This window comes from Saimiri boliviensis, chromosome 6, assembly GCF_048565385.1.
Source record: "Saimiri boliviensis isolate mSaiBol1 chromosome 6, mSaiBol1.pri, whole genome shotgun sequence".
NCBI classification, from domain to species: Eukaryota; Metazoa; Chordata; class Mammalia; order Primates; family Cebidae; genus Saimiri; species Saimiri boliviensis.
Window position 1 is genome coordinate 18115111 of NC_133454.1, and position 271368 is coordinate 18386478.

Below are 271368 nucleotides of genomic sequence, written 5' to 3' on the forward strand. Positions count from 1 at the left end.
CAATAATGAACCAGTTAAGAAAAATAAAGAAGGCAACCTCATTGAGAACAGCTACAAAAAAATTTAAATACCTAAGAATAAAGTTAGCCAAGGCAGTGAAAGATCTCTACAAGAAAAACTACAAATCGCTGATAAAGAAATTGAAGAGGACATGAACAAATGGAAAGACATCGTGCTCAATGATCAGATTTAATACAGTTAAAATGACCATTCTGCCCAAAGCAATCTACAGATTCAATGCCATCCCTATCAAAATATCAACATCATTTTTCAGAGACTTATTTTTTAAAACCCTAAATTCATGTGAAACCAAAAAAGAGTCCAAATGGCCAAAGCAATCTCAAGCAGGAGGAACAAAGCTGGAGGCATCATACTACCTGACTTCAAAATATATTACAAGGCTATAGTAACCAAACCAGTGTAATATTGGTAAAAAACAGAAACACAGATCAATAGAACAGAATAAAGATTCTTGAAATAAATCTACATATTTACATATTTACTTTGATTTTCAGCAAAGAAACCAAGAACATTGGGGAAAGGACACCCTCTTCAATAAATGGTGCTGGGAAAAATGAATATCCGTATGTAAAAGAATGAAACTATATCCTTATCTCTTACCATATACAAAAATCAACACAAGATGGATTAAAGACTTAAATATAAATCCCCAAATTATAAAACCACTAGGAGAAAAAATAGGGAAAACACTTCAGGACATTGGTCAAGGTCCTGAAGACCTCAAAAGCACAGATAACAAAAACAAAAATGGACAAATAGGATTACATTAAACTATAAAGCTTCTGCACAGCAAAGGAAACAATCAACAGAACGAGGAGACAACCTGTTGAATGGCAGAAAATATTTGCAAACTTATTTATTCAGCAAGGAACTAATATCCAAAACATACAAAAAACTCAATTCAACAATTAAAAAAATGAAATAATCTCATTTAGAAATGAGCAAAGGATGTGAATAGACATCTCTCAAAGGTAGTCATACAAATGGCCAATAAGTATATTAAAAAAATGATTACCATCACTAATCATGAAGATGCAAATCAAAATCACAATGAGATACCATCTTACTCCAGGTAAAGTGGCTATGATTTTAAAAACTAAAAACAACAGACACTAGAGAGAATGCAGGTAAAAGGGAACTTACACACTATTGTTGAGAATGCAAATTAGTATAGCCACTATGGAAAACAGTATGGAGATTTCTCAAAACACTAAAAATTGAGCTACCATATGATCTAGTAATCCTATTACTAGGTATTTACCCAAAGGAAAATGAATCAGTACATCAAAGAGATACCTGTACTCACATGTTTATTGCAGCACTGTTCAGAATGGCAAAGATGTGGAGTCTATCAGCAGATGAATGGATTAAAAAAAAAAAGTGGCATTCGTACACAATGGAATACCATTAAGCTACAGAAAAGGATGAAATCTTGTTGTGCAACATGGATGAAACTAGAGGTCATGTTAAATGAAATAAGTCAGGTGCAGAAAGACAAACATCACATATTCTCACTCATGTGGGAGCTTAAAAAATTTCATCTCATGGAGGTAGAGAGTAAAATGTCTGATAGCAGAGGCTGGAAAGGATGTGTGGGTGGGAGTGGGAGATGAAGAGAGGTTAGTTCATGGGTATAAACAAACGGTTAGACAGAGATAAAAGATGGAAGTTCTTGGGGAAAAAAAATCAAATAATCTGATTTAAAATGGGCAAAAGATCTGAATAGACACTTCTCAAAAGACATGCAAATGGCAAACAAGTATATGAAAAGGTACTGAACATCATTGATCATCAGATAAATGCAATGAAAACTATAATGAGATATTGTTTCACTCCTGTTAAAATGGCTTATATCCAAAAGAAAGGCAATAACAAATGCTGGTGAGGATGCAGAGGAAAGAGAACCCTTGTACACGATGGTGAGGCCATGAATTATTACAACTACCATGGAGAGCCATTTAGAGGTTCCTCAAAACACTAAAAATATAACTACAAATGAGCCAGCAATCCCACTGCTAGGAATATACCCTCGAAGAAAAAAAATCAGTGTATCAGAGAGATATCTGCACACCCATGTTTGTTGCAGCACTATTAACAATGGCCAAGATTTAGAAGCAACCCGGGTGGCCAAGAATAGACAAATGTATAAAGAAAATGTGATCCATCTATACAGTGGAGTCTATTCAGCCAGAACAAGAATAAGATCCTGTCATTTGGAACAACATGGATAGAACTGGAGATCATCACATTAAGTGAAATAAGCCAGACTCAGAAACTTTGCAAGTTCTCTCTTATTTTTGAGAGGTAAAAAAAAAAAGTTAAAACAATTGAACTCATGGTGATAGAGAGTGATGGTTATCAGAGGCTGGGAAGGGTAGTGGTGGAGGGGAGAAGTGGGGATGGTAAATGGATACAAATAGTTAAACATAATGAATAAGATGTAGTATTTAATAGCACAACAGGGTAACAGCAGTCTACAATAATTTAAAAATAACTATAGAGTACAAATGGATTGTAGCACAAAGAAAGGATAAATGTTTGAGGGGATGGATACCCCTTTACCCTGATGTGATTATTATGCATTGTATGCCTGTATCAAAATATCTCATGTACCCCATAAATATACACATCTCTTATGTACCCACAAAAATCAAAAATGTTTTCAGATATAAGTTCTAATGTTCAACAGCAGATTAGGGTGACTGTTATCAGCAACAATGTATTGCATGTTTCAAAGTAGCTTGATGAGAGGACTTGAAATATTCCCAACAAATAGAAATGATAAATACTTGGAGTGACAGATACCCCCAATACCCTGGCTTGATTACACATTCTGTAACAAATACTGACAAATACATGTACATGTGCACCACAAATATGTCTATTATGTATCAATAAATACATCAAAGGAAAACCTTAAAAAAACAAGACAAAGTCCAGTATAGTGCCCGTCACTTAGCAAACATCCAACAAAGTTTGCCATAACCTTTTAACTTGTTAGTAAACATCTCCTTCTAGAACTAAGCTTCTCTCGGAAAATAACCCTTTGGTTTACTTGTGCCTGGCAAAGTACTTGGCATATAAGAGACATTTAATAAAAATCTTTCAAGTGAATGAGCACTTCAGCCATTAAATTTGATCATCTCAACTTCAAATATGCTCTCCATTTTTCTTATACTGAAGTATTCAACTAAGTAGAAAGGTTCTGCTTGGTATGGACTAGTCTTGTACTTTTTTGCGTTCTTTTTTCTACCTATCTCCACCCATCCTACGGAGTAGCACAGTCTCAGGTACATGGTAGGAATACAATTATTATTGTTGATGAAATGATGAATAGGTTATATACTTGTGCATTCTTTTCTCTGAATCAGAGCTTTCTCATGTTAAAACTTATTCCTGACCCTTGCATAATGAACTGTGGAAAACCAGGCTGAGAGAGTCTGTCCAACTAGGTCAACTCTGTCCAGGAGAGAGAAAATGACTGTCTCTCGTGATTAACCTACACATATCTCAAGAACACATGCACTCATACTCTCCAGGAGGATTATATTTCATCTTGATCAGATGAAGGATGAGGACAGGAAGAGTCAGAGGGAGGAAAGCCACTGATAAGAAGAGATATATGTACCTTGGGACTAAAATGAAACCATAGCTAACTGGGGTGAATTAACCCAAAGGAAGATCCAGCTTCATCTAGACCCAAAAAACAATAGCTCACCCTAAACCCAGAAACACTGTGACATCTTGGGCAAGCAGCACTGGGAAGGTGATAAGCCCTTTACATCATCTTTTATCAGAGTTCTGGGTTTCCTGGCCTTTTTACAGCTAAAGCCCTGTACTCCCTCAGCTTATTCCCACCTTTACTCCTTACTTCTGCTCTATTCCTTCTTCTGAGGTCCAAGCTCAATAATCCAGACAAATATTATGGCAGGAACACAGCAATATATTCAAAGTTATGTACATGGCATTTGAGGTCGGGGTATGGAAAAATACTGAGGCACTAAGTATGTTATTTGTGCATGGGAATTTAACTCCTTGACCCTGAAAACAGGACAGGGAGTGGAGTGTGTGGTGTGATAAGGAACGCTGAAAACAGCCTCCTGAGAATGCAGTTTGAATGTGCACAAGGTCACAGGTGTCTCAGCAACCCACCTCAAATGACCATCTAGCGGATGTTTGTAGTTAATATAAGCCCTTTCAATAAATACTTGGTAGAAGGATGCTCTTGGAAATGCTGCTCGCAAGCTCCGCTCAGCTGAAACTGTTTAAGTACTTCCTTCTCGGAGTTAGTTTACTGCAAGCTTTAAGCTCTGCAACCGGTGCTGTCGACATGATCGCCTTGAATTTACAGGTGAAGGTGAAGAGCTCATCAATTTTCAGGGAATCCCGTAAGGGATAGTCCTGACTCCCATCAGGAGGATGGGACACATGTGTAAAATATCAGGGGCTGGGTTATCATGGATCAAGAAATGACCAAAAGGCAGAAAGTATTTTTTAAAACAGTGCAACAGCTACTTAAGGCTATCCAGTGCACTGTAGAGCCTAGAGCTCTACACAAGCTTATGCTCTTAATTTAGCAGGAATGCTCTTGGTTCCTAATCAAGGAACCTTAGATTTAGTTATGAGAGCGAGAGCAGGTAGGTTGCTGCCTAAAAAGAGGATATGAGCAAGGTCATTTTACTAATGTTACTATTTTGACCACTTGGACGCTGGTAGGCTCTGCATTGTATCATCTGTTAGATTGTGGTGAGTCAGATCACCCATCTTCTCCACCTGAAGATAATTTAGGAGATTTCAAGCAGAAGGAAAGGCAGAAACCAGAACAACAGGGAGAGACTCCTCTCCTCCCTTCATTCCCTTCTATAGGGAATAAGAAAGATTTTTTCGAGTGAGGAAAAGGATGGACCAGAGCCTTTTTCTCCCGCAATAGAAAAGCTACTGCCCTCTTTTCTTCTACCCTTAAAGGGACCTACATCTGCTAACCCCATTCAGGCAGCAGCACTTCCCATCCCCCTTGAGGATATTGGAGGCCATCCAAGGGATGGTTCTTGGATAAGACCCCCGGTCAGTGAACATCTATATGATAGGATGGCTGCACCTCCTTAACAAACTTCCCTGCTGGAGGGGTGCTTCCAAGAGGGAAGGAAAGTGGCTGCTTACGATTGTCTTCCTAATATGCAAGTTCTCACTTCCTACTTTCAGCATCAACCTTTCTAGCCTTGACTTTTCTCTGTTTCCCTGGAGTATAAGGGAAAGTTGCATGCTGCTTCCTGGCTTTTATCCAAATAGCTCTGGCTTTCTTGCTGCCCACAGAGGCCTAGGGCAGGAGAGTTGCTAAGATGCCAGGGAGTGCCCATTTGGTCACTGGCACTCTGGGCAGGTTGCCCCTTTCTGTGTTGGTGGTGACAGAGGGAAGGCCTAGAGGCAGAGTCCCCAGGTGGCTGCAGGCAGCTCCAGTTCAGTCCTAAGAATTCTCACCATGGTCACGTGCCTTCGTAACTGTGCCCAGAAAGTGGCCTGCTGTCTGCTGTGCTGCTGCTGCTTTTCCTACTTCTGCCCTTCCCTGCCACCCCTCGCATGTCTCAGTTGACAAGCAATTCCTTGTCTTCCCTGGCTCTCTACAGAAAGGGCTAAGAAACAGTCCCTGTGCACCCGTCCTTATTAGCCTAAGGTGGGCCGAGGGGTGTGGAGCAGCCTAGAGTACAGAGCCCTGGGGGAGAAGCCCGCTAATAAGGGGCGCTCTGCCAAAGCCATATGTTAAATCCTAACTAGGCTGAGGTGGACGAGCTCTGCCAGCTGCTGTCATCTTCAGAAGATAGACGCAGCAGTAAGGAATGTTTGTTTCGCTTTATTAAATGTTTAAAAATACTGTGGCTGGAAAACTTCAAAAAAGACCCTGTGCTGCACGTCTGCTCCTCCCCTGAGCCTCTCTGCTTGGGGGTAGTAAAAATAATAAAAAGCCCAGTACGTTTTCAGTACCTTACCCAACAGCGTTGGCTCCAAGCGAAGGTGGTCTGGAGGATGAGGGGAGCGGTCTTCTCCCAGCCTGTTACCCTCTTGCCTCCTGCCTCCGCACTTACGCAGGCGCTTTACCGCCTGGTCATTCCCTGGCCTCTTGCTGCCAGGTGTAGTCTTCCTTCCTTCCTCTCAGGGTAAGGGGAGGAACAGGTGCCAGGCTGTTAAAAAGAGAGGCTGCCTAAGAAGTCCGGAGCAAATGGGAAGAAACCGGCCACAGCCCAGCTTTCCCAAGCTCACTTCTAGAGCGTTCCACCTAAAGGCTAATGCAGGAAAATGGCCAGCACTTAAAGACATTTTTAAAAATTTGGGGTTTTTTTCGGTATTTTTTTTTAAACACTTAAGCTAACTCAATGCAGATTTATTATCCTGGTGACTTGCAGTCACATTCTAATAACTTTCAAGGGCCAACATATGGTAAAATCACTTGAAATATACATCCCTTCCATGCCTTAGTTTAGCAGGTAGGCTTTATCTTTTGCCATTTCTGTATTTTATGTGCTATTTACCTATCTCATAACCCCTCTAAACACATACAAAAGTCTACAGATTTAATAGCTTCTCTTCTCATAAAGGGGCACCAACATTGCATCCAACTATCAAGATATAATCTTGTTACTCTTTTCCTACTGTTAAGCAAGGAACAATTTCATACACTCCTATCTTGTGATCTTAATTGGGAAATAGCAATGGCTGACTTTACTGGTAATATCAGCTTCCACATACCAGCCTCTAAGCTCCTGAACTTTTTACAAACTCTGCCTCTTACATTTGTATCTATTGTTGTCTCTGAGCCCTTGCTTCACACCATTACTGTGTTTACAGATGGTTTAGAAAAAACTGAAAAGCAGCTATAATGTAGCAAGATGCCACGCAAAACTGGCCCCACAGAATCCAGGAACATTTTAAAACTACACAACAGACAGAGTTAGGTGCCCTGATACTGGCCTTACGAAATTTTCCTCACCAAAAAATAAATATAGTTAGTGATTCTGCTTATGTGGTGTATAGTACAGGTATTATTCATTTAGCTCTTGCACATGTGAGGGGCATTACTAATGAATCTCTACTAGCTTTGTTTCTTACAGTGCAAGAGCTCCTCTGTGCCCATCATCACCATCTTTATATCGCACATACTCGCCCTCATTCTAGGTTACCTGGTCCCTTATCAGAAGAGAACACTTGAGCTGATGCTCTGGTACAAACACAAATGTGGTTTCAGACTTTTCCGCATTTTTGCGAGCTCAAGCTGCTCCTGCTTTTTTTAATCAGAGTGCCCACAGTCTTAAACAATAGTTTCATTTAACACCTGCTCAAGCTTGCGTGATTATTAAAACTTGTCCTAATTGCCAACAGCATTCTCTTCTTTTTTTTTTTAGGACTTGGTGCAACCCACAAGGTCCAGTGCCTAATGCTATCTGGTAAACTGATGTTACTCAGTATCCACCCTTTGGATGTTTTAAATTTCTCCAAGTTACCAAGGACACTTATACAGGCTTAATACATGCTACCCCTCAGACCAGAGAAAAAACTAAAGATACAATTGCCCTTTTTTTAAAATCTATTATAACTTTAGGTCTTCCACAAACTATAAAAACTGATAATGGGCCTTACTATCTTAATGCTCAATTTACATATGGATTGTAACTTCAACACATACAACACAGAACTGATATTTCCTATAACTCAACTGGTTAGGACATTGTTAAACGAGCTCATTAACTCTTAAAGTATATCTTAATAAACAAAAAAGGGGGAATATCGGGCTCTCTCCTCAAGAACAGGACCTGTCGTTGGAGAACTGACCAGCAATGATGGTGATGACTCAGAATGAATCTGACATTACTTGAGGACAGCTAAAGAGACTGGATCAACAAGGAACTATCCAGCTTGCCACCGTGGAAGCCCCTGCAACTTCAGAGAATTGGTTTCTTATGTATCTGGCAGTAATTCGGAAACTTCTCAGAAAGTAAGACAGACATGGATGTTAGGGTGGCTGGTAATTCTTGTTCTTTACCAAGTGGGATCAGCTCAAGAACATGTTTATTGGAGTCATGTTCTAAATCCCCTTGTTTTTAATGTTATTACATGGTGGGATGCTGACCTGCCTTTGTCATCTAATGATAGTTCTTGGACAGGAAGTCAATAGATACCCCTGTTTTTCAGCTTAATTGAAAATATGAAATGGATTAATCTTAATGACTCCTTGACTTTATTGTCTAGTAATCCCTCTTTTTGTTTTTCCACAAATAGCACATGACAAGTGTGTTACTCTTATTCCTCAGGAGTATCTGTACTATCAGCCCAAAAGGGATGCTAAGCTTGCAAATTTGACCTTTATTTCTGCTGTTATCGCTAATCTTGCTGAGGTCTCTAATGAAGCTACAAGTGCCTGATCTGCCTTTATGACATCTGAGGAGGGACTGAAGATACAAGTTTGAGGCCATCTGTTGGTCTCTGTGCAGACAACCTGTGCTGCGCCAAAGGCCTCTGCATGATAATAGCACCTTACTTGATTGGGGTCCCCATGGTTATCTTGTGTCTGCTAATCAGACTACTGGATTTAAGAGTCTCTCCAATAGTCACCTCGTCAGAGTATGGGCTTTCAGGACCAGTATTACAACTAAAAGGGAAACAAGCTTTAAGTCCTGCTCATATCTGTTAAAATGTGTGCTCTGAATGAAGAGGCCACCCCGACAAATAGGCTTTGTGTGAGCAACAAGGCTGTTTATCCACCTGGGTGCAGGTGGGCTGAGGCTGCAAATGGAGTTAGCGAAGCGGGGTGGGATGAGAGTTGGTTTTACAGGTTTGGGGTGAACCGTGGAAAGTTACAGAAGTTACAGTTGGCGGTTTTTTGCAAGCTGGTATTGGGTCATCGGGTGTGGAGTCAGGTGGTTGGGCCAAGGTCAGTTACAAAGTCCAATGGCCTTGTCAATTGAGGCCAGAATAAGAAACAATAGAATAATGTCTCAGGTTAGTTAGGTGCCACACAGGTTGATCGTTCTTTCTTCCAGCTCCTTCAGATTTTCTAATTCCAGAAGGCCCTCCCAAGGTATATGTGTGGGTCATGGGGTGCAGGTTGGGGTCACCATGCCATCCAAGGTGTGGTGTGGTCAGACCAAACAAAACCCACATTTGGAGACTAGGTCTTCCTTTTTTGACTGGGTTCTTTCACATAGTGAGTACATTACTAGTGGTGGCAACTATACCTTCTTTTTGCAGAATAATGTTACTGATACAGTCCTGATTTGTACTATGCACTCTAATACACTTCTGTTTGGGCAAGGCGTTCCTAACACTGAGCAGAATTAATCCTTTTATAGTATTAATGTCTCTTCCAGTAGCTGGTATGCTACATGCATGCCTCATCAAAACATTACACAGTTAAATATAACCTATGTCATGACCTTAATACAGTGAGCAGAACTGTGGCTGCCTGTAAATTTAACCCGGAATTGGTAAGGAGACTCCACCTTGCAGTTATTTAGAAAAGCACATCTGCAAGGGGCTTATCACAACAATTTGTCTTCTCAAATTTCCACTCTTGAACGTGAATTAAAGAAACAACTTAAAGAATTGTCACAGCAATTACAAACCAGTATCCTTCAGCAATTACAAGAAGGCTTTCAGTGGTTAAACCTGAATACTTGGTTGTCTGGGTTAAACCCAAATACTTGGTTGTCTAGGTTAAACATACACATTTGGGTGATGGCTGCTATACTTATTCATTTTTGTATCTGTTTGTTAGGCATTTGCAGATGGCTCTGTGCTGCCATCTGATGCATCTATGATCAAAGAATGACAGAAGCTTACCTTGCATTAGATGACCAACATGCTCTAAGAATTAAAGAAGGGTGATGCTTGGGTTGCGCAGAGCAACATATTCAAGCTTATGTACATGGCATTTGAGGTCGGGGTATGGAAAAATACTGAGGCACTGCATATGTTATTTGTGCATGGGAATGAAACTCCTTGACCCTGAAAACAGGACAGGGAGTGGAGTGTGTGGTGTGATAAGGAACACTGAAAACAGCCTCCTGAGAATGCAGTTTGACTGTGTACAAGGTCACAGGTGCCTCAGCAACCCACCTCAAATGACCATCTAGTGGATGTTTGTAGTTAATATAAGCCCTTTCAATAAATGCTTGGTGGAGGGATGCTGGCACAGACTCTCTCAGAAGAGCTACCTGCTATCCTTGCTCAGCTGGAACTGTCTGAGTACTTCATACTTGGCATTCACTGCAAGCTATAAGCTCTACAAATATGACTTCTCCAATGTGACCCTCAACCTCTCTCTTGGAAATGGTTTTATAGGATAAACAGTGTAGCAAAATGGAAAGAGTGGAGGCTTTGGGGTAATCAGACCAGGACTTAAATTCCACACACAAGCTATCACCTTGGATAAGCATCTTAACCTTCCCAAGCTTCCATTTCTTAATGAGCTTAATAATATCTACCCCACAGGGTAGTTTTGTGTATCAAATGAGATAAACACAAAAGAGTAGTTGCTATAATCAGCTTCATTAACCCTCTTTCTTTATTGGCTCTGTCCTGAGGTAAATGCCGTTCCCCATCTAGCTTCAGTCCTGGAGAGTCAATTCTACTTTTCCAGGTACCCCTAGTGAGGAATAAATTAGACAGAATATTTCTCTGTTTGGGTTATTGTAGGTTCTTTAAAAACCAACTTGCTGTTCACAAGAGAGCTTTTAAAACTTGAGCACTTACTATATAAACACACCTCAATGAACATGCCCATCTACTGTAAGGTTCTTGAATGTAAGATAAGGTGCTCTGTCCTAGAATGGTGGATGAGAAGGAAGTCCCCACATTTCCAGACAGGACTGAAAGCTTAGGAAAGCCACACAAATTCACAGAGATCCAACAGCTGCTATCTCCCTCCTGTTTAAAGCACAGCCTGGAGAGTCTGACCTTGCAGCTACCCAAGTTTCTGGTGCTAACTCACAGTCCCTGAGAAAATGTGCACCCTGGGGCACATTAATCATTCTCTTTCACAGAGATAAAATGTTTTCTCCACTGATCCTGGTCATGAAGCTTGCCTAGAAATGATCTGCATTCTAAGGTGACTCCTTTTAATCTTCTTGTCTCATGGAAATGTCTTTCCATCCACAGTTCTGCCTGTATCCCGGCACTTCTTCTCATAATTTACCATGGTACTATGGTATTCAAAGATATCAGAAGTTATGTGATTTAACCCCAAATTTGTGCAGAGTGAGAAACTAGTGCTAGGAGAGGGCATAAGGCAACACCAAGAGGCAGAGCAGTCACAGCCAGACTCAAGTCCAGACACGTGTCCAGCTGCCTGTCCCACCAGACAAAGGGCAATCATGCATTGCGAGTACCACCAACACCACACCTTAGAAATAACCAGCTGCTGTTAAGAGACTGGGATTTAGGGACCTCTTTCTTATATGCTATGCAATCCTGAGCAGGTTACCTCTCACTCCTCCAAGGATGGTCCCCGACCAGTAGCCTTGACAGTGCCTAGGAGCTTCCTGGAACTGCAGAAATCTCAAGCCCCACCCCAGACCTGCTTTTAACAAGACCTCCAGATTATACAAGTTTGAGGACCACTGGCTTAAATTATCTGAGTTTCTATTTCTTCATCTGTTAAAGAGGATAACAGTGGCTGCCTTGTGAGTTTGTTCCAAAAAAAGTTGACAATAAGGTAACTAGTAGGCAGTGAGATGTCTTTATTTCAAACCTCAGAGAATTTTTTCAAGGAAGTTTAAAACTCAGATATGTATTAGTATTAAAGAAAATCTCTGTATACTGCTTCAATTTAATTCAAATATGTTATAATAGGATAATGATTAAAGAAGGAGCTAGAAAATAATTTAAATTACAAGACAATATATAGTTGTTGGCTCTTGGATGAGACTTCCTGGATTTGTGCATTTACTAGAACAATAACGTTGAGCAAGGTTTAACCTTCACCAACCTCTGTTTCTACATCTGTAAATTGAAGCTAATAATGCATCATGTGGTGGCAATGCATCATCTCAGGGAGATAATCAGTAATGTACTTAGCACAGGGCCTGTCACATAGTATACATTCCCACCATTATTGTCATCATCATCATCATCATGGACAATCATGTCCATGTCACTCAACAACTGCAACTTGGGAAGGTTTCTACATAGGAAATTTTGGGAAGGCTTCCTCATCAAGAAACCATTCCACTTGGGAAGTCTTCCTGATGAGAGACAGGACAGGAACTTCTCCCTCTAATGTGAATAATCAGCTGTAGCCTTCATTTCCCTCCCATGAATACATGTTTATGAGTGGCAAGTAAATTCAGTTTTCTCCTATTTAAGCCAGACTTCTTTAACTCCTTACTAGTTCCCTTTATCCTAGCCTATTAAGTAAAAAAAAATTTTTGTCATACGCTTATGTAGGGAAGAGCTCAAGATACTTACACATAACCTGACAAATGTCTTTTTCTCCTCCTCCAAGTGCACACAAACATGGTATTTCAGGAACTGAACAGCTATGTTCAGTTCACAATTATGAACTAGATTTTGACCAAGTTTTCATGCAATCTGCAGTGTGAATTCTCCACGACAGCTTTGCAGAACACTAGGATTCTAACTCCCTAACTTATCCCCCTGCCCCACAAATTATACAAATTAAGCTGCTTCCGTCTTTCATATCAGAATAAATTCCAGAAAAGGAGATCCAATTCAGCTCACATTTTAGTGTAAGCACTTTATTAGCTTAGTGCAATCCCTAGGAATAAAGCCTAGAGACCTTTGATAACTTAGTAAATGAAATCTGAGTGACCTTGACAACTTGCCCAAAGTCACACAACTGGTCAGAAAAGACGACACCCAGGTCTTTAAAAGTACTAACGTTTCAGAGTCCGGTGTCTCCCAATTCCAAACACTGTTTGTTCTTCCCAGTGTTTAACCTAACCTCTCCTGCACTGGTCTAAGCCTATCTATCCACTCTTATTCTGCCACTGACATAGAAAACTTTAGTGATTCCTTTTTTAAATCTCACTCACCTTGCCCTTCATACAGATATCATCTCAGAGAAAATAAGTCCAACCCCATTGGTCCCAGAGTTCACTACGTTTGACTGAGAGGAGGTGAACTAAGGTGTGGTATGTTCATTCCGTAAGAGTTGGGATAAAGGAAGGGGCAGCCTGTGAATTGTGAGGATCCTGACATGATAATACACATCTCTGTCTCCAAGCAACAGAGAGCACAGGGAGTAATTACAGGCTCTTGCTTTTGTACTGCACTCAACAATTTTCAAAGCACATCCACATCCTGTTGAGCCTTCCAACCATCCCATGAGGAGGCCGGAGCAGGAATTATGATTAATGAGTCTCAGAAAAGGCTAAATGATTTTCCAAAGTCACAAAGCTAGTGAGCAGTCAGGCTGGGACCACAGCCTAAGCCAGGGCTTTCTCTCATATACATTGGAAAAGAAAGCTCAGGATGGATCATGCCTGAAGCCATTATTAGAAATTCTGTGATCATCAGCTAATGATTTCATGGGGTTGAGCTCGTGGTCAGCTGTGAATAAGAACGGTACACAAATCTACCATCATGAGGAAGCCTGAGGAGGGGTAGGATAGAGAAAAGGGGAGGAGAGAAGGGTTCCAAGGACAAACATCTCAAACTCCACACTTTATTGAAGGCTAGATCTGTCAATGCCAAATCAACCCATTTGCAAGCTTTTTCTCCCTCTGGTCCTAGACTAGGTGTTACTGAGGAACAAGAGCTCTGCATCTCTGCTGGTTAGTGCCCTGCTGGGCACAAGGTAAAGTCTCATATAGATTTGATCAACAAATGTATAAATGAATGAATCACTATGTGTCCACACTAACTCCAGGTTTTTTCTTTCACAAGTCTTCTTGCACACATCTTTGGTTCCACCCCTCCCCAACTCTGCATTCTCTCCAATGTCTGACCCAGGTCAGTGTCAGGGCTCCAAATCAAGAAGAGAATTATAGTCTAATAAAGGTCTGAGCCTGGCCCAGCACAGAGGACAAGCCACTATCATCCTGAGACAGCAGTTTTCAGTTAAGACAATCCAAGCAGTTCTATTGCTCATTCCCTTCAGGCACATCGGATTGACATTTCTCCCAGCAGAAAGATTTCTTGTTTCAAAACAAAACAAAATCAATACAGTTTTATTAGCCATCCAGTGTAATAAACTTGCCCCAAATGATGGCCTCTAGGTCCAAATCTGACCAATCCAAGATGAGTCTGAGATAACAAAGGAATGTATCCAAATAGTCTCCAGTCCCCACACCCTCCCATCTCTCTCCTGAGCACCATCAGCCTGATCTTGTTCTTTACCGCGACTCCCTGACCTTTTGCACAGTCTCTTGATCACGCTCCTGGACTCCAGGCTCTCTGCTCTGGAGCCTTTCCTCCACCTCATCTGAAATGTTTCCTTCTCTCTATGGCATTCAAGGTCCTTCCGAATGTCACCCACCAATGCTGACTGATTTCTCTCCACTTCTCCCAATCATGCTACACATCAACAAAAGCAGTCCCCAGAGAGCACATGAATTCCCAACCAGGAGTTCTTACCAGGAGACCTCCTCATTTTTCAAGTCCCACTTACTCTGGGAAGCCTTCTTCAAAGGCCCCCCCAAAAAGGAAGTTACTCTCTTTTCCGTGATCTCTCAGTATTTTATTCATATCCTAATACCTGGCATCATACTACCATAATTTTGGTTTACAGGCATACTTCATTTAATTGCACTTTGCTTTACTGACCTTCACAGATATTGTGCCTTTTTTTTTTTTTTTTACACAAATTGAAGGCTTGTGGCAGCCCCATGTTGAGCAAGTCTACCAACGCCATTTTTATGTTCACCATGTGACTGTGTCATATTTTGGTAATTCTCACAATATTTCAAACTTTGTCATTATTATCATGTCTGTCATGATGAACTGTGATAAGTGCTCTTTGATGCTACCATTGTAATTGTTTTGGGGTGCCATGAATTTCAACCATATAAGACAGTAAACTTAGTTGATAAATGTTGTATGTGTTCTAACTGTTCCACTAACCAGCCATTCCTCCAACTGTTTCCCTCTCCTTGGGCCTCCCTATTTTCTGAGAAATAACAATATTAAAATTAGGTTAATTAATATCCCCACAATGACCTCTAGTGTTCAAATGAAAGGAAAAGTAGCATGTCTCTCACTTTAAATCAAAAGCTAGAAATGATTAAGCTTAGTGAGGAAGGCATGTTGGGAACCAAGGTAAGTGGAAAGCCAAGCCTCTTGCACCAAACAGCCAGGTTATGAAGCAAAGGAGAATTTCTTGAAGTGCTACTCCAGTGAATACACAAATGATGAGAAAGCAAAACAAACTCATCACTGATATGAAAAACATTTTAGTGATCTGGATAGAAAATCAAACCAGCTTGCTGGGCATGGTGGTTCACACCTATAGTCCCAGCACTTTAGGAGACGGAGGCGGATGGATCACGTGAGGTCAGGAGTTTGAGATCAGCCTGGCCAACATGGTGAAACCCCATCTCTACCAAAAATACAAAAATTAGCCGGGCATGGTAACACATACCTGTAGTCCCAGCTTCTTGGGAGGGTAAGGCAGGAGAATTGCTTGAACCTGGGAGGTGGAGGTTGCAGTGAGCCGAGGTTGTACCACTGCACTCCAGCCTGGGAGACAGAGTGAGACTGTGAAAGAGAAGAGAAGGAAGAGAGGGGAGAGGAGGGAGGGGGGGGAAGGGGAGGGATGGGGAAGAGATCAAACTAGCCACAACATTTCTTTAAACCAAAGCTTCATCTAGCACAAGGCCCTAACTCTCTTCAGTTCAATGAAGGCTAAGAAAGGTGAGAAAAGTGCAAAAGTATAAAGCTAGATCTAGAAATGAAAAAACAAAGCCTGGATGATGCATCTGAGGACATCTTATGGCACGGTTTACTGAATATTTTAAGTCCACTGTTGAGACCTATTTCTCAGGGAAAAAAAAAAAAAGATTTCAAAATATTACTGCATGCCAAGCACAGTGGCTCACACCTGTAATCCCAGCACTTTGGGAGGCCGAGGCAGGCAGATCACTTGTGGTAAGGCATTCAAGACCAGCCTGGCCAACATGATGAAATCCCTTCTCTACTGAAAATACAGAAAAAAAAAAAAAAAAATTAGCCAGGTGTGATGGTGCATGCCTGTAATCACAGCTACTAGGGAAGTTGAGTCAGGAGAATCACTTGAACCTGGGAGGTGGAGGTCGCAGTGAGCTGAGATCATGTCACCGCACAGCAGCCTGGGTGACAGAGCAAGACTCTATCTCAAAAATATATATGTATTACTTCTCACTGACAATGTACCTGGTCACTCAAGAGCTCTGATAGAGATACACAAGGAGATTAATACTGATTTCATGCCTGCTAACATAACACGCATTCTGCAACCCACAAATCAAGGAGGCATTCCATTTTTAAGTCTTATTATTTTAGAAATATATCTCCTAATGCCATAGCTGCCATATAGTGATTCCTTTGATGGACTGGAGCAAAATAAATTGAAAACCTTGTAGAAAGTTTTCACCACTCTAGATGTCATTAAGAATATTCATGATTCACCAGGCTCTGTGGCTCACACCTGTACTCCCAGCACTTTGGGAAGCCAGGGCAGGTGAATTACCTGAGGTCAGGAGTTCGAGACCAGCTCGGTCAGCATGGTGAAACCCCATTTCTACTAAAAATATAAAAAGTAGCCAGGTGTGGTGGTGCATGCCTGCAATCCCAGCTACTCAGGAGGCTGAGGCAGAAGAATCGCTTGAACCCGGGAGGCAGAGGTTGCAGTGAGCCGAGATTGTGTCATTGCACTCTGCCTGGGTGACAGGGTGAGACTCCATCTCAAAAAAAAAAAAAAAAAAAAAAAAAAAAAATCATGATTCATGGCAGGAAGTGAAAATATCAACATTAACTGGAGTTTGGAAGAAGTTGGTTCCAACCCTATGGATGACTTTGAAGGGTTAAGTGGAGCCCAGGTTGGACACAGTGGCTCAGGCCTGTAATCCCAGCACTTTGTGGGGTGGATCACTTGAGCCCAGGAGTTCAAGATCAGCCAGGGCAATGGGGCAAAACTCCATCTCTATAAAAAAAAAAATTAGCTGGACATGGTGGCATGTAACTGTAGTCCCAGCTACCCAAGAGGCTCAGGTGGGAGGACTCCTTGAGCTCAGGAGGCAAAATCTGCAGTGAGTCATGATCGTGCCACTGCATTCCAGCCTGGGTGACAGAGTAAGATCATCTCAAAAAAAAAAAAAAAAAAAAAAAAAAAAAAGGGAGAGACATGACTAAATTGCAGCAATCTCATGATAAAACTTGAACGGATGAGGAGTTGGAGTTGTTTCTCATGGATGAACAAGGAAAGTGGTTTTTTGAGATGGAATCTACTTTTGGTGAAGATGCTGTGAATATTGTTGAAACAACAATGTTAATAAAGCAATAGAAAGGTTTGAGAGAATTGACTTCAGTTTTTTTAAAGCTCTGTGGTTAAAATGCTACCACAGAGCATCACATGCTACAAATAAATCTTTCTGTGAAAGGAAGGCTCAACTGACGTGGCAAACTTCATTTTTGTCTTGTCATGTATTGCATTGCATTGCATTGCATTGCATTGCATTGCACTGTATTTAGAGGCAGGATCTCACTGCCACCCAGGCTGGAGTGCAGTGGCACAACCTTGAATTCCTGGGCTCAAGCAATCCTCCTACCTTACCCTCCTTAGAAGATGGTAGTATAGGCATGCACCACCAAACTCAGCTAATTTTTTTATTTTCTGTAGATACAGCATCTCACTATGTTGCTCAGACTAGTCTTAAACTCCTGGCCTCAAGCAATTCTCCCACCTCAGCCTCCCAAATTGCTGAGATTTACAGGTATGAGGCAATTTACCCAGCTTTTTGTCTTATTTGAAGAAATTGCCACAACCACTCTAACCTTCAGCAATCACCACCTTGATCAGTCAGCAGCAACCACAATTGAGGCAAGACCCTCCACCAGCAAAAAGATTATAAGTAACTGAGGGTTTGGATGATCATTAGCATTTTTTAGCAAATAAGGTACTTTTAAATTAAAGTATGTACTTTTTTGTAGCTATAATGCTTTGCACACTTAATAGAGTTTATAGGGTAAATAAACATAACTTCTATATGCGCTGTGAAACCAAAAAACTCTTCACTCACTTTATTGTGATATTCACTTTATTGTGGTAGTCTGGAACTGAACTACATTATTTCTGAGTTATGCCTATATGTGTCTCTTCCCCTACTTGTAAACTCCCCTAAGGAAAGAAGTTATCCCCAGAACAGAAAAGTACAAGATGAAGGAGCAAGTTCTGGTGTGGAAGCTGCATCCCCATTTATCCAAACAATCTAAGATCGCTGATGATGGTAGCCACGCAAAACAACAAATTTTCAAGGTAGATTTAATAGCCTTCTATTGGAAGAAGATGCCATCCAGGACTTTCATAGATAGAGAAGAGAGTAAAATGCTTAACTCCAAACCTTCATAGGACAGACTGACTGTAGGCTAGGTTTGGAGTGTTATTCAACTTTCAGACATTCTTAAACACCCAATGCCTACCATAATATCTGTACCAAGCACACAAAGTGTGTTGAGCTGCACTGAAAGAGGTTATTAAAGACTGTCAAAATCTCAGGCAATTCACATGTTGCATACTGGTAAGAGCTCTAAAAAGTTAAAGAACACCTACCTAAGAGTATGTAAATTATTAAAACATTTTGGGGGACAATATAGCAACATATTCCAACATTTTAAATACGTGAACTCTTTCACTCACCCATTCCATTTCTAGGGATTCTTCTTTTAGACATTCTTACATACATGCACTAAGAAATATCTACGAGGATGTGCAGTACAGCTTTGTTTATAATAACAAAAATTTTTTAAATACAAAGTATCCATTAGCAGGAGCACCACTTAAATGAATAATGGAATGCTTATACTATGTAATACTATTGAGTTATTAAGAATGAAATGGAATTATATGTACAAACTTGGGAAATCTCCAAGATGTAATGATAAGTGAGTAAATTAAGCTGCAACGCAGTGGAAAGAAAGTGCACCAATCCATTAACAATATTATCTTCAGGGCAAGGAATTAGAGAATAATTTTATTCTGAACTCTATACCTTTTCATACTTCTTTATTTCTAAGGAAGCAATACATTTATAATAAGAGACATGCATTTTCTTAAAAAGTAGAAGCCCACTCTCCACTCCACCCCTAGCTTCCCTTTTGGACACAGTGGAAGATAAGCACTGGGCTCTTCATGGACTGGAAAAGCTAGAGTCTGCTTTTCTCTAGGTGCTCCATGAGAGAGAGGCACAGCTCTGACGGCTGCTCCCTCCCAGCTGCCAATCACTCCCTCTCTTCCTCTGATGATTCTACTGTGGGGTTGCGGGGAGAGCACAGAACAGGATAGGCAAGAGAGGGACAAGTAGGTGGGAGAGCTGTGACATCAAAAGCTGCCTCTGCCTCTTTCTCCTCAAATCTGCCTTGTCAAGACCAAAATTGGAAGGGAAATGAACTGTAGCTAAATCAGCTAACTGAACCAAGAAACAGCCTTCCACCTTCACTTTCAGTGACATCGGCCCAGTGATTCTGGACAGGGGCCCCCAGCAGCAGAGAGTTCTGCAGACGCACAAGCTGACCTACCCAGGTACTGCCTGAAGAAGGCAAATGGGGACACAGCTACTTGAAAAGGAAAGGATAGAAACAAATGAATGAACTCCATGCATTGGTAAATTGCCTAATCTAATTTTTCTCTTTCTCTGAGTGTCCTTTGTCTCTGCTTTAAATGGTGGAAAAGGGCACCAGAATGAGGCTGCTGCCAGCTTTCTTCTAATGACTTGCCAGGATCTAGGACTAATATTACCAATATTCTAGAGTCTGAGGAGAGGGCATTATGCCAGATGAGCCTCTCCTTCCCTCCTACTTTGTAAGCTTTAGAATCTGAACTGGACTGAGAGGGCCTGAAGTATACATTTGTGGTAAATAAAAATAATTCTAATAATGTTATATTATTAGCTCTAATTATGCTATTATTATTAGTTAAGTAATAGCTCAATAAATACCACCGTCTTACTCTGTGTCAAATACTATGCCAAGTGTTTTGTACACATCATCTCACTTTAAAACAATCCTATGGTAAGTATGATTATTATCCCACTTTTTAAAATGAGAGCACTAATGCTCTATTAAATAACTTTCACAACATCGCTTAACTAGTAAGAAGCAACACTAAGACTTGTTTAGTTTCATTCTTAACCATGATATCGCGGTGGTTTGTACAGTAGAATCTTGGCATTCATGAGGAATATACCAAAACGAAACCAAAATATCATACTGAGCAAGGAAACTTACTTCCCTCTTAAAATTCTGCAAAACTGCAGGAAAAGATATTTTGAAAAAAATAATAAACCAACTAGCATGAGAGGCATTGGGTACACTGGGTAAATACCCAGACACTACAGTCAGACTACCTAGGGTTCAACTCTCAGCTCTCTACCATCTACCAGCTATGTGACCCTAGCAAACTGTTTAATCCTCTGAGTCTCAGTATCTTCATCCTAAAAATGGGTTGTTTTGGCCAGGTGCAGTGGCTCACACCTGTAATCCCAGCACTTTGGAAGGCCAAGATGGGTGGGTCACTTGAGGTCAGGAGTTCAAGAGCAGCCTGGTCAACATGGTGAAACCCCATCTCTACTAAAAATACAAAAATTAGCTGGTGTGGTGGTGTGCACCTGTATAATCCCAGCTACTTGGAGGCTGAGGCGGAGGTTGCAGTGAGCCGGGACTGTGACACTGTACACTCCAGCCTGGGCAACACAGCAAGACTGAGTCTCAAAAAAAAAAAAAAAGGATTGTTTTGAGGGCTAAAAGAGTAAATGTGGTAAATGTATTTGTTTCCTCTTGCTTCTATAACAAATGACCACAAACTTACTGGCTTAACAACACAAATTTATTACCTTATGGTTCTGGAAGTTAGAAGTCCCAAATGAGTCTCACTGGGCTAAAGTCAAGGTCTGTGTTTCTTCTGTAGGTTCTAGGGGATAATTGATTTCTTTGCCCTTTCTAGTTTCTACAGACCACTTGCAGTCCATTTTCAAGGCCAGAATCATTACATCCCTCTGACCTCTGCTTTCCTTGCACATTCCTTTTTCCGACTCTGACTTTCCTGCATCCCTCATTTCCTCATAGACATTCTTGGGTCCACATGGATAATACATGGTAATCTCCTCATCTCAAAAGCCTTCATTTACTCACATCTTCAAAATCCCTTTTGCCATGTAAGGTAACATATTCATAGGTCCCACAGATTAGGATGTAGATATCTTTGGAGCCATTATTCTACTTGTCACAGTTAGATATAGAGAGAAATAGAGATATATATGGATATACATATACTAATAGCAACACTAAAAATAAAAAAGATTATGCATAACCAAATCAGAACTTTTAGGGAATTCCTGAAAGATAAAAAACAAGTGAGATCATATTCATGATTTAATCATTGCCTAAAATATGATAAGAAGATTATTGAGGATAGTTCCAGAGGAGCACTAAGCTTGGCGTCAAAATGTGTAAGTGCTAGAAAGGACCTTAGGTGCTTAATTAAAGGACTTCAACAGCAGTATGTGAGTGTGTGGGTCCTGCTTCACCCTGTGCTTCTTCTAAGAGGCAAACAGCAGAGTTTTCCCAGTGAGGGTGAGTTGTGTGGTGCTATGGTCTAGAAAGATGGGGAGCCCCACACTCAGCAGATAAGCTACCAGAGCAAGTCTATAAGCAGCACCTCCTGCTTCTCCCCTGACACAGTCCCAAAAGCAGAAAACATAATTAGCATTCAAAGACTCTCAAACGCTGACAAGGTATCAGAAAAAAAAAAACTATAGCCTCAAATGCATTTATTAGAAAATAAAATAGAGAGAGATGGAGGAAGAATAGCGGCAATTAAACCCACGAAAACTAAACAAACAGAAATTCTCAAAGTTTTTTAAAAGCAGAAAAAGTTAAGCTGATTAACAAAAATCAAAAATTAATTCCTTGAGAAAACTGATAAAGTAACAAATCTCTAATAAGTCTAATCAAGAAAAGTAAGGCATCAAAGCAAGCATTAACACAGAGTGATAACTATAAATATGGGGAAGATTAAAATTAGAAGAAGACTTTTTCTAATAAATTTGAAAATCTACATGAAAGGGACTATTCTGTTAAAAAATATAAATAATCAAAAATGATTTAGGAAAATGTATGATTCCTACATAGACCATATATAACCAGAGAAAATACTAAGAGTCCTAAAATGTCCCCTTTCAAAAGACACCCCATCCAAACAGTTTTGCCAGGGAATTCTATCAAACTTTTAAAGGAATAAATACAATGCAATAATAACAACAAGGAGCTATAAAATACATAGAAATAAGCTTATGAATGATATAAATAATAGTATGAAATATTAATATGAAATAATGACACGAAAAACAATAAAATTTACTGAATGACTTACAGAAAGGTTAGTCACACTATATACTGGATTGGAAGGCTCAATAAGATCAAAACATCTAGTCTCCCCAATCTGTAAATGCAATTCACAATCTTAAGTTCATTTCCAAGGGTAACTCCTGCTGGATTTTTAATGGAATTTGAAAAGAATACAGAATACAAAAATCTTCCAAATCTTCAAGTTACAAATATCAACTCTGCCTATAATTTTCTTTATATAACTTCTATTTTCCAGCTAAAATAATAACTTCTGTATTTCCTCTTGATTTCCATAAGCAGTAATAACAATTGGTTTTCTTTTCTGAACTATATTTTGCAAAAAAAGATAAAATTCACATTTGTGAGATTAATATATTTAATATTAATTATATTGTTTATATGCTATTATATACATGCCTCACCCTCTGCATGAATGTATAAGGCATACATTATCTCATCTAATTCATGCAATCCTGCCTAAGATATCTTACATTTTAAGAGGTACCACTGCCAAGCACAGTGGCTCACACCTGTAACCCAGCATTCTGCACGGTCAACGCAGGTGAGTTCGAGATCAGCCTCACATTTTAGAAATGAAATCCCATCTCTAAAAAAATACAACAAAAGTAACCAGGTGTAGTGGCACATGCCTGCATTCCCAGCTGCTTGAGAGGCAGAGATGGGAGAATTGCTTGAGTCCCGAAAGTTGAGGCTACAACAAACCATCATCATGCCACCGCACTCCAGCCTGGGTGACAGAGCCAAATCTGTCTCAAAAAATAAACAAACAAACAAATAATATCATTTATTTATGTACCACCAAGAAAGAAGCATCCTCGTCATCTTCTCATTTAATCTATACATATCAATCTCAGAGATGATAAAACTAAAACAAAGTGCATCTTGGAATCAATGAAAGATGATATTATCCCCGTGGTAAAAGTAAGCAAACAGAAGCTTGTTCAGAGATTTAAGTAGCTTCTCCTTGTTAGTTTCTTCTGTGCTCTAGCTTGGAATTGTCCTGCATGGATTGCATTTCTCCTCCCTTCCCTTCCACATATCTAAGATACAGTTCGGATTTGTTCATTTGTTTTCAGTCAAGCATGTCCATAAAAACTACATCACACTTTTCCTACTAGAAGCATCTACTTTACTTGAACAACTCCAGTAAGGTCATGACTGCCTGGGAGATTAGGGTTCCTTGTGTTTAAAATTATTCTAATGCCCATACGACTTGAAGACAGGACCTCACTCAAAGAGTACATTTCATTTACTAAATGGGATTTTTCTTTTTATGTCAAATATCCCAGTGATTGGGAGCACCTGAAAAAAAATAGCATTCTTTGGTAGAAAGAGCACTTAATAAGGATCCAGAGGCCTCATTCTAGGCCTGACCCTTAGTCCACAGGAGTAGTAAGAAACTATGAAAAACAGCAGCTGCACAGCCCCTGCAGGCCCTCCTTCATCCATACAACTTGGAAATGATCCTCCCAATCCTGTGCTTTAAGCCTCATGTTATAATGAGGAAACTGAGGCCCTAATGGAGCAAGTGATCAGCCCTCTTCACATAGTCCCTGGGAAGAGCATGGGCTCTGAGGTCCACCCCAGGCCAGGGCTAAGCCCTGAGTCATCTACCGGCTATCTATGTGAATTTAACCTCTCTGAAAAAGGCTATAATAATTGTTCCCTTAAAGTGATGAGAATTAATGAATATCTGGCACATGGCCTGACATAAAGAACATGATCAATACAAATCACTTATTATTTTTACTGCCTACAACTTCCCATCATTTACCCTGGTAATGCCTTCTCAAACTGTGCAGAGTTAAGTCTGATTTCCTGGCACGATGGCTCATGGCTGTAATCCCAGCACTTTGGGAGGCCAATGTGGGAGGATCACTTGCACCCAGGAGTTTGAGACCAGCTTGGGCAGCATAATGAGTCCTCATTTCTACAAAAAAATTTAAAAAATTTTTTTAAAGCCTGTAGTCCCAGCTACTCAGGAGGCTGAAGTGAGAGGACTGCTTGAGCCCAGGAGGTCTAGGCCACAGTGAGCCAAGACTGCACCACTGCACTCCAGCCTGGGTGATAGACTAAGATCCTGTCTCAAAAAAAGAACAAAAAAACCACAGAAGCCCTTCAAATAGTTCGAGAACACAGTCCTGTCCCCCAGGCTTATTTAGATTAAACTATAAACTACACAGTCCCTTCCATTCTATTTTGTGTTACGTGATTTTTTTGACACCTCATGGACCCAGCTACCTTCACAGAAAATTCCATTTGAAAGTATTCCTTTAGAATGACACATACCACTAATGGTCAATACAGAAAGAAAAAAACTGACAGATCACACAAAAAAAATTCACAGCCTAAAAAAGAGGAAGAATTATTAATACTATCTATTTTGGAAGTGGGTAAACATTCTATACCATATATTACATTAAAAAGAAAAAAAATAGAGCCAGCCTCTGTGGCTCACACCTTTAATCCCAGCACTTTGGGAGGTCGAGGTGGGAGGATCACTTGAGGTCAGGAGTTCAAGACCAGCCTGGCCAACATGGTGAAACCCCACATCTACTAAAAATAAAAAAATAAAAAATTAGCCAGTCCTGGTGGTGCACACCTCTAAAACCAGCTACTCAGGAGGCTGAGGTAGGAGAATCACTGGAAGCAGCCAAGATACGCCACTGCACTCCAGCCCGGGAGACGGAGTTAGACTCTGTCTCAAATAATAATAATAATAATAAGAGTCACAGCGATATGGTTTGGCTCTGTGTCTCTACCCGAATCTCATCTCAAATTGTAATCCCCACATGTTGAGGGAGGGATCTGGTGGGAGGTGACTGGATTATGAGGGTGGATTTCCCCCTTGCTGTTCTCATGATAGGGAGTTCTCACTAGATGTTGTTTGATGAGGTTTCATGCTTCCCCCTTCTCTCTCTCTTCTGCCTCCATGACTATAAGTTTCCTGAGGCCTCCCCAGCCATGCAAAACTGTGAGTCAATTAAACCTCTTTTGTTCATAAATTACCCAGTCTCAGGTATTATCTTTATAGCAGTGTGAGAATGGACTAAAACACCAAATGATAACTAGAAAAAAAGATATATTTCCCTGTCCAGTCTATCATCAATGCTATGCAACAATCCTGCATATTCTTCACATGTACCCCAAAACCTAAAACGCACTAAAATATACGTAAAAAAATATATAAACCCAAAATTCACACAAGAGAAATTACAATCAGTGAAAAGTTTGAGAAATAATTAACTTCAATAATCAAAGAAACAAAGACTGAAAATGATTATGAGATGCCATTTTATATGTCAAATTAGAAGCAAAAAGGTAAAGAAAAAAGAGGTTTTACAATGAGTACACAGGAACATACAGAGTGGAATACTAAGCACTGGAGATTCCAAAAGGAAGGAGGATAGGAGGACAGTGAGGGTTTAAAAATTACCTACTGAGTATAATGTTTACTATTCGGGTGATGGCTATACTGAAAACCCAGATTTCACCACAATGCAATATATGCATGTAAGAAATCTGCACTTTCACCCCCTGAATATATAACAATTAAAAATTTAAATGAAAGAAGAGCATTTTGTCACAATAATATCCAGTGCAGGTAGGGGTAGAAGGAAACTAATACATTCGAAAATGCAAACGGCAGGATAAATTTATATCAACTAATTGGAAAACAATTGGGCAATATATCTATAAAAAGGAATCATAAATGCTGTTTGTTTGTTTGTTTGTTTGACACAGAAACTCACTCTATCACCCAGGCTGGAGTGCAGTGGCACAATCATGGCTCACTGTAACTACTAGGTCCTCTAACTACTAGGTCCAAGCGATCCTCCCACCTCAGCCTCTCAAAGTGTTGGCATTACATCTGTGAGCCACTGCACTCAGCCTCATAAATGTTTATATTAGTTGATCCAATAAAGTCAATTCAGGGAATTTATCTTTAACAATAAAAACATTTTCTATGTTTATATATTAAAAAAAAAGAACAAAATGACCAACAATAAGAGATTGGTTTTAAAAAATTCAGTCTACATTGTTTACTCTAACAGTTTAAAAGTCCCTGTAGCCACATAAGAAAACGGCAATAATACATAATTTAGACTGAACAATTAATAAGCAGTTAATAGTTTCTTTAAAAGAAAGCTATAAAAGTGTATATACACTGTTATGTATTTCAACTATATTTTAAAGAAAAGGACTCATAAAAGACTGTAAAGAAATACACTAAAATGCAAACACTGTTTTCTTGGGATAGTGGATTATTTTTATTTTCCTTTCACTTCATGGAGGAATACATGGTAATTGTTCTCTGGTGTAGTTTGTACCAGTGTACTCTAGGAGGCTATAACTGCAGAAATATCTAACACTTCCACAGGAAAATTCAGTTAAGTGAATATTTGCTTTGACTAAGGAATTTTATCAAAAGGGCTTAAGAAATAGCAACACATTTATTTCAAAAGCAAGAATGCCAAAAACAATTTTCTTAAAATCACTTTCCTCCAGTATCTTGAGTCTGGTAAAAAATATCAGTTTGTGAAGGATGCATACATATTTATATGAAAAGATGTCATGGCTATTTTCGTTTGGGAACAGATCTTGCAGTGGGAATGATAGAGCCACTCTGTTTTTACCAGAAGAAGACAAAAATATTAAAAGGACTCTAGTGAATTCCATAAGGGTTCATTGGAAAAAAAAAAATTAAAAGGATAACTCAGGTAATAACTCATTAGGAATAATTTCTCAAGCAGCTTCTTGAGAACATTTTACTTTAACTCATTTGCTAGGTATGATGGATATGGTCTGAGAAAACTGTACCCCAATCCTAATTTTGACAATAAATAACTATGAGACCTTGAGCAAGTTATTTAACTTCTGTAAGCCTCACTTCTCTCATCTGTAAAATGGGAAAGATGATAGTTATGAAGGTGCTGCAAAGAATAAACGAGACAGGGTATGAACTTTCAAGGACTTATCTAAGCTTATGAGGCAAATAGTTGGGCACAGCACCCCACGCCCTCCTAAACCACAAGGTTCCTGAAGAATATGCATGCAGGGCAAGATCTGGCAAAAGAATACCCTTGGCTATGAGGCCGCAAAGGACAATGCAGCCTGGACTAGGTGAAGCACTCCTTTGTCTAGACAGCCTGGATCATGGTTTTCAAAGCTAAGTGGCCACCACTGCACTTTCTATCAGCCCATAGAAGAACACCACATTCTAGCACATGGGTAGGGAGGACAGACCAGTGAAGAAAGAAAGAGTACAATCAGATAAACGAGCATGCATAGCTGGGCACAGTGGCTCACGCTTGTAATCCCAACATTTTGGGAGGCTAAGATGGGCAGATCTCTCGAGCTCAGGCATTTGAGACAAGCCTGGGCAACATGGTAAAACCCTGTTTCTATAAAAAATGCAAAATTTGCCAGGCATGGTGGTACACAGCTACTCAGGAGGTTGAGGTGGGAGAATTGCTTGAGCCCAGGAGGCAGAGGTTGCAGTGAGCAAGATTGCATCGTGGCACCCCAGCCTGGGCAACAGAATGAGACCTTGTTTTCAAAAAATAAAAGAGCAGGCGCAGTGGCTCACGCCTGTAATCCCAGCAATTTGGGAGGCTGAGGCAGATGGATTACGAGGTCAAGAGATCGAGACCATCCTGGTCAACATGGTGAAACCCCGTCTCTACTAAAAATACAAAAAATCAGCTGGGCATGGTGGTGTGTGCCTATAATCCCAGCTACTCAGGAGGCTGAGGCAGAAGAATTGCCTGAACCCAGGAGGCGGAGGTTGCGGTGAGCCGAGATCGCGCCATTGCACTCCAGCCTGGGTAACAAGAGCGAAAATCCGTCTTAAAAAAAAAAAAGAGCAGGCATACCCAGGCTAGAGCGCTTAGCCTATGCCAGAGCTGGTCTGGGCTGCATTGTCTAGGCCTTCATAGGCTGGGGCAGTAAAAACAGCCCCTGTCCTGCCTCGCCTCCACAGCATGGGAAACATGCCAAAAGGGCACAAGAGAGCAAGAGAGAAGGCTGTGGTCTTCACTAAGCAGGAGAAACTCAACCCTTATGGAAGAGGCTCCCAAGATATCAGCCCTACTAAGTTCTCACTTTAAATACTCAGCTCAACCCAGTGGACACTACATTCTCCAGTCCAACAAAATGAGTTCAGACATGAATGATCTGCACAGCTCTCCTCCTGCATGGGGTGGGAGAATAAGGTGGCAGCAGAGACTGTGAGTCTCCCCCAGTGATTCACACACAGGCGCAATGCAGTCAAGCGCACAAATGCTGTTTCCCTTCCCCATCTGAACTCCTGACATTATTGATAGAGAAGGAACTGTAGAGCTTCTCTAGTCCAGGAAGCAGGGCTGGGTCCCAGCGAATTAGGAATAGAGAGGGTTCTAGAAGCAAGCCTTCACCAACTCTCACTTGGAACCAGCTCCAAAGAGTGTAGCAACCCTGTTGCTGATCACCTTCTCCAGTCTTGTTCTCCCCATACCCATCATCTACACTGCAAACAAATTACTTTCCAAATTACACATTTGATCATGAGGTCTTTCCAAATTACTCATTTGATCATGCTACTCCTCTACTGAAAGTGCTTCACTGTTCTCACTGTGTACAAAATAAAGCTCCAGTTCTTCAGCCTGACATTCCAGGCCCTTGCTTCTATGTCAGCTTCATCTCCCACCTCACCCAACACTCCACACTGTTGCTGTGACCACACACTTTTAAAACCATCTTGGAGGGCTGTGGGGCCATAAGTCAGGCCTTCACTGCTGGTGGCTCTGCAAAGTTGTCGTAGCATTTGGACAAGTTCAGTTACTAAAGCCAATTCTGAGGGAAACTGCCCTGTCCACACTCCCTACTGAGGGATGAGGCCCTGCTCTGAGCCCCAGACTTGTCCTTCCTTCTCTGGCCAGACGGTTTGGAAGTAAGGGGACAAGGACTCCAGGACAGCCAATCCAGAGGCAGGACGGGATTTCCTATAGAGGAAACTCTACCCAGACAGGGATAATGGTAGTTAACTGAGTCCATCTCGTTCCCTCAGGAATTTGGCTAGAGAAGAAGGAAAGTCAGACATGGGAGAGAGAAGACTCAAGAATACCATGCCAGCTATTCTCTGCTTGCCCTTGCCCCCACCACCCCTGATCCCTTCTCCACTCTTCTCTCCTCTCCTGGGGGGCTGACCTCTATGAGTGCATTCCCAGGGTCCCTTACCCTCTAGCTTCCAACCAATGGGGAAACTGGAAGGAGGCTAAAGACTGAAGGAGGGAAAGGCCATGGTATTTATTCCCCTACTCACTCCATTGCACCATGTCTGCCTTCCTCTGTGGCCATAGTTCCTGTCAGGCAACGTTTAAATGGCTCCAACTTCCAACCAGCCTCTAAGACCACCATCTCTCCAGGCCTGAGAGTGATAATGGCTACTAGTGTTGTGCGTGTCTCTGCCAACACCTCTGCAAACAGCCCCTGCATTAAAAAGTTGAACTAATTTACACTCCCACCAACAGTGTAAAAGCATTCCTATTTCTCCACATCCTCTCCAAAAGACAGCATCATGATTCCTCAAGGACCTAGAAATATAAACACCATTTGACCCAGAATCCCATTACTGGGTATATACCAAAAGAATTATAAATCATTCTATTATAAAGGCACATGCACATGTATGTTTATTGTGGCACTGTTCACAATAGCAAAGACTTGGAACCAACTCAAATGCCCATCAATGATAGACTGGATAAAGAAAATGTGGCACATATACACCATGGAATACTATGAATCCATAAAAAAGGATTAGTTCATATACTTTGGAGGGACATAGATAAAGCTGGAAACCATCATTCTCAGCAAACTGACATAAGAACAGGAAACCAAACAGTTCTCACTCATAAGTGGGTGTTGAACAACGAGAACACATGCACACAGGGAGGGGAACATCACATGCTGGGGCCTGTCAGGGGGTGGGTCACTAGGGAAGGGATAGCAGGGGGTGGGGAGATAGGGGAAGGATAGCATTAGGAAAAATATGTAATGTAGATGACAGGGTGATGGATGCAGCAAACCACCATGGCACAAGTACACCTATGCAACAAACCCGCACGTTCTGCACATGTACCCCAGAACTTAAAGTGTAATAAATAAATTAATACATTAAAAAGTTCATTTAAAAAAAAGTTGCATATTCAAGATGGCCAAATAGGAACAGCTCTGGAGTCCAGTTCACAGTGAGAGCAACGCAGAGAGTGGGTGATCATACATTTCCAAATGAGTTTTTACTGCCCACAGACCAGGAGATTACCAGGTCAAAAAGTGCCACAAGTTTCCAGCATGGCTGTTTCAGCCAGTACTGTGGGTTTCCGCACAAAAACTCACACAAATCTGAGTGGCCATTTCAACTGGCACCTGGAACACCTGGGAGACAGAGCCACACATTCAACTGAAAAATAGAGGGCTGAAAGCAGACAGCCAGGTGATCTGCCTTGGCAAGTCCTACCCACACAAAGACCAGAAATCTGAAGTGCTCTGGATTGAGAGTTTCACAGCTGGACCCAGGAAGGTCCAGCTCGGTAGGGGGAAGGGTATCCACCAATACTGAGGCAGTCCACCACTACTGAGGCAGTCCACTATTACCAAGGAAGTTTGCCATTACCGAGGCAGTCCACCAGTACAGAGGTAGTATGCCGGTACCGAGGCAACCTGCCATTACAGAGGCAGTCTACCATTACTGAGGCAGACTGCCATTACCAAGGCAGTTCTAACTGTACCTATGTAAACAAAACCGCAATGAAGTGTACACCACAGCTGGGCAGAGCCTGCGGCAGCTCAGCAACACCTCTGTTGACAGACTGTGACTAGACTATCTCCTTTTTGGGCAAGGCATCTCTGTAAAAAGGCAACAGCATGTCATGAACTTATAAATAAAGCCCTACCTTCCCAGGACAGAGCACCTGGGAAAAGAGATGGTTATGAGTTTTGCTGTAGCAGACACAAACATACCTACCCAGCAGCTCTGAATAGAACAAATGAGCTCCCAGCACAGCACTTGAGCTCTGATAAGGAACAGACTGTCTCCTCCAGCAGCTCCCTGGCCCCCATAAATCCAAAGAGACACCTCAAAAAGGAGAACTCAGGCTGACATCTGGCAGGTACCCTTCTGAGGCAAAGATAGCAGAAGAAGAAACTGGCAGCAACCCTTACTATTCTGCAGCCACTGCAGGTGATCTCCAGGCAAGCAGGATCTGGACTGGACCTCCAGCAGTCCTACAGTAGAGGTGCCTGACTGTTAGAAGGAAAACTAAAAAACAGAAAGAAATAGCTTCAACATCAACAAAAAGGAAGTCCATTCAGAGACCCCATCCAAAAGTCACCAACTACAAAGACCACAGGTAGATAAATCAACAAAGATGGGAAGAAACCAGTGCAAAAAGGAAGAAAATACCAAAAACCAGAACGCCTCTCCTCCTCCAAGGGAATCACAACTCCTCACCTACTCCAAGGGATCACAACTCCTCACCAGCAAGGGAATGAGGCTGGATGGAGAATGAGTGTGATGAATTGATAGAAACAGGCTTCAGAAGGTGGGTAATAACAAACCTCTCTGATCTGAAAGAACATGTTCTAACCCAATGCAAAGAAACTAAAAACCCTGAAAAATGGTTAGATGAAATGCTAACTAGAATAAACAGCTTAGAGAAGAATATAAACTACTTGATGGAGCTGAAAAACACAACATGAGAACTTTGTGAAGCATATACAAGTTTCAATAGCTGCATTGACCAACCAGAAGAAAGGATACCAAAGACTGAAGATCAACTCAATGAAATAAAATGAGAAGGCAAGATTAGAGAAAAAAGAATGAAAAGAAATGAACAAAGCCTCCAAGAACTATGGGATTATGTGAAAAGACCTAATCTATGGTTGATAGGTATACCTGAATGTGCTGGAGAGAGTGAATCCAAGCTGGAAAACACTCTTCAGGATATTATCCAGGAGAACTTCCCCAATTTGGCCTAGCAAGGCAGGCCAAAATTCAAGTCCAGGAAACATAGAGAACACCACAAAGGTATTCCTCAAGAAGAGCAACCTCAAGGCACATAATTGTCAGATTCAAATGGAGGAAAAAATTCTAAGGACAGCCAGAGAGAGAGGTTGGGTTACTCACAAAGGGAAGCCCATCAGACTCACAGTAGACCTTTCGGCAGAAACCCTACAAGCCAGAAGAGAGTGGGGGCCAATATTTAACATCCTTAAAGAAAAGAACTTTCAACCTAGAATTTCCTATCCAGTCAAACTAAGCTTCATAAGCAAAGGAGAAATAAAACCCTTTACAGACAAGCAATTCCTGAGAGACTTTGTCATTACCAGGCCTGCCTTACAAGAGCTCCTGAAGAAAGCACTAAACATGGAAAGGAATAATCAGTATCACCCACTCCAAAAATATACCAAATAGTAAAGAGCATTGACACAATGAAGAAACTATGTCAACTAACAGGCAAAACAACCAGCTAGCATCAAAATGGCAGGATCAAATTCACACATAACAATATTAACCCGCCACAATTCCTTGCGCTCTTTCTTTCCACCTCGGACCTGACAGGATGGCTCCTGCAAAGAAGGGTGGCGAGAAGAAAAAGGGCCGTTCTGCCATCAACGAGGTGGTGACCCGAGAATACACCATCAACATTCACAAGTGCATCCATGGAGTGGGCTTCAAGAAGCGTGCCCCTCGGGCACTCAAAGAGATTCGGATATTTGCTATGAAGGAGATGGGAACTCCAGCTGTGCGCATTGATACCAGGCTCAGCAAAGCTGTCTGGGCCAAAGGAATAAGGAATGTCCCATACTGAATCCATGTGTGGTTGTCCAGAAAACATAATGAGGATGAAGATTAACCAAATAAGCTCTATACTTTGGTTACCTATGTACCTGTTACCACTTTCAAAAATCTACAGACAGTCAATGTGGATGAGAACTAATCGCTGATCGTCAAATACATCAAATAAACTTTCAAAATTGAAAAAAAAAACAATATTAACCCTAAATGAAAATGGGCTAAATGCCCCAATCAAAAGACACAGAGTGGCAAATTGATAAAAAGTCAAGACCCATCAGTGTGCTGTATTCAGGAAACCCATCTCACATGCAAGGACACACATAGGCTCAAAATAAAGGGATGGAAGAAGATTTGCCAAGCAAATGGAGAGCAAAAAAAAAAAAAAAAAAAAAAAAAAAGCAAGAGTTGCAATCCTAGTCTCTGATGAAATGGACTTTAAACCAACAAAGATGAAAAGAGAAAAAGAAGGACATTACATAATGGTAAAACAATCAATGCAACAAGAAGAGCTAATAATCCTAAATATATACACACACAATACAGGAGCACCCAGATACGTAAAGCAAATTCTTAATGACCTACAGAAAGACTTAGACTCCCACACAATAACAGTGGGAGACTTTAACACCCCACTGTCAATATTAGGAAGATCAACGAGACAGAAAATTAACAAGGATATCCAGGACTTGAACTCATATCTGGAACAAGTGGACCTAATAGACATCTACAGAACCCTTTACCCCAAATCCACAGAATATAGATTCTTCTCAGCACCACATCGCACCTACTCTAAAATTGGCCACATAATAGGAAGTAAATCACTCCTCAGGAAATGCAAAAGAATGAAAATCATAACAGTCTCAGAGACCACAGTGCAATCAGGATGAAGAAACTAACTCAGAACAGCACAGCTTCATAGAAACTGAACAACTGGCTCCTGAATGTTGACTGGATAAACAATGAAATTAAGGTAGAAATAAAGATGTTCCTCAAAATCAATGAGAATGAATACACAACATACCAGAATCTCTGGGACACATTTAAAGCAGTGTCAAAAGGGAAATTTCTAGCAATAAATGCCCATATGAGAAGCAAGGAAAGATCTAAAATTGACACCCTATCATCAAAATTGAAAGAGCTAGAGGAGCAAGATCAAAAAAACTCAAAAGCTAGCAGAAGACAAGAAAGAACAAAGATCAGAGCAGAAATCAAGGAGATAGAGACACAAAAACCCCTTCAAAAAATCGACGAATCCAGGAGCTGGTTTTTATGAAAAGATCAACAATATAGACAGACCACTAGCCAGAGTAATAAAAAAGAAAAGAAAGAAGAATCAAATAGATGCAATAAAAAACAATAAAGGGGATATCACCACCAATTCCACAGAAATACAAACTACCATCAGAGATTACTACAAACAAACAACTCTATGCACATAAACCAGTAAACCTGGAAGAAATGGATAAATTCCTAGACACTTGCACCCTCCCAAGCCTAAATCAGGAAGAAGTTGAGACCAGTAACAAGGGCTGAAGTTGAGGCAGAAATTAATAGCCAGCAACTAAAAAAAGTCCAGGTCCAAATGGGTTCACAGCCAAACTCTACCAGATGTACAAAGAGAAGCTGGTACTGGTCCTTCTGAAACTATTCCAAACAACCCAAAAAGAGGGAATCCTTCCCAAATCATTTTATGACACCAACATCATCCTGATATCAAAACCTAGCAGAGACTCAACAAAAAAAGAAAACTTCAGGCCAATATCCAGGATGGACATTGATGCAAAAATCCTCAATAAAACACTGGCAAACCAATTGCAGCAGCACATTAAAAAGCTTATCCATCACAATCAAGTAGGCTTCATCCCAGCTATGCAAGGCTGGTTCAACACACACAAGTCTATAAACGTAATACACCACATAAATAGAACCAAAGACAAAAACCACATGATTATTTCAATAGATGCAGAGAAGGCCTTCGACAAAATTCAACAGTCCTTTATGCTAAAAACTCTCAATAAACTAGGTATTGATGGAACGTATCTCAAAATAATAAAAGCTATTACGACAAACCCACAGCCAACATCATACTGAATGGGCAAAAACTGGAAGTATTCCCTTTGAAATCTGGTGCTGGACAAGGATGCCCTCTCTTACCCCTCCTATTCAATATAGTATTGGAAGTTCTAGCCAGAGCAGTAAGGTAAGAAAAAGAAATAAAGAGTATTCAATTAGGAAAGGAGGAAGTCAAATTGTCTCTATTTGCAGACAATGTGATTGTATATTTAGAAGACCCCATCGTCTCAGTCCAAAATCTCCTGAAACTGATAAGCAACTTCAGCAAAGTCTCAGGATACAAAATCAGTGTGCAGAAATCACAAGCATTCCCATACACCAATAACAGACTAACAGAGAGACAAATCAAGAACAAACTGCCATTCACAATTGCTACAAAGAGAATAAAATACCTAGGAATACAACTAACAAAGGATGTAAAGGACCTCTTCAAGGAGAACTACAAGACACTGCTCAAGGAAATAAGAGGACACAAACAGATGGAGAAACATTCCATGCTCATGGTTAGGAAGAATCAATATCGTGAAAATGGCCATACTGCCCAAAGTAATTTATAGATTCAACACTATCCCCATCAAGCTGCCAATAAACTTCTTCACAGAACTGGAAAAAAACACCTTACACCTCATACGGAATGAAAAGAGAGCCCACATAGCCAAGTCAATTCTAAGCAAAAAGAACAAAGCTGGAGGCATCATGCTACCTGACTTCAAACTATACTACAAGGCTACAGTAATCAAAACAGCATAGTACTGGTACCAAAACAGAGATATAGACCAATGGAACAGAACAAGGGCCTCAGAGGCAACACCACACATCTACAACCATCTGATCTTTGACAAACCTGACAAAAACAAGCAATGGGGAAAGGATTCCTTGTTTAATAAATGGTGTTGGGAAAACTGGCTAGCCATGTGCAGAAAGCTGAAACCAGACCCCTTCCTTACACCTTACACTAAAATTAGCTCCAGATAGATTAAAGACTTAAACATAAGACCTAACACCATAAAAACCCTAGAAGAAAACCTAGGCAAAACCATTTAGGACATAGGCATAGGCAAGGACTTCATGACTAAAATGCCAAAAGTATTGGCAGCAAAAGCCAAAATAGACAAGTGGGACCTAATTAAACTCTAGAGCTTCTGTACTGTAAGGGAAACAATCATTAGAGTAAAGCAGCAACCAATAGAATGGGAAAAACTTTTTGCAATCTACCCATCTGACAAAGGGCTAATATCCAAAATCTACAAAGAATAAAGCAGATTTACAAGAAAAAAACAAACAAACCCACTCAAAAGTGGGTGAAGGATATGAACAGATGCTTTTCAAAAGAAGGCATATGTGAGGCCAACAAACATATGAAAAAATGCTCATCATCACTGGTCATTAGAGAAATGCAAATCAAAACCACATTGAGATACCATCTCACACCAGTTAGAATGACGATCATTAAAAAATCTGGAGATAACAGATGCTGGAGAGGATGTGGAGAAATAGGAACACTTTTACACTGTTGGTGGGAGTGTAAAATAGTTCAACCATTGTGGAGGACAGTGTAGTGATTCCTCAAGGACCTAGAAATTCCATTTGACACAGCAATTCCATTACTGAGTATATACCCAAGAGATTATAACTCATTCTATTATAAAGGCACATGCATACATAACGTTCATTTTGGCACGGTTTACAATAGCAAAGACCTGGAACCAACCCAAATTCCCATCAATGATAGACTGGATAGGGAAAATGTGGCACATATACACCATAGAATACTATGCAACCAGAAAAAAACGATGAGCTGGTATCCTTTGCAGGGACATGGATGAATCTGGAAACCATCATTCTCAGCAAACTGACACAAGAACAGAAAATCAAACATCGTCTGTTCTCACTCATAGGCAGGTGTTGACCAATGAGAACACATGGACACAGGGAGGGGAGCATCACACACTGGGGTCTGTTGAGGAGGCTAAGGGAGGGACAGCGGGGTCGGGGAGGGTGAGGAGGGATAACATGGGGAGAAATGCCAGACATAGATGACGGGGGAATGGAGGCAGCAAACCACCTTGCCATGTGTGTACCTTTGCAACAATCCTGCATGATCTGTACAGGTACCCCAGAACCACTTAAAGTACAACACACACACACACACACACACACACACACACACACACAAACCCTGAAAGTTAAAAAAAAAGTGTGTAAAATATAAATATGTATTTTAATATTAATTAAAAATTATCCCACAAAGAAAAAGTTGCTTCAAAAATCACAGCCAAGGAATGTCATCTGTGTCCTGCTGGTCCCTAGAATGATCCATAGACTTCCAAGAGAAACTTAGTCGTGCAGCAACACAGTGAGGAGTTGAGGAGTACTAGATCTCACTCCTGCAGTCCTGGAACCTGAACATCCCCCCTGCCCCAGGGCTCATTATGCCCAGTGCTGAGGACCCCTCCCTTCCCCTTAGCAGAGGCCTTAACTTACCCTGATCCCTAGGGCTTGGCTCACATGTCTGTTTTCCATATAGCTATATGTCTTTTTAATAAACGTTCCATTCTCTTGTTCACACACCACATTCAATGGCCAGGCTGCTGACAGGCAGTTCCCTCACGGCTGCTGGTGGCTCGGAGAACTGGCGCAGCATTTGGGAAAGCCTGCTTTATGGCAGCCACCTTTAGTTTAGCCCTGGGCTCATCAGAAGGAGGAAAGGACCACTCAGAGCCTGGATATGGACTCAGAATTGGATCCAGAGACTCCACACAGTTATCAAGGAGACAAAAATAAACAAAGCAGGGGCAATTAGTGCCCTGTAAAAAAAAAAAAAAGACCCATTCACACACAATCCCTTCTGATTAAGGTGGTATCCCCTTTGACCATTTTTCTTGTGATGATTACCTTCCCATTTCAAGTCCTAAAGAGGGAACTCACAGCTCAGCCTCACAGATTTGTTCACAGCTTCCAAACCTAGCATATTAACTAAGCTGCTGTGGGAATTAAACTCTTGCAATCCCTTTGTGTCCTGATTTCATTAACATTTTTAAACTCGCTGTTACTAAATTTTCTATTACACCTGTTCACATATATTACCTGGGAGGCAACCTGCCACAGAGTATTGACCCGTAAAATGAGAACCTAAAAGCTAAAAAATAAACCAAGAATCTAGATAAAAGCTAAAAATAACTTCACTCACTCTTCAGAGATGCTAGAGAGGAGAAAGTTTGTGCAGCCGTCACAGTTGGCATAACTAACTTAGTTCTAAGCCTCCTTCCAGCTCTGAGCATCTTTGAGAGAGTAGCTTTTGCCTAAAAGATTCAGTATCACGCTGGTAGGCCCAGCCACATTCACTGCTGGATCTGCACCCCTGGTACTCTGGTGATGGGGTTGAAGAGCATTCCTTGGCTCCTATCTGAAGCAACATACTCACCCAGCCTCTGAGACAGGCATGATACTTTCGTCCTGATCTCTGCATTGTTCCCTTGACTGTCAGCGTCCCAAGGGCCGGGACTCTGTCTCCGCACATCTCCTTGCTCAGGCCCTAAACACCGTAGGCTGTCAGAGAATGTTCGCTGAACGATTGCGGTGACGCTCCCCAGGCCTAACCCATATCCTCATAGGCTTCCTAGCAGCCCCAGACACCATGAGTTGGTTTATTTGGGCCCCTCTTTGGTGTTGCACACGAAGACTACAATACTAAATATACAACTTTCCACATTTTTTGTCACCTAGATTATGACTGTGATTCAGTTTCTCTAATCAGAAGCACCAGTCTGAGGCTAAAATTCAGAACCAAGTTGCATGAGGAAAGAACCATAGCATGAGGCAACAATTATCTTGTACAGATCAGAGTTGAACTGACTTGGCTGTAGAGCTGAGACCTGGAACAGCAGCTTTCTAATGGTGCAACTTCCTGATTTTGGCAGAGGCAGCAACTCTGCAGTGTGATTTTGGGGAGCCATTTCTAGAAGCTCGGCTTAGCTTGTTTCTTCAATTCTCCCAGCAATCCTGTGAGCTACAAATGCTTTTCCATATACGTCTTTCTGCTTAGCCAGTTAGAACAGATTCTGTTATTTCTAATCGCACTGCCCTGACTGACCACCTTACACCCTCTCAAACTGTTCCTGGCTTTCTAACTTTCAAAGTTATTTCCCACACTCAAACTCTCAAACTCCACTGCAGCTTAGTTTACCTACGCTGTATTAAGAATTCCTTCTGCTCCAGGCCCTGGGCTAGATGCTATAATACATCACATTATTGATGTGAATGGGTCTCTGCCCTCCTGGAGTTTACGGTCTAATGAAGCAACTAACCACGTAATCAAATGATTTATCAGTCAGAGACAGGGAATCAAAGACAGTTTAAAAGGAAGACACTGATGTTTCTGCATGTTTTAAATGGGAGATGCTTACATTTTGGGAAGGCAGCTCATTTTTGGCCCACAAATATTCATGAGCACACTATTCTGAGCATCTTCTGGAAAGTAAACCAAGGACCAGTAAACACTTTATGAGGTGATGGATTTTGAAATCTGCCACGAACAAAAAGAACCATAGCTCATTACAGTCAGGCTGATTTCCACAAGCACAACAAAATACACACATGCTCCACTAACTCTAGCCTGTTCCTTCATAATAAAGACTTTCTCACTCATTGCCTACAACCATGCAAGGGACCCTCAATAGTGTTGCCCACATTTTCTTGGAAGGAAAATGCTGTCTGTCTTGGGGTTCTGAAGACTTTGTAGCATTCCAGCTTTATCTCCCATTAACTGCTCCATTCATCCTGAGCTTCGGCACATCTGATCTTCCCCACCCTGAAAATACAAACTGCCCTGTCTCCATCCCCTTGCCTCACTCTAATCATCTATACCACTCTCCCACTTTGTCAAGATCCTACCCACCCTCCATGGCTCTGATAAATGCCACCTGCACCAAAAGCCTTCAACCGATTGCTACAGACAGGGTTAATTTGTTCTACATCTGTACTACAGGCCCTTGACATTTACAAATTTTAACATTCTCTATTTTGACTATTTTCAAGTGACCCTAAAAGTCCAAGTTCTAGACTGATTCGGAATTTTGTTGAGGACAGAATTTGAGTCACAGCTACTGGGAGACTGGGGTACAGGAAAATGTCACTAAGCCAAGAGGGTAGTGGGAAGGTTTGGTATAAACGAGGCCTTGGAGGATAAGGACAGAGAATGACAGAGCATCCTATTTCTACCCTCACCTTTAACCCACCCAGATAGAGAGGACAGGATTGGTAAGAGAGTGGGATCTAGTTCCTAAACCACAGCAAAGGGGTCTGCGGGTATCAGAAGGTAGAGTCCAGGCCCACTAATCAGGGACAAAAGGAAGGCTGTCTCGGGGAAATGGATAGGACTGAGGGAGCAGGACTAAAGTACTGCTGGTTAGGGGCCAGGGCCCAGGCACCAACTGTCAAGTAGGATCTCAGGGCCGTAGGGCCAGAGGGCTGACCAGGTACCCAGGAGCTACGCATCCCTATTTCCATACTCCTTGGTTACATCTACTGATCAAGCCCGTCCTCTAGAGGATGCCCCAAGTGCACAGGTCCCAAAGGCCTTGGCAGGTGTCCCCTAAATGTGAATGTCTACTAGATTTGGTGAGTGCCTCCCTCGCAACATCCATCATCTGGGGAATGAATGGGGGATCCTGCCTCTTCCCCCTCTAGGCTGGCCAGGGCCTCATCTTAGTGATTCTTGTTTCTATATATAAGATAATAGATCAAAGTACAACAGTCATGGTGCTTGCCCACTTGACCATGTTGATTGGGCCAAGAGTGGAATCAAACTCAAGCTGGCCTGCAAGTCTTTCCCCTTCAGATATTTGGACTTAGAACTAGTCCATTTAGTCAGTATCTCTCTGGCGCCTGAAGTCAGATAGATGTAACTCGTAAGAGTTGTCAGAGTCTATTTTTCTACCATCTGGAAAAAAGCAGTCTGCATTCAAATAACATAAATAACACCAATAACAGCTAACACTTATTAAGCACCTTCTATGTACCAGGCACTATACCAAACCCTTTATGTGCATTAATTCAATTAGTCTTCACATCAACTGCAGGAGGTAAATGATATAATTATTCTTGCTTAGAGGAGAAAACTGGGGCACAGCAAGGTTAAGTGACTTGCTCAGTGTCACATGGCTAGTAAGTAACAACAACCCTCTGGCCCCAGGGCCCATCATCTCAACCACTACTCTATACCTCGCAGAGCTGGCAAGGAGAAGGGAGAACTGAGAGATGGAAAGAGCCATGGTCATGTTCAAGCCCCTGTTCTGCAACCATGCTGCCATGTATCTAGCAAGGAGGAAGTTTGTGCAACCAACAAGGGGTTGGTTCACAAGGTAACTTTCTGTCAGCAGCAACCAAAAAATTCCTAATGAGATCCTATGTCTCCAGCATGTAGCATGCTGTCCACCAATAACCTGCTCACCCTGCATGTCTTCGCATCTCCACTGGGCAGTGAAAATGAGATTCCAACTCCAAATGAAACCATATCCTTCAAACCCTTCCGAAATCCCAGGGAAAAGTCCAAACTTTTTAACCAACAAGGCCTTTCAGGATTTTTGCCTCTGCTTTGTTTCTCACCATTCCTCTGCCCTTGCCTGCTTTCCATGGCACTTTACACCTAGAGGGATTAAAAAAGAATTTCTGAATTCTCCTTGGCTTAGCTCCTGCCACCATTTTGTCTAAGTTCTCTCCAGTAGCTCACAAGAGGCTCTCTTGATTAGCATCCGCCTTGCTATTTCCTATTCCAGAGTCAGAAGCCAAAGACTATAAGGTCAGGACTTTAGCACACCTGCATAAAGACTGCTTACCTTGCTAACTCCCAAACACTGTACCCCGTCATTTCTGTCCACTGTGCTTCAATTCTCAGAGACACTGACGCCTAATTGAAATTCACTGCATGGTGCCGAGAACGTAGTAATTGCTCACCATGTGATATTTTCCTTCCTTTTTACCTCTCTTCCTCTCCTAGTAACCCTATTATCGAAGAACCATTGTCTTCGTCCTGCCCTGTGAAAGTATCTCAAGCCAAACTCCCCACATCATCTGCCCTGTGGCATATCTGAGAAACATCAACTCCTGTCCAAGTTCAGGGATCTGACGAGAACAACTTTAAGCCCTAAGGCTTTGGGTCATGATTGGTGCTACTTTGGGGTCTGGGTCTGTGTCTGCAGATGCGTGTCAAAGGGTCCAGCCATACAGAGAAAAGAGGGCAGAGTTTCAGGGGTGCCCACACATCACCTTTCCCTGACCCTAGATTCACTATATAAAGAACTAGCTCAAAGCAAGCTGTTCTTGAAGCATCGTTCCATCTTCGTAGCAATTCTATTTGTGTCTGCAGAAGAGGGCTGGAGCACCTCATTCTGCTACAATTGGAACAATTACCCCGTAAATGTGATAATTACAGTTTGATCATTTTGTAGGAAGACTGGTTCCAAGATTTGTTCCTCCTTATTGTAAATTTCTGTGAAGAAACTGCTTATGTTCCAAGGCCACAGACTTCATATTTCAGAGTCAGATCAGAATGACTTCTAGTTCCTTCCTTGCCAAAAGGACTAAGAATGGGGACGTTTCCCTTTTGTGCTGACAGGGCTGCTAAGTTTAAGGGTATTTTCTAAAGCAATTGTTTCAATAATTTAAGCCAGGAGGATTAGGCTCTTTGCACATGCCCATCAACTCAAGAGCTGGCTGTCTTGTCAAAAACCATACTGTCATCTTGGCATTGATTTGACCAAGGTTGCAAATACAAGGCCCTAAATACAGAAGAAAGCTATATTCAGTTTGCATTTTTTACAGCAAGCTGTGTACTCGGTCTGCCCATTCTGGACAATAGAATCTTATCTGTAAAATTCAAAGTTTGGAACCTTAAAACGCCTGCAAAAAGTTGAGAATAAACAAGCCCATGCTATGGAATAACCTCCATACATACTACTGTGCAAATTATTTAACCTTAAGTTAAATAATTAATAAAACCAATTATAACCACCACAGTGGAGTAGGAGGGGATCTTCAGGAATGGTGAAACCCTTGATCCTTAGCTATACCTTCAGGTATGTCTAAAGACACATTTCTGCCCCACTCTTGTCCAGAAGGTCTCCATTTGTCATCCTGAGTCTGCATTATGATCCTACTTTAGGCCCCACAAGGCTCGTATTTTACACATCTGCCTTTAACGGCTACCCTTCATTTTTTAGAATTTGAGAATTTTAGTCCGTCTATTTGTAGCAGTTCCAAGTTTATAACTTAAGTGTGAACTGGGTCACTACCTCAATATTCTAATGGCTCTGGTGGCTGTTATTTCTAATATCCCAATGCAAATAACCACAAACTGTTCAATGAGGTTCACGGTCCTGCTGGCATCTCTGCAGCTGCTATGGAGCTGAGCCGTGTTGCATGTTCAACAGAGAACACCACTTTCAGATGCAAGTACCATCTTTAGAAGGCTCCTCTACCATCCAGAGGTCCTCTACAAGAGGCTACTTCCAGTGTTTCACAGACATCCCTCTCTGCCTATAGCAGCTTAAAGTACTGCAGTTTCTCCATGTCAAGTTCTCTCATGTCTGCTTCACAGATGTTCTTGCAAAAGCTGGAGAGGATATGCTTTGTCATCTCTGGGTCCTCTATCAACAAACCTTAACCTCTTTCACAAAGGATTATCAATTCACTTCCCTCCAACTCCTCCAAAAGGATTACCAATCCATTCCTGCTAAGACCTTAGCAGGAATGTATAACGTAGCCCTGCTTTGTAGCTACAGATTCCAGTCAAAGATTGGGTGACCTAAGTGGAGCCAGTCAAAGTTCCTTCCCTTGAAGGACACTTGAAACTGGAACTAAGTGATTCCAAACTCAGCTGGATACTTCCTTGAACAGGGGAGATATAAATGCAGACAATGTGGCATAACTGTTTTCCATCCCATGCACTATGTATCAGAGAAAGCCAATCAGTGTAGAGAAATAAGGCAGCAGACACAGAGAGAAGCATGGATAAGAGACAGAGACAGAAAATTCCCTGGTTCTTAGAAACTTTCCAAGCTCCCGTTCCAATCCTTTCTCAGATGTTCATACATTATCGCCTTTGGATGTCCTAAACTATCTTCATATGGTTATTGTTTTATATTCCCCTTTTACGATTTCTGCATTTACTCATCAAAATGATCATCATAAATGCTATGTTTTTATTGCAAAAAATTCCTCAACAAAAGCTTGCTACTCATTCCCATAAAAAGTCAACAACACAGCTGACAGCAGCAGCCTAGAAAGTTCTTGAGGAAGACTGCTTGGTGTAGCAGAAAGATGTTCTTTGGGGTAAGACATCCAAAGCTTCAAATCCCCCCACTAGAAGCTACATGTCACTGAACAAGCTATCTAACCACTTTAGACTTCTTCAGCTTCTTTATCTGTAAAAGGGGTATGATAATTACCATTAGGTAACGTTGTCCTGGGGATTAAAGCTCATGTCCAAAGAGTGCCTAGCACTCTTCTTGGCACAAAGAATGCATGTGATCAAAGAGAACTACTATTTATTTAAATGCCTATTTTAGGGTTTGCCTCAGGGAAACTGTAACTGTAACGGGTAACCCTGGTTTAAAAGTTTCTAAAATAAAGCCAGATGTCAACATGATATAGTTCAGAAAAGGCTGGCTTTCTTCATGATCAGCATGTATATCTACATCCAATAAGATCAAACAAAAAGAAGTGGGCCTTTTAAATGTAGAATTACCACATGACCCTGCAATTGCACTCCTACATAGATACTCAAAGAACTGAAAAAGATATTCAGGCAAGTACATGTATGTACACATTCACAGCAGCATTATTCATAACAGCCAAAAAGTAGAAAGAGCCCAAGTGTCTATCAATGAAGGGATGGATAAACAAATCATGGTACTATATTATGTGCAATAGAATACTGGCCATAAAAAGGAATGAAATACTGATGCATGCTGCAACACAATGAACTTCCGAGACATTTTGCTAAGTGAAAAAAGCCATATGCAAAAGGTCACGAGTGTGATTCAATTTACATCGTCTATCCAGAACAGAAGAATCCATAGAGACAGAACGCTGGTCGATGTTAGTCCGGGGCTGGGAGGAGTGAGGAAGCGGGGAAGCCTGCTAGACAGGTCAGAAACTTTACTTTGGAGTCTTGGAAATCGTACAGAACTAGATAGTGGTGGTAGCTGCACAACACTGTAAGAGTACTAAATGCTACTGAGTCGTTCACATTTAAATGGTTAATTTTATGTTATGTGAATTTCTCTTCAATAAATTTTTGTTAAGAAATGACCTAAATTACACAAAGAGCTAAAAATAAAAGAAAGACCTTCTTTTTGGAAAGAGCTGAAAACAGGGTGAGGCTGGCAAGAGTAAAAATCTATCAAGAGCCCCCAAATTCACCCCACAGTAGTATAGACCAGCTGTTAGAGAGAGCTTTGTGCAGCTCTTCTCCAGAGCCTAAGGTAATAGCAGGAAAAGGCCTGAGGTAAGAGTCCAGAGCTGTGATTGTGTCACTAAACAATCAGCGCCTCTCCGCTGAGCCTCAAGCTCCCTCAGCTGCAAACCCAGAGAACTACTTCCCAGGGCTGTTGTGAGGCTCAAAGCAAACAGCAAATATGAAGGTATTTATTATCCACTATAAAAATGCAAAGTTTTCCATGCAGTTCAGGGTGGAAATTCTAGCTTGTTGTGTGTCCCTGGACAAGGTACTTAACCCCTCTAAGTCTTGTGTTGTTGTTTTTTTTTTTTTTTTTTTTTGAGACGGAGTTTCACTCTTATTACCCAGGCTGGAGTGCAATGGCGCGATCTCGGCTCATCGCAACCTCCGCCTCCTGGGTTCAGGCAATTCTCCTGCCTCAGCCTCCTGAGTAGCTGGGATTACAGGCATGCGCCACCATGCCCAGCTAATTTTTTATATTTTTAGTAGAGATGGGGTTTCACCTTGTTGACCAGGATGGTCTCGATCTCTTGACCTTGTGATCCACCCACCTCGGCCTCCCAAAGTGCTGGGATTACAGGCTTGAGCCACCGCGCCCGGCTAAGTCTTGTTTTTATCTCTACCTACCTTACAAGATTGTTGGAGAATTAAAAATAATACATGCAAAATGCCTGGCACCCAGTACACCCTCATTAAGTTGAAGCTATTGTTAAATGGGTGGGAAGAGTTTCAGCAAGGACGGGAAGAAATAAAAGAAAATGAGCAAAATGGGTGTGGGGGATGAAGGTGGGTCAGTGGAAATGCCATGGCCAGTGAAGGATTATGGCAGTCCAAGGGGAATATACGATCTAGAAATGGCATACATGCTGCCCCTTTTCTCTCCTGCATTCATAGCAGATATCACCAGCCAATCGTGTATGCTTTACTGCTGCACCAAGATGTGTTCTCACAACACTCATCACTTTGTTCTAAGCAGCCATCGTCAACTGAAGGATGTTGGCATGAAGGTGAAACTCACCACTTCTCTACTAACAGTTTCTTGGGGGATGAGAGATCACGTGTCCCTACGAGTACACATAATTTCACAATTTGTGCCATGTACCCAGATAAAACAAATTGGTAGAAGGAACAGGGCTGACTTATTTTTGCAGTGTGCAGCATGATCACTTATGAGTTCTACCACGTACTTGCTCTGTGACCTGAGACAAGTCACTTCAGCCTTCTGAACCTGTTTTCCCATCTAGAAAACAGGGGGAATGGTACCCAGCTCATGGAGTTGCCAAGGAGCTCAAATGAGCTCATGTGTGTGAGATGGTAGATAAGGCAACGCCTACATAGGAAGAATTTTTTGAGGAAGAATGTCCCACCTTGTAGTTGGGGACAGGAAGGACATAGAACATACTGAGAGTTTAGTGAGATTTTTCAGCTTTGCTATTCCCCAGTACAGAAAATGGACTACAAAGTTAAAACCCCCAAATCCTATCTCCCTGGTCCATTCCAGTGAGGTCCAAGGCAGCCAGGTTGTACGATGAGGAGGATTTCTCCAATCAGGTACCTTGAGGCTGAAGCTGTAGGCTCTGCCAGGCAAGCAGTCCTCTCTGACTAGGAAAGGGGCAGATGTCCAGGGTTTTCCAGATCAGTATCTAGGAAAGGGAACTTAGGTGAAATACACAGCCTTGACCACTAAAGGATTCAGCAAAGGGCAGGCAAAGACCTTTTTTTTTCCCTTTTCTTTCATTTTTTGTTTTAGCTTTTGAGACAGGGTTTCTGTCACCCAGGCTGGAGTGCAGTGGTACAACCAGGAGTCACTGTAGCCTTGACCTCCTGAGTTCAAGAGATCCTCCCACATCAGCCTACTGTGTAACTGGGACTACAGGCATGTGTCCCATTGCCCAGCTTTTTTTTTTTTTTTTTTTTTTTTTTTTTTTTTTTTTTTAATTTTTATAGAGACCGGGTCTCACTCGCTATGTTGCCCAGGCTGGTCTCAAATTCCTGGGCTCACTCAAGCAATCTTCTCACCTCAGCCTCCCAAAGTGCTGGGATTACCACCATGCCTGGCCACCTTTCTTTCAATGCTACTCCCCAGCCTAATGCCCTTCCGTGGTTCCTTTTACTCATGGATAAAGTAAAAAAGGTCTTAAAGGCCAGCTCCACCTTTTCCAACCTCACCTTCTGATTTTATCTACCCTTAACTCATTGCTCCAGCCATTCTCTCCTTTCCCAAATGAACCAGGACCTCTCACTCACACTTCCCGGCTTGTGCAAGTGCTGCTGCCTTTTGCACACAACACACTCCACATTACCATTCCCCAAATCCATTTAATTAAACTATCTTTCACACAGCCTTCCAAACTAAAGCCTTCCCAGGGATCCCTCTCTTACGCATTTCCTTGGCAGCCTATACTACCCTTCATCACAATATTTATTACAATAGACTGCTGACAGTCTGAGAACAGGACTGTGTTTTATGTTTATATCTTCATGGGTTAGCACAATGCCTGGCATGATAGTGTTCAATAAAGATTCATTCAAAGAATAAATGAGTAATCAGTGAGAGACACCAGTTATGATGTAATGTTGCAAAGTATGTAATGTTTTGACAGTTCTTTCTTCTTTTCTACCATCCTTTCTTTTAATCATTCTTTTCTTTGATTTATTGTAATGGGCAAACTCGGAATCAGGTGTCATTGCAAGCCTCCCAGTATAATTAGGAAAAAAAAATTCCCCAGATTTGCAGGGAGTAGGGGCTGATAGTCACTTTCAAGCCATGCAAAATCTGAAATTAAGATAAAGCTACACAAAGCTTTTATGACAACGGGCCCTCTCACTCAGCTCCAGAGATGAGAGCAAAGAATTGCCCTTTGTTCTTTCCGCATACTCCCCCTAGTGGCAAGAGCTCCAAGTAAGCTAAGGAAGAAAATGAAACCCATTTGGTCCACAGCTATCTCTTTCTCAATGCCTCATTCGCAGGCTCTAAAACACATCGAGATTCCATCACACCACCTATTCCAAGAGAAAAGGACCGACAACCATGAGAGGTCCAGGCTGCATCCTCTCTCCATGAAGTCACCAGAGCTACAGTTGTAGTCGTAGGTGATCTCTGGTCATCTGATACAACTGTGCCCAACCTGGGTTTCCAGAACTCTAGGCATCAGAAGAAAGAGTATTGGGGTCCTTGAAAAGATTTGGTCATATTAAAATGCCTCAAAAAATCATATCACTGGAGATGAAATTGGAAACCACCGAAGAAACTGACAATTATCTTTGCCTTCCCCTGTAAATTATCAGCTTACTGTTAAATCAGCATTGCCTTATCTCCCACTCACCAACAGTAGCTTATCTTGAATTTAATCGGAAACAGGAAAATAAGTAGTGGCTTCATGCATGCTGTTGGTAAAGGGTGTAAGCTATGTTAAATGGGAGCTTAAGAAGGTAAAAAATAACAAAAGTGGTTCTTTGCAATGAAAAACCCAGGACCCACTTCCCTGCTACCCTGCTGGCCTTTGAGGTTTAGATAAACTAGGCTGCTTTCAGCAGGGGAGCATTTCTCATGACCAGGCCTGTTGGAATTCACTCAGGATGGCTGGCAAAATATTATGGAAAATATTAGGGAAGTTGTAGATTAGTCTCCAACCTTTTGGAAGGCCAAAAGGTTTCACTGGGTCAGGCCAAAGGCATCCCATGGGTCCATTACTAGGGAAGAGACCGGGACAATAAAAGATTTCATTTTATATGTTTGCCCCACATCCTTTGTCTCTACTCTGTCTCCTCAGGTAAATTTTGTGCTGGATGGTCCTCTCAAGGGGAGATCAGAGGGGAATTACCCATTAATAGTGTTTACTCTGGGCCCCAAACCTAAAGCTTTTATCATTTGTATAACCACTCTTTTAACCATGTTAATTATTCCCAAGTGTGTTGACTTAGAACCTCTGTTATGAAATCTTTTTCTGAACAAATGTAATGCTGGAGAGGGAGTCTTGGTCAGTAGGCTGTATTTCACGCTCTGAAAGCAGCCAAAGACCGTCCCTGGCCCACTTGAATCCCCATAATGTTGCGAGAGTGCATTTATTCATCAGTCGTTGAGACAGGATCTGCAGGCCAGACCTCTGCAGGTGGTGGTCAAAGTCTCACAGGCCACCTCATCAGACACTGGAAGAAGAAAGGATTCATTTGCCTACATAGCAAATGGCAAATAGTTATTTTCTAGAAAGAAACTCAAATTGATTTTTATCTATTTTAGCTCAAAAAATTTCAAAATCTCCTGGAAGTTCACTGTATGAAATTCAATTCCCTTAGTCTTTTTTATTCTACTTTTTTTATTTTATTCACTCCTTTTCCACCCAATCACCATATGATTCCTATGCCCCATGCTACCAAGTTTCCTCACCAAACTATGACCATATTTTGAACATTCACTCATTCATTCAACACACATTTACCCAAAGCTTGTTACGGGCCAGGTATGGTAGGCACTGGAGACACAGCAACAGACATGGTCTCTACCACTATGGAGAAAACAAATATTAAGCGCAGAGATACTGGAGGCTGGGTTGCTGTAGAGTCCATAACAAAAGCACCAAATCTGCATGTTGTTTGAGGGAGAGTGACTTCTTACAGAGTCACTCTAAAGAGTCGCCATTTAAACTGGGATCTGAAAGATACAAAGGAATTGGCTAGATACAGAGCAGAAAGGGCTCCAAGTTGAGTGTTGCATATGATGCCTTATAATATGCAAAGCCCCTGAGTAGGAAAGAGCAAAGAGATGAGTAAACTGTGCTTGCTCAGTCCAATCCGCTCTCCTGGAATTCTTGCCTCACATCCTCTACTAATAAAAACCCTTAAGGTTCAAATTCTCTCTCTTCTTGATAACCATTACCAAAAAGCATTTAACCCTCAACTGAACTATAGGATTTATTATTTTCTTAATATTTACATGACACTAATGTATTCTAGCTCTGTGTTGAAGGCTATCAAAATGCTTGTTTTATTATCTTAGTTATTAATGTATTATGAATTATTAGAGAGCAGAAATCTTTGCAATCCTGGCATATCCTAGCAGAAATCCTTGCACATAGTAGGAACTTGAATAGTTGTTGGATTAATTTGGTTTCCTTTACATTCCTCACAACATCTAGCTGTAAACCTAGCTGGCACTCATATTTTTCTGTGAATAAAACTGGAAAAATTAAAAACGTTTAAAAGTCTAGAGAAGAGTAACACTGTGACAGGTCTGAGATCTTACCTGATTGGCAAGCTATCAAGTTATCCTGTCATTGTTGCATGTATGCTGGTAGAAGACATGAGACTACCTGCTAGAAACAAAGATGGTTCAGCAAGCAGCCTAAGTGTCAGCATATTTGTGTCAGGTCCCCTTGGCCCCAAGCCCCATGGGGATGATGCAGCTGGGGCTAAGTAGATAACTGAGTGTGTGCAGTGCATTACATTACAGAGAGGAACTCTGACCTATGAGAACACAAATCTTTTATAATTAGGCAGTAAGCATGAGGCCTTGTGCTCCAGAGACAGACACTGTATCTCCTAAGGTTGTTCATTATACAAAATTGCCACAACAAAAGGCAGAGAAGACCTCCATTTGCAAGACATACAGAAACATGAGAGACTCATGGAAATTTATTTCCTAACATTGAGTAAGCAGACATTATGACTGCTTATTGGGTGCTTGTATGTGTCAGATCCAGTGCTAAGAATTTTATCTGCATCATCTCCTCTATTCCTCTCAAACAGCATATGAGAAAATATTAACAAACTCATGAAAAAATATTTTTATAAATTAAGATGTTTAGCACATAAATAATAACAACAATGGTGAATCCAAAAATACACAGAAACCATTAGGAGGTCTCAGAGAGGAGCTGTATCTATTAGCTGAATACCATCTGGACTTACTTCATCTGCTATTCCTGCTTTTCTTCCTACACTTCTCTGGCCCACTTGGTAGATTATGGATGCCCCAACTCCTGCACTCACTTGATACAGTTCCAGCCAGCTTCAGAGGATGATTAAGAATCCCTGAATCTAATTGCCAGTTCCATCAAAAAGAACACTATTGGCCCAATTTTGATAATCAACACTGTGTACGTGTGTCAGGGAGAGAGCTTTATGATAATATAAATAATAAGTAATGTATATTAATTCATAAAGGGATCTACTTTTTTTCATAATAATTACTTAATTTATGTAAAATATTGTGGTACCACTTACTGGTCTGTATCTTCCAGTAGCCTGTGAGCTCCTCCAGAGCAGGGATCTTATCATTTAACAGAATTATAATCATGTATATAATTATAGCTATAATCATAATGTATATAATTATAATTATAATCATGTATATAAGAATTATACAGAATTATAATTATGTATATACATGTATAAGTATTTTCCTGTCTCTAAGACTATTTTTAAAAATACTTAATTCTTGCATAATATTCTAAATTGGGACACTTCTGCAAGTTATTTAATCACTTTTGAATATTTAGACTATTTTCAATTTTTCACTGCTATAAATAACATTGCAATAGCCATCCTTTTCAAAAATCTTAGCTACAGATGTGATTATTTCCTTTGGATAGCTTCTTAAACTGAAACTCTAGGCCAGGCACAGTGGCTCATGCCTGTAATCCCAGCACTTTGGGAGGCTGAGACGGGAGAATCACCTGAGGTTGGGAGTTCACAACCAGCCTGGCCAACATGGTGAAACTCTGTCTCTACTAAAAATACAAAAATTAGCCAGGCTTGGTGGCATGCACCTGTAATCCCAGCTACTCGGGAGGCTGAGGCAGGAGAATAGCTTGAACCCAGGAGGTGGAGGTTGCAGTGAGCCGAGATGGTGCCATTGCACTCCAGCCTGGGTGATAGAGCAAGACTCCATCTCAAAAAAAAAAAAAAAGAAAAAAGAAAAAAAGTGAAACTCTGGCTATTCACTTTTGGGGGTTTCATTTATATTACTGAATTGCTATAGGCCAAAACTGGAAGCACATTCCCCTTGAGAACTGGAACAAGGAAAGGATGCCCATTTTCACCGCTCTTATTCAACATTGTACTTACAGGGCAATCAGGCAAGAGAAAAAAATGAAGATATTCAAGTAGGAAGAGAGAAAGGTAAACTAATTATCTTTGCCAACAATATGATTCTATACCTAGAAAACCCTAAAGACTCTCCCAAAGGTCCCTGGAACTGATAAACAAATTCAGTAAAGTTTTAGGATACAAAATCAATGTATAAAAAATCAGTAGCATTTTTATACACCAATAATGTTCTAGCTGATAACCAAATCAAGAACACAATCCCATTTACAGTAGGTACAAAGAAAATGGAATATCCAGGATCATCTAACCAAGGAGGTGAAAGATCTCTGCAAGGAGAACTACAAAACACTACTGAAAGAAATCACAGATAACACAAATAAATGGAGAAATATTCCATGCTCATGGGTTGGAAGAATCTATAAAGTTACAATGGCCATACTATCCAAAGCAATTTACAGATTCAACACGATCCTTATCAAAATACCAACATTGTTTTTAACAGACTAGAAAAAAACTATTCTAAAATTCATTTGTAACCAAAAAAGCCCGAATAGTCAAAGCAATCTTAAGCAAAAAGAACAAAGCCAGACTTCAAACAATACTATAAGACTAAAGTAATCGAAACAGCATGGTAGCGGTACAAAAGCAGACACACAGACCAGTGGAACAGATAGAGAACCCAGAAATAAAGCCACACACCTAAAACCATCTGGTCTGTGACAAAATCAACAAAAATAAGTAACAGAGAAAGCATTCCCTATTCAATAAATGGTGTTGGGATAACTGGCTAGTCATATGCAGAAGACTAAAACTGGACTCTTACCTCTCACAATATACAAAAATTAACTCAAGCTGGATTAAAGATGTAAAAGTTACACCTCAAACTATAAAAATCCTAGGGAAAAAAAAAAAAAAACCCTGGGAAATACCCTTCTGAACATAGGCTTTTGCAAAGATTTTATGGCTAAGTCCCCAAAAGCAATTACAACAAAAATAAAAATTAACAAGTGGGACCTATTAAACTAAAGAGCTTCTGCACAGCAAAAGAAATTACCAACAGAGTAATAGCCTATAGAATGGGAGAAAATATTTGCAAAGCATGCATCTGATAAAGGTCTAACATCCAGAATCTATAAGGAACTTAAATCAAGAAGTAAAAAACAATCCAATTAAAAAATGGACAAAGGACATAAACAGACACTTCTCAAAAGACATACAAATAGCCAACAAACATAGGAAACAATGTTCAACATGACTAAACATTAGAGATTTGAATCAAAACCACAATGAGATGGCAACTCACACCCATCAGAATGGCAATTGTTAAGAAAGAAAAAGCCCTCATATTGGCTAGCCTGTGAAGAAAAGGGAAGGCTTATACTCTATTGATAGCAATGCAAACTAGTTTAGCACTATGGAAAGCAGTTGGGAGATTTCTCAAAGAACTTAAAATAGAACCACCATTCAACCCAGCAACCCCACTAATGGGTATGTGCCCAAAGGAAAATAATTCATTCCATCAAAAAGAAACAGAGCTGGGCATGAGGCTCATGCCTGTAACTCCAGCACTTTGGGAGGCCTAAGCAGGTGGATAGCTTGAGCCCAGGAGTTCTGGACCAGCCTGGGCAACATGCCAAGACCCCATATCTACAAAACATACAAAAATTAGCCAGTTGTGGTAGTGCACACCTGTAGTCAGAGCTACCTAGGAGGCTGAGGCAGAAGGATCAATTAAGCCCAGGAAGCTGAGGCTGCAGGGAGCCATGCACCACAGCACTCCAGCCTGGGTGACAGAGCAAAATCCTGTCTCAGGACAAAAAAAAAAAAAAGACACATGCAACAGTATGTTCATTGTAGTGCCATTCATGATAGCAAGGATATGAAGTCAACCTAAGTGCCCATCAACAGTGGACTGGGTAAAGAAAATGTGGTACATATACACACATATACACCATGGAATACTATGCAATCATAAAAATAAGAAAATTATGCTTTTTGCAGCAACATAGATGGAGCTAGAGGCCATTATCCTAGCAACCTAACGCAAGAACAGAAAACCAAATACACATGTTGTCACTTATAAGTAGAGGCTAAACATTGAATATATGATGGTAAAGATGGGAACAATAAACACTGCAGATCATTAGATGGGGAAAGGGGGAAGGGGACAGAGGGCTATGGGCTGAAGAAGCACCTGTTGAGTACTATGCTTACATCCTGCTGGGACCATTGGGATCCCCCAAGCCTAAGATTTTGCTTTTTGTTTCTTCAGACTGGTGAGATTAAACTTCTTTCTCAATGGCGGTGGTGAGACAGAATTTCGCTCTCGTTGCCCAGGCTGGAGTGCAATGGCCTGATCTCAGCTCTCTGCAACCTTCACCTCTTGGGTTCAAGCGATTCTCCTGACTCAGCCTCCTGAGTAGCTGGAATTATAGGCATGTGCCACCACACCCAGCTAATTTTGTATTTTTAGTAGAGAAAGAGGTTCTCCATGTTGGTCAGGCTGGTCTCAAACTCCCGACCTTAGGTGATCCGCTTGCCTCAGCCTCCCGAAGTGCTGGGATTACAGGCATGAGCCACCGTGCCCTGCCTTCCAATGTTTTAAATAGCAATTTATATTTCTTCTTCATGAATTGTCTGTTAAACCCCTTGTTGGAGGGACTCAAGTTTTGTTTTCAATGTGCCTCAGAGCTTAGAAATGGTGTTGGTGACTTAGCTGACTCACAAAGTTTTGAATACATATAGACAGAAACCTAGCCAGAATAAGCCACTAAAACCCCACAACTGTGTATCATTGTAAGACTTACAAAAAAAATTTTATGTATATTAGTGCATTTTAACACAAATTCTACGCATTGTTGCTTTCAGCATTTTACTATGCGGAGGAAAGTCTTGAGTAACTGAGATCTGAGAGGGATAACGTGAAAATTCAAAGAATTTCTCCTAGAAACGGAAGAATTCAGCTTCGCTAAATAAAGGACATACCAACTAAAATAGTTGGTCCTCCCGTGCACCAGAGGGCGAAGCAGCTGGATGTGACGCTGTATGATAAACGAACGGCTCGCTGGAGTACACTTTCTAGAAGGTCTCGTTGGTCTCCGCACTATGCTGTCACCCAGAATGCTCAGCGGCCGCGGACTTCAGGACCCAGGCTGCTGTGCGGCTAAATACGACTCCAACCCCGCCGACCGTAGCGCGTAATGGCCGCTGGCTATCGTGGGGAAGCCTGCTGTTGGACTATGCCCCCCTGCCAGGAAACAGGTGCCGGAAGGTTCTCCAACAAGATCCCGCTTTACTAGGGCGGTAAAGGCGTTCACAGGTCTGGTAGGGGCTGTGGGAGAAGCGGGGCAGCGCTGAGCCATGCTCATGAATTGTGGGTTTGTGAGGAGGCCCAGTTTCGTGGCACCAAGGTGGCGCCCGCTCTGGAAGGTCGTCTTGTGACCGACCGGAAACTACAATTCCCAGCATTCCTGAGTTGCCAGAACTACCTTTCCCGAAAGACTGTGAGAAATTTAACCCGTCTTCCGCCTCCCGCCCACCGGAAAACTCCGAGGACATGAGTCGTCGCCTGGCTTGGCGGTTCTTGCTTTCCCAAGGCAGCGGGGATCGTTGGGTTTCAAGCCCCCGCGGGTATTTCTCGCCGGCCCCGCGGAGAGGTGAGGCAAGACGTCGTGTCATAGATGCCTGAGTGCTCTCTAGGGAGACGACGACCGTGGGTCGCGCCTGCTCGAGCGGACCCGGGAAGGTGCCACGCCCTCCTCCCCTGCTCACGCCTTGTGCTGGCAACACCGCCGCCTGCTGCCCCGACTTGCCGGGCTCGCCCCCAGGGGCGAGGACTGCGGAAAGCACCGCCTTTCTCGTCGTAGAGCGAGCCTTGGAAGGCCTGGGCTTCACGCCCGGCTTCTTAGCCCATGTTTCCCTTTTTTGGTGACAAGAAGCTTGTAGATTTGTCAGGAGCCAGAGTAAGGTCATCTGTGTTTGAGGGTGTCCCGATTTCTTTTATGGCCTGTTCAAAGTTAGATTGTTTAGGTGCTGGCCTTCAGCCCAGGTTTTTAAGTCATAAATTTCAGGTCACGTCTGCCTTATTCTCGCTGGAATTCTCAGTATTTTCAGTCACATTGTAGATTTAGTGGGGGGGGGGGAAACCTGAATACCGAACCTACAAGTTTCCAACCGGTTGGCACCTCTGTTAACAGGGTGTTCTGAAGATACCTGACTTAATTCTGAGAAATGTTTCTAGGGCTAGGTTTTGTTGTCGTTTTTTACCCCTAGTTTTTAAACTTCCCTCCCAATTTTTAAACTTTTTAAGCTGGTCCACAAAATAGGCAAATAGACACCTCATACCAATCTTAGCATTCTCTGTTCACCTTCTTGAATCTTCAGTGCCGGGCACACTGAGCCATTCAGTACCCAAACACGTCCATGCTGTTATTTATGCTCCACGCTGTTACTGGTGCTATTTTGCTCACTGTTTCATTTTAATCCACACCAGTAAGAGCTGCAGTGCCAGGGTCATTCACAAGGTCTCTTTTGTTAGGTATTTTGGTGTTTAGCATACATACACATTATGATGGATTTTACAAAAAGTAGGCAGCACTTTTGAACTCCAGGAAACCATCCAACTGTCATCTTTGTTGACTTTTACAGGCGTACTTCATTTACATATTCAAATGAAAACAAAATTAAACATTTTTAGAGAATGAACTTTGAAGTGCATATCATACTGGGAAACACATGACCATAAGTAAATGTTAGTGTTTTACATAAAAGTTATCCCACTTGAGTCTGAGTATTCTTGGAGAAACCTTAAATCTCTTCTTACAAACTAATAGGATGTGTCCCTCCTCACTAAACAAATATTGAATGTTTATTGTATACAAGTAGTTTAAACTTGCCTAATAATAATGGGATGCCTAATAATCAAGGGATTTGAAAACCTTGACCTCTGACCAATGGAAGGACTTAGTTATTCTAATGCAATTAGTCTAGCAAGTTAGTAGACCAGCATGTAAGAATATACACTGTAATGCCTGTTCTTTTGAGGTCCTGACAGAAAAATAACTGGCTATACACTGAAGTGTTTCAGCTGTAAAGTTAGTAAATTAATATAAAACTTGCAGCTTATATTTAATGGGACAACATTTTACATCTCTTTTTTGTTGTTGGTTTTTTTTTTTTTTTTTTCAAAAGTAAAATTTGACCTTTTCCAGCAAAGAGGAGCTCAGTGCAAGATAGGCCAGAGTTCCAATCAGCAGTCTATGACTTAGTAGGTTTTATGGAGCTGGTTAAACCTTTAAACTCTTGAGTTTGTATCTCACTATTATAAACAAACAATCTATCATAAACAAATCCACAAGATAGGTCTCAAAGAATCAAAAGAAGTAACAATGAAAGGAAAAGTTTGGGATGTTGTACATATGTTTAAGTCTATGCAAAACTTTTCAAGTTATTAAGGATCTGTTATTCCACTTTGAGCTGGAAACACTGATTCTAAGAGCACTTATCTCACCTACCTATTAATACGGCTGCAAATACTTTCTTTTTTTTTTTTAATTTTTATTTTTTTGAGACAGGGTCTTGTCACCCAGGCTGGTGTGCATTGGCGCCATCTTGGCTCACTACAACCTCAGCCTCCCAGGCTCAGGTGATCCTCCCACTTCAGCCTCAAGTGGCTGGGACTACAGGCACACACCACCATGCCCAGCTAATTTTTATAATTTTTGTAAGGACAGGATCTTGCCATGTTTCCCAGGCTGATCTCGAACTCCTGGGCTCAAGTGATCCCCCTGCCTTGGCTTCCCAAAGTGCTAGGATTACAGGCGTGAGCCACTGCACCCGGTCTGCAAAGACATTCTTAATGAGTGCTTATGCATGCTCATGACACAGCTGGAATAGTGATTATGACACCCTACTATGAATATCCAGTGGTTTTTTCCAGTTCCTTATGGCTTCCAAAGTGGAGTGAAACCCAAAGTTCTACTGTCAGTGGGCGTTAATACCTACCTTAGAGGATTGGGAGGACTAAGCAAAATATGTGACTATTTGAGCACATACACAGAATAATGTTCTACATATCCTTCTGTATTCTCAGCTCTCCCTAGCCCATAATAAATATAAGCAAGTGAATAACAAAGGCTGCCCATGCCTTGATATTGCTCATTCATCCTGCCTGGGTAGCTTCTCTAAGATTTAATGTAGCTCTACCGTCATCCAGATAGCCACTCTTGATCCTTTATTCTCAAGGAGGGCCAGCTGTCTCTCCTTTGTATTCATTGTGTATACATAATGCAAAGCACAGTGCCTTTCATTCAGCAGGTATCTATCAATGGAGCATCCAGAATTGTGCAGGCACTGGGAATTCAATAGTGAGCAAGAACAGATGTGGTCCCTGCTCTCAAGGACTGTATAGTTCAGTGCAGGGGTTGACAAACTTTTTCTCTGCAGAGCCTAATAATAAATAATTTAGGCTTTGTGGGCTCTAAGTTCAGTCATAACTATTCACTGCCACTGCAGTGTGAAAGTTGCCATAGATTAATCCATAAATGAATGAGTCATGTTCTAATAAAACTAGTTCTAAGGAATAAAACTAGAAAAACATAGACTATGGGCTGTAGTTGGCTGACCACTGGTCTCTTGGGGAGAAAACTGAGAGTCACATAAATGTGTAAATTGTGAGAAGGTTTGCAAAAGAATACTTTGCAGTACTATGAAAAACCATCATGAGAGAGACCTAAACTAAAGGAGTCATCAGGCTTTCTAAAGGAAGAAACATTCAGACAGCTCTGAAGGATAAACAGGAGCAGGCAGAGAAAAGGAGAGCTTTCTGAACAGGGCAGGGGCGAGGCAAAGGCCCTGAGAAGGGAAAGCACATGGCATGTTCATGGAATTAAAATCAAAGACCCTTTGAAAGCAGAGGGCCAGAGAGCATAGTAGTAGGACATGAAAGAAGCTGCAAGATTTATTGGCTTGTTAAGGTATTTGGTTTCTATCTGAAATTTAGTAGGAAGCTGCTCTTTGTGCAAGGTATTCAGAGTGTTTCTTGACTAAGTCAGAGGAACTGTACTAATCTGCCTAGCTATGAGACCATAAGATTGTAAACTATAGACTGTCCTCAGGATAGTTTGACTTAAAATTTTTCAACTTTACTATGGTGCAAATACAGTATGCATTCAGTAGAAACTATACTTTGAATTTTGATCCTTTCCTAGGCTAGCAGTAATGCAGTATTCATGCAATACTAAGCAGGGGCAACAAGCTGCAGCTCCCACTCAGCCGTGGATCACAAGGGCAAACAACCAATACTTAGTATTGCCAGGGTTTTCTGGGTTTTGTTTTTGCATCCTGTCATGTTTATAAAGTGCCCATCTGGGTGTCTACATGAAATATTCAACATTTGATTATAAAATAGGCTTTGTGTTAGATTATTTTGGCCGACTGTAGGCTAATGTAAGTGTTCTCAGTGTGCTTGGGTAAGCCAGGTTAAGCTGTGATGTTCAGTAGGTTAAGTATATTAAATGCATTTTCAGCTTAGGATATTTTCAATTTGCCTCATCCATAAAATGAGAATTTTAAGGATGGGGTAATGGATATGAAAACAGTAAAATACTACATAAATATTATTACTGATTATTTTTCTAAATCCAAGTAAACTTCTAATCAGGGATACGTAACTAAAAATACCATCATTACTCCTAATGCAGTTGTTACTGAAACTATTGAAATCTGCCCCTTTTTCGTCTAATTTTTCTTTTTCTCTCCTACCTTAGGTCTGACATTGACACACAAAGGCATGTTTCTTTACCCTTCTAGATGACATTCAAGTGAAAAAGATTATTGACTATTGTGCTAACATGTGTGTGTGTTTTAAAAACTTGCTCTACCTTTATAGCTGCTTGCTTTTATCTCTTAAGTAAAAATTTTTGGAGTATGAATATCTTTTATAATTTGAATTTAGAGTTTATTTTTGGTTTTTTAAAAAAGAGTATCTGTTTCCTGTCTTCTGGTCTATAAAGTCATTGAGAACATCATTCATATCTGGTTTTGCTTATCATTTTATCCCTTGTGCCTGGCACAAGTTTTAGCACTCAACAAATATTTATTAGGCTAGAAGGATGTAAGAAAAGAATCACATTTGTCCTACACAGTACCAGTGGAAAAGTAATGCCTGAAGTTGCAGTCTTAAATACTTAGATATTTTAGGTGGCTTGGGATAAATGAGACAGCATGGAGTGATGGAAAGAATGTAAGATTTTTCAGAAGAACATGAGTCTGAACCCTAATTATGCCATTGGCTTTGTGACCTTAGGCAAACCCCTTTACCTTTCCTAGAAGTTGTTTATAGGCAGAACACCTTATAATAAATTCATCAGCAATATACAGAAAAGGTCTTTACTGTGTCTAGGTTAAAACTTGGGGAATTTATTGAAATAGGACAAGGTTTATTTCAGAAATAAGAAATTGCTCCTAGAGCTCTTAACGTTGATACCAGTAAATACGCCCATGATTTCAATCAAATTCATGGACTGAATCAGCAGTAAAAGTTTGTGACCCAACTTTGTGCCAAAGCACTGTTCTAGATGCTAAAGATACAGTAGTGAAAATCACAGTCAGATCATCATGAAGCTTATATTCTGGTCCAAAGAAACAAACAGCAAGCAAGATAATTTCATTTTGGAGCTGACAACTATGTAGGAAATAAACTGTGGGCATATAAGTGAGTGGGAGTATAGAAAGCTACTTTTAATAGAGATTTAAGTGTAAAAATTTTTCATAGCTCTTTGGAAGACTGTTACTGAGCGCAGAGAATAGCTGAATTGAGCAGTTTTTGCTCTTCAGTAATTAGAGCTGAGGTGGTGATATCCAAAGCATTTGATGTGTGTTTTATTACAATTTTAGACCAACTCTTAACATTTCTGAATACTGAAGGAGGGAAAAATAATTTATTGAATGAATGGTATGTATAGAAAAACATCAGACTTTTCAGATTAAAGAGAGGCTCAAAGGAGTCAATTAACTTGGGTGAGATGACAAAACTAGAAGAGCCAGAACTTTATTACAAATGGATGGGGAAAATGCTTTGTAAGCTAAAATATAATACCTGTATCAGTTACTACAAAAGAAAATAAATGTCTTCTCTTTTCAGACTTCTTCACTACCACAACCAAAGAGGGATATGATAGGCGGCCAGTGGACATAACTCCTTTAGAACAAAGGAAATTAACTTTTGATACCCATGCATTGGTTCAGGACTTGGAAACTCATGGTAAGAAACATGGATACCTCTTGAAAGAAGAAAATTAATAGCACTCATAATCATTGCCTAGTCAAGACAGTATCACTATTATGAACAATTAAGAGTAACTAAATAGACCTTGCCATCCATACAATTAAATATTTTATAATCATTAAAAATGATATTGCTTGAGAAACATTTACTGATATGGAGAGTGTTCAAGATACGTTAATTGAAAAAAGCATATGAAATATGTGCAGAATGATTCCAAATAAGTGAAAAAGAAGAAAACTAGAGTTTCTAGGCTGATACTAAAGTGGAACAATTGTTTGAAATTAAAAAAGCAGAAAATAAGCACAAAAAAATTACCTGATTTCAAAACAGTAATTTAAATTATGTGATATTACAGGAATAGACTAATAGAACAAAATGGTATTCACAGAGACAAAGACATGAATTTAATATGTGATGAAGGCATTACAAATTAGGGAAAGGAAGGACTATTTATTAAATGAGATATAACAAATGAGTAGCCATTGGAAAAAAGTATTCTAGAGCCCCTTAAACTGAAAACTAAATTTCAGATAGATAAAAAGCTAAATGTAAAAGAATAAGCAGTTTTACAGAAAAAAAAAGGGCAAATGCTATTAACAAGCAGAACACAGAAAAACAAACATAACAAAAAGTATATGTAATGCTTAACCTCACTACCAACCAAAGAAATGCAAATTTAAGTAACATTAACATAATACCATTTTTAATGCCAATTATACACTCAAAAAAAAGTAATATCCAGTGTCAATGGGAATTAAAATTGTAGAGTACTTTTAGAGAGTAATTTAGCATTATCTCTCAAATTTTTAATTGTAACCATTTTTTAAAAGAGTATATAACAATTTAAATGTTGAGGGGTTACTCTAGCTGTCTATTTTGATAAGGATATGCGCTTTAAAAAAATAAAATAAAATACCTATTTTCTGCCTACAGGATTTGACAAAACACAAGCAGAAACAATTGTATCAGCATTAACTACTTTATCAAATGTCAGCCTGGATACTATCTATAAAGAGATGGTCACTCAAGCTCAACAGGTAATACACTGATTATTATCACTTCTGATCGTTTCATTAGACAATCATTTCATAACTACATCTCTGGCTACCTACTGACCTTCCAAACATGCTCCTATCTTCCTTGTTCTCTCTAAAGGGACCACAGAAAAAAAGAATGAAGTCAATATTTAGAGACAGTATAGTTAGAATAGTTGTAATAATACTGTGGTAACAAAGAGAATGGTATTTTGCCAAATTTTGATGAGATGAGATCATTATATTGTGTTATTCATGGGCGGTGGTAGATTGTTAGTGAAACAACTTTTTCCCTCTAGAAAGGTCACCACAGTGGAAGAGCTAATCTTTCTATATATTAAGTATGTTTTATTGCTGCCTTTACATATGTATTGGTTAATTTTCACAGGCCTAGCTGGAAAAGACTTACATGGCTGGGAAGGAATTTATAAATTACCTAGCTAAGATGCTTTAATTTGACTAAATATAAAATTCTTTAAAGTCAAATATAAGAATTTAACATGAAAGAGGCACAGTGCTGGGTACTTTTCATATATGATTTAATCTCTAACAGCCTTGAAAAGTAGGCAAAATTCTCTCTGGCTGCTGAAGACAACTCGGAGAGATTAAGTAGTTTGCAAGAGTTTTCACTGTGGTGATATGGACAAAAAGCAATAATTTTACATAAAGGATTGAATAAACTCAATGAACTTAACTGGAATAATTCATTTCTGTCAGTCATGAAATAATGTATTATATTTAAGAATCTGTTTTCTTCCTATGGATTTTAATTTTTCAAATTTAGGCTTCCTTCCTCAGATAAGTATTTTACGGCACAGAGAGAAAAATCAGGATTTCTTATATAAAACTAGAATCTCTTGCATAAAATTTCATTACTATAAGGGTCACAGTAGATCAAAAGATTGTAAAGAGATGCTGTGGCTCACACCTGTAATCCCAGCACTTGGGGAGGCCAAGGTGGGCAGATCACTTGAGGTCAGGAGTTCAAGACCAGCCTGGCCAACATGGTGAAACCCTGTCTCTACTTAAAAAAAAAAAAAAAAAAAAAAATTAGCCAGGCATGGTGGTGGGTACCTGTAATCCCAGCTATTCGGGAGGCTGAGGTAGGAGAATCACTTGAACTGGGGAGGCGGAGGTTGCAGTGAGCCAAAATTGCACCACCGCACTCCAGCCTGGGTGACAGAGTGAGACTTTGTCTCAAAAAAATTTTTTTTAAAACTATAATCTCCAATTATAGTACCTATGACAAGTGTCCAATTAATTAGACATTTAAAATTGAAACATTCAACCCCTACATTCAACTTCCCTTTAAGTTTGTACATGCATTTTTTTAGCTAGTTTATTTAGGATTGTAACAGACTACTAAATCCACTAAAGAAAAAGCCAAACATTTAGTTAGTTACTACACAGCTCTGAACTGTCTGGAAAGAGCTATATGGAGCTACTGTTATTTTTAAGAAAGTAATTTTTTTTTATTTTTAAGTTTACCTATAAGGCGTGAAATAAAGCTGTGATTTGAGGAATCTTTGTGCTGCTAGGACCATTTAATCCTATAAACAAGAGGTAGGATTGGGCATAAAAATATTACTATTATACTTTTGGCTTTATTACTGGTGCGTGAAGTTAAAAATCCTGTTCCGTTCTTGTATCTAATTCCATTGCTGACCCCACCTCTAGTATAGAATAAGGCATCGAGATGTCATGAAGGGTGGAGCTAAGGCTCAGGGCCATCAGGCCATCAAGTTGCATACATGATCACTTCAGAATGGGCCATATGAAACCAAGTAAGCTAGCAGGATGAAGGGAAAAAAGAAAATAATGAAGTCTTCTTATTCTGAGAATTTGATTATATTGTGAATTTGATTAAACTCTGAGTATTCTTTGATGGCTCCATGGTTACAAAAATCACTTTTAATAGATTTGGTTACTTAACAGTGGATTATGTCTTTACATTTAAAGTTATTAAAGGTGGACACCTGTGCTGTTTTGTAGGCTTTTTGAGTCTGCATTTAAAGGAAGAATGAGGTAAAAAGAGGCTTTTAAGAGCCACAGTAGGGCCGAGTGTGGTGGCTCACACCTGTAATCCCAGCACTTTGGGACGCTGAGGTGAGCAGATCACTTGAGGTCAGGAGTTTGAGACCAGCCTGGCCAACATGGCAGAACTCTGTCTCTACTAAAAATGCAAAAAAATTAGCTGGGCATGGTGGTGGGTGCTTGTCCCAGCTACTGGGAGGCTGAGGCATGAAAATCGCTTGAACCCAGGAAGTGGAGGCTGCAGTGAGCCAAGATCGCCCCACTGTGCTCCAACCTGGGCAACAGAGCAAGGCTCTGTCTCCAAAAAAAAAAGAGCCACAATACAACCCCTTATTTTCAGGTTGAGACTCCACAAGAAGTCTATATTTAGCTTTCCAGCTTTTGCCTATGTAATCTCAGTAATAAGAATACATTATTTTTAATGTCTTATAATTCCTTTATAATGATACTTGGGGCAAACAGGACTGCCAGCCCCTAGAGGCTACATCCGTATGACTTCTGAATTAATTCTCATAAATATGTCAAGCAGAACTGAATAAAAGAAAATGAACACCCCTCCTCAGTAATACATGAGGGTTAGAAAAGGCATGAGTCAGAAATGTCTGTTGAATAGAGTTAAAAACTTTTATCTATTATGATAAGAAGTCCAAACTCCTCCACATTAATACATTAGCATTAGACTATCCTGCTTCGGCCATTAGATCTCTGTCCCATTGGTAATAATAATAATAGCTAACGTTTCATTGCTAACCATGTGCCAAGTACTGTTTTAAGCATTAGACCGTACATTACCTCATTTAATCCTCAAAACAACTCTTTAACATGTGGCAGGTACTGTTACTGTTTCCATTTTACCGGCGAGTATAACAGAGAAATTCAGTGACTTGCTAGCATCTCACAGTAAATGGCAGAGTTTGGATTCAAACATAGACAGCCTGACTCCAGAATTCACAGTCTTTTTTGGGCTTTCTTGTTTTATTTCTAAACTATTATAGAGTCCTTATCAAGGTTATTCCCTCATTTGCTTTTTCTTTTGGTAAAGGATAGATAAATTAGCAACCTACCTAATTTTAAGAAGTTCAGTGCTACAGGCTGAATATCCCTTATCTGAAATGCTTGGCACCAGAAGTGTTTCAGATTTCAGATTTTTTTTTGAATTTTGGAATATTTGCATTACACTTGCCAGCTGAGCATCCCAAATCTGAAATCCAAAATACTCCAATGAGCATTTCCTTTGAGTGTCATGTTGGCACTCAAAAAGTTTCAGATTTTGTATTTCAAGATATTTGGATTAGGGATATTTGACCTACAACAGTTATATTTTCTTTGTAAGGCTGCCTTAAATCATTTCTGCAAAATTGTCCCTCCCTAACAAAGCAAAAGTTTATAAATCTATCAGGTAAGGGCCACCTTTTCTTTCACATGTTCTTTGTAGTGCCAAATGTAAGGAAGCTACCTAAGAATTTAAACAAAATTGATTATGTTGTGCTGACAGAAGGTAATTATTTTAACTATACATCTGTTTTTTTACTACCTGACTTCTGAGTCGTAACCACTACATGGAATTTTCCAGTGGTAGAAAATCTCTCAAAATCAAAATAAAAAGAGAAAACCCTTTCCATTTGAGTATTCAAAAAACAAGAACAAAACATTATCTTTTTGAGGAATTCTTAGGGTCTAAGGAAGCATTTTATTGAGATTCTTTTCATTCAAACACCTGCATATTTGTCTCTCTTCACTAGGAAATACATTTTATCTCATTTTGACATTTTAGATATGTAGGTTTCATATTTCCTTAATCAATCAACATTATACCTTGTAGCATGTTAACAAACTCATTTAAATTTCATGAAAACAATGCAAAATAAAAAGATGGCTTTCTATAGATCACTAGGTTATTTTTATTTTGTTTTCTAGGAAATAACAGTACAACAGCTAATGGCTCATTTGGACTCTATCAGGAAAGACATGGTCATCCTAGAGAAAAGTGAATTTGCAAATCTGAGAGCTGAGAATGAGGTGATACAAATTTTAATCTATTACTCATAAAATACTAATCTCATAATAAGCATCCTACTTAGTGAATAAGTTAATAAGACCAAATAATAATTCCATGTGGTTAGTAAACAATAGATTTAAAAATCTACTATTTATTTAACCAAAGCTAATTTTTTTCTATATAAATCATAGTGCTTTGCATACTGAAGAGAATAAGAGTTAAATTTTATACATATAAAATCACATAAAAGAGAAAATCTTTGAACTATATATATTATGTAAAATTTTTATATAATGGTTTCAGAGCTGAGAGTAATGTGGCATTTTCACTTTTATTTAAAGACATTTAGGTATTAAATGTCTTTGTGACTTAAAAGTATAATACTGTAATTAAGTCAGAATTTTAAGTTACATTATCCACTATAGCTTATTTTTAAATTTAGAAAATCAGTTTTTAAAAGTATAATATAAAAACAAATGCATTTTGTTCATAAGAATTGTTTTCTGAATACAGTGACTTACTAGTTTCTCTTGAAAATTTTTTTCTCATCAATTCTGGTTAGAAATCCATAGATTGTCCAAATTTTGGTAATCAAGGGTTTCAGATTCTTTTAATCATAATATGGACTTGGTTTAATGCTAACTGCATGTGATCTTTCTTGTACCTAGAAAATGAAAATTGAACTAGACCAAGTTAAGCAACAACTAATGGTAAGTGAATTTTTTTTCTAGCTGTTAATTTCAGAACCAATATTCATTACAAGATCATTTTTAAAATGTCTTTATTTTCTTGAAAGCATGAAACCAGTCGAATCAGAGCAGATAATAAACTGGATATCAACCTAGAAAGGAGCAGAGTAACAGATATGGTAATGTGCTTTTAAATGTACTTTCTTGGTTACTTACTCCTTTTCAATTTTTAGTCTTTTTTTTTTTTAACTTCCTGCTGCTTCATATCCTATAGTTTACAGATCAAGAAAAGCAACTTATGGAAGCAACTACAGAATTTACAAAAAAGGTAAGCTAATATGTAAAAATGTCTCTTTTATCCAGTTCTTATGCCTTGTAAAACTGCTTTTATGTGTACCAGTTTATAAGTTTGGACTTTAAAAAGCTAATTCTATAGAATCTATGGTTTCCTGATAGTTAGCCAGCATTTCTAGGGAAGCTGCCACCAGATTATTGTTCATGAACCTTGACCTTGAAGAACCGAGCTTCCACAGAGTGTGCCTTTTTAAACTATTTCTATAATAGAAAATAACTCTTTTTTTGGGCCGGGTGTGGTAGCTCACACCTGTGATCTCAGCACTTTGGGAGGCTGAGGCAGGAGTTCAAGACCAGTCTGGGCAACATAGCAAGACTCTCTCTCAAAAACAAAAAAAAATAACTATTTTTTAAAAGACAAAGATTCGCTATTGGTATTTATCATAGGTACTTAAATGAGTACCTAGGTTCAGTTAAATAATTTTCTTAAGGTTTAAAAATTTTTAAAAACATACTAAATATGTAGTGTTTATTAATGTGCCAGATACCATTTTACATGCTTTACTTGTATCGGTCTCTGTGAGATAGACACTATTATTCCCATTTTACCAGTTTGGAAAATAAGACACAACGAGGTTAAGGTCGCACAGTAAGTGGTGGCACTGGGAAAAGAACCTGTAGTCGAAATCCCAGACTGGGAACTACTGCTTTCCTTGTCAGTAATCCTACAGTGTAATCACGACTTCATCTCTATGGCTTGAGTAAAACCCCACTTTCTGACTCAGCCTTCTTCTTTTCTTAAAAGTTCAAAGCCATTTGTACACATTCGAACAGAAAATATGTCACTCTTGCTCATAATTTAATAGAAGAGAAGGTCACATTTGTTCTTCCCTTACTTCTTGGCCAGATAAAGGAGATAAGCAAGGAAATCAGCAAAGTCTTTTACAACCACTTTCTGTGCTCTAGGTCTCATCTCTTCTCCGTGCCTTTTGTCCGCTACACATTTATCAGTGTTAACCATCAGGTATTTCTTCTAGTTCTTTTTAATACTAGTGCCAGTTCATATATCTGGTTATTTTTTTTTTCATTTGTAGAATATATTTAAAGTTTTAACCATAATATCTTAAGGAGTTTGCACACATAAAATGATAGTTCTGTGACATAATTTTTTGTTTCTCACTTTATGATGTTATATATTTAGGTATCAAATATGTTATTATGAGGTTTTTAGTAGAATATTCCCAGTATGTGATAATTCTAAGAGATGATCTCCAAATTCGAAAGTAGAAGGAATGTGATTCATCAGTTTGTAGTGTTTTCTTTTTAATGTATTTTTTATGCCACTATACTTTTACTGTTTCTCCAGCTAAGATTTTATATCACAATTAGCCCATAAATGAGGGTTTCTAATGTAAATGGTTTTTTGTCTATTTAAACAGGGACAAAATTATGTTCTCTTATTTATTCTTGTTTACTACAGGATACCCAAACCAAAAGTATTATTTCAGAGACCAGTAATAAAATTGATGCTGAAATTGCTTCCTTAAAAACCCTGATGGAGTCTAACAAACTTGAGACCATTCGTTATCTTGCAGGTAAGACTGTCAGAGAAAGAAATTGCTATCATCTAGTTTTCCTGTTAGTTCCTACCTACCAACGTAACTGAGCAGGCACAGGAAGAAAAAAAAAAGGAGCTATAACAAGGCTCCTTTATTGCTTGGTCCCTATAGTGCTTAAAGAAGGTTCTAGTGTCAGGATATATTTTTGGGAGTCTTGCAGTTTTGTTTTTTTTTTTGGCTTTTTTTTTTTTTTTACTACTTGCAATTTTTATTACAACAGATTACAAATTAGACCCAGCCAAAGGGTCTAAAGGAACATATAGGGTATAGTATTGGACAGTTCTAAATGTGAAGCTTCTGTCGTCCTCACAGATGTGTGAATGCAAGTTTAGCCTTCAGAATACAAGTTTAGCAGGCAACTCTGCAGCTTACTAATAGAAAAAGCATGTGGTTATAAAAGAAATATATATACAATGGGAATAACTGGATTTAAAAGTTTTTTTAAAAAAAAATATATAAACACAAGCACAAAATAATAGAAGGATAAACTGGGTATTCCACAGCGAAATAATGAAAATTTTCTTTTTATTGCTTATGTTCTTCCACAAAGATTTGAATGAGGTTAGAGAAAAAGATCAATAAAGTAGATATAAGCCCATTAAAAACCTGGAGGAGGGAGAGACGACTTCTTACCTTGAATCAACTGATGCAGCTTACATACTACCCCAAAATTAGATTATTTGTCACATACCGAGATTCTCAAGTACCATCTGACCTGACCCAATTATAGGGCCCCAGTAGTTAGAAACAATGCCCTAGTCAACTATTATTTGTCTTTTTTCTTTCTTTTTATAAAAAGTATTTTCATTATAAATTATCCATAGAATTCAAAAGCAGTCAAAGTGAAAGCTCCTCCCATTGTGTATTTACTATTAGTAGTAAACATTTCTAGGCTTTTTCTTCTGCATATAAACATTTTATATACTTCTTAAAAATAATTAGATCACATATTTTTATAGTCTACAACTTTTAAAGATTTAACCAAATGTCTTATTTCTTTCCACATCAATACACACAGACATCATTTTATTAGAAAGCACAGTATTCCCTATATAAAAACGCCAAAATTTATGTATCTAGTCCTCTGTTAACAGGCATTCTCAACCAGTTTTTCATTATTAAGGACGATACTGTATTGAACAGCCATATATATGTGTATGCTTGAGTAAAAACACACACATCTTTTTGCCGTCATTTCTGTATAACAACTTGCTATGTACATTTAAAATTGGGAGTCAAAAAGATATGCACATTTAAAATTTCTGACATTAACAAATTGCTGTCTGAAAGAAAACTGCAGATTTATACTTTTAGTCATTTTCTGGGCAGTCACCACTGATGTTGAGGTGCCAGCAGGGTTGAAGATGGAGCCCCCAGCTCTCAGCTGAACTATGGAAGGGGCACAAGAAAAATAGCCTACCTACAAGGGTACTTGGAATCAGAACTTACTCTTTCAATCTGTGAATGTGTGCCTCATTTTTTCATACCAGCTTTCTCCATTGGTTGGAAACATTACCACCTAGACTCTTTTATCATTCCACTTTCACTAATCAGGAGAGATTGCCCTCTTTCTTTAGTTCCAATTTTTAAAATCCTCAGAAAGAAGTCTGAATGGTTCATCTTGGGTCATATACTACCTTTTGTCCAAGAACACTGCTGCCAAGGAATGATGGCAATTTCCATTTAATCTATGTGGTTAATTTCTGTAGAAAATGTGGCATACTGGCCGGGCGCGGTGGCTCACACCTGTAATCCCAGCACTTTGGGAGGCCGAGGTGGGTGGATCATGAGGTCAAGAGATCGAGACCATCCTGGTCAACATGGTGAAACCCCGTCTCTACTAAAAATACAAAAAATTAGCTGGGCATGGTGGCGCGTGCCTGTAATCCCAGCTACTTGGGAGGCTGAGGCAGGAGAATTGCCTGAACCCAGGAGGCGGAGGTTGCGGTGAGCCGAGATCACGCCATTGCACTTCAGCCTGGGTAATGAGCGAAACTCCGTCTCAAAAAATAAAAAATGTGGCATATTTTGTTCTGGGCAGATAAATAATGAAAGCTAATGTTTACAGAGTGCTTAAAATGTATCAGGCACTTGCTCACCTAAGCATTTTACATATATGTAGAATGTCTTTCTAGACAGGGTATAGAGGATAAACAGCAAATTTAAAAGAATTTGGGAATGGCTCCATAGTTACCACAACAACAGCCATGAGAAATAAAAGCTGAAATAGCAGCAAGACTTGAGAGAGAAACTTAAATGCAGTCGACTGTATAGTCTACCAACGGAACAAAATGCCTGCCACCTTACAATAAATAAGTGTTCATTTTGGTTATCTAAAACTTAATTTTTATCAGCTGTTAAATCAGCAGAAGATGTAACCACTTAGCACTATGTGTCTGAAATAAATGACAGATTGAGTCTTGGTGTCACAGTATATAATAAGGATAACAAATCTTTTGTGTGTTTCTTTATTAAAAGAAAAAAACAGCTTTAGAGTCAAGTATGCTTAGTCTTAAATCCTGGCTCCACTGCTTGCTAGCGATATAACTGGGCTTAGTACCTTATCTGTACAATGGGGATAATACCACCAATCTCGTGGTTAAATAGAATAGTGTATGTAATTGCTCAGCGCACTAGCATACAACCTGACATGTGGCAAACAGTCGCAGGATCAAATGGGAGAATATGCAATTGCCCAGTGGCAGTACAACAAGAAACTCTTAGTGTTATTACTTCTCAAAGGCCCTTCTTTATATGTCTTAGAGATGCCTAATGCTGTTTCTTAAAATTGAGAAAATAATCTTATCATTAACCATGTTTCACTAAGTGGTAGGATCAAAGGGGATGGTATACAAATGGGTTTATGCATTATGATTAACTTTCCTTTGAAAGGCTTTCTTGTGTCTTTATTCATAAAAGTTTCCCCCTTCATCTCTAAATTGTCTATTTTTAAAATTCATCAATTGGTGTTTTAAACAAATAGGAGACTAGGGAGTCCCTAAAGGCCTCACTCAGACTTACCTTCTAAAAGCTGGGAAAACCGAAGCTTTTTTATCCAAAATGATGTATGTAACATAAAGTACAACTAGTATATTAACTATTTTAAAAACCTGATGCTTTTTCTGCTTTTCTTCTACTTCATTGAGTTTAAAGAGCTTTTACTAAAATTTTCGTTTTTTAAGAATTATGAAATTTTTTTAAATGTACTGAAAAGGCAATGATAATTCTCTTCTCTTAGATATATGGATGTTTATTCCACTAGCTTAACTACATAATTTTTTAATATACGAAAGATTTGAATGAGATCATTATCTCATTATCATGAGATCTGAAATTAGAGCTTATAATTAAAGTAGTCAATAATACTAATGTTAATGATTTTAAATACAATTTATAGGTTGTAAACGACATATAATTTACATTTTAATATACAGGCCCTTTTAAGAAGAATTGGGCATTAATGCTGCCCTAAAGAATGTCTTTCATCCTTAATTTTCTGGGGAATAAAACACATAGGATAGAAAATTGGTTGGATTTCCTTTGTTTTTTGCTCTTCACTTAAAGGTAACATTATTTTCTTGATCTCTGCAAAATAATCACAAATACAAGACCTATAACATAGTTTCTTCTTTTCACAGCCTCAGTGTTTACTTGCCTGGCAATAGCATTGGGATTTTATAGATTCTGGAAGTAGTATTAATGCTCATACTGCTGCAGCTATTGGCTTCTTAGAACACCAAACCAGGAGAAATTTACTTTGAACATTGTCAGTTGCAGCAAAACTTTACTACACAAGTTTATTTAAAGTATACATGGACTAAAAGAGGAAGTGTTTTAGAATGAGAAGACATATTTTGTCTTTATTGTATGTGTGTCTTACTATATTGAAAAGCTGTCATTCAAACCTGGTTTGAGATAGAAGAGCATTTTCCTTTTGATAATTCACAGAAATTGAACCAATTTTCTTGTGTTTGCTTGAACAATTGTGTAAATCATACAGGATTTTGTTGATATTGGCTGCATATTTGAAAACTATTCCCTAGCCTACATACTTATTACTGAAATAACTTTCCTGTAATTGCCTAATTACATTTTTCTATAAAATAAAAGATTATTAAAACAAAGTTGTGTGGATTTTAAAAGTGACTTACCATATAGTTGGAGACTGATTTCTTTTTGGTAATGAACTAAAACAATAAATTTTAAAATAATAGGCTAGACATGGTGGCTCAGCACTTTGGGAGGTCTAGGCGGGTGGGTCACTTGAGGTCAGGAGTTCTAGACCAGCCTGGCCAACATGGTGAAATCCTGTCTCTACTAAAAATACAAAAATTAGCCAGGCGTGGTGGCACATGCCTATAATACCAGCTACTCGGGAGGCTGAGCCAGGAGAATCCCTTGAACCCGGGAGAAGGAAATTGCAGTGAGCCAAGATCACGCCACTGTACTCCAGCCTGGGTGACAGAGCCAGACTCCATCAAATGAATGAATGAATGAATGCATGAATGTGTGCTTTAGTGCAAATATATAGCACTTAATATGAACCTGTAGAGGTGCTAAATATTGAGCTCTAATTATTACATGTATTTTTTAAATTTCTGATACACAAAAACCAGTTTATCCCTGCTTTAACTAGTTTAACTCATCTTTATTATGTAAAACAAAGCTTTTCTTAATAATTTACATTCAAACATTTATTGATATCTAGTACCTACTTTCAAGAAACTCATAGGGCAAGTTCAATTCTTTGTTTTGTTATTAGGTCTACCTTTTTTTTCTTATAAATTAATATCTATTAGTAAATCATATGTAATTTCAAAGAAATTTAAAATTTTCTTTTCATCTTAGTTCTTCATCTTTATCCAGATCAAGAATCCAAGACCAGAACGTAAACATTTTGATTTCATAATGCCTTGGTAATAGCTATAAAAGTTTGACAATCAGTTATTCAAAATAGCCTTGTCATTTGTTTAGCTATAATAAACAGGGAATCTGCAGTATAGAGCAGTCAAGAGATTTGTCCATATGGTCCAGTGACAGTCAGAGGCTTTCCAACTGTATTTTCCTCAAGAATCTAACTGCTGGTTTGTTTTCAAAAGAAAAACTCTTTTGACATTATCCTGTTGCATTCTGATTCATTTTTATCTCACAATCATATTGCCTGAGAGAGTCCTTAGCACATCATAGATGAATTTCCACTGGGTTAATTAATAAGTGACCATAAAAGTTAAAGTCCGCTGTAACAAACTACACTGCATTTGTTCATTTAACCAATATGACTGCCTGCTATATGCCAAACAGCATGCTAGTCTCTGTGTGCACAGAGATGAACATGGTTTCATTCTCATGAAATCGACAATGTTAGTGACGAAGAGAGACATTCAACAGGAAAATAAATTATTGTTTTGTTATGATTTTAAAATATTCTAGCCAGGCGCAGTGGCTCACACCTGTAATCCCAGCATTTTGGGAGACAAAGGGGGCAGACCACGAGGTCAGGAGCTCAAGACCAACCTGGCTAACACAGTGAAACCCCATCTCTACTAAAAATAGAGGAAATAAGCCAGGCGTGGTAGTATGTACATGTCGCCCCAGCTACTTGGGAGGCTGAGGCAGGAGAATCGCTTAAACCTGGAAGGCGGAGGTTGCAGTGAGCCAAGATCCCGCCACTGCACCCCAGCCTAGGCGACAGAACAAGATTCCATCTCAAAAAAAAAAAAAAAAAAAAAAAAAAAAAAAATATATATATATATATATATATATATATATATATATATGTATGTATATATTTTTTTCCCTAAAATATTAAGAGGCAGTGCGTCTTTCCTCCATGTGAAGAAAGCTCCAGTAGCCTAACACTGTCGTCACTCTTCATCCCCTTATCCACTCTGCCCTAGGTAAAGAGACTTGCCCAACTGCAAATTTGGAAGGAGAAATAAGGCACAGTTAACCCACTTCCTCCCCACTCCTGTTTGGGACCAGTCTCTGTGCAGAGACATTCATTCTGTTCTGCTTCTATGAGATCAGGCTCTGCCTTTACAGGGTGAGGCCTGGCCCAGCAAAGCAATGCTTGAGGCAGGGTAAATCTGTCCAATTCTAGAATTCAGTGATAGAAAGCTTACTGGCCTGAAGATAAAACGCATTTTCTCTTGCTGGATACAGTGGCACACATTTATAGTCTTAGCTACTTGAGAGACTGGGACAGTAGGATTGCTTGAGCCAAAGAGTTCATCAAGGCTAAAGTGTACCATGTTCACACCTATAAATAGTCACTGCACTCCAGCCTGGGCAACACATGAGACTCTGACTCCTAAAACCAATTCTCCAGTAGTTTTATCAGTAAATAAAGTGGTTGTTTAGGCCTCTATATTAGCTTACGTTCTTCATCTTAGTTATATTCACAACCAAGATAGAAAAGAGATAGGCCATTTATTGGACCTTCTCAAGCCCCAACAAATAAAGATACATATTCCCAGGTTATACAGCCACAAAATATTAAATAGATCTGTGTTCTTTCTCATCATAGGGGTTTACCCAAAAAAGTATCCAGTAACAGAAGAATAGAAATATGCATACCATACCCTGTCGCCATTACTTTTAGATCCTATATCCTTCCCATGAAAATTCATTTTGTGGTAGTTCTGGCGTTCAGATAAATTTTTGTTTAGATGATGGCAATATATGAAATAAAGATGGATGAGAGGATGGTGTTTCTATATGCCTCAAAACTATACCTCTATTCTAGCACTTCCACCTCACTCTGAAACAGCAATTATATATATCTTTTTCCTACACTAAACTACAAGTTCTCAGAAGGCCACTAGACACATATGAGGTACTTGTTAAATGCCTGTGGACTAAATGAGACTCATAAATCTCAGTTGGCCTTAATCCAAATTTTTTAATATGCTGAACATATTTCATTCATACTGAGTTTCTGAGTATAATATAACTTTTGGGCATTTTCTATGGTAAGAAGCCTCCAAAAGGATTAGCTACTTTCACCATGTGTATCGCCACAGTATAGATCCTAACCTATCCATAATGCTTTGATGACAAAATAGGCTAGGCAAGAGTATGTAAGGACTTGGCAAGAGTCAGGAAAAACGCTTACCATATTGGAAAAACGATTCAAAACTTCTAATGTCAATTTTTAAGAATTTAGACATGTAACACTTTATTTTTTAAGTATTTTTTAATATTTAAAAAAGGGGCAGTGGGAAAGGCTATGGTTATGATCGCTAAAATTACTGATTGTTATTTTGAAAAAGAATAGCTACCCTTGACTATACGACAGCAAATATGCTAAATAACATATATATGTGCTCAGCTATACGACAGCAAATATGCTAAATAACATATATATGTGCTCAGCTATTTTCACAGCTCTCTTCTTAGGTAGACGGTATCCTCATTTTACAGTTGAAGAAAAAAGTTTAGCCAAGTGAAGTAACTTGTCCCCAGTCCCCCAGCAGATAAGTCACAGGGACTCAAGTCTTCAACTCCAAATCTCACTCTCTCATGCTTTCACTCAATATACTACTAGTGTCCAACCTGAGTACTATTTCTCATGAGATGGACAATCTACTGAGTCATAGGAACAAAATAACGTAAATCCCTTCAATATCCTTTTCACTTGTTTTTTGTTTATTAACCTAATGTGTCAATAATATATATTATTTATGAATAAATATACATAATTTTGGAATTATACATTTAATTTAGCTACTGTAACAAAACCCAGAATATCAGTAGCTTAAATAAGATTAGGTTTATTTCTCTCTTACAGTCCAATGTAAGCATTCTAGGGCCAATATGTCAGCTCCATGGTGTCGGGGCCCTTGCTCCTTATTTTACTGCTCTGCCATCCTTGTGTTCCCCTCATTCACAAGGTCCAGTGGCTGACTCACCACCACATCCACATTCAAGAAGAAGAAAGGAGCAAGAGGTGACTTTCGAGCCATGGCCCTAAGGTTTTATGTAACATTTTTTGCTCACATCCTTCTGGACACAACTTGGTCTCTTAGCTGCAAAGCCAGGCTGGGAAATTAGTCCTTATCCTGAACAGCCACAAACCCAGAAAAATCCTTCCCGCTATGGAAGAGGGGAGAATGGATTCTGGAGGACAACCAGGGAACCTCTGCCACAGGGTGTGTATGCTTTTATTACAACACTATTCTGGTATTTTCTCTCACTGGTACAAAAAGAGATTAAAGAAAACTGGAGCAAATATAACAAACTATTTCCAGGTTTGGGATTACTTTAGTAGCAAGTTAGAGGGGAAAAGTAAGGCTATGTGTAGTCCCAGAAGGGGAGGGAAATGGTCTGGAAATTCCATTAATGGTTAAGAGAATGCAGACTTCTGCTGCCAAGGTTAGGATCCCAGCTCAGCATCGTATAATCGTAGGCACAACTACTTTATCTGTAAAATATACCTATCTCCTATGGCTGCCGTGACAATTCAGAGATAGTTAAGGGCTTGCTTGGCACAAATCTTAAGAGTTCCCAATAAATGTGCTTTGCTGACCAAAAACAACTGTGGCTTTCAGTTCAGTTCTGACTTCAATTCCCTCTTTTTTCCCACCCCCCTCTATTTTCTCTTCTCTTCCCACCATAAGCCAGCAAAGATTTGTGACTCTCTTGGAGCCAGCTGTGAAGCTCCTATCTCCCTCTAAACATCTGTCGCTGGTTTGGGGGCTTCCCTGGCAGCAGCCTTCTCACCATATACCAAACTTCCCACCCTGTGGACCCTTGCATCTACCTCACATGGACACTAAAGCCAATTTGACCTAGTATCAGAACTAGTTTACCCTGACAAGACTGCATTCGATTGCTGAAACCAGTTCAGCTGGTTAAGGGTCTGTAAGCAAGTGTTAAAAAATGGCTCACCTATCTTTTTAATAATCCTTACATATTTTTAGTTCTTCTGTGGTTTCTGTGGCTTTCAATCTATACTAATAGCAGTTGTCAACATTTATTGGGCACTTTGTGTAAGATCTGTTCCAAGTCCTTTACTATCTCTTAATTCTCCCAGTGACAGCCATATGAGGTAGGTATATTTTATAGAAAGAGATTAAGTAGTTGTGCCTAGGATTACACAAGAATGCAGAACTGGGATTAACCTTGGCAGCAAAAGTTCATTTTTTAACACTTACTTACAGACCCTTAATCTGCCAAACTGGTTTCAGCAATCAAATGCACTCTTGTCAGGGCAAACTAGTTCTGATGATACTCGGTCAAAACAACTTTAGTGTCCACATGAAGTGCATAGAGATGTCCAGAGGGTAAGCAGTCTGTGGAATGGTGGGAAGGCAGCTGCCAGGGAAGCCCAAAACCAGTAACAGATCTTCAGGGGGAGACAGGAGCTACACAGCTGGCCCCAAGTGAGTCATAAATCTTTGCTAGCCTATGGAGGGAAGAGAGGAGAACATAGAAGGGGGGTAGGAAAAAACGTCATTGAAGTCAGAACTGAACTGAAAAGCCATAGTTGCTTTTTGGTTGACCAAGCACTACTAATCTTTAAGATCTAGGGGAAAAGAAGGAGAAATAAAGCCAAGTGTTTCTTATCCTGTCCAGTCTGCCTCTTCTCTACAGTCTTCAAAAGCTTGCAGTTACGTCATTTGAAAAACAATTTTTTTAAACATATTCACACTAGTAGAAGTAAAGAGTACTCTCCAGAAAGTGAAAGAAATATGATTCTATTATGGAACCATAGTTGAATTATTAATAATTTATAATATCTAGAACTAGATTTCTTTTGATTACTATAACATCTAATATATTTAAGTTTACACGAATACTTATAAAATTAATTACTCATAAATCTCTTGACTTGCCTGTGTAGCAATATATAAGAAGCATATTGGGAGAAGGTGTGCAGCTGAGTCTGTGCCATTTAAAAAATCTCTGTATCTCTTTAGTGTAACATATTTCTGCTTTCAGAGTTGAAACAGAAGCATATCAGAGTAATTCTGAGATAGTTTTATAGACTTACATTTCTATCAATTTTTTAAAAGAAGGAGAAAAATCAAGCAGGTTTATTTAGTTATTTCACTAATTAGTACCTTCTCACAAATACTCCCCCAGAAGAAACCTTCTTTTTCACTCGCCTCTTCTCTCTGTTTGACTCACAAGAAGTGCTGTCTGCCTATAAACAAAGGAAAAGGGGGTCAAATGCCATTTTCATGCTAGCACACATTTTCAGCTTCCTACATTGCCTGTTCAAATGAAAAGAAAAATTAACCATACTAGTGTTTTCAACTCTGATTAAATTTCTTTTAGGATTTTTTTGAGAATAAATTCCCAAATCTGAAGTACCAGTGCATCGAATTGTGCTGAATCGTATGACTGGGAGGAAGCTTAAGAACTAGAGAAAGAATATGGAAAATGTAGTGAGAAAGAGGTGGCTACTTATCAGATACAGACAACTTTCAACCTTATCTCATTCAGTTTTATCTCCACCTAATCGATCCCCAGACACTAATATTTAACAACATATTGCTATGTCAGTATGTCATCTGGATTCTTTTGCCATTCCCATAGTGCTGCTAATCATTCCCTAACTTCCCCATTCCCTCTTTTGTTTTTGTACTACATCCCTCTACTGTTCTAGTCTCATTTTGCTCTTTGCCTGGTCTCCCGGTTTCACTGTTTCTGAATATTTCTTATCCATCTTGGTATCCTTAAGACCCAGCACAGAAGAATCAATAAATACTATAGGAAGGAGCAAGCAGGGCTAGAAACACAATGGATAGCCACTAGATGTTAAACCTTTTTGATAATTCTTCCAGTCAGAAATGCTCTGCATCTAGTCAGGCAGGACAGCTCTGAACATAGAAGCTCCAAGAAGAACACAAGGTGCATGTCTCTGGAGAGAGCCCATGGCTGGAGTTGTTCCCCAAGGTGCTACTGCCCACACCTTTTCTAATGAGTCCAATTAGTTTAACTCAACCGTGTGTGAACATGGAAGGAGGCTGCCATTATCCAACACCGCCTGGAAAAACAACCATGCATCTGGTCCTTCCCACATCCCTCAGCTGCAAACTTGAGAACAGGATAGAGAAACTTCTAGCTTTCTCTTATAGTGGCCAGGTGTTTGTGGGCATAGGGTAATATAGATGGTCTCTTGTCTTGAAAAAAGCTTGCCAGCTAGTTTGAAGAAAAATAACCTTTGATTGGGACTTAGCATATGATATAACTGCTCTTCATACTATATATACAAAATATAGTAGGTAGCATTACCAATATTTTAAAGATGCCAAGTGTTATGGTGGCTCATACCTATAATCCCAGCACTTTAGGAGGCCAAGGCAGGCAGATCACTTGAGCTCAGGAGTTCAAGACCAGCCTGGCCAACCCCATCTCTACTAAAAATACAAAAATTAGCTGGGCTTGGTAGTACTGCCTGTAATCCCAGCTACTCGTGAGGCTAAGGCAGGAGAATCGCTTGAACCCAGGAGACGGAGGTGGCAGTGAGCCAAGATTGCACCACTGTATTCCAGCCTGGGAGACAGAGCAAGACCCTGTCAAAAAAAAAAAAAAAAAACCAGAAAAACACTCAGGTGAGGCAGGAGTTTAACCTAATCTAACTAGATGGAACTAGAGAAAGAATATAGAAAATTTAGGGGGAAGAGGTGGCTACTTGTCAGATATAGCCAATTTTCTTTTTTTTTTTTTTTTTTTTTTTTTTTTTTTTTTGAGACGGAGTTTCGCTCTTGTTACCCAGGCTGGAGTGCAATGGCGCAATCTCGGCTCACCGCAACCTCCGCCTCCTGGGTTCAGGCAATTCTCCTGCCTCAGCCTCCTGAGTAGCTGGGATTACAGGCACGCGCCACCATGCCCAGCTATTTTTTAGATTTTTAGTAGAGACAGGGTTTCACCACGTTGACCAGGATGGTCTCGATCTCTTGACCTCGTGATCCACCCGCCTCGGCCTCCCAAAGTGCTGGGATTACAGGCTTGAGCCACCGCGCCCGGCCAGATATAGCCAATTTTCTAGTGCTTTAATAGAGTAATAAGACTTCCAGAAACAGGAAGGGCATGATGGCTCACATCTGTAATCCCAGGACTTTGGGAGGGTTGAGGTGGACGGATCACTTTGAGCTCAGGACTTTGAGACCAGCCTGGGCAACATGGCAAAATTCCCTATCTCTACAAAAAATACAAAAAATTTAGCTCGACATGATGGCTTATGCCTGTAGTCCCAGCTACTCACAAGGCTGAGTCTGGAGGATTTCTTAAGCCTAGGAAGTGGAGGTTGCAGTGAGCCAAGATCGTGACCCTGCATGCCAGTGGGGCAGAGTGAGACCCTGTCTCAAAAAAATTAAAGACTTCCAAAGACAGTAATACTAATTTTTCTTTACCTTTTATATATTAGAAGAGATCTTAAGAATTCCAAATTTTCTAGAAACAATGGTTAAATACCAAAGTCTCTCCTAACACCAAATATGTAACTTGTTTTATGAAACCAAGTCTTACAACTACTTCAAAAGAAAATACATGCTTAACATTCAACAGGCCTCCATAAGTGTTCATTGCAGGTTCCAAATGGCTAAATTCTAAAAGTTTCCTCATTTGGAGAACACTTTTCACCAAGATTATTTATTTCTTTATCTTACAATAGCATAGCCAGGAAGTATATTTCTCCCCAATACATGTTTTCTCATAAACTCAAGAGAACTATATATTAAGATACTAAATATATGAATCATAATGTTTAGGCGCCAAAAGCAATTCTAAATGTAAATGCAGTCTATTACTACAACAAAATTAGATAAAAATCCTTGTAGGGAAAATATACTTTTTTTTTTTTTTGCCCTGAAAGGATTAATAGGCTTATTAAACAGATTTAAATTCTACACATAAAATTGTTGAAGAGTTTATGGATCTACAAATACAAATTGTTGCTGGGATATATGGAATTCTTATTTTTTTTAAATCCCATGCACTCTGAGAAGTTCTAGACAGCATATGAAACTAAAAGAACATTCCACCCTCTTGTTTATCAGTATAGACTCAACAGTGTCAAAACCAACCCTTTTCCGCCCCTCCAAAAGTGGGGTAGAGACAAAGAGAAAGAAGGGGAAATCAAAAACTTTTAGAACTTCCCCAAGCTAACAGCTGAATGTCGATAAGCTCACTGAAGTCCTCAAATTGCTCCACGGGCCACTCTAGGCCTATAAGCTAGGACGTTATAGGTTAGAGAGAAGCCCAGCAGAGACCACATCAAAATTCAAATCTGTTCTACACCTTTGTAGTTAGAATATAAGATTAAGTTAAACATGGAAGATAATTATGGAATATTACCAGTTCCAGGTGAGCCATCCTTGATCAGCAAACGTGGCCCAAAGCTGTAGACCAAGGACTTCCTAAATAATTCTGGTTCTGGAGACTGGTGCTACATAAATCTCCAGAGCTGGACAGACAGCTCTGCCAAAGCTATTACAATTCCCATCTAGTTTAATGTTTAAAGTGTTATATATATATGTACCAAAGAGCACAAAGGGAAAAAAAAGGACAGCTTGATGAATTTTTACAAAGTGAACACACTCCTGTGACCATGACTGAGATCAAGAAATTGAACATTACCGGCATCCCAGAAACCTCCATTTGCCCCTTCCCAGGCACTACTGGCTTGATTTATTTTACCTATTTTTGGACTACATGGAATCATATAGTATGTACTCTTTCATATTGTTTTCTTTTAGTCACCACTGTGTTTGTGAAATTCATTCACGGTGATGTGTAGAGGGGTAATTCATATATGCCATTGTATGAATATAGCAAAATGTATTAATTTAGTGTTGAGGGAATTTTCAGATGATTCTAGTTTGAGGGATGTATATAAAATAATGCTGATATGAACATTCTTGAATATATTTTTTGGTGTTCATCTGTGTACACGAAGAAACATGTACTAATTCCACTAGGAATGAATTTTCCAAAGTGGTTAAGCTGATTTACACTGCCACCATTGGTGTATAAAATCTCCAGTTGTTCCACACCTTCACCAACATTTGGTAATGTCTGTTTTAATTTTAATATATACCCATTCGGATGGGTATATATGGATATCTTGTTTGAGTTTTAATTTACATGTCTGATAACAAGTGATTTTGAGCACAATTTCTTGTTTACTGGCCACTTGGTTATCTTCTCTTGTGAAGTGCCTATTCAAGTCTTGCCCAGTTTTTTACTAGACTGTCTTTTTCACATTGATTTGTCTGAGTTCTTTATATATTCTGGATACAACTTCTTTTTCAGATAGGAGAGAAGAAAGAAAAGCAGAAAAAAGGAAATATATTTTTCTACACTTTAGCAGGCCTTTTCAAATCTTTTCATATAATCTTTGATGAACTTAAGTCTTACGTCAATGAAGTCCAGTATCCATTTTTTTCCGACCCCGAGGTTATGAAGAAAGCCTATGTTATAGTTTATCATCTCAACTTCCAACTTAAGACACATTTTGAAATATATGTTTGAATTTTCACTGTAACATTTTAACAAAATTATTACCAATTTTTAAGTTTTCATAAGTTAACCCTATTAAAAAGCTATCATTCAAAAGTTTTTAAAGAAAATTTTTCAAGCCGGGCGCGGTGGCTCAAGCCTGTAATCCCAGCACTTTGGGAGGCTGAGGCGGGTGGATCACGAGGTCGAGAGATCGAGACCATCCTGGTCAACATGGTGAAACCCCGTCTCTACTAAAAATACAAAAAATTAGCTGGGCATGGTGGCGCTTGCCTGTAATCCCAGCTACTCAGGAGGCTGAGGCAGGAGAATTGCTTGAACCCAGGAGGCGGAGGTTGCGGTGAGCCGAGATCGCGCCATTGCACTCCAGCCTGGGTAACAAGAGCGAAACTCCGTCTCAAAAAAAAAAAAAAAAAAAAAAGAAAATTTTTCAAAATAAACATTCTTAAAAGCACAGAAAGAAGAGGGTGAGGGGTTCATAATGGCAATAACAAGTGGTGTTAAAAGCACAGACTTGGGCTAGACAGATTGAAATCATGGCTAGCCATCTAACAAGCTTTGTCACTTTATACATTGTTTATCTTATCTGAGACTTGGTTTCTTCATTTGTAAAATGAAGACCATATATGCTGAAATATAAAGTCTTAATAACACTAAGCCCAACGTACTCAAAACCTATTGTTAATGATGGCCAAGATGATGTTATTTACATGAGTTAAATGACCTCATAAAACTAAGGTTTTCAGTACTGTGGGCTAAGTGCCCAGTCATGCTGCAATACAGATGATGGGAAGCCCTCAGACCAGTACAAAATGCTTGGTGGAAGGAGAGATCACGTGTGACCAGGGAGACTAGCAAAGGGGTGATAAATGAGATGGTTCCTAGGGGATTCTGAGAGACAGAGTCAATGGGCAGCTTTCAAGGTATATGGGCAAATTGAACAAAGGCTTAATGATGGGAAAGCATAGGGTAGCTTAAGAAAAAATAAGCTATCAATATATATAGGAGAATAGACAGAAATAAGGCTTGTGAGGTAGGTTAGGACTGAATATCAAACTGAAGAATCTGTACTTATTCAAGCAAGGAACATTTTCAAACTAAAGAATGACAAGAAAATCAAGCTGACCGCTGTGAGTCAGATGGATTTGGATAGGGAAGGAGTAAACACCAAAATTCTCTTAACAGTCGTTCAGACAGAAAGATACAGAAACCTAAACTAGGGAAGCAGCGAAAGTAGGGAGCATGTTCCTACCTACAGGATGGGCTCACTTTCCATATGATTTAAAGACGAAAACATGACTAATCATTAAGAGTCTAAGACTGGGTAGTTGAGAAAACAGTCATGCCATTAATTTAAATGCAGAAATAGGGAAGAGAATCTGGTCTTGCTATTGAGCTTGATTCTGGACATTTATTTTTATTCAAGCACCACCAGGAATTTCAGGTGGAAATGTCCAGCTGACGAGCAGTGAGAAATACAGGCGGGGAACCCTGGTGGGGACACGGTACTAAAGTATGGATTTGATAGTCACCTCTACAGAAGTATTAGAAAAAATATAATCTGAAGGCAGAGAGTCTGAGGTTGTTACTGCTTTACACTAGCTCTATTCTCTAACAAGACTCTAAACTTCTCTGAGCCTCTGCTTTCTCACCTATAACACAGGGATCAAAAATATGTACATCATTCTACTTCCTCCTAGGGTTGATCTAAAATGAGACAATATCTGAGAAAATGTGGTTAAAAACAGCTGTTATCAAAAAGCCATTTAAGCACTTTATATATGTTAAACTATCCTAGGAAACTATTCTAAAAATTTTTCTCTCAGTAAAAATTGTACTATTGCAGATTATTTTGGGAGCTGATCTTAAGGTACAATAGTGTGCAATCATAGGTCCTGACCAGAAGGTGGCAGGAGAAAGACTTAGTCAGGACTTCTTGATGAATCATCCATATTTATAGCCCTGAACGAAAAGTTCATTTTACTTATACTTCATATATAGTTAGACTCCCAAATACATTCTTCTTATCCTTAGCTTAGTGTGCAAGAAACTGTATTCAGGATTTCTACTCAATATTCCATTTAACATCAATACGATCCCATGAGGTTTAGGTATTATTATTTCTCATTTTAAAGATGAGGAAACAGAGATTCAAGCTTTTGCAAGTGAAAATAAGCAGTGCCAGAGTTGCAGCTGCCATGAAAGCTCAGTGACATTTGCTTATTTACAAAAATTAGGTATAACCTAAAGCAAGAATGCAAAAAACATGAACTTCAAGCATAGTAACCTTGAGTCAGTTCTCACATTGTTGATAGAGTGAAGTTTTAGGGAAGCAGAACTGTGGAGTATGAAACCAGATTCGACCTGAGAACAGATGCTTTTGAACAAGAAAAGAGAATTTCTAAATAGCTAAAGGTAGAAAGTAGATAGTTCTGAATGGCTGAAAAGAAAATGTGCAGCTTGGGGGACTACCCCAAAAGACTGTCCCGCCTAGGCAGCTGAAGAACAACAACTTAGCCTTGACAACAAAGCAAGATTCCGTCCTTACAAAAAACAAATACATAAACTAATTGGCCAGGTGTGTTGGTGTACAGCTGTAGACCCAGCTACTTGGGAGGCTGAGGCAAGAGGATCACTTGAACCTAGGGAGCTCGAGGCTACAGTGCCCTATGATGGCATCACTGTACTGTAGTATGGCTGATAAGAGCAAAACCCTGTCTCAAAAAAAAGAAAACATCTTACCTTTCTACTTTTGGGGACACTAGGAGTCACAGAGTCCCTGCCACAAGGTGGAGAGGTAACAGATTTGATTGGAAGCTGTAAGTTATAAATGGTGCTGTGTCCTCTAGCCCTCTAACTAACACCACATGACTGTACAGCTGGCCTCTCTGATACTAAAGTTTCCCCACAGGCTAAAGGCAATACAAGAAGAGGGTTGCAAAAATGAAGAGGATAGATTAATTATTATAGTTAATTATATTCCTTGGAAAATCAAGCACTGGTGAGACACCAAAACCCAAAGAAACTGAGAAAGTGGTCTATATTTATATATACATAGAAATACACATACATGTTTGCAGATTAAACAGAATTTTGTCTAATATGGTATGTACTAAATTGTTAACAGTAGCTTCCTCTGGAGAGTGGAACTTCGCGTCAGAAGGAACATCTATCTTGTTTTTAATGCTACACATCAAACACATTTTATTATTTTAATATTTTTAAAGTGCTTATTAAAGAGACCAATGAATGGTTTGTGTAAAATAAAAAGAAGCCAGGAAATTTCTATAATACTAATAGATCAGATTTGAGGTGACACAAGCCTCAAACAGAATTAATCCATCCATGATGACTGATGAAGAAACCTCCCTATGGAAAGAAAATATGAAACGTACCTGAATCCCTACACTGTATCACAGTGATTTGTCTATAGGACCACACTGTGACCATCTTCACTTATAAAAGAGAGTGAGGGTCAAAGCTTCCCTGGTACACTTTCGGCCTACTCTCCTTTGAGACTAGATGGTATGAAATACTAGGGGTCTCTTGCTGTCACTTTTATTCTGCTTTCTGTACTTCACCTCCTATTCTGTACTTGTTCTTTGTATGTTTCTCATGTTTCTTTTTTGCTTCCTTCTATGTATTTCTCCTTTTTGTCATTTGAAGCATTTTTCCATTTTCTAGTGCTATATTCTGAATTCCAAATTCATAATTCCCATTTTGAAAAGAACCAAAGCAGCTGGGCACAGTGGCTCATGCCTTTAACCCCAGCATTTTGGGAGGCTGGGGCGGGCAGATCACTTGAGATGAGGAGTTCTAGACTAGCCTAGCCAACATAGTGAAACCCCTGTCTCTAAAAAACACACAAAAAATTAGCTGGGCATCGTGGTGAGCACCTGTGATCCCAGCTATTCGGGAGGCTGAGGCAGAGAATCACTTGAACCTGAGAGGCAGAGACTACAGTGAGCCAAGATTGGGCCACTGCACCCCAGCCTGGGTGACAGAGCAAGACTCTATCTCAAAAAAAGAAAAAGAAAAGAAAAGAAAAGAAAAAGAAATGAGCCAAGAGGGCTAAGGCTATGGGATCAAAAGACCAGACCAGAAATTGAGTACTGATTCTGCCACTACTGACTGTGTGAATTTAGACAAGTCACTTAATCACTCTGAGCCTCAGTTTTCCGTACGTTAACAGGGCAAGGTCAAAAAGTGTTACACAAACGTGAGTTTTTATGAGTCTGTAATCTGAGCAAAAGGATGCTATGACAACTTCTATGCTGGCTCTTTTCTACTTTTAAAACTATTCTTTGGGGGAACTAAAACTTTCTAAAATGGATTCCATTCAAAGCACTTTATTTTGGTTATTTAGAATATTAAAACATATATACCCTCCGCTGTCTTAGAATTCTTACTGATTATTCTGCTTATGAAAGTATTTTTTTCTTCTATAATACAATAATAACAATAATACTTAGGACCAAGCTGCTATTTGAACATAGATGATAGACAGATAGACAGATAGATAAACAGATAGGTAGGTAGATAGATAGAGACAGGTGTGTGTGTATATAGAAAGTTACATAGTTACAGTTTGTGTGTGTGTGTTCCTTTAATCCTGTCATCAGCTCTAGAAAGTATAAGTTACCATCTCCAGTTTATAGCTGAGGCACAAAAAGGTTAAATAAGTAGCCCAAATCAAAAAAGACTGTAACCAGGATTCAAGTCCAAAGAGCCCCAGCCCAAAGCTTGTTCTCTTAGCCACTCTTGTATATATTTTTTGACAAAAATAAATGTATTAAAAAGGACACTAACCATGGCCACAATGTTGGGGACTTGAATTTTTTCCAGTGTTTCCCTGAGCTGATCGACCTCTGCTCGATATTCATCAAGCTGACATTCTAATTTTTCTCTACGTAGTCGTTCATACTCCAGCTGGTCCTGCAGTTCTTTGATGGTCCTATCAAAAACAAATTTTTTAAAAAATCAATCACCAATGTCAACTAACAATTATTTTTAATAGTGGAAAGAATCCATGCATTGTGTTTAAGGCAAATAAAGAAATCATTTATTCAACAAATACATATTAAGGGTCTACTATGAATGAGCACTGACCTGGGCACTAGAGATATAGTGGTGAGCAAAAGGCCCAAAATCTGCCTTCCTGGACCTTACTTTAATAGTAGAGAGATGCAGACAATAAGAAAAATAAATAAGTAAAATATATGATATGTTGGAAGATAATAAGTGCTAAGGGAGAAAACAAAAATAAAGCAGGAAAGAGTAGTATAAAATGATAAAATGGTGTAGAGGAGGGGGTTAACATTTCATACACAGTGGCCAGGGAAGGCTTTACTGATATGAGGGCTTCTAAGACAATCCCTGAAGGATATAAGAGAGATAACCATGTAGACATTGGAAAAAAAGTGTTCCAGAGAAAAGGAACAAGTGCAAAGACCCTAAAGCTGAAGTATGCCTGATAAAGTACAAGAACACCAGAGGCCAACACAACAGAATTGTTTAAAGAATTAAAAAGGAGGCCAGGCATGGTAGCTCATACCTATAATCCCAGCACTTTGGGAGGCCAAGGCAGATGGATCACTTGAGGCCAGGAATTTGAGACCCACCTGGACAACACAGTGAAACCTAATCGCAGCTACCTGGGAAGCTGACACAGGAGAATCTGACACCACTTGAACCTAAGAGGTGAGGATGCAGTGGCCACTGCACTCCAGCATGGATGACAGAATGAAACTGTCTCAAAAAAAAAAAAAAAAAAGAGAGAGAGAGATTGAGAGAAAGAAGGCCAGGCAGAGTGGTTCACGCCTGTAATTCCAGCACTTTGGGAGGCCACAGCAGAACTGCTTGAGCCCAGGAGTTCAAGACCAGACTGGGCAACATAGCGAGACCCCCACCTCTACCAAAAAGAAAATTTTTTTAAGTTTTCCCCATGGTGATATATGCCTGTAGCCCCAGCAACCTGGGAAACTTAGGTGGGGGACCTCTTGAGCCCAAGAGGTCAAGGCTGCAGTGAGCTGTGATCACACCACTGCACTCTAGCCTAGGTAACAGAGTGAGACTCTTCCTATAAAAGAAAAAGAAGGGAGGAAAATTTGTGTGAGTCAGAGAGGTAAAAAGAGAACCAGAATAAGTAGGGCCTTCTAAATCACAGTAAGCACTTTGGCTTTTACTCTGAGTAAGATGGGAAGACATTGGAGAGTCTGAGTAGAAAAAGAGCATGATCTGACCTTTAATGTGATTACTCTGAATACTGTTTTAATATGATTACACTGGATATGATATGATTTACTCTGTTTTAATATGATTAATCCGGATACTGGGTTAAGAACAGACTACAGGGTAGTGGAGTGGGGGATATGGGGACAGGGACAGGAAGTAGAACAACTATCAAGAGGATGTCACTAACAATCCAGACAAGAGATGTTGTAACTTGAACCAGGATTTTTTTCTACCTTATCACTGGATGGTGAGGGGAAACAGAATTCCCAAGGCATCCTAGGTTGGGTCCCAGGAGGGCATTCTAAGAATATACAGTAGTAGTTCTGGTACAGAAATGAGTAAAGGTTAAGATTGGGGATAGAGAAGGAGAATGTCAATTGTGGAAGCCTAGAAGTTCAGCAAATAAGAAGGGAATATCATCCCCAGGACAGAGTAGCACAAATATATTTTATTGTGTTGTGAGTATGGTCTAACTGATGGATAACAATAAGAATCAAAAGACATTCCTCAAACCAATACTTGCCCAGTTTTTCTTTACAACTATATTTAAGATCAGGGTTTGTACCCAAAGAATAAATGTCTTAAGATGCACTTAACACGGCCATGTGTGGTAGTCCTCGCCTGTAATCCCAACACTTTGGGAGGCAGAGGCAGGTGGATCACCTGAAGCCAGGGATTTCAGACCAGCCTGGCCAACATGGTGAAACCCCACCTCTACAAAAATACAGAAACTAGCCAGGCATGATGGCAGATGCCTGTAATCCCAGCTCAGGAGGCTGAGGCAGGAGAATGGCTTGAACCTGGGAGGTGGAGGTTGCAGTAAGCTGAGATCATGCCATTGTACTCCAGCCTGGGCAACAGAGCGAGACTCAGTCTCAAAAAAAAAAAGGGCCAGGCACAGTGACTTACACCTGTAATCCCAGAACTTTCAGAGGCCAAGGCAGGTAGATCACGAGGTCAGAAGATCAAGACCATCCTGGCCAACATCCTGGCCATCTCTACTAAAATACAAAAAGCTAGCCAGCCATGGTGGCGTGCACCTGTAGTCCCAGCTACTCAGGAGGCTGAGGCAGGAGAATCACTTGAACCTGGGAGGCAGAGGTTGCAGTGAGCCAAGATCACACCACTGCACTCTAGCCCGGCGACAGAGCAAGATTCCATATCAAAAAAAAAAAAAAAAAAAAAAAAAAAGATGCACTTAACACAAAGTGGAAAACAAATGCTAGAGAAGAATTAAAACTTAGGTGTAATTAGAAGAAACACTGCCATCTCAGCTGATATGAAACTGCATTCTGGCACAAACCTAAAGCAACAACAAAAAAAAAACTGTTCAAAAATCACTTACATTAATAATATTTCACACTGATAGACTATTCCATAGCTATTTGACTAAAAGTTCCATTAAAGACTATTAGAATTGTAATGATATTAAACAGGGTTAGAGTCATTGACACAGGCTCAAATCCTGGCTCCACCTCCCACACCCTTTCTACACCCTCTGCGACTTTACACAAGTTACTTAACCTCTGCATTAAGTTTTGGTTTCCTAATCTGCATAGCTCATAGAGTTGTGAGGATTGCTTGAGATAAAGCTTGTCTGATGTGCAGCATATAGTAGTGCTTAGAAGTAATACAAACAGCTGTAGTGGTAGTATAGATATCTGCTTTAGAAGAAAAGCAAAAGAAACCAAAATTTAAAGCTCATCAGTAGGAAATAATTGCTCCATCATGAAGTACTTTTCCAGACTACAAAGAATCTAAGAACTTTCAGGAAGGCTCTTAGGCCAGGGCTAACACTAAAAATAAATTCTACATCTCGAAACACTTCAAACAGTATAGAGGCAGTGGACAGACACCTCTATGATATGATTTGTGAGATACCAAGATGGTCCGATTTAAAAAAAAAAAAAATCAGTCTGCCACAGCTTCCTAGTATCTAAATCACATTTTAAGCAGTAGTTTCACAGGGTAGCAGAGGAAAAAAACAGAGTATTTTGGCCTAAGGTTTTTGCCGTCTGTTTAAATTCCCAAGTACCCATCCAGGGAAGAATAACACATTAATCTTTATATTATTTTTTTATTTTCTTTTTTTTAAACTAGAGCCAAATGTCAGCTTATCCAAGATTTAGCTGTTACTCTGAATACAGTTAGCACACCTCTTTCAGAGCTAGATTCAGAATCAGGTGGAGGAAAGGGAAACAGCCGGTTCTAAGAGTGTGAGGTAACAAGACACAATCAAAGGAAAGGGGAGGAAAAGCAGAGAACAAAGAAGGGAATCCCTGCATGGTTCTCTTTCCAGACCCATGCTTGATTAAATCAGAAGTCTCCTCTCCTGTCTCTGTCTGTTCTGTTTATTCTGGAAAGTAGATAGACAAGCGGAGGGGCAGTAGGATAAAAGAAGCTTGAGGCATCCTCTATCCTAGCAGCTATTAACTACAGTAGCCCCTCAATAACAAAAGGGATTGGTTCCAGGAGGCTCCACAGACATCAAAACCCAGAGATGCTAAGTCTCTTACATTAAAATGGTGTACAGTATGTATATATCTGCATATAATCTATATGCATTCTCCCGTATACTTTGAATCATCTCCAGATTTACTTACTGTAGTAGTATACAATAAGTTATTATAGTATATTATTTAGGGAATAATGACAAGGGAAAAAAAGGCTACAGATGTTCAGTACAGACACAGCTATACTTTTTTTTCCTGCTTATTGTCTATGCAAGTTTGGTATCATCCATGGATGCATAGCTCACAGATATAGAGAGCCAACTGGAACTAGAGAGGTACCGTACCCATTGTCCAGAGAGCCAATTTGGGGTGCAGGAAGTGAAAGGTAGAGACAACTATGCACTTGCTCACTGCCTCTAGATGCAAGAGCATTCTCTAACGGGTACTATAATCAGGGAACACAAGACCTATTTTCAGATGTATGGATGGGCAGTCTAACCTAAAGGGAATGTTCACAGCCTATGTCAGAATGTCAGTTTCACGAGACGAAAGGAGTTCTGGAGATCGGATGCACAACAATGGAAGTGTACTTAACACTACTGAACTGTATACTTAAAAATGGATAAGATGGTAAATTTTATGTTACATGTATCTTATCATAAATTATTTCAAAATTTTTAACTCCTTTGTCATCTGGGGGCTTAGGAGAAAAACAGGATGGACCCTAACACCCTTTGGCAAAATGAAAGAACAAGGCCTGGAGCAGTGGCTCACGCCCGTAATCCCAGCACTTTGGGAGGCTAAAGTGGGTAAATCTTGAGGTCAGGAGATCAAGACCAGCCTGGCCAAGATGGTGAAACACCATCTCTACTAAAAATACAAAAATTAGCCAGGTGTGGTGGGCACCTGTAATCTCAGCTATTCAGGAGACTGAGGCGTTAGAATCGCTTGAACCCTGGAGACGGAGGTTGCAGTGAGCCGAGATCGCACCACTGCACTCCGGCCTGGGTGACAGAGTGAGACTGGGTCTCATAAAAAAAAAAAAGAGAGAGAGAGAGGGAGAGAGAGAGAGAACAAGTTGCTGACCAACAAACCCTCACATGGCATTTAGAGAGGTATTTAAAAACAAATCATTAAAGTTTTAAGGACATTACTTTTCAGCCTGGAGCTGTTCTTTCTTCTGCTTTAAATCTTCTTCTGTTATCCCTCCCAAGTGTTTATAGTTGCTCTCGGCAATTTCCAGGAGATGTCTCAATTCTACAATTTTCTTATAAGCTCTCACTGCAAGACAGAGTCCAACAGGAAACTGGTTAGACACCTAACAGCTCATGCGTCCACTGGGTACTGGTCTTCTCGAGCATATTCTTCCTCTAGACTAGTGTCTGTATGGTTTGGAGATGGGGGTGGAGGAAGAGTGGTATATACAAAGAAGGATAAATATCAGTAACAGAATACTAAAATGAACGTGCAATGAAATACCTAAATGGAGGATTCTCTCCCTGCTATTGTAGCATGTATCAGGTTGTTACGACTATTAATGCTATGAAAAAGAAGGTTTTAAAAGACTAGCAGCATTGGCCAGGCATGGTGGCTCACGCTTATAATCCCAACACTTTGAGAGGCCGAGGCAGGTGGATCAGCCAAGGTCAGGAGTTACAGATTAGCCTTGCCAACATGGTGAAACCAGGGAGGCAGATGTTGCAATGAACCGAGACTGTGCCACTGAACTCCAGCCTGGGCAACAGAACAAGACTCCATCTCGAAAAAAAAAAAAAAAGACTAGCAGTATTGTAGGACTAATGATAGATTACAGGACCATGCACGATCTACTATATATCAGAAAATTAGAAAAACTGAAATATGCTTGATTACTTTAAAGTAAACCAGAACTAACCCATCCACAAATTTTGTGGTCACTTATAGCACTTATGTAAGAGGAAACTAAGAGAACAAAGTATGTGGAGAGTTATTTTGAACTATTCTTCAACTATCAGAACTATGATTTTTTCCAGCCTTTATGGCAATGGTTCTCTACCTGGGGTGATTTTCTCCTCCAAGGGTCATTTGGCAACCTCTGAAGAAATTTCTGCTTGTTACAGCCTGGGAGTGGGAACAGGGAGGTGCTACCGGCATCTAGTAGGTAAAGGCTCAGGATGCTCCTAGACACCTCACAGTGCACAGAAAAGTCTGCCTCAACAAAAATAATTATCTGGTACAGAATGTCAAAAGTATAGAAGTTGAGAAACTGCTTTACAGGACCAACTTAGCAAATCACAGCCTCTTCTTCTTAACACCTGTGATTTATCTATCAACAGGTTAGAGCTACAGGTTCTAAACTGCATACACCAGAATCAAACGGGATGCTTTTTAAAAATGCATGTGCTTGAGCCCCATTCCAGACCTACCAAGTTCAAGAATATGTATTTAATAAAAGCTCCTCGGCTAGGCGCGGTGGCTCATGCCTGTAATCCCAGCACTTTGGGAGGCCGAGGGGGCAGATCATTTGAGGTCAGGAGTTTGACACCAGTCTGGCCAACATGTTGAAACCCTGTCTCTACTAAAAATACAAAAATTATTTGGGTGTGGTGGCACATGCCTGTAAATCCCAGCAACCTGGGAGATGTAGGTTGCAGTGAGCCAAGGTCATGCCACTGCAGTGACACTCTGTCTAAAGGAAGAAAAAAAAAAGTTCCTCAGACAATTCTAAAGGGCAGACATGTTTGGGAACCACCATAACCATTAGCAAGAAGGTAGAGGGGAATTAAGATTAAAAATGTCAGAAAAGACTGAAAGAGCAGTGGGTATTTAGCTTAATAATAATTTCTTTAATATTTGAAATTATATGTTTCACAAGGCCTGTTCTATGAGGTCCTCAGAGGTAAGAATTAATATTAATTGGGGAATTAGCTCCAGGAAGAAAGATTTCAATTCAACAAAGGAGAAAATTTCCAGTGAAAACAATAAAAATGATCATGTATTTATGCAGTGCCTATAATGTCAAGACACTACACTAAATACCTTATACATTTTAATCCTCACAGAGAAGAAATGCTTTTCAAAAGAAGACATACACAGAGCCAACAAGCATATGAAAAATATGCTCAACATCAGTAATCATTAGAGAAATGCAAATCGAAACCACAAGGAAATGCCATCTCACGTCAGTCAGAATGGCTATTAATAGAAAGTCAAAAAACAACAGATGCTGGAAGGTTGTGGAGAAAAGAGAACATTTATACACTGCTGGTGGGAGAGTAAATTCGTTCAACCATTGTGGAAAGCAATTTGGCAACTTCTCAAAGAACTCAAAACAGAATTAGCACATGACCCAACAACCCCACTATTGGTACATACCCAAAGGAATATATATCATACTATATTCATACTATATACTATCTTTATACTATAAAGACAGATGCACATAAACATACACATGCCAAAAACATGGATTCAACCTAAATGTCCATCAACAGAAGACTGGATAAAGAAAATGTGGTGCGACTGGGCAAGGTGGCTCATGCCTGTAATCCCAGCACTTTGGGAGGCCAAGGTGGGCAGATCACAAGGTCAAGAGTTTGAGACCAGCCTGACCAACATGGTGAAACCCCGTCTCTACTAAAAATACAAAAGTTAGCCGAGCATGGTGGCGCATGCATATAATCCCAGCTACTCAGGAGGCTGAGGCAAGAGAATTACTTGAACCTGGGAGGCAGAGGTTGTAGTGAGCTAAGATCATACCATTGCACTCCAGCCTGGGCAACAGAGAAAGGAAGACAGGAAGATGCGAAGAAAGAAAAAAGAAAAGAAAAGAAGGAGGGAGGGAGGGAGGGAGGGAAGGAAGGAAGGAAGGAAGGAAGGAAGGAGAGAAAGAAAGAGAGAAAGAGAGGGACAGAGAGAGAGAGAGACAGAGAGAAAAAGAAAGAATAGAATAGAATAGAATAGAATAGAATAGAAAATGTGGTACATATACACCATGGAATACTATGCAGCCATAAAAAATAACAAGATCATGTCCTTTGCAGCAGAATGGATGGAGCTGGAGGTCATTATCCTAAGTGAACTAACAAAGGACCAAAAACAACAACAAAAAAATAAATACATGTTCTCAACTTATAAGTGGGAACTAAACATTGAGTACACATGGACCCAAAGAAGGGAACAACAGATACCAGGGTCTACTTGAGGTTAGGAGAAAGGGTAGGATTGAAAAATTACCTTTTAAGTACTATGCTTATTACCTGGGTGACAAAATAATCTGTACACCAATCCCCATGACATGCAACCTACCTATATGACAAACCTGCACATGTTCCCCTGAACCTAAAAGAAAAGTTAAAAAGAAAAGAAAAGAAAATCCCTACGGGAACTCTGCCAAAGATGGAAATAACTTCCCTGGGCAATAATAAATGTCTTATCACTTACAGTGACTAAGTGGAGACTATATGACATGCGACAGAAATGCTAAGCCAGCAAACTTCAAATGGTTATAGGGTTCTACGATACCATGGCCTAAATATAATTCACTGAAAAATGCTGTGAATTCAGGCTCAGTTCCAGGAAGTCTAAAAGGACAAGAAATCCAACTAGTTCCCTATAGGTGCTCTGACAAAATCTAGTGTCCCAAGAAGTGACCATCTAATATTTCAGATTTTGCCCTGGAATAAAATTAAGGAGGGATAAAAAAACAGCACACAACTTTATATATAGTAATCCCTTTACCAGCTGCAAGCACCCAGCTGGGTGCAAGTGGTACTCACTATACAGCAAAGGTGCTGAGAGCTCATTTGTATCAAGCACACCACAACAGAAAACTGTTCTAGTCATATTCTTGGTCTTTTCTGAAACATCTTTTTGAAATTTCTTGATCCCCCAACAAAAATCCCCCTCACAAATACCTCAAACTCGAATAATGTCAGAAGAAACTGAAATCTTACAAAATCAAGTGCTCATGTTCTACAGTTCTAAGTCTTTGCTCATTCTTAATGCAACCAACAAAAGAAATTTCAGCATAGACCAGGCACACATGCCTGTAATCCCAGCACTTTGGGAAGCCAAGGCAGGTGGGTCATCTGAGTTCAGGAGTTGAAGACCAGCCTGGGCAACATGGTGAAAATCCCATCTCTACCAAAAATACAAAAAACTAGTCAGGTGTGGTGGCACATGCCTACAGTCCCAGCTATTTGAGAGGCTGAGGTGTGAGGATCACTTGAGTCTGGGAGGCAAAGGTTGCAGTGAACCAAGATTGTGCCACTGCACTCCAGCCTAGGTGACAAAGTGAGGCTCTGTCTCAAAAAAAAAAAAAAAAAAAAATCTCAGCATAAGCAACAAAATACAAGTAGGTACACTGTACCAAAATTTAAAACTTTTAAGCTTCAAATAGTAACAAGAACGTTAAAAGACAACCCACAATATGGGGAGAGAATATCTGCAAATCATGTATCCAAAAAGGGTCTTGTATACAGAAGTCCTTTTACAACTCAAAAATAACTCAGGTGAAAAACAGGCAAAGGATTTGAGTAGACTTTCCTCCAAGGAAGATACATTAAGCATCAATGGGCATGTGAAAACATACTCAACATTATGAATCATTACGGAAACACTATCAAAACTGCAGTAAGATACCACTTCACACCCAATAAAATGACTATAATCAATAAATGAAAACAAATGTTGGTTAGGATCTGGAAAAATTGTGATACTCATATGTAGCTGGTAGGAAGGTAAATGGTGCAGCCACTTTGGAAAACAGTTTGGCAGTTTCTAAGAATGTTAAACGTAGGAGTTCTCAGATGACCCAGCAATTCTACTTCTAGGTATATACCTAAAAGAAAAGAAAACCTATGTCCACACAAAAAATGTACACATGAATGTTTACAGCAGCATTATCCATAATAGCCAAAATGCAGATACAGCTCAAATGTCGATTAGCTGATGAATGGATATATAAAGTGTGGTATATTCATACAAGAATTATATTTGACAATAAAAAGGAATGAAATACTAATCCATGCTACAGTTTATATGAACCTTGAAAACATTAGGTTAACTGAAAGGAAACGCCACATATTCTATTCAAATAAAGTATCTACAATCAGCAATTCTATAGAGGCAGAAAGTAGATTAGCAGTTACCCAGAAGAGTCAATGGGCATGTGGAAACATACTCAACATCATTAATCATTACAGTACAACTAGTTCTTTTTGCCAGAGTAACAGTTGGAGAGAAGGTGGGGTGGGGTAATGGGGATGATGTTTCTTTGTAGGGTGACAAAAATGACATAAAATTGGCCAGGCACGGTAGCTTATGCCTGTAATCCTAGCACTTTGAAAGACCAAGGCAAGCAGATCACTTGAGGCCAGGAGTTCAAGATCAGCCTGGTCAACATGGCGAAACCATATCTCTATTAAAAATGAAAAATTACCTGGGCTGAAGGTGTACACCTGTAATCCTAGCTACTCAGGTAGCTGAGGCACAAGAGTCACTTGAACCCGGGAGGCAGAGATTGCAGTGAGCCGAGAATACACCACTGAACTCCAGCCTGGGAGACAGAGCAAGACTGTGTCTCAAAAAAAAAAAATAAATAACAGACATAACATTGATTATAGTAATGCTTAACAAATCTGTGAATATACTAAAAACCACCCAATTGTATGTCTAAGTAATAATACATGAATCATATCTCAATCAATAAAGCTATTTAAAATAAAGCTGTCAGGAAATCCTGAAAGAATCATTAACTCTGAGCCTCACTGCAGTGTGATCCGGGTGGGCTGTTGGTTAAGAACCCCTGACATCAGCATCTTCAGGTTTTCCTTTGGTTACATTCATCAGGGAAGAGGCTTCCACTCTACCCCAGAGAGTGAAGTATTGCCTGACAATGTTCTGAGGACTTTTCTTTTTTTTTTAATTAGAAAATAAATCTAGACCTAAATCAGAAAATTTCCTTAGAAAATACAATTTTGGTACAACTAGTTCTTTTTGCCAGAATAACTGACACTCTCCAGCAACCAAGAGGAAGGGAACTCACACTTCCTGAGCCTCTATGATAAGTTAGGCGCTTCCCATTCTCCAGTGTACTAATTTAATCCTTGTAACATCTGTTAGGGTGACATGATATTATATTCTCATTTTTACAGATAAAGAAACTGAGGCTCAGAAAGTAACACAGCTAGAAAAGTGGTGAAGTTCTAACATCTGAATCCAGTACCTGAGCTTTTTTCACTCACTGGGGCTGCCTTTGACTTGGTTAGCCTCAGTTCAAGCATATCCTCACCTCACTTCTATCAAAGAGCTCCACTGAAACAGTTCTTCTCAACCATTAGTACAAACCATGGCTCTCTTGACCAAATACCATTAGAAGCAAAATTCAGGGCCGGGCGCGGTGGCTCAAGCCTGTAATCCCAGCACTTTGGGAGGCCGAGGCAGGTGGATCACAAGGTCAGAGATCGAGACCATCTTGGTCAACATGGTGAAACCCCGTCTCTACTAAAAATACAAAAAAAAAATAGCTGGGCATGGTGGTGCGTGCCTGTAATCCCAGCTACTCGGGAGGCTGAGGCAGGAGAATTGCCTGAACCCAGGAGGCGGAGGTTGCAGTGAGCCGAGATCGCGCCATTGCACTCCAGCCTGGGTAACAAGAGCGAAACTCCGTCTCAAAAAAAAAAAAAAAAAAAAAAAAAAAAGAAGCAAAATTCAGATTGCTCATGGTATGAAAATATTCCTCTTAGGAGGCAATGTGTGTGCTGGCAAGAGCTCTATATAGGGAAGCCCAAAAGCCTTGCTTCTAGTTGCTGTGTGACTTTGGACAAGTAACTTAGCTGTGTGACTTTGGACAAGTAACGAATCTCAATCTCCTTATCTATCAAATGAGGATACTATACTAAATGAGTGTTTTTTGAGATAGAAAACAGAGATATTTTCAGGTGCACTAGCTCACACTTGTAATCCCAGCATTTTAGGAGGCCAAGGCAGGTGGATCACCTCAGGTCAGGAGTTGGAGACCAGCCTGGCCAACATGGTGAAACCCTGTATCTACTAAAAATACAAAAATTAGCCAAGCATGGTGGTGGGTACCTGTAATCCCAGCTCCTTGGGAGGTGGAGGCAGGAGAATCGATTGAACCCAGGAGGCAGAGGTTGCAGTGAGCCAAGATTGTGCCACTACACTCAAGCCTGGGCAAAGGAGTAAAACTTTGTCTTAAAAAAACACAAACAGATGTTACCTGCCTTATACGCTTACTGTGAATAATGTACATGGAAGTGTTCTATAAACTATAAAATACTACTGAAATATAAACCATTTTGTTAGGATTTTGAGGAACAAAAATTCCAGTAGGAAAGTTACATGCCAGTAGCCAAGCCAGCAAAAATTCTACAGAAATTAAAATTTCCTCCAATTACTAGACTTCAATTTAGTTTCAATATGTTCATATAATATAATAAACATAAAACTATGATAAGCCAGCGTCCTGCTGCCTCTCAGAAATCCATTTGCATGAAACCACATGTCTCCTTGAGAGAAAGCACTCCTACTTTTACTCACTGACTAATTTGGAACACAGGTCATATCCACTTGCTATGAACTGAATGTGTCTCCCCAGAATTCATATGTTAAGCCCTAAACTCCAATGTGATGGTGTTTGGAGAGGGGAGGGTTTGGAAGGTAATTAGAGTTAGATGACATGAGGGTAGGGCCTTAGTCCCATGGGATTAGTGTCCTTATAAGAAGAGAAACCAGAGTTTTCTCACTCCCCCATGTGAGGACATAAATCTATCAAAGTCAGAAAGACAGCCCTCACCAGAAACCAATCCTACCAGACTTTGATCTGGGACTTCCAGCCTCTACAACTGTGAGAAAATAAATTTCTGTTGTTTAAGCCACTCAGTCTATGGTATTTTACTATGAAAGTCCAGGCATACTAAGACAATATTCAATGGAAAACAGACTGTCCTTCAGATGACAATTATGAAAAATTAAATTTGGAGCATACATGTCTCCATAATGCAATTAGTATGAAAGAAAAAAGTAAAAATTATAAAACTGTTTTAGAAAATCCCACTAACAAATATGGTAGGTTATTAATCTTGTTGTCATGGAACTCAAAGAGCAGATAATCAATACTTTCACAGCCTTAAACAATTTAAAAATCGAACCAGTTTAGGAATAAGCAAATATGGAGAAATCATTTATCTGTTTACCAATGTAACCCTTGAACCTAGAATAGTGCCTGACACATAACAGATACTCAATAAATACGTGTTGAATGATGGCAAAGAAAGAACTGACAATGTACAATTTCAGTGACTACTTTTAGTACTATCTTGAGCAGGTTCAGAATGTTTTCTGAATTCCAGAAAGCAGGACTATTTCTGATGCACTGCCCTATTCCGTAGCCCAGGGCTGTGCACACAGTAAATATTCAAATATGAGTTGGATGAAGAAAAACAAAGCGAATCAAATATGTGTTGGATGAATGGAATGTTCCTTATCCATTTTGCCTATCAAAATCCTGGCCACCCTTCAAGACAAGCCAAATTCTACTTCTGAAAAGCCTTCCTGCTCCTCTGTCCTAAATGAATAGTTATTTTAAACTTACTACCCTTCACCAAATTCCCCAAGCCAGAAATCTAAGTCACCCTTGATTATCTTCTTTCTCTTTAACACCTCATAGCCACATCTATCAGCAAATCCTAAAAGACTGAAGTGAAGCAAAACAAGAAGTGAGATGTCCAATGTCACTCTTAGTTACGAGCCTACATCAGGAAACTCTAGGAGCCCAGGAAATCTGTGCAGATATTCTACATCTGTTCTTGCACAATTCTAATTTAGTATCCTTGGAATCAGGATATAATTGTATCAGGAAGTTCATTCACCCTTATATGGTTAGGTGGAGTTCGTTCTTTTCCCATCTAATTCATACCCCATCTGAAATGCTATGCTCTTTTCCACCTCCCAGTCTATCATTCACAGAACAGATAGAGTGATACTGCTTTTAAACATGAATAAGATCACATCATTCTCCACTCTGAACTGCAACAATGGCTTTCTATTTAAAATAAAATCTATATGCTGAGATTTTGTAATGAAAAAAGGGAAAAAATGAACAAATAAAATAAAAATCTAAATCTAAAATGCTTATCAGCATTTGATCTGACCTATATGATCTGACTGGTCCCTGAGGACCCTTCAAAACTATCTTTTGCCACTTCCTTAGGGATTCTACTCTAGCCACACTGACCATTCCCAATACTACATAATGACCTTTACATGCACTGTTCCCTCTGCTGGCATGTTCTTCCAAGATCTTCATAGGACTCATTCTCATCACCCAGGTCTCTCCTCAAACATCACCACCACAGAGAGGCCTAATGATTGTCTTATCTATAGCACCACTCTATTTTCTTTATATAACTATTTTCTTATCAATTACTTATCACCTTCCCTCCTGACTACCACTACTCAAATGAAGTTCCTTTGTATTGTTCACCATTACTTTAATAACTAGAACAGTGTCTGGCACATAGTAGACAATAAATATTTGTTGCTATTATTATCTATAGTGATCATTTGCCAACTAACCATGGCAATCCTTGAGATGTTTCTTTCCCTGTTCCCTTGAGCTACTGAAGAAAATACTTAAATATTTTCTTATATTACTTTCCATTCCCTGAGGGACAGAGACTATGTCTCACACTTTTTATATATTCAACAACCCTAGTACAAAAACTTATATTAGTTGTGGTTCCTCCAAAAATATCAAGTTATTTGACTTTGTAGGCAATATTTGTCTTCATAATAATTTCCAAATTTGTGGCAAAAAAAAAATGCTACGGGCAGGGCGCAGTGGCTCAAGCCTGTAATCCCAGCAATTTGGGAGGCCGAGGCAGGTGGATCACAAGGTCAAGAGATCAAGACCATCCTGGTCAACATGGTGAAACCCCATCTCTACTAAAAATACAAAACATTAGCTGGGCATGGTGGCACGTGCCTGTAATCCCAGCTACTCAGGAGGCTGACGCAGAAGAATTGCCTGAACCCAGGAGGCGGAGGTTGCGGTGAGCCGAGATCACGCCATTGTACTCCAGCCTGGGTAATAAGAGTGAAACTCTGTCTCAAAAAAAAAAAAAAAATTGCTACGGTACTTCTGAAAGGATAAATCACAACAGAGGCAGCATACTTACTTCTGGCATCTGTTTTATCCGAGTCACTCAGACATAAATCATCCTTGGCATCAGTGCTTCCCTCAACACCATGTCTTATAAAAAACTTCACATCATTTTCATCAATTTCATTCTCTTCATCTATATCATATTTCTGTAGCCCCTCTAATAGCTTCACTGCTGCCAAATGGGCAAACCTGTAGAAGAGAATCAATAAATTAATCAGATTCATAATCTTCTTCAAATTGGAACTGCAGCTTGCATTTAACTTAGGGAATTACACTCTGTACACTCTGTCACCAGTGCACTGATCAGCCAAGGAGCCAATATCTGAAGGTCAGTGACAATTTCACATATATTCAACTATGTGAGAAACTCAGTTACTTGGCACTAAGGACAAGTATTCGTATTAAACACTGATTCCATAATTTTTATTGGTAAAAACACACTGGGAATGGAGATCCAATATCAAAATAGTATGTGTTATGCTCTCAAGCACACTCAACTGAATAGAGGACCAGAACCACCCTCCTTGATTACTTATAGTTATTGCCTCTTCTTGGCCTAATTTAGATCATAGAATTTATTTTCATTCCAGTTTTAGGGCTAACTAGTAATATAGCTCTAGACCCTTCTATCTCCATCTTTCCTCAAGCCAAACCATTTGGTATGGCTTTGAAATTTAATTTTAATAAATGACCCTTCCATTCACGTTTTCTAATTCTCCTTAATCTTCCCCACATTTCTATGAAGATTCCAGTAATGTACTCTTGGTTTTGGAGTTGTTATTGTGATTGTATATAATCTGCATATTTTCCACAATTTTGCCAACTGGAATTTTTAATCTATTTTCTTAGGACTTGAAGAATTACTCACTAAACACAAAAACCTTAAATCCTATTTTCTCATACTTACATAACCAAACACATACATTACCTCCTACCCCAGGTACTGCAAATCATTAAAGACACAGTAATAAACATATGCAGGAAGTTGTAAGGTTTACAGAATTCATTATCTCTACTAGGTTGTAATTTAACAGCTGTCATTTACTGAGTGCTTACATTATGCTAGATTCAAGCTTATCTCTAAAATAACAGTACACCCACATCAAGCATTTTGTTACATGAGAAAAAAATGTGGACCAGAAATTATTGAAAACTTCAGACATGCCCACAGTACTCAATCACCTATATGACACCGATGCAAAAATACACAAATAGACCAATGGACAAAATAGTTCAGAATTAAGCCCGCACATGCATCGACAACTGATTTTTACAAAGACACAAAGGCAGTGGAGAAAGAATAGTCATTTAAACAAATAGTCTAGAACTAGATATCCATATGCAGAAAAAGAACTTGGACTCGTACTTCCTATCATATATAAAAACTAACTCAAAATGACCACAGACCTCAATATAAAAGCTAATACTATATAACTTCTAAAAGAAAACATAAAAGAAATTTTTCATGACTTTGTGTTAATCAGACTTCTTTAGATATGACACCAGAATCATAATCCATAAAAGGATAAATTAGCAAGAAATTTTGCTCTTCAAAGACACTAAGATAATGAAAAAACAAGATACAACTGGTAAAAAGGAAAAATCTTTGCAAAGTATATATCTAAGAAAGAACTAGTATCCAGAATATACAAAGCACCTTTAAAACTCAATATCAAGAAAACAATTCAATATTTGAAGCAGGCAAAAGATCTGAATAATCACTTCATTGAAGAAAATATAAAGATGGCAAGTATGTATATTTAAAAAATGCTCAAATTCATTTTTCATTAGAAAAATGCAAATTAAAACCACAATGAGATACCACTACATACCTATTTCATTACTAGAATTTAAAAAAGACCCTGACAATACCAAATGATGGTAAGAATGTGGAACAACAGAAATTGACATCCATTGCCGGTAGAAATGCAATTTATTTTGTTTTATTTTTTTTGAGAGTCTAGCTCTGTCACACAGGTTGTAGTGCAGTGGTACAATCTCAGCTCACTACAACAACCTCTGCCTACCGGATTCAAGCAATTTTTTTTCTCCTGCCTCAGCCTCCCAAGTAGTAGCTGGGACTACAGTGGGACTACACGTGCACACCATCATGCCCAGGTAATTTCAGTAGAGATGAGTTTTCACCACATTGGCCAGGCTGGTTTCGAACTCATCTCAAGTGATCCACCTGCCTTGGCCTCCCAAAGTGCTGGGATTGTAGGTGTGAGCCACTGCGCCCAGCCCCTAGAAATGCAAATCTGTATAGCCACTTTGGAAGGCACTCTGGCAATTTCTTATAAAGTTAAACATACACTTAGCATATAGTCCAGCACTCCTACTCATAGATTTACCCAAAGAACTGAAAACATGTTAACACATAAACCTGTTTATGAATGTTTATAGAGGTTTTATTCATAATCATCAAAAAATGATACAATCAAGATGTACTTCAAATCTGTGAGTGGATAATTTAATTATGGAATACTATGAAATTCTACTCATCGTTAGAAGGAAATGAACTGCTAATACACATAGATGAATCTCAAAATAATTATGTTGAGTGAAAGAAGCCAGACATAAATATATATTGTATGATTCCATTTATATAAATCTCTAGAAAATGCAAACTATCTATAGTAAGAGGAAGCAGATCAGTGTTTTGTTTGCTTGGCCACACTGGGGAGCAGTCAAAGGGAGAGACATTATAAAGTGGCAGGAGACTGAGGGTGATGAAGATGTTCACTATCTTAACTGTGAAAATTGTTTCACAGGATATTCATATATTAAAACTCAGTTGTACTGTACAAATATATGCATTTTATAGTATGTCAATTATACCCTGATAAAGCTATTTTAAAACAATAAAACAGACCTGAGTGATCCCAGGTACATGGAACAACAAAACCACACTCCAAGGCATCAAAGAAATTCCATAAACAAATTTTGGGGGAACATCAGCTCACAAACAAAAGTTCCATGGCAACTTAGCAAATGATTGGACCACAGTATATCGTCAAACCTCATATGCTATTGTTAGCCCACATTCCTGCTTTAGATTTCAGCCTTCTAATCCCCATGCAGTTCCTCAAACATACAAGGTGTTGTCTTACAACTCCTTCTTACATTTACACTTATGCTTACAAGCATCAACATAAATGTTGTTTCCACAAAATTTTACCTCTATCTAAATTGTCCCCATGCAGTTTCCTCCATAACTTTTACCAACCTCTGTATTAAAGTTCTCTCTTACAACTTTCAAACAGAACGACTTTCTATGTTCTCAGTGTACCTTACACATATACCATGTGATATTGTACAATAATTAGAATTAGGCCAGGCACGGTGGTTCATGCCTGTAATCCAAGCACTTTGGAGGCCAAGGCAGGCAGATCACCAGAGGTCAGGAGTTCAAGACCAGCCTGACCAACATGGTGAAACCATGTCTTTAAAAAAGAAAAAAAAATTTGAAAAAAAAAAAATTAGAATTAATAAGAATTTTATTTGCATATTTGTCTCTCCACAAGCTCCTTGAGGGCAGTGACTGTGTTTTCTCCCCTTTGCATTTCTACCACTAATCACACAACTTGGAACAAGGTAAGTACGTGGAAAGGTGATTGACAGAACAACCACATGAACAAACAGATGGACTACATATTTCTTGAGAACCTAACTCAAATGAGTTGGCTATGTTTAATAAAACATGCTACATTTAATTCAGATGTAAATACCAAAATATGTTTCAAAACCCATGTGATTTATTTTTCTATTATTAATGTTGACTATTTCTTTTTTCACACAGCATTTCTTAACAGGCAATGCCACAGGCATTTGGATGGGACAATTCATCATGCATTACTATCCTGAGCACTGCAGAACATTTAGCATTCCTAGACCTAACCTCCAGTTAGTGAAGGTCTCCAGTCATTGCGACAACCCTCCCCCACGTTTCCAAATACCCCTCCCTCCAAGGAAAGGGTATAATACTACCTCCCAGTTGAGAATTACTGCTTTAGAAAGAAAAACTGATATAATGACAGCTGTAACTTCAGCCTGAAAACTGTCATTGCATCTGTATTTAACTGAGTCCTCTAAGATTTCATTAAAAATCTTCAGAGATTTTTGGGTGCAAGAAAGTATATGCAAAACTTTAAAAACAAAAGAAAAGAGTAAAGAAGACAGATTTATACCTCTTTGCCACATCACTGGGTCTCTCCCCTGCTTTGTTGGTAATATTACTGTCTGCTCCCATTTTAATCAACCACTGCAAACACTCGATGTGGCCTTGTCCAGCAGCTGTTCAAAAGAGGGAAAAAAAAGTTATTAGTAACAATTTTCTAAAATTTTGGACAGTACCATTATAGAGTACTTACTTGAGTGTTGATACAGTAAGTGGAAAAAGTACGCTGGGAAAATGTTATTTTCTCTATTTCATTTACTGATTCCTTAGACAAACATTTAATCAACTGTGCTTAGGCCCCATACAGATAATTTTACATATGGATATAAAAGTTGAAGTTCAAAAAGGTTATTTACGTATTTATTTAACATCACTCAGATAGTAAGTAGTTTAAAACTAGAATCCAGGCTTTTCTAATACTATCCAGTGATTATCTCCTGCTATAAATAGCTCCTAACCTATCCTGTATTTCACAAGAATGTGAGCACATTCTAACCATATGAACCTACATAGACTTCAAAAAGTCTTGCTTCAGCATTTATCTATATGATAGATGTATGATATACATGCATTCTTCTGAATCTTACAACTCAAAATTTATAGGCCTCTAAAGCCACACCTGATTAATCTAAACTGTTTACCACCTTTGTCTAAATCTTCTCCTCAAAACACATGCTCTCTTTATTAATCGTCACCTTCACAACTCTGCTTATGTGTCTTCCCATCTAAAACCGATCACTCAACAACGTGCTCATTGAACCTGTAACTATTCTTCATTCATCTTGAAATTCAAGGAAGCTGAAGAAAACAAACTGAAGATACTTAAAAGACCTGAGTTTAAGCCTATTAAACAATAAGATGTGAGAACAGTGCTGTAATCTTCAAATCCCCAGAACACAGCAAGTGGCTGCAACATGCAAACCTTTAATAAAGGTCTAAAGAGTTAATAAGTGAATGAATATATTTTAAAAATCAAATCTTAGCTGGGCGTGGTGGCTCACGCCTGTAATCCCAGCACTTTGGGAGGCCGAGGCGGGTGGATCACGAGGTCAAGAGATTGAGACCATCCTGGTCAACATGGTGGAACCCCGTCTCTACTAAAAATACAAAAAATTAGCTGGGCATGGTGGCGCGTGCCTGTAATCCCAGCTACTCAGGAGGCAGAGGCAGGAGAATTGCCTGAACCCAGGAGGCGGAGGTTGCGGTGAGCCAAGATCGCGCCATTGCACTCCAGCCTGGGTAACAAGAGCGAAACTCCGTCTCAAAAAAAAAAAAAAAAAAAAAAAAAAAATCAAATCTTAGCTCTGCTCTTACCAGCTATATAACCTCAGTCAAGCTACCTGACTTCTTTAAACATCAATTTCTTCATCTTTTACACAGATGATTATTTAAAAGCAGAGCACACTGCTGCTTTATAAAATTGCAATAAGGATTAAATGTGATCAGAGCTTTTCATTCTGTTAAGTGGCATATAAATATCAGGTATTATTGCCAAATCCCCATTAACAGTTCCTCAATAATTTGATCCTTAGCAACTTCTTCCACCCCTCAATTCCTATTCCCAAATTCCTATGACAGCTATTTTAACAACCTAATTTATTTTTAGTCATTAATTACATCCTGCCTTAAAAGAAATCTCTGGTCCTTTTATGATGTAATTATGTAACTCTTTAACAGTAAGGTCCAGATCTCATTCTGACTCATAATATAAGAACATGGTTGGTGCTGAATGTGTATACATGACCTTGCAAAATAAATCAAAGAGTAGGAACTTTTGGTATTTCTTTGGTGCCTTAAAAAGTGAACCCACCTCCATTACTGGCAGTGTAGAGGACACAGCAATTCGAGTGACTAAACCATCCAATCACGACAGTCCTACAGCCAAGCTGGCAAAGTCTGTAAGAACCCTTGTTCTGTTGTCCTCTGTCTCAGAGCCATCTGCCAAATTACAAGCTGGCTTCTGCAGAGTCTGGGCTTCTCTCTTTCCCACAGAATCTGAGGCTTCTCTCTCTCCTACAGCCTATCCAGAATCCACTAACACAGAAGCTACTTTCTCATACCTCTATTAATAACTCGACTTAAGACAAAAATGGCAACATATTTTATCTTTTCTGTCATTAAAAGTCACAAAATCAAATTTATGAGCATGGATAATGCTGAATTTTACAAGACAGAATGAAATTAGCCCAACATTTCATTTTATTACATGGAAATGCTTAAAAATGGGAGGAAGGGAGGTTAAGTAATAGATCTACAATGAAATGCAATAAGAGGATTTACCCAAGATTTTTACTAAATATTGATTAGGATATGTTGACTAATTTGACCAATGTTTTACAAGAAACAAGGTAAAATTATACAGCAGTTACAGATTTTTAAGAAATGACTTGAAATAATTATGATTTAATTTGAAGTTTGAAAAGGGGAAGTCCGCCAGGCACAGTAGCTCATACCTGTAATCCCAGCACTTTGGGAGGCCAAAGCCGGTAGATTACAAGGTCAGGAGTACAAGACCAGCCTGGCCAATAATGATGAAACCCCATCTCTACTAAAATACAAAAATTAGCTGGGCATGGTGGCACGTGCCTGTAGACCCAGCTACTTGGGAGGCTGAGGCAGGAGAATCACTTGAACCCGGGAAGCGGAAGTTGCAGTGAGCTGAGATGACGCCATTGCACTCTCGTCTGGATGACAGGGCAAGGCTTCATCTCACAACAACAAAAAAGGAGGAAGTCATACTAGATCTAAGCAATTATTAAATAACTAAGAAGAATGCCTCAATAATAAATGCTGCATCTTATCTACTGAATGAAATTAAAACTAAAGGAAAAAGCAATCTGACAAAATGTGAGAAACGTGAATTATAAACAGATGTCAACTTTTATATGACCAATTTGAGTACAGTACAAACATACAGATGGTGCCCAAGAAAAGGCTAATGTCTTAATGTACTTCTGAATGTAGGATCAATGAAGAAATTAAGAAGAAAGTTGAAAAATTTCTTGAAACACATGATAATGGAAACACAACATACAAAAACCCTTAAGATACAGCAAAAGCCGTATTAAGAGGCAATATTATAGCTATAAGTGCCTACATTAAAAAACAGGAGGTCGGGCACGGTGGCTCACACCTGTAATCCTAGCACTGTGGGAGGCCGAGGTGGGTGGATCACCTGAGGTCAGAAGTTCAATACCAGACTGGCCAACATGGTAAAACCCCATTAAAAAAAAAAAAAAAAAAAACAAAAAAAAACCCACAGGAAAAACTTGAAATAAAAAATCTAATAAGGCCAGGCACCATGGCTCATACCTGTAATCCTAGCACTTTGGGAGGCCAAGGTGGGTGGATTACCTGAGGTCAAGAGTTCAAGAACAACAGCCTGGCCAACATGGTGAAACCTCATCTCTACTAAAATACAAAAATTAGCTGGTGTGGTGGCAAGTGGCTGTAATCCCAGCTACTCAGAAGGCTGAGTCAGGAGAATCACTTGAACTTGGGAGGCAGAGGTTGCAGTGAACCAAGATGGCACCACTGAACTCCTGCATGAGTGACAGAGCAAGACTCCATCTCAGAAAAAAAAAAAAAAAAAAAAAAATCTGCCGGGCGCGGTGGCTCAAGTCTGTAATCCCAGCACTTTGGGAGGCCGAGACAGGTGGATCACGAGGTCAAGAGATCGAGACCATCCTGGTCAACATGATGAAATCCCCGTCTCTACTAAAAATACAAAAATTAGCTGGGCATGGTGGTGCACGCCTGTAGTCCCAGCTACTCGGGAGGCTGAGGCAGGAGAATTGCTTGAACCCAGGAGACGGAGGTTGCGGTGAGCCGAGATCACGCTATTGCACTCCAGCCTAGATAACAAGAGTGAAACTCCGTCGCAAAAAAAAAAAAAAAATTTAATGACACATCTTAAAAAGAAAACCAAGAGCAAACCAAACCCAAAATTAGTAAAAGAAACAATAAAGATCAGAGCAGAAATAAATGAAATCGAAATGAAGAAAACAATACAAAAGATCAATGAAACAAATAGCTGCATTTTTTTTAAAGTTCAACAAAACTGAAAAACATTTATCCAGACTAAGAAAAAAAGGAGAGAAGATCCAAATAAGTAAAATCAGAAATGAAAATGAGACATTACAACTGATACTGCAGAAATTCAATGGATCATTAGTGGCTACTATGAGTAACTATATGCCAATAAATTTAAAAATCTAGAAGAAATAGATAAATTCCCAGACACATACAGCCTACCAAGATTGAACCAGGAAGAGACCCAAAACCTGAACAGATCAATAATGAGTAATGATATCAAAGCCAAAATAAAAAAGTCTCCCAGAAAAAAGAAAAAAAAGCCGGGGACCTGATAGCATCACTGCTGAATTCTATCAAACATTTATAAAAGAACTAACATCAATCTTACTCAAACTATTTGGAAAAATAGAAGGGGAAGGAATACTTCCAAACCCATTCTACAAGGCCAGTATTACCCTGACTCCAAAACCAGACAAAGACATGGCAAAAAATAAAACTATAAGCCAATATCTCTGATAAATATTGATGCAAAAATGATCCATAAAATACTAGCAAATCAAATTCAACAGTACATTAGAAAGATCATTTCATCATGGCCAAGCAAGATTTACCCCTGTGATACACAGATAATTTTGACATACACAGATCAATCAATGTGATACATATCAATAAAGGACAGAAACCATATGATCATTTGAACTGATAATGAAAAAAACACCTGACAAAATTCAACATTCTTTCTTAATAAAAACCCTCAACAACCGTGTATAGAAGGAACATACCTCAACATAATAAAAGTCACATGTGACAGACCCACAGCTAGTATACTACTGAATATGAAAGCCCTGCCTTTAAGATCTGGAACACAAGGATGCCCACTTTCACCTCTGTTATTCAACACAGTACTGGAAGACCCAGCTAGAGCAATCAGACAAGAAAAGGAAACAAACAGCATCCAAATTGGAATGGAAGAAGTCAAATTATCCTTGTTTACATATGACTTTAATCTTCTATTTGGAAAATTGTAAGCTAAAAACCTAACCAATAGGAACATAATATATGATCTGTGGACAGCCAGAAGTTATTTGTGAAATAAAATCCAATTCAAACACATTATTATATTAATAAGCCTACTATCATTTTACTCTAAGAGAATCACCTGCCATCAGGTCAGGCCAGGCATGGTGGCTCATGCCTGTAATCCTGCACTTTGGGAGACCAAAGTGGGCAGATCACTTGAGGCCAGGAGTTCAAGGCCAGCCTGGCCAACAGTGAAACCTCATCTCTACTAAAAAGACAAAAAAATTAGCCACGTGTGGTGGCACATGCCTGTAGTAATCCCAGCTAACTCGGGAGGCTGAGGTGGGAAGATGACTTGAGCCCAGGAGGTCTCCCCCTGCACTCCAGCCTGGGTGATAGAACCAGACCCTGCCTCAAGATAAAAAGATAGAGAGAGAGAGAGAGAGAGAGAGAAAGAGAGAGAGAGAGATGATTTCTATTTTAGTATGAATTAATAGGTCATTTTAAAAATGGTATTCTAAGAAATTTCTCTAGCAGTACATTTCACATATTAACTAACATGATAATATCACTATAGAAATTTTATTGGAATTACCCTTGAATAAGATAGTGCATGAACATCTGGCATCATAAAATGAACATTACACTTGAATTGAAAATTAGGCATTCTGATAGGCTGGGCGCGGTGGCTCAAGCCTGTAATACCAGCACTTTGGGAGGCCAAGGCGGGTGGATCACGAGGTCAAGAAATCGAGACCATCCTGGTCAACATGGTGAAACCCCGTCTCTACTTAAAAGTACAAAACATTAGCTGGGCATGGTGGTGCATGCCTGTAATCCCTGCTACTCAGGAGGCTGAGGCAGGAGAATTGCCTGAACCCAGGAGGCGGAGGTTGCGGTGAGCTGAGATCACGCCATTGCACTCCAGCCTGGGTAACAAGAGCGAAACTCCGTCTCAAAAAAAAAAAAAAAAAAAAAGAAAGAAAGAAAATTAGGCATTCTGTATACCATACAAGGTAGACTAATATCTGCTAGGGCATCAGAAAAAAGCTTTATGTTTCATGTGTTTTCTGACTGATAATTATTTTAAAAGATTAATAACTCAGCAGCAATTGTATCAGAACTGAAAGCAGAAGTCATAATAACTCACCTTTATGCATAGGAGTTGATCCGTTATCAGCACGTTCATTAACATTGATTACTCCATCTTCTACTAATTTCTTAAGCATTCCCAAATCACCCTTAAAGGCAGCCACATGACCTGGAAATGCTAAAGCTATAAATAAAAAATTCAGCATTTCAGCAAACACAAGAATTTATTCTTTTCCCTGTCTTAAGCTGTCATATATTTCAGGTTCCAATATTTTACCCAATATAAGGCTGTTGTAATAGAACAAGTTCAGTTGCTAATAAGCAGTATAAAGAGAATTATAAGAAAAGATTATTACTAATCATTCTACTCCTCCTCCCCTCAGGACTTCAAACATGCCAGAAGTATTGTACTAGGACTATTTTTAGCCATATTCGCTTTCTCTCTCCCACCACTGCAAAACACAGAGGATGGTCATTTAAAACCCTTTGCATAAAGACACACTTGGAGGCCAGGCATGGTAGCTCATACCTGTAATCCCAGCACTTTGGAAGGCTGAGGCGGGTGGATCACTTGAGGTCAGGAGTTGAAGATCAGCCTGGCCAACATGGTGAAACCCCATCTCTACTAAAAAATACAAAAATTATCCAGGTGTTTTGGCTCACACCTGTCATCACAGCTAGTCAGGAGGCTGAGGCAAGAGAATTACTTGAACCTGGAAGGTGGAGGTTGCAGTTAGCCGAGATCATGCCACTGCACTCCAGCCTGGGCAAGAGTGAGATTCCATCTCAAAAATGAATAACTAAATAAAGACAGAGTTAGTCTCACGGCCTGTAGTTGCACAGACCACTGCTTCCCTGCTTGCAAGACAGCAAAGACAACAAAACAGACTAGAAGCAGATAAGAAGTGTATATGTGCACACACAAGTCATCCCTTTGAATCCTCAGGGTTCCACGACCCCCAAAGATACCAAAATCTATGGATATCCAAGTCCCTTACATAAAAGGGTATAATACTTGCATATAACCTATGCACATCCTCCCTTCCATATACTTTAAATAATCTCTAGGTTACTCGTAATACCTAAGGCAATAGAAATGCTATGTAAATAGTTGTCATACTGTTTTGCTTTTGTTTGTTTTGTTTCAGAGACAGGGTCTCACTCTGTCACCCAGGTGTGGTCACAGCTCACTATAAACTTGAATTCCTGGGTTCAAGCAATCTTCCCGCCTCAGCCTCCCAGGTAGCTAGAGTTACAGGGATGCACCATGATGCCTAACTAATGTATATATAGACATATACATATATATACATTATACATATATATATGAGTTGGGGGTCTCACTATGTCTCAAACTCCTGGCCTCAAGCGATCCTCCTGCCCCAGCCTCCTAGCAAAGCACTGGGATTATAGGCATGGACCACTGCATCCAGCTTGTATCGTTACTTATGTGCATTAATTTAATTGCTGTATTGTTATTTTTATTGGTTTCTCCTTCAAATATTTTCCATCTGTTGAATCTGCAGATGTGGAACTTGCAGATATGGAGGACCAGCTGTACATATATACACATACATGCATACACAAACACATATACACACACACACAACACTGATGGTACCTAACTCGATCCCTAGCATATAGTTGATGCTTAATAAAATGTCTTTAATGCTAATAACTACATAAATTCAGTCTTTTCCAAAAATGCCAGACACAGTAGTAAGCACTTGTAAGAAATGCATCATTTTGCCTTTTTTTTTTTTTAAGTAAGATCTTCTTGGATACTTGGACACCAAAGGATTGCATAATTTAACCGTCTTAACAAATCTAAAATGTAGCTATTCTCATTTTTACATATGGAAAGAAACAACCTAGAATAGCCAAAGAATATTTTTAAAAAAACAAAGTTGAAAGGACTTACACTAATTGATTTAAAACTTATTATAAAGCTACAGTAATCAAGGCAGTGTAATAATGGCAAACAGACATACAGATCAGTAAGACAGAATACAACAAAGACCAGCAAGAGTAGAAATATATATATATATATATATATATATATATATATATATATATATAAAATATATAAACATACATACACACACACACACACACACACACACACACACACACACACATATATATATATATATATATATATATATTTTTTTTTTTTCTTTTGAGATGGAGTCTCACTCTGTCACCCAAGCTGGTATGCAGCACGATTTCCGCTCACTGCAACCTCCACCTTCAAGGTTCAAGCAATTCTCCTGCCTCGGCCTCCTGAATAGCTGGGATTACAGGCACACCTCACCACACCTGGCTAATTTTTGTATTTTTAGTAGAGACTGGGTTTCACCATGTTGGTTAGGCTGGTCTCAAACTCCTGACATTGTGATCCCCCCACCTCGGCCTCTCAAAGTGCTGAGATTACAGGAGTGAGCCACCACACCCAGCCATAGATCCATATATCTAAGGCAACTGGATTTTGACAAAGGTGCCAAGACATTTCAATCAGTTAAGGGGAATCTTTCCCAAAAATGGTGCTGGAACAACTGGCTATACGTAAAATAAAATAAACATCAAATTTAAATCAACACCTTATTTCATTCCATATACAAAACTTAACTTGATATAGATCAATGATTTAAATGTAAAAACTAGAACTACTAAACTTCCAGAAGAAATCATAGGAGAATATCTTGCTGATCTTGGGATAGGCAAATAATTCACAGATAGAACTAAAGATACTAATCATTTAAAAAAAACCCGTAAACTGTACTTTATCAAAATTCAAAATTTTTGCTCTTTGTAAGACATTGTTAAGAAAAGAAAAAGGCAGGCAGCCCTGGTGGCTCACACTTGCAATTCCAATGCTTTGAGAAGCCAACACGGGAAGATTGCTTGAGTCCAGGAGTTCGAGTTCAGCCTCGGCAACATAGTGAGACCCTGTCTCTACCAAAAAAAAAAACTTTAAAATATTAGCCAGGTGTCATGTGGTATGCCTGTAGACCTAGCTACTTGGGAGGCTTAGGCAGGAGGATCACTTGAGCAGGAGTTCTAGGTTACAGTGAGCTATGATTGTGCCACTGCACTCCAGACTGTACAACAGAGCAAGAATCTGTTTCTACGCTTAAACCCAGGAAACGGAGATTGTAGTGAGCCAAGATCACGTCATTGCACTCCAGCCTGGGAGATAAGTATGAAACTCTGTCTCAAAAAAAAAGAAGAAAGAATCTGTCTCTAAAAAACAAAACAAAAAAGACAACTCTCTGAGTAAGAGAAGATATTAACAATACATATAGATACTTGACAAAGAGCTTGTATCCAGAACATATAAGGAACTGTCAAAACTCATTAAGTAGAGAAACAATCCAATTTTTAAATGGGCAACAAAATAGACACTTCATAAAAGAAGATATATGAATGGCCATTAAGCATATGAAAAGACGTTCAACATCATTAACTATCAAAGAAATGAAAATTAAAACCATGAGATTAACACTACATATCCATTAGAATGGCTAAAACAGACTGATCACAAAGAAATGGAGCAAATGGAATTTTCATGTATTTCTAGTGAGAGATGTAAAACGATTCAACTACTTGGAAAAAGAGTTTGACATCTTCTTAAAGTTAAACATACACCTCTACTTTTAAGTTCCACTCCTAGCTCTTTACCAAGATAAATGCAAATATATATCTGCATATATGTTCATAGCAGCTTTATTAGTACTAGCCCCAAACTGGAAACAATCCAAATGCTCACAACAGGTAAATGGATAAACAAAATATGGCATATCCACACAACAAAATACTACTCTGCCATAAAAAGGAATGAAGTACTAATACAGACAACATGGGTGAATCTCAAAATCACACCTTTTACATATAAAATTCTATAAAATGCAAACTAATCTGTGTTGACAAGAAGAAGAGCAGTGGTTAGAGCTACAGTAAAAGGAGGGATGAACTGCAAAGTGGTATAAAAAAATCTTTGGGGAAATGAAAATGTTTTGTATCTTGATTGTTGTCTTGGATTCCTAAGTGCACAGATATGTCAAAATGCATCAAATTGCATACTTAAAATTTATGCAGTTTATTATAAGTAAATTATACTTTAATAAATATGATTTTTTAAGGATACCATAACCAAAGTTGAAAATAACAAGCCCCATGTGAGAGGAAATATCTGTATCAGATGAAGTCAATAAATTATTGGTATCAAGAATCTATAGAGAACTCAGACAAATTATTTAGGAAAGGATAAAGAACACAATTTTTAAGGGGGGAGAAAACATAGGCAATAAGTAGGAAACTAGAATAGTCAATAAACTTATGAAAAGGTGTTCAACCTCAACAGTAATCAAGAACATGCAAATCAAACCACAAATTACATCTTTTCATATCCAACCAACTGGTAAAAGTTTTAGAGTCTAACAATACTTGAACACTGTGTTTCTCTAAGTTCTCACCCAACACTGCTAATGAGACTGTAAACTCCCACAACCACTTTGATGAAGTATGTAGTAATATCTTTTATACTGAGGGTGGGTAAAACCTAGAGTTTTCAAACTATTTACAAAGCATTTAGAAATTAAGCTGATTATCTAGTAAGTTACTATGAAAAAGAAAATAAAATAATAAATGAAAATTAAATACAATTTTTTTAAAAAAGAAATAAAGCTGAGTTCTTAAACTCTTGAGTCTTCAGAGAAAATAAGCAAGACCTTGAGAAGCCTCATCCAATGTTGACAGTGTGCCATACAATACTACCATTTTCTATGTAGGCTATGTGTGAAAAAGGTAGGGAAGCACTTCTCTAAAGAAACCTTTTTTTTTTCTTTCTTTTTTTTTTTTTTTTTTGAGACAGGCTAGGCTGGTGTGCAGTGGTACAATCATAGTTCACTAGAGCCTCTAACTCCTGGGCTCAAGCAATCCTCCCACCTCAGCATCCCAAGTAGCTGGGACCACAGGTGTGTGTCTTCATGCCTCGCTTATTATTTTTATTTTTTTTGTAGAGACAGAGTCTCCCTTCTCCCTATGTTGACTAGGGTGGTCTCGAATTTCTGGGCTCAAGCAATCCTTCCACCTCAGCCTCCCAAAGTGCTGGGATTATAGGCATGAGCCACCATGCCTCAGTTCTAAAGAAATTCTTGTACATGTACTTAAGGAAATATGTACAAGAATAGCAATTACCATACTGATCATAATAGTGAAAAATTATAAGGAACGTAAATGTCAAATGGGGAATAGATAATGATTTTCATAGAATGGAATCTAATAAATATATAAAATAATAAACTGGGATACCATTATTAATTAACTTAATCATTTCAAGAACATATTATTTTGTGAAAAAAGCAAGTTAAAGAAGGATATTGTTTCCTATGATCTGTGTTAACAAAATAAAAAGAAAAAAAAGCATATTTTTTATGCCATTTTTATAAAGTTTCAAAAGGAGTGTCAAAGACTGCTAATTGTCCACCAACACTCCCTTCCTTCAACAGTAATAGAGCTGCAGCTGGGAGAAGGATTCCCAGCTAGGTAATGAATTATGCACCTTCCTTGCAGCCTGTTTATGGCCATGAGTAAACTCTTGTCAACTCAATGTCAGCAACCCTGGTAAGTGTAACCTCCATCTTGGAAATATCTGCCCAGCCTCCTGAGTAGCTGGGATAACAGGCATGCGCCACCATGCCTGGCTAATTTTGTATTTTTAGTAGAAATTGGGTTTCTCCATGTTGGTCAGGCTGGTCTCGAACTCCCAACCTCAGGTGATACGCCCACCTCAGCCTCCCAGATTACTAGGATTACAGGCGTGAGCCACTCTGTCACCCAGGCTGGAGTACAGAGGTACAATCATGGCTCACTGTAGCCTTGACTTCCTGAGCTCAATCCATCCTCCCACCTCAACCTCCCAAGTAGCTGGAATTATAGGCATGCCTCCACATCCAGCTAATTTTTGTATTTTTTGTAGAGATAGGGTTTTACTCTATTGCCCAGGTTGGTCTCAAACTTTTGAGCTCAAGCAATCCACTCACCTCAGACTCCCAAGGTGCTAGGATTACAGGCATGAGTCACTGTATCCGACCTCTACACATTTTTGTCTAAAGTATTTCATAATAAAGAATCTGCAGCACTTTGGGAGGCCGAGGCGGGTGGATCACGAGGTCAAGAGATCGAGACCATCCTGGTCAACATGGTGAAACCCCGTCACTACTAAAAATACAAAAAATTAGCTGGGCATGGTGGCGCTTGCCTGTAATCCCAGCTACTTGGGAGGCTGAGGCAGGAGAATTGCCTGAACTCAGGAGGCGGAGGTTACGGTGAGCCGAGATTGTGCCATTGCACTCGAGCCTGGGTAACAAGAGTGAAACTCCGTCTCAAAAAAAAAAAAAAAAAAAAGAATCTGGATGAATGTATAAGCAATGATATGTAATGAATTTTAATGTTATATATTAAACATGTTTATATTTTTACATATAAAATATATAACATTTGCCTTACATCTTCTTTTCCTATTTCATTGATTTGACTTACTATATTATCATCATCATCATCACATTATATGCTAGAACATATCAACTTGATTACTTACTTTCCTGATCTTCCAAAGTGTTTCCTTCATACTCAGCCCCCTGGATAAACTGTATGATGTTGTGCTTGAAGAACCTCTGGGCCAAATCCAGTACATTTTCTCCATTATCATTGAAGGCTTTTAAAACTTGTGTCGCACTGCTCATCCTACTCAATAGGAATTTGAAACAGTGAAGGTGGCCTTCCATGGCTGCTAAGTGAACTAGAGGTAAGAAAAAAATTTTTAATTTAATTTTTAAAAAATTTTTATGTATGTATTTATTTATTTAGAGATAAGATTGCTCTGTCACCCAGGCTGGAGTGCAGTGGCACAATCATAGCTCATTATACCCTCCAACTCCTGGACTCAAGAGAATCCCCCTACTTCATCCTCCCAAGTAGCAGGGATTATAGGCAGGAGCCACCATGCCTGTCAGAATTTAATTTTTAAATTGAAACTAAAATAACTTGAAAAAAGAAATAACACATTAGCTCTATTCCTCATAGGGAGATGACTATCCCTTTCCCAAATGACAGGAACACAGAGAAGAGATCTTTTACCCAGCCTGCATTTCTTTACACAGTCAGCCTTCTAGTCACTTCAAAGCAGTGAGTAAACAGTTGGAATAGTTATACTTATCATGAGTCTAGAGAGACCAGATGAGGGTCACCGAAAAGCAGCCCCAGAAAGTTATCTTAGAAAGTGAAATCCCAATTATGCAGTTTATAATTACATAATAAAATGCTTATTATGTAAGTAAAATTTAATATTCTAGAAAAAAGTGGAAGAAATAAACCAGGTGTTCCCAAACTTTTTACACAGGGGGCCAGTTCACTGTCCCTCAGACCACTGGAGGGCCACCACATACTATGCTCCTCTCACTGACCACCAATGAAAGAGATGCCCCTTCCTGAAGTGCGGCGGCGGGGCGGATACATGGCCTCGGGGCCGCATGCAGCCCCCGGGCCATAGTTTGGGGACGCCTGAAATAAACCAATAGTCATTATGCAAATAAGCATATCATAATACTTTTATCACTATGCATTTGTCACTTTTCTATAATTTATTCTTTTTATCATAAACAAGAAGAATGGATTGAAATGCAGACTAGGTATACATACTGACTTCACCATTTACAGCCTAAATCTCAGAAAATAATAGAAAAGATATTTTTTAAAGTTATAAAAAACTAAAGAAACAAACAGGAATGCCATGAACAGAAAAGATATTTTAAAGAATCGCTGAAAGAAAGCATATTGGATCAGACTCAGGGACAGCCATAACCTAAAATTTTATGGAAAAGAAAAACAAAAAAAGGAATGAATCTGGAGTAGCTACAAGCATAGAGGCAACAATTACAAAGATCAAGACAGGCTTTATACCTCTTAAGAAGTGACCACTCACTTGGGAAATAAGCCCAATTCACATATCTTGTCTATGGAGAAGCACGGTAATGCCCAAGTGGCCAGTACAATTCAGGTGAAACAAGAAGTCCCAGATAAGAAGTCCAGAAGGTAAGTTGCTGGCACATATCAATCTATTCTCCCTCAGCTGCCCCTCACACTAAACACTGCCACACTAAAACTTCAGATTCCTCTAACTGCTTAGTCATCATTTACACTTACAAGGCTTATAGGCATTTCTAACATATGTCAAAAGTTGAGGTCCTTAGCCTCCTCACACACATTTTCCTTATATAGTCTCCCCATCTCGGTTAAGGGAAGTTCTCTCCACGTTGTTCAGGCCCATAAGCCTCAGAGCCATCTTTGACTCCCCTTTCCATTACTCCCCGCACCTAAACCATCAACGAATTTTATTGGTTCCTTCAAAACATACACAGAATCTGATTACTTCTCACTACCTTTGCTGCCTCTATACTGGCCAACCCAAATAGTAGCCTGATTTATTGCATCAGGCTTCCAACTGCTCTCCCAATTTCTTGTCCATGCCACTGCCACACTCTCAACTGCAGTCTGGTATAAACATAACAGTCAAATGATCCCTTTATTTTTGTTTGTCTTGAGACAGGATCTTGCTCTGCTCCACAGGCTGGCATGCAGTGGTGCAATCTCAGCTCACTGAAACCTTCACCTCCCAGGTTCAAAGCAATTCTGATGCATCAGCCTCCAAGTAGCTGGGATTACAGGCATGTGCCACCACGCCCAGCAATTTTTTCTATTTTTAGTAGAGACGGAGTTTCACCATGTTGGCCAGGCTAGTATCAAACCCCTGGCCTCAAGTAATGCACCCACCTTGGCCTCCCAAAGTGCTGGGACTACAAGCATCAGTCATTGCACCCAGCCCAAAATGATCCCTTTAAACACAGTCAGATCATGTCACTCCTGTGATCAAAACCCTCCAATAAAGTTGGGCATGGTGGCACATGCCTATAGTCCTAGGTATTCAGGAGGCTGAGGCAGAAGGCTTGCTTAAGCCCTGGAGTTCAAGTCCAGACTGGGCAACACAATGAGAAAGACAGGAAAGAAGGAAAGAAAAAACAAACAAACCCTCTAATGGCTCCTCTTACTTCTCCAACTTTATCATCTAATATTCACCTCCTCACTTCTGTTGGAACTACACTGACTTCTACTACTCAAACACACCATGCACATCCCTGCCTCAGGAGCTTTACACTTGCTGTTACCTCTACCTGAAATGTTCTTCCTCCAGGATATCCACAAAATCTGCTTCCTCAACTCCTTCAGGTGTTTACCCAAATGTCACTTCCTCAGTGAAGGCTTTCTTACCAACTTATTTTAAATTCCATCCCCTCTAATACTCTCTACTCTCCTTTTCTACTTTATATTTATCAACACATATCCTTATGTTATATATATTTTGCTCATTCATTTAGATGATTATCTGTCTCTCCCCTCACCACCACATATAGGCAGACATTGTCTTTTATTTGCTGTAATATCCCCAGCTCTCCGAAGAAGAACTGACACACAGTATGTGCTCAATAAATGTATGTCAAATTAATAAAAAATTTTTGAGAGGGTTTCTACTTCCAAAATGGCCTGTAAAAGCAAGCTAGTTTCACTCTCTAGTTTCACAGAAAACAAAAACAAATATACAATACTAAGATTATCACTAGCAATAGCGCAGAACTCAAATATGAGGATGAAAACAGTTTCTGGGGCCACAGTCAAGTGAAAAAACTGAGCAATCAGTATCCCGAACTTCCATATCCCAGACATGCCTCCCCCAATTGTGCCCAGCACCAAGCTCATAAAAATTTTCCCCAACTCACAGTTTCTACACTAGAAAAAGTGAAATCAAAGTAGACAAGAAGCTTCCAACTATTATCTTAGGCTCCCTGGCAGACCTGTCCCTGCCTCCAGCCTCAGGGAGTACTGGATGTGCCTGAAGACAAATCTATCCCTGAGGACAGCCAGAGACAAAGAGGAGAGGTAGGACTACCATCCTCAGTCCTGGAAACTCTGCTCTGTAACTAAGCGAAATGAGATACCAAATCAGTGGCATCACCATACTAAGGTTCTTTCCACAGTTCCCCTGGGCACAAACTGCTAGCAAGCCTTTCCACATTGCTGAGATATACCTTTTGAGACCTCTCCAATTTGGAATGGACTGCACTCCAATGGTTTGTTTACTACAGCCAAGGCAAACCTGAGCCTAAGGTGCCATTTAGCGCCAAAAAGGAGGCAGAGACCTACCAGGAAAAAAAAATCAACAAGAAAATTACAAAGAATCTCTAAACAAACCTATCCCATAAAAACCAAAGCAAGTCAGACAGAGAAGACTGGAAAAACTAACTAATCCCTCAATGCAAAGACACAGATGTACATCCACTAGAAATAATAACAGCGAACGCAACCTATCCAAAAAGACAAACCAATAAACCACTGACTGACTCTAATAAGATGTCAATATGTGAGTTCTCAAAGAATTCAAAATAGCAGTTTTAAGGAAACTTAGTGATCTCCAAGAAAACATAGAAAAGCAATTCAGAAATTGATCACAAAAATGTAACAAAAAGATTTTAAATAATTTTTAAAATCAAACAAAGATCTTAAAATTGAGAAACATTTGCTGAACTAACAAATTCATTAGAGGGTCTCAACAACAGAATGGGTCAAGCAGAGGAAAGAATCAGTGAGCTCAAAAATAGGCTATTTGAAAATACCCAATTAGATGAGAAAAAAATGGAAAGAAATGAAAATCATCTACAAGAAATGGAAAATTATCTCAAAAAAAATCTAAAATTTACTGGTGTTCCCCAAGAGAAAATGAGGAAGAACAAGTGGTATAAAGGCTATCCAAATAAATAATGACAGAAAACTTGTCAAAACGTGAGATAAATATCCAGAAATATTAAGGTCTTAGAATACCAAAATATTCAACTCCAGTAAGACTACCCAAGGCATATAATAATCAAACTCTCAAAGGTCAAAGACAATGGGAGGATCCTAAAAGCAGCAACAATAAAGAAACAAATAACATCTAAAGGAGCTCCAATTTATCTGGCAACAAACTTCTCAAGAAAAACCACACAGGCCAGGCAGGAACAGAACATTTTCAAAATGCTAAAAGGACAAAAAAACAAAAACCTGCCATCTGAGAATCAGCAAAGTTCCTTCAACTATAAAGAAGACAGAAAGTCTTTCCCACACAAACAAAAACCGAGAGAATTTACAATCACCAGAACCATCTTACAAGAAATGCTAAAGGGAGTTCTTCAATCAGGAAGGAGAAACACTAATGTGAAAATAAGAAACATTTGAAGGTATAAAAATCACTGGTGAAATTAAGAACATGGACAACCCTAGGAGACCCCAATAATGTAACTGTGTTGTGTGATAACTAATATGAAGACTAAAAGACAAATCTAACAAAAATAATAGCTACAGCAACCTGTTAAGAGACAGGCAACAAAAAAAACGTAAATTCCTGGGGTGCAATGGCTCACGCCTGTAATCCCTACACTTTGGGTGACTGAGGCGGGTGGACCATTTGAGGTCAGGAATTAGAGACCAGCCTGGCCAACATGGGGAAACCCCATCTCTATGAAAATTACAAAAATTAGCTGGGCATGGTGGTGGGCACCACCATGTAATCCCAGCTACCTGAGAGGCCGAGGCAGGAGAATCTCTTGAACCCAGAAGGTGAAGGTTGCAGTGAGCCAAGATTGTACCACTGCACTCCAGCCTGGGTAACAGACTGAGACTCTGTCTCAAAACAACAAACAAACAAAAATCCAAAACTATGTAAACAGAGACAACAAAAAGGCAAAATGTGGGAGAAAGAGTTAATGGGTAGGGCATTTTGTTCTGTCTTTTCCTTGTTTCTATTCCTTTCTTTGTGACCTAAGGGAAGTTGTCATCTCTTTAAAATAATTTGTTATATCCATAAGATGTAAGATTCATGGTAACTACAATGCAAAAACCTATATTTACTAAAAAGCAAAAATTAAAACATACTACCAGAGAAAATCACTTAACTACAAAGAAAGACAGAAAGGAACATAGGAGTTACAAAACAACCAGAAAATAAGCAACAAAATGGCAGTTGTGAGTCTTTACCTAACAATAACAACACTGAATGTACATGGACTTAACTCTCCAGTTAAAAGGCACTGATTATAAAGAAACATGGCCCAACATATACTGCCTATAAAAAAATCACTTCAACTATAAAGACACATAGACTGAAAGCATAGGAACAGGAAAGATATTACATGCAACTAGAAGCCAAAAAACAAGAGTAGCTATATTTATATTAAATAAACTACAAGTCAATTCCACTACTGGGTATATATCCACAAGAAAAAAATCAAATATCAAAGAGATAGCTGCACTCTTATGTTTATTAATACACTATTCACAATAGTTAAAATATGGAATAAATCTAAGTGCACATCAATGATGAATGTATAAAGAAAATGTAATATATATTCACAAGGGAATATCATTCAGACAAAAATGAATGAAATCCTGTCACTGTCACAAGATGGATGGAATTAGAGGCCATTATGTTAAGTAAAATAAGTCAAGTACAGAAAAACAAATACTGTGTTTGCCAGATCAGTAGGGAGATTACAGTTAACCAAAATCTATTGTGTATTTCAAAATAACTAGAAAAAAATAATTTAAATGTTTCTAGCATAAAGAAATATTTAAGGTGATGGTTACCCCAATTCCCTTGATTTGATCTTCATATATGACATGAATGCATCAAATTATCATAGGTACACCAAAAATACGTACATTTATCAATAAAAAACAATTTTATGAGAGCAATTTCAACACAAGCAGTCTAGACCTGAGGCCACATTCTTTATTAACATCCATATTACTATAAATACTCTACCTGGTTACAAATAAAACAATTATACATGTTTAAAGAAACAATTGGATTTTTTAATGACCAGACAACAAGAGACTAACAAAAGTGATCAAGTATATCTGATAATGGACAATACAAAAATAAAACTGACCCCTACCTTGTATTACACACGGAAATGTCAGTTCTAGGAAGATTGGGAATATAAATATGAAAGTAAGATAGTAAAATTTCTGCCGGATGCGGTGGCTCAGGCCTGTAATCTCAGCACTTTGGGAGGCCAAGGCGGGCGGATGATGAGGTCAAGAGCTCAAGACCATTCTGGCCAACACGGTGAAACCCCATCTTTACCAAAAAATACAAAAATTAGCTGGGCATGGTGGTCCACGCCTCCCAGCTACTTGGGAGGCTGAGGCAGAAGAATTGCTTGAACCCAGGAGACGGAGGTTGCAGTGAGCCAAGATCGCGCCACTACACTCCAGCCTGGCGCCTGGCAACAGAAAAAGACTCTGTCTCAAGAAAAAAAAAAAAGATAAAATTTTTAAAAGATACCATAAAGGAATAGTCTTCATGACCAAAGAGTAAGGAAAGATTTTTTTGGACAGGATACAGAAAGCACTAACTACAAAGGAAGAGATTATTAAAATGAACTACATTAAAATTAAAACCTCTCTCCAGGTGTGGTGGCTCATGCCTATAATCCCAGCACTTTGGTAGACTGAGGTGGGTGGATCACAAAGTCAGGAGTTCAAGATCAGCCTGGCCAACATGGTGAAACCCTGTTGCTACTAAAAATGCAAAAATTAGCCAGGTGTGGTGGCACATGCCTGTAAATCCAGCTACTCAGGACCCAGAAGGCAGAGGTTGCAGTGAGCCAAAATTGTGCCACTGCACTGCAGCCTGGGCAACAGAGCAAGATTCCATCTCAAAAAAAAAAAAAAAAAATTAAAACCTCTATTTATCAAAAGATACCAAAGAATGAAAGAGCAAGCCATAGAGTAGAAAGACTAGAAAGGTATATGCATGAAAAGATACTGGTAATAAACATAACTGATAAAGGGCTTGTATCTAGAATATATAAAGAACTCCTACAATTCAATAAGCAAAAGACATACTCCAACAGCTAATAGGCAAAAGATTTGAACTGGTACTTCACAAAAGAAAATAACCAAATAGGCTTTAAACCTATTAAATTATGTTCAACATCTTTAGTCATCAGGAAAAATGTAAATTTGAAACTGCAATGAGATACATCCATTGGAATGACTAAAACTAATAAAAAACTAATAATACCATATGTTAATGAAAAAACGGAGCAACTGAAAGCAATCTGAAAAAGTGAAAGAAGCCAAAAACAAAACAATATTTTGTTTTTGGAAACAGAGTCATTCTCTGTTGCCCAGGCTAGACTGTAATGGTGCAATCTCAACTCACTGCAACTCCCACCTCCCAGATTCAAGAGATTCTCCTACCTCAGCCTCCCAAGTATCTGGGATTATAGGCATGTGTGACCACGCCCAGTCAATTTTTGTATTTTTAGTAGAGATGGGGTTTCACCATGTTGGCCAGGCTGGTCTCAAACTCCTGACCTCCAGTGATCCACTCACCTCGGCCTCCCAAAGTGCTGGGATTACTGGTGTGAGCCACCACACCCATGTATTATTTTATTCCATAGAGTTCAAAAAGTGAAAAACTAATTTATGTTAGTAGTTAGTAATTAACTTTGCAGGATAAAAGTAATTGAAAAGGAGATGTAAGGAAGACTTTAGGGTGATAGTAATATTCTACTCCTCATCTAAATGATGGTTACAGAAACATGTTCAACTGTGAAAATTCAATGAGCTGTACATTTGAATCAGGCACTTTCCTGATTCAAATTGAATACATACTGTACCTCAATTTAAATTTTACACTTTGAAAAAACACAGACTACAAAGTAAAAAGAATGAGAACAAAATAAAATCATTTTCAGATACACAAAAATTAAGAGTTCATACCAAAAGACTTCACTAAATGAACGCTGAAAGATGAAAAAAGCAAAATGATCCTAGACTGCAGTGTAAAGGTATAGAAAGATGAGGCCATGCAGGTACGTAGGAGCCAAAGTATGTAAGTCCAGCATGCTAAGCCAAGGAATCAGAGGCTCCACAAGGATCCAGGGAGGTTCTAAATAGCAAAGTGATTTGATCAGGCATGTTCTTATTATTCTGCCCTTCCCCTTTGTGTGTTTGCTTCTTTAAGTTAACATTCAAGCATTATTTTCACTCTGATCTCACTGTGATCTATCCTTTTGAATTTCTAAACCACTTCTTCAAGAAGATAGAGTGTTAGAGCCTAGGTCTCCACTGGCTACTTTACTGTAGATTAGACAACTGAAGTAGCAAATTAACTCAAATTAACTAGTATCCTCCATTGATACAGTACTGTTTTAAAAAGTTGGGCCAGGGACAGTGTTTCCCACCTGTAATCCCAGCACTTTGGGAAGCCAAGGCAGGCAGATCTCTTGAGGCCGGAAGTTTGAGAACAGGCTAGCCAACATGGTGAAATATAAAATATTTAATCTCTACTAAAAATATAAAAATCAGCCAGGCATGGCAGCAGGTGCCTAAAACCCAGCTACTCAGGAGGCTGAAGCACGCATAAGAATCACTTGAACCTGGCCGGGCGCAGTGGTTCACGCCTGTAATCCCAGCACTTTGGGAGGCCGAGGTGGGCGGATCACGAGGTCAAGAGATCGAGACCATCCTGGCCAACATAGTGAAACCCCATCTCTATAAAAAATACAAAAATTAGCCAGGCGTGGTGGCACGAGCCCATGGCCCTAGCTATTTGGGAGGCTGAGGCAGAAGAATCACTTAAACCCAGGAGGTGGAGGTTGCAATGAGCCAAGATTGCACCACTGTACTCTAGCCTGGTGACAGAACAACACTCCATCTCAAAAAAAAAAAAAAAAGAATCACTTCAATTTGGGAGATGGAGGTTGCAGTGAGCTGAGAGCACACCACTGCACTCCAGCCTAGGCAACAGAGCAAGACTCTGTCTCAAAAAAATAAAAAATTTAAAAAGAAATAAGTTGTTTACAGGGCAAAAAGAGGTAATGTTAAAAATAAAAAACGATAGCAGATGAAGGAAAGAGCTGGTGGGAAGAGCAAATCTATGTTTAATTTTGCTAATTTCTCTTTTGCTGATATGTTTCCAGAAAAAAATCAATCACGTGAAAGTTACATAAGATGAGTGTGATACAAGATTTTTAAAATGTTCATTATCAACATATATACTACTTTGTTTTGTGAGGGACTAAAAAAATAATTCGTATCAATGTCTTTTTTGTTTAAGAGATGGGGTCTCGCCGGGCGCGGTGGCTCAAGCCTGTAATCCCAGCACTTTGGGAGGCCGAGGCAGGTGGATCACGAGGTCGAGAGATCGAGACTATCCTGGTCAACATGCTGAAACCTCGTCTCTACTAAAAATACAAAAAATTAGCTGGGCATGGTGGCGAGTGCCTGTAATCCCAGCTACTCAGGAGGCTGAGGCAGGAGAATCGCCTGAACCCAGGAGGCGGAGGTTGCAGTGAGCCGAGATCACGCCATTGCACTCCAGCCTGGGTAACAAGAGTGAAACTCCGTCTCAAAAAAAAAAAAAGAGATGGGGTCTCACTCTGTTGCCACTGAAGGCTCACTGAAGTCCAGCTGCATAATCACAGATCATTGTAGCCTCAAATCCCTGGGCTCAAGTGACCCTCCCACCTTAGCCTTTCAAGAAGTTGGACTATAAGCACATACCACAACACCCAGCTTTTTTCTTTCTTTTACTTTTTTTTTTTCTTGGAGAGAGAGTGTCTCACTATGTTGCCCAGGCTGGTCTCAAACTACTGGACTCAAGGGATCCTCCTGCCTCAGCGTCTCAAAGTGCTGAGATTACAGGTATAAGCCACCATGCTAGCCAACAGTTTAAATTTCTTAAACAAGATCAACTATTTAAAAGTTTACATCAGTGAAAAACTAAAATTTTGCTTTATTTAAAATACCTGGAAGGTTTCCATTGTGGTCCACCTCTTCTATGCTACAACCCCATTTAACAAGAAGTTGCAAGCAGCCAAGCCGCCCATGAAAGGCTGCATAATGTACAGGTCTCCATTCTCTCTTATCGGTCACACTGGGGTCCTAGAGGTAACATTCACAAGGACTCAGTTTTTCTCCATTTTGTAGGGAAAACACTAAGCCTATCAGCTTAATTCTGTAAATAAGAATTGGAGGCTGTTCTTAATACAAAGCAAACACTTAATATAATAGAAAAATGTCCTGCAACCACTAATTTGAATATATGAGCTAATAAAATACTTGTGAAATTTTATAAAACAGGCTTTTCGAAAGAACAAGTCACATAAAATAGTTTTTAAAAAGGAACTTGTCATCTAACCAGTCACAGATTCCTGATCAATAAAATGAAAAGGATAAACTGAATTATCAAATAGTATCATTGATAATATAAACAGAGTTAACAAAAATTTTTCATAAGTTTTCACTCTTTCTCAAACTATAGAAACACCAACTCTCACCACAATGTCTTCAATGTTTGGAGTTCTCTTCTTCTAAGTTATTTTTTACAACCACTACATAATAAATATTGCAATAAACAAAATTTCTAAAGAAGTAAATCATTTTCTAAATTAGGATGTAAGAGTTTCAAAACAAACACAGATACACACACAAAAATTCATAAAGATTTACAATCACCTGGTTAAGATTTGTTTGAAGCTTCGTAATCTAACCAGTTAAACTCTGAATTGGCATGAAGAACCCAAAACCTCTAAAGTACTTTGTAATACAAATTGGTTTTGAAGCGGGGACGAGAAGATTTGTCTGAATTATTGATTCTATGTTTAAAGATAGAAAAGCTAGAGTGAAAAATTAAATTAGTTTCCCAAAGTCATATAAGAGATTTCAAAAGTCAGGAAGAGATAACTAGACTACCAAATGCTATTCCATCTATATGATCATACATTAGCATATGTTAACAGGAATCACTCACCACTCCACTTCGGAGCATTATTTGTAGTGTGAAAGAATGTCCATGAGTTGCAGCAAGATGTAAAGGAGTGCATCCCCGGTCATCCTGGGCTGTCAGATTTGCTCCATTTATTACAAGAGCCTAAAAATAGAGAAATAGGAATGACATTACATGAGTATAGATGTTACACCATCAATGTGGATGCAGATTATGCAAAGGCAGAAAATTTATTAATCTATAGCTTAGTTATTATGTATGCTCTTATATATGTGCCACAGGCAAACCATAAGAAATTCTTAGCTAATGCTAAGAAAATGTTTGAGGTCTTTTTTAACATTGCCTAGGTGACATTTACAATATTGATTTTCCATTTTGACTTTAGCATGTACATATAATTTATAAGACACATCTTTCACAAGCACAAATAAATAGTCACTAAGTTAAATTCTTTACAGCTAACCTAATAAAACTGAAATTTAAACTTACACTAATTCAAAAGCAGAATCCTCTGTTAACAGGGTTTTGGACTCAATAAAAGAATTAATTATTAAATGACAGGTTCTAAGCTCCAAATTAAGTTTCTAACTACATCTAAAGAGGTTCTATCTGAATTTGCAATTGGCCCAGTTTCTATATATGTGTTATACCATATACAGAGTAATTGGCTTGAAAGAGTTATTAGTCCCGGCCAGGAGCAGTTGCTTATGCCTGTAATCCTGGCATTTTGGCAGGCCAAGGTGGAAGGATCACTCGAGCCCAGGTTTTAACACTCTTCTTTATACTTTACTATTCCTGTAATCTTTATCTCCAGTCCCCTTTTCAACTGCCTGGACCTTCTCTAACCGGATGACCTACAGATACTTTAAACTCAACATCTTTCCTTCCAATCTTCCTTGCTTTTCCGATTTCCCTACTCATTCCATCACAATTATCTGTTATTCTGACTCAAAATTTGAATTTTCACTATACTCTGTCAATGTTTGCTTTGCAAGATGTCTTGGCTCATTTTCTTTCTTTCCCTCTGCTACCACCTAATTTTACCCTCTCTAGTTTGTGATTGGATTACAGCAAAAAATCTCTTAACTGATCTTCTCGTCTTTAAACTCTTCCTTTGTCCTAGTAATCCTGGACACACTTTGCTAGAATAATTCCCTGAAATACTGTTTTCATTATCTCATTCCCCTGTTAATGTCCATGTGGATGTTTTTGTATATTTATGTGTATGTATAAATATATATACAACATAGTCTCACACACACAAACACATATATAATGTATATAAAAACTCTATTTTCTCAGCCAGGTGCAGGGGTACATATTTCTAATCCCTGCATTTTGGGAAGCCAAGGCAGGAGGATCACTTGAGCCCAGGAGTTCAATACCAGCCTAGAGAATATAGGAAGACCCCCTCTCCCGGCGACCAACATTAGCCAGGCATGGTGGCGAATGGCAGTGGTCTCAGCTACTTAAGAGGCTGAGGTGGGAGGATCGCTTGGGCCCAGGAGGTTGATGCTTCAGTGAGTCATGACCATAGCACTACACTCCAGCCTGGGTAACAGAGCAAGACTCTTTATTGAAAAACAAAAACAAAAACAAAGCCTCTCTTTTTTCTCCAGGTATTCACAGAGTTAGTAGGGGGAGAGGAGAAAGAACTCTCTTTCCTATATAAATGAATCTAAAATATTCATTCTGTTTCTGCGGCAACTTTACAAAACTAGTCTACCAAATTGTAGTTCTTAACAGTCCACACCTCAAATCATCTATACTCAGTCAAACTCCTATAATGTTATATCCCCTGAACATATCACGATTTTCCAAGTTAGGAGCTTCTTACAGAAGTATAGCTTAGAGATTAATAGGACGAGTCTAGGTACAAATCCTGGCTCTGTCACTTGCTTAGGCAAAATACTTAACACTCTGAATCTGTTTAGCAATCTACAAAAAGGGAACTCACAGAACTGCTTGTGTTGAATGAAATGAAGATAGACTGATACATACATGAGAGACTGATAAATGAGAGACTGACTGACACATAATAAATGTTCAAGAAGTGATCATCATTATTTTTATGTGCTCCTAACATATTCCTTGCCTCTACAATGCTTCCTTATTATTTACCTCTTTAAAATCAACCCACTCTTTTGGGCTTAGCTGATATTTGATTTCCTCCATTTATGATCCTTCTACCTCCTCCTTACACAGTTCTTCTCATCTATATTTTTTCATTAGAACCTTAATCATAGTCTTGGCTTTGTATTGTTTTGTAACTCACTGAGTAGAGCTCCTGTCCCTTCAAACAGAATCTCAGGATTCTTCAGACAAGGACTATGATGTGGACTGGCTGTGTCCCTACCTCAAATCTCATTTGAATTGTAGTTCTCATAAGCCCCACAGGTCACGGGAGGGACCTGGTGGGAGATAATAGAATCATGGGGGTGATTGCATTCTCATGAGATCTGATGGCCTTATAAGAAGCTTTTCCCACCGGGCGCGGTGGCTCAAGCCTATAATCCCAGCACTTTGGGAGGCCGAGGCGGGTGGATCACGAGGTCAAGAGATCGAGACCATCCTGGTCAACATGGTGAAACCCCGTCTCTACTAAAAATACAAAAAATTAGCTGGGCATGGTGGCGCGTGCCTGTAATCCCAGCTACTCAGGAGGCTGAGGCAGGAGAATCGCCTGAACCCAGGAGGCGGAGGTTGCGGTGAGCCGAGATCGTGCCATTGCACTCCAGCCTGGGTAACAAGAGTAAAACTCCGTCTCAAAAAAAAAAAAAAAAAAAAAAGAAGAAGCTTTTCCCCCTTTGCTCAGCACTTCTCTCTCTCCTGCTACCCTGGGAAGAAGGATGTGTTTGCTTCCCCTTCCACCATGATTCTAAGTTTCCTGAGGCCTTCCCAGCCATGTGGAACTGTGTGTCAATTAAACCCTTTTTCTTTAAAAATTACCCAGTCTCAGGTATTTGTTTATAGCAGCATGAGAACTAATACCAATGTTTAATAATATGACTCTGTATTCCTCCAAATTCTGGTCGATTTTAATACATTGAATAAATATAATTATTCTAACAAACCAGATCCCACCAAATATTAATGTGTCACCTTGACCAGGTAATACATTACATAAGAAATTTTAGAGGCCGGGCGCGGTGACTCAAGCCTGTAATCCCAGCACTTTGGGAGGCCGAGGCGGGTGGATCACAAGGTCGAGAGATCGAGACCATCCCAGTCAACATGGTGAAACCCCGTCTCTACTAAAAATACAAACAATTAGCTGGGCATGGTGGCGCGTGCCTGTAATCCCAGCTACTCAGGAGGCTGAGGCAGGAGAATTGCCTGAACCCAGGAGGCCGAGTTTGCGGTGAGCCAAGATCATGCCATTGCACTCCAGCCTGGGTAACGAGTGAAACTCTGTCTCAAAAAAAAAAAAAAAAAAAAAAAAAAAAAGAAATTTTAGGCATGGCAAATGTCTTAGTCTGTTTAGACTGCTATAACAAAATATCATAAATTGAGGAGCATTTAAGCAACAGAAATTTATTTCTCATAGTTCTGGAGGCTGGAAAGTCTCAGATTAAGGTAGTGGCAGATTCTGTGTCTGGTGAGGGCTCGTTCACATAGATAGTGCCTTCTCACAGCATCCTCATATGGTGGAAGAGTCTAGCCAACTAGCTCTCTGAGGTCTCCTTCATAAGGGCATTTATCCCATTTATGAGGGCAAACCCCTCATGACCTAATAACCTCCCAAAAGGCATACCTCTTAATACTATCACCTTAGGGTTCAGATTTCAACATATTTATCTTGGAGGACACAAACATTCAGACAACAGCAGCAAGCTATAAAAGAGATACTCTGGTCATGACAGTGAGATTTCTCAAAACAACCCAGATAGTCAACTACTTCAAAGAAAAAAGAATTTCTGGTTTCATACCATTTGTTTAAGTGGATACTTAGTATCACAATATCTGAGTTGTGGAATCCAGTAAGCTCTTGTTTAGAACATAAAACTAAATCTATTGGATCAAATAATTAGAATAATAGCAATAGCACAACAGAGCTATCTTAAAGTAACTGAACTTAAAAAAGTTTTATTTTTTGAAAAAAAATTATTATTACCTGTATACAAGCATCCTGACCCCTGATTGCAGCTATGTGAGATGCTGTCCAGCCTCTTGTTGTTACATGTGTGATATCAGCTCCATGCCAGAGCAGCCAATGAAGACACTAAGAAAACAACCATGTTAACAAGTGATAAGGTAGATGTTTTTAACATTTTTAGTTTTTTTTCTTTTTAAGACAAAGTCTCACTCTGTCACCCAGGCTGGAGTGCAATGGCGCTATTCGGGCTCACTGCAACCTCTGCCTCCTGAGTTCAAGCAATTCTCCTGTCTCAGCCTCCCAAGCAGCTGGGATTACAGGCACACACTGCCACGCCCCGCTAATTTTTATATTTTTAGTAGAGACAGGTTTTCACCATGTTTCCGCAGGCTGGTCTTGAACTCCTGAGCTCAGGCAATCCACTCATCTCGGCCTCCCAAAGTGCTAGGATTACAGGCATAAGCCACCACGCCTGGCCTGACATTTTTATCTTTCAAATTTGGTCTGTTATCATAAAATTCCCACTGTAGCCCAAGAAGTATCGTTAAGTGAATGAGAGATCTATGTATAAGAAAAGCAAAAGCACAAGCGCCTGACAACATTTGACCTCACTCTTGGGTAAATAATAGAGACTAGTGGGAACTGTGGCAAACTGGAGACCACATTTCTTGACTGTAAAGTGTAGACACTACTAAATTAAAGTCAGTGGTTGCTATGAGTGAAATGTTGATCCATGTTTGTAAATATTCTGTTTGACCAATACTGTGCAGGCCAAAGAAAACACATCTAAGTGAAATTCACTCAAAGGCAGCCAGTTTTCAGTCTCGAACATAGATCTTTTAATGGGTCCAGAGCTTTTGCATCAGAGCAAACATTGTATATATTTTTGAGACAGAGGAAAATCTTTATTTCTGCCTTCATTCCATTTTTTATCCAGTCAACATTCAAAAGCCAGTTGCTCAGTTTCCATGAAGCTGTGCGGTTCTAAGTTAGTTTCTAAATTCTGAGTTCTAACTTGATTGAACTATGGTCTGAGAAACTATTTGCTAGGATTTCCATTCTTTTGCATTTGCTGAAGAGTGATTTATTTCCAATTACGTGTTCAATTTTAGAGTAGATGCAATGTGGTGCTGAGAAGAATGTATATTCTGTAGATTTCAGGTGAGTTCTGTAAATGTCTATTAGGTTTGCTTGTTCCAGGTCTGAGTTCAAGTCCTGGATATCCTTGTTAATTTTCTGTCTTGTTGATCAGTCTAATATTGACAATGGGGTCCTAAAGTCTCCCACTATTATTGTGTGGGAGTCTAAATCTCTTTGTAAATCATTAAGAACTTGCTTTATGTATCTGGGTGCTCCTGTATTGGGTGCATATATATTTAGGATCCTTAGCTCTTCTTGTTGCATTGATCCTTTTACCATTATGTAACGTCCTTCTTTGTCTCTTTTGATCTTTGTTGGCTTAAAGTCTCTTCTCTGATTTTTTTTTTTTTTTTTTTTTTGAGACAGAGTTTCACTCTTGTTACCCAGGCTGGAGTGCAATGGCGCGATCTCGGCTCACTGCAACCTCCGCCTCCTGGGTTCAGGCAATTCTCCTGCCTCAGCCTCCTGAGTAGCTTGGATTACAGGCATCTGCCACCATGCCCAGCTACTTTTTTGTATTTTTAGTAGAGACGGGGTTCCACCATGTTGACCAGGATGGTCTCGATCTCTTGACCTTGTGATCCACCCGCCTTGGCCTCCCAAAGTGCTGGGATTACAGGCTTGAGCCACCGGGCCCGGCCCCTCTTCTCTGATTTAAAACTTAATCAGAGAAGAGAATTGCAAATTCTGCCTTTTTTTTTTTTTCTCTCTCTCTCTATTTGCTTGGTAAGTCTTTATCCCTTTATTTTGAGCCTTTGTGTATACTTGCATGTGAGATGGGTTTCCTGGATACAGCACACCAATGGGTAATGGCTTTTTATCCAATTTGCTAGTCTGTGTCTTTTGATTGGGGCATTTAGCCCATTTACATTTAGGGTTAATATTGTTATGTATGAATTTGATCCTGCCATTTTGATGCTAGCTGGCTGTTTTGCCCATTAGTTGATGCAGTTTCTTCATTGTGTCGATGCTCTTTATCATTTGGTATGTTTTTGGAGTGGCTGGTACTGGTTTTTCCTTTGTTTAGTGCTTCTTTCAGGAGCTCTCGTAAAGCAGGCCTAGTGGTGCTGAAATCTCTGAGTAATTGTTTGTTCATAAAGGATTTTATTTCTCCTTCGCTTATGAAGCTTAGTTTGGCTGGAAATGAAATTCTGGGTTGAAAGTTCTTTTCCTTAAGGATGTTGAATATTGGCCCCCACTCTCTTCTGGTTTGTAGGGTTTCTGCTGGGAGATCCACTATGAGTCTGATGGGCTTCCCTTTGTGGGTAACCCAACCTTTCTCTCTGGCTGCCCTCAGCATTTTCTCCTTCATTTCAACCCTGGTGAATCTGACGATTATGTGCCTTGGGGTTGCTCTTCTTCAGGAATATCTTTGTGGTGTTCTCTGTATTTCCTGGACTTGATTATTGGCCTGCCTTACTAGGTTAGGGAAGTTTTCCTGGATAATATCCTGAAGGGTATTTTCCAGCTTGGATTCATTCTCTCCATCACATTCAGGTATACCTATCAAATGTAGATTAGGTCTTTTCACATAGTCCTATTTTTCTTGGAGATTTTGTTTCTTTTTACCCTTTTTTCTCTAATCTTGCCTTCTCATTTTATTTCATTGAGTTGATCTTCAACCTCTGATATCCTTTCTTCTGCTTGGTCAATTTGGCTGCTGAAACTTGTGTATGCTTTGCAAAGTTCTCATGTTGTGTTTTTCAGCTCCATCAATTCACTTATATTCCTCCCTAAGCTGTTTATTCTCGTTAGCATTTCATCAAACCTTTTTTCAAGGTTCTTAGTTTCTTTGCATTGGGTTAGAACATGTTCTTTTAGCTCAGAGAAGTTTCTTATTACCCACATTCTGAAGCCTGATTCTGTCAATTCATCACACTCATTCTCCATCCAGTCTTGTTCCCTTCCTGGTGAGGAGTTGTGATCCCTTGGAGGAGGAGGGGCATTCTGGTTTTGGGTGTTTTCATCCTTTTTGCGCTGGTTTCTTCCCATCTTTGCGGATTTATCCACCTGTCATCTTTGTAGTTGTTGGCTTCCAGATTGGGTCTCTGAGTGGACATCCAGTTTGTTGATGATAAAGTTATTTCTTTCTGTTTCTTAATTTTCCTTCTGATATTCAGGCCCCTCTGCTCTAGGACTGCTGAGGTCCACTCCAGGCCCTGCTTGCCTGAGGATCACCTTCAGCGGCTGCAGAACAGTAAGGGTTGCTGTCAGTTTCTTCTGCTGCTATCTTTGTCCCAGAAGGATACCCGCTAGATGTCAGTCTGAGCTCTCCTTTATGAGGTGACTCTTTGGATATAAGCGGGTCAGCGAGCAGCTTGAGGAGACAGTCTGGCCTTTACATGTGCTGAGCTGTGAGCTCCATTTTTCATTCAGAGCTGCTGGGCAGGTATGTTTAAGTCTGCTGTAGCAGAACTCATAAATGCCTTTTTTTCCCCCCTGGTGCTCTGTACCAGGGAGTTAGGGCTTTATTCATAAGTTTCTGCCATGCTTCTGCTTTTTTTCAGGGCTGCCCTGCCCAGTAAGCAGGCAGCCTAGTCACAGTCTGCCTGCAGAGGCCTTGCTGAGCTGCTGTGGGCTCCGCCCAGCTGTTGTGTGAACGTCCCTGTAGTCCCTCCGCGCTTTTGCTGGGAGCTGCAATCCTGAGCTGCACCTATTCGGCCATCTTGGATCTGTCTTCCCATAAACATAAATTTAACTCAACAAATTCAGCAACATGAGAAACATTTATTGTGAACCTACGACGTGACTCCAATATGCCAAACACTATGCTAAGTATTGTGGGAAAAAAAAGATGAGTAATTTTTTTCAATTGTGTTTGCAGCTGCCACTGTGCCGCCGTCACTCTCCAACGCCAGTGTCGCCTCTCGCTTGCTGAGCTCCAGCCGAAGGAGAAGGTGGGTAAGTAAGGAGGTCTCTATACCATGGCTCATACAGAGCAGACTGCCCGCAAATCTACCAGTGGTAAAGCATCCAGGAAGCAACTGGCTACAAAAGCCACTCGCAAGAGTGTGCCCTCTATTGGAGGGGTGAAGAAACTTCATCATCACAGGCCTGGTACTGTGGTACTCCGTGAAATTAGACATTATCAGAAGTCCACTGAACTTCTGATTCCCAAACTTCCCTTCCAGCGTCTGGTGCGAGAATTTGCTCAGGACTTTAAAACAAATCTGCGCTTCCAGAGTGCAGCTATTGGTGCTTTGCAGGAGGCAAGTGAGGCCTATCTGGTGGGCGTTTTTGAAGACACCAACCTTTGTGCTATCCATGCCAAATGTGTAACAATTATGCCAAAATACATCCAGCCAGCATGCCACATACATGGAAAGTGTGCTTAAGAATCCACTATGATGGGAAACATTTCATTCTAAAAAAAAAAAAAAAATCTCTTCTTCCTGTTATTGGTAGTTCTGAATGTTAGATAATTTTTTTCCATAGGGTCAAAAGGTAACTAGGTATACGACTGTGAGTGGAAAAATAGGGGACAGAAATCAGGTATTGGCAGTTTTTCCATTTACTTTTGTATGTGAATTTTTAATATAAATGCAGAGACGTAAAGCATTAATGCAAGTTAAAATGTTTCAGTGAACAAGTTTCGGCGGTTCAACTTTATAATTATAAATAAACCTGTTAAATTTCTCTGGGGGAAAAAAAAAGATGAGTAAGACCCAAATGGTATCAAAGAGCTCAAAATCTAATAGCAAATAAAATTTAAAATTATTCCCTTATTAACATTTAAAAGATTCAGAGGTAGCACTAAGGAGTCAGTAACTAATTGGGAGATACGGACAGGAAAAATACAAAGCTTTACCGAGTAGGTGCTGACTGACCTGGATTTCGACCAGGTAACCAGTGGGGAGAGGTGAGACACGCAGATGAAACAGCATGTGCCTACTACCTGAAGTAATTTATAGATTCCATACTATTCCCATCAAGCTACCACTGACTTTCTTCACAGAATCAGAAAAAGCTACTTTAAATTTCATATGGAACCAAAAAGAGCCCATATAAACAACACAATCCTAAGCAAAAAGAACAAAAAGAACACAGACCAATAGAACAGAACAGAGTCCTCAGAAATAACACCACACATCTACAACCATCTGATACTCGATAAACCTGACAAAAACAAGCAGTGGGGGAAGGATTCCCTAATAAATGGTGCTGGGAAAACAGGCTAGCCATATGTAGAAAATTGAAACTGAAGGCCGGGCGCGGTGGCTCAAGCCTGTAATCCCAGCACTTTGGGAGGCCGAGGCAGGTGGATCATGAGATCAAGAGATCGAGACCATCCTGGTCAACACGGTGAAACCCCGTCTCTACTAAAAATACAAAAAATTAGCTGGGCATGGTGGCGTGTGCCTGTAATCCCAGCTACTCAGGAGGCTGAGGCAGGAGAATTGCCTGAACCCAGGAGGCGGAGGTTGCGGTGAGCCGAGATCGTCCCATTGCACTCCAGCCTGGGTAACGAGAGAGAGCAAAACTCCGTCTCAAAAAAAAAAAAAAAAAGAAAGAAAATTGAAACTGAAACCCTTCCTTATAACTTATACAAAAATTAACTCAAGATGGATTAAAGTCTTAAACATAACACCTAAAACCATAAAAACCCTAGAAGAAAACCTAGGCAATACCATTCAGGACGTAGGCATAGGCAAAGACTTCATAACTAAAACACCAAAAGCAATGCAACAAAAGCCAAAATGGACAAATGGGATCTAAGTAAACTAAAGAGCTCTGCACAGCCAAAGAAACTATCATCAGAGTGAACAGGCAACCTACAGAATGGGAGAAAAATTTTGCTATCTATCCATCTCACAAAGGTCTAATATCCAGAATTTACAAGGAACTTAAATTTGCAAGAAAGAAACAAACCACCCCATCAAAAAGTGGGCAAAGGATATGAACAGACATTTATCAAAAGAAGACATTTATGCGGCCAACAAACATATGAGAAAGAAGTTCATTACTGGTAATTAGATAAATGCAAATCAAAACCACAATGAGATACCATCTCATGCCAGTTACAATGGCATTCATTAAAAAGTCAGGAAACAACAGATGTTGGAGAGGATATGGAGAAACAGGAACGCTTTTACACTATTGGTGGAAGTGTAAATTAGTTCAACCACTGTGAAAGACAGTGTGGTGACTCCTCAAGGACCTAGAAATAGAAATACCATTTGACCCAGCAATCCCATTACTGGGTATATACCCAAAGGATTATAATCATTCTACCATAAAGACATGCATACGTATGTTTACTGCAGCACTATTCACAATAGCAAAGACTTAAAACCAACCCAAATGCTCATCAATGATAGATTGGATAAAGAAAATGTGGCACATATACACCATGGAATACTATGCAACCATAAAAAATAATGAGTTCATGTCCTTTGCAGGGACATGGATGAAGGTGGAAACCATCATTTTCAGCAAACTAACACAAGAACAGAAAACCAAACACCACATGTTCTCACACATAAGTGGGAGTTGAACAACGAGAACACATAGACACAGGGAGGGCAACATCACACAGCAGAGCCTGTTGGGGGTGGGGGGCTGGGGGAGGGAGAGCATTAGGACAAATACCTAATGCATGCAGGGCTTAAAACCTAGAAGATGGGTGGATGGGTGCAGCAAACCACCATGGCACATGTATACCTATGTAACAAACCTGCAAGTTCTGCACATGTATTCCAGAACTTAAAGTACATTAAAAAAAAAAAAGAAAGAAAGAAACGGCATGTGCAAAACCTATGATGATATGGAACAGTAGACTAATTTGGAAAATGATACTAGTCACCAGTACTATAACATAAAACAATTATAATGGGAGATAGAGAGAGAAGTCTACGATGTTAAATGGCTTTAACTTTATCCGATAGAGGACAGAGAGTTACTAAAGGGTTTTAAGCAAGGGCTTAAGTAATATCAGATTTTAGTTTTATAGGTGGACCACACAAAAAAGAATGACATTGATTAGATTTAAGGACATGAGTATGAGGATGAGGAGGACAAATTCAGGAGACAAAGACAGACCTGAATCAACTAACCTAGTGACCGGTTCTCACTTCATCAATGTTTATCATCAACTGTTCCTTCATCTAGACAAATGATAATGTGTTTTGCTTCTATGAACTATTAAAACAACTCAATGATGATTCAAAGGCTATTGCCCTGGAAAACTAAGAAAGGCAGGGAAAGTGTAACAGTTTTAGTGTTAGACTAATTGAATTTCAGATGCCACTCAGATATGCATGAGCTATGATCAAGCACCTATTACATAATACAAAAGTCAGGAGAGAAAGCAAATTAATGAATTATGTAGAAGTGAAAAGCCAAAGAAGTCTAAAAGACTGACTGGAGAAAGTATAAAGTAGGAGAGAAATGTAAACAACACTACATTTACAGGGTAGGAGTGAGTGAGGAGTAGTAGTAGACTCACTTAACCAAAGTAGACTAAGTGAGAGTAGTAAGAGAAGCTGAAAGGGCATCAGAAATGAGATGAAATAAATGACATGTCCTGATGTCTATTAGAATACGGCAGAGTAAAATCAGTACTTCCCCCTTCTCTTCAAAATCACCCAAAAGCAAAGAGCAATAAAAAAAAAAAAAAAAAAAAAAAAAAAAAAAAACAGAAAACTCCAAAAGTGCAGATCAAACAGGAATGTGAGAGGAAACAGCAGAGAGAACCACCTACTCAGGGATACCAGCTCACAAAGAATCATCAGGCTCCACTGAAAGGCCAAAGCAAAAATCCTTTGTTTATAATTACACTTAAGGGAAGCACATAAACTGGTAGAAGGAGAATCTCTGAACCAGATTTGGTTACAAGAAGCAGAGAAGTACAGATTAAGAAGACACCACAGTTCACCTGGATCATCCCAAAAAAAAAAGAAAGAAAAGAAAAAAAAAAGATATCACACAAGACTGCCATATTCATAGAAGGAAGTCATGTTTGTGTGTGGTAGGGGTAAAAACACACTGCACTGTTAACAGACCTATTGCAGCTTCTAAATTAAAATAAGCCCCCATACACATAACCTTCAGTCATGAGAAAAGTGCTAGTTATCCTTGGACAGAGGCCAAGGATCAGATTTGCATTAAAATACTCACTAAGCAGTTGGTACTAGCTAAAAATCGAAACCAAATATATATCCAACAATAAAAAAACAGATAAACTCTGATACCAGTCTAAGAATAGAATAAACAACATGACTGAAAGAAATGAACTACCGTACATATATGTAACCACATGGATAAAACTCAAAAACATACTGTTCAACAAAAATAGCAAGATGAAGAATAATATACATAATGTGAGGTCATTTATGTAACATAAAATAGAATTCAAAACAATTATAAAATCATATGTAATACCAGCATAAAAATAGGTGGGAATAACAAACAACAAAATCAGGGTAATAGTTATTTTTGGAGTTAGAAGCAGAGGAATGGCACCTGAGAGGGGTACTAGGGACTTCAAATGTACCTGCAACATATCATTTCTTTTCTAAAAATCTGATGCTACTAAAGCAAAACTATTAGAATAAGTATTCATTATATTATCCGCTCCAAGTTATCCTCTATGCTTGCCTTTGGAACCAAATCACCATATTGTGAGGAAGTAAAAACTAGCTCACATGTGGAGTCCTCACAAACAGGCCCACAGGGACAAAGTTTACAGTGCCTAGTCTATAACCAGCATCAACCGCCAGAGACATCTTGAGTGAACAAGCCTTCAGAAGAACCTAGTCCCAGCTTTTTAATATTCCCGCTGAAGCCCCAGATATCATGCAGCAGAGACAAGCTGTCTCTGGCATCCAACTCCTTGGTTTGTTACGAGTATAAATAAATCATTATTTTATGATGCTAAATTTTGGGATAATTTTGTTGTAAAGCCCTAGCAAAGTGGAATACCCAAATATTAAACTGACTATGACTGAAAATATATGCAATACCTAGCGTAAGGTCTCAGCCTTGCTTGCTAAATTTACAAAGCTGCTATAGCTGTAAACTTATCTCAGTTTAGTGATATACATAGTTTCTTACCTCCAAACTTCCAGAATGTGCTGCCCAATGTAAAGGGGTAAACTTATAGAGAACATCGACTTCATTAATGCTGGCTCCACGTTCCACTATTTCTGAAAGCTGCTTTATATCTCCAGCTCTTACTGCATCATGTATTCTGCCAAAATGTACCTTCTTCCTGGAACCTATTGAAAAGTCAAATTACTTACAATGTACTATAAAACTGTGAAGAGAAAAAAAAAAAAACTAAAACAATGGTCCAATAGAAAGCACAAAATCAGTTTATTTTCAAATAATTGACTACAAAGATGTTTGTCATTAATATCTTAAACAGACTTCCGGTTCCAACACTTACATGTAAAAACCATGAAGGTTGATACTCTCATCCTTATAGAGAAAAAGGAATAAACTGAAAATGAACAACTTTTCTTAGACCCATCAGAGAACTGGGGTCTCAAGGCAAACTGCCACCCCCAAATCTGGAGAAACAAATGCAGAAAAATATAATCCTGGAGCAGAAGCACTGGAGCCAAAAAGTGGTAGAAGCACTTCCATGGTAATTTTGATGACTTACCAGAGGTTGAGTACGTAGTAGCCAAACAATGAGAAACCTGCAGGGCCCACAGTCTTCCTTAGGGAGCCACTACACTTTTAGAGATTTTTACCTTCAGACACCTCACTAGGTCACCATTGTGAAATGCCAGGAACTCATGTCTTTGGCAGAGAGAAGGGGAAAGTACCTATTTTGAAACATGCCCAACGTGTTCTCCATAACGAAGGCCTCCCTAGTGAAAAAGGCTTCACCAGAGCCTCAGCTCATAGATGCAGATATATTTTATCAAAATCTTTCTTATATTTCTAATTTATGTCTTACGCTAAGACAGGAATGGTAGGCCACAATTTTTAATTCACTTACTCTTAGTGCTTCATATTTTATAATTTAATTAATAAGCAATGTGAACCAGAGGCAATAAAGGCATCTAAGCATGAACAGACAGCTATTAGAGAAGGATGACTGAGTAACAGTTCAATTGCAGAATTCTCTGAACAAAACAGGCATGATTCCTGTCCTGAAGTTGTTTTGACAACAGCTCACCAACACTCCTGGCAAATGATCTGTGCAACCTTGTACTACTGTTTATCTATATACATGTTATCTCCACAATCAGAATGTTAATTTCTTGAGGGCAAAAATCATATTTTATACTGGAATTCTATCTTACTCTTACTATATCTTTTTATATACTCTATTTATATCTTTGCTCCTACCAAAATGCTATAAATGTACTCAAAAAGCCTTTCGGAACATCTACTGTGTGCCAGGTACTATGATAACATGATAGAAAATGGACAGGGATTTAATACCTTTTTTTCCACCAACACATTAAAATCTATTTGGATAATTACACAATGAAAATAAAAACCTGACAGCAGTGTCCTCAGAGAGTACAGGTAAAATTAAGGAGAAACAAAACAAGTCATAGAAGAGGAGGAAACATTTGAGCAAGAACTTGAAGAATTAAGATATATGGCAAATGGGAAAGAGAGCATATGTAAGGTGTGCACACATACACATACACATACACACACACACACCTTTAATGAATGTTCACTGAGGCTGGGCACCGTGGCTCACACCTGGAATCTCAGCATTTTGGGAGGCTGAGGCAGACAGATCATGGAGTCAAGAGATTGAGACTATCCAGGCCAACATGGTGAAACCCCATCTCTACTAAAAATACAAAAATTAGCTGGACATGGTGGCACACACCTGCAGTCCTAGCTACTCAAGAGATTGAGGCAGGAGAATCACTTGAACCCGGAGGAGGAGGTTGCAGTGAGCCGAGATCGTGCCATTGCACTCCAGCCTGGCAACAGAGCAAGACTCCATCTCAAAATGAATGAATGAATGATGAATGAATGTTCAATGACGTTAATCCCTAGGCTGGACCTTCCTTCTTCTCCTTTACAATAGCACAGCTAGACCTACAAATGATGTTTTGTTTTGTTTTGTTTTTTTTGAGACAGAGTTTCGCTCTTGTTACCCAGGCTGGAGTGCAATGGCGCGATCTCGGCTCACCGCAACCTCCGCCTCCTGGGCTCAGGCAATTCTCCTGTCTCAGCCTCCTGAGTAGCTGGGATTACAGGCACGTGCCACCATGCCCAGCTAATTTTTTTTTTGCACTTTTAGTAGAGACGGGGTTTCACCATGTTGACCAGGTTGGTCTCGATCTCTCGACCTCGTGATCCACCCGCCTCAGCCTCCCAAAGTGCTGGGATTACAGGCTTGAGCCACCGCGCCCGGCTACAAATGATGTTTTAACCACTCTACTTATTTTACACAGAGACACTCCTCTAATCCATTTTATACCAATTACCCTGATGACTTCATGCCCCTACACCAAACTGATACTGGTTGTCCACTGCTATTCTACAAAACCAAGTCCAAACTCTCAGAATGACCTCTATGGCCTACCATAATTTGGCTTCATCTAATTTTATGGCCTTTTTTCTCACCATACTCCATCCTGATTCATTCACTCATCCACCCACCCATCTACTGAACATTAGTTTGGTGTCTACCATAAGGATAAAAAGATGAAGACACCCTCAAGGAACTTACAGATTAGTAAAGAAGATACAAACACAAAATACAAAATAATGTGGTAAAAGCAATGATGGAAATAGTCATAGGAACTTGTGAAAACACAGAAGACTTCAATCTCAGCTAGGGCAGGAGAGAAGGGGAACTGAGACGGATTCCTGGAGAAAGAAATATCTAAGAATCTTCAATGATTAACATGAGTTTGCCAAATAAAGTGGGAGCAGTGAAAGGCCTCCTAAACAGCATGAACAGTGGGATGTGGTCAAGAAACGGCATACACACACAAAGACACACACACACACACACACACACACACACAGACACACACACACAATCCTATTACTAAAGCATTGAGGTGAAAAAGAGGCTAGAACTAGGTAAGAGGCAGACAGTGGTGGAACTTATTTCTAAAAACTTGGAATTGAGCAGACAGTGGAGAATCACTTAGGAATTTTAAACAGAAGAATTATTTATACTGACTGAGGTTTGTCAGGCTGAGTTTACAAGGCTAGATTCAGGGAAGATAATTTATTGAATGCACAGCAAAAAAGGCAAGACTAGAGAGTAGGTAGATCATGTAAGAAAACAGTTTTACAATAGTCTAGACCAGAAAAACGGAGGCCCTGAACAGTGGGAACAGAAAGGGAGACAGATTTAACAAATATTAATAAAATTCGAATGAACTAAACTGGAATAGATACAGCAGGTGAAATAAGGGAAAAGTAATGAAACAACTCCAAGGCGTCTGGCTTTGTCATCTCAGTGCTGTGGTGCCATTAATTGAGACAGCAAACGCTGAAGGACAGAGAGGAGACATAGATAGAAAATTACATTTGGGACATGCTGCTCTTGAGGTACCCAAGGAAGATTTCCAGAAGGGAGACATATATTTAAGTCTGCAGCTCAGAGGAGAGATACAGAGTTCAGGTCTCAGTGTTAGGTGTGTCTCTGCATTAGAATACTTTTTCTGACACCCCTGCTCACCCCCTACTGGAACCAGTGGTACTCTGCCATCCTTTATAACACTCACCTCACTAGTCATTAGTTTTTCAGTATTTCTCTTCCTCACTAGAAGTTAAAGAATGCACCTGTCTTCTTTACTGATAGTTCCTTAACACGGAGCACAAAGTAGGCACGCAGTAAATATTTACCGGATGGCTGAATGAGTAACATAGATTTGGGGGCCATGAGGAGTGAAGTCATAGAAAATGACAAGAAAAAGAGAACCAATGATGGCATCACCAAGGGAGAAAATCAGCATTTAAGAAGAGGGCAGAAGAAAAGAAAACAGCAAAGGAAAGGGTCACTCAATGGAGCGAAAGAAGAAAACTCAGAAAGTCTAATTTGTCATCTCCACGGGGTCAAACGCTGCAAGGAAGTCAACGAAGAACTTAAAAGGGTCCGTAAGAGTGAACAAGAGTTGATGTCAATCTGGGCAAGGAGACTCGGAGGAATGGTGCAGATGGAAAAAAAAGGAAAGAAAGCTGAAACGAGATAGAATGGGGGAGAGGTGAACAGCTTTGGTTCACCCTGAAACCAGATTTAAAAGGGAAAGGGGGAGTGACCACTAATAAAAGGAAATGCCAGAAAGGGCTAAGGCGGTTGCGGGCTGAAGTGAGAAAAGGAACGTGGCAGAGACGAGGGCCAACGGAACTGTCTGACTTACAGGGGTCTGCAGTCTCCCTAGAGGAAGCGGAGGGGCCTGAATTGGCCACCCCGGGCATGGTGCAACACCTCCGACTCTGGGGAGGAGTTGTGTCGAGTCCCCTGCTGCTGCGGCAGTCTTCACCTGCTCTCACCCACGAGCCACGGCAGCGGCAGCGGCCCTCTTCTCCGTCGTCTCCAGTACTGGGCCCACCGCCCTCTCCCTCTCTCTCCCAGGAGCTGCAGCGGAAACCTTCGTCTTCACCTTCTTTCTCCCAAAAGCCACCGAGGCGGCGGCTGGCGTCTTCACTGCCGCTCACACCGGAGGAGTCGCTGGCTATGTAGCCGAGGTCTTCACTTACGCCCTCCCAAGAACTACTAAGGCTGTGGCCGTCATCGACACTCCCTCCCTCCCAAGAGCCACTGAGGCGGCGACCGCTATCGTCACTGACTCTCTCCGCAAAGTCACTAGTTCGCGGGTCCCGGACGTCACTGACTCCCTCCCAAGTACCACTGAGGCGGAGGCCACGGTCTTCTCTGGCTGTTGCCCTGGAGTCGCTAGTTTGGTGGCCTCCAACTTCACTAAGATTCACGTCGCTGCTGCAGAAGCTGCGGTCTACCCCAACCCTCTCCAAAGAGCTGCTGTGACTGTGGCCACTATCTCCCCCAACTCCCTCCCGAGAGACGCTGCGGCGGTGGCCGAGGTCTTCACAGACGCTTCTCAAGTCACTGCGAGAGAAGCCGGCGTCTCCACTTAGGCTTCCCGTAGCGACCCTGGAGCGGCGGTCGCCCTCTTCAGGTTTTCTCTCCCGATTGTCTCGAACTCTTTCCCTTGACTTGGTGCGGGAATGGCCGTGTCGGCTGCTTATCGTCCACACGTGGTGGCTAGTGCGACGGCCGCCGTCTTCGTCTGCTACTCCCCGCGAGTCGCTGTGGCGGCGGCCGCTTTGGGCTGGTACCTTCTCCGAGTAGTTTTCCAGCCTCCCGACTCCAGCCGCTTGTCTGGAGGAGCCGCAGGCTCGTCGCCTTGGAAACTAGCAAACTTCCGACGCGCTGAGGTCATTTCCTGTTCCTCACGGTTACATCACTTCCGGTTTCGTTTCCTCCAGGTTTTTCTCATCTTTTAGTCCGGACTAATGGGGTCCTGGTGTGAACTCGTTTTTGGTGAAATTCGGCTGGGTCTCACCCGAGCCTATCTAGGTCCGTCTCTGGAGTGGCCTGTCATCGATCTCGCCCTCCATCGCTCAGCGACACAAGTGGAGGCCCCAGGACTGCAGTCTGCGTAGGTGACCTGTGTGGCGCGGGTCGGGCGGGGCCTTTTTATATTTGAGCAAACCTTTCTCAGTGGTGGTTGAAAGGAAATATGTTACCCTGTCATTTCGCGAGTATGGAAAAAGACCTAAAAGAGAATTTAGCAGCTGCAACCGCTGTTTTTATTGAGCACTAGCGGGCCAAACTTTAATAATCGCTTGTTAGGTGTTGCCCATATTTTGAGACTCTATATATCGGTACTTTGTTAAGGCCAGGCAGCAGGTAAGTTGTAAAACCAATATAAAAACATAGGTCGTTGGTCAAAAGACTGCTTCAGGTCTCCTGACTCCAAATCCGAGATTCCTTTCACGGTAGCGTGTTTACTGCTCAGATATTTCTCTTCAACCCTATTGCCTAACAACAGGAATTAATTCTTTCACTATTTATTGCAAATATATGGGTCACGTTTTGTGCGAGCATCTGAAAATACAGAAATTAGTAAGAATTCTCTGCCCTCCAGGGGCATCACCAACTTGGATTCCCCTCTCAGCCCAGTTTTTCCACCCTATTGCCTTCTCCCTTCAGGAATAGTCAACTGGTCCTGGACACATACCATGCTTTATCATATCTCTCTGCCTTGTCATGTGCTGTTCCTCTTACCAGGAAAGTAGCCTGCCTTTCCCTCAGTTTTGTTCTGTGAACGCTTTTGGGAAATTCTCTTGATGCTACCTCTACTCTCCTGACGTACAGTAAATTGTCTTTGAATTCCATCACGTTTTGTAATATTACTAATTGCTGTTTATTGAGTTCATGTGATCAGCCTGGCACTGTACTAAGTGCTTTATATTAGTTTTCATGTTCTTTTTTCACACCAACATGAATGAGTTTGACTCAGTTCTTATTATAACCTGCCAGAATAAGTATTCCTCTTCCTCTTTACAGAGTGAGAAATAAGGAACAAAAAAGTTAATTTCTTTAGGATAGACTGCTAGTAAGTAGTAAATACCTGACTTAAGATTCCAACCTAGGTCTTGGATTTTGCTGCAGGATTTCCTCAAAGTCCCTGAATTCCCACAACTTTTTATTAGATCACTTATCACATTGTTTTATAATTATCTGTTTAACAAGTTTTTTTCACCTCTCAAGGACCCTGAGCTTCTGGAAGGTAGGGACTCTATCTTATCATCTTGACATTTCTGACATCTAAAATACTTCATTTAAGAGAAGGGCTTAGTAACTGTTGTGTGGGTTGATCAATTGACTGTCAGGCAGGTGAACAAATAGGCTGAAGATAGATAGTTTTTCACTGTTGGAAGTGAATTTGGGATTAGTCATCCTAATCCCCTCACTTTAGAAATGGGGCAACTGGGCTGGGCACAGTGGCTCACATCTGCAATCCTAGCACTTTGGGAGGCCAAGGCGGGTGGATCACCTGAGGTCAGGAGTTCAAGACCAGCCAGGCCAACATGTCTCTACTAAAAATACAAAAATTAGCCAGGCATGGTAGCAGAAGCCAGTATCCCAGCTGCTCAGGAGGCTGAGGCAGGAGAATTGCTTGAACCAGGGAGGCAGAGGTTGCAGTGAGCCAAGATCGCACAATTGCACTCCAGTCTGGGTGACAAGAGTGAAACTCCAGCCAGGCGTGGTGGCTCACGCCTGCAATCCAAGCACTTTGGAGGCCAAGGCGGGCAAATCACCTGAGGTCGGGGTGTCAGGACCAGCCTGATCAACATGGTGAAACCCTGTCTTAAAAAAAGAAAAAGTGAAACTCCATCTCGAGAAAACCAAACAAGAAATGGGGCAACTGAGGCCTTTTGTATACGAGGTATTTCTTGAGTTACTAATGTGGGACAGTTTCTATGATAAATGATTTGCAAATACTATCCAACTTAATCTATATTGTTATTTTTATTTTTACAGATGAAGAAACAGCTCAGATTTGACCAAGATCACATAAGTAGGAGTTGAGGAATTGGAACCCACTATGACTGACTCCAAATTAATATAGTGTTTATAGCCACTTACATAATAATGGTAAAGGTTTTATTTTTTTCACTATACAATATGTAGTAGATAAATTTACTGAGGAAACGAGACAGCACATGACATATCTTAAAGGATACACACATGACAGGAAGGATTAGAAGACGAAACAGAAACAGAAAGCAGAGAAGCAGAGATAGTACAATCTCCTAAAATAAAAATAGAAGGAATTAAAAATAAAAGCAGAGGCCTAGCACAGTGGCTTATGCGTGTAATCCCAGCACTTTGGGAGGCTGAGGCAGGTGAATCACTTGAGGTCAAGAGTTCGAGACCAGCCTCCCCAGCAAGGTGAAACCCAGTTTCTACTGAAAATACAAATATTACCCAGCTGTGGTGGTGCACACCTGTAATTCTGGTTACTGAGAGGCTGAGGCAGGAAACTGGCTTAAACCCAAGAGACAGAGGTTGGCATTGAGCCAGGATTGTATCATTGCACTCCAGCCTGAGTGGCAGAGCAAGACTCTATCTCCAAAGTAATAATGAGAAGTTAATGAAATTGATAGTAATTAGCTGGTCGTTGAAAAGAACAATAAATAGACACTCAGCAAATCTGAGGAAGGAAAGGAAAGAAAATGGTATTGGAAACAAAGGAGGCCATGGAGGGACGATGGCTTGAGCCCTGGAGGTTGAGGCTGCATTGAGCCATGATTGCACCACTGCTCTCCAGCCTGTTCAACAGAGCTAGACGCTGTCTCGGAAAAAAAGAAAAGAAAGGGCAAAGGAACATTCTGCAAATGAGAAGGAGACTTTGAAAATCAGAAGCAAATTATTTTGTGTAAAGTTTTACACATTGAGTACCTCTTATCCAAAATGCATAGGACCAGAGTGTTTCACATTTTGGATTTTGGAGTATTTGCTTATACATAATGAGATATCTTGGGTATGGGACCACACATTAAACATGAAATTTGTTTTATGTATACCTTATACACATAGCCTGTGGGTAATTTTATACAACATTTTAAATCTGGTACATGAAACAAAGTTTATGTTAAGTATTTATGTGTGGAATTTTCTACTTGTTGGATCATGGCAGTGCTCAAAAAGTTTCAGCCTTCGGTGCATTTAGGATTTTGGGTTTTCAGATCAAGAATGTTCAACTTGGCCGGGCACGGTGGCTTCACACCTATAATCCCAACACTTTGGGAGGCCAAGGCGGATGGAACACAAGATCAGGAGTTCAAGACCAGTCTGGCCAAAATGGTGAAACCCTGTCTCTACTAAAAATACAAAAATTAGCTGGGCGTGGTGGCAGACACCTGTAATCCCAGCTACTTGGGAGGCTGAGGCAGGGAACTGTTTGAACCCAGGAAGCAGAGGTTGTAATGAGCTGAGGTCACACCACTGCACTCCAGCCTGGGCAACAGAGCAAAACTTTGTCTAAAAAAAAAACACCTGGCGTGGTGGTGCGGTGAGCCGAGGTCATGCCATTGTACTCCAGCTTGGGCAACAAAAGTGAAACTCCATCTCAAAAAACAATGTTCAACTTTTGGGAGGCCAAGATGGGTGGATCACTTGAGGTCAGAAGTTCAAGACAGCCTGGCCAACGTGGTGAAAACCCATCTCTACTAAAAATATAAAATTTAGCCGGGTGTGGTACATGCCTGTAATCCCAGCTACTTTGGAGACTGAGGAAAGAATCACTTGAACCCGGGAGGTGGAGGTTGCAGTGAGCTAAGAAAAAGAAAATTCACTTGGCTAATTTTTTCAGAAAATACAAATTTCAAAAAATTGACTCAAGTCAAAAAACTAATAAACTGGTAATTATAAAGGAATGTCCTAAAGCAGTCTAATCCCCCAATAAATGTCACCAGGAACAAAGCATAGAGAAGGATAGAGTACTTCCCAATTATAAAGCTAGCATAATCCTAACAGCTCTAACCGTGTCAAAAATTTAAATTCACATTGCCTGTGAGCCAACTGGTTGTTAGATCTTCAAAATAACTTGCTTTGATGCATGTAATATGATAGTCACGATAAAACTTTGTAATTGTTAATAATTAGAAATTTGAATATCCATCAGTAAAAGAACAACTAAATTATGTTGCATTCCTCATACAAAATACCATGCAGTGGTAGAAATGCAGATCTACATGCATTAATCTACATGGAAAAAGTTTTAAGATACAGGCAGTGAAAAATGGTGCAAAACAGTACATATGTGATTTCATTAAATTTTTTAAATATTTTTCTTTTTTTTTTTTTTTTGAGACGGAGTTTCGCTCTTGTTACCCAGGCTGGAGTGCAATGGCGCGATCTCGGCTCACCGCAACCTCCGCCTCCTGGGTTCAGGCAATTCTCCTGCCTCAGCCTCCTGAGTAGCTGGGATTACAGGCACGCACCACCATGCCCAGCTGATTTTTTGTATTTTTAGTAGAGACAGGGTTTCACCATGTTGACCAGGATGGTCTTGATCTCTTGACCTCGTGATCCACCCACCTCGGCCTCCCAAAGTGCTGGGATTACAGGCTTGAGCCACCATGCCCAGCCAATAGTTTTCTAATTCTATACTGAATTGTTACTCGGTCATTTTACAGAGCAAGAAAGAGGTTGTAAAAGGAGACTGTATTTTGTACTTGTATTATTGGATTTTAAAAATGTTAATCTTAAGTAAAAATATAGAAGCACAGAAAAACATGTACCATTACATAAAGCAGAAGGAGATAGTTCTAAAGTGTGTGTGGGCTGGGTGCAGTGACTCACACCTGTAATCCCAGCACTTTGGGAGGTTGAAGTGAGTAGACTGCTTGAGCCTAGGAGTTTGGGACCAGCCTGGCCAATATGGTAAAACCCTGCCTCTACTAAAAATACAAAAATTAGCCGGGCGTGGTGGCACATGCCTGTAATCCCAGCTACTCAGAAGGCTGAGGTAAGAGAATCACTTGAATGTGGGATCAGAGGTTGCAGTGAGCCAAGACTGCACCACTGCACTCCAGCCTGGGCAACACAGCAAGACTCTGCCTCAAAAAGAGTAAAAGTGAGTGTGGGTCAGAACAGATTGAGAAGCTAAGAAACGGACACTGGTTTTAACAAGGAGACATTGATAATACTAAGTAATTTTAATATAAAAAGGTAAGATACAAAATCAAGACTGCACAGGATTTCAAGGTAAGTGCCAGACTATGGAAGACGTTTCTTATGTGAAACAAGGTTCAGAATATATCCTGGTGTGGTCACCTCAGTATTCCCAGGAATTGGGACCTTTTGTGAGTGGGAAGCTACGATTTTGGTTAGTAAATAAATATGACCAGTCCTCTACCTCAGTTTTGCCGAAGTGGGATGATAAAGCAGGTTATCATAAATCAACATTTTATATCTTGTTTCAGAGAAGGGAACAGGGCCAACCCCAGGCCAAAAAAAAAAAAAAAAAAAATGACGTTGGTATTGGTGACAGTCTCTACTCCTTTCTGCCATTTTCTCTTACTTTCTAGTCATTCTTGTTCTCCCTTTGGTGCCCACTCCCATATCCTCACTGGGGTACTCCATGGGTACCTTTTTGACTCGTTTAGCTTACCCTTCAACACATGCTTAACACAATGCCCGTTATCTCTTGAGAGCTGACCCCATTTAGGATTAGGAAAAAAACTCCCCAGTTCTACAAGAGATCAGATCTTTCTTGATAGTAGTCTTTAGTTTCCATTTCTACCTCCAGTCAGCTACATTTTTCCACTTGCAGCATGGTTAGATGCCTCCTTAGATTTTCGTGAATATTTTGTATAAAATTCCATTAGGGTACTTACTAGGTACAAGTTGTAAGGTCAGTCATAAAAAAATAACAGAATTTTCTATTTTAGGTTAAGCTGTTAGTATGAGAATGTTTTAATTTTTATACATATAATTCCTTATTTTTCTTCCCAAAGCTTTTTATTTTTAGCTGAATTGCAATGAGATTGCTTTCTATTTTCCAAAACATCAAAGTTGGAAGTTTTCACTGGGAAAATTACAGTAAAACTAGGAGGATATCAATTTAATGAAATCTCTAGATTTAGGAAACATGCCATTTTATTTGTTTTCTCAAGCTTCAACTCGTAAGACAGTGTTCATCATCTCTGAGGCTTCCTTTAGCTTTCCTTCCTGCGCTTTACAGTGTTAGATTACTACTTCTAGCTAACAGTGCTATATATGTTGACTCTTTTTCTATCTTTGGGGATGCTGTTGATTTGATGTTGATTTCTGAATTCACCTGATCTGGCTATTCATTAGAAACAACTATGGAGCTTCTTAAATACTAGAAGTGCCCCTGAATGAGAATAAACTAAATGAGACTTTCCAGAGATTAGGAATCTCTTATATTCACTAATTCTAAATCAGGGGTAGTGGTGTGCACCTGTAATCTAGTTACCTGGGAAGCTGAGGTGGGAGACTAGCTTGATCCTAGGAGTGAAGCTAACTTGGGTAACATGGTAAGGCCCCATCTCTAAATTTAGTATTAAAATATTTTAAATTCTTATAAGTAATTCTAATGCACAGCCAAATATGCGGCAGATCTAAATCACTGCCCTCTATCTGGCCGCCTACCTCAAAGAATTGAACTCAATCCCAACTGTAAGTACTGGTGACCATCTTGGAGAACACTGGCCCACTTCCATTCCAAAGCTAATCCATCTGTGTGTTTTTGGTTTTTTTTGTTTTGTTTTGTTTTGTTTTTTTGAGATGGAGTTTCGCTCGTTACCCAGGCTGGAGTGCAATGGCGCAATCTCGGCTCACCGCAACCTCCGCCTCCTGTGTTTAGGCAATTCTCCTGCCTCAGCCTCCCGAGTAGCTGGGATTACAGGCACGCGCCACCATGCCCAGCTAATTTTTTGTATTTTTAGTAGAGACGGGGTTTCACCATGTTGACCAGGTTGGTCTCGATCTCTCGACCTTGTGATCCACCCACCTCGGCCTCCCAAAGTGCTGGGATTACAGGCTTGAGCCACCGCGCCCGGCGTGTTTTTGTTTTTTACATACAGTGTCCTGCTAGTTTTTCATACATTTGGTAGAGATGGAGTTTTGCCATGTTGCCCAGGCTGTTCTCAAACTCCTGGATTCAAGCAGTCAGTCCTCCCAAAGTGCTGGAATTACAGGCATGAGCCACTGCTCAGCCCCTCCTGTGCTATTGTTGATGCTGTCTCCTTACAACCTTAAGACTGGTAGACCAGTCATTTCCATTGAGGTTGTTTTAACATACTAATATCTCTCCTATTTGTCTAAATACAATTTAATCTCTGGAGTTAAACTTCATTTAAAAACTAGCTTTTAATATTTTGTTACCGCTCATCCACACCATCCATTGCACCAGGTGTTGGCACCCATACTCAGCTGTTCTTAGGTCAACAGAGTATTTTTCAATCTTAGATGTTTTCTTGACTTTTTTTTTTTTTTTTTTTGAGACAGAGTTTCACTCGTTACCCAGGCTGGAGTGCAATGGCGCAATCTCGGCTCACTGCAACCTCCGCCTCCTGGGTTCAGGCAATTCTCCTGCCTCAGCCTCCTGAGTAGCTGGAATTACAGGCACACGCCACCATGCCCAGCTAATTTTTTGTATTTTTAGTAGAGACGGGGTTTCACCATGTTGACCAGGATGGTCTCGATCTCTTGACCTCGTGATCCACCCGCCTCGGCCTCCCAAAGTGCTGGGATTACAGGCTTGAGCCACCGCGCCCGGCCTGTTTTCTTGACTTTTACTGGCTACCTTGTCCCTTGAAATTTTTTTTTCCCACACATGCCTGTAATCCCAGCACTCTGGGAGGCCAAGGCTGGCAGATCACTTAAGGTCAGGAGTTTGAGACCTGACTGGCCAACATGGGGAAACCTGTCTCTACTCAAAATTTAAAAGCCGGGCATGGTGGTGGGTTTCTGCAATCCCAGCTACTCAGGAGGCTGAGACAGGAGAATCACTTGAACCTGGGAGGTGGAGGTTGCAGTAAGCCAAGATGGTGCCATTGCAATGATGCAATCTGAGCACTGTCCAACCTAAGCAACTGAGCAAGACTATCTCAAAAAAAAAAAAAAAAAAAAAATTTATTCCCATTACTGGTTTTCTATTTTATTTCTGACCTTGCTGCCCACCAGTCTTTGTTCCCCCATCCTTGACCCACTTCTCTGTGTGGATACTGTTGATATATTTGTAGTTTTGAATGTCACCTTAAAAGCTATGGGTGCTCTCCCCAAAAAAATGTACAACAGGAAGTTTTGCCTATGTTTTTGGATTCACAGACCTCAGTTCTTCTATGGCAGGGTTCATATACATAAGTTCAGTTGTCACATGTTATACAACTCAACTCATGGCTACCAGTATTCTTACTCTGAATTGAACAATCTCTAGAACCATTCACTTGATTCTTAAAAAAAAGTTAAATGCATTTGTCACCTTTGTTTAAAATTTCTAGTGGCTGGTCTGGTCACCAGTTTATTAAATTCCTTAGCATGACCAAGAAGGCTCTTTACTTAAAAATAAAAGCCAGGCATGTGGCTTATGCCTTCCCAGAACTTTGGGAGGCCAAGACAGCAGGATCACTTGAGCCCAGGAATTTGAAACCAGCCTGGGCTAGACAGACTATCTCTCTACTAAAAAAAAAAAAAAATTTAAATAAAGATTCATCATAATCTATTCAAAACTACTGAGTTTTAACCATACATAGTCAATTTTTGGAAACACAAAATGTTTCAAGCCTTTACATTTGCTGTTCATTTTCCGAAGATACCCTTCCCATCAGTATGGACTCCACACCTGGTTATCCTTCAAGACTCAAATATCATCACCTCTGTAGTATCTTCCTTAATCCACCTTCTGATAGTTTGGTGTGCTTATTTCTTATCGTAACATTAATTTGGGGGTATCTTTTAAAATTGCCGAAACTGGAATTAGATGAAACAAAGCCATGTTCAAATTCTTAAATTTTAAAGTGAGTGGCTTAATTGCTTCTGTAAACTGGGGACACCATCTACCATATAGTTATTAGATGTGAATACCAGAGAAAGTACATGTAGAAGGTGCTAGTGCCTGCCACATCGTATGTGCTCAATAAAACTCACTGTTTTATGTGCTTACCTAATAAAAGGCAGAAAAGACCAAACTTTCTCAGTGCCTGGCCCATAGCAAGTGCTATGTTCATGTTTTAAAAAACAAAAGACAGCAAGAAAGACACATAAACCTCTTCAAGAAATAAAGAAATACAAACAAAGTTTCTTCATCATTCTATTTATTATGTATATGAATATTAACATCTCATGGTCTCCATCTAAGCCAAAACCAACAAAAGAAAAAAGTTAACCATATCTCAAGCAAACATTCTTACAGATTCCTCTGTAACTTAAAATAGAAATATGTTCATCTGCATTAAATCATTTGACAATTTGAAAAAATGTCTTTTAAAAAAAAATCACCTTTAGTACTTAAATATATTTGTTAATTGTTTGATGTCATCAGTGTCCAAGTTCAAGAATAAAAGTTGCTTCATTAGATATTTTCAAAAGTGTACATCTGGATGGTTCTCTATAGCTGGAATTGTGTGTGTGTGTGTGTGTGTGTGTGTGTATATATATATATATGCATATATATATATATGTGCAAATATGTCCTATTTTGTCTTTAAATTTTTTTCAAAATCTGGCTTTTCTATGTGAGAAAAGCCCTACGGTGCTCTCTCACAACCCTCTTTTGAAGGATGAAACTTCAAACTGCTTCTTTAATCAATGGGAGGCTTCTAGAAAAAAATTATGTTGAGGTTGCTGTTCAATTCTATTTTTACCCAATAAAAAGTACAGAAACTTTATTTGATGGTGTGCATAAATATTACACTCCATGAATAGCAAAAATATTTTTTATTTATAATTTACAGTTGCACAGTGAAAATCGTACATTTTTACACATACAATTTCATTTTGTTAAATTTGCACACATCTACAGAACTTTCACACAACAAGCACCTGAAACTCTGCAGGCAGTAGGAAATGCAAATACTAAAATGTATTTATTAACCAAATGATAGCTGAAGGCCCTGCCTCAGCTAGACAATTTATATAGATATGTCTATATATACATAAAAAAATTCTTCACCTTCTAGATCCAACAGCAGCTTTTTTAAAAAAGAAAAACATACCTTTCTCATTTTATTTAAACTGACTCGACTGTGTCATTTTCTGTTTTAATTTCAGAGGGTGTTGCTATGCTTTCCTCTGTACAAGCTGGTGGTGTATCTATTCGTTCTTCCTTAACTTTGGGACTTTCACAGGGTTCCTGCAATTCGTTTTTGACAATGTTCAACATAATGTTCAAGGGGTTTTCAACTGGTGTCTTGCTGGGTGATGGTGTACAATCAAATGAAGATGTCTACAAAATGAGAAGCCCTATGAGTACTGATGAAAGTTCAAAATTCTCACATTAAATGACATTTAGTTTTCTAAGACCCTTGTATGGACAAGGGAACACACATACAACAAATGCAACTGAAATACCTGCCTCCGAACAAAATGTGCCATAAAGGCAACAAAAATAAAATATATTGCACATTCAATATGTACTCCGCAGTGAGCTAAGCAGTAACAGCTAAGTTGTCAGACATTATACAGCCAAAAAAAGTTGATTAGACATGCTTCTACATTTTAATTTCTACATAGATGTTATACATATATTCTGGAACTTGTTCCTACCCTAATTTCAAATATTCTGAGGATTTTTTCAATCCCATAAACCATCATCCTGAACACTAGTCTTCTGATAACCTAAATAAATCTTCCAAATTGCCTCCAACCCACTATCTTTAAAAACCTATTTGTTTCATTACTTGGTTTTAAAAACAGACTGCAAGTATGGCCATTTGAACTTTTTTTTTTTTTGAGACGCAGCCTTGCTCTTTTCCCCCAGGCTGCAGTGCAGTGGTACGAACTTGGCTCACTGAAACCTCCACCTTCCTGCAGTGCGGTGGCACGAACTTGGCTCATTGAGACTTGCACCTTCCAGGTGCAAGTGATTCTCCTGCCTCAGCCTCCCAAGTAACTGGGACTACAGGCACCCACCACCATGCCTGGCTAATTTTTGCATTTTTAGCAGAGACGGGGTTTCATCATGTTGGCCAGGCTGGTCTCGAACTCCTGACGTCAGGTGATCCACCAGCCTTAGCCTCCCAAAATGCTGGGATTACAGGTGTGAGCTACCACACCCAGCCAACCATTTGAACTTTTAAGTCCAACAGACTGGTACCTTTTTTGGATTCTATATGTAATCATTAAAAAGTATACCTATTTTGGCCAGGCACAGTGGCTAATGCCTGTAATCCCAGCACTTTGGGAGGCCAAAGCAGGTGGATCACTTGAGGTCAGGAGTTTGAGACCAGCCTGACCAATGTAATGAAACCCTGTCTCTACTAAAAATACAAGATTAGCCGGCTGTGGTGGCGTGCGCTTGTAATCCCAGCTACTTGGGAGGCTGACACAGGAGAATTGCTTGACTCTGGGAGGTGAAGGTTACAATGAGCTGAGAACACACCATTGCACTCCGGCCTGGGCAACAAGAGCGAAACTCTGTCTCAAAACAAAACAACAAAAAAAGTATACATATTTAGATGGCTGAACAGGATTTCAAAAAAAATAGCAGTAAATGCTACCCATAGCTCTAGAAACCTATCCCCATCATGATCCTTATCTTCACTTGTCCTCACATTTCTCTGGGCCTAGTGGCCTAGTAAAAGATAACACGATTCAAGTGAATAAAATGCAAGGAATGATAAATTTCAAAATTTTAGTTGCATATCACAGAAAATGATATATTAATGTACATCAATTCTGTCAATCTAGCACCAATATTTACTGAACAACCTAAATACTGTATCAAAAAACAAAAATAGTTCAGTATATTAAGTTTAAAATAACAATACTGCTTTGATGCAAAAAAAAACCTGAAAAGTTAAATTTATTCATTTAAATGAGAATATAGTAACCAAAAAGAACTTACATTTTGATAATCTTCATAACATGATGGATGATAAATCTGAAGCAAAAAGAAAAAAAATAAATATGTGCATATTCGTTTCTAATGGAATATTCTCATATGATTTTTCTTTTTAACTTTAAACCAAAAGGTAGTCTTTGGAAAGATGACAAAAACTGTTTGGTCATGAAAATGAATAAAACCAAAATTTTCATCCTTATACTTACAAGAGTCTGAAAAAACTGACTTCTCTTGGCCCATTTAAGTATCTAGCCTAACTTGGTTTGTTTTCAGCACAGTACAGTTTGACGATGAAATATAAATCCACAATCAAAATAGTGTGGGTGAACAGAAAAGATTCAGAAGACCTAGTCCTGGCTCTGTCACTGACTAATAAGGCAACCTCCTTTGTAAAGTAAGTACAGAACCAGATGACTGCTAAGATCCCTTCTAACTCAAACTTTCTAAGTCTAATACCTTTTTTATTAAAACCAAAAATCAAACAAAAACTATTACGAACCTCCTCCTTTCAAAGTAATGAGTTAAGCCAACGACAAAATACTTAACACTTTCTTATAAAGAAATGAAAATTACCTTTCCATCTACTCTAATAGCATTTTTCAAATGCCATTCCTCCTCTTCTTCATCCCAGTACTGTTCAAATTGTTCTTGACAGATTTCACAACTCTAAAATAAAATCATATAAAATGAAATTTACATAATAGAACACATTTAACCCCATTTAAGTAAAAATATACAAATATTTTATTAAGTGGAGTAAGGAATTTATGAGTGTTTCAAAAGTCTGAATAATGTCCAAAACATAATATGATTCAAAATATATTTACAGGATTCTGTCAATCTTTCCAGCATAAAGAGTAAACATTTCACTGCTTTTGGCCACTGTAGTTATGAAACGCAAAGCTAGATTGTAAAACTGAAAAGTAGTAGCGCTTCCAAGAAGTCTTAAAATCATTAAATCAGGGATATAAATATAGTGGTATGTTTATGAGTATTTACTTAAAGAAAGTTAGGGACACTCCTATTGGGAGAAAATTTAAACATTCGCTCACCTCAACTGCTCCAGCTGGTCCAGCAGGTACACTTTGGAACTCTTTTTCTTTAGCAGCCTCTTGAGTTTTGAGTACAACTTCCTCATGAACCTTTTCAAAAAACTGGCTCTTTGCCCGTTCTTCCAGATCAGCTATCTCCTCAAATTCTATCCAGTCCTTAAAAGGAGTTGATTTTTAAAAGTTATTCCATTTATTTCGAAATTTTTACTGCATATCTTCAATATAATGCCATCCAAAGGTAGGGGTACATATATTCTTTTCTACATTATGTTCTAATATTATTTAAAATTATACTTTGAGACTTTTAACTAATAAACAACATATGGCAACTAATAATTAAGATTTAAATTTTTCATTAACTCTATAGTTACAACTACTAATTCAAAAAAGATAAGCTTCAAGTATAATTTTTTACAAAAAACAGTCATGGAGCCTTGGAATTTTAGAGCTAGAACAATCCTGTATGCTATATTCTAATCTCATCAAAATTCATTTCTTTAAAAAACCTGTTTATATTCTAGAGGTCAAATTTTATTGAGTAAATTTACATGTTAGATTCTAGCAATTATTAAAATTATTAAAATCGATATACTTTTAGAATATTATTTAAGCCTAAAATAATATGTATGGAGGCACATGGGTTACTTACTGTTAAACTGTAGTACCAACGTCTATGAGTGACTTTTCTGCTAACATCCTTTTCAGTTCTATTTTGCCGATAATGCCAGTCCAAATGATCTGCATATACATCTGTCTGTGATGTCGTAAACCTCATTCCACAAGAGTAACACTGAATACCAGTGTACAGTCGATTTATAACACTATCATAACGTCTATTTTGAAAAAGAAATAATCTTTAGTGTTGATAACATGGCTTGATGGCCTTCAAAAGCCAATTACAAGTATCTCAGTTTTCCATATTACAATGGTGAAACCAAGGGCTGGCTCAAACAGTTAACACCCAAAGATCAATATTATTTGCTAACAAAGTCATTGACCCTCTTTACCTTAACTTTGGTGAGTTTTGGAACATGGAGCCTGTCTTCTTATGGATAGCCCTGACCCAGTTATTTATTTCCATTTAGCTAAAAACGAAATGATCCTGTGCCAGCTAACAAGGCAACAGGTAGCTTATTCTAGTTGGGAGCAAAGTCAATGTGGACATGGCAGAACAGTTAAATCTCACCTCTCTAGATGTTTGGCATTCTGAATAATTAAACTTCTCCATTCTGGTGTAACAGTGAAAAAAGTACAGAAGAAATAATAATAGTGTGGATAACTAAAGAGAAAACTTAGAAGAACACTGGGAAACAATAATCAGTTTTGCTGTGGTCAGCAAATAGTTTTTAAAATTCTGGACTCTCTATTTGGGAAGAAACAGGTATATACAGAAGACCAAAAAAGTGAACAGAGCAGTTATTAACTCCAAGAAAAAAAAATTGTAGAATAAAGCAAAGAACAGAACACGGTGCTTTATTATGGCAAACAAAATAAACATTTAGTCACAATATTAATACTGAATAATAACGAAAAATAGTCCTATAACTACATAGAGGGAAGTTGGTAGAACAGTACAAGAGCTAGCTAAATCCAACCCCCTCAACCCGGTTTTTTCTGCTCTGTTGCCCAGGCTGGAGTGCAGTGGCCTTATCGGTCACTGAAGCCTCTGCTTCCAGGGTTCAAGCAATTCTCCCCGCCTCAGCCTCCCAAGTAGCTAGTTTTACAGGTGCCTACTGCCACACCCAGCTAATTTCTGTATTTTTAGTAGAGATGGGGTTTCACCATGCTGGCCAAACTCCTGACCTCAGGTGATCTGCCCACCTCAGCCTTCCAAAGTGCTGAGATTACAGGTGTGAGTCACTACACCTGGCCTAAATCACTTTTAGAAAGAGATTATGTCCAGATGTGATAAATCAAGAAATAGAAAAATATGTATATTACAAGAAATAGGCCAGGTACAGTGGCTCATGCCTGTAATCACAGCACTTTAGGCTGAAGCGGGCAGATCACTTGAGCCCAGGAGCTCGAGAACAGCCTGGTCAACATGATGAAAATCCATCTCTACTAAAAACACAAAAATTAGCTGGGTGTGGTGATGGGTGCCTATAATATTAGCTACTCAGGAGAATCGCTTGAACCTGGGAGGTGGAGGTTGCAATGAGCCAAGACCGTGCCATTCCACTCCAGCGTGGGCAACAGCACAAGACTCCATCTCAAAAAGAGAGAAAGAAAGAGGTAAATGCCAAAAAAAAATAGTTTGAAAAGTTTAAAAAAAAATAAATAAAAGATTGCCTCTAGGATACAGTGTTGGGTGAAGGAAAAAGGAATGCCATCATTTATTACAAGCCTTTAACTATGTGAAAATATTACTTTGAAAAAAATAATGATTTTATAGTATCTAATTCAAATTTTTAAAAAATGATTTTAAAAGAGTGTAAAACTCATTAGCTGTTTTATTTTTTAATAAAGTACTCACAGGATTAATGAATCAATTTGCTAGAAAAAGCTTTAAATGTTTTTAAGTAATACAATAGAAAATCATGAAAAGCTATGCACCAAATGTTAATAGTTGTTATCCATAAAGTGAGAGTTGTACGTTTTCTTGATTTTATTTACGGTATAAGTTTCCACAATTAACATTACTTATAAAATGAAAAATAGATTTTTTTTTAAATTGTAAAGGCTGGACTATAAAAATCTCATTTCTGAATCTCAAAAATCTAAGATATCGATATAGAAATAATGATGATAAACAGAAAATGAAAACTAAGCAGGAACACATGAATTATCTATACCTAGTGTTTAAATTCGCTAAGTTTTCTGTATCACAGATTAAAAAATGAAAATTTTGAGGGGCCGGGCATTGTGGCTCCTACCTGTAATCCCAGCACTTTGGGAGGCCAAGGCAGGTGGATCACTTGAGGTTAGGAGTTCAAGACCAGCCTGGCAAAGGTGAAACCCTGTCTCTACTAAAAATACAAAAATTAGCCAGGTGTGGTGGTAGAGTGCCTGTAATCCCAGGATAATCACTGGAACCTGGGAGGCAGAGGTTGCAGTGAGTCAAGATCACAGCATTAAACTCCAGCCTGGGTGACAGAGTGAGACTTTTAGGGGTGGCCTTTGGCCTAAGTACATATACAGCAAACATACTTTAAAAGAAGATTTAAAAATAGGCTTCCTAAAGACGATGTTATAAATATTTTACATTAAAAAAATTTTTTTTAAGGTTTCCTAAATGTTACAATGGTAAAAGGAATAAAATAAAAGGGAAAGGTAAAGCACTAATAGTAACAATGTCCACTGTTATTAGAGTCACTGCCTTTTTATTTTAAAGAAAATTAGATTACATACTGTTTCAATTCTTCAACTGTAAAATTAGTAAGATCTGGAACATCTTGATCTTCATTTTGTTCTTCCTCCTCTTCAAGGGGAGGCTGAGCAGCTACTTCACTTACTTCTAAAATTAAGAAGAAATACAAATTTCTTAATACCATTTTCCATGTATTCTTTAAAGTATTTTAAGTATTTATAGTATTATAAGTAAGTAGAGAAATACACCTAGTCTATTCAGTGCTTCTGATCTCAAGTTTACTGGACAAGGAACCTAATACAATTTTTTATTTTGGTATGTGATGTTAACCCTGATCTCTTAAAAGTCATCTATAATAAAAGTCATTTATTCATCAATATTCCAATTCTTTTCAAAAGTTAAATTAATATAAAATTACTGGTAAAAGCCTGCACATTAGATATGCTAACTGAAACACATGTCTGCTATAAGGTAGTTCATTCTTAGGAAATCTAAAATAATTTCATTACAAAACAACTGTATTTGATTTTCAAAAATCGAAAATAAAAGTTATACCTAGGAATTCAATTACTGTAAGGACCTTTATCATAACTTATATCATTAGATCATACATCTCAAAAATTTAATGAAGCTTTGTGTACATTAAGTGTAAAATCACACTTACGTGTTGTAGCTGAATCAGGTTGAGACAATTTGAGAATTCCTGTTTTCAGCAATTTTGAAAATAATTCATTTACATCCACCTGACTGAGATGATTATCAGGATATGCCTTAGGGAGGGCTCCTAAAAAAAAAAAAAAAAAAGAAGGAACTTCTCTTAAAGTGAATGTAGAACTTAAAGATGCAAATTATACTAAGGATTTTCCAAAAAGTTTTCTTCAAGATGTCCTGTCAACAGTAAATCTGACAAAGTCTTATTAATGATGGGTTTAATTATTTCAAAAGCCCCTAAGATTATCTTTTCATTTAGGTCAACAGACTTGAGAATATATTATAAAACAAACACAAAGAACACTAAAAACAATGACCCTTTATGCTCCCTCCTCCCATGCAATGCAGCACCACCCCTATCTCCAACTTTCCACCTTTCTAATTCTAATTCTTTTCTCCATCTTCTAAGTACATTGGAAAAGGTAGTTTTATATAGATAAAATAAGTGTATCACCTCTTAGCACTAAGCCTAACTGGAAGTACTCCTGACCTCAAAGCTCCCTGACATAACAGAAGAACTGAAACAGGGAGATGAATCAGATAACTCAGAGTATACCTGCTCCTATGACCTTTGCTAAATAGTATATTGTCCTTGCAAAGCAGCTCAGTCTATTGCTGAAAAGGTATCACAGTTACCAACAATTCAATAACTTGAACAAATAAAATAAGCCTAACAATTTTGTTTTGCTTGATGAGGAATCCTCATTGGTGAGGAATCATTCCAGTCCCATATTTTTCCAGGCACTATTCTAAACAGTGTGATTCTTTTTTTTTTTTGAGACAGAATCTCGATCTGTCACCAGGTGCCTGGCTAAAGTGCAGTGGCACGATCTCGGCTCACTGCTACCTCCGCCTCCAGGGTTCAAGCAAATCTCCTGCCTCAGCCTGCCAAGTAGCTGGGACTACAGGCGAGCGCCACCATGCCCAGCTAATTTTTATATTTTTTTAGTAGAGATGGTGTTTCACCATGTTGGCCAGGATGGTCTCGATCTCTTGACCTTGTGATCTGCCCCAACTATGAAAACAGTATTTTACACCAGGTGCAGTGGCTCATGCCTGTAATCCCAGCACTTTGGGAGGCCAAAACAGATGAATCACCTGAGGTCAGGAGTTTGAGACCAGCCTGGCCAACATGGTGAAACTCTGTCTCTAATAAAAATACAAAAACTAGCTGAGTGTGGTGGCCCATGTCTGAAATCCCAGCTACTCAAGAGGCTGAAGCACAAGAATTGTTAGAAACCAGGAGGCGAAGATTGCAGTGAGCCAAGATCACCCCGCTGCACTCCAGCCTGGACAACACAGCAAGACCCTGTCTCAAAAAAAAAAAGAAAACAGTATTTTAATGTATTTGTATGTCATTATGATACATCTCACTCACTACACCTACACAGAAAAGTTCTGAACCACTAAAAATTCCTCTTAATGGCAGAAATTCAATTTGCATCCACAGTTTACATAATCCCTACCCTTTACCACTGTGTATTCTAATTTTATCAAACTGCCTTATACAGAGTAGGCTAATTAATGTCTGTTCAAACTAAATGTCTGAATACATGAATGAATAAATCAACTTCAACAGTTAATCAATTACAATAACATTTAACTCACTAGTTTTAATCTTTACTTTCCATTAAATTAGCTATTTATATGTCTAAGATGCATAATTAGCGATTCTCATGTCTGAGGGTAGCCAAGTTTAACAACAAAGAGCATAAACTGCAAGACCAGACTCCTGGGATTTTTAGCCAGAAATTCCACTTTCTAGTTGTATAACATAATCAAGTTCCTTATCTGCCTGAGTTTCCTGTGCCGGTACAAAGGTTAATAATAATTCCTACCTAAGATTGTTATGAGGTTAAATGAATTAGTATTTGTAAGGAACTGAAGGGCTTGGCATTATTATGTAGTTTTTGTTAAACCACACACACACACACACACAAATCAATAGCCTTTCTGTATTATAAAGCTCTTTGAGGCCAGGTGCGGTGGCTCCTGCCTATAAACCCAACACTTTGGAAGGCTGGGGACTGCTTGAGCTCAGGACTTTGAGATCAGCCTGAGCTGCACAGTGAGCACCCTATCTCTTTAAAAATAAAAATAAAGATCTTTGAAGGATAAACCTTACTAAATTCATCGTAGCATAATGCCTAGCATACAGCAGATGACTAATATATATTTGAATGAATAAATGAACATGGGTATATTTCCTACTAGAAAAGGGATGTTTATACTTTCAAATTAGAGAAGGAACCTTGAGAGAAGCTAAATACAGCGCACTGAAAACTGTTGACACCTCTTGTAAACAATAAGAACTTGAAGAACAAAGACATAATTAATGTCGCATTCAATATCCCCAAACCCAGAGAAAAACTGTGACTTCCTCTGTGACACTACTATAACCTATAAACATATACAAATAACCCAAGGTTGTAAAAGCACAAAGAGGCTGGACATAGGGGTTCACAGCTATAATCCCAGCACTTTGGGAAGCCAAGGCAGATGGATCACCTAAGGTGACCAGCCTGATCAATATGGTGAAACTGTCTCCACTAAAAACACAAAAATTGGCTGCGTGTGGGGCATGCACCTGTAGTCTCAGCTACTCAGGAGGCTGAGACAGGAGACTTGCTCAAACCTGGGAGGCGGAGGCTGCAGTGAGCTGAGATCACACCACTGCGAGACTCCATTTCAAAAAAAAAAAAGGCAAAAAGAAAATTTGTAGTTTCTGATAGCATCTCATGCCACTAACCGCAATATAACAAATCCTCAGCCGGGCGCGGTGGCTCAAGTCTGTAATCCCAGCACTTTGGGAGGCTGAGGCGGGTGGATCACGAGGTGGAGAGATCGAGACCATCCTGGTCAACATGGTGAAACCCCGTCTCTACTAAAAATACAAAAAATTAGCTGGGCATAGTGGCGCCTGCCTGTAATCCCAGCTACTCAGGAGGCTGAGGCAGGAGAATTGCTTGAACCCAGGAGGCGGAGGTTGCGGTGAGCCGAGATCGCGCCATTGCACTCCAGCCTGGGTAACAAGAGCGAAACTCTGTCTTAAAAAAAAAAAAAAAAAAAAAAAAAAAATCCCAGGCAAATACTAATACTACCATATGCTATTTATAGAGGGAAAAACTGAACCTCAGGAAGGATACCTGCTTAAGGCCTGCCCATTTACAGAGTAACTAAGTGTAGAATCCAAGCCTGGTCTTCTGGGCTTTAGATCTTAATTTCCTTCTCTTTTCATTATAGTAACAAAATAATAAGAAGAAATATAAATTAATCCTAACTGTCCATCTAGAAATTAAAAGTTGAAAGGTTCCAAATTAATTGAATTTCTTGATACAATTTAAGGACTAATATATTAAAAAAGATCCTGGCTAGGACTTCCTAATTACTTCAGAAGTTTTGGAAAACTCCCTAAATTTATTGTAAACTGATTTTGTTGTAAACTGATTTTTTGATGTAAACAATGCTACATTAAAGCACATTTCTGAAAGAGCTGTTTAAATGATTCAGAAATGAAAGCAAGTATCACTAATGTATATAATTCCACTTATCACATATTAAACCTAAAATTCATTTTGCAGGCACAGTGGCTCACACCTGAATTCTCAGCACTTTGGGAGGATGAGACAGGCAGATCACATGAGGTCAGGAGTCTAAGACCAGCTTGGCCATGGTAAAACCCCAGCTCTACTAAAAATACAGAAGTTGGCCAGGTCTGGTGGCGCATGCCTGTAGTAACAGCTACTCAAGGGGCTGAAACAAGAGAATCGCTTGAACCCAGGAGGCAGAGGTTGCAGTCAGCCAAGATTGCGCCACTGCCCTCCAGCCTGGGCAAAAGAGCAAGACTCTGTCTCATAAATAAATAAAACTAAAATTCATTTTAAAAGTCCTTTTATCTACTATTAATTAAGCCTCACCCCGTAGTAACAAAGATGTTTATCAGTGAATCTGGCTAAGAAAGCCACTTTTTGCTATTTTAGTGCCCATAAAAGCATAAAAATTAATCGACTTTATTAATGCAGTATCCTCAGTATTCACTTAATAAATGTTTAATGGATCATAACACACACTACTCAAAACATCAAATAATTGAGATTTCTGAGGTTCATCATTTATTTCATTCTACCTCAACACAAATGTCGTATCTGCCCTCCCACCTTCCAGTTTCCACCAATAGGTTTCCTTCCATTTGTTTTGCACACTGTAAGTTCAGGCTAACCATCACTAGCTGTACATAAGGTCAATGTGAATATACATCTACAATGTAAATAAACTTAGAAAAGAAACAAAAATATATCAGCCAGATTAAATTTCTCTAAATTAAATAAACCTTTGTAAAGCTGTCATTTCCTAAAATTGACAAAGTTAGCTATTTAACAAAATAATAATCATTTGTCTTTTGAAAAATAAAGTTCAGAAAGTACATACCTGAAGGATTCTGAACAAATCCAGGATTTTGTGGATGAACTGGTAAAAACTGTTGTCCTTGACCAAAAGCTACCGGCTGAGCAACACCACTTAGAACCTTTAAGATAAACCTTAATTTTAAGAACATACTTTCTATATTTCAAGTAAAACTTTTAACATCCTAATTACATAAAAATATTCACAGATGTCACAAGGCCTGGCTTATAAATAAGAATTGAGAAAGGTAACCTGGCTGGGTCACTTCACTTCTAGTTCTTCTACAAACAGCAACAGTAAAACCTTCCCTTATCTGTTTCACAGAGGTGTAAGTTACCAAGAATGGGTTAAAACTTCTTTTAAAAGTTTGAGATACCTACTAAAGAAGCAAAGTAGCCCCCCCAAAAAAGGAAAATGTAAGATACCATGCAAACATAAGGTAACTAACTAGCTGTGTTACTTTACACAAGTCACTTTACCTTGCTGGTGCTTTCCCTTATTTTACAAATAGAAGAACTGTCAAAACAATATAACCTATACACAATCACAAGGGCTAGTTAGCAGCAAAACTGAGGCCAGAACTCCTAACCTTGGCCCCTTTTCCAGATAGCCTGTTTTAATTAGCAGTCTGGATTATCAAGCAGGTAAGCATCCTGCTTAGCCATCATCTTTGCATATGGTTATAGCTACATTACAAAGTAATCTTGCAAAAGATGACCTCTTGTAAAAGATGACCTCTTGTAAAAGATGTCAAAGGGGCTGGGCATGGTGGCTCACGCCTGTAATCCCAGCACTTTGGGAGGCCGAGGCGGGTGGATTACAAGGTCAAGAGATTGAGACCATCCGGGTCAACATGGTGAAACCCTGTCTCTACTAAAAATACAAAAAATTAGCTGGGCACGGTGGCACGTGCCTGTAGTCCCAGCTACTCGGGAGGCTGAGGCAGGAGAACTGCCTGAACCCAGGAAGTGGAGGTTGCGGTGAGCCGAGATCGCACCATTGCACTCCAGCCTGGGTAACAAGAGCAAAACTCCGTCTCGGCGGGGAGAGGGGGAAGATGTCAAAGGGAATGTTAAAAAATAGAACAGTCATGAAGCAAGAACTGTACTCGCATACATATATAGTTTTCTGTAGTCCAGAGGAAGGCAAGACTTCTACATGTTGCTGGTATGTAAATAAATATCCATTTATAATCCTTGTTCAATATACATGTGGAATTTTGATGGTCAGTACACATAATAAAAACTCCACCCATTCTGTATAATGTAAAAATAAGACTAAATAGTGCCATTCTAGAGTATCAGTCAATAACAGTAACATTTCTTTCAAGGATATACAGTAGAGTAAATCTAGGCAGGCCAACTGTTTTTTCACACCATTAGAGATGAACAGAAGGACTACTTTCTATCAATAATGTTACTAATGTGCTTTTAAAATCTTTCTTATTTTGTATTTTCTTCCATACAATCTTACTACTATAAAATAAATCTGTCCTAGTAAGAAAATGTCAGCACCTGGAAAAGAAGTAAGTTCAGCACAGGAGAATTTCAGCATGCAAGCAAAAGAAGTCATTAATAACCAACCGAATTAATCATAAATTCTAAACACAGTGCCTTAAAGTTACTTCGGTATGCATTTTAAAATGTATACAGAACAACTGTGAAAGAATATCAACTGTGCATGTTTTGCAACTAGAGTGTATTTGGAAGGCTGTTTGCTACTAAGTTTGCTGTGTTGACATTAATATCAAACAACTGTGTTTAACGGGACAGGTGGTGAAAAAAAAAGTAGGAAAAGAGGTTAAAAAAAGAATTGTAGACTGTAAAAGCATGAACAATTTGATCTTCTTATTTAACTAAGGCTAAGGAAAATTGGTCAAAGAATAGTCCAAGCAATCAGTTCTATGGCTAACTTAAAGCATATCAGGGCTCAACAGTTCTATAATGAAGAGTTCTATGAAATCCAATTGTTTAATATTTCAAAAGCTTTAAAGTTTAAAAAAAAAAAAAAAAAAGATTCCAGGGGTGGGATTTGACTGAGATATATCCCTAGATCCTAGAAGAGCCAAAATCAGTTTTGGATTTAAGTTGCAAATTTCATTCCTGTAAGACGCTTATTCCACTTCCCTAGTATGTGGCTTTAGGGTACATTAAAAACTTCTTTCCAATCTATACAATAAACTATGTACTGAAAACCTTCCTTAAACCCTAGAAACATTGAAAATGGTTAACCTATCTGCATACAACACAATTTTAGAATAACAGACTTACCTGTTGAGATGCCTGAATATTTCCTACTGCCATTGGAGCAGGTAAATTGCCAAAGTTTCCAAATTGAGAACTCTGAAGATTTTTTTCATCAAAATAGTGTCCAGAAGCTCTGTTAAGTGGATTAGAGAAACTCTGGTTTCCAGGGCCATGTGGTCCATTAAAATTTGGTCCTTGAGGTGAATCAAATATTTGTTCATGTCTTTGGAACTGTAGTCCTTGGGATGGGGCATTAAAAGCGTTGCCAGGTGGATCACTATATGGCCCAGTCTGATTGAAAGATACTGATTCAAGCCTTTGTGAAGGATGATTGTCAAATCTTGTGCCTTGAAGACCAAGAGGAATATCAAACCTTGATGCCTGTTGATGTTGTGGACCATCAAATCTTTGAGGTACACCATCAAATCTTGGCTGAACCTGCTGTCCAGGTGGTCCATCAAACCTCTGAGGGCCTGGCTGGCCAGGAGTCCTTTCAAATCTAGGACCTGGCTGACCATGTAATCCATCAAATCTTGGCAAGAGTGATGGCTGACCTGGCTGCCCATCAAACCTTAAAGCATGACAACCTTCAAATCTTGGACCACCTTGACCCAGAGGCCCTTCAATTCGCAGGCCACCTCCTGGTACAGGACCCTCAAACCTCATTCCACCTCCTTGTTGGACTAAAGGGCCTTCAAACCTGATCCCAACCCCTGGTTGACCATGTGGACCCTCAAACCTAAGGTTCCCACCAAGTTGATTATGTTGTCCCTCAAATCTCAGACCAGATACTGACTGACCATGGGGGCCCTCAAACCTCATTCCAACTCCTTGCTGTAGCAAAGGGCCCTCAAACCTGATCCCACCACCAGGCTGACCATGAGGTCCATCAAACCTAATCGCAGTCCCTGATGGACCATGACCCCCTTCAAATCTAAGTCCACCTACAGGCTGACCTCGGGGATTATCAAATCTAAGTCCACCCACAGGCTGACCATGAGGTCCCTCAAACCTCAGACCACCCACAGGTTGACCACGATGTCCCTCAAACCTCAGACCACCCACAGGCTGGCCCCCTGGTCCCTCAAATCGCAAACCACCTGCAGATCCTTCAAACCTCAGACTAGGGGAACCTTCAAACCGAAAACCACCTCCTCCTGCTTGACCAATTGGGCCCTCAAATCGCAGAGGTGTCCCCACTGGTCCTGGAGGACCTTCAAATCTCAAAGGACACCCACCTCCTAGCTGACCTTGTGGCCCTTCAAATCTTAAAGGGCCTCCTCCCCCCATTTGTCCTGGTGACCCATCAAACCGAAGAGAAGCTGGTGTAGGAGGTCCATCAATTCGAGGGCTTAATTTATTAGGTCCTTCAAAAATCATCTTGGTTGGGCCATCTCTTGTTACTGATGGCCTACTAGGTCCATCAAATAACGGTCTGTCTTCAGCTAAAGCTGTAAGTCGCTGATTTGTATCCAGGCCGGCAAATCTTGATGCTGGGCTATCTACAAATGGTTTATCTGAATCTTCATATCGAGGTCGCTTGAGTGGAAAACGATCATTGAATGGCGATCTCTGCTCTTCTCGCACACCTTTTAAAAAGGAAAAAAATTATTTTCACTAAATCTAAAGTTATCTTAAAGTCTTCTACTTTCATATAAATGTTTATCCAAAGATATAACTATCTCACTATATTAGAGGGGCAGGAAGACAGACAGCATCAAGCAGCAGATAAGAGGATGCCCTCTAGAGTCAGACACACCTGAGTAACAAAAAAATTCCCATCCTATCAACAGACTAATTTCATTTTGAGTGCAAGTTATTTAACCTCTCTGTTTTATTTCCTATCTATAAAATGGGGAGAATATACATTTCATCGTGTTGTTGTGAGGATTAAATCAAATTACATATAAAAAGAACCTAATGAAGTACCTGACACACAACTGGCCTTAGAAATGTTAGCTCCCTTCCCTTCCCTTTCCTTAACGGGAAAAAACATACAAAATCAATGGGGAAAAAAAATGGTAATTTGAACAGTCACAAAAATCCATCCCCACTTAGCTTGTTCATTTTCCCTTCACTGCTGTGTGATTCAATAGGCATAATCTGATTTAACTTTTTCTACCTTTAGCAGAGACTTGCTCGTCATGTCTTCTCCGGCCCTCATGGGGTGAAAGATTCTCAGCATAAGTACGACTCCCAGATATAGGAGAAAGACGTCTTGCTCTTTCACTAAATTGTTCTTTTCTGTCAAACTGTGCTCCACTATTCCTACTTGCATGTTTACTTTTGGATGGCTCACATTCTATTCCAGACAACAAGGCATCAGTCAAAGGGTAGTCAAAAATATCAGGATCTAAGAGATCAAGTCTTGGAAATGAATGCTGAACCTGTGTCCTTTTCAGTTTTGCTTTATGTTCATAGTAGGTTAATTCAGCATCAGTTAAGAGAGGTTTCTTTTTTAATCCACCTTTATTTTCTTCTGTAGGACTATCCCGTACATTGCATCTATGTTTACCTTCTTGATACTGAAATAGCTGTCGAATTTGATGTACAACAACAAGGAAGTCATCCTGTGTAATTTCACCAGATGCTAAACGTTCACTCGTCTGCACAGGGGTGATAAAAGGAAATAAAATATTTTAAATATAAAAAGTACTTACCAAAAAAATTCGACAAAAGAGAATAATGACTACATGGGATTAATCATAGTAACTACCTTTTGAAGTAATTCTCTTTTGCTTGCAAGAGTTAACTCTTTAGGAATCTGAAGATTGGCATCTACACTTAATCGATGCTGCTGCTGCTTTGGGGCTCGAGGTGATAAAATTCCTTTAGTGCTTGACCAGCTCTCCCTATGCCTTAGATGAGGAGGTTTACTATGTTCATCAACCTGTTGTAAGCTGAAACCATAAAAGCAATATATTACTTTTAAATGTTTTTTTAAAAAATATTCAGGACCATATTTAAAGATCCTTTTCAAAGGATATGGTTAAAATAGATATATATAATCACAAAAAGTAACTAAACAAATGATTGAGAGCGCAAAATATGAAATCAGCAAAAACAGATAGGAATTCTGATTCTTGCATGACTTGAATGCAACCTTAGGGAGATTAGTTAACCTTTCTAAACTTCAGTTTCCTTATCTGTAAAATAGAAATACTAGTATTTAACCCAGAGAGATGTAAGAATTAGATGAAAAAAAAAAGTACTAATAGCACCCAAAAAAGCATTTTCCAATTTTTAAATTAACATTACCTTTTGAAACATACACACTATTACACTTGAACCAAAATGTTATCATCATACCTTTTATTTTCTTCCCAACCAGATTTCCATCTTTTGGCAGACTTGGAACTTTGCCAGTTTTCTATATTCTCCTTTGGTTCAGTGCCTGACTTTGTAGAATGCTGATTTGTGATTTCTTGTGGTCGCTCCTCTTCACTCTTTTTCATTCGCCTTGGATCCCGAATATCCTGCTTAGTACTTCTCTTAGCATTTCTGTCTTCTCTAGAAGATGGTGTAAACTCTTCTATATGTGACTGCTTAACTCCGGATTGGCGAATCTTTCCAGCTTTAGGTGTAGATGTTGGAGACATACTCCTTTGCCTTCGTTTGGGTGATCGTCTATCTCTTCTCTTTGGGGAATGTATAATTGGTGACCTAGACTTGGGTGATCGAGATCTTGATCGCTTTCTAGTACTCGATCTCCCTGGTTTTGTCCCCTGTTTTTCTGACTCTTCTGTTATTGTATCCTGTTTTTGTACAATGCCATTTATGATTTTATTTCTACTTCCAGGCAATCTGTGTTCAGATGACTTCATGTGCTCATCTTTATCCTTTTTTTCTGCAGCTTTTCTCTTCTCTTTCACATCATCATCTTTGCCATCAGTCTTATCCTGAAGATGCTTTTTTAGTCTTGGATCTCTCTTATTCATATCAGACAACCTCATACTCTCCGATTCTTGATTTTTCAAGTCTTTTGTGTGAGATAATTTGTTTTTCAAAGGTGACGGCGATTTTGATTTTGATTTTGATTTAGAATCTAATTGGTCAAGTTCTTTCTTGGTTATTTTTTCACTTGATTTACTTTTTTCCTGCTTGGATGAATTTAGTTTTTCAGAGGGTATAGTTTTACTTGTCTTAATATCAGACTGGTTTAATGTGTTCATTAAAAATTCTTTCCTGTGACTTTGATCTTTTCCATGAGAATGTTGGCTTATCCTGTTCAGACGAGGATCCCGGTTAGTTCCTTTCAAATCCTGAATTTGTAAGGATGGTCCTGGACGGCTTTTCTCAGACTGCACAGGAACCTGATGAGGAGCTTTAACTGCCATAGGGGGAATCTGTGAAACATGTAATTTGGATGGTGCAGATCCAGGACCTAAACTGGATGTTTCTTGCTGAACACTAAGAGAAACTGCCTGAAATACAAAATAAATGTTCATGTCAATACTGTAAAATACTCAGATTATTTGTCAAGAAACTGCAAATAACTGTATCCTTTATTCAATATATTTATTCAATACTATATTTACACTGCCAACTTTTTCATCTTTTTTTTTTATTTTACACTGTAAACTTCTAATGCATAAATTGAGATTACAAGAAAAGAAAAACTCCACGATTTAAATGACCCATTATTTGTCCTTTTTGAGATTTTGTAATATAATCTGTAAACAGAATTTTAAAAATTGTTTCTCTCACTAATTATTCAAGATTCTGAGCCAGACTGCTCCTAACAAATTGTTAAATCACTATACTCTAGCTGCACAAGAATCAGTCATTTTAGCTGCATTCTAAGTCCTAAAATTTAGTTTCTCCCAAAGTGGTACTGTTAATGAACTTATAAAATTCTGCCTTACTATACCTCACTGTGGAATAAGCTCAGATGCTAAGTAAAATAACTTAGTATAAAGTCATTCATTCACAGAAATCTATAATCTTCCTGGCCTCCTTAATTTTGTCACTGCTGCTCATGAAGCATAAGCTCATAAAACATTAAAGACTATGCAAAAATATCTGCCTCAACACATCTACCATCTTGGGACTGAAATATTAAGTCCATATAAGGTAATGATTAAACAAAACTAAGATGCTACTTTATAAGATAGCAATCTAACAGTAAACTATTTGGATGAAATAGTGTAGTTTTTTGGTTTCTTGGGGGTTTTCTTGAGACAGGGTCTTGCTCTGTCACTTATGCTAGAGTGCAGTGAAACAATCATAGCTCACTTCTGCCTCAATCTGTCGGGTTCAAGTGATCCTCCCAACTCAGCCTCTCAAGTAGCTGGGACCACAAGCATGCACTACCACGCCTGGCTAATTTTTTTTTTTTTTGTAGGGCCTGCCTATGTTCACCAGGTTGGCCTCAAACTCCTGAACTCAAACAATCCTCCCATCTCAGACTTCCAAAGTGCTGAAATTACAGGCATGATCTACCACACCTGGCCTATGCAGTTTTTAATCAAGTGAATTTTACAATAAGGATATAAAAATACAGTCTAATAAGTATACTGTAATTTGTAAAATAAAAGTAGAAAAGAGTATACTATTTAAAAAAGTAACATGTTAATAAAATTCAAATATAAACATTACTTCCCTATTTTAAGACAGGTTTAAAATATTTAAAATGTCAATCTCCCTTACTTACCAGTTGTGCCTTAGCTTGCTCTAGCTCAAGCTCCAGCTTTTTCTGCTGAAGTTCTAACAACTGTTTTTGTTTTGCCAGCAACTGCTGCCTTATCAGTTGTTCTTGTGTAAGATTCTTTTGTATATCAGGAACAATTGGAGGAGTGGAGATGCTAGGGGAACTGACCACCGTACCAGGTGCTGAAGGCTCCTCAGGCTATAAGAAAAAATAATTTGTTTAAGAAAAATACATCAGCTAAAGGAAGCAAGGGAGTAAATGAAAATTATCAGCTTCACTCATTATTATCCAAATTCCTAAATATCACACAGAAAACTGATCAGGAATTTAAAACCCAAAATAAATGTTACACAATACCTAAACAGTGTGACTATATTTCTAAATAAAAATTTCAAATATATACATACTCTTTCTTTTTAAATTCAATCAGTTCACTACAGGGTATTCTATTTTGGCTTTCTGGCAGTAAGTTCTCTAGAATTCAAAATATGATAGTTAAAAGTATGTTACATACTATTCATATTAAAACTTACCGATTTATTTAAAAATTTAGGATTCACATGGATGCTAGACGTATTCACATTGGGGGGTAGAGGTTTAATAGGCCAAGCAGGATCTAATGAATTGACTCTGACATCCAGGGCATAAAGTTTCTTCAATGGGAATATTTCATCCCATGTGGAACGTAACTTAAATAAACTTTTCCTAGTATTTTCATCCACCTAGAACAACAGAACAATTCTATGGCTTGTTAAGTTACTATAGAATATTTTATATATTAAATGTTACATACATCTGCTCTACTTCACATATAGTTACTACCAATTGGTAAGTATATACAACAGTAATAATTTATTAAAAGTGCATTTCTCCTTCAAAAACAGAATTAAAGCCATTTTCACCTAGCCTTCATGCAAGCAACCAACTAGGCGAGTCTTTGTACAAAACGTTTCCACATCTTAGAGCTTAGTATAATATTCTTAATGTTACTCTTACTCTGGAAAAATATTAAACAACTAGAAAAATGGATTACCTAATGGCTTCAATGTTTTAAATTATTTACACTGCAGTACAAAGTTAAAACTAAGGCAAAACTACCTCACTAACCAATGCTCAATACTACTACATGGTTGAGTACCTATGAACAAGTATCGTGATGTGGAAAGCACTTTAATAACTGAAATTCACAAAACCTTAACCACTGACAAGCCTTAGTTTTAAATAGGTTATCTGCTCACGTTTGTGATGCCATAACAATTTCTAGAAAATCTGCCACTGCTGGCGACAGTAACTCACACCTGTAATTCTAGCACTTCGAGAGGCCTAGGCAGGCGGATCACATGAGGTCAGGAGTTCAAGACCAGCCTGGCCCGACCAACATGGTGAAACCCCATCTCTACTCAAAATACAAAATTAGTCGGGTATGGTGGTTCATGCCTTAATTCCAGTTACTGGATAGGCTGAGGCAGGAGAATCGCTTGAACCCCAGAGGCGGAGGTTGCAGTGAGCCAAGATCACGCCATTGCACTCCAGTTTGGGAAATAAGAGCGAAACTCTGTCTCAAACAAGAAAGAAAGAAAGGAGAAGGAAAGAAGAAAGGAAAGCAAAGAGGAAAGGAAACAGGAAAGGAAGGAGGAAAGCAAAGGAAGAAAGTTCACCATCAAGAAACCTAGGACTCTGGAAAACTGAATTAGATGTTTAACATCAGGATAAACGATAAAGTCTTAATTATATTCCTAAGTCTTTAGATGATAATATATTTATTACAAGGTCATTTTAATCAACTGTCAGGTTAATGCCCAGTTAGATTCAGTACAGGCATGCTACCAAATACCCAAGTGAATCTGAAGACCACTGAAACTGAAACCAAGAGGTTGGTTAAGCTTCAGACTACAGCCTCAGGTTAGCAGTATTCAACAATTGTGTACAATACTCTATTAATAAGCATTTTAATGCTATCTGATATAGAGCGTTCCAAATTTCTTCTGTATATAATATGCCATTTCTTTTATCTAAGAAAATATTTCTCAAATAGCAACTACATATTTTCTTATAAACATGTAAAATCTAATACTGAATAGTTCTTCCAAAAAAATTCCAATTCTACACATCTGACAACTGACAGAACAGGTATTCATCTACTAAAATATAATAACTAGCACCAATTACTGACATTAAGAAACAATCTTTAAACCTAAGTATCTCATAAGTGCCCTTTGCTCAATGTGAAAGATACAGCCTGACAGAGAATTACCTCAGCAGATCCCTTGCCTTTCTCAACATAATACGGCTTTAACCAAACCACCATGTTACAATGTTATGGAAGAAATTTACAATCTCTAGATATGGAAACTAATATTAGCCTAATTTCTGAACACTAAGGTAGGGGGGAAAGTATTTCCAAAATAACCTACAGCAATTAACTGGTCCCACCATTCACACATACCAACAACATTCACCTAAAACATACTTGGAACAATGCAACAAAAGAAGAAACATTTCCAGAAAACAAAACAAAAAAACACACAAGTTTCAGGAACCGATCACAGGTCGAGACACTAAAGGATTATGCTTTTTTCCCCAGAGAGTAAGTCAACATCCTAACACCAGAAATTTAAACAATGAAATCTGATTTACTCTTGACAATTTCAGATCCTTTTGCCTAATTCGTAGTGATGAAACAGATGTTCAAATGAACAAACTCAATTTTTTAAAAAAAAAAAAAAAGCACAACTCTAAAAGCAAATCCATCTATTCTTACATGGCTAATGTAAACCCCTAGAATCTGCTCTAAAAAACTAACATACAACATTAACTTGAGCCTCTTTCTTCAAAATGATACTAACAATAAATGTTCAAGAGAATAAAACATTTCCCACCACCCAAGAAAACCCAACACAAAGCAAATATTTATTTAATCAGGAACACATTTTTTAAAAAAAGTTTCTAAATGCATATGTACCTTTTCAAACACACAAATAAATGTTGCAACTAGATTTTTAGTAAAGGCAGTGAGATACTCTCTTCCAACGTTTTTCACAATAGAATCCATAAGGTACATAACAGGAAGCTTCTCTGAGGAAGGAGCCTGAATAAAAAGAAACTGAGAAGTTTAGTATAATGAATTCCCACCAAAGAATTACTTTTAAAAGTGAATTTTTAAACCTACAATAGAGACCTCTATTTTTGTTGATACTAAATACTTTTGAATTAATCTTTATGAAACTTAAGTGTTCAATCAAGTTCTCATATCTTACGATCCTTAATTGAGCACACAAAAGCTCAGAATTACCAGGATGAACAGCTACCCATTTAACACTCAATGAGATACCAGGTTCATGTGGAAAAAAGACCTGTGTTTTAAGTGACAAAAATGAGGAGGCGAAGGAAAATTACTTTCTGTAATCCCAGTGTCAGTTTTGGGACCCATATTAACTTACAATGGTGTGCCTACACTCAAAGCAGTTTTTAGACCTCTTGTAGAACCTCTGATTTCCATAGCCATATTTATATGTTCAAGTCTATGAAGCTTTGTTACCTGTAAAATCACTAGGATTACTTCTCTATAATCCAAATTTAAAAAAATTTAAAAACACTTCATATGGAAAGTCAATGGCAAAACACTGAAACTTGCACATGAACATGCAGGAAGTTGCAAGTTTGTTACTCAGACAAGAAAAACTGGATGGAGCAGCCGCTGAATCATGTAAATCAGGTTGAACTTGACTCTGGAAGCCAGGATTTGTCCTGAAGATTTTCTTCACAGCCTGGACTCTCCGCCGAGATATTTTCCTCTGACATGCACAAACCAGGGGTTATAAATTTGTGCAAAGCCAGTGTGGTGATGCTGATACAGATGGCCCTTTCCAAAGTAAAGAAACGTTGCCCCAGTTCAAATGCAATGCCTACCCATCACTGGCTTTTAGAAGGCACAGTAAGCTTCCAGAAAGCATCAGCAGGTTCACAGACTTGTTGAGGAGCATTAAGACACACCATAATAAAGTTTTAACTGACTCCAAAGGAGCACCCATGATTTTTAAAAGACAGAACAAAAAACTTAGGTTATCCCCATTTACCCACCCCATGTGTATAGGAATCTTAACCCTGAGTAACACTTAACCCACAGCTGCCTGAAGCTAGGGTAGGCTCACAGTTCTAGAGTACACAGTGCCATCATATTTAATAAAACCAACTGCCCATACAAGTGTGTGGAAATGCTCTTGCTTCTGATAACACCTTTACGATCAAAAGTTGGCTAAGGAAACCTTTGAATAATTTTGTATGAAAAATATTTTTCAGGTACTAATAACAGGGTTCACCCATTGCATATGGGTCAACTACAGTAAATACGAATTATGTCAAAGGGTTTACTGCTGTGTCTTTACCATGTTGTTTTACACCATTTTAGTTATTATTGTACTTATGAAGATAAACAGGCTCTCTTTAACACCAAAGTCCGTTAAGTAGGCTAATTTTTTATTACACAAGTGAAGTCCTTATATGTAATATTTTTCGCTACTGCTCTCTCGGGAGGAGTCAAATTAAGTGTGAATCCTTAAGTTTAGTAACGCAGAGAAGCTAAAGAATAAGGACACAAACATTCACCTCCAAAACACAAAACCAGGCCAGTTTGCTACCAAGTAACAGAAAATCCCTCCCCTCACCCTCCATCCCAAACCGGATTTAGTTCCCCCAAAGTGACTTTTACATCTTTTCCTCAATCTGGCTATACAAAAATAACCAGGAAACGTGTGCCCCCAAAACTTCAGCTGTCTTTTACCAGCAAACAGCCCATCTATTTTCACCACTGTGTAGCGACATACAAACAAGTTTTATGTGGTCACTATATTCAGCATTTAGTTTTCGGTTTTTGAAGGTCTTCTGGATCCATTAAAAACCAGCAAGGAAACTGTTCTTTTGAGTGACAACCTGAGCTGCTAAATATTAGACGCTGTGGAATATTAAATCCCAAGTCACGAGGTAATTAGAGTTTAAAAATCAGTGTTTTTGCCTTAAAAACACAAGTGCTTTAAGGCATTTAATGTCAAGTTAAGCCTTTATCAAGGCAAAAACTTAGTTTTCATGTCCAAGATGTTTGTGGTATCAATATAAAGCATGTTGAGTATGAGGAATGCTTCCTTTTTAAATCTCATACTTAAAAAAAAAGCTGTTTTACATACACATTCACAGGAAAATGAACGAAAACTTGTATTTTAGCTGTCAGACTGAGCATGATAAATTTGTTGAGGCCCTTAAAAAAAGAGGGGGGAAAAAAACCCTTCCTTTTCGTCCTCTTTAAAGTATGAAAGGACCACCTGAAACCGTGTATCTTGTGAAGAGATATACCCAAAAGAGTGGATGGAACCTAAAGAAGAATGAACCCAAGTCACTTAAAGACTTTTGTTTAAAACACACAACCACGTAGGTAAAAATAAGTCTTGGAAACAGATTCTACACCTTACAAAGGTAAATAAAAAAGACAAATACATATTTTATATGTTTTATTCACAAATTTTATAATACCAGTCACACATTTCAAAACCATTTATTAGAGTCAGACCACTCAGTTTTACACTAGACAGAAACCGTCTCTAAACAATATATTGGTGGTTGTTGTTAAAGTGGCCTTTAAAAAGGGGTTCACTCTGCTAAAAGGAGGCTCATCCTGATAACTGCAATCACTAACAACTAGAAAAAACTAAACCGTAAGTACAAGCTTGAAAAATAAAATGTAGCACTGGGACGCTATTAAAACTCATTTAACTAAGTTTAACAGTAACTTTACTTAAATGACATATCGCTCCCATATGAATCCACAGAAGAGGAGGACTACAGGGAAATATAAGGTGGCAGAAGACCACTTCTGTCAAGGGGTAAAGAAAACACTCCTTCACTATCAGGGAAGGGAGAAAAAAGAGAAAAGGAAGAGGAGGAGGGACTGAACTTTTCAGAGAAACTGCAAGTACTTGTTACCCGCTGGGCCAGCTCTCCACCTACAGGTTGGATAAGATCTCCTCCCTCCCACCCAAACCCCACCCTCAAGCCCACTTGCCCCCCTATTTGGGGACAAATCAGACCCTCCGATAGGAAAATATAAGTTCTATCTAGCCGCCCCCACCCCAAAATGGGGCTGACGGGTGTGAGCAGCTGCCTGGCTGGCAACGAATGGATTCTCCTCTCTTCCCTTTTCGCATCATGTGCTTTTCAGGCGCCATGTTGGGCTCCTAACAGGCGGCTGCTCCACTCGGGGCCAATTCCCTATTCCCACCCACCAACAGCTCGCTCCCAGGTCCCCCTTCACCTCCTTCCAACCCACAGAGCACAATTACCAAAGAGGGTGCTAGGGGAAAACGGGAGACCCACTCCCCCACTTCCCAGAGGGTTAAAATGGCTTAGGTTAACTCTTACTTCCCCAAACCACAAACTGCCTTTAAGTCTCCCCCACCCCAAAGGGCTCTATTCAAAGCGTGTGCGTGTCGGGATATACAATGCGGTGACCTAAAAAGGGAGTTGGTAAGCGGAAGTGCGACTCCACCCTTTATCCTCCCCACTCCCTCCCCCCGAGAGGCCCAAGCTCGAAGCCTGGGCCAGAGACCGAGCCAGAGTTGGAGGGGGTGGGGGGGTGGGGTGGGGGGTTGGAGAGAAGGAACACTGTCCCCCTTTGGATGGAAGCGAGACCTGGGATGAGGCTGACACTAAAATCAGGGAGTATTAGAAGAATAGGAGGCTGCGGGGTGTATAAAAACCTTGGCGGTTTGGGCCTCGATGAGAGAGACGATCTCCTTGGCGAAGGGCAGGTTCTCCTCGGCTAGAATGGTCAGCATGTTGATGTGCGGCTTGCTATTGAAGGTCAGGTCTTCGAGCGATGACTGATAATCCCGACAGGCGTCCTCCCGGGCCCCCGCAGCCCCGGCCTCGGCCGGCGTCTGCTCTGACATTGCGCCGCGGCCCCCCTCCGAGATCCGCCGCAGCTGAAGCTGAAGCCGCTCTGGATACCCCGCCTCCCTTCCGACTCCTCTTCCTCTCCCCGGTTCTCTCGCGGCTCCGGCTTCACCACATGCTGACCGCGGAGGGGGGATGGGGGACGACACAGGGGGAACCTCGGGTATGAAACGCCGCCGTCTCGCGGGTGATCTCCGTCCACTTGCAGCCGCCACAGAAGCTTCTTTCTCCACAGACACAAAATGGCGGAGGCAGTGGCGGCTCCAGCTCCGAAAATGTCTGTGTTCCCAACCGCTGCGTCGTGCGAAATGAGTTAGGGGAGGGGAAATGTGCGGTAAAAGGGCGGGGCCGTTGATAAATCAAGGTGTGATTGGCTGACCCGGCAACGTCACGAGCCCCGCCCCCGGCCCTTCCGCAGGACGTCCTGGCACCGCCTTCTTCTCCAGCCTCTATCCGGACTTTCGCAACATCTACTGTTCAGAGGTGCGCTGGAAAAGACGGCCCTTCTCATTGGCCAATTCATAAGAGACTGTTCGGTCATTTGTTACCATAACAACCAGTTCAGGGAAGCCAATAGGCCTAGAGAAGGCAGCTCCCGAGGCCCAACCCAACCAGTTGAAGAAGAAGGCTCAGCCGTCCCCTCTCCGTCCCGCCCTCTAGCGTCCCAGCCACTGAGCGAGTCCGTCAATCATCTTCCCTCCCGCCTGCCCCGCAGTCGCTGCCGACGGTGGGGGCTGGAGGGAGCGGAGGGTTTTAACGCCGCACTCCCTCTCCGCTAACGTCTCAGGTGCTCTCGAGAGTCTGGGCGGGTCCAGCTGCCGGGACCGGCTGTCCCTTTGGGAACTGGGACGTAGGCGGGAGGTGCCGAATTTACCCGGAACCTCGGCAGGCACCGCTGTAGAGTTGATTCCGACACGCCGCTTCCTACACCCGCAAGACTACCGAGGCCGGCTTGCCTGAGTTAAATCCTCAGGAAAATGCCTTTTATTTAGAGGTTAAGTGTGAAAGGCTTTTTTCCCTGGGGGTTTGGAGGCGCTCTTTAAGGAGCCCATCCAGATCTCTAGCAAGAGTTTTTCACAACAGCCTCACCAAGCTCGGACACTAGTATCTCCACCGTGAATCTTCTGCATTTCAGAACCTCCTTAGAATACACTATTTGGGGCACGCAGGGAAACACACACGCGCGCACACACTTTTGTTTTAAACTTGTCTCTTCCCAGGCTGGAAATGATGCTCGCAAAACACACAAAGCATTCAAATAGTTCCACCATGGAACTGCGACATAACACAAACCAAACGTAATTTTTTCATTGAGCAGCAATATTGATAGGCTTTTAAAATGCGTCGGTTGCCTAAAATTGCTTTACCCTTGCCTTCCGTAGGCTGCTAGGCACTTGAGAGATACTTCGTTGCACCCCCGAAGAAATAAATTTAGCTGGGCATGGTGGCGTGCGCCTGTAATCGCAGCTACTTGGGAGGCTGAGACAGTAGAATCGATTGAACCCAGGAGGCAGAGGTTGCAGTGAGCGGAGATCGCACCACCGCACTCCAGACGGCAAGAGAGTGAAACGCTGTCTCAGAAAACATATAAAGAAAGAAACTACTCTTTACTTGTCCCATACAAAGTAGTATTTTCATTTCTTCTCTTTTTTAGCATCTTTATTGATGTGTAATTGAAACATAATGAACTGCATAGTGTGCTGCAAGGTTAAGTTTTGACTTGTGTTTTCATTTTTTCTTAGCATGATATCACACGTGAATGAAAAGTAAAACCTGGGAGGAAAACTGGTCTCCCTCATTTGAAACTAGGAAATATTGTTTTTTGTTGTTATTGTTGTTTGTTTGTTTGTTTTAAGACGGGGTTTCACCATGTTGGTCAGGCTGGTCTTGAACTGCCGACCCCAGGTGATCTGCGCGCCTTGGCCTCCAAAGTGCTTGGATTACAGGAGTGTGCCACCATGCCTGGCCAAGAAATACTGTTGAATAAGTATAATCTCAATAATTTCACGCTATTGTTAGTAGTGATATTTAGATACACTGGAGAGTTCAAACTAATAACATTCAAAGGTTTTATTTTCTGGAGGGAAATGGCCAGGGCAAAATAGTCCTCTGTTCATTTTCTTTTCATTTTAAAGGTAAATTTCCTCACTAAACTTTAAGTTATAGAAATGTCTGCCTTTTAGTGCTTTTGGCTTTATTTTAACAGCAAAGTGAACTTCTAAAAAAAACTTAAAGGTTTCAAAGCTCTGATTTGGCTTTTACTGTATCCCTCACAGACTATATACAGAGTAAACTATATCTTAGCACATTAATCAACAAACCTATGTCCCAACAAATGACATGGAAAACTCAAGTGACTAGCAATCTTATTCAAATCATGTGGTATATTGTAGCAAGAATATTTTTTCTTTAAATACTCAGGACAGGGCACAAATATCCTAGATAATTGGGATTTTAAATACAAGTAAATGCACAAAACTCTCATAGGTTTTCAGTACCAGTTCTTTCATCAGAATATGCAACTAATTTGCTTTCCACGAACATTAAGCTCCGGTTATCTGCCTAGCTCTATGCTAAGTGCAGTGGTGAAGAGATAGCCCCTTGGCCATACCTTCATGAAATGTATACCTCAATCATCATCTCATGTAGTAATGTGAAAAAGTACTACATTTGACCAGGAAACAGTAGTATCCCAGAACTATTTTCAATGATCGAATCTACTAATTATGGTGTTTCTGCAGAATATGAAGCATTTCCCTTGTTTTTGAGGAAAATAACTATACCCTTCCCTTGGTTCACACAGTATTTACAAGCGGAATTAATTCCTCCTTTAAAAAAACCCCGTCAAGGCCTGGCGCGGTGGCTCAAGCCTGTAATCGCAGCACTTTGAGAGGCCGAGGCGGGTGGATCACGAGGTCAAGAGATCGAGACTGTCCTGGTCAACATGGTGAAACCTCGTCTCTACTAAAAATACAAAAATTAGCTGGGCATGGTGGCGCGTGCCTGTAGTCCCAGCTACTCGGGAGGCTGAGGCAGGAGAATTGCTTGAACCCAGGAGGCGGAGGTTGCGGTGAGCTGAGATCGCGCCATTGCACTCCAGCCTGGGTAACAAGAGCAAAACTCCGTCTAAAAAAAAAAAAAAAAAAAAAAACACCCGTCAGCCTGGAAGTGGTAATAATTGTCAAAAAATAAACAAATTTTTTTTTTTTTTTTTTTTTTTTTTTTGAGACGGAGTTTCGCTCTTGTTACCCAGGCTGGAGTGCAATGGCGCGATCTCAGCTCACCGCAACTTCCGCCTCCTGGGTTCAAGCAATTCTCCTGCCTCAGCCTCCTAAGTAGCTGGGATTACAGGCACGTGCCACCATGCCCAGCTAATTTTTTGTATTTTTAGTAGAGACGGGGTTTTGCCATGTTCGCCAAGATGGTCTCGATCTCTCGACCTCGTGATCCACCCGCCTCGGCCTCCCAAAGTGCTGGGATTACAGGCTTGAGCCACCGCGCCTGGCCAAAATTTTTTTAATAAAAATACAAAAAATCATTGAGAAAGGTTGTATAATTTACATTTTTGCAAATTTGTTTATAATATCTGGCTTAATAGAAGACAGATGGATTCTGAGGTCTGCTTCTGCATTTACTCTTGCAATAACACAGGTCATGTTTCTGGAAAGCTCCATTGTACTCTAGTGAAAAGTGAAAAATGAAAATAACGTATTAGGCTTATTATGAAAATAATTTTTTTTTTTTTTTTTTTTTGAGACGGAGTTTCGCTCTTGTTACCCAGGCTGGAGTGCAATGGCGCGATCTCGGCAACCTCCGCCTCCTGGGTTCAGGCAATTCTCTCGCCTCAGCCTCCTGAGTAGCTGGGATTACAGGCACGCGCCACCATGCCCAGCTAAATGAAAATAATTTTTACTTCAAGTCCCCCTGTTACTTTGGTGACTACTGCATTGAAATATAATACTATATACCCTTTTAAAAGACTGAATAAACTGTGCTACTGTAGAACAATTTTATTTATTTTTTTTTTTTTGAAAGAGTGTCACACAGCCACCTAGGCTGGAGGGGCAGTGGTTCAATCTCAGTTCACTGTAACCACCAACTCCTGGGTTCAAGAGATTCTCCTGTCTCAGCCTCCCAATTAGCGGGGATTACAGGCACTTACAATCATGCCCAGCTCATTTTTGTATTTTTGTTAGTACAGGCAGGGTGTCACCATGTTGTCTAGGCTGGTCTTGAACTCCTGACCTCAGGTAATCTGCCCGCCTTGGCCTCCCAAAGTGCTATGATGACAGGTGTGAGCCATCTTGCCTGGCCGAGCAATCTTTAAAATACATTCAGTTTCAACTATACCACAAGGTAACCATTTAAAAAAAAAAATACATTCAGTGAAGAAATAAATAAAAGCAAGATACAGAACTGTTTACATGGTAGTTCAGCACCGCATTAACTTAAAAAATACATGGAAAAAGAATATATACATATAAATAAGTATTTGCTTATATATACATGTAAAATTACTGGAAGAATATGCAAAAGAACTGGTAATAATCGCCTATGGACCAGGCAACCAGAAAACATGTCAAAAAGAAATCTTTTCAGTTAATTCTCTTTTTAATGTTTTAAACTTTCTACCTTAAGAGGCTGGGTGTATGAAACAAAAATAAAAATTAAAAAAAAAAAAAGAGCCTGGGCATGGTGGCTCATGCATGTAATCCCAGCACTAGTTCAAGACCAGCCTGGCCAACATGGTGAAACTCTGTCTCTACTAAAATACAAAAATTAGCCAGGTATGATGGCACGTGCCTGTAGTCCCAGCTATTGGGAACTTGAGGCAGGAGAATCATTTGAACACAGGAGGCAAAGGTTGCAGTAAAAAAAAAAATAACAACCAAAAAAAAAACCTTTCTACCTTATGAAAATATTAACAAATCTTAAAATGAATGTTTTTTCAAGAGATTATACATAATATATACTATATGTTATATAATATAAATTGTATTATATACATAATATATATAACATTATTATATATATATATATATATATATATATGCTTTCCACATGCCTGGCAGACAGTTAATATAATGCCTTTTGATTCTGAGATAAAACCATTATTTTTAAAACTTTTTTAACAATAGGAAAAATGTAAAACACTTCAGAATCTTTCATCCTGAATGCACACACTTATTAAGCTGCCTTAGGATTAAATACACAAAATCCAAACATCCTGATTATTGTAGTTATTTTAAATCTTTTATTAGAATGATCACAATAATTGTGGAGATAGCCAAACATGAATCTAAAAATAATGTCCAATTCAATCAGGCAGTAAACATGAGCTATTTAGTCAATCCAATAAGAAACCTAAGATGAATCACAAAATTTTTGTTGTTGTTGTTGTTGTTGTTGTTTGAGACAGTTTCCCTCTTGTTGCTCAGGCTGGAGTGCAATGGTGAGATCTTGGCTCACTGCAACCTCTACCTCCCGGATTCAAGCAATTCTCCTGCCTTAGCCTCCCGAGTAGCTGAGATTATAGGCATGCGCCATCACGTCCAGGTAATTTTGTATTTTTAGTAGAGACAAAGTTTCTCCACGTTGGTCAGGTTGGTCTCAAACTCCCAACCTCAGATGATCCACTCGCCTCGGCCTCCCAAAGTGCTGGGATTACAGATTTGAGCCACTTCACTCCGCCTACAAAATTTCATAGAGCCAAATCAGCATAAACTTTTAAAAAAGGTTTTGTGGTTTTGTTTTGTTTTGTTTTTTTGTCGCCCAGGCTGGAGTGCAGTGGTGTGATCTCAGCTCACTGCAATCTCCACCTCCTGGGTTCAAATGATTCTCCTGCCTCAGCCTCCCAAATAGCTGGGATTAAAAGGTTGCGCCACCACACCCAGCTAATTTTGTATTTTTATTAGAGATGGAGTTTTACCACGTTGGTCATGGCTGGTCTTGAACTCCTGACCTCGTGATCCGCCTGCCTTGGCCTCCCTAAATGCTGGGATTACAGGTGTGAGTCACTGCGCCCGACCTAAAAAATGTATTATAAGGGCCAGGTGCTGGGATTACTGCGCATGCCTGTAATCCCAGAACTTTGAGATGCCGAGGCGGGCAGATCACTTCAAGTGAGGAGTTCGAGACCATCCCAGCCAGAATGGTTAAACCCCATCTCTACTAAAATACGAAAAGCCGGGCGCGGTGGCTCAAGCCTGTAATCCCAGCACTTTGGGAGGCTGAGACGGGTGGATCACGAGGTCAAGAGATCAAGACCAACCTGGTCAACATGGTGAAACCCCGTCTCAACTAAAAATACAAAAAATTAGCTGGGCATGGTGGCGCGTGCCTGTAATCCCAGCTACTCAGGAGGCTGAGGCAGGAGAATCGCCTGAACCCAGGAGGCGGAGGTTGCGGTGAGCCGAGATCGCGCCATTGCACTCCAGCCTGGGTAACAAGAGCGAAACTCAGTCTCAAAAAAAATAAAATAAAATAAAATAAATAAATAAATAAATAAATAAATAAAAATAAAAATACGAAAATTAGCCGGGCATGGTGGTAGGGGCCTGTAATCCCAACTACTTGGGAGGCTGAGGCAGGAGAATTGCTTGAACCTGGGAAGTGGAGGTTGCACTGAGCCGAGATTGCATCACTGCACTCCAGCCTAGGGGACAGAGTAGGACTGTCTCAGAAAAAAAAAAAAAGCAAAATGTTTAATACGAACCATTGGTTTGAAAGTTTTTGCTGCCTATCAATCAACTTTAAACTCTCAATAGCTCATAGCAGTAAATATTTATTTCCCCTCTCATAGTTCTGTAGGTTGGCTGTGGCTCTGCTATGCTTGGCTGGAATCTACTGGATTTGACTTCAGACTGCTGATTAGGTTCACTGCTCTAAACATTCCCTTATTCTCCTTGAGCCAGTGGCTACCTGGGACATGTTCTTCTCATGAAGAAATCTTCTTCTCACTTGAGTCCAAGAAAGTATGCAGAAACATAAGATGACCCTTGGGGTGTTGGCCTGGAACTGGCACACTTGTCACTTTAGCCAACATCTCATTGACCAACACAAGTTGCATAGCCAAGCACATTATTAATTGGGAGGAGAGGTATCCTCTGCTTAGTCATGTGAGAGTTATGTGGTAATGATACAGATGGTAAATGCTAATACAGGAAGGTCATGACACATTGGAATGATAATTCAATCTATAACATCATTTTTTTTTTTTTTTTTTTTTTTTGAGACGGAGTTTCGCTTTTGTTACCCAGGCTGGAGTGCAATGGCACGATCTCCGCTCACCGCAACCTCCGCCTCCTGGGTTCAGGCAATTCTCCTGCCTCAGCCTCCTGCGTAGCTGGGATTACAGGCACGCACCACCATGCCCAGCTAATTTTTTGTATTTTTGGTAGAGACGGGGTTTCACCATGTTGACCAGGATGGTCTCGATCTCTTTGACCTCATGATCCACCCGCCTCGGCCTCCCAAAGTGCTGGGATTACAGGCTTGAGCCACCGCGCCCGGCCCTATCACATCATTTTAAAAGAGCTAAACGTGGTCCTTAATGGCTCAAGAACAATGGCTCTGGGTATGTGCAGCCCAAGACACAAAATCTCTGGTCCATAAACAACCTCATTCTGCTGAGCTGGTAACCCCAGTTTCCTTGGATTGGTAAATAGACAATGAAGTAAATCAAAGCCGAATCAGGGTGGATCACGAGGTCAGGAGTTCAAGACCAGCCTGGCCAACATGGTGAAACCCCATCTCTACTACAAACACATTAATGAGCTGGGCATGATGGCGTGTGCCTGTAATCCCAGCTACTCGGGAGGCTGAGGCAGGGGAATTGCTTGAACCGGGACCCAAGTGGTGGAGGGTGCAGTGAGCTGAGATCGCACCACTGTACTCCAGCCTGGGTTACAGAGCGAGAGTCTGTCTCAAAAAAAAAACAACAACAAACAAAAAACAAAAAACTGTAACAACAAATAACCTAAAGGAATCAATCTATCAATCTGTATATATTTGGTATTTAAAGTACTTATTGGAGGAGAAGAGAACAAGAAAGTGGCAGTGGTAGGGGTTTGTAGCCAGGATAAGCTGTCACCTTGCTCTGTCACACAGGCTGGCTCTTCAGCCTTTCAACCTTGTTGAGTATGTCAGCTCAAGGTGCTGTTGCCCCCACACACTGAGTCATCCTGCAAGACGGGAAGATCCAGCAGCAGGATTTTGGCTAAGTGTGTGACAGAGCATAAAATTGAAACCCTCTATTATACACAAAATATGTATTTCTTTCGAGACATTTGAAACCAAAGACGAGATAGAACTAATTAAAGATGCAACCCATCCCTGACCAATTCAACTATTAACTGAATCCAAGTGATGAGCTCCTTATCCTAGATTCCTAGCAGAAAACAAGGCATGTCCTGGGTAGGAGGTTGGGGTGTGTTAAATTATCTACTTTATTGCATAATTTGGCTGGTTGGTGGGGTGTTTTGTTATGTTCTGAGACAGGGTCTCTTGCAATGTTGCTCAGGCTGGTCTCCAACTCCTGGTCTCAAGTGATCTTCCTGCCTCAGCCTTCCAAGTAGTTGGGACTACAGGAACATGCTGAGTCTCTGTTTTTTTAAACAATATCTTGCAGGCAGAAATTAAAAATTAAAAAAATTAAGTTGACGCAGGCAAAGTGACTAAAAATCAAAGGAGAAAGAAAGGCCAATAAAAGCTAATGACTCAGATGGATTCACGTATAAAGACATTAACAAACTACTATAAATGTATTCAAGGAATTTAAGAAAATATAAACTAATGAATAGAAAGAAACAATTTCAACAGAGAAATGAATCTCTAAAGCAAGAAAAAACAAATGGAAATCTCAGAAATAAAAGAAGATATCTAGAGTTAAAAACGTAATTCAGGCCGGGAGTGGTGGGCAGTGGCTCACGCCTATAATCCCAGCACTTTGGGAGGCCAAGGTGGGCGGATCATGAGGTCAGGAGTTTGAGACCATCCTGGCCATGGTGAAACCTCATCTCTACTAAAATACAAAAAATTAGCGGGGTGTGGTGGCACACTCGTGTAGTCCCAGCTACTCAGGAGGCTGAAGCAGGGGAATAGCTTGCATCTAGGAGACGGAGGTTGCTGTGAGCCGAGATCGTGCCACTGTACTCCAGCCTGGTAAAAGAGCAAGATGCCATGTCAAAAAACAAAAACAAAAACAAAAACGTAATTCAGTGAACTTCTGGCCATTCTATCCTAGTCACCTTGATTACATAAGTGAGATAGTTTGATATAACTGATAGAGATTTGAGAAACATCTTGACCTCATCATCAGCACATTAACATTCCAGCTCTGTACTGAATCCTTTGCTCAGATAATTTGCTGTATTTTCTTTCTCTTCGTGCATATTTTACCTTTTACTAAAAGTCTGCTTTGAACTCATGACCTCCTTTACACCTTCACTGTCTAGAACACTTAAGAGGTATTTCTATAACAATGAAGCAAATACACATATTTATTTCTAATAAATACACATTTTTTTTTATTTTAACATATTTATTTTAAAAACATTTAAGAGGTAATGAAGCAAATACACATATTTATTTTTGGCTGGGTGTGGTGGCTCACGCCTGTAATCCAAGCACTTTGGAGGCCAAGGTGTGTGAATCACCCTGAGTCGGGAGTTCAAGACCACCCTGACCAACATGGTGAAACCCGGTCAAAAAAAAAAAAAGGATAAAATAGTTTTTATGTTCATAGATTAACCCAGAAAAATCAGCTGCTCTATGATCCCAGAGAAGCCAGGATTTTCATGTGTTTCTATTTATTCACTTCATGTATAATCAAAGAAAGATTCTGTCTTCAAGTTTCCATGGTCTTATTTGTACCATCCATGAAATGTTTTGACTCCTCCTGTTACAAATCAAAGGCCTCAACAACCAAAGACTCTAAGAACTTTCTACCTCTGAATCAAAATTGTGACACCATACTTCAGATAATCTATATCTCCAATGATATGTTGAGAGACTCTTGTCTCTCTTTTTAATGTTTTAAACTTTCTACCTTAAGAGGCTGGGTGTATGAAACAAAAATAAAAATTAAAAAAAAAAAGAGCCTGGGCATGGTGGCTCATGCATGTAATCCCAGCACTAGTTCAAAACCAGCCTGGCCAACATGGTGAAACTCTGTCTCTACTAAAATACAAAAATTAGCCAGGTATGATGGCATGTGCCTGTAGTCCCAGCTATTGGGAGCGAAACTCCATCTCAACAACAACAAAAAAAAAAAAAAAAAAGAGAGAGAACAAAGGCTTTGCAGTCACGGAAACCCAGGTTAGAGTTCCACATCTTACTTTTTAATTATGTGTTAATATGACTTCTTTTTTTTTTTTTTTTTTTGAGACAGAGTTTCGCTCTTGTTACCCAGGCTGGAGTCCAATGGTGCGATCTCGGCTCACCGCAACGTCCGCCTCCTGGGTTCAGGCAGTTCTCCTGCCTCAGCCTCCTGAGTAGCTGGGATTAGTCTACTACCATGCCCAGCTAATTGTTTGTGTTTTTAGTAGAGATGGGGTTTCACCATGTTGACCAGGATGATCTCGATCTCTCGACCTCGTGATCCACCTGTCTCGGCCTCCCAAAGTGCTCGGATTACAGGCTTGAGCCACCGGGCCCAGCCAATATGACTTCTTAACTGTGTGAACTTGGCGAGTTATTAACATCTCTAAGCATAAATTTCTTTATGTCTAAAACAAGCAAAACAAATAAACAGAAAGCAATCTCATAGGTTATTTGAGGAATAAATGTGATGATATTTTAAAAACAAAGAATGAAACAGTATAGTGCCTGGCAAGTAGTTAGAGCCCAGTACAGGGTAATTATTACTGTAGCAAAAGAACAATGACATTCATATTCATGTCCTATAGTACTAAGGACAGTGAATAGGACCTAGAAAATGCTCAAATGTTGTCGAACGGAATTACCTAATCTACACAGTTATTGTAGAGATCAAATGACAGAATGTGTATAAAAGTGTTTCAAAAACCAGAAAATATTGGAGAAACGTGGTGCTACCTGTCCCCTACCAATGAGTCAAAGCTGCCGTTTTTATTTTTCAGAAACAGTTGACTAGATATGTGTCCCTCTACCTGTTCCTCTCTAAAATCAATGTTTTAAGGCATTTTTAGACTTCATTGTATGAAACTGCCATTTCTCCACCTATCCTGCTTGCAGCTGCCCCACTTTGCTGTCAGGAGCAACTGCCTTCGGTATGGAATCTTACTGCCAATCATCCTCAGTCAATCACCATTAAACCACTGGTTTCTTGCCATAGGCAAGAAATATTGAAGCCAGGAGTATACAGTTTTGATCTGGATATTTTGAGACAGTCTAAATTTCAAATATTCTGTTATTTTATTTTATTTCTTTTTGAGACAGAGTCTTGCTCTGTTGCCCAGGCTGGGGTGCAGTGGCGTGATCTCTGGTCACCTCAACCTTTGCCTCCCAGGTTCAAGCAATTCTCCTACCTCAGCCTCCTAGGTAGCTGGGACCACAGGTATGCATCACTATGCCTGATTAATTTTTGTATTTTTAGTAGAGACATGGTTTCATCATGTTGGCCAGGCTGGTCTTGAACTCCTGGTTTCAAGTAATCCATCCACCTCAGCCTCCCAAAGTGCTGGGATTACAGGCATAAGCCACTGTGCCTGGCGTATTCTGATATTTTAAACTGATTTTTTGTGAATTCTTATATTCCTTTTTATATAAATTTACTATTATCAATGCATTTGTTCTATCATTGGATTTTTATTGACCATTATGAGATAAACACTGTTACAATGTTGAACAAGACAGACATGATCCTTGTCCTCAAGAAGCAAGTTCTAGATGTGTTTAGTTTTATGTTTTTGCAAGACTTTCTATATGAATAAATTCACGCACGGGGAAAAAAATTTTCAAAGCTAGTGTTCAGATTTTCCTTTTGTAAAAATATGATCACTTTGCTCTGGAGAGACACAAAGGAACATAACTTTCCCAACAGTCCTCTCAGAAAATAGAGGAGAAAGAAAGATAATTTTACTTTAAAACCAGCCACTTGGCCGGGCGCGGTGGCTCAAGCCTGTAATCCCAGCACTTTGGGAGGCCGAGGCGGTTGGATCACGAGGTCGAAAGATCGAGACCATCCTGGTCAACATGGTGAAACCCCGTCTCTACTAAAAATACAAAAAACTAGCTGGGCGTGGTGGTGCATGCCTGTAATCCCAGCTACTCAGGAGGCTGAGGCAGGAGCATTGCCTGAACCCAGGAGGCAGAGGTTATGGTGAGTCGAGATTGCGCCATTGCACTCCAGCCTGGGTAACAAGAGCGAAACTCTGTCTCAAAAAAAAAAAAAACAAAAAAAAAAAACCAGCCACTTTACTTAAATTATCTAATTAAATCATAACAACTTGCGAAGAAGTGTTCTTATCTCCATTTTAAGAAGAAAAACTGAAACTTAGGCTAATAGTCTTGCCAAAGTCTACCACTAACAAATGCCATTACTAAAATTAGAACCCAGCGTTTCCTGGTTCCCCAACCTAAGCTCTTTCTGCAACTCCATTCTACCCCAAAGCAAGCAACCAACTATTAAGCCAGATAAGTATTATGCAATGTTATGTACAATGGGTGGGACACAAAAGAACATGGTTCTTTTTTTTTTTTTTTTTTAGACGGAGTTTCGCTCTTGTTACCCAGGCTGGAGTGCAATGGCACGATCTCGGCTCACCGCAACCTCCGCCTCCTGGGTTCAGGCAATTCTCCTGCCTCAGCCTCCTGAGTAGCTGGGATTACAGGCACCCGCCACCATGCCCAGCTAATTTTTTTTATTTTTTTTTTGTTTTTTTTTTTTTTTGAGACAGAGTTTCACTCTTGTTACCCAGGCTGGAGTGCAATGGCGCGATCTCGGCTCACCGCAACCTCCGCCTCCTGGGTTCAGGCAATTCTCCTGCCTCAGCCTCCTGAGTAGCTTGGATTACAGGCACGCGCCACCATGCCCAGCTACTTTTTTGTATTTTTAGTAGAGCCGGGGTTTCACCATGTTGACCAGGATGGTCTCGATCTCTTGACCTTGTGATCCACCCGCCTCGGCCTCCCAAAGTGCTGGGATTACAGGCTTGAGCCACCGCGCCCGGCCAATTTTTTGTATTTTTAGTAGAGACGGGGTTTCACCATGTTGACCAGGATGGTCTCGATCTCTTGACATCGTGATCCACCCACCTCGGCCTCCCAAAGTGCTGGAATTACAGGCGTGAGCCACCGCGCCCGGCCAGAACATGGTTCTTAAACACAAGGGGCTGAAATATGCTTGAGACACAAAAATAAGATGAACTAAGAAGTGACTTCAAGCATATTAAGAATTCCTGGCGGGACGGGCACGGTGGCTCAAGCCTGTAATCCCAGCGCTTTGGGAGGCCGAGGCGGGTGGATCACGAGGTCAAGAGATCGAGATCATCCTGGTCAACATGGTGAAACCCCGTCTCTACTAAAAATACAAAAAATTAGCTGGGCATGGTGGTGCGTGCCTGTAATCCCAGCTACTCAGGAGGCTGAGGCAGGAGAATTGCCTGAACCCAGGAGGCGGAGGTTGCGGTGAGCCGAGATCGTACCATTGCACTCCAGCCTGGATAACAAGAGTGAAACTCTGTCTCCAAAAAAAAAAAAAAAAAAAAAAAAAAAAAAAAAAAAAAAAAAAAGAATTCCTGGGAAGGAAACAAACAAACAAACAAACAAACAAAGAATTCCTGGGAAATACACATGGGTATATTGAAGAGTTCAAGGTAGTTTTCATAGAAAATTCTCCCAGGCACCTGTATTTCCCATACCACCTGTATTTCCCATACCGTGATTTCTCTGATCACATTGTATTCCACTTGTTTTCTTATTTTTCCTCCCTCCAAGAACGTGAACTCTGTGAGGTCAGAGTGTTTGTATATCATTAACCTTGTGGCCCCATAATTTAATGCAATGCCTACTTTGTAACAGATAGTAGGAGTTTTCGAAAAGTTGAACTAAAGTGAGACGTCACTTGATAATTGGGTATGAAAGCATGATTTAAGATTAACAAGAGAAAAGCATTCCAGGTGGGGGCACTAGTGTAGGCAAGAAATGAGGACGTAAGTTCGAATATGGTGTGTGTGGTAGGAGTAGTCTGGATGGAGCAGAGGCAGAAGTCTGAAAACTTGAAGGCCATAGCTAATCCAGTGTTGATGGGCCCACCTGTGAGCTGGAAGGGAAGACTTCCCAGTCCAGAAGGCAAACCTGAGATTATAAGCCCCATAAGGGAAATGGGAAAAGGTAGTCACAACTACTGTGAGAACAGAAGAAGTAGGAGCACAGCACTGGAGAAACTTGAAAAGTGCCCATGACCTCCCAACAACAACACAGACTCTGTGTGAAGCCGTCCCAGAGGAATCAGACTGTGGCAATTGTTTCATCAGTGCTGCAAGTCTACATTCCAGGGCTGAGTCAATGATCCCATCTTTTCATTTGATCCTAACTATAGCTCTGGATGAGGTCCAAGAAAACATCCCTGCGTGTGAAGGGTAGCAATTAGAAAGCACCTTTTCTGGCCAGGTACAGTGACTTATACCTGTAATCCCAGAACTTCGGGAGGCCAAGGTGAGTGGATCACGAGGTCAGAAGACTGAGACCATCCTGGCCAACAGGGTAAAACCCTGTCTCTACTAAAATACAAAAAATTAGCCAGGCATGTTGGTAAGTGCCTGTAGTCTCAGCTACTCGGGAGGCTGAGGCAGGGGAATTGCTTGAACCCGGGAGGTGGAGGTTGCGGTGAGCTAAGATTGTACCACTGTACTCTAGCCTGGTGACAGAGCAAGACTCTGTCTCAAAAAAAGGAAAAAAAAAAAGAAAGAAAAAGAAAGCACCTCTTCCATTGCAATCTTCCCACCGGCCCTTCTTCATATACCCTTCCCACTAAATCATGACTACCCCTCAGAACTCCGAATCCATTGGCTGAGCTGCTACATTCTTTAGCCTACTAGAGCAAATCAAAATCAAAGTAAGACTCAAAGGACCAGAGCAAAACAAAATAAGTGTAATTTTTTTTGTTTTTGTTTTTGTTTTTGTTTTGAGGTGGAGTCCTGCTCAGGCTAGAGTACAGTGGCTCCAGCTCACAGCAACCTCCACCTCCCCGGCTCAAGTGATTCTCCTGCCTCAGCCTCCCGAGTAGCTGGGATTAGTCTACTACCATGCCCGGCTAATTTTTGTATTTTTAGTAGAGATGGGATTTCACCATTTTGGCTAGGCTGATCTCAAACTCTTGACCTCAAGTGATCTGCTCACCCTGCCCTCCCAAAGTGCTGGGATTATAGGTGTGAGCCACCGCCCCTGGCCATGTTTCTTATCATGCTCTGAAGAGACCCAGTTTTGAGAGGCTGAGAGGAGGAGTCTTCCACATGCTGGAACCATTTAGCCCAAGTTTCAAGCATACAGAGGTCTCAGATTTTGGGTGGCTGTTTAGTGTAGAATTTTCAGGGGGTGGGGAAAGCCCTTATTGTAAATATTAATCCTAAATAAACATATGAATCCCTATGAGGAGCTATGTCAAAGGGAAGAAGACTGATTCAGGATAAGGGGCCTCAAAATTCGAAAGCTGCTCCAGCTTCAAAGAGGCTCTTTCAAGACCAAAACTACTGCATATTTATCTATGTGTCTAGATAACTGGGAGGAGAATTTTATGGGGATTATTGTTTGTCTTAAAAAGGACAGGCTCAACAAAAATAAACAAAACAAAAACAAACAAAAAAAGGATAAGACTCTTGGACAGTTGTAAATTTGTTCTTACCTAATAGTATAGTTTACAAAAAAGAGCTTTTGCCCACAGTTGTTGACTTAAGCCTGACAGCAGCCCCGTGAGGTCATTATATCATAGTTTATAGATGAGGGGTCAGATGTTCAAAAGGCTAAGGTTGCTGGGTAGGAAGCTCCAGGATTGGGACCAGAATCCAGGTTGTCCTTCTGGTGCAATAGAGCTTGGGGTTTTGTTTCCCACTACACATGTAACCCGGAAGTGTCGTTATAGTTTTTATTTCCCACTAGCAGATTCAAATCACATCTCAGATCTGTAATCTTACTAAGAACTTGGCAAAGATATACTGAGTCTGACCATAAGCCAGGCATTAGGCTATGTCCTAAGAACACAGAGGTAAGTAAGTCACATATTTTACCCTTAAGGTCCCAGAATCCAGTCTAAGAGGGAGACATACAATTAGTTGTAATGCAGTGTGCTAAATACTATAATTCAATCAGGAATTGGATATAGAGCTAAATAAAGAAAGATCGACTCTACTTGTGGTGAATGGGGGACAGCCTCCTAGAGAAAGTGATGATTAAGTGAAAACTTTAGAAATAAGTACGAGTGTGTCTAGTAGGCAAGGTGGAAAAGACATTCTTGGCAACATGAACAGAAGGAACATGCAAAGGAACGTAAGTATGAGACAGTATGAGTAGCTCAGTGTTTCATTACACATTAATGGGTGCAAATTTTTTTTCTTAGAATATTCCAAGTAAGGGTGCAAAATTTATACTTCCTGGTGTAACTCTTTTGAATCAACATTGTCTACTCCTGCAGTTTGCAGTTCCAAGGACCGTTTATCCATTTAGCAAATATTTACTGAATCTCTACTATATGGTGAGCTCTGTTCAAGGGGCTAGGGATACAAACAACAACAACAACAACAACAACAACAACAAAAACAAGCAAAGTCCCTGCCCTTAAAAAGTCTAGTGGGAGGCTGGGCATGGTGACTCATATCTATAATCCCAGCACTTTGGGAGGCCAAGGTGGGCAGATCACAAGGTCAGGAGCTCAGGACCAGCCTGGCCAACATAGCAAAACCCTGTCTCTACTAAAAATACAAAAAAAATCATCTGGACATGGTGGTGGACACCTGCAAACCCAGCTACCTGGGAGGCTGTAGCAGGAGAATCACTTGAACCTGGGAGGCGGAGATTGTGGTGAGCTGAGATCATGCTATTGCACTCCAGCCTGTGCGACAAGAGCAAGACTCCATCTCAAATAAATAAATAAAATAAAATAAAATAAAATAAAAAAGTCTAGTGGGAAGAAACAGGCAATACACAAATAATACATTAGGGGGTGATAAGGGTTATATAAACAGGTAGCTGCCACCACCACAGAGAATATCAGTTCTGGAAATACATTATTCAAGATTACTTTGGCTACATATAAATCCAATATAGTAGAGACACACACAATGTAGAGTTGTTTTCTCATGTAAAAGAAGTCTCGACATAGGTGGCTATGGCAACTGAAGAGAAGGGGCCTGGGACTCAGGTTATCAAAGGCCCAGGCCCCTTCTCTCTAGTCTACCATCTTCAGTATTGGCTTTAATCCTTATGTTCTAAGACAGATACTAGAACTCCAGGAAAATCCTATCAGGTGCAAGAACTCCAGGAATCCTATCATCCTCTAGACAGCAGGATGGAGAAATAAAGAAGGGTGGGCCCTCTTCCTTTTATAGAGACATAAGAATCATTTATCATTTCTACTTACTTATTGCCCTACCTAGCTACAAGTGAAACTTGAAAAATAGGGTTTTTCTTTGTTATCTTTTTTTGTTATTGTTATTTTTTAAGATGGGTAGCAATGCACCCAGTTAAAAATGAACATTCTGTTCCACCTTGTGTTTTGCATTTAGTCCTCTTTCTGCCTCACAGATCTTCCTCCTTTTTATTCCTTCTTTAATGATCCTATGTCTTCACCCTGCCTGATGCAAATTATACTATTTTGACTTTTCCTGATTTGGGTTCTACCTTTCTAAAAGGCAACACTTCACTTCCAACCTCTTGATTTAGAACTAAACACTTCCTAACTCAGAAACTGTCTACATAGGGTGAGCTCCCACTTCGATCTATTTCTATCCTGTTAACAAGACAGTCCAAACTTCACAGAAATTCACAAAAGCTCAGGTACAGGGAGTTCATGAATAATGATGAAAATTTTCTTTAAAGATCAGCACTCTTCAAACATGAATCATTTCAGAATTTTAGTCATCATTTGGCATTTTTACAATTTTATTTCTAATCTGCTATTAATTGGAGTGTCCTGTTGGTTGTTTTTTGAGATAGTTTAATTGCAGGTGGCAGCTAATAATAATAATTTTTTTAAACCCCTAAATAATCCCTCAGGCTTAACAATCATTGTCTTGGTGTTCCCTGCTGAAAGTACCAATAATGAATCTAATAAATAAGTCCTGGAAACAGGGAGGTCAATCAAGGCACAATATCTGATTATCAGATAAACATCAAAGGATACAGGGTAACCACAAATCCTAGGAGAAAAACTTTGGATGGTAAGCAAAGATCAAGCATTTCTGAGAGTTTTCTCTTTTATGGTTGTTTTTTGTGGGCAGTCTGTGCAGTCAATAGCTACAACTTCTACCACCAAAGCTGTTCATTTTTTCTAAAAACAATACAGTGATTTAAAGTTAACAAATCCTAAGATCATAATTATTTTATTTCTATGGAGAAATCACCTTTTTTTTTTTTTTTTTTTTGAGATGGAGTTTCGCTCTTGTTACCCAGGCTGGAGTGCAATGGCGCGATCTCGGCTCACCGCAACCTCCGCCTCCTGGGTTCAAGCAATTCTCCTGCCTCAGCCTCCTGAGTAGCTGGGATTACAGGCATGTGCCACCATGCCCAGCTACTTTTTTGTATTTTTAGTAGAGACGGGGTTTCACCATGTTGACCAGGATGGTCTCGATCTCTTGACCTCGTGATCCACCCGCCTCGGCCTCCCAAAGTGCTGGGATTACAGGCTTGAGCCACCGCGCCCGGCGAGAAATCACCATTAAACTTCAGTCTTTATGTACTTTGAACAGAATTAGCAGAATTAATTTCAATATAGTCCGAACCACTTTGTGTGACTTGAGGCAAGTTACCTCACCTCCTAAGCCACAATTTCCCAAATAAAATAATAGTAGTAGTAATAATAAGAGAATTTTGTATCAGATGTGTCTCAGTTTTTTATTTAGATGGCTTCTATAGGTGTATTATGTGTATTAAGCCAAAGTATACAAAAAGAAGGTTAAAAAGTCTAATGACGAAAACAAGAAGGCAATATAAAGCTAAATTACTTCATACAGCAAGATAAGTCATTTAGAACCTGGGTGTACATTATGCAATCAATTAATCTTGAGTAATATATTCCATAGGTGCTTTGCACAATGTGGACTACATTTTAACCAGTGTCTTCTCTAGATAGAACACCAGTTCACTTATCATATTGGTTTACAAATGCAGATTTCTGTGCTTCACCCTGGATGTTTTGCTTCAGTTGTTTTCTAAAGAAAACAACTTCATAATATATATTTTAAAAGTGTATCCCAAAGATAAAAAAAAAATATGAAACTTTTCTGGGGCAACTTTTGCAAGTTCTTTTACATTATAGCTTCGTTTTGTTTTCTAATTTTCCACATTGATCATGTACAGTATTATTTTTTTGAAAGGGAAAAGAAGAACTATTATTTTATTTTTATTAAAAATCAAACTTCCAGGACACAGAAAAGCAAATGTCACATGTTCTCACTCATTTGTGACATCTAAAAATCAAAACAATTGAACTCATGGACATAGAGCATAGAAGGATGGTTACCAAAGGCTGGGAAGGGTACTGGGGGCTGGGTGGATTAGGTGGGGATGGTTTATGGTTGCAAATAATAGAAAGAATAAATAAGACCTACCATATGATAGCAGAACAGGGTGACTACAGTCAATAATAATTTAACTGTATATTTTAAAATGACTAAAAGAGTGTAATTGGATTGTTTATAACACAAATGGTAAGTGCTTGAGGGGGATGGATACCCCATTCTCCATGATGTGTTTATTTCACCTTGCATGCCTGTTTCAAAACATTTCATGTACTCCATAAACATATACATCGACTATGCACCCACAAAAATTAAATTTAAAAAAAATTTTAAAATTACTATTAATTAATAAAGCTTCCAGGTTATGTTCTGGAAGAATACTTTTTGGCTATGTCCAGTATAGAGTTTAATTCACTTACTCATGCCTGGAGCAAACTTAGTTACTTTTTGAGAATACTCTGTAGCACTGTCTACGGGGTACACTTTTGGTCTATCCCGTCTCAGATTAATTCCAATCAATTGACAGATCTGACATTATTTTCTGAAAATTGCAAGACAAGATCAAGACTTGGTCCCCAGTGGGTCATTTCACCATTAATCTAAAAGGAGTAAATGACTGAGGTAGGTTTAAAGTAGAAGAAATAGGCGAAAGGTAGAGGGGTTAAGGTTCTTGATTAAATGAAACAGATAAGAATAATACATAAATGTGTATAAATTAGTGTTTTCCAAAATACTTACTTAGAGATTATGATCTAACTTCTTCACTACAAAAAGTATATATAGGTCTAATTATAAGTTAATACACACACATTAAATACAAATTGGAAAATACTGAAAATAACAAATTGATTGGCTGCCTATAGACTACAAACCAAAAAGAGCCACTGTTACATTTCTGTTCTTTCTTTCTTTCTTTCTTTCTTTCTTTTTTGTTGTTGTTGTTGTTGAGATGGAGTTTCGCTCTTGTTACCCAGGCTGGAGTGCAATGGCACAATCTCGGCTCACTGCAACCTCCGCCTCCTGGGTTCAGGCAATTCTCCTGCCTCAGCCTCCTGAGTAGCTGGGATTACAGGCACGCACAACCATGCCCAGCTGATTTTTTGTATTTTTAGTAGAGACGGGGTTTCACCATGTTGACCAGGATGGTCTCGATCTCTTGACCTCGTGATCCACCCGCCTTGGCCTCCCAAAGTGCTGGGATTACAGGCTTGAGCCATCGCGCCCGGCCTCTTTCCTTTTTTTTTAGCCACCAAACTAGACATCTTTATTTTGCTAGGATATACAAATAGAATTACCACAATTGTCCACACAATTTATCATTTCTAAACATTTAAATATCAGTGTTTTCTGGAAGATGCTGTTGTCCTTCACAGTTCATTGAAAGTTCACATGCCTTCACTGAAAGCCCCATTTTTTTTCAACCTACAAAATTTTCTTTTCAGAAGTCTTGTGGGATGTTTTCTTTGCCTCTCCATGTAGCTCCTTAATTTGATAGATTTTATTTTATTTATTTATTTTTTTTTGAGACGGAGTTTCGCTCTCGTTACCCAGGCTGGAGTGCAATGGCGCGATCTCAGCTCACTGCAACCTCTGCCTCCTGGGCTCAGGCAATTCTCCTGCCTCAGCCTCCTAAGTAGCTGGGATTACAGGCACGCGCCACCACGCCCAGCTAGTTTTTTGTATTTTTAGTAGAGACGGGGTTTCACTATGTTGACCAAGATGGTCTCGATCTCTTGCTCATGATCCACCCGCCTCGGCCTCCCAAAGTGCTGGGATTACAGGCTTGAGCCACCGAGCCCGGCGATAGATTTTATTTTCTAGTTGAACAACAGTCTGTTTAATATTGTAATTCTTACTGACCTGGGATGTTCAGTTTGACTTCATTTGTCTCAATTTAGATCCAGCTGTGAGTTGCATGTTCTTTCTCTGCCCGTTAAACTCTTGAATATGTGTTTCTACCTTCTGAAGTTCTGTGTGGTTTTTTTTTTTTTTTTTTTTTTTTCAACCTCCGCCTCCTGGGTTCAGGCAATTCTCCTGCCTCAGCCTCCGGAGTAGCTGGGATTACAGGCACGCGCCACCACGCCCAGCTAATTTTTGTATTTTTAGCAGAGACGGGGTTTCACCATGTTGACCAGGATGGTCTCGATCTCTTGACCTCGTGATCCACTCGTCTCGGCCTCCCAAAGTGCTGGGATTACAGGCGTGAGCCACCGCGCCCAGCCCCTTCTGAAGTTCTTTCTGTGAATGTTCAATCATATGAACTAGATTTTCATTGTAAGATTTCCAGGCATTAACATCTATGCTGTGACGTTAGTCCAGATTCTCAATTCCAACTGCTTGCTGCTTTAACTGGGCGGTAACATTAAACAATGTTAACAACATTAAACACATTCTTGCCATGCAGTAGTGTCATTTTCTTGACGAGAGAAAGGGGCTGGAAGCTCATATCATATGATACTGAGCAATTCAATTTGTTGTCGAGCAGCCAGGCTTTCAAATTCATTTCTCATTACGTCACTCATTATAATGGATCATTTTTCTTCCCCGAATTCTTCTCTGGGTTAAATGCTCTCTAGAATTTCAAAGGTAGTATAATCCAAGGCCGTTAGGCAGCTCAGGTAGTTCTCGGTAGGTGAGTTTGCTCTTCCACCAGCACCTCAGCAGCTTCCCACACACCAGAGCCTTTATAACCTCGATCAAAATATGGCAACGCATCCAGCACAACCTCTCTGGCCACCAAACCCATGTCTGCCATTCTGGGGACCTTAGGTTGTCCTGCATTTTTTCCATTTCAGTTATTTCCATCCAATGGTTTATAATACACATAAAATCAGATAAAATGTTATTTTATTTTTCTTATTGCTACTTGTTTTTTTCTCTCTATGGAGGCATAACTGACAAATAAAAATTGTATATATTAATCATGCCTGTAATCCCAGAACTTCAGGAGGCTAAGGTGGGCAGACCACTTGAAGTCAGGACTTCGAGACCAGCCTGGCCAACAGGGCGAAACCCTGTCTCTACTAAAACGCAGAAAATTAGCTAAGGGTGATGGCGTGCACCTGTAGTCCCAGCTACTCCGGAGGCTGAGGCACAAGAATTGCTTGAACCTGGGAGGCAGAGGTTGCAGTGAGCTGAGATTGTACCACTGTACTCCAACCTAGGTCACAGAGTAAGACTCCATCCCCCAAAATAAATAAATAAAAGTTGTATATATTTATATTATACAATGTGATTTTTTTTTGTTTTTGATATAAGTTGTTTTGATATGTATATCCACTGTGAAATGACTGCCACAGTTAAGCTAATTAATGTGTTCTTCATCTTGCATTGTTAGTTTTTTTTTTTTTTTTTTTTTTTTTTTTGGTGCTAAGAACATTTAAGATATACTCTTTTAGTAAGTTTCATGCATACAATACAATATTATTAATGATAGTTCTCATGCTGTACTTATTAATCCAGAACTTATTCGTCCTGCATAACTGAAACTTTGTTCAGTTTGATGAACATTTTCCCATTTCTCTCACCCCCAGCATTCTCCTCTCTGCTTCTATGCATTCAGGCTTTTTCAACTCCAAACACAGATGAGATCATACAGTATTTATCTTTTGTGTCTTGCTTATTTCACTTAGCGTAATGTACTCCAGGTTCATCTATGTTTTGAACATGATATGACTTCCTTCATTTTGAGGACTGGATCCACAGGGACCAGCCAGGCACAAGAGTTCACTGGGGAGGGCTTGGTGCTGTGGTTCTTGGTGAAATCGGGTGTTTGCTCCTCTTCCTCCCTCAGAAGACTTAGAAGACAGATAATGTGGATATTGAAAAACTGTCCTTCCTACCCTCTTTAATGCATTTTTTCTTCTTTCTGTGTTCCACCTACATACTGTCATCTCTTACCTGAATTCCTTAGCTCTTATAAAAGTATTTTTGCATGTGTACAGCTATCTAAATTGGTGTTTCTACGAGGAGACAGGCACTAAAATCTCCTATTCTGCCATCTAGCTGACATCGCTCTTAAAACCATACTGTATTTTAAATGTTCCTCTATGATCTTAACATTTTATTAATTTATACTCTGGGAGAGTGATTTCCAAATATTTCACCATCAGATATATATATTTTTTTGGTACACCTAGACTCTATCCTTGCCATCATGGATTCCAAATTTTGAAAAATGTTGTCAGCAAAACTATATTAATTCATAATAACTGTTTCATTATTTTTTAAATAGTCAAGAACATCTGTGAGTGCCCAACATAGCTAATTTGTCACTCTAGATTGATCACCACAGCACCTAAGTTAACATGTGAGTTAGCCTGTACAGCCCCATTTGAGGTTGAAGTTTGCTATGAAACCTCCTTTACCACTTTACAGATCCCTTAAATAGCCAGGAACCCTGTGTTATGACTTAATATTTAGAAGAAAGGGTTTGCTAAGCCAGATTATACTTACCCTGAACCCTGTCAAAATGATCTCTAAGTCTAAATAGATGGTATCTACTTTAATAAGAGTTCAGAATTCATTTGTTACCATGGTATAAACTTGATCTTCATCTTAGGACTGGATAATTTACTCATTAAAAATATGCCTTAAGATGGAATCATTCTGGGTTTATTTTTGGATATCATGTAGGTTCTCCTTAAAAATATAAATTCAGCTGGGCACAGTGTAATTTCAGCATTTTGAGAGGCTGAGGCGAGTGGATCACTTAAGGCTAGGAGTTCAAGACCAGCCTGGCCAACATGGTAAAACCCCATCTCTACTAAAAATACAAAAATTAGCCGGGTTGGGTGGTACATGCCTGTAATCCCAGCTAACTTGGGTGTCTGAGGCATTAGAATCACTTTAACCAGGGAGGTGGAGGTTGCAGCGAGCTGAGATCTGGCCACTAGATTCCAGCCTGGGTGACAGATTGAGACTCTGTCTCAATAAATAAATAAATTCATGGCCGGGTATGGTAGCTCACACCTATGATCCCAGCACTTTGAGAGGTCAAAGCAGGAGAATTGCTTGAGGCCCTGAGTTTGAGATCAGCCTGAGTAACATAGGAAAACCTCGTCCTTACTTTAAGAAAAGTTAGTGTCCATAATGGTTTCAATAAGGAACATTAACATCAATGGTGTCAACCATATTCCTAGCCACATTCTCGAATGTCCTAATGGGGCACTCACAGTAAAACCTACCCAGCAGGTTGAAATGTTAGTGATATTGAAACAGGGATAAACACAATTGAGATCAAGGGCTTTTGTAATTCATCTTTTTATAGCAGTCTGAATCTTCAAAGTGTTTTGGTATCATTAATTTTGATGAATAGAGCACAGACTGGCTGGAACAAAATGTTTTCTGCCCATTATCACATCCTCAAATCAGAGCTACTAACTTGATGTCCTGAAGACTTACTCTAAATGTTCTAAGAAATTGTATTGCCAGAGTTACCCCTGATTGTTGGCTGAGAACACAGAGTGCTTCCAAATTTCTATTTATTTATTTATTTTTGAGATGAAGTCCCGCTCTTGTTGCCCAGGCTGGAGTACAGTGGCATAATCTCAGCTCATGGCAACCTCTGCCTCCCAGGTTCAAGTGATTCTCCTGTCTCAGCCCCCCAGGTAGCTGGAATTACAGGCATATGCCACCACCATGTGCAGCTAATTTTTGTATTTTTAGTAGAGATGGGGTTTCACCATGTTGGTTAGGCTGATCTTGAACTCCTGACCTCAGGCGATCCACCTGCCTCAGCCTCCCAAAGTGCTGGAATTAAAGGCGTGAGCCCCCATGCCTGGCCCTTCCAAATTTCTAAATGTGTCTTTTCTTCTTCTCCTTCTTCTCCTCGTCCTTGTCCTTCTCTTTCTCTTTTTTTTTTTTTTTTTTTTTTTTTTGGTTTAGAGATAGGGTCTCACTCTCTTGCCCTAGCTGGAGTATAGTGGCATGATCATAGTTTACTGCAATCACTTCAGCCTCAAAATCCTGGGTTTGTGATCCTCTTGCTTCAGTCTCCTAAGTAGTTGGGACTACAAGCATGCACCACCACACCCGGCTTCAAATGTTTCCAAAGATGGATTCATACTCCAACACAGCACACCTGAGTTCACAAAACAGTTGGAACTCTGAGTCTACAGGCGAGGTGCTTGGGCCCACAGGTAATAAAGGGAAGATTTCCAGCACAAACTTACAGATATTGTCATTTCTAAGAGTAGGATGGAAACATGATTAGCTTTGCAGAGTTCAAAGTTCAAATCTTATCACTTCCCAGTGTTGCTGACCTTGGGGAACTCAACATTTATAAGCTCCAGCTTCTCTTCCAGTATAAATTAGGTTTATCATGATACTTATTCATAAGGTAATTGTGAGAATTAAATGAGAAAACAAATATAAAAGGAGCTTACCAAATGAATTATCTCTGAGATTGTGGAGTCCAAAATAACCATTAATAAAAAATGTCATTTATTCACACCCTGGATTGTTTACTATTAAAGAGTCATTAGCCATAGGGAAACCAGATCTTTTTTTTTTTTTTTTTTTTTTTTTTTTGAGACGGAGTTTCGCTCTTGTTACCCTGGCTGGAGTGCAATGGCACGGATCTCGGCTCACCGCAACCTCCGCCTCCTGGGTTCAGGCAATTCTCCTGCCTCCGCCTCCTGAGTAGCTGGGATTACAGGCACGCGCCACCATGCCCAGCTAATTTTTTGTATTTTTAGTAGAGACAGGGTTTCACCATGTTGACCAGGATGGTCTCGATCTCTTGACCTCGTGATCCACCCGCTTCGGCCTCCCAAAGTGCTGGGATTACAGGCGTGAGCCACCGCGCCTGGCCTGGGAAACCAGATCTTTAACAATGAAAGTTACCCAATTTTCCTCTGACTTCTTTGCACCAAACTATATCTGTGGTTTATTTTTTATTTTTTTATTTTTTTTGAGACGGTGTTTCGCTCTTGTTACCCAGGCTGGAGTGCAATGGCGCAATCTCGGCTCACCGCAACCTCCGCCTCCTGGGTTCAGGCAATTCTCCTGCCTCCGCCTCCTGAGTAGCTGGGATTACAGGCACGCGCCACCACGCCCATCTAGTTTTTTGTATTTTTAGTAGAGACGGGGTTTCACCATGTTGACCAGGATGGTCTCGATCTCTTGACCTCGTGATCCACCTGCCTCGGCCTCCCAAAGTGCTGGGATTACAGGCTTGAGCCACCGCGCCCGGCATATCTGTGTTTTAGACTGTGCAAAGCAACCAACTGTTTTGATCAAAGACTAGATAAGATGTGCTTTTCTGGGATGTGTGGTGGTTACTCTTTGCTTTGGAAAAATAAATTAGAGGAAGATACTTGAAAATATTTATTGAGTTCCTACTCTGTGCAAGACATGAGTGAGAACAATATGATGTAGTTGGTTATGAGCATGGACCCTGGTACCTGACTGCATGGGCTTACCTCTTACTAACTGTAGATCTATAGGGATGTCAGTTTCCTCATTCTAAAATTGGGGTTATGGCCAGGCATGATGGCTCATGCCTATAATCCCAGCACTTTGGGAGGCCAAAGTGGGAGGATCACTTCAGCCCAGGAGTTCGAGACCAGCCTGGGTAACATAGTGAGACTCTACCTCTACAAAAAATCAAAAAATTAGTCAGGAGTAGTGGTGTGCGCCTGTGGTCCCTATGCTTGGGAGGCTGAGGTGGGAGAGTAGCTTGAGCCTGGGAGGTAGAAGCTAAAATTAGCCATGATCGTTCCCCTGTACTCTAGCCTGGGTGTCAGAGCAAAACCCTGCCTCAAAAAAAAAAAAAACCAAGGCCGGGCGTGGTGGCTCAAGCCTGTAATCCCAGCACTTTGGGAGGCCGAGGCGGGTGGATCACGAGGTCGAGAGATCGAGACCATCCTGGTCAACATGGTGAAACCCCATCTCTATTAAAAATACAAAAAATTAGCTGGGCATGGTGGCGCGTGCCTGTAATCCCAGCTGCTCCGGAGGCTGAGGCAGGAGAATTGCTTGAACCCAGGAGGCGGAGGTTGCAGTGAGCCGAGATCGCGCCATTGCACTCCAGCCTGGGTAACAAGAGCGAAACTCCGTCTCAAAACAAACAAACAAACAAATAAAACAACAACAACAACAACAAAAAACCAAATAAAACAAAAATAAAGTTATAATTGTACCAGTTATGAAGATTAAATAAGATCATCTTTGCAAAGTTCCTTTAGTGGAGTATATGACACATTATGAGTTCTATGTGCTTAATATATTCATTTTGATTTGTTTACTGTTTGTTTATGTAGCTCTTGATTTTTCCCACTGGATTATGTATCCCCTAAGAAATGAATGAATCTCCTAAAGGGAAGAGGCAATTCACATTTCTCTTTATGTTAGATAGTGTCCCTACATCTACTCTGTGTTAGATTGTGTCTTATATACTTCATACACATTTAATTATCATCTTTTGTTACAGATGTTATCAACTTTTTATAGACAAAGAAACTAAATCCCAGAGAGGATAGGTGAATTGCCAAAGGCTGTATAGCATTGGAGACAGAATTCACATCTGGTCTAATGTCAAGCCCCGTAATCATAGACCTTAATTGTTATAAAGATACGGAGGGAAAAATCCAGTGCTTGCTGCATGATTACATTCTGCTGTTATTATAATTCCTTATCAGCTGTCCTAAAGTGGTTAGTGCCTGTTTCTCAAATACTAAAAGGACATATATTTAATATGGGTACAAAAGTATTCATTCTACTATCCAAAAGCAAATACAGAGAAAAAGAATAATTAATAATTGTATTTTCAGGGAGGAGGGCAAAGCAGTTGAAGGGACAAAGGGAAAAAGAAGAGGAAGGGAAGGGAAGCCAATTTTGCTGACCTGAAAGACTATTAATATAATACAACCCTGATGAACACAAACGTGCAGGAAGCACCGTAAGAGACACAGAATTGGCAGGGAGTGGTGGCTCGCACCTGTAATCCAAGCACTTTGGAGGTCAAGGCGGGTGGATCACCTGAGGTCGGGAGTTCAAGACCAGCCTGACTAACATGGTGAAACCCCGTCTTTAAAAAAATAAAAGAAAGAAAGAAACACAGAATTAGCTTCTGCCTGGAGGAAATAAAAGGTCAGCAGAGAAATATGTTACAGATTACCAGGAAACACCAAGGTTGATAGACCCAGGTGCAGTCAAGCATAGGAAGCATTCCAAAGACAGATGAGTTTCAAGCAAACTATTAATAAAATAAGGAGTAGCAGTGAGGAAAAACTGGAATGCACTGTCACTGCTGGTGAACTTCAGGTAAGTCTGACAAACCAGCAGCTTTTAGAACTGGGTTTTATTTTTATTTGTTTATTTATTTTTGAGACAGAGTCTCGCTCTGTTGCCAGGCACCAGGCTGAAGTGCAGTGGCACAATCTCGGCTCACTGCAACCTCCACCTCCCAGGTTCAAGCAATTCTCCTGCTTCAGCCTCCCGAGTAGCTGGGACTACAGGCGCATGCCACCACACCCAGCTAATTTTTGTATTTTTAGTAGAGACGGGGTTTCACCATGTTGGCCAGGATGGTCTCGATCTCTGGACCTGGTGATCTGCCCGCCTCGGCCTCCCAAAGTGCTGGGATTACAGGCTTGAGCCACTGTGCCCGGCCTGTTTACTTACTTATTTTTGAGACAGTCTTGCTCTATCACTCCAGCTGGAGTACAGTGGTAAAATCATAGCTCACTGCAGACTTGAATTCCTTGGCTCAAGCAATCTTCCTGCCTCAGTCTCCTGAGTTGCTGGAAACTACAGGCAATGTGGCCATGCCTGAAAAATGCTATTCAAAGAACTGGTGAAAGATTGGTCCATAAGAAATGGAGCGTGATAAGAAGAAAGGAGATGAACAGGACAGTTGTGAAATAAACAGGAGGAAAGGAATACGGGAAGGAGAAAATGGGATTAGTAGAGAAGAATATCAAAGGTATAGAAAAAATCAGGGCCAGTGTGGTGGCTCACACCTGTAATCCCAGCACTTTGGGAGGCTAAGGTGGGCAGATCACCTGAGGTCAGAAGTTCGACATTGTCTGTTATAGGTAGCAAAATTTTTTCTAGTTGTTTTTGTTCTATTGATAGTACTTTTTGACATAAAGAATCTTTTCATTCTTGTGTAATCAGATCTACTAAATATTTCCCTTTGTGTTTTTCTCTGTTGTTTTCTTTTCTTTGAAAAGACTTTCTCCACCCCAAGGTTGGCTATATTATCTTTTAATAAGCTGGGTTTTGAAGGAGGCAAGGGACATAGATTGACCCACAGGAGGAGGGAAAGGATTTGAGTATTCAAGGCAGAAGGAATGATGGGGCTCACACAGCCACATGTAGGGATGAGGCCCAGAGATGAGCAAATAAAAATTGGACTGTATCAGTCTATGGAAGGCAGATGAGGAGAAAATAGAAAAGCTGGGGGGCCTTGAAACCTGGGCTGTGGAGCCTGGTATTGATTTGTTAAACAGAAAACCAAGATTTATGCCACCTTTCCCCAAAGGGGAATCCCAGATGGGAAAAGGACAGTATATAAGAATACATTTGGGCCGGGCGCGGTGGCTCACACCTGTAATCCCAGCACTTTGGGAGGCCGAGGCGGGTGGATCACGAGGTCAAGAGACCAAGACCATCCTGGTCAACATGGTGAAACCCTGTCTCCACTAAAAATACAAAAAATTAGCTGGGCATGGTGGCCCGTGCCTGTAATCTCAGCTACTCAGGAGGCTGAGGCAGGAGAATTGCCTGAACCTAGGAGGCGGAGGTTGCAGTGAGCCGAGATCGCGCCATTGCACTCCAGCCTGGGTAACAAGAGCAAAACTCCGTCTCAAAAAAAAAAAAAAAAAAAAAAAGAATACATTTGCTAGGAGGTGCATGGATGCAGTAAGCCAGAAGAGCTAAGACACTGTTGCTGCAATCTAGGCCCTGGGTGATGATATATTAAATCGGCAGGACAGGCTGGAGAAATGGAATGGAAGAGGAAGAGGCAGATATGAGGAGCATTTCTGTAGGGAAAATAACAAAAACTAAATAACTGCAATAAAAATAAACCCAGGACTTTGTAACTGAGTACACTAAGAAGCATACAAAGGAGAGAGTTTTAAAGGTCTCTGATGTTTGACAGAGGAGTTAAGATTTCTGTTTCAATGGCAGCATCCAGGTGATCTGAAAGGATAAACTGGTGTCCAGAGCAATGCAAAAGGAGAAATCTACACAAAGTGTTTGGATGCTCTTAATTTGGGCATTGGTGGAATACACACAAATATCCGTCTCTCAGCTGAGAAAAGAGAGGGCAGCTCACTAGTTGAATGAAGAAAACTTGAAATCAAGGAGAAAAACTGAGGTACTTGATTCTCCCTTCCTCAACACAAGACTCTGAGCAAAGCCTGTGCTTGAAGAAGATAAAGTGGCTTTCTGTCTCCTTAGGGTGTTTGGAACTGACTAATTAAAGAACACAGCACCTAGTCTGGGCATGGTGGCTCAAACCTGTAATCCCAGCACTTTGAGAGGCCAAAGTAGGCAACAAAGTAAGACCTCCATCTCTATAAATAAATAAATACCACAGAGCCTAAAAGGTATAGTTATGAGAAATGACAAGGTCTATGTTAGTGTCAATACTTATGGTGAGACCCTGTAAATAAGGTTGCCTGATAAAATGCACTATTACATTTGAATTTCAGATAAACAATGAAAATTTTTTTTGGTATAAATATAATCCAAATGCTGAATGGAACATACTTCTACCAAAAATATTTTATTCATTGTTTATCTAAAATTCATTTTTATCTTGGTGTCCTATATTTTGTATTTGCTAAATCGGGCAACCTTTCTTATAAAAGGAAATTCCGGAAGTCTCCAAGAGTATGGCAGTTTGTACCAGTGGTCGGTGGAAGCTGAGAAATGGAAAATACAGCACAAATTTTCAACTTCCCTAAGAAAAGAAGATGCTAGTGAAGCAGTGAAGAGATGCTAGTGGAGAGATGATAAATATGGCACAGATAAATCAATCATTTAGTGTTTCTTCATTATCTGCTATGCATTCTGCTAGGTACTTTGGGGGCTTGACTCAAGAAGATTATAGTGAGTTGTAAATTAATTCCAGTAGGCAGTCACTGTATAAAAATGTATTGTGGACATACTATGTGCTGGGTTCAGGCCTTGGTACTAAATTGTCAATGAAGGAAGATTGTTCTGGAGCTTACAAAAAAGGGGACTCTAGGCTAACTCAGAAAAAAACAAACAATTTGAGGTGAAATCTATTTGGAAACTAAAAATGTGGCTTCTGCAGGGCATGGCGTTTCACCCCTGCTATCTTAACAGCCTGGGAGGCTGAGGCAGGATGTTCACTTGAGGCCTGGAGTTTGAGGATATAGTAAGCTATGATTGTAACACTGTACTCCAGCCTGGGTGATGAATTGAGACGCTGTCTCAAAAAAAAAAAAAAAAAAAAAAAAGTGCCTTCTAAGAGCAACTGGGTGAACTTGGGAGATGTGGCTCCTCTACATTCATGGCTTTGCTTAGCTTCAAGAAGCAGCCATAATTCAAAGGAAGTGGCAATCAATTGAAGATCAAACATTAATCAAAGAATGGAGGGTTTTAGCCAAGCCTGGAGTCACTCTGGAGCTTTTTAATGACAGCACACTGCTGCTGTAAGAAATAGCTCATGAAACATGCCAATTATTTGCACTGATATGAGGATGAAAAGTCTGCTCTCACTACTGAGCAAAAGCATCTTCCTCTAGCCCCTTTTTTTCCTCTAAGTTCTTGGATCCCTTAGACAAGATTTCTTGTGTGAAAATGTTAAGGGTACAGGTGAGCTTTCCTAATCAGGTTGAGAGACGGTGAAAGACTCCTTGCCTGACAGGCCTGGGACAGCTGACTGAAAACTTTTTTGTGTCAGAATTCTCCTTTATGTCCCCTTCTACCTTGAAATGTCAGTAGCCTACCATCTGATCTAAGTGTGGCTGTTAGGTCATGGGACCTCTGCAGCCCATCTGATGGGAAATCTGGCACCTTACCTTATAGGACTGTATCTGCTTTCTTAGGGCAAGATTGATACAGGGCCAGAGACTAAAGGACTCACTATGGTTTTTCTAAGAGTGTCGCAATTTATAAAGGGGTGTAACCCACATTATCTCTCCTAATACTCAGAAAAAATCCTGGGAATCATTTTCAGATGGGGAATCCAAATCTCAGAGATGATATGTGATTAGTTCAAGTACACATTGCCTGAAAGTGTAAATCTCATGCTGTCCCCACATCACAGGTGCTTGTCTTCAGGTGATTCCTTTTAAACATAGCAATAAAACACTGTTTCTGGCAAATGTCTAGGAAGTCTAGTGGATATGAGAAATTATTATCAAGGGATTTGGCCTCTCTTTCTGTTCTTTCTCTGATAATGGAAACTATCATTGGCTGAGTGTGGTAGCTCATGCCGTAATCTCACCACTTTGGGAGGCTAAGCCAGGAGGATTGCTTGAGGCCAGGAGTTTCAGACCAGCCTGAGACCTTGTCTCTTTAAAAATAAAAAGAAAAAAGACAAAAAAGGATTCTTTACTGAGCATATTCTGTGTACTATGCATCATTGAGCTAAGTGGTTAACAGTAGCCATCTATTTAATCTTCGCTACAATAGCGTGTGTGAGTGTGTGTATATTTGTATGTGTATGACTTGCTCAGCTTCACCTACAAGTAATTGATTGGGCCAGAATTCTAGCATTCTAGCCTAGGATTGTCTGACCCTAAAGCCATTATTATACACTTTCATTTTTCCTTTTTCTAGACTAATGTTTCTATCATCGAAAAATGCACAAAGTGACATTCAAACATGTTTTCATGTTTTGTTTTCTTCTGTCACAGACATAAAACAGTACAAACTTATGATCCCTAAAAGGACTCTCAAATTTATTTTACAAAAATAAAGTCTAAACTTAAGAGACCTTTTGGGGATCATAGTTTTGTACTCTTCTATGTCTATGGCCAAGAAAATCATTTGCAAATGTGTATTTAGGGTCATGTTCATATTTCTGCTTTAGGTCAAGATAGGTTTGTTTAAACTAAGGTCTCCAAAGTTTAATCATTGATTCATTCAGACTTTAAACATGTTCCTTTCTAAAGCAACATGAGACCTGCTCATCCCCAAGAATGTTACAGTCTTTCTAGTGCCCAACTTTAATAGTCTACCACAATTTCTCAATTAGATGTGGATGGCCCATTTTTTTGAACTTCAGATAGCATTTTCATGGTCGACATCTCAAGGAAAGTTGTTTTTTGTTTACATCCTATCACCTTCCAATGAAGACTATGTGTGGATTTTCCTGAAGCTTTAAGATGAAGAATGAGCTAGCAATAAAGATAGGGGTACTGGAGCAAATATGAGTGTGGGTGCAGCTCCTGACTGGGAACATTCAGACCAGAGCTTCTGTGTGCTCACCCCTCCATTTATTTGATTAACAAGTACTTACTGAACAACCGCAATGCTTACATACTAGCTGTACAGGAACTCTGACCATTTCCTCCTAACATATGAGAATAGACAGACAAGTTAACAGGCTATTTTTAGTTTCTTCTTCCTACACAAAATGCCTGAAAAGTGTAGAGGGTCAGTACTTCTGATCTGCAGGTTGGAGACTGTTGAATTTGTTTTTTAAGCTTACCTATGGGTTTTGACTATTTGCTTGGTGATGTAGTAAATATTTTTATGGTTTTTTGCTTGTCTGTTGAGATGGAGTCTTGCTGTGTCACCCAGGCCAGAGAGCAATGGCAGGATCTCAGCTCATTGCAACCTCTGCGTCCCAGGTTCAAGTGATTCTCCTGCCTCAGCTTCCCAAGTAGCTGGGACTACAGGCACACAGCACCATGTCTGGCTTATTTTTGTATTTTTAGTAGAGGCAGTGTTTCGCCGTGTTGGCCAGGCTGGTCTGGAACACCTGATCTCAAGTGATCCACCCGTCTCGGCCTCCCAAAGTGTTGGGATTACAGGCATGAGATACTGCACCCTGCTATGCTAAATATTTTTATATTCATCATCCAAGAGTCTGTTTTTTCCCTTGTAAAAGAGAAGTAGCTACTTCATGGTTTACATTAATGAGATGATAATAGCTACAATTAGTTGAGAGGAAACCTTGTGTCAGGCACCATAGTAGGCATGGCAATTATTTCATTTAAACCTTATGAAATTCGTGAGGTGGGTAATCTTGTTAGCCACATTTCACAGATGAGCACACTGAGGGTCAGACAGATTAAGCAAATTGCCCAAGCCCATAAGGAAAGTAAGTGACAAGTTTAGACTCTACTGTAGTTTGGTCAGAGGTTGAAGTCACGTACTGAACTACTGAGACACGGTGACTTCATAAGAAAAGTATAAAAAGTTTTGAATGCACTGTTTGGCAATGACTGCTATCTGTTGTTCATCTGAAACCGATTTTGCAACACTATAGATACATAGGTTTTAAAATCAAAACTGAACTTTTTCTCTGTTCAACAACATTGGATAGGTTCATTCTTGACTAAACAGAAAAGCATGGCCATCTTTGGGGGCTTAGAAACTGAAAGTGAATACATTTCCACTTCATGTTTCCTCTTTGCTTTCAATAATTTTTTTTTTAATAGAGTCTCGCTCTGTCACCCAGGCTGGAGTGCAATGGTGCAATCTTGGCTCACTGCAACCTCTGCCTCCCGGGTTCAAGCTATTCTCCTGCCTCAGCCTCCCAAGTAGCTAAGATTACAGGTACACAGCACCACACCCAGCTAGTTTTTGTATTTTAAGCAGGGACAGGATTTAGCCATGTTGGTCAGGCTGGTGCTTCCATTAATTCTTCTTATTATTTTTAATTAAAAAAAAAAACGGGGTTTCACCATGTTAGTCGGGCTGGTCTTGAACTCCTGACCTCAGGTGATCCAACCGCCTTGGCCTCCAAAGTGCTTGGATTACAGGCATGAGCCACCACGCCCTGCCAATTCTTGTTTATTGTTATAATTTCCTTTTCTGGTTAAAAATAGGTCTTGGTGACCTTAGGAAGTGACCTTGAAGAGGAAAAATTCACCGAAGGACAATGTATAGCCTGAACTGAAGGTGAGAAGGACAGAGAGTGGGAAGATAATGAGTATTTATTTATTTGTTGGTTTATTTTTAAATTCCAGCCTTTATCCAGATGAATAATTAATATTTATTAAGCTCTTCTACATGCTAGTTATCTTAATTATGTTATTCACTCATTTTGCTCAACAAGATTTATTGTTACTAGAGGCTGAGTGTGGTGGCTCATGTCTGTAATTTCAGCACTTTGGGAGAATGAGATGAGAGGATCACTTGAGACCAGGAGCTTGAGATCAGCCAGTGTAACATAGTGAGATCCCATCTGTACAAGAAATCTTTTTTTTTTTTTTTTGTAGATAGTTTCGCTCTGTTGTCCAGGCTGGAGTGCAGTGGCACAATCTTGGCTCACTGTAACCACCACCTCCCAGGTTCAAGTGATTCTCCTGCCTCAGCCTCCCAAGTAGCTGGGATTACAGACATGCACCATCATACCTGGTTGCTTTTTGTATTTTTAGTGGAAGAGTTTCACTGTGTTGGCCAGGCTGGTCTTGAACTCCTGACTTCAAGCGATCTACCCACCTCATCCTCCCAAAGTGCTGGGATTACAGGCATGAGCCACCTCACCTGGCCAAGAAATTTTTAGAAAAGTAGTCGAGCATGGTGACACATGGCTGTAGTTACAACTTCTTGGGAGGCTGAGATGGGGGGATGGCTTGAACTCAGAAGGAGGCTGGAGTAAGCCATGACTGTGCCACTACATTCCAGCCTGAACAACAGTACAAGACCTTAGCTCTAAAAAAAAAAAAAAAAAAAATTATTGTCCTTGGAACTGTGCTGATGATCACCTGTCAATTTTTCACAAGAATATTGCAAAATGAGGACGCAAAGCCCTGAAGAAGTTAAGTAATTTGCCCAAGGTCATGTGACTGGTTGTTGACAGAACCTAGTTTTAAACTCAGGCTAATCTGATTTCTACCTGTGCTATTTCTATTACACCTTTCTGCTTTGTCCAAGTAGTTCTAGGAAAGGAATTCTCCGAGATTCTAAGCTGGTAAGCCCAAAGGCTGAGTATAAATGGATAGATTCACCTCCCCACTGTTCTTGCATTGGCTGACTCATGCTTTCAGAGAAGCTGCGAAATTAGGGGAGACCAATAAAAGAGTGTCTTTCTTACAGAATCAGGAAACTAAATATTTCTTTAAGCACTGTTCTAGAAAATTCCCAGTAAATTTGGAGTGCCCTTTAAGAGCTTGTAATGCTCTGGAAAGTCTCTCAATACCAGTTTTCCAGAGGCTGGAAGCTTTGCTGTTGAGTGTAGTGTTTGCAGCACATTACAGAGGCAGGTCACTAGAGCTAGTGGGGACACATGCATCATTGACATGTGATGGGAATCCTCCAGGGGCAAACAGGCTGGAGCGAACTTCTGCTCTGAGCAGTCTAAATGGAGCTAGAAACAAGAGCCATTTGGTAAAACATTTCACAGGATAAACTGCAGAGTCTGTTTCACACTTAGCCCTGTCAGTTCTGTGGAGAGGCAGGTGTTTGCAGAAAGTTTTGAATTCTTCTCTCATGCCCTGGAAAACCAAACACCATCAAAGAAAACAGCCTGCTCCTGAATTCTGCAGCTGCAGTTTTTACACTCATCATCCTGTTTTTTTCTTTCTTAAATTGCTTGGTGTGATGAGGACACAAATCGAAACAGTCACCCTTTTAGAAAAGATGGCAGGTTGTGGCATTTACAATCATAAATATCTGATTGCTTAAAGAAAATCATCTAACTGTTCAAGTCAATAAACTTTTACTGAACACTTGTCATGTGCCAGTCACTGTGATAGTGGCTGATGATGAAGTGATGGATAGCTCTTCTCTTCAAGAAGCTTTCAGTCTAGTGGGGAAACAGCACAGGCATGAATTATACTTGGAATACAATGGGATATCTTTTACAGCTGAGATTCTCTCCAGGCAGGCTGGAGGGAGCTGGTGTCAGATAGGTGTGGGTTCATAGTCGCTATTGCTTCTAACGATAAAAGGACCTCGACCAGATACTCAATCTCATCCATCATAAATTTACCTCTTTGTTAAACAATGCCATCTCATAGGACTGTTTTGACATGCAGCACAAACATTAAGATTGATACATGAGATACACCAGACTCATATCATCAAGGTGATGTGCCATAACTTGCTTAATCATTGCTCTGTTATTAAAACAAAACAAAACAAAACAAAACGTGTGCCTGATGAAAAAACTTTGCCAGAGTGGTCTCTCTACCACTCCGAAGCCCTTGTCCCTCCTCACCTCCTCAGAGGCAACGACTCCCTTTAATCACTCATATATCACTCCAGAGATATTTTAATATTTAATATATGTATATATTAACTTTATAAAAATTATAACACACTACATACATTCCTCTGCACTTCACTTTTAAACTTTATTTCAGAGATCTTTCTATATCAGTACACACACATTGCATCTTTTTTTTTTTTTGAGACAGTCTCCCTCTGATGCCCAGGTTGGAGTGCAGCGTCCCCAGTCTTGGCTCACTGCAACCTCCATCTCCTGGGCTCAAATGATTCTTGTGCCTCAGATTCCCAAGTAGCTGCTATCACAGGCATACATCACCATGTCCAGCTAATTTTTATATTTTTAGTAGAGGCAGGGTTTCACCGTGTTGCCCAGGCTGATCTTGAAACTCCTGGCCTCAAGTGATCCACCTGCCATGGCCTCCCAAAGTGCTGGGATTACAGATGGGAGCCAGTGCACACAGCATGCATTATTCTTTTTAATGGTTCTGTAGGATTACATTTTATGGATACAATGCAGTTTATATAACCATTGCTCTGTTGGCTATTTCCCATCTTTTGGGATGCTTATGATGCTGCAATTAATATTCTTTGTATATATCTTTTCTTGTGTATTTCTGTAGGAAACTTGCTGGGTCCAAGTTTTGGTCATTCTTGATAAATATTAAGAAATTATTCTCTAGGTCAAATGTAGTGGCTCGCCTGTAAATCCCAGCACTTTGGGAGGCCAAGGTGGGTGGATTACCTGAGGTCGGGAGTTTGAGACCAGCCTGGCCAGCATGGTGAAACCCCGCCTCTACTAAAAATATAAAAATTAGCCAGGTGTGGTGGTGCTCACCTGTAATCCCAGCTACTCAGGAAGCTGTGGCATGAGAATCTCTGGAACCTGGGAGGCGGAGGCTACATCTAGCCAGGGTTGTGCCACTGCACTCCAGCCAGCGAGACTCTGTCTCAAAATAAATAAAATTAAATAAAAAGCCAGTTATAGATCTTTTGTTTAGAAAGTTTCCCGTAACCTAATCCAATCACAGAAAATGGAAGAAACTGATAGAAGGGTGTGGTAAACATGGAACATGCTGTTTGACTATAGAGATGCAAGATGAAGGAAACAAGATTCTTGCAATATAAAGACTGGTCATTAAAAGTATTTAGGCAAGAAATGTTGACTCATAATCAGAACTGTGTTTTGAGAAGCTCTGGACAGTGTGGAAGATGGATTGGAAGTGGCAAGACTAGAGGGAGTGAAAAAATTAGTTAAAAAGTCATTGCAGTCCTGAACTGAGGATTCAGGAAAGAATGAAGATTATGAAACCAATTCGACAGCATTGCAGAAGCCAAATCAAAAGTACCTGATGACCCAGTAAATGTCAGATAAGAACAGAGAGAAATTATTTAGGCAAGTGAATGGCTTAAAGAGAAAGGGAATACATGGTAGGGAATTTGCTCTCTGATATTACTAAACACCTACTAAACATGAACACTTACTAAGCAAGGGTTTATGTTAGTTATGTATACATTTATATATACGGAAATTGAATGAGTGAAAATATACACATTGCATTTATCCAATTTCACAGCATCTTTATTAGGAAAATATTATAATCTATTTAAGAATGAAAACATTAGAAAAGTAACATGTGCAAGATAAAAAACTATTAGCTTTCTCCAAAAGATTCATTATCAGAGGCCAGGTGCGGAGCCCCATACCTATAATCCCAGCACTTTGGGAGACTGACGTGGGTGGATCATGAGGTCAGGTGTTCAAGACCAGCCTGACCAATATGATGAAACCCCATCTCTATTAAAAATACAAAAATTAGGTGGGCGTGCTGGCACGGGCCTGCAATTCCTACTACTCAGGAGGCTGAGGCAAGAGAATCGCTTGAACCTGGGAAGTAGAGGTTGCAGTGAGCTGAGATAGAGCCATTGTACTCCAGCCTGGGAGACTAAGTGAGAGTCCACCTCAAAAAAAAAAAAAAAAAAAAAAAAAAAAAAAAAGATTCATATCAGAATTCAAAGTCAGTCATATAGAAAAACCAATGATTTTATTTTATTTATTTATTTCTTCTTTTCTTTTCTTTTTTTTTTTAAAGACGGGGTTTCACCATATTGGTCAGGCTTGTCACGAACCCCTGACCTCAGGTGATCCGCCCGCCTCAGCCTCCCAAAGAGCTGGGATTACAGGCGTGAACCACCACGCCCGACTCTATTTTATTTTATCTTAGACAGGTTCTCACTTTGTTGCCCAGGCTGGTCTTGAATTCCCGGGCTCAAGTGATCCTCTCACCTCAGCCTCCTAAAGTGCTGAGATTACACGTATGAGACACCATACCTGGCCACCAATGCTCTTTATACTAGTTCAAATTACCTAGATTTAAATAAAACATCAGGGGAGAAAGAAGAAAAACAAACAAACAAACAAACAAAAATCCAGGGAGAAAAATTATCTTACATCATGCAGGGAAGCAAAATGCCCACAACACTTGCACCAGGAATTATTCCCTGAGCTATTATCAGTTTCCTTTAAATATGACAATTCTCAGATGAGCCCATTATAATTCACAGCTGTCTCCAATTCTGAATTGACCAGGGTTACCCTCTTTGCAGAAAAAAAATCACTTGTCTTCCCTTTTTTCTGCAACTCATTTGCGAAAACCCATCAAATTGTATTAAGACTTTTGATACTGTAAATTCAGTCCTATTCAAATGTTGGATTAAAATGCCTCATCAATAAGATAATATCTTCATTAAATATATTGACTGTTAAATAGGATGAGGATTTTGAACACGTAATTAACGTAACTATTAATACTTTGGAAGAGTAGTAGACTGTTGTCCATTTTTTAAAAGCTTATTTGGAAATGGATATTATAGTTGTGTCTGTAAAAGCAGACTTTTTATCACTGCCTATCTTGGATACATAACATATTTCTATTTCACTTGTAACATTTATCAACATTTATCAACTTCCTTCCATATGTGTTATTACTGTTATTCTCAGCCTTTTCAATGGATAAATGCTTTTGTAATGGTAACCAGCAAGTGCTTGCTGAATCTAGCAAAGTGATTGATTACACGTTGTTTAGTATATTGTTTCCAAAATGAATTATACACTTGATATAATAATTTCCTAAAAAGACAGTTGTTTTTTTTTTTTTTTTTTTAGTTGGACGTCATGGCTCACGCCTATAATCTTAGCCCTTTGGGAAACTGAGAGCTTAGGAATTCTGTGCTGCAGAAAGCCATGATCCCACCACTGCACTTCAGTAGGAACAGAGCAAGACCTGCCTCTAAACAAAAACAAAAACAAAAATAAGCATTAAACCAAAATGAAAGTTTGAATTGATACCATCATTGCTCTGCCACTTTCTGGGAGAGTGGAGTGGAAGGTTATGAGTCAGTCGTTATGGCAGGTGAAGAAATTAATGAAAAAATTAATGAATATAGCAGGTGAATTAATTAATCTCAAGTAGAAATTCATGAATATTTGTCGACCTTTGAGAATTGCATTGGTGCTGGGGATGATATGCTAAAGACCATGATGTCTGTTTCTTGAAATGAGTTGTTACAGAAGTTGGACTCACTTGAACAAGTGAAAGTGGATTTAGTTTCTGTGTATACATTAAATTTAAAGTTTTGTGTTTATTTGTCAACTAAAGGAATTAATCCTAAGGAACATTTAGTAAAGCAGAAAGAAATTGGAAAGAATCCGAATATATATGAACACAGTAAAGGAAATAACAGAAAAAGGCTGGCAAGTTGGACAGAAGTACAGCTTCAAGATTTGTTAAAAAATGCCCTCTGGGGCCGGGCGTGGTGGCTCACGCCTGTAATCCAAGCACGTTGGAGGCCAAGGCAGGCGGATCACCTGAGGTCGGGAGTTCAAGACCAGCCTGATCAACATGGTGAAACCCCGTCTTTAAAAAAAAAAAAGAAAAAGAAATGCCCTCTGGGAATTGAAACCTAAAAATGCAACATTATACTGTAGGGACTAAACTCTCCAGTGACTTAATAAGTTAGTAAAAGCTAGAAAAAACAAAAAAAAAAAAAAAGAAAGAAAAAAATTTTAAAAAGCAAATGAAAAAAAAAAAAAAAAAAAGAAAGAAAAATAATAAAAGTTAGTAAAAGCTGGGTGCAATAATCTCAGCATTTTGGGAGGCTGTGATTCCAGCACTTTGGGATTGCTTGAGCCCATAAATTTGAGACCAGCCTGGCCGACATGATGAAACTCTGTCTCTACAAAAATTAGCTGGGCGTGGTGGTACACACCTGCAATTCCAGCTACTTGGGAGGCTGAGGCACAACAGTTGCTTGAACCTGGAGGTTGCAGTTGAGTGGAGACTGTGCCACTGCACTCCAGCCTGGGTAACAGAGTGAGACCTGCCTCAAACAATCAAACAAAAAAGCTTGTTAACAGAGACCTAGCACAGCGGCTCATGCCTGTAATCCCAGTCTTTGGGAGGCTGAGGCAAGAGAGTTGCTTGAGCCCAGGAGTTCAAGACCAGCCTGGAAAACATAGGAAGATCTTTTCTCTATAAAAAACGGAAAAAATTAGCCAGGCATGACACGTGCCTGCAGTCCCAGCTGCTAGAGAGGCTGAGGCAGGAGGATCACTTGAGCCTGGGAAATCAAGGCTGCGGTGAGCTTTGATGGTGCCACTGCACTCTGGCCTGGGAAACAGTGAGACCCTGTCTCAAAAGACAGAGCAAAAAACAAGACACAAACAAACAAACAAAAAGTTGTCAAACAAAAAAGTAAACTAACTTTTTGGTTTTGATGTATACATATTCAAAAAGTATGTCATTTTTTCACAAAATAATTATATGGCAGTGCAAGGTTTAAATATATTTCTTATTGAATTCATACATAAATTTGCAGTTAAATTTTTGTTTGTTTTTGAGACAGGGTCTGATTTTGTCACCCAGGCTAGAGTGCAGTGGCATGAGTAAAAATGCAGTGGCATAAGGCTCACTGCAACCTCAACCTCCTTGGCTTAATTAATCCTCCTATCTCAGCCTCCCAAGTATCTGGGGCTACAGGCACATGCCACCATGCCCTGCTAATTTTCGTATTTAAAATTTTTTTGTAGAGACGGGGGTTTCGCCATGTGTTGCCCAGGCTGGTCTCCATCTCCTGGGCTCAAGTGATTCACCTGCCTTGGCCTCCCAAAGTACTGGGATTACAGGCATGAGCCACCTTGCCCAGCCAGGAAAGAGACTTTCCAAAACAGTTGTCCCTTTCTCTGAGCTTCCCCAGAGAAGGGAGTGAATCTTGATTATCTATGTTTCCTACGGTCCCCCACAGTACCTGACAATGAGCAGGGTTTGTGGAACGAATTGAATAAATGAAATGACTGCCATGGGAGGTGGTGAGTTCTCTACCACTGGAAGTAGCCAGGAAATTATAGTGAAACTGAGAATGCATCAGGTTAGACATACTTGATTACATTTTTGGTCTCTTCTAATGAACTATGATTCTTACATTCTAAGAGTTCCAAGAAGTTTGCAAATCTTTAGAATAATAGGATTAACCTGTTTTCTGCCACATATTTGACCTCCAAAATATATCTCCAGTCTATCTACTTCTCTCCACCTCTGCTGTCATTCTCTTAGCCCAAGATGCCATCTTTTGTTACTGGATGCCTGAAAGATTTTCTTGATTCCACTTTTGCAGCCAATGTAATCTTTTAATGTTGTAGTCAGATTAGATTTAAGCAGAGGGCTCTCCTGCTTAAAAATCTCTTGATAGAAAGAAATCAGTGAAATAAAAAACAGGCAGGAAAAGAAAATTATATGTTGTTTAAAGATTATATAAATTGCTTATCTGATAAAAACAAGAGAATCCACTGAAAAACTATTACAAACAAGAAGACATTTTTGTTCATTGGTTGGATTACAGAATTAATTCACAGAATGACTGGTCACGGTGGCTCATGCCTATAATCCCAGCACTTTGGGAGGCCAAGGCAGGACTGCTTGAGCCCAGGAGTTTGAAAACTAGCCTGGGAAATATAGTGAGACCTCATCTCTACAAAATTAAAACAAAGAAATTTGCTATGCGTGGTGGTGCATGCCTGTGGTCCTGGCTACTTGGGCAGCTGACATGGGAGGATCTCTTGAGTCCAGGAGGTTAAGGCTGCAATCAGTCATGTTCCTGCCACTGCACTTCAGTCTAGGCAATAGAGTGAGATCCTCCCCCACCAAAAAAAAAAAAAAAAAAAAAACCCCGAAAACAAAAACAAACCAAAACAAACAAAAAACCCAAAATTAGCTCACAGAAAAGTTAATATGTGACATTCAAGCAAACAATGACCAGTTTGGAAACATAATGAAGAAAATAACGTTTTTGTTTTTTTTTTTTTTTGACGGAGTTTTGCTTTTGTTACCCAGGCTGGAGTGCAATGGCGCGATCTCGGTCACTGCAACCTCCGCCTCCTGGGTTCAGGCAATTCTCCTGCCTCAGCCTCCTGAGTAGCTGGGATTATAGGCACGCGCCACCATGCCCAGCTAATTTTTTGCATTTTTAGTAGAGACGGGGTTTCACCATGTTGACCAGGATGGTCTCGATCTCTTGACCTTGTGATCCACCCGCCTTGGCCTCCCAAAGTGCTGGGATTACAGGCTTGAGCCACCGCCCCCGGCCAAAAATAACTTTATTGAATACCAACAAAAAAGATAAATGTCTAGAAATAAATTGATAAGAAATGTACAAGATCTATATTAAAGTATTAAGTGACACAAACAATTTGAACTATTAGAAAGGTCATCCTTGGCCAGGCAGAGTGGCTCACACCTATAATCCCCACACTTTGGGAGGCTGAGGCAGGCAGATCACCTGAGGTCTGGAGTTTGAGACCAGCTTGCTCAATATGGTGAAACTCGTGTCTCTAGTAAAAATTCAAAAATTAGCCAGGTGTGGTGGTGCACACCAGTAGCCCCAGTTATTCAGGAGGCTGAAACAGGAGAATCAGTTGAATCCAGGAGGTGGAAGTTGCAGTGAGCTGAGATTGCATCAGTGCACTCCAGCCTGTGTGACAGAGTGAGACTCTGCCAAAACAAAAGAAAAAAAAGAAAAAAAAAGAAGGAAGGAAGGAGAAAAGAAAGAAAGAAGGAAAGAAAGAAAGAGAAGAGAGGCCAGGCGCGGTGGCTCACGCCTGTAATCCCAGCACTTTGGGAGGCTGGGGCGGGTGGATCACAAAGGTCAAGAGATCAAGACCATCCCGGTCAACATGGTGAAACCACGTCTCTACTAAAAATACAAAAAATTTAGCTGGGCATGGTGGCGCGTGCCTGTAATCCCAGCTACTCAGGAGGCTGAGGCAGGAGAATTGCCTGAACCCAGGAGGCGGAGGTTGCGGTGAGCTGAGATCATGCCATTGCACTCCAGCCTGGGTAACAAGAGCAAAACTCCATCTCAAAAAAAAAAAGAAAGAGAAGAGAGAGAGAGAGAAAGGAGAGAGAGAGGGAAAGGAAGGAAGGAAGGAAGGAAAGAAGAAAGGGAGAAAGAGGAAAAGAAAAGTAGCCCTGTTCACAGATATGAAAGCTCAGCTTTTTTTTTTTTTTTTTTTTTTTTTTTTTTTTTTTTTTTTTTTGAGATAGGCTCTCACTTTGTCATCCAGGCTGGAATGCAATGGTACAATCTCAGTTCCCTGCAGCCTCGACCTCCTGGGCTCAGGGGATCCACCTGCCTAGGCTTCCCAAAGTGCTAGGATTACAGATGTGAGTCACTGCACCTGGCCAGAAAGCTAAACTTTAGAAATAGAATCTATAACTTAAAGCTCTCCTAGTAAAAAATCTCAATAGAATTTTGTTTTGGAATAGATAAGCTGATTCTCAAATTTATATGAAAATTAAATAAGAATAGAAATATATATTCCAAAAATAAATAAGATCTACCAAATATTAAAACATTTTAAAATTACAATGACTAAAACAGAAAAGAGTTCAGTGATCAAAAAAAAAACCCCAAAATGAAATCAAATACATATAGGAATTTATTATATTATAAAGGACTCATTTCAAATTATTGAGAAAAGATGGCTTATTTAACAACTGTTACATAAAAATCAGGACATTCATCTGGGAAAACAATTAGTTTACAGCTGTACTTCATCCTTAATACTCAAAATAAATTCCAGATAAATGATTTAATCATTATTTTTAAAGTTCTTATAGAAAGGAGGAGACATTTTAGAATGTCAGAGTGAGGAAGAGGAAGAAATTAGCTGTAATTATTTATAAATGATATAGTTGCATATATAGAAAAACCAAAAGAATCTCCAGATAAATTAGAATTAAAAAGTGAATTTAAGAAGGCTGCTGAATAAAGGACCAATATGCAAATCAGTTCTATTTCCACATGCCAACAATAAACAGTTAGAAAATTAAAAACAAATACAATTCCACAGCATCTGAAGTTTCAAATAGGAATAAATTCACACAAAGAAAACATTACACACACTGTACATAGAAAACTAAACCTTACTGAGAAAAATTAAGGAAGACCTCAACTTGTCTCTGCAGCCTGTTCCCAGAAGTGCTACTGCTTGTCGTGAGCATATGGCTTCAAGGTTACTCCACAGAGCCAGACTGTTGGCCTTGCAGACCGTGAGGGCCTATGGTTCCAGTGGGGTGGCCTTGATGCGTTTCATGGCATCTGGACTTGGTGTTCCTACTGATGATGACAGTTGTCTGGACTGCAGATGTGGGTCATGATGGCTGGGTCATGATGGCTGCATAGAAAGGACTGGACCTATACAATACGCTACTCCCAAGGAAGTTTCTGGCACCAAAGGAGATCCTAATTTGTCTCCTCCATCACCAACAAGGGAACAGTGGGCTGCATCTGTGAAGAGAACAGCAGTGCTGCCCTCTGGTTTTGGTTGCACAAAGGTGAGACCCAGCAATGACCTAACTGTGAAATCCATTATCAGCTGGTGCCTCAACAATTAACCCACTGAGCCTCTGCACTAAGTTGCTCAAAATGCACTGTACAGTTTCCTCTTTCCAATAAAGACTAGACATTGAATTAGCTCTTTCTCCCCTAACCCACTTGAAAAATAAGAAAAACTAAATAGAGGCTATACCATATTCATGAATTGGAAGACCCATTGACACTAAAGATACAGATTCATCCCAAATTATCTATAGATTCGATACAATTCCAATCCAAATCCCAAGAGGACCTTGTTTATGAGACTCCATAAGGTGATTCTAAAATTTACAGAAACATTGAAAGGACCCAAAATGGCAAAGAAATTTTAGAAAAGGAACAAGATAGAAGTAATTGTCCTATTGAATAGCAAGACTTATAAAGCTGTAGTAATTAAGTCAGTATGGTAATGTTGCAAGGTTAGAAAATACAGCAATAGAATAGGATACTAAGCCCAGAAATGAACTTCCATAAGGACATCTAATTTATGACAAAAATTACACTTCTGTACAGTAGGAAAAGGAGAGTTTTTCAATAAATGATGCTGGGCCGTTAGATATCCAAATGCTAAAAAAGGAACAGACAATACAAAAACTACAGGTGTAGTATATTCCTAAATATGAAGGATAGAACAATACACGTTATAGGAGATCACATAGGAGAGTATCCACGTTGAAACAGATGAAAACTTCTTAAACATAACCAAAAAAAGCACAATACAGGAAAAGACTGATTATTTGACTACATGAAAATGAAGAGCTTTATTCATCAAGAGATAGCATTAGGAAAATAAAAAACCAAACTAGAGTGAGAGAAGATATGTGCAACACATATAATCTACTAGGACTCATATCCCTAGTATATAAGAAAACAGCTACCAATCAATAAGAAAAAGTCGAAAACATCTAATTTTATAAGTGGGCAAAAGTCTTGGATAGGCACTTTATAAAAGAATATATCCCAATGGTCAATGAATGTCAGCATTCAGGGAAATGTTAATTAAAACCACAATGAAATATGACTATGCACCCACTCAAGAGGACAGACAATCTCAACTGATGGTGAAGACATGAAACAACAGCTCTCATACATTGCTAATGGGAATGGAAATTGGTAACACCAATGGGGACAACTCTCTATATTAGCTACGGAAGTTGAATATATACATTCCTACAACCTAGCAATTCTACTCCTAGTAATATACTGGATAAGAATAGCCGGGCGCGGTGGCTCAAGCCTGTAATCTCAGCACTTTGGGAGGCCGAGGTGGGTGGATCACGAGGTCAAGAGATCGAGACCATCCTGGTCAACATAGTGAAACCCCGTCTCTACTAAAAATACAAAAAATTAGCTGGGCATGGTGGTGCGTGCCTGTAATCCCAGCTACTCAGGAGGCTGAGGCAAAATTGCCCAAGCCCAGGAGGCGGAGGTTGCGGTGAGCCGAGATCGTGACATTGCACTCCAGCCTGGGTAACAAGAGCGAAACTCCATCTCAAAAAAAAAAAAAAAAAAAAAGAATGCATGTACATATACATCAAGAGACATAAACAAGCATACTTATAGCAGCACTCAGCATTATTCATAGGAGCAAAAACTGGAAACAACTAACATCATTATAAACAGTAGAATGAATAAATAAGAGCTGGCATATTTTTACAATACAGCACCACAGTGAAACAATAAACACACACCATATTGAGCTAAAGAAGTCAAATGTAAAATAGTATTACTACATGAGTGATTCCATTCTTAAAGTTCAAAAACAAGCAAAAATTAGACTGTCACATTTAGGAACTTATGTGATAAAATCAGAAAGAAAAGCAAGACGTTATCACCATAAAATCCAGGTGGGTATGTGTTGATGGGAGTGAGAGGGCACAAGGGAGCTAAGAGGATGCTACCAGTTTTTTGTTTGTTTTACAAACCCTTGTGTCCAAGGCTAACGTTGAATAGTTCGCAGTGAGGGAGCTGCTCTGCTTCATACAAAACCTTGACCCAAAAGTCCATTTCTTGATATTGGTGATGGTTACATGTGCTTGCTTTTGATCATTTACTGAGTTATGTATTTTTGTCTTACCGGTTTTTCTGTATATGCATTACACTCAGCAATTTGAAAACAGATTTTTAAAATCCTCTCTCTAGAGACAAAGCAAATATGGCAAAATGTCAACAATTGCTGCAATAAGATGAAGAGTATATGAGTATTCTGTTCTTCAACTTTTCTGTAAGTTTAAACATTTTTTTTAAAAGTTGGAGAAAAACTCTCCTGATTTAAATTCTCCGGCAGCTGGTGATCCATTTCAAAACTCTTACCCTTACAGCAAATTCCTTGAAAGTGTTGTCTATACTCTGAATCTCCAGTATCTTTTCTCTAACTCTCTCCAGAACATATTTCTACCCAGGTTTGTCTCCACGATAGCAGTGAAACTGCTCTTCTCAAGGTCATTGATAATTTCCCTATGGCTAAATCAAATGATCATGTCTTGGGCCAGGCACTGTGGCTCATGCCTGTAATCCCAACACTTTGGTAGGCTGAGTGGCAGGAGGATCACTTGAGGTCAAGAGTTGGAGATCAGCCTGGGCCAACATGTTGAAACCCTGTCTCTACTAAAAATACAAACATTAGCTGGACGTGGTAGCACACGCCTGTAATCCCAGCTACTCAGGTGGCTGAGGCAAGAGAGTTGCTTGAACCCGGTAGATGGAGGTTGCAGTGAGCTGAGATCGTGCCACTGCACTCCAGCCTGGGTTACAGAGTGAGACTCTGTCTCAAAAAGTGAACAAACAAAAAACAAATGACCATGTTTCAGTCCTTATCTTTATTTACTATCTGCAGCATTTTACGTGGTTGCTCTCTCTTCTCCCTGAAATAGTTTCCAGCTTTCAGGACATGTGCCTAATTTTTATTTTACTTTTCTCAAAGGTCCTTGTCATTCTCCTTTCCTGGTCTTCTTCCTGACCTTTAAATATTGAAGTGGCCCAGGATTTTGCTCCTGGGTAGCACGTGGACACTTCAAACCTTTACCTAAATGTAAGTTTTTCTGGGAAGCCTCAACTGGCCACTCTTCTCTAAAATTACAATCCTGCACTTGTTAACTCCTTTCCTTGGTTTGTTATAGTCTCCTTAGCACTATGTAAAATTATGACCTATTTTACTATTTTGTTTATTCCCTATCTTCCCCACTAGGATATAACTTTCAAGAGTGAGAGATTTTTATGCTTTGTTACTGTTCAATGCCCAGCATCTAGAACAGTGCCTGGAACACATTAGGCACTCAATTAGTGTTTGTTGAGTGCATAATTAGTTGAACTTAAAGTAAAATCTATAATCCTAGTTTACAAAATGCTGCTTAATTTGTCTTCTGATACGTTTAGAGAAATGAAAGGAGAATTGAGGCTTCTGCCAGCCTCTCTCCTTTCATTTCTCTAAACATATCAAGCTCTTCTCCAACTCAGGCCTTGCATTTAACCTTTCCCCTGCTGAGAAACCTCTTTCCTGGCTTTTCATATAACTGGCTTCTCATTCTTCAGAACTCAGTTTAAGTATTATCTCCTCAGAAAGGTCCACTCTGACCATCCCATCTCTCTTGGCATCGTCTCTGCCCAATCACACCATCCAGATACATTTTCTTTGTAGCACTCATCATAATTTTCTTAACTTATTTGATGACATATTTTTTTGTTTGTCTACCCCAGTGGAATATAAGTCTGCCTACCTTTCTCAGCAATATATCCCCAAGATCTAGCACAGGCCTGGAACATAGTTGTTGCTCTATACATGGCTATTAAATGAATAAAGGAATATGTAAATAAATGAACAAAATAACTTTCTCAGTGCTTAGGGCAGGGTTTGAATATACATAAAGAACCAATGCCATTACTATCCAGAAGGAGACAAAGGGGATTTGTTCTGATGTATCGAGAGCCCAAGTATGAAATATTCAGCATTCCTTTAGAGCCAACTGCCTTGCAAGATTCTTTTTACCTCTAAATAGTCTGACCAGTTACTGAGGTATAAAGAGCAAATGTGGATATAGTCCACCTGCACCAAATGGACTCCTTTGATGTACTAATCAGAGACAGCCTGAAAAGCTTGGTTATGGACAATTAAGGACAGCTGGCCTTTGAGATCCCATAATGTGTGCTTGAAGCAACAATGGCTGTGTGGGACTAGAAGTGGGAAGGTGGCTTCCTAGCTGGGGACAAAGTACACCGTGTAGTCCACCCACTTCTCCCTTTATCATCATTATTATTATTATTATTATTATTATTATTATTATTTATACAAGAACAGGCTTTACAGCAAATAAAGGTCAAGCTTAAAAGGAAAGAGAAGCCACAAAAGATAAAAATGCAATGCGGAGGCTGCAAGGTGACTCACGCCTGTAATCCCAACAGTTTGGGAGGTCGAGGCGGGCAGATTACCTGAGGTTGGGAGTTCAAGACCAACCTGACCAACATGGAGAAACCCAGTCTCTACCAAAAATAAAAAATTAGCCTGGCGTGGTAACACATGTTTGTAATCCCAGCAACTTGGGAGACTGAGGCAGGAGAATCACTTGAACCTGGGAGGCGGAGGTTGTGGTGAGCTGAGATCTCACCATTGCACTCCAACCTGGGCAACAAGAGCGAAACTGTCTAAAAAAAAAAGAGGAATGTGGAGTGCAGAAGTTCCAGAGGCAGAGCACCATATTGCTTTCATGAAAAGGAGGAGCCATTAGGGGCCAGGCATTTCACTTACATGAACCCACTGAATCTTTTAATAACCCATCATATAACGTATGTGTGTCATTCCCATTTAACAGATGAGGGAATGGAGGTTTAGAGATGTGAAGGATTTGTTCAAGTTCACACAGAAGGTGAGTAGCACCATGTTTGAAATCCTGATCTCTCTGATGCCAAAGCTTGTGCTTTTCCCACTGTACCTGATACTCTGCCCCGTCTTCCTCCAAATGAACAGAACAGGATCCCCAGACTATGAAACCTAAGATGATTGCCACAGTTTCCTCTGCAATGCCATCTTGTGACGTATTTCTTTCCATACTTGCATAGTGCCTGGAACATAGCTGACTCTTCAATAAAAGAGTCTATTGAATAAAATAATGAAAGAATGAACAAATGGATAAAGAAAATATTTTAAACAATGTGACTTCCTTGAAACTAGGAAAATACTTAGTTTCCCCAGGAACTAAGTGTTTTTCTTTCTTTCCACACTTAGTTCCTGGGGAATAGCACAAAGACCTGGCAATAGAAGGCTATAGCCAGTCTGGTGCTTTGACTCCTCTGCCCTGCTCTAGGGAACACTCCGGTTGTAAAGCCCACAGGATTATCTTCTGATGATACAGTAGCTGCCAATAGCAATAGCTAGCACTTATTGAATACATGCCATGGGCTAAGCACAGTAGTCAACCCTTTTTAAAAAATTCTATTTAATTCTCTTTTTCTTACTTTATTTAATCCTCCAAAGCCTGAGAGAGAGGCATATCTATTGTCTCAGTTTCACACTAAGAAAAGGGAGGTTTTGGCTTGTCTAAAAATACCAATTGCCAGTTCGTAAGACAAATACTGTAAAGTCTCTTCTTTACATCCCTTCTTAAGATGTAAAAATATAATCCCTACAGAAACTCACTGTTTGAAGACAGAGGCACCAGGGAAAGGTTTGTACAGTCATCCAAAATTTAGGAATCCGTAAGACATTGTATTTTCTCTGGTAAATGTGGCAGGACAGGGCTGCTCTCAGAAAGAAGTGTTGCTGTTATAGATGGGAATGTATTGAATTTTATATCAAAGGGCCTAGTTTGAGTCCTAGCTCCATGAGTGACTGTGGGTACTGGCTGGCATTAACCTTGAAGGGCCTTAACTTTCTTGCAAACGAAATGGAGATAATCCAAATTCTTTCCCTGTGAGATTGTACTGAAGGTCAAAAGAAAGACTATGATTTGGGTAGAGTGAACCAGTCTACAAATGCAGCCTATTCTTCCTTCTGGAGAACTCTCTAAGATCAGGGTCTGCCATGCAGACCCGGTAGAGTAGTCCTTGTCATCTGAGCAGCTAAAAGTAACCTTGTGTTCAGGATTGGACACAACAGTGTTGAGACCATCAGGACCTGTTTCTGAAGAGTTTAGTTCCTCCTTTTTTTTTGAGATGGAGTCTCTCTCTGTTGCCCAGGCTGGAGTGCAGTGGCATCGTCTCACCTTCCGGGTTCAAGCGATTCTCCTGCCTCAGCCTCTTGGGTAGCTGGGATTATGGACATGCAGCACCATGCCCAACTAATTTTTTTATTTTTAGTAGAGGTGGAGTTTTACCATGTTGGCCAGGCTAGTCTCAAACTCCTGACCTCACATGATCTGCCTGCCTTGGCCTCCCAAAGTACTAGAATTTCAGGTGTGAGCTACTGTGCCCTGCCTAGTTCTTCATCTGACTGATTCTCCACATGGGAGAACTAGAGGCAGGAAGTTTTCTGAAGCACCAGGACTTGGGGTCCAGGTGGGGTACTATATGCAGAGCAATAAAAAGTAGGGTGAAAGAGACAGTGAGTCTGAACATGGTATATTTCTCCATTGATTTATGTCTTCTTTAATATCTCTGAACAATGTTTTAGTCTTCCCTCTAGAGATATATACATCTTTTGTTAGAGTCCTAGGTACTTAATATTTTTAATGCTATGATAAATTGTTTTATTTAAAACTTTTAAAAACTATTCGTAGCTGGTATATAAAAATGCAATTGATTTTTGCATATGATCCTTGTACTCAATAAACTAAGTTCCTCATAAGTCTAATAACTTATATGTAGTTGTTTTTAGATTTTGTTTCTTCCCTTTCGATCTTAATATCTTTTATTTATATGTATTTTGCTTTACTGAGCTGGCTAGGACCTCTAGGACAATGGTAAATAAAGAAGTCTCTTATTCTTGGTCTGAAAAGGAAATTTTTTTTTTTTTTTTTTTGAGACAGAGTCTCTCTCTGTCACCCAGGCTGGAGTGCAGAGGCGTGATCTCAGCTCACTGCAACCTTTACCTCTTGAGTTCAAGCAATTCTCGTTCCTCAGCCTCCCAAGTAGCCGGGATTTCAGGCACACACCACCACAACCTGCTAAGTTTTGTATCAAAAGGAAGTTTTTCATCCTTTATTAAGTATAATGACATACTTTTTTATTTCTTTTTTCTTTTTTTTTGAGACGGAGTTTCGCTCGTTACTCAGGCTGAAGTGCAATGGCGCGATCTCGGCTCACCGCAACCCCCACCTCCTGGGTTCAGGCAATTCTCCTGCCTCAGCCTTCTGAGTAGCTGGGATTACAGGCATGCGCCACCATACCCAGCTAATTTTTTTGTATTTTTAGTAGAGACAGGGTTTCACCATGTTGACCAGGATGGTCTTGGAACTCTCAGCTTCAGGTGATCTGCCTACCTCGGCCTCCAAACTACTTGGATTACAGGTGTGAGCCACCACACTCGGAATAATGACATATTTTTAAAAGATACTCTTTATGGCCGGGCGTGGTGGCTCATGCCTGTAATCCAAGCACTTTGGAGGCCAAGGCAGGTGGATCACCTGACGTCAGGAGTTCAAGACCAGCCTGACCAACATGGTGAAATCCCGTCTTTAAAAAACAAAAAGATACTCTTTATTAATTAACAAAGCTCTGCTTCTGTTAGCCGTAATTTTTTTTTTTTTTTTTTTTTTCAGAGAAAGTCTCACTCTGTCACCTAGGTTGGAGTGCATGGTGTAATCTCAGCTCACTGCAACCTCTGCTGCCAGGGTTCAAGCATTTTCCTGCCTCAGCCTCCAAAGTACCTGGGATTACAGGTGCCCACCACCATGCCCGGTTAATTTATATATATATTTAGTAGAGACAGGGTTTCACTATGTTGGTCAGGCTGGTCTTGAACTCCTTACCTTGTGATCCACCTGCCTCAGCCTTCCAAAGTGCTGGGATTATAAGCATGAGCCACCATGCCTGACAGCCATAAGTATTTTTATATATACCCATTATCAGTTTAAGAAATCTACACTCAATTTTCCAAGAGTTTTGTTTTTAATGAATAAATGTCAAACAATTTATTTTCTGTATCTATTGAAATGACCCTATGTTTTTATGACTTCAATCAGTTACGGTGAAAATTTTATATATATATACTTTTGAGGTGGAGTCTCACTCTGTCACCCAGGCTGGAGTGCAGCAGCACGTTCTGGGCTCCCTGCAACTTCTTCCTCCCTGGGTTCAAGCGATTCTTATGCCTCAGCCACCCGATTAGCTGGGACTACAGAAGCCTGCCACCATGCCCTGCTAATTTTTTTGTATTTTTAGTGGAGACAGGGTTTTGCCATGTTGGCCAGGCTGGTGGTCTCCAACTCCTGACCCCAGGTGATCTGCCCACCTTGGCCTCTTAAAGTGCTGGGACTACAGGTATGAGCCACAGTGCCCAGCCATAAATTACAGTTTTAATTTTTAAAAATATTAAATGAAACTTCTATTTCTGATATGCTTCATTATGATATATACTTTGAATTTGGTTTGCTAGTATTTGATTTATGACCTTTGTACCCAGATTCAAAAATGTCAACAGTCTATATATCTCATTTACATTGCAAAGTGGGTTTTACCACTTCCATTGTATTTGTAACTCCAAAGAGGTTGAATAACATGCCAAAGACATATAGACATAATTGGTGGCTATGCCAGGACTGGAAGTCAGGTTTGTCTAAACATGAAGTTTGTTTGTTTCCTCTAGGCCATATAGCTTCTATGAACATTTATCAAGGCTTCAAAATGCACTACCCAGGTCATGAATATTTCAAAAGCACAGGACTGTGGCTGGAGGTGGTGGCTAACACTTCTAATCCCAGCACTTCTGGAGGCCAAGGCAGGTGGATTGCTTAATGCCAGGAGTTCAAGACTAGCCTGGGCAACATAGTGAGACCCTGTCTCTAAATTAAAAAAAAAAAAAAAAAGACATAGGATGAGGGAAGGAGCATGATACGGGTGATAGCAACAGATGGTCTTGAGAGGCTGTGTGATGTTCTGATTCATCAAAGTCAACAATAAATAATTGATCTGCACTTGAACAGAAAATACAAACCAATTAGCTAGCCAGGCAATTCAATAGAAATCAATTTTGCAAGGATGAAACAGAGGAAAACACAGTAATATTTTCTAGTTGAAAAATATGCCGTGAGATCATTTAGTTTACCAAGGGTAATCCAAATAACTGGAATACAATGATTCAAGCTTAAAATACGGCTCCAGCTAAATGCTGTAATGTCCAGAAAATTTGTTAGCGTAAAAGAAACAATGGGTTACATTCACACTGACTTGAGGAAAAAGTCTTTTTTTTTTTGAGACGGAGTTTCGCTCTTGTTACCCAGGCTGGAATGCAATGGCGCGATCTTGGCTCACCGCAACATCCGCCTCCTGGGTTCAGGCAGTTCTCCTGCCTCAGCCTCCTGAGTAGCTGGGATTACAGGCATGTGCCACCATGCCCAGCTAATTTTTTTTGTATTTTTAGTAGAGACGGGGTTTCACCATGTTGACCAGGATGGTCTCGATCTCTTGACCTCGTGATCCACCCGCCTCGGCCTCCCAAAGTGCTGGGATTACAGGCTTGAGCCACCGCGCCTGGCCGAGGAAAAAGTCTTAAACATACTTCAGCTCTTCAATTTGAATAAACAGAAAACATTATTAAGGTAGAGAAAGGATTTCCAAGGCAGTATAAAAAATGCATTCATACCTGTTTTTCCGTTTTGTTTTGTTTTGTTTTTAACTCAAAGGAATGCACTGAACTGATTTAGCAGGCTGTAGAGCACGAGATATTAAAGGGGTCGTGTCTCTGTTCATTGAGGAGTCCTCAGTGGTGTCTGCAAAAAGCTTTGGAAAGCAGAGTGTAAATCTGTGATTCTTGACATTTTTCACACGTTATCCAAAGGACTTTCACAGACACTTGCTCGTAAGTTATTTCATGAAAGTAATCTTCATCTTCCTTAAGTTAACGATGCTTATTGCCCATTTTATTTTACATTATCTAGCAGACAATGTAAACAATTTCTCTCTCCCTTTCCTGGGTTCTTGTCAAACCTTGCCGTATTAACTAACTCTTGCAACAAACAATTCTCACATCTTAATGATTTAACACAGTAAGAGTTTATTTCTGGCTCACACCACAGTTCGAGTTTATTTCTGGCTCACATCACAGTTCAATGAATGTTTAAAGTAGTGGGAGGAAGGCCAGGCGCAGTGGCTCAAGCCTGTAATCCCAGCACTTTGGGAGGCCGAGGTGGGTGGATCACGAGGTCAAGAGATCGAGACCATCCTGGTCAACATGGTGAAACCCCGTCTCTACTAAAAATACAAAAAATTAGCTGGGCATGGTGGCGTGTGCCTGTAATCCCAGCTACTCAGGAGACTGAGGCAGGAGAATTGCCTGACCCCAGGAGGTGGATGTTGCGGTGAGCCGAGATCGCGCCATTGCACTCCAGCCTGGGTAACAAGAGCAAAACTCCATCTCAAAAAAAAAAAAAAAGTAGTGGGAGGAAGGGAGGGCTCCGTGCACATAATGATTCTGCTGAATTCTCCAGCAGATGAAGGAAGAATGAGAGCATGAAGAATGACAAGGGAAGTTTTATGGGTCAGGCCTGGAGGTCATATTGATCATCTCTTTTCGTATTTCAATGGCTAGAACACAGCAACGTGGCTGCACCTAACAGCAAAGAAGGCCTGAACTATAGTACTGTGTTTCTCAGGAGGAAAAGAAAAATGCTTTGGTAAACTACTTAGCCTCTACTCACTAGTATATTGAGGATTAAATAAAAGCTTGAAAAGAGTTTTAGCGCAGCATCTCTATGCACACAGTGAGGGGTCAATATGATCATGAGAGTATTAATGATTCTCACTTTGGAGATGAGAAGCAGGTTCCAATAGGTCGTTACTTTCCCAAAATTGCATGACTAGTAGATAGCAGAACTGGGATTAATTATTCTTTTTTCTTTTACCAAAATCAGGTGGAAGAACTGGGATTTTTTTTTTTTTTTTTTTTGGTAACATTCTTCTACAATTAGGATTAATTCTTAAAAACTAGAATGTACTTTGTGATTTTCTTAAAAATAGAGTCTTTTTTTCCCCTTTTCTTACTTTTGCGGAGATGCGTATCTTGGTAGAATGTATCTCCTGAAGGCACTGGACAAATGTAGATTCCGCCTTTCTATGGACAGGCCATACTCTCAAAGGTTCAGATATACTTAGCTCTTCTGATTTCCTGGAAAATCATGTTGTACCTTTCTCATTTGCCACTCATAAGTGAATCTGGGCCAACCATTGCTAAAAATGGGATTGTTTATTTGCACTTTATGGTCACAGGTCTTGTTGCTGAGACTACTAATATCAAAAGTGGAATGTGCTCACTCTAGAGGTATACAACACAGTTCACTGAAGTGTGGTAAGAATTTTCATAACTTCTACTTATGTTTATCATGAGAAAATTAAGCCCTATTAATCCATATGGATTGAGGTTGGCATCCCCACACTGTCCCTTTATTTGACATTCATGTCAGATGAGATACGAATGACGGAGTTTCTTTCTTTGAGCATTAATGACATATTGTGGTTCAAATGGAGATTTATGGATTTTTAAAATCTAGTTTTAAAAAAATTAAATCTTAAAAAGTAAATAATTTGTTTTAAAGAATTGCTGGGAAAAACCCCCTGTGAACTGAACTGAAGATGATACAGAGGATCCCCATCCCCACTCTCAAATGGCAGAACAGACATTTTCACTTAGTATGATCCCTTCATCAGTCACATTATGAAGTTAAATACAATGATTATCTAACAAAATCTGACAACCTGATAAAAAAAAAACCACATGAAAACTATTAAAAAGTCTATTTGAAATACAGTATTGCCGGGCGCGGTGGCTCAAGCCTGTAATCCCAGCACTTTGGGAGGCCGAGGCGGGTGGATCACAAGGTCAAGGGATCGAGACCATCCTGGTCAACATGGTGAAACCCCGTCTCTACTAAAAATACAAAAAATTAGCTGGGCATGGTGGCGCGTGCCTGTAATCCCAGCTACTCAGGAGGCTGAGACAGGAGAATTGCCTGAACCCAGGAGGCGGAGGTTGCGGTGAGCCAAGATTGCGCCATTGCACTCCAGCCTGGGTAACAAGAGCAAAAACTCCGTCTCAAAAAAAAAAAAAAAAAGAAATACAGTATTAATTTGTATCCACTTAATAAGAAGATACAGAAACCTAAGTATGTATTTTTCCATGAGATAAAATACTTCATTTTCATTTCATTCCTTCAAAATTTCTGTCTATATTTCATAATGTATATTTTATATTAGCCCAGTAGTGCATGTATATAACTTATAAGGCAATATACACATATTGGGGATATATGCTTAAATTAAGGGTACTTAATTTGAGATTATTGATTTAGACAAAACATTTCCACCCTTCTCCAGTTAAAGAGTTCTAGCCTGTGAACACAGCAGTGATTAGTACCTAAGGATCATGCAGTAAGAACTGGTTGCTATTATTACCATTAAGTTTCATTCTAAAGCACAAGAAGGTACAGATGATTCGGATACAGACATATCATATCATTTATATAGAACCCCCACCATTGCACCTCAAGTAAACAACATAATCTGTCTCTCTGGAGACAGTTTCTTTGTCTGAAACTATAATATTTGCTGCAATTGTAATGCTGGATCTAAGAGGCAGACATATTGACTTGAGGAATTCCAGAAAGGCCTCCCTCTAACCCCTTTCTTCTAGTGTGACTCAGGGAAACCCAGAAAGAACTTCCTTAACTCCTCCACCAGCAAACACCCCCTTCCTCCTTCCCACCTGAAGCCCCATTATTCTCATTTATTCCTGTGAAGGGGACTACTTTCACTTCACCCCCAGAGTTCACCTGTTCTGTTCTGCTCTTACAAACACCTAGTGTAAACCTCAACAACAGCACTTTGAACGTAGGTAGAGTCCTTCCTCCGTAACTGTGGGGAACTGGTTCCAGGGCTTCCCTCCCCTACTTTTAGGTACCAAAATCTGCAGATGCTCAAGTCCCTTATATAAAATGGCATAACAGCCTTGGCACCAACATAATGAGATCCCCAACTCTACAATACTTAAAAATAAAAAATTAGCTGGGTGTGGTAGCACATGTCTGTAGTCTCAGCTACTTGAGAGGCTGAAGCAGGAGGATCACTCAAGTTCAGGAAAGAGTTTGAGGTTACAGTCAGCTATGATAGCACCACTGTACTCCAGCCTAGGCAACAGAGAGACTGTCTCCAAAAAAAAAAGGGGGGGGCATAATATTTGCATATAACATATGCATATCCTCTTGTATACTTTATTATTTTGAGATAGGGTCTTTTACTCTGTGGCCCAGGCTGGAATGCAGTGGCATGATTACAGCTCACTGCAGCCTCAACCTCCTAGGCTCAAGTGATTCTCCCACCTCAGCCTCCCAAGTATCTGGGACCACACTCATGCACCAACACACCTGGCTAATTTTTGTATTTTTTGCAGAGACAGGGTTTCGTCTTGTTGCTCAGCTGGTCTCAAATTCCTGGTCTCAAGGGATCCACCCACATCAGCCTTCCAAAAGCTGCGATTACAGGCATGAGCTACTGTGTCCAGACTTTTTTTGTATACTTCAAATAATCTCTAGATTACTTATAATACCTAACATAATGTAAAATCTATGTAAGTAGTTGTTATATTTTAAATTTTGTATTTTTTATTTTTTAAAAAATATTTTAAATCTATTGTTGGTTGAGCCCAGGGATGCAGAATCTGAGTCTAGAAGGGGCAGCTGTACTTGTTTATGTATTTGCCTGCCTGCTGAATGCCATGCTCCCATGCGGATAAGGCTACCTTATTCACAGGCTTCAGAATTAGATAGTGCTGACTACATGATCTTAGCCATGTTGCTAATCCTCTCTTGACCCATGATCTCATCTGTAACATAGGAAAATGCTTCAAAGAACTTTTGTGAACATAATATGAGACAAAAAGTTTGGCTCATTTTAGGTGTTCACCAAAAGTTGCTATTTTCTCCATCTGTCTACCCAACACAATAATAAATGCCTTTTGAACGTTAAGAGAAATCATGATGAATCGATTTATTTTGTGTAAGCGCTGAGATCCTCTTATAAAATAGAGTTTTCAATGAATAATGGCTATTAGATAGGAAAGTATTTGAAGGACAAATTTTAGAAGTGAATAATGACTAATGTTTCAAGAGTGTTTACTACATCTCAGGTACTGTGATATACACTTGACACTAATTTTTGTTTAATCCTCACGACAAGCATATGAAGTAGGTACTCTAAAACTACAATCTCATTTCATAAACAAGAAAACTGAGGTCTAGTAATTTATCTACAGCTGAGTGGTGAAGTTAAAATTAGATTCCAGGTCTATCTGACTCTAGGATGCATATATTAACTGTTATTGTACTGCAGAATACCTAAGGTTTAAATGCACAGTTTTCAGCCCTGCTTAAGGCTGGCTGTGCTTTATTGCCAAACCCAGAACAAGCTATGTATATTTGGATTAGAGCAAACATTGCCTATGGCTTTCACAAACACCTCATTGAGAGCATCCTGTTCCCTCCCTCACAAGACTGTGCCTTCTCAAAAGCAATGTGCTTAGTAGCACCAAGAATCAGATCCTTTGAAGTATACAGTCCATGAAATCAGCCTGCCTGGACTTTGGCCCATCTGCCCACTCTGAGTCAGCTGGCAGGAAAAAGGGCCAGAGGCTCAGATGTAATCAGTTCCTAAACAGGCCCAACCACGCCACCTCCACCTTCTTCAACCTCTCTTATCCTCCCAACCTGACTTTATTACAAGAAACCTGTTTGTGAGGGAAGGTACCACGTCTCAGAAGTGGCCCAGTGATTCGCCATTAATGCCTCCCTCACTGACTCCCTGCTATGGACAGCCATACTTAGATCATCAACAAAAGAAAAGGTTAATGCTAATTAATTCTGGAGCATTGGCAGTCTATTGGAATAGAGTACAGACTTTGGAGTCACATCAGCCAGGGTTTCAAAGTCCCAGCTTTCCAATACTGTTGGGCAAACTGTACAATCTCTAAATTTCAGTTTTCTTATTGACAAATTAGGGAATAAAAATATTGACAGTTTTTTTTTTCTTTTTCCTTTTTTTTTTTTAAGAGACAGGGTTTCATCACGTTGGCCTGGCTGGTCTTGAACTCCTGACCTTGTGATCCGCCTGCCTCGGCCTCCCAAAGTGTTGGGATTACAGGCGTGAGCCATCACACCTGGCCATATTAACAGTACTTTAAGGAGTTGTGTAAAGACTAAATGAGAAATATGAATTATATGCATATAATGTCCTTGGAACAGTGCCGTTGGTCACAGTAAGCATTCAAATGTTAGCTATAAATGGTATGGCTTGAGGCAAGTGAACACTGGAGAATCTGTTACTCTCCATCCAGAAAGTTTATGTAAAAATTTAAGAGCCCTTGGTGTATAGTAACTCCTCAAAACATCAATCCATTTCATCAATGACCTCCCTGTTTCCCACTTTAATAATAATAGTAAAACAACTGGAGTTTCTTCCATCATAAACCTAGGTGACAGCCAGTTTTGCAGTCATATATAAAAGGGAAACCAGTATTAGAGATTAGGTGAGCATCCAAATAGCTGTTCTGGTTATGCTATATTAGGTCCTAAAGATTCTACAGCAAGGTAAGGACTAAGTATTTTAGAATACTTGTTTTACATGTCATTCTCCTCCATTAAAAGGCAAGACAATTTTTTCATCTTCTTCTCTCCAGATAAAATTTCACATTTGATGATAATGGCCTAGCAAAGTTCCAAATGAGTTGTTGTTTTTTTTTTTTTTTTCCTTGAGACGGAGTCTGATTCTGTTGCACAGACTAGAATGCAGTGGTGCGATCCTGATTCACTGCAACCTTGGCTCACTGTAACCTCTGCCTGCTGAGTTCAAGTGATTCTCGTGCCTCAGCTTCCCAAGCAGCTGGAATTACAGGTGTGTGCTGCCACGCCAGGCTAATTTTTCTATTTTTAGTAGAGATGGGGTTTCAACGTGTTGGCCAGGCTGGTCTCCAACTCCAGGTGGGTGATCCGCCTGCCTTGTCCTCCTAACATGCTGGGATTACAGGTTTGAGCCACCATACTTGGCCTCAAAGTGAGTTTCTGAATCGGGAGAGGTACAAAAAGAAATAGGAATCATTCCACCTAGAAAGCCAAACATACACTACCCATGAGATAATTTATCTATAAAATCGCATAATTTATACTTCAAAAAACTCAAAAAGATAAAAGTATGTAATGCTGATCTTTCGGTTGTAGTACATATTAATGAAACTAAAAATAAATTGGATGCAATTTCCACTCATAAAATGGAAGACTGAACGTGACCATTTGTTAATGGTCAGGCGGCGTAGTGTGATTTTCTTTTTTTTTCTTTTTCTTTCTTTTTTTTTTTTTTTGAGACGGAGTTTCGCTCTTGTTGCCCAGGCTGGAGTGCAATGGCGCGATCTCGGCTCACCGCAACCTCCGCCTCCTGGGTTCACCCAATTCTCCTGCCTCAGCCTCCTGAGTAGCTGGGATTACAGGCACGTGCCACCATGCCCAGCTAATTTTTCGTATTTTTGGTAGAGACGGGGTTTCATCATGTTGACCAGGATGGTCTCAATCTCTTGACCTCGTGATCCACCCGCCTCGGCCTCCCAAAGTGCTGGGATTACAGGCTTGAGCCACCGCGCCCGGCTGTGATTTTCTTAAGTCTATAAAGGACCAATAAAGCATGGCAGCACCATATAGCACTATAAATGAATGGTACTATGCTTCAGTCTACTTGGATACCTAGAGATGTTTCCAGGGCTGTTCTTAGGTCATGTGAATGGATTACAGAGAGGCTGCAAACATTTTTAAATCATGGGTTTCACATAAATATAGATGTGGTAATGGATAGAGTGAGGAGAGGGACTTGGCTGTTTCCTTTTGTATGTGGCAGGGGATGGAGGTAACATCCTGGATGTAGCCGTAGCTTTTATATAATTTTTATAGGTCCATGAATCCAAAACATTAACAAACACTACTATATACATGAGAAAATTCCCTACTTATTCAATAAACATTCATCAAACACTTGCTAATAGAGACAATATGCTGTCCTTGTCCTCATAATGGAGGATAACATGCAAAACAAATATTCTGAACAATTTCAGTGATTTATGGCATGAAGAAATTTTCTTCTTCTTATCAATACAAGCAGACTCCCTTTGTGATGTCTTCCTACCTATCTCAATGATGTAAAGAAGATACCATGTTATTTTTTGACTAGTAAAGCAGAAGATACCATGTTATAAAGTGTCTAACACATAGCAGATCCTCAAATGTTAGTTTCTTTCCTTTAACTTATTTAGAACCACATTTCTCGTCTTGACTTTATTCTATGTGGGCAGCAGCACAGGCCAAATCCTGGGGCCAAGAAAGCCCAGGTGCCGCTTGCGGGAGACTCAAGTCCTGATGATTCAGATCCAGCCCGTGGACGGCACGAGGCTGATAGCAGCACCTGGCACACCTGGCCGGAATTTCCCAACTGCAAGCTTCCTTTGTCCCGCCCCCCTGCCTGGCCTATTTAAGCTGTGAGCTCAGCAACAATAAACGAGACTTGATCAGACTCCTGTCTTGTCTCCATTCTTCGCTTCTCCTGCCCATCCATCCCCACTCCCTCCCTTCGGGCTCCTGTTGTTGTCCTGCAGGTCGGGACATCTCTAGTGTTTAATTTTTATTGAAATGAGATCCTGCTGTAGGAATATGTTATCCAGAGTCAGAGTAGAAGGCATGGCGTGATTTTACTGTATCTATACACCTATAAAGTACAGTAGCAGTACAAAAGTCCTTAAATAATGTAGGTTAAATATCAAAAGTTCTGGCATATAGAAGGTACTGAATGAATAGTGGCTAGTAAAAATAAACAACAAAAAATCAAATCAGAAGAATAGTAGCTGCAGACTCAAAGGAAGTGAGAATAGCAAAAACACTGGTAAGTTTTCATAGGTTTCATACACATATATTGTGAAAACTACAAGGAATTTAAGAGTACAAAAGTCATTCTATACAGGAAAAGACTGAGAGTCACATAGCTATATCCACTTGAACTCAATTCAGATCATCCTTAACTTTGCCATGCAGCTTGACATCAAATTACATGAAATCTGAAGAGATCATAATGCTTACTAGAATTCGGTTATTGATATTCCAAATGTCTCTCTCTAGTTAAAACTAGAGGAAAAACCTTATGGGAAAAAAACTAGCACATACACACAAGGGTTTTGCCTCTAGCTGGAGAACTCTGAAGTGGACCTTGGCATAAGCTCAGTCCAACCTCACTATTTTATAGATTATGAAATTGAGGCCCAGAAAGGGAGTGACTTTTCGGGGGGGGGGTAGTGGGTGGGGGGACAAAGATTTTGCTCATCACCCAGGCTGGAGTGTAATGGTGGGATCTTGGCTCACTGCAACCTCTACCTCCTGGGTTCAAGCAATTCTCCTGCCTCAGCCTCCCAGGTAGCTGGGATTACAGATGCCTGCCACTATGCCCAGTTATTTTTTATTTTTAGTAAAGACAAGGTTTCAATATGTTGGTCAGGCTGGTCTTGAACTCCTGACCTCAGGTGATCCACTCACCTTGGCCTCCGAATGTGCTGGGATTACAGGCGTGAGCCACTGCGGCTGGCTAGGGGAGTGACCTTTTAAAAATAAGCTACTCTGTTTAAGTTCAGTACAGAATTCCAGGTTGGTAGCTCCCAATTAAGACAGATCATTTTGTACATGAAGGTCACCCCTCTTCAGACTTATCTCTTTCTTTGGGGCCCCCATCTTTGAGAATCCAGATCTCTTCTATTACTCAGAACACACTACTCGTATCTCTCCTTCCATGCACTGCACATTGTTCCATCTCAGGCCCTAATCTCCCTAAGCCTTCATTCCCATACTCTAACCAAACACACACATTCTTTACCTTAGTTCTGAGTCCAATTATTTATTTTTTGAGACAAGGTCTTGCTAAGTGCTCAGTCTGGTGTTGAACTCCTGAGCTCAGGCCTCAGCCTCCTGAGTAGCTGGGAGTACCTGCTTATGCCACAATGCCAGGTGGAGTACTAATTCTCTTCAACAGTTTAAATTACCAGCCAAGGTACTAACGATTACTAGTAGTATAATTTAGCATTTCCTTGCTTATATTTCTATAAGGCTACAAGAAAAGGCACTGTCTCAACCCAAAAAGACATACTTTTTGAATAAGGAATAACTGCACATGACACATTCAAACATTTTTTTTTTAAGAGTCTCACTCTGTAGCCCAGGATGGAATGTAGTGGTGAGATCTTGGCTGACTGCAAATCTCCAACTCCCAGGTTCAAGCGATTCTCCTGCCTCACCCTCCCTAGTAGCTGGGACTACAGGCACATGCCAGGTGTATGCCACCACGCCCGGCTAATTATTTGGTATTTTCGCTAGAGACAGGGTTTCACCATGTTGACAAGCTGGTTTCGAACTCCTGTGTTCGGACTGCAGGCATTAGCCACCATACCTGGTCCAAATGTTACTTTTTGAAAAATAAAAAACCATTTTTTTTTTTTTTTTTTTTTTGAGACGGAGTTTCACTCGTTACCCAGGCTGGAGTGCAATGGCGCGATCTCGGCTCACCGCAACCTCCGCCTCCTGGGATCAGGCAATTCTCCTGCCTCAGCCTCCTGAAAAAACCATTTTTAATCACAACAATTAGAAACAAGATGGCTCAAAAGGATTTTTTTGAGGTGACAGAATTATTTTGTATCTAGATTATGGTGGTGGTTATACGATCCTATGCATTTGTCAAAACTCAGAATTGTATACCAAAAAGAGTGAATCTTATTGTATGTAAATTTAAAAATTAACAAGACTTTTTTTAAAAGAGGAGAAAAGTAATTGAATAGTCTGCTGATGTCCCTTAGTTTTCCTGCCCAGCAGTAAGCACAATGCAATACTGGTCTTCTAAAGAACCGGTCGGGTGTAGTGGCTCACACCTGTAATCCCAGCACTTTGGGAAGCCGAGGCAGGACTGCTGGAGCTCAGGAGTTTGAGACTAGCCTGGGCAACATGGCAAAATCTTGTCTCTACTAAAAATCAGCCAGGTATGGTGGCACGCATCTGTAGTCCCAGCTACTCAGGAGGCTGAGGCCGGAGGCCAACTTCAGCCTGGGAGGCAGAGGTTGCAGTGAGCCGAGACTGCACCACTGCACTCCAGCCTAGGTGACAGAGCCAGAACCTGTCTCCAAAAAAAAAAAAAAGATTTTTCTTTTAACAGGAGAAAAAGCATACAAAACTATTTTTTTTATTGACACAAAATAGATGTACATAGTTTTGGGTACATGTGATAATTTTATACATTCAAGTAATTTGTAAAGATCAAATCATTGTTCTAAGAATGATATTCTGATACTAGAAATTTAGTCACTGAGGCAAATTTACTGGGGAGATGTTTTTGAAAACAACTTTTTAGTCCTCATAAGCTGGGAAATCCACTATTCTACTTAAGGATAAGACTGGCACTTATTTGGGCAAATGAAAATGAGAAAATCAGGGAGTAAAGTCTAGGGAAGATAACTTAGAATTAAGACTGACACTAAAATATTAACATAGAGGAACTAGAGCCAAAACAATAAATAAAAATGATTACATAAGAACAAAAATGCGACTGTCTAAAGGTTAGAGATTCTACTCCAGGGCTGTGCTCAAAAAGCATCCTGCTTGATAGTTTACCTGGAATCAAGTATTCTCTCCCCTTCCTACTAATATTACTTTTATGTCTTATTCAATTTCTATACAGTTCTTAAATGTTTTTTCAGTTATACGTCATTCATGCCAACATATCCATTTGACCCATTTAATTGATACTGCATGATTACTAAATGTAAAATTAATAGTTCTGGTATTTTATTGCCATTACAATACTTATTCTACAGCTTTTTTGGCTTGCAGATCAATTTCACCTCTCCCTGACAACTGTCAGATTCATATTGGCACGTCTGTTTATTATCTTGGTATCCCCAGAATTTACCTTGTATATTATCTGACACCTAGTGGATACCTAATGAATATTTGCTTTAGAAACAAAAGCCCTGTTTTAAGCACTGAATACAAACATGGTTGAGCTCCTGCTTTTAGAAGAACTTACAACTTAGTGCTCATGTACTGTCAATACAGTTAGTAGGACACGAATAAGGGTGGGTAAATAGAGGACAGGCAGTAGAGAAAGACTGAATGTAGTCTGAGTACATGGAAATAATTTATCTTAACATATTACTACAAACATTAGTGGTAGGGTACGTAACAGGAGACCCTTTACTGTCCTTTCATAGATTTATACCAATAATAGAAAACCTTACTGGCTGACAGGAAAATAGGTTAGATGAATATAGGCTATCTGAAAAAGTTCTAATTGTACTTTATTTTTAAAGAAAGAGGATAAAACAGTCTTTGACAAGATTGCATATTATTGGAATCTATTATCATAAAGAATAAGGACCTAAAGGAAAAACAATTTGTTTCACTAAAAAACAAGTCTGGGCGGGTGCGGTGGCCAGCACTTTGGGAGGCTGAGGCGGACGGATCACTTGACACCAGGAGTTCAAGACCAGCCAGGCCAACATGAAGAAACCCCGTCTCTACCAAAAATACAAAAATTAGCTGGGTATGGTGGTGTATGCCTGCAGTCCCGCTTACTCTGGAGGCTGAGGCAGGAGAATCACTTGAACCTGGGAGTTGTAGTGAGCCCAGATCCTACCATTGCACTCTAGCCTGAGTGACAGAGCAAGACTCCATCTCAAAAAACAAACAAAATCCCCACCCCTACCTCCGCCAAAAGGCAAACAAACAAACAAACAAAACAAACAAAAAATTCCCAAGGCTTTCTGGAGCTATTTCACAGGCTTTCTTCAGAAGATAAACTTAAGTGTTATAGTAATGGCTTTATGGTCACAGCATTAACTACATGATGACATAAAGCTCAACTATCAATACATAATGCTTTATTCTCAAATACTACAATCCTATCTACTGATGCTTTCATAGACTAGTTCTGATGTACTGAGAATTGAGGACTCCAATTCAGTCTCCTGTTGAGGCAAGGTAGGATTTCATCAAGAAATGTTGTATTTCTTTGATTTTCTGAAACCGCACTTTGGTAGTGCAAAATCTGTCACAAAAGAATTAAGTGGGGGGGGGATGTAAGTTAATTGTTAAAGGACTAAGCAATCCATTCGAGTCTTTTTTTTTTTTTTGAGACGGAGTTTCGCTCTTGTTACCCAGGCTGGAGTGCAATGGCGCGATCTCGGCTCACCGCAACCTCCGCCTCCTGGGTTCACCCAATTCTCCTGCCTCAGCCTCCTGAGTAACTGGGATTACAGACACGTGCCACCATGCCCAGCTTATTTTTTGTATTTTTCGTAGAGACGGGGTTTCACCATGTTGACCAGGATGGTCTCTATCTCTTGACCTCGTGATCCACCCGCCTCGGCCTCCCAAAGTGCTGGGATTACAGGCTTGAGCCACCGTGCCCAGCCCCATTTGAGTCTTATAATTTAACAACTTATTTATCTATTAAACAATTACTGCATGCCTACTGTGTATGTGCCAAGCAGAAGAAAACAGCATATTACTTACCGGTAACAGTAACATGTGGCTGCCAAGGCAGCTTAGTGGTTATGAACCAGTCATTTTGCAGCATTGTGCTAAAAGGAGAAAAGGTAAAATCAAGTTGTTTCTTAGATGTTATAATCAGCTTTTGGGGAGCACCATGAATTTTTTCTTTTAATTTTGAGAGACAGAGTCTTGCTCTGTAGCCCAGACTGGAGTGCCATGGCATGATGATGGCTTACTGCAGCCTCAAACCTCTTGGGTTCAAGTGATCCTCCCACCTCAGCCTCTCCAGTAGCTAGGGCTGCAGGCACGCGCCACCATACCCAGCTAGTTTTTAAATTTATTGTCGAGATAAGGTCTCCCTATATTGTCCAAGCAGGTCACACGCTTCTGGGCTTAAACAATCCTCCTGCCTTGGCTTCCCAAAGTGCTAGGATTACAGGTGCGAGCCACCAGGAACAGTCCATCGTAAATTTTAAAAGTGGTTTTCTGACGGGCGCGGTGGCTCAAGCCTGTAATCCCAGCACTTTGGGAGGCTGAGGTCGGTGAATCACGAGGTCAAGAGATAGAGACCATCCTGGCCAACATGGTGAAACCCCGTCTCTACTAAAAATACAAAAAATTAGCTAGGCATGGTGGTGCGTGCCTGTAATCCCAGCTACTCAGGAGGCTGAGGCAGGAGAATCGCCTGAACCCAGGAGGTGGAGGTTGCGGTGAGCCGAAATCACACCATTGCACTCCAGCCTGGGTAACAAGAGCAACTCCGTCTCAAAAAAATAAAATAAAATAAAACTGGGTTTCCAACTTTATCCATTAACCTACCATTAGTAGGTTTTACCTTTTCAAGGTTCAGCGGTGTTATGCAGTTCATTGATAATTATCAAAAACATAAAATTGGGCTATGAAACCTGCATGAAAACTGCAAGTTAAAAAAAAATATTTGGAATTAAAACTGTTCACTAAAGACTGGGACATATCATCAATATATTTATAGTCTAAGCATTAAATGACCTAGATGACTGTTCTGGAAAGGAAATCACAGGTCAACAGTTCATTATCCTAAACCCTTGGGAGAAGGTGTGATCGAGAATTCATAAATCTTTGGAGTTGAGGATGGCAATAAAGCTTATATACTGTATATTATGGAATGTCCTGAATAGGGTCTGGGGCAGCGTACTATGATCAAACAATAATTATGCAATGAAGTGATGAATGTTCACAGTAAGTAAAATAAGTGAAGCTTATAAATGGTTTCACATCAATACATATCAGGCCAGCTTTTTTTTCTCAGGTACTAAATTTCCTTATCTGTAAAATGAAGTTCTATTTTAACTTTTTCAAGTTAAGGATTAACAAATATTACTGCTGAGTCAGAACTGAAATTATCTGTATCATGCACTAATATAGATACTGGTCTGGTGCTACCTTTGTGGATCAGAAGGGCTGGGAAATATCTCTTTATTAGCCTTTTCTCAGTCCAAACAGTGTTTTTGCCTAAACTGTTCTACTTCCTTCTAAAAAAGGTATATGAAAATGCATCTATTGATGAGGTGGGGGAAGAGGCATTAGAAAACTCTATTAGCTATAAATTACCAATACAAAACACAAAAATCTTGAAATGTTTTTCTTGAAGGATAGAGCAGAAAAGACGCAAAGGCAAAGCAGACACAATTATTGCAGCATGAACTATAGCTTATCTACAAAGCCGTTGAACTATTACACATTTTAACACATGCATTTCCTAGGCTTTGGGAATACAACAGGTGCAGTGAAGAATACAGACAAAAATTCTAATCACTGAATTGTAGAATTCTATCTACAACAGACATTATTTAGGTTACAAATAATCCCTCCAATCTGCTCATTTACTGAGCAAACAGCGTTTAACTGTATACATAGTATTTCATTTTTCATGTTGTCCTTTGATGAATTTGTTTCTAAACTTTTGAACTCACTGAAGATGTTCAATCATTTGTTCTATCGTGTACCAAGTGCAGTGGATATAGTCAAGCTTGGATATTAAAACCTATACATTCAGAAATTTAAAAAAGAGCTACATCCTCCCCCACCCTCATCTCTGATGACAAATGGGAAATTGAGTAATTCTGAAAAAGTCTCATAGTCTTCACCATGAAAAAAACGAGATCTTCCTTAAATTCACCGTATAGTGTAAATGTTTTGATTTTAAATTATATAGGGTAAGGCATCACAAATTTTTCATTGCTTAGGTATCTTCCTGATTTCAATCAGGCTTTGGATGCAGTAGTGAAAAGGACAAGCTCCTATTAACTTTTTTTTTTTTTTTTTTTTTTGAGACGGAGTTTCGCTCTTGTTACCCAGGCTGGAGTGCAATGGCGCGATCTCGGCTCACCGCAACCTCCGCCTCCTGGGTTCAAGCAATTCTCCTGCCTCAGCCTCCTGAGTAGCTGGGACTACAGGCACGCGCCACCATGCCCAGCTAATTTTTTGTATTTTTAGTAGAGACGGGGTTTCACCACGTTGACCAGGATGGTCTCGATCTCTCGACCTCGTGATCCACCCGCCTCGGCCTCCCAAAGTGCTGGGATTACAGGCTTGAGCCACCGCGCCCGGCCCTCCTATTAACATTTTTAACCAGGGTTCTTAATTAGGAGCTTATAGATGAATTAAAGGTGTCTGCTACATCTTTCTCTTTCTTTTAAGACAGGGTCTGGCTCTGTTGCCCAGGCTGGAGTGCAGTGGTGTGATCTTGAGTCATAGCAATCTTTGCCTCCTTGGTTCAAGTGATTCTTCTGCCACCACACCAGGCCAATTTTTAAATTTTTAGTGGAGATAGGGTTTCATCATGTTGGCCAGGCTGGTCTCAAACTCCTGGGCTCAAAAGATCCACTCACTTTGGCCTCTCAAAGTGCTGGGATACAGTTATGAGCCACCATGCCCAGCCTCTATTTTCAATAATTTCTAATAAAATTTAAACACAGCCAACAAATCACAATAGTGTTAGCAATAAATGTGACTGTCACAATTTAACTGATATATTCATATCACATTTTAATTGCTGCAGGTAACTTGAAATATTTATGCTCACCACATTACTGTGTTGAATAGGGCCACTGCTAGATCTTATTCGTTAATAAAGCACATATATTTCTATATTAAATTTTTATAACTATTTCAGTATTATTGGATCTTTTTTGTAATTCAATGTACTATACTTTAAATGTTTAAAGGATCTTAAAAAGCGATCAATAGACTTAACTAGATGGACAAAGGGGTCCACGACACTAAAAAAGTTAAGAGTAAAATGGTTTAGATGGCCACAGCCACCTGTACCTCTAGGGGGTCTTTTACTTGGTATTTACTCAACACATACTTACAGAATGAAATAATTTAAAGTTGGTTGAAATTGTGCCCCCCAAATATCAATACTTTGAATGTCTATAATAGAGTCTTGTAGGGCTGCTTCTTAAAAACTTTTTAAAAATAAAAATCAAATGCTTTAGATCAAGCTTTTCCAACCTGTGGCCCAGGACAGCTTTGAATACAGCCCAACACAAAATCATAAACTTTATTAAAACATTGTTTTTGTGATTTTTTTTTTAAAGCTCATCAGCTATTATTAGTGTGTGTGTTTTATGTGTGGAACAAGACAATTCTTCCAATGTGGCACAAAGAAGCCACAAGATTGGCCATTCCTGCTTTAGATTAAACATGGAATAGATCATATATAGTTTATTTACCTAAAAGAATTTTATCATACATCTATGTAAGCAATACTTGCTCATGTGGCTGGACTATATTCTTTACTGAAAATCATTTTAAAATTATCTTAAAATACTTTTTTTTTTTTTTTTTGAGACAGAGTTTCGCTCTTGTTACCCAGGCTGGAGTGCAATGGCGTGATCTCGGCTCACCGCAACCTCCGCCTCCTGGGTTCAGGCAATTCTCCTGCCTCAGTCTCCTGAGTAGCTGGTATTACAGGCACGTGCCACCATGCCCAGATAATTTTTTGTATTTTTAGTAGAGACGGGGTTTCACCATGTTGACCAGGATGGTCTCGATCTCTTGACCTCGTGATCCACCTGCCTCGGCCTCCCAAAGTGCTGGGATTACAGGTTTGAGCCACTGAGCCCGGCCTAAAACACATTTTTTGAGACACGGTCTAACTCTGTCACCAAGGCTGGAGTGCAGTGGCATGCTCTTGGCTTACTGCAACCTCCGCCTCCTGTACTTAAGTGATCCTCCCATTTCAGACTTCCCAATAGCTAGGACCTCAGGCACATGCCACCATGTACGGTTTTTTTTTTTTTGTTTTTTTTTTTTTGTAGTTTTGGTAGAAACAGGCTTTTGCCACGTTGCCCAGGCTGATCTCGAAACTCCTGAGCTCAAGCAATCCACCTACCTCAGCCTCCCAAAGTGCTGGGATTACAGGTGTGAGCTCTCACATCTGGCCCAAAAAATGCATTTTTAAGACAGGCTCTCACCATGTTGTCCAGGCCTGCCCTCAAACTCCTGGGCTTAGGCAACCCTTCCACACTGGCTTCCCAAAGTGCTGGTACTACAGGCATGAGCAACCACACCTGGTCTCTTTGCTGAATAACTATGTATATGAAAACAATCAAAATTTTGGCATCTCTGTCTTGGAATTGCAACAAGAATAAAGCGTACAGGAGCACAATGTAAAGAACAGCGATTTAGGCAGAAAAACACAAAGAGGGAGGCTTCTTTAGAAGACTAACTTTGGAAAGTGTTTACCTTGGTGCTTTCAAATTAGGGATTAAATTAGGTGGAAAATTTACCTGGTAGCTTATTAAAAATGCAGATTTTAAAAAATCATACATTGTGATGCTGAGTGTCAACTTGATTGAAGGATGCAAGGTACGGTTCCTGGGTGTCTTCAAGGGTGGTGCCAAAGGAGATTAACATTTGAGTCAGTGGGCTGGGGAAGAGAGATCCACCCTTAATCTGGTGGGCACAATCTAAACAGCTGCCAGCGAATATAAAGCAGGCAGAAAAACATGGTAAGGCGATACTGGCCTAGCCGCCCAGCCTACATCTTTCTCCTATGCTAGATGTTTCCTGCCCTCAAACACTGGATTCCAAGTTCTTGTCTTCAGACTCAGACTGGTTCTCCTTGCTCCTCAAGCTTGCAGACAGCCTATTGTAGGACCTTGTGATCTTTTAATACTTAATAAGCTCCCCTTTATACACACACACGTATGTATGTGTGTTTGTATATATACATATATCCTATTAGTTCTGTCCCCCCAGGGAACTCTAATACATACATTTTATTGAAAAAAAATGCAGATTCCCAGAACTTATCCTCAGATGTTTAAGCACTATATTCTGGTTGGGACATCAGAATCTGCATTTAGCATATATCCCAGGAAATTCTGATGATGGAATTTTCCAGACCATGTTACAGAACTATTACAGAAAACTTTGTATTTGGTGCTCTGTTAAATGTTACCTCTCTTTAAAGATAAGACAACAGTTTCAAAACCTGAATTTGCAGAAGCAGATATTATAGGTGCTATCAGAACAAGAATTCAGAACCCACACCTGACTCTAAAGCAATTCTTAGCTATGTCTTTGGAGTACTTACAGTTCTAACAGTCTTTAAGTGGGTCACAGAGCTTGAACTTCAGGTATTTGTGGACCAAATCTTGAAAATGGTTATATTACTCAGATAATACTTACCTTATTTCAATTTTTTTTTTTTTTTTTTTTTTTTGAGACGGAGTTTCGCCCTTGTTACCCAGGCTGGAGTGCAATGGTGCGATCTCGGCTCACCGCAACCTCCGCCTCCTGGGCTCAGGCAATTCTCCTGCCTCAGCCTCCTGAGTAGCTGGGATTACAGGCACGTGCCACCATGCCCAGCTAATTTTTTGCACTTTTAGTAGAGACAGGGTTTCACCATGTTGACCAGGATGGTCTCGATCTCTCGACCTCGTGATCCACCCGCCTCGGCCTCCCAATGTGCTGGGATTACAGGCTTGAGCCACCGCGCCCAGCTCCTTATTTCAATTTTTAAAGGGTCAGTGATAGAAGCATACCGTTTGTTGGAAGTTTATATACATACATAAATATTTGGTATATACAGCATCACTTACTAAGGTAAGTATTTTGGTTAAGTTAAAACGGAGGGGACGTCGCTTTATAACACCTAAGGTACGGAAAATCATACTTCTCATGATAAAGAATGTTTTAATTTTTTTTTTTTTTTTTTTGAGACGGAGTTTCGCTCTTGTTACCCAGGCTGGAGTGCAATGGCGCGATCTCGGCTCACCGCAACCTCCGCCTCCTGGGTTCAAGCAATTCTCCTGCCTCAGCCTCCTGAGTAGCTGGGATTACAGGCACACGCCACCATGCCCAGCGAATTTTTTGTATTTTTAGTAGAGACGGGGTTTCACCATGTTGACCAGGATGGTCTCGATCTCTTGACCTCGTGATCCACCCGCCTCGGCCTCCCAAAGTGCTGGGATTACAGGCTTGAGCCACCGCGCCTGGCCGAATGTTTTAATTTTTTAAGAGATGTTACTTTCACTGTATCCTAGTTAAAAAGAATTTTTTTTTTTGGCCTCAAACAGCGATCTCCCATGTGATAAGTACTTAGTAGGAAGGTTTTATCCCTACTTCACAGACAAAACTGAAGCAGGGTTACATAACTTGCTTATAGTCAACCATAATTGGCAGAATAGTGATGTCCATCCTGGCTAACTGGCTCTGAAGTTTACATTCTAAGTTGCTACACAATACTATCTTTTTGAGTACTTATTAAGCATTTTCATGTATTTTTTTGTTTCGTTTTTTTTTTTGAGACAGTCTCGCTCTGTTGCCAGGCGCCAGGCTGGAGTGCAGTGGCGTGATCTCGACTCACCGCAACCTCCACCTCCCAGGTAGCTGGGACTACAGGCGCACACCACAACGCCCAGCTAATTTTTTTTGTATTTTTAGTAGAGACCGGGTTTTATCATGTTGGCCAGGATGGTCTTGATCTTTTGACCTCGTGATCCACCCGCCTTGGCCTCCCAAAGTGCTGGCATTACAGGCTTGAGCCACCACGCCCGGCCTCATGTATTTTCTTAATTCTTTTTTATTTAATCTCAGAATGATGAATATGCTCGAAATCATATAATTAGTGTCAAACTCAAGATTTTTGTTACTAAACCCAAGTTCTTAATGACTAAACCAACTTTCCATAATCATAACGATCTTAAGTGGCTTTATTAATCACAATATATAGCAGGATAAACACCGTATGAATGATTTTAAATGAAGTCTACCACAGTACCAAGCTATACTCTAAAAAATTTAGTGTTATATACGTAGTCTTTTGTGTTTCCACTTAGGTTTAGGCACATTAAATGGACCTGTATGAAGTTTCATCTTTTTTTTTTTTTTGAGATGGAGTTTCGCTCTTGTTACCCAGGCTGGAGTGCAATGGCACGATCTCGGCTCACTGCAACCTCCGCCTCCTGGGTTCAAGCAATTCTCCTGCCTCAGCCTCCTGAGTAGCTGGGATTACAGGCACATGCCACCATGCCCAGCTAATTTTTTGTATTTTTAGTAGAGACGGGGTTTCACCATGTTGACCAGGATGATCTCGATCTCTCGACCTTGTGATCCACCCGCCTCGGCCTCCCAAAGTGCTGGGATTACAGGTTTGAGCCACTGCGCCCGGCCTTGAAGTTTCATCTCTTATCTGACTGAGCAGATAAGTTAATAATTAACATTAGGTTACAGGTGTGTCAAAGAGTTCTCTAAATCTGGGTATAATACGGGCCCATGACAATAAACAATTACCATTAAACATTATTTTTGTATCTCTCCCTCTCCCCAGAGGTAGATTGCTAGACCCAAAGTTTTTACATTCACCAGGAACAGGGACTGGGTTGGACACAAAATTAGGTTTTAGCCTAAAGTTTTGAGGTTTTGGAAGTTACACTGGATGTATGGGACCTGCTCTTAACTGTAGTTCAAAATTTGTTAACTTTTGGCAGAGTAATGGAACTGGCAAATCACATTTTGTATTTTCTTTGAAATGGCTCAGCTTATCCCTTCTGGTGCACATCTCATGAGAGTAAATTAGATCACATCTGCACATACCAGGTTACAGTGCCAGGTCCTAGCAATAATCAACTTCTTTTGAGTCTTGCTTTTATTATACTGAATCCTTGCCTGTCTTGGTTACTTTTTATTGAGACAGAGCCTTACTCTTACCCAGGCTGGAACACAATGGCACCATCATAGCTCACCGCAACCTACTACTCCTGGGCTCAAGTGATCCTCCTGCCTCAGCCTCCTGAGTAGCTAACACTACAGGCACACGTTATCATCCCTTTTTTTTTTTTTTTTCTGAGATGGAGCCTTGTCCCAGGGTGGGGTGCAGTAGTGCAATCTGGACTCACTGCAACCTCTGCCCCCACGTTCAAGTGATTCTAGTGCCTCAGCTTCCTGAATAGCTGGGATTAGAGGCACCCACCACCAAGCCCTGCTAATTTTTGCATTTTTAGTAGAGATAGGTTTTCACCATGTTGGCCAGGCTGGTCTTGAAAACTGACCTTAAGTAATTCGCCTGCCTTAGCCCCTCAGAGTCCTGGGGTTATTGGTGTGAGACACCACGCCTGGCCAACTGCTCCTTGTACTAACTTCTTTCCATTTATTCTGTAAGTTAAATCTCTCAAGACAGAAAGCAGCTTAATTATGTTACTGGGTAATGAGAAGGACTTCAGCTAATGAATGTTAGTTCCTAATTGTCAGAACTGGGTTACTTTTTATGGAGGGCTTTTGTTGCCTTAAGGTGTCAGTTTCTTTCCTTTCCTTGTGCATTTTTCTGTTTGTTTTTTTTTTTTTTTTTTTTTTTTGAGACGGAGTTTCGCTCTTGTTACCCAGGCTGGAGTGCAATGGCATAATCTCGGCTCACCGCAACCTCCGCCTCCTCAGTTCAGACAATTCTCCTGCCTCAGCCTCCTGAGTAGCTGGGATTACAGGCACGCGCCACCATGCCCAGCTAATTTTTTGTATTTTTAGTAGAGACGGGGTTTCACTATGTTGACCAGGATGGTCTCGATCTCTTGACCTCGTGATCCACCCGCCTCGGCCTCCCAAAGTGCTGGGATTACAGGCTTGAGCCACCGCGCCCGGCGCATTTTTCTGTATTTATACAATTAAACCTTCTTCATATAAGTAATCTAATGAATTCAATTATCTCAGATTTTTGTTCCTCCAAGTAATGTATATTGATAAACATAGCTGGGCAACAACACAGACAAATCCTGTTCACATTTGACATCCTGGTTCAACCAAGCATCAGTTTTCTCTAATAGTGGTGGTGAGGATCCTAGTTAGGTTTGGTATTATTAATGACAGGTGTGAAAACCAAACCAAGTTAGTTTCTCAAAAGAAGCTGAGAGTGATCACTTCCATGTGTTTTTGGAATTAAAATCGTAAATCTCCACCATTCTTGGGAGTTGAAGTTTGGTTAAATCGACAGCTATGAAAAACTTGGCAAATAGGAGCTATGGGAAAGAAAAATAATCAAATGAAAATCAATTATTATGTAGAAAAGAAGTTTAAAAATCACTTCAGAGCTCTTCTTCCTTCCTCCTGGCTGGATTTCAGAGCAGGATAGAACTTTGTGTCCTGAAGTTCCTTTAAAAAGTTATCGGACTGAACTGAGGTACAGTATGATTTTACCCCCAAGTAGGGATATTTAAATATGCATATGCCCGTTCTACCATCTTAAACAAATCCTTGCAATCCTGCCCTCTCTAATCCATTATTTCTTGCCTTTTTCAGAGCCAAGCCTCTTAAAAGAAGTTTACTTTTATACCCACTTCTTTTCTCATTCCCATTCATTCACTTCTCCTCACTACCACATTAATTCAGTTTATCTGGAAAATGAGACAATCCAGCAACTCCTCACAGGGAAATACACTGCCAGTTGAAAAGCAACAAAATTTGCCCATAAATTGTCTCAGGAGCAGCAAGAAACAGAAGCAAAACAATTTTAGAAAGACACATAAACATGAATACTGAAAATGGAACAGTCATAGGACTGAAACTCAAGAAAGAGGCATAATGCCCAACATTAAAGATATATAAACAGAGCTGAAATGGAGACTCTTGCATTTAGACTGCCAAATGTAAAAACAAATGAATGTAAGCAGTTTATCACCAAAATAATACTTTAAACTGTTGAGACTGAATAAATGTACCATACTACTGTTAGTATTCCAAAGAAATAGCATGTGACCAGTACAGGTCATTTAGATAACAAGTACCTGCAATACTGTAATTGTGGTGAAAGCTAAGTGCAACTGCAATAGTATGCTTCTATACATTACCACTTAAAGGCAAAAGCAAAATACTTGAGTTGTTTTAATTTTGGCATGTTTAAAAATTTAGGTTTTCCTGGTTTCCTTATATGAAATACAAAACATTCACAAGGAAATGGTTCTACATATGCTAATAATTGAGCCAAGAGAATACACACTGTGCAGTTCTACAGGGACAAGTACTAAGAAACCACAGAAGTGGCAGGGCGCGGTGGCTCAAGCCTGTAATCCCAGCACTTTGGGAGGCCGAGGCGGGTGGATCACGAGGTCAAGAGATCGAGACCATCCTGGTCAACATGGTGAAACCCCGTCTCTACTAAAAATACAAAAAATTAGCTGGGCATGGTCGCGCGTGCCTGTAATCCCAGCTACTCAGGAGGCTGAGGCAGGAGAATTGCTTGAACCCAGGAAGCAGAGGTTGCGGTGAGCCGAGATCGCACCATTGCACTCCAGCCTGGGTAACAAGAGTGAAACTCCGCCTGAAAAAACGAAAACAAACAAACAAAAAAGAAACTACAGAAGTTGTCATTTAATACTGCATATATGGCTAGAAGCCCCAGTATGTGCCTGTAGTCCTAGTTACTTGAGTGGCTGAGGCAGGATCGCTCGAGCCCAGGATTCTGCAGCTGTCTTTTGCTATGATCATGCCTGTGAATAGCCACTGCACTCCACATGCTTAGATCCTAACTCAAATAAATAAAACGGCTAAAAGTCTGGTCGGAGAGGGCAGGGAAGGAGGAAAGCTGTTTTATTTTGGCTTAGTCTTTTTAAATAAAGCATCACTTAGCTATCTAAAAGATCATAGTTACTAAATTTTATCTTCCGGTGCTGGAGCAGCTCAAGTCCCCACGATATTGTTTGAAAAGCACCTGTGTGCTATATTCATGAAATCAGGAGTTAGGTGTAAGAGGGTGACTTTGATGAACCTTTAAGCAAGTTTATAAGCAGAACCCTCAGGTTCTACATCAAATTAAGCTTCATAAATATGTACCTACTTACATAATTGCACACAGCTGAACATCTCTGTATATTTGAATTCCCTTCAGTGACTATATTCATGAACATATTTACACTCGGTAAGTTCATCTTCATATATTTTTTTCTTGCAAAGAAATGTTTTCAGCCAGGTCTGATGGCTCCCACCTGTAATCCCAGCACTTTGAGAGGTCTAGGTGGGCCAATCACGAGGTCAGGAGTTCAAGACTAACCTGACCAATATGGTGAAACCTCATCTCTACAAAAATTAGCAAGGCGTGGTGGCGCATGCCTGTAATCCCAGCTACTCGGGAGACTGAGGCAGGAGAATCACTTGATCCCAGGAGGCAGAAGTTGCAGTGAGCCGAGGTCACTCCACAGCACTCCATCCTGGGTAACAGAGCAAGACTTCGTTTCAAAAAAAAAAAAAAAAAAAAATTTCTAGTGTTCCCTTAATTATACAAACCTGTTTTGCTTATACCCATTACTTATACCCATAGTAAAAACAACAACAACAACAACAACAAAAAAACTGTTAAAAATTGAGAAATAAAATAATGAGGACTTTCTTTTCCTGTTAATCACTACTATGAACATTTGAATTTCAAATCTTGACCTTGGGGTATTAACCGCATTTAACTTCAGCAGCATATTAAGCAACTAAAATTATTTAAATTTGTTTCAAACTCAAGTTGGGTCACTAAGACTAGAAAACACACTTTTTATTTTCCGGAGTATTGTTAACTAAAAGTAAAAATGTCAGCCAGATGTGGTGGCTTGCACTTATAATACCAGCTAACGTTTCTATTTTTTGAAGAGAAGGGGTGTTGCCATGTTGGCCAGGCTGGTCTTGCTCATGGCCCCAAGTGATCTGCCTACTTTGGCCTCCCCAAATGCTAGCATTACAGATGTCAGCCACCATGCCTGGCCCTAATTCTCTCTTGAGAGATGAAAAGCTTTATCTCCTCTAGACATTGCTAATTACACTTTAACAATGTTTTCCTAACCTGCGGTGTTTCTCTGGGACACTGAGGTTATTCTTTCAAAAGCTGGCCTCAACTCCTCAAATACTAATTTTATAAATCAAATTTCTAAAGAGTGGAGAATTTTTTCCATCTTTATGGGTAGATGTCCATCAGATATAAGGTCAGAAAAACTTCAAACTACCCAAACACATGACAAATTATAGAAATCATTGTATTCTATAGGTATCACTTTTCACACACAAGATTTCTTTTTTTAAAAAAACAGACACGGTCTCACTGTTGCCCAGATTGAAGTGCAGGGACACAATCATACTTCACTGCAGCCTCAAACTAATGGAATCAAGTGATCCTCCTGCCTCAGCCTTCCAAGTAGCTAAGCCTACCGGCATGCACTACCAAGCCCAGTTCACACACAAGGCTTTTGAGTAATTGGTTGCTCTTTTCCCCTACAATTTGTCTTCCATATAATTTGAACTGACAAGGTTATGGCTTAAAGAAAGAAATATATTATAAAATGAACAAGATTCATAAGTTTACATAAAACACGAGAACACACCTGAATCGCCAGCCGCTAAAAATAACTGAACATACAACAAAGCCACAGTTCATATGAACAAAATAATTGAAGAGCTTGAAATTAAGCCTAAATGTAAATTTCTATTAAGCTTACAACATTACAATAGTATATTGTTCCTTTTCCTATATGTACAATCATTACTTAGAGAAGTGTTTCTGAATAACAAAAACTTTGTATGAGCCTTTTTCATTGTTTTATTCATGGATGACAACACATACTAGTTTTGCTTAAAAATCAAACCCATGCATCTTGACTTGCTCCCAGAAACATGACATATAAGATCATTTTCTGAAAGTGTTTTTGGTAATTTAAAATTTTTCTATCTAGACTTTCTTTAATACGAGGATCTATTTTAAATTTAATTCACTCTTAACATAGAGGGGAAGTGCATACCTTCAATAACCCAAAGTAACTAGTTAATTTTGTTTCAGAATAATGTGCAAAAGGGAGGAAACAGCAAAAAGTATATCAGTATTTTTAACACATCAGACACTTTCAGGAGGAAAAGAAATTTCCCATGTTGTCATAGTGTAGACTCTGAGAAAGAACACCCCGTATTGTTTCAGTGACACAAGAAAAAAGTACAGTTCATTTGAGATTCTGTGCAAAATCACTCAAAAGACAAGTAACTTTGGTTTCAGTTACTTAGTTTTAAAAAAATTTATCCATGACACGTTACTCTGGAACCTACTGTCAGACGTCAGCAGGTGTTATCATCAATAATATCTCACCTCTCCCCACTTTTCTGAGACAGGCTCTATCGCCCAGGCTGGAGCACAGTGGCATGACTGAGGCTGACTGCAGCCTCAACCTCCCGGGCTCAAGCAATCCTCCTACCTCAGTCTCTAGTGTAGCTGGGACTACAGGGGTGCGCCACCATGCCCAGCTAATTTTTTTTGTTTAATGTTTTTGTAGAGTTGGTACGGTGTCTCCCTATGTTGCCCAGGCTGGGCTTGAACTCCTAAGATCAAGCAATCCCCCCCGCCTCGGCCCCCAGAGTGCTAAGATTAAAGGTATGAGCCACTGCACCCGGCCAATATCCCCTTTGAACATCTGCTTTGGCTGGTTGGTGGAAAAGTGCCATCATTTTAAATCTAGTGTTACTCCTTTAGGCTGCGCTTTCTCTTTTCTTACTCGCAGGGCCAAAGCAACGTCTCTTTCCAGCTTGGCTACCTTCCAACAACGATTTCTTTGGACGCCTTTGCTATTCATTCCTGTACGACAAATCAGTGAAGCCGAAACCTTGGGGAGAGGGAAGGAGGGTTGGGAAACAAACGGCAAGACAAAAACGCACTTGGGAGGACGAGCACAACTCTGGGTGGAAGCGGGCTTCTCAGAAAAAAGGCGAGGGTCGCCGCCCAG

General features: G+C 39.8%; 3 protein-coding genes, 1 long non-coding RNA gene and 2 pseudogenes across 7 annotated transcripts; 3 read left to right on the forward strand and 3 right to left on the reverse strand.

The window, feature by feature from the left end:
- Positions 1 to 33147: 33147 nt before the first annotated feature.
- On the forward strand, positions 33148 to 33614 carry LOC101031703 (large ribosomal subunit protein eL31-like; annotated as a pseudogene).
- Positions 33615 to 56473: 22859 nt separating this feature from the next.
- CCDC90B (coiled-coil domain containing 90B) lies at positions 56474 to 74079 on the forward strand. 2 transcript variants are annotated; one of them, XM_003935053.4, is made up of 9 exons: positions 56474 to 56656; positions 62143 to 62262; positions 63220 to 63323; positions 67272 to 67373; positions 68022 to 68063; positions 68150 to 68221; positions 68317 to 68370; positions 69817 to 69931; positions 73594 to 74079. In XM_003935053.4, the coding sequence occupies exons 1-9, from the start codon at positions 56557 to 56559 to the stop codon at positions 73647 to 73649; spliced, it is 765 nt and encodes a 254-aa protein (XP_003935102.1). In that variant the 5' UTR covers positions 56474 to 56556; the 3' UTR covers positions 73650 to 74079. The 2 variants fall into 2 exon arrangements, with proteins under 2 accessions (XP_003935102.1, XP_010343922.1); XM_010345620.2 differs by lacking the exon at positions 73594 to 74079 and adding an exon at positions 69303 to 69360 and having other exon boundaries at positions 69817 to 69905.
- A 1669-nt stretch (positions 74080 to 75748) lies between these two features.
- Positions 75749 to 151047, reverse strand: ANKRD42 (ankyrin repeat domain 42). Of its 2 annotated transcripts, XM_003935095.4 has the most exons (13): positions 150031 to 151047; positions 145781 to 145944; positions 136607 to 136714; positions 132517 to 132636; positions 131513 to 131648; positions 121204 to 121404; positions 114661 to 114786; positions 108466 to 108571; positions 104292 to 104467; positions 94266 to 94392; positions 89234 to 89378; positions 80020 to 80102; positions 75749 to 79361 (listed from the first exon to the last, which is right to left on the reverse strand). In XM_003935095.4, exons 1-13 carry the CDS (start codon positions 150086 to 150088, stop codon positions 79304 to 79306), a joined length of 1608 nt encoding a protein of 535 aa, XP_003935144.3. In that variant the 5' UTR covers positions 150089 to 151047; the 3' UTR covers positions 75749 to 79303. The 2 variants fall into 2 exon arrangements, with proteins under 2 accessions (XP_003935144.3, XP_074256486.1); XM_074400385.1 differs by lacking the exon at positions 136607 to 136714 and having other exon boundaries at positions 150031 to 151027.
- A 47-nt stretch (positions 151048 to 151094) lies between these two features.
- LOC120360970 (uncharacterized) lies at positions 151095 to 153421 on the forward strand. Its single transcript, XR_005577341.1, has 2 exons — positions 151095 to 151290; positions 153180 to 153421. It is a non-coding gene; the product is annotated as an uncharacterized LOC120360970 (long non-coding RNA).
- Positions 153422 to 160469: 7048 nt separating this feature from the next.
- Positions 160470 to 187865, reverse strand: PCF11 (PCF11 cleavage and polyadenylation factor subunit). 2 transcript variants are annotated; one of them, XM_010345618.2, is made up of 16 exons: positions 187353 to 187865; positions 183569 to 183694; positions 181140 to 181328; positions 180610 to 180804; positions 178266 to 179380; positions 177673 to 177856; positions 177079 to 177562; positions 174981 to 176545; positions 172735 to 172831; positions 168260 to 168379; positions 167637 to 167742; positions 164935 to 165118; positions 164286 to 164441; positions 163807 to 163899; positions 163237 to 163272; positions 160470 to 161616 (listed from the first exon to the last, which is right to left on the reverse strand). In XM_010345618.2, the coding sequence occupies exons 1-16, from the start codon at positions 187542 to 187544 to the stop codon at positions 161401 to 161403; spliced, it is 5058 nt and encodes a 1685-aa protein (XP_010343920.1). In that variant the 5' UTR covers positions 187545 to 187865; the 3' UTR covers positions 160470 to 161400. The 2 variants fall into 2 exon arrangements, with proteins under 2 accessions (XP_010343920.1, XP_010343921.1); XM_010345619.2 differs by having other exon boundaries at positions 177472 to 177562; positions 187353 to 187637.
- A 21108-nt stretch (positions 187866 to 208973) lies between these two features.
- LOC141584800 (pre-mRNA-splicing factor SPF27 pseudogene) lies at positions 208974 to 213660 on the reverse strand (annotated as a pseudogene).
- Between the last annotated feature and the right edge of the window lie 57708 nt (positions 213661 to 271368).

Bases quoted from the DNA above. Each gene is read 5' to 3' on its own strand.
- CCDC90B (XM_003935053.4), top strand. From the start codon at position 56,557: ATGAGTCGTCGCCTGGCTTGGCGGTTCTTGCTTTCCCAAGGCAGCGGG. The intron at 68,064-68,149 runs GTAAGTGAATTT...TTTTCTTGAAAG, and splicing joins AAGTTAAGCAACAACTAATG to CATGAAACCAGTCGAATCAG. The intron at 69,932-73,593 runs GTAAGACTGTCA...TTCTTTTCACAG, and splicing joins GACCATTCGTTATCTTGCAG to CCTCAGTGTTTACTTGCCTG.
- ANKRD42 (XM_003935095.4), bottom strand. From the start codon at position 150,088: ATGCCCGGGGTGGCCAATTCAGGCCCCTCCGCTTCCTCTAGGGAGACT. The intron at 80,103-89,233 runs GTTAGTGTCCTT...CTTTGTTTATAG, and splicing joins TCCCCAACATTGTGGCCATG to GCAGACAGCACTTCTTGTGA. The intron at 79,362-80,019 runs GTACTAATTAGT...TTCCCTCCATAG, and splicing joins GGGGGAGTATTTGTGAGAAG to GCTAGCAAAGATTTATGACT.
- PCF11 (XM_010345618.2), bottom strand. From the start codon at position 187,544: ATGTCAGAGCAGACGCCGGCCGAGGCCGGGGCTGCGGGGGCCCGGGAG. The intron at 167,743-168,259 runs GTAAGTGTGATT...TCTTAATTTTAG, and splicing joins ACCTGATTCAGCTACAACAC to AAGTAAGTGAAGTAGCTGCT. The intron at 161,617-163,236 runs GTAAGTTCTTTT...CTCATTTTGTAG, and splicing joins GTTATGAAGATTATCAAAAT to ACATCTTCATTTGATTGTAC.